Source organism: Tympanuchus pallidicinctus, unplaced genomic scaffold, assembly GCF_026119805.1.
Source record: "Tympanuchus pallidicinctus isolate F22 unplaced genomic scaffold, pur_lepc_1.0 scaffold16, whole genome shotgun sequence".
NCBI classification, from domain to species: Eukaryota; Metazoa; Chordata; class Aves; order Galliformes; family Phasianidae; genus Tympanuchus; species Tympanuchus pallidicinctus.
In genome coordinates, this window is record NW_026294679.1 from 24,177,846 (window position 1) to 24,418,987 (window position 241,142).

General features: G+C 47.8%; 9 protein-coding genes across 15 annotated transcripts; 3 read left to right on the forward strand and 6 right to left on the reverse strand.

Moving 5' to 3' along the window:
- The first annotated feature begins 578 nt into the window (after positions 1–578).
- Positions 579–6,451, forward strand: CHST3 (carbohydrate sulfotransferase 3). Of its 4 annotated transcripts, none has more exons than XM_052677187.1 (3): positions 579–719; positions 3,428–3,711; positions 4,146–6,451. In XM_052677187.1, the coding sequence occupies exons 2-3, from the start codon at positions 3,575–3,577 to the stop codon at positions 5,383–5,385; spliced, it is 1,377 nt and encodes a 458-aa protein (XP_052533147.1). In that variant the 5' UTR covers positions 579–719; positions 3,428–3,574; the 3' UTR covers positions 5,386–6,451. The 4 variants fall into 4 exon arrangements, with proteins under 4 accessions (XP_052533147.1, XP_052533150.1, XP_052533151.1 ...); XM_052677190.1 differs by lacking the exon at positions 579–719 and adding an exon at positions 1,903–3,001; XM_052677191.1 differs by lacking the exon at positions 579–719 and adding an exon at positions 3,011–3,182.
- A 4,895-nt stretch (positions 6,452–11,346) lies between these two features.
- On the forward strand, positions 11,347–16,431 carry AIFM2 (apoptosis inducing factor mitochondria associated 2). The gene is made up of 8 exons (XM_052677192.1): positions 11,347–11,639; positions 12,405–12,520; positions 13,520–13,639; positions 13,718–13,810; positions 14,090–14,198; positions 14,417–14,569; positions 15,101–15,301; positions 15,982–16,431. Exons 1-8 carry the CDS (start codon positions 11,465–11,467, stop codon positions 16,134–16,136), a joined length of 1,122 nt encoding a protein of 373 aa, XP_052533152.1. The 5' UTR covers positions 11,347–11,464; the 3' UTR covers positions 16,137–16,431.
- Positions 16,432–16,769: 338 nt separating this feature from the next.
- LOC128077693 (core histone macro-H2A.2) lies at positions 16,770–31,599 on the reverse strand. Of its 2 annotated transcripts, none has more exons than XM_052677193.1 (9): positions 31,442–31,599; positions 28,594–28,826; positions 23,508–23,614; positions 22,737–22,934; positions 21,208–21,318; positions 20,401–20,500; positions 19,957–20,046; positions 18,199–18,373; positions 16,770–17,499 (listed from the first exon to the last, which is right to left on the reverse strand). In XM_052677193.1, the coding sequence occupies exons 2-9, from the start codon at positions 28,763–28,765 to the stop codon at positions 17,334–17,336; spliced, it is 1,119 nt and encodes a 372-aa protein (XP_052533153.1). In that variant the 5' UTR covers positions 28,766–28,826; positions 31,442–31,599; the 3' UTR covers positions 16,770–17,333. The 2 variants fall into 2 exon arrangements, with proteins under 2 accessions (XP_052533153.1, XP_052533154.1); XM_052677194.1 differs by lacking the exon at positions 31,442–31,599 and adding an exon at positions 30,772–30,906.
- Positions 31,600–34,849: 3,250 nt separating this feature from the next.
- COL13A1 (collagen type XIII alpha 1 chain) lies at positions 34,850–118,834 on the reverse strand. Its single transcript, XM_052677158.1, has 44 exons — positions 117,836–118,834; positions 111,203–111,290; positions 90,993–91,009; positions 89,355–89,390; positions 88,804–88,830; positions 86,111–86,161; positions 82,602–82,637; positions 81,110–81,136; positions 80,598–80,624; positions 79,512–79,538; positions 79,379–79,405; positions 79,059–79,085; positions 75,742–75,807; positions 72,643–72,759; positions 72,150–72,191; positions 71,298–71,324; positions 70,544–70,579; positions 69,212–69,274; positions 68,587–68,613; positions 65,264–65,308; positions 63,624–63,656; positions 62,857–62,883; positions 62,148–62,210; positions 60,176–60,220; positions 59,634–59,720; positions 59,381–59,425; positions 58,846–58,890; positions 58,178–58,246; positions 57,633–57,656; positions 56,621–56,674; positions 56,266–56,310; positions 55,759–55,911; positions 55,121–55,219; positions 54,403–54,456; positions 53,615–53,656; positions 53,070–53,096; positions 52,097–52,177; positions 50,256–50,291; positions 49,188–49,241; positions 48,850–48,903; positions 48,173–48,208; positions 44,930–45,016; positions 40,998–41,036; positions 34,850–40,757 (listed from the first exon to the last, which is right to left on the reverse strand). The coding sequence occupies exons 1-44, from the start codon at positions 118,136–118,138 to the stop codon at positions 40,755–40,757; spliced, it is 2,418 nt and encodes an 805-aa protein (XP_052533118.1). The 5' UTR covers positions 118,139–118,834; the 3' UTR covers positions 34,850–40,754.
- Positions 118,835–151,911: 33,077 nt separating this feature from the next.
- On the reverse strand, positions 151,912–152,472 carry NEUROG3 (neurogenin 3). The gene has a single exon (XM_052677454.1). The coding sequence runs from the start codon at positions 152,470–152,472 to the stop codon at positions 151,912–151,914; it is 561 nt and encodes a 186-aa protein (XP_052533414.1).
- Positions 152,473–158,654: 6,182 nt separating this feature from the next.
- Positions 158,655–170,562, reverse strand: TSPAN15 (tetraspanin 15). The gene is made up of 8 exons (XM_052677457.1): positions 170,384–170,562; positions 169,197–169,382; positions 167,177–167,251; positions 165,602–165,697; positions 164,013–164,129; positions 160,940–160,987; positions 160,204–160,320; positions 158,655–159,796 (listed from the first exon to the last, which is right to left on the reverse strand). The coding sequence occupies exons 1-8, from the start codon at positions 170,477–170,479 to the stop codon at positions 159,644–159,646; spliced, it is 888 nt and encodes a 295-aa protein (XP_052533417.1). The 5' UTR covers positions 170,480–170,562; the 3' UTR covers positions 158,655–159,643.
- A 1,816-nt stretch (positions 170,563–172,378) lies between these two features.
- On the forward strand, positions 172,379–179,436 carry TACR2 (tachykinin receptor 2). 2 transcript variants are annotated; one of them, XM_052678039.1, is made up of 5 exons: positions 172,379–173,263; positions 176,211–176,405; positions 177,614–177,770; positions 178,191–178,387; positions 178,690–179,436. In XM_052678039.1, the coding sequence occupies exons 1-5, from the start codon at positions 172,860–172,862 to the stop codon at positions 178,883–178,885; spliced, it is 1,149 nt and encodes a 382-aa protein (XP_052533999.1). In that variant the 5' UTR covers positions 172,379–172,859; the 3' UTR covers positions 178,886–179,436. The 2 variants fall into 2 exon arrangements, with proteins under 2 accessions (XP_052533999.1, XP_052534000.1); XM_052678040.1 differs by lacking the exon at positions 178,690–179,436 and having other exon boundaries at positions 178,191–178,391.
- A 716-nt stretch (positions 179,437–180,152) lies between these two features.
- Positions 180,153–207,352, reverse strand: HK1 (hexokinase 1). Its single transcript, XM_052678015.1, has 18 exons — positions 207,210–207,352; positions 201,733–201,895; positions 198,267–198,415; positions 195,260–195,379; positions 194,016–194,111; positions 192,971–193,070; positions 192,697–192,880; positions 191,990–192,145; positions 190,366–190,599; positions 189,506–189,810; positions 189,106–189,254; positions 188,892–189,011; positions 187,830–187,925; positions 186,844–186,943; positions 185,462–185,645; positions 183,065–183,220; positions 182,667–182,900; positions 180,153–181,999 (listed from the first exon to the last, which is right to left on the reverse strand). Exons 1-18 carry the CDS (start codon positions 207,270–207,272, stop codon positions 181,855–181,857), a joined length of 2,754 nt encoding a protein of 917 aa, XP_052533975.1. The 5' UTR covers positions 207,273–207,352; the 3' UTR covers positions 180,153–181,854.
- Positions 207,353–218,851: 11,499 nt separating this feature from the next.
- Positions 218,852–238,006, reverse strand: LOC128078122 (hexokinase HKDC1). Of its 2 annotated transcripts, XM_052678056.1 has the most exons (18): positions 237,808–238,006; positions 235,014–235,176; positions 233,016–233,164; positions 232,805–232,924; positions 231,992–232,087; positions 230,818–230,917; positions 229,994–230,177; positions 229,376–229,531; positions 228,427–228,660; positions 227,525–227,829; positions 227,100–227,248; positions 226,897–227,016; positions 225,407–225,502; positions 225,208–225,307; positions 224,409–224,592; positions 223,985–224,140; positions 223,060–223,293; positions 218,852–221,907 (listed from the first exon to the last, which is right to left on the reverse strand). In XM_052678056.1, exons 1-18 carry the CDS (start codon positions 237,868–237,870, stop codon positions 221,763–221,765), a joined length of 2,754 nt encoding a protein of 917 aa, XP_052534016.1. In that variant the 5' UTR covers positions 237,871–238,006; the 3' UTR covers positions 218,852–221,762. The 2 variants fall into 2 exon arrangements, with proteins under 2 accessions (XP_052534016.1, XP_052534015.1); XM_052678055.1 differs by lacking the exons at positions 226,897–227,016; positions 227,100–227,248; positions 227,525–227,829; ... (7 more) ...; positions 235,014–235,176; positions 237,808–238,006 and adding an exon at positions 225,596–226,553.
- Positions 238,007–241,142: the final 3,136 nt, after the last annotated feature.

The following is a 241,142-nucleotide window of genomic DNA, read 5'->3' on the forward strand; positions in this document are numbered from 1 at the left end:
ACAGTAAGCGAGGAGCTGAAAATGCCCAAAAAGTTCCCGGGAAGGGGAAAGAGGTGGCTGGGGTCAGCGGGTAGAGGCTGAGCCGGGCTGCTCACAAGCTGCTCCACCCGCCGGGCGCTGCCATCGGTGCACACAGCGGTGCGTGTACCTCGCACAGGTTGGTGCATGCACAGCCCTGCTGGGAGCGCAGTGCTGGCACTCCGGGCGCAGGGCAGGGCGCTCCACGGTAACTTCGTTAATGGGGACCTGCTAACGAGCGGCACGCCGACGCCAGCAAGTGTGTTTCTTCCTGATGCCTGGAAGAGCTGTGTCAGGAATGCGAACGGGGCTGAGACGCTGTATGGGGACTAGTTTTTTCTTCTCTTTCTGCCTGCAGAGCCAGACGTCCTTCGTTGCTCGTAGTGGGACACACAGATTTCTGCATACGAATTCTGCCCCTGGTGCTGCGGGGCTCGGGGCTCGGAGCAGCCGGCGACGGAGGAGCGGGCCGGGCACCCAGAGAAACTTTTCCCGACGAGGTGCGGGATGCAGCCGGCAGGATGCCCCGAGCCGGCCCCGCCCCGGCCCAGCTCCCCCCGCCGGCACCCCGGGAGGAAGGAAGGAAGGAAGGAGGGAGGGAAAGAGGCAGGGAAAAGGGAGGGAGGGAGATGACAGCGCCGTGAAGAAAAGCAGGGCCCCCGCCGCCCGCCCCGCCGCACCGCACGACCGGGCCCTCGCGGGTAGGTACGGGCGGGGGGCGCGGGGCCGGCTGGGGGCGGCGGGGCCGGGGCTCTCTGCTCCGGCGGGAGGGGCCGGGGGGCTCCGCGTTCCGCTCCCCCCTCGCCCCCTTCCCCCGGCCCCTCGGCGAGCGGCTGCCGGGCTCCTTTGTGCCGCCTCCGACCGCGCCTTTGTCTGCGAAGGGAGAGCTCTCGCCGCTCTCCCCGCCGGGACCGGCAACCCCCGGAGCCCCCGAGTCTCCTGGGGAGCAGACGGCGGGGTCGGGACGAGCCGCGCCGCAGCCTCGGTTCGGTGCGGAGAGCAAAGGGGACGGGGGGGTACGGAGAGTTTCTCCCAGAGTTGCATCAGCCGTCCTCCCTAAGGAAGGCGAAGTTGTCCTCGGCCTCTCCTCTCCGACCGCGGGAGTACCGGGATGGGGCCGGGAAAGGCCGCAGCGCCCGCGAGAGTTCTGCGGAGGCTCCGGGCAGCATCGCGCCCCGACACCGCCCCGAGCTGCCGGGGTGCGGCGGGGTGCCACTGCCGGGAGTAGCGGCCCGGAGCCCGCCGCGAGAACGCAGGGATGGAACTCCGCGTTTTCCCCGTGCGCTGCACCGCGTCAGTACGGAGCTCTTCCCAGCGCTGCGCCTCAGGGACGCGGGCATGCTGCGTCTCACCCCGGAGAAAGGGCTCATTGAGGCTGAGGCACAGGGACAGGCTTTGTGCAGCTGGAGCGCACTGAGCCGCCGCTCTCCTCCCTCCCGTGCCATCCCCAGAGCCCACCTGGGCGCCTCCCGACTCGACCTCGGAGCCAGCCCGCAACATGCCCGGCGGGCTCCGCAAGCGGTGTCGGCAGCGATTAGCGCTGAGTTTGTTCCCAGTTTGGGTCCCAGCACGTGGCCGCCCGCCGCTGCCCCAGCCACAACCCCTCGGGCAGCCTCCGGCTCCGAAAGCCCCATTGCGGGGCTGGGGCAGCCCCTGCCAGTGCCTCCTGCCAGTGCCTCCTGCCAGCCCAGCAGCAGTCACCTGGAAGCCGGACTGATGGCCCCGACACCGCCCAGCCCGCATCCCCTGCTCAGGGCTGGGCGCCGGCCCCCATTTGGCCGCGGTTTAGGGCTATTCTGGGCAACTTTATAAACAGCGTAGGAGGTGACTGTTTTTTCACTTCTTCCCGCGCCCTCCCCCTCCCCCCCTTTTTTTTTTTTTTTTTTTTTAACTTGAATACGTTGATTCTGTGCAAAAAATAGCGGAGGAAATAGCCAGTGGCCGAAGCGAGCTGCGCCGTCTCCAGCGTCCCCATCCCACCGCCCGGCTCCGGGGCGCTGCCAGGCGGAGGCAGTCGGGGTAACGACGTGTTTCCCGGCGCGGGGAAGAAAAGCGTTCGGTAACACGGAGGGAGCTGACGTGTGATTCTTCCCCCAGGTTGTAGACAAAGAGCAGCGGCGATCGGCGCCCGCGCCCTCCCTTTGTTCTGCCCGTGGGTTCAGCCGGACTGTCCCCCATTAACCCGGTGGGGAGGGGGAGGCGAGGGCTGCGAGCAGACCGTTTGCTCGAGGAGCTCGCCCGCCGCCCGTTGAGTCACTTGGAGGAAAATGTGACTTCACCGCGCACACCTCCGGCAGCGACGGGCAACAGCGGGAGCGGGACTCGGGAACGGGACCCGGCAGCTCCCTGTGGCCGCCTGCTCCCATTCCAGCCCCAGCGGTGCTGAGAAGCGCGGGGGCACAGAGCCCCTCTGTTCCCTTCACAAAGAGCCGCCTGTGCCTCTCCCCGGCCGTGCTGTGCGCTCCCAGAGAGGAAGATGCCGAGCGGGGCACCATGCTGCTCCCAGCCTTGTCCCTGCTGGTTTCTAGCCCTCAGACCCCGAGATGTGCAGGGAGTGGGGAGCTCTGTGCACCCCGAGTTCTGCGGGGTTCAGGGATCCAGTACTCAGCTGCCTGTGTATTTAATGAATCACGTCCGCCCCAGGGCTTGGAATCAGGGTTTTGCTGGAATCTGTTCCCCATATAGCCCCTGGTCTGGGCATCATTTGTGGTTTGTCTGCTGCAGGCACTGAAAGGGGGAAATACCTACTTGGCTGCACCCAGGATGCTGGCAGCGGCAGCGCTGACCCTTGGAGCCACTTTTCCTGCACTGGTGATGGCAGAGCAGAGCCCAAATCCCTTCCCCTGGCAGCCGTCACCGCCAGCAAGTGCAAAGCCACAACGGCCCCACATGAGAAAATGGTGGCACTGAGCGTGTGGGGCAGAGAGCACAATGCGCGCAGGGGATCACGTGGGCCTTCAGACAGTTCCTGGAACCCCATCAGGTTTCCTTTTTGTACTTAGAGGAAGGCAGAAGCCGCGCACCCCATCACACTGACAGGAAGCTCCTGAAGCCTCATTGAGCAGCCCTGCTGCCGAAGGCCCTGCCCAGGGGGGCTGATAGGGGTTTCTGGCTGGGCGCAGCAGGCAGCTGGCGGGGATTGGGTTTCGATGCTGGAGGAGGAGGTGTGGGAAGGGGTCTCCCGTGGTGGATTTATTTTGGGAGCCGGGAAAGTGGTGCTGTCAGCAGCTGCTGGGCGCCAGGTGGGAACTGTACAGAGACACTCTGCCCCCGTGTTCTTATGGTGTTGGGAGTTCTCAAGCTCATGGTTGTCCAGCAGAAGGGAATCACTCCAGACCCTTTGCATGAGCTCTCTGGATGTTGGGAGCTGTGCTGGAAGGCATCCACATATCTCTCCTTGTCCCCACAGGCCAGAGCCACCTGGGAAGAAATGCTGCAGGACAGCAGGTGCCCAGCAGATAGCCCAGAGCATCAGGTGCCTGCCTGAGGGATCCTCTAAGGAAAGCGTGGACATGCAGAGGATACAAAAGCTGTAGCTCCCTCACTCACCATCCAAATGGAGAGGAGATCGGCTTTGCCCCAGGATTTTCGGGAGGTGCTGCACTGCCTGAAGATGAGGAGCAAGTATGCTGTGCTGCTGGTGTTCGTGGTGGGGCTGGTCATCATCGAGAAGGAAAACAACTTCATCTCCAGGTAGGGAACAGGGGAATACTGCATGTCCTCTGCTTTGAGCCACCTGCCTGCTCCATGTGGTGATAATCTCAGGTCCTGCAGGGAAAGGATGCAAGGGGGTCACCGAAACTTATACAGGGGGATACAGAGGGATGGAGGAATCTGGGGACACAGAGATCATGGAATCACAGAATTGTCAGAGTTGCAAGGGACTCTTAGAGGCCAACTGGTCCAACTCCCCTGCAATGAACAGGGACAACTGCGCCATTAGGAGCTCAGAGCACTGTTCAGCCTGACCTTGGGGTGTCTGCAGAGCTGGGGCACCACAACCTCTCTGGGCAGCCTGTGCCAGTACCTCACTGCCCTTATTGTGAAGGAGGGACATGGGGATACAGAGGGATGGAGGGACACAGAGGGATGTAGGCTCAGCCCTGTTTTGCCTTGCTGTCCTGCAGAGTGTCAGACAAGCTGAAGCAGTCCCCACAAGTGCTGCCAGAGGCCAACGAGACGGAGACCAGCCCGGTGCCAGCTGAGAATGGGTCTCTGGCCTCACTGCGGCAGCTGGACACAGCCTTCTCACAGCTGAGGACGCGGCTGCGCAACGTCACCTTGCAGCTGGCCGGGGAGCTGGGCATGGCAGCCCCAGGGCCACGGCGGCACGTCCTGCTGATGGCCACCACGCGCACCGGCTCCTCCTTCGTTGGGGAGTTCTTCAACCAGCAGGGCAACATCTTCTACCTCTTTGAGCCCCTGTGGCACATTGAGAGGACGGTCACTTTTGAGCCAGGGGGGGCCAACGCGGTGGGCTCGGCCCTGGTGTACCGGGACGTGCTGCAGCAGCTCCTCCTCTGCGACCTCTACATCCTGGAGAGCTTCATCTCGCCGGCGCCCGAGGAGCACCTTACGGCCGCCCTGTTCCGGAGGGGCTCCAGCCGCTCGCTCTGTGAGGAGCCCGTCTGCACGCCCAGCCTCAAGAAGGTCTTTGAGAAGTACCACTGCAAGAACCGCCGCTGCGGGCCCCTCAACGTCACGCTGGCAGCCGAGGCGTGCCGGCGCAAGCAGCACGTGGCCCTGAAGACGGTGCGTATCCGGCAGCTGGAGTTCCTGCAGCCGTTGGCCGAGGACCCGCGGCTGGACCTGCGCGTCATCCAGCTGGTGCGGGATCCGCGTGCCGTGCTGGCATCGCGCATGGTGGCCTTCTCGGGCAAGTACGAGAGCTGGAAGAAGTGGGCGGCCGAGGGGGAGGCCCCGCTGCAGGAGGACGAGGTGCAGCGGTTGCGGGGCAACTGCGAGAGCATCCGGCTGTCGGCCGAGCTGGGGCTGCGGCAGCCGCGCTGGCTGCGAGGCCGTTACATGCTGGTGCGCTACGAGGACGTGGCGCGGGCGCCGCTGCGCAAGGCGCTGGAGATGTACCGCTTCGCCGGCATCCACCCCACGCCACAGGTGGAGGAGTGGATCCGTGCCAACACGCAGGCGCCACAGGACGGCAACGGCATTTACTCCACGCAGAAGAATTCCTCGGAGCAGTTTGAGAAGTGGCGGTTCAGCATCCCCTTCAAGCTGGCGCAGGTGGTGCAGGACGCCTGCGAGCCGGCCATGCGGCTCTTCGGCTACAAGCTGGCCGGCAGCGCCCAGGAGCTGACCAACCGCTCGCTCAGCCTGCTGGAGGAGGGGCCCCCCACACGGGTCACGTAGTGCGGCTCTGCTGCCCCCATACGCCCGGCCGGCCCGGGGTCACCCTGTGCCGTGGACTAGGAACCGGGGCGTCCTCACAATAGCGATGGGTTCTTGGGAAGGGCGATCAGGAGATGGCGCAGGGATGCTGCGGCGGAGGGGTGAAGCTGTTTAGTTCCTCTCCCGATGGAAGGATGAGACCCTGAGATTGAAAACCCAAGCACCATGGGTGCCCAGAGCTCTTAGCACAACCTGATTTGTGCTCCGGCTCCAATGGTGCCTTCTGTTTTCTGCAGAGGGCCATTGAGCAAAGGACAGGAGAACCGGAGTTTGCAGGCAGGAATCCATAGCCCCAGCCAGGGGACAATTCTCTGGGAGTGTTCTGCAACCTGGAGGTTTTCCAATGCCACCAAACACAATGAACACTCCTGGGTGGACTTCAGCACGGGAAGCAATGTCGCTGCCACATGGGCATGTGGCTCTCTGCCTTTTCCAAGGGTGTGCACCGAGTGCCAGCAGCATGGTGTGCCAGCACCAGCAGGGACTTGGACCTCAAAGGCCTTACTGGTTTAGTGCCTTGGTACCAGCACAGACTGAGAGCTGCCTGCAGCGGGACGAGGCGGCCCCTCAGTTTGTGCTCTGCAGTGCTGATTGTTAGGTGGGGAGAGTACTTTTGATTTATTTTCTACATTTTTCTCTGTGTACCAGGGTTGCAGGGCAAATTTATTTATTTATTATGTTTAAAAATTGAAGGGGGGGTAGGGTGGGGAAGGTACATCAGGGGTCAGAGCTAAGCCCAAAAATCAGAGCAGCACAAAGTGCTGCAGAGACCTACAGAGGAGGTGATGGGAGTACAGCCCACAGGAGGCCTCTGGGGACGGGATGAGTTACGGATGCAGCTCCTGGGACACCTGGCTGCAGTGAGGCAGCAATGGGGACACTGTGGTAAACTCACACAGGGCAAGGGTGCTCTCCAGATCCCATGACTTGCCCCAGAGCGACCGAACCTCGTCACCTGGTGGGAGCTTGTTCACTTGACTTCATTAGAAATGGGCAAAAAAGCAATACAAAGGAGCAGAGTCCAAAACATCTGTCTTGTTGGTGTTCGTCTCCCCCAGTCCCAGAGCCCACTAAAGGACTGAGGCATTTGCCATTGAGCATGGATACAAGCTGCTCAGGTTTTTGGAGCAGAGAGCAATTTGATGGAAGTTGGTGTTTCAGACATTCTGCAGAGCACGCGGCTTAGTGTGGCCATGGTATCTCCGAAGTGCTCAGCAAAGGGACCTCAGCCCTCGTTCCAAGCAGCACTCGGCCACTGTCAAGTCCTCCTAATTCCATCAGTGCCAGCATCACTCTTTTCCACAGGGCTAATTGCCCTTATAATGCCCCAGAGGAAGTCAACCCAAGGCCGGTCAGGGAGCAAACCCCACATGGGCAAGAGGCGGGGAGCCAGCAGCAGGGAGCCACTGGTGGTCAAGGGCAGGATGGGGACCTGGGTAGCAGCAACCCTGATGTCAACAATACAGGCACACCGTGAACACAACCCCTACGCCATAAAGCTGACTCTGAGCCATTCCTCCCTGCTCAGCAAGGGCTGCACACCCCACGGGGAAAGCAAGGGGCTCCGCTGTCCCCACACCACTTGGCACGGCCACCCATAGCTCAGCTCCAACACCAGCACCATTAGACAAAAGCAAAAATAAATAAGTGAAAATCAGCAGCTGGGACCGCCCAGCCTCCAGCAGCAAGCTGCAGCTCAGCTAGCTCACAAAGCCACGTTTTCGACCCAGAGCAGAGAACAGAGGTGGCATTGAGCAGCGCAGAGCAGCCGATGGGGAGCAGCCATGCCATTGCCTCAGCAGCCATCCTCCTGCAGCAGCAGGGTTTGCCTTTCTCCCATTGCTTTGCTTGCATCTGGCCTCAATATGCAACGGGGCAAGGGCACAGGATACTGCCTGGCTTGGGAAAGGGTGCAGAAGCAGGGATTTTTGCATGCAGTGCGTGCATTTAGCTGGGTTGGTCTCCTCTCTCACCCCACATACACAAAGCTCCCGGCACGAGGAGCATCCTGGCTTCCCCAGTGAATGGTGTTTTGTTTGGGAGCTTCCTGCTGGGGAGGCGGAGTGGTGCTGGGATGGGAGGCACATCCCACAGCTGCACGCCTGGATAGGAGCGGTTCGTGGTGCCACTGAGCTGTTGGCACGGCAAGGACACTGCCACGGCACAAAGCAAGGGAAATGCAAACAAGCAGCCCCTTTTGTGGGTGGTTAGAAGCACACAGAGGAGTAGGGGCTGGAGGAGCAGAGCTTTAAGCTCCCAGGAGCAAACAGCAGAGGAAGGCTATTTAGGCTCCAACAAGGTCCTTTCTGTGCTCGCCTCCACATAAGGGTACCCGTTGCTTTCGTGAAGCAAATAAACAGTTTAAATGAAACGCAATGCAAGGCAAAGGCATCTCTGACTGACAGACCCAGAAACAGGGTTTCAGAAGAGCCCAGTGTCCTCAGCCCCTTCCTACTGTACACAGAGAAGGCAGACAGGTGGGAGAACTGAGGAATACACAGGGCAGGACCGGGCGAGCCGTGCTGATGTAGGGCAGGGAGCAGGTCCAGCCCCTCTCACCTGCAACATGGCACTGCCTGGCTCCAGACTGCCCCTTCCAGCTGAGCAGCAGCATTTCTTCCTGGACGCTCTCCAGCTTCCACTCAAAAATGTCATAGGACATAAAGAAAACGTGCCCCCAACCCATGCGGATTTTCACGACGACTAATTGCTCTCATTAAACACATGTAACCATGACACCCGCATGGAATTTGCACTGTGTGGTGCCGGGCACATTGGGACAGACACGCGGCTCCCCCGAGGCTAAAGCAGTAAGCAGGACCTCGCTCTGGGCCTTCCCCACTTCAGGAAGGGCAGAGGTTTGGGAGAAAAGGTGTGCATTTTCAGCAAGAAGCACCTAATGGTAAGGGGGCTGGGGGCTGCAGACGTGGACATTCAGCATTAAATGACAGCCTTGTGTTCTGTTGTGCTTTTTTTTAAGAGGCTGCATGCCTGACCAGACCGCACTTCTTGGTCTGCATCCCATATTTATTCTGTAATTACACCTTCAGACAAAGGCTGTCTGTCTGTGAGACTGATTTTTTTAAGGACTTGGTTTTATTTTATGTTGTGCTTTCACTGCAGTGAAATCCTGGGATGGGGGGAAGGGGTGAAACCCATAACCTGCAGGAGCAGGGCCTTGCCAGGGATGTCCCAGATGGACAAAGCTGACCGAGCTGCTGTTTGCACCTGCCTTCATCAGATCACAATCAGTGCTGAGTTCCCACCAAATGGCATTGCTGTGAAAAGGGGTGGTGAAGAAAGAAGTACAGCACGTAAAAACCAAAGGCAGTCACTGGGGCTTTTGGAGCAGCGTTTCTCCCAAGGGACAGGAGAGCCCGTGCCCCACACCCCTAAAGTGCTCACACCTCAGGTGAGCCCAGGTACTCACATCTGGAGCGGGCTTTGCTCTCTGTAAGTACAAGTGGCTGTGCTGTCCCACCTGACCAGCACAAGGTGCCCATGGTGCTGAGGGCAGTGGTTGATGGGAAGTGGTGGACCTCTTCAGCTGAGGTCACTGAGGTTGGTTGGAGACAGAATAAACAAAACAGGGCCTTGTTGATTCTTGTTAAAAGCAAATTTTACTTACAAGGTAAAAAAACAGCCACTGTTGATATTTAAAAGCAGACAGAAACAGGTCTGAATTGGTTTTTCCAGGCAATTCTTTGCCCTGGATTAACCTGATCCCACCCCAAGCTGCAGCAGAGACCCTCACAGTTTGATAACATTTATCATTAAGTCCAGAATTAGCTGTTTGCTCTCTGTATTTGCAAGGGATGTCTTTCCCCACACACTGAGTCAAAGAATCACAGTCACTGAGGTTGGAAAAGCCCTCTCAGCTCACCCTGCCCACCCCCACTGCCAACATCCCTCAGAGCCACATCCCCATGGCTCTGCAGTACCTCCAGGGATGGTGACTCCCCCACCTCTCTGGACAACCTGTGCCACTGTGTCACACCGTTATTGTAAAACAGCTCTTCCTTATATCCACTGTAAATCTCCTCTGTTTTGGTTTGAAATAATTTCCCTTTGTCCTATCACAGCAAACCCCACGAAGAATCTGTCCTCTTCTTTTTTACAGCCCCTTTCGATACTGACAGGCTGCTATGAGCCTTCTCTTCTCCAGGCTGCACAGGCCCAGCCTGTCCTTGCAGGGAGGTCTTTCATCCCGTGGATCAGGTTTGTGGCCCTCCTCTGGATGCACTCCAACAGTTCCGTGTCTCTCCTGTACTGAGGACTCCCCATCTGGGCACAGTGCTCCAGGTGACGTCTCCCAGCACAGAGCAGAGGCAGATCCTTGCATGTCTCATCCCCCATGCCATGAGAGAGAACCTGAAGCTAACTCACTGGTCCCATTGCATCTTCAAGGTAGACAAGGGCATCAGACAGACAGATGTGATGAGCTCCAGAGCCTGAAGGAGCAGGGCAGGCCAAGAGCTACCATCAGCCTCCACGGGTGCCTTCGTCATATTGGCCTGCTGGCAGAAGACAAAGCCCTCTCTGACACTGGTTGACTCTTCCTGCAGTTGCCTGCTTGCAGACAGCCAGATAAACACCATCAAACAACGTTAGCCAATGCTAAGCACACACCTGCGCGCAGAGAACTCCGTCCAACCACGCGCTGTCGAGCATTCGGAGGTTTTTCCCATTTGCCTGAGGTTGGACACGAGGTTCCTGAAGTGTTCACAAAGACTCCTTCTACCGCTGCAGTTTGCTTTGGGTCCTGTTTGCACCGCTGGCGTTGTCTTGTTGGTGCATCTCCAGCTCACTGGCTCCACTGGTTTCCCTTTCTTATGAAAGGTGGCCTTGATCTTCTGGCGTAACATGCGGCTCACCTTATTCCCCCCCCTTGCCTGGGAGCAGAAATAGCACCTGAGCGCGGAGAGCTGTCCCTTCCACTGGCTCTGTCTTGATTTGAAGGCAAGAAGAGGAAAAAGCCCTCTGGTAGCAATGCCCAGGGGCATTTCGCTTTGCCTCCGAGGCGGGTTTAAGGAATTTGCTTTAGGACTAGCAGAGTTCAGCCTGCACTGCCCCGCGGCCGGGCCGCCTGCACCCTCTGGCGGCCGCAGCCCTCGCAGCGAGCCTGCACGGTGCTGCTCCATCCCTGCATGTGAACAGGGTCGGGATTTTCTGCCCCTGGCTTACCTGGGGCCCGCAGCCCGAGCCGGCTGGCGGACACATCGCTCAGCTCAGGGGCCGCCTCGCCCCGTTAGTCCTGAAAAGTTGCAATTCCTCCATCCCTCCCCCACCCGTGGGGTTTGAAGGGGATTGCTTTGGCACACGTCAGGAGGAGGATTGAAGGGCAGAGGCAGCCTCCAAGCCAGCCTGCGACACGTGGGGCAGCTCCGCCGGCTCACAGCGCTGTAGTGTGTGCGGCAGATACATTGACTCGGCTATATTTATCTGGAATGCGACAGGAGTCCAAAGTCTTCGGGGGCAGCTTCTGTCCTTCAGAGCATCAGGGTCTGGATGTCCTTTTGTTTGCAACCCCTCCTGCCATCCCGCTGTCTCCAGCACGGCGATGTTGGGCTCGTCCTTCCGAGCCCCTCTCTTACTCCCCATCCTTTCTGTGTGCAGGAGAGCTCGCTGGATGCAGGGAGCGAACCGTCCGGCGGGCATCACCCAGCCGCCCCGCCCGCGGGTTTCCCAACTAGCCAGCCATCCTAAAAGGGGCACTGAAACGACATCCATTTAATCAGCACTCACAGCTGACAAAGGACAAGGCAAACGCAGACAGCACCCGCTCTTCATCAACTTGCGGAAGCAAAACAAAAGCCTCTTTTTGGCTCCTGCTCCGTGTCGGAGGGAGAGTTCAGCTCTGCTCAGCACGGCTCGGCCCCGCGCGGCCCGCCCATCGCACGCAGCGCTGAGTCACGGGGCGGGCAGAGGCAGCGCCGCTCCTCTCGCCCGTCCCCAAAGCTCGGCACCCGGCGGTTTCGGCCGCCTGAAGGCCCACGCAACCTCCTGTGCCTCTCATCCCTGCCGAGCCCCGCCGGCTGCCATGGGCTCCAAGCTGTCCGTGGACGACTCTGTGCGCGTCGTCATCGTCGGCGGCGGCTTTGGTGGCATCGCGGCCGCCAGCCAGCTCAAGTCCTGGGCCGTCCCCTTCGTGCTGGTGGACATGAGAGATGCTTTCCACCACAACGTCGCTGCCCTCCGGGCTTCCGTGGAGAGCGGTAAGCCGAGCGATGCATCTGCGTGTCCCCCACTGCGGCAGCTCAGTGCCAGGGGAGGAGGCGCACAGTGCCTGCTGCCCCCGCCCGATGAAAATATGATGACTCGGTTCTGGGAAAACCCACGTGCTGTCTGTGCTACGCTGATCCCTGGGCTGCAGGGGAAGGAAGTAATAACTACTTGGACGGCCCTTTTTATTCTTTTTTTTTTCTTTGAGTTGAGAAGTTGGCTAAGCTGAAACGCACAGTAAGTGGAAGGGCAGCAGATGGCATGGCTTTCTGCGTGTGGCATGCTGAGTAGTTCAGCCCTGAGGCTGTATGTGACAAAATTCTGTCAGTCATCCGCTCGGCCTCATCTAGGGAGGATTGGGTAACCCCCCTAGTCCAGGATTTAGGGAGGGAACGTAGCATTCGAGGCTGGGAATGAGCATCAAAGTGATGTCAAAATCTTATCCAAACAGAAAAAATCCTGCCAGCCTGCCTGAAAGGCCTTGGAGCACTTGCTGGCAAATCAGTAAGAGACTGTATACGGGGAGCAGAGATAAAACAGTGTAGCTGGGGTTGTCACTTGATTTCGCAGGAGCTGGCTTTATCACCAGCTCCAAGGGAAAGGCCCTGGAATTCAGGGCAAGCACAGAGGAGGGCCCCAGCCCACACTCCCAGCTGCATACGGTGCTTTCAGGAAGGTCCTCTTGAGAGAAGAAGGGAAGAGGGTCTGTTAACTTCCATGGAAGGAGATCTTTTCTCTATTCCCTCCTCTTACCACAGGATTTGCCAGGAAGACTTTCATCTCCTACACCGTCACCTTTGGCGACAGCTTCCGACAAGGCAAGGTGGTGGGCATAGACCTCGAGAGGCAGCAGGTCCTGCTCAGCGATGGCGAGGTGGGTGATGCCGTGCCTTGCCAGGGTAGCTTGGCTGACTTACCTGGAAGTCAGTCTGGGTGCCGTATCTCCTACAGTTTAGGCCAGCCAAGCACATGAACCTGCTCCACCCAGCACCCCAGGCTCAGAGCTCACACGTACAGCGGGTCCTGTTCTGATGTAAGCCTCACTTTGGCTGAAATATCTGATCCCAAACGAGCCCCGGTGCGGGCCCTTTGGGCAGGCACTGAGCAATGAAACCAGTGGCCTCCTATGGAGAACTGCCAAAGAGAATAGCAGGCTCCCAGTCATCTCTTTTAAAACCTAAAAGCTGTGTCTGCTAATAGCATGGCATTTAATTGTCCTTGTCAAGCCTGGAAACAGACCATCTTCCCCTTCTTGCATGGAACAGCAGTATCACCTCTACCCAAGATCAGTGGCCTAGAGTTGTGCTGAATTACAGGTGTGCTGTAAGCACTCCATCCCATCTAGTACTGAGATAAGCTTTTATTCTCAGGGTTGGATTTGGAGCTCAGATAACCCTGGAGCTCAGATCCTTATCTAACCACAGGAGGAAAAAAAAAAAGGCAAATATTGGCAACAGCTCTGGGAGCTCTTTTCAGCCAAAGCATCTCACCTCTGTTCAGAAGGGAGTGAAGGAGGGAAGTCAGCATGCGCTTGTGCCCGTCTGGACTTTGAGTTCAGCACTTCAGCTGCGGTGGCAACCTCTGCTGGCACAGCAGTTGCCTTATTTCCTGTAAGCTTCTAGTAGATTCTTCACAGCACTGGGCTCATCTGAAGATCAGCGTGCCTCTCAGACCCTGAGGAAGGCAGTTACGTGGCTTCAGCTGGATCAGATCTCTTCTTAAAGCCACTTTCTGACAGTGGCAAATATTTTCCTATTTATCAGTGGAGGCTGGTGGAGATGGAATGAGTAAATAGTACCTAGGAGGCAACAACTGTGTTTTAGGCTCTCATTTTACAAGGTCTAACATCTTGTCCAACCCTGTGCCCCCTCAGGAGCTTCACTACTCCCACCTTATTCTTGCAACTGGCAGTGATGGACCATTCCCTGGGAAGTTCAACAAGGTCATTGACATGGAAAGCGCCATCCAGACCTACGAAGACATGGTTAAGGAGGTGAGGGACCGATTTTCTTAGGAAGCACTGCTTGCCTTACTTGAGCTTGAGTAACATCAGTTTCTTCTTTATTTCAAGATTGAGAAATCTGAGCGCATCGTGGTAGTGGGAGGTGGTGCTGCTGGTGTCGAGATGGCTGCAGAGATCAAAACAGAGTACCCAGCCAAAGAGGTAGGAACATATTAATTATATTTCGCTTGTCGCTGAAGCTGTTCTTCTTCCGTGGTCCTGCTGGAGGTATTGGAGATCACTGCAAGGCAGGAGGTTCCAGACAATGCCTTCTCTTTTAAGAGCACCCAGTACGTGCAACTGTTGGCACTAAATGCCCTTCACTAAGCTCAGTCTCCCTGGGCATTAGGCAGTGTGGAAGGAAGCTGTCCGTTGCTGCTCCCACATGCAGGGTGTCCCACACCATTCACATTTGCCCATTTGCTGTTTTGTCGCCAACAGGTCACCCTCATTCACTCAAAAATTGCACTAGCTGATGTAGAGCTGCTACAAAGCGTCCGTCAGGAGGTGAAAGAGATTCTCCTCAGGAAAGGAGTTCGCCTCCTATTAAGTATGTACTCAACAATGCCTTTGAAGACCTAGACTCTGACACCCTCCAAGCTGCTCTTCCTTTGGCCACAGCACCTCTTTTTGATGACCTATTGCCCATTTAATTTTCTGGGGACTAAGCATGGCCCTCTTGAATTCCTGTTTCTCTACAAACATCTGGGCGAGCTGGAAACAGCAGCTGAGTAAAGGTCTGTTACCCAGGGCTCTCTGTCACAACAGGTGAGAAGGTCAGCAACGTGGAAAATCTCACAACGAACCAGTTCCAGAAGGACATGGTAGTAAGGACAGAAAAGGGCACAGAGGTTGTTGCTGATATGGTGGTCCTGTGCACGGGGATAAAGATTAACTCTTCAGCATATGCCACCGCATTTGGTAAGTGAAAAGCTGCTGCACAGAGGGAAGCATAGCAGGTCCTCAGTGTCTTCTGCTCGAGTTTTTCTTGACCTAGCAAATGCCCTAACATTATGTTAAATACTTAGCTGTGAAATGTGACCGTCAGAAACTTACAGATGACAAGGCCCCCAGTCTTCTCCACTCCTTTTGCTAATACCTCCAAGTGCCTCATCCAGCACCAGGTAGATTACACCTCATAGTCAATGGTAATTCCTGCTGCCAAGGGCAGGATGTCATACTTGCTTGACCCTCCCTCAAGTCATGTATGCTAGCTGCTAATCATTCCATGTTTGCACCAAAATACCAAGGAATAACTCACTCATCAGAATGTTAATAATTACCTATTACAAGACAGAAAGCATCTCTTGCCTCACACGTAGAAAAAAAGAGTGAAAATCTTAACGCTTCGCTTTGTGTCATTGACACATCGGTAACAACGGCATTTTGGGGTCTCAGGCCACAGCACACAACACCAAACTCTTTCTCAAAACTTACTGTTTTGCCAAACAGGAGACAAAGTGGCGAGTAACGGAGCTTTGGACGTTAACAAGCACCTCCAGGTGGAAGGCTATGACAACATCTATGCCATTGGGGACTGTGCAAACCTGAAAGAACCAAAGATGGCGTACCACGCTGGGCTGCATGCCGACGTTGTAGTGTCAAATATCATCAACAGCTTGACACACAAGCCGCTTAAAACCTACCAACCAGGTAACATCATCTTAGTGCTTGGCTTTAGCTGTTGAGCCGCTTTTCCGCAGGGAACAGATGTTTTAAAACTTGTCTGGGATACTAATTGAGGTGAAGGAACCCACAGCTGCAGGTGGCTATATAGGTTTATAGCTCAGGCTTCACCTTAGTTCTTGCCAAAGACACTGTAGAAGTTGATTACCTGCGTCAATCTGCAGATGCAACGTCTCCTTTCTTCACTGCTGTCTTCCTGATAAATATACTGGCAGGTTTCAGCCATTCATCAACCTTTAAGTTGCTTACCATCCAATTAAATCCTAAGAACAAGGAGAGGACTTGACTTTCCCCTCCATTCTCTTAAACTATAACACAAAGTGAAAAATTTAATCTGAAAGTAATTCTAGCTAGGTGATGAGTCTCACTGATAAGTAACCCATTTGAAAATACTGTAACTACTCTGAAAGCTGCTCTGCGTGGATGGAAGATACCTGGGCAAACACTTGTTTTTTCAAAGGTTTCCCAGTCTACTTACATTTATTTCTACTGCAGTTTTATTGTCTGCCTCTTGGGAGGACAGTCTTCCCCCCTCCATTGTGCACTTCATCACAACAGAAGAGCCTGAACAGAGAGTGGCTCTGTATATGTACATTCAGTATTTAGCTGTGAAACTGGTAACTTAAACTTCTGCCTCTTCTTCCCAGGATCACTGACATTCCTGCTTTCAATGGGTAAGAATGATGGTGTAGGCCAGGTGAACGGATACTACGTGGGACGCCTCCTAGTGACCATTGCTAAAAGTCGGGGCCTGTTTGTCTCAAAGAGCTGGAAGACGATGGGACAGACAATGCCCTCTTAAGAGGGGATGGGAAATGAACTAGTGAGGAATTCAACCGCTGCAAGAAGGTGAAGGTGCACTTTTATTGCTTAGAGAGTTGCTGTCTCCTGCAGCACCTCCTGAAGCTGTTCTTCAGTGTAATGCATTAAAGGAGTGTTATTGTAATGGGTAGAGAGGCACTTTCTAAGTTAATCTGCACCAAAGTTCTCACTGTAACAAAGGAAGGGCTGTTTCTTTTCATCCTCTGTTGAGACAGCTCTAGGCAAGAAACCTGGTTTACCTTAATTTGTAACAATAAACACTATGGTTTTCAAAACGTTAGTGGCTTGTTTATTATGTGGGTTTTTCCTGGCTTTCTCTACTCTAGCTTCTAAAGTCTCTGCGTATTACTTGGGTACAGTGCCTGTGAAAAGCCTGCCTACAGCCCTGAAAAGGCTCCAGTAACGATGGAACTCAACAGAATATAATGCAGCTTTGTGTCAGCCTCTCCACAGCAGCTTTAATTATGTCATGGCACTACACTTCTGCCAGAAGCTGGTTACTCGTGTCATAAGTGTGCTACATAAGTATTCAGTTTCAGATGTTTCCTTTTCCCACCCCCTTCCTCCCCCCCTTAAGGTGATTTTCAGAGCAAAATGAGGTTCATAACAATAATCACACTTCACAAATCTTTTTCTTTTTTTCTTATAAAACGAACAAAAAAAAAAAATCACCATGAAATATTCTCAGTAATTACAGAGATTATTGTGAGTAAAAAGCAAAACAGAAGCTCCTCATGCATCACTTCTAATATCTCTTTCCCCTCCACTGTGGGCTGGAGGAAAAGTTTAACATCCACCCTCAAGGGAGGAGAAAAGGGAGCAGAATATTTTTAAGAGCTTTCTCTAAAGTGTGTGCATGAAAACTTCATCACTACAAATCTAAAATGAAGTTACTCTTTATAAACTTCTAAACTAAAGTAACAAGGGACACTAAAACTCCTGAAAAGAGATGGTAACTCAATTGCTGAAGGTGGCACAAAGGGCTAGAAGATGCTGACAGCGCAAAGAAATCAGACTAAACCCCTCTCATCTCTAGTCACAGCTCTTCATCAAGTCACAACACATCACACTACTACCACTCCCCCTCCTCACCACATTGAAAAAATAAAACCCACCTCTAATGCTTTTAATGCTACTCAAGTTTGTTGAAAAATAAAGTTTCATTTGGCTGCTGTTGCTACTTAGTGTCTAGCTTGGCCATTTCTTGCACATAGATGCCAATACTTTCACTGTCAAAGAGCAGAAAGTAAATGTTCTTCAGGGAGGAAGAGCTGGTGCCATCAAAATGGGTGGAAATAGCTCTGAGAGTCACCTGGGCCGCTGTCTGTTTTGGGAAGCAGTTTCTATGTGATAGGGGAAGAAAACAAAACAAGAGAGCATCAGTCACCTGCACAAGCTTTATACACATGTAATGCTGAAAGCCATAAAGCACAGCTGTACTCACTGCAGCCTGCTGTTAACAGTGTTAGCTGCAGTTTTAAATAAACCCCAGAGATAACTAAGAAAAAAAATCGTTAATTAAATTAATCCTAGATACACAGACACTATTAGGAAAGAGCAACAACCGTGCCAGTAAGGCTTATTTATGATTTCTTACTATTTTTCCTAGTTATCACAGTTCTACAGTTGGTTTGAAAGTTGCCTTTTTAATGTTGAACTTTTAAGAAAGAGTGGTTTTCTTCTGAAAGAAAAGATGTGTGTGACTAGCCTTTTTATATATACTCTTGGGATGACTTAAGTAAAGATATCCCATTCACCTAGCTCCTGTTGCATCACTGTTATTCAACTTCACTATGATGCCAGTGTAATCTTGTCAATATCAGTAGAGTTTTAGTGGGATTCATCACAGTAAAAGGAAGGGACATAAAACTGGAGATGGTACAGGCCCAGAGTAGAAGAATGGAAGCCACTCACAACAGAAAACACAGCTCTCCTGAGAGTTAGCTAATTCCCTCCATCAAGGCTATCACAGCAGCAGCTCCGATAGCTCATTACACAATCGTTACACAATGCAGAATCCTCTTACACAGGAAAAGCCATACCTGCCACTGGGAAAAGGGGGGAAAGCCACAGACTTCAACTTCTTGTCTTCTGCAGCTGTTAAGCAGTTCTTGATGGTCTCTTCAAGCTGCTCTTCACACTTGTCCGACCCCCACTGCGGGATGTGACAGTGGATGACAAACTTTGCTGCTAGCCCACTGGACTGAGTAAGCGCAGCTACCACAAATGAAAACAGAACAGTTACTTTTGAGTAGAAAACTCAATCACTTCTCAATTGAGTCACTTCAATCCAATCAATCATCTCAGTCTTTCTTCATGACATTACCTCTTCAAAAGAAATCCGTGAGGAATTAAAGCAAGCCACAATGACTCACTCGCAATCCTAATCTGTACTGTCATTACTTGTGTGATCAATTACTATTGCTTTGAGGACAGAGGAACCCGGGGTTCATTTGATTAACAGTTTTTCAGTGATGATGAAAGGCTCTCTCATTCAGCATGGCCTCTGGATATCTTCTTTAATGTGCAAGCTGTTGAAACCTCACCCTGAACTCAGCATCGTTAATTCCCCAACAGACATTTCTGCAGTGCTGTCACAGCCTCATCTGAATGCTCTGCGCAAATCCTGCATCATCATTACAGTTCCAGAGCATGATGGAGCAATATCTGGACCTCCTTCACAGCTAGGCAATTTCAAACAACCATCTGAAAAATCAAAGATGTTTACTGAAAGTATCCACCAGTTATGTCCAATTTGAAAATAGCACTTCTAAAAATATGGGTCTTGGGAATCTCACATTGAACACCCAGAAATTAGGTGTACAATTAATATTCAAAAAGTGAAGAATGTGGATCTAGACCCCCATCCACCATCATGGAGGAATTCTACCTAATGCTTCACCGTGCTCCTTACATTTCAAGCAGAAGAAAACTTTAAACATAAAGAGAAAACTGATTAAAAACAACACAGGTATCCTGTGAACAGCACTTGAATTCAAGGCCTGTTGGGCTGGAGCTCAAGTGTTTGCAGTAGATCTCCAGTGATAAAAACCCATTTATTATTACTTGCCTCAAAACCAGTAGAAGTGGTAACTTCAAACACACCAACACAACAGTGTCTGTCTGACAGAGTACAATTTTCCATCCATTAAGCTAAGATTATCTTCTTTCCTGGAACTAGCTAAAAGGAATCTATTTTCTAGCTCTTTTGTAATTTGTATTTCAGCAATGTAGCTGTAATGCCTGGGAGAAGAGCACCAACTGCTCTTCAAAACACACACCAGTTTTTGTGATTATATCACTTCTACCTTTATTTGTGTGCAAAGTAAGGTAGTTGCTCTGGTTATATTGTTCAGTATAAAGCAGGGTATTTTATAAATTACTGTTCTTCATACAGCTCATAGGTTAGGCTGAGAGCTGTTTCTAATTCTCACTAAGAAATGTGGTGCAAACAGGAGAGAAAAGATGGCACAGAAGTGAAAGCAGAAGTTTCCCTTAAGTTTAAGGCTCCCACAGACAGGAATTGCCTGCTGGAACTTAAGGTGGTGCTTCAAAGCACAAAGACAAGATGTACACAGCACAAAGGTATCCTACTCCTCTTCCTTTCCGCCTCAACTCCCTGTCCTCAAACAGAATGTCCATACCAGCAACAACTTAAAGGAAGAAACAGAAACACATCACATAAGCAAAGGCACATACGTAATCAAGAACAGATTAGAATGTCAAGAGAAAAGAAAATATGGGATGAGTCTTTTCCAGCTGGGCATTTTTTTATTTATTTTTTCATTTTTATTTTTTACCTTCAGCAACTTCCAAAGGCCCTTGAGATTTGCGAAGCTCCTTCACTGTTTCTAAAAACTCTTTCCCTCCTGCCTTTTCCAAAGCCTTGCCTGCAAGGACACACAACAAATAGGCCTTGTTTTCACATTACCAGCAAAATAAAAATCAAACCAACAAAAATAAAACCAAACCAATAACTCTATGTGATTTAAAAGAAAAAAACACTGTGCACATACTGCCATGTTTTCCTCTTTGAGCAGCAGTTGATGTTTATGACAAAGTTCACTTATTATTGGTTTTGAAAAACCTGCAAGGATGTTTCTGTTGGCTTGAGTAGCAGTCCCACTCTTCACAACATACAAACCCCAGTACTTTCCTGAAATCATTTCTCAAATGATCATATAAAACAACGATCCAAAAAGCCAACCTTAGAACTGCTTTGCCTGCATGCAGCACAGCCTCACCTATTTCCTCCTTGAGGTCTATTTCGGCAGTCGTGGGGTGAACAATGCCTTCTACTTTCATGGAGCCAATATGGCTGATGTCACTCTGTGTCAGAGAAAGCTGCAAGATAAGGATAAGAGTAGAAAGAAACAAATGAGTAATATGTGTGAAATATTTTTCACACCGAAAAAAAAGGGCCTGGATTCACAATTTGCACAGTTTTACTGCGTTCAGTATGTCTGATTCTGATTTTCAGTCTTTAGTATGTACACTGCTCAGATTGTTTCATGTTGTACCCATAGCTTGGATGCCTGCCTAAGAGGAAAATACTGCTATTGGATTCATGTTCTACCATCACAGTTTAAAAAAGAAATGCTGACTTTGGTAACTCTTTTGTTTAAAAACTCTCCTTCTTAGCGAGTACAGAAGGGGAGGAGGGTTAAAAAAAAAAAAAAGAAAAATAGTCTGTTTGTTCTTATAAATAATGAACAGCTTAGAAGGTTGAACCCATTTTGGCACTATGCTAGACACAACTCAGCCAAGTCCAAACCGAACAGAATTCTGCTATAAGTCGAGTCATGAAATTAATCAGTATGGCTCTCTAGAGAAGAGAGGCTGACCAGCACTATTCTCATGAATCTTTTATCTGCAGACAAGTTTTTGAGACCGTCTGCCCACCTGTGGCTCAAGTGAGTTCTGGTCTTACATTTGGGATCACTTAGGAAGAAGGTGAAGAGTTTTTACTGCTGCTAGATCTAAAGCAATACTCTGTTTATGCTAGGCTCCACTGCTATAATCTCAGTCTGTTACATTATAATTTGTATTACCTTTTGTCCTGGCACGAGGCTCTTGGAAGACAAGATGGTGAAACCATCCCCAGGTCCATCTTCAGATGTTGAATTTGAAGCTCCTTCCTTTTCACTGTCCTTCTGTTTATTCTAATTGAGGGGAGGAGGGGGAAGGAAGTGAAGAAACAAGAAATCTCGAAGGAAAAAAAATCAGTGCCTACCATTATCAGCAGTGGACAGATTTAATCAGATACAACAAATTTCATCATATATTACTCATAGCTTTTTATTCCCCAAACATGATGTAACAACAGAAGCCTTCACTGTTTACAAAATGTTAAATCTAAATGTTAAAACATCAGTGGTACTTCTGAGGCACTACATACGTTTGTAAAGATATTAAGAGTTCAGGGCACGCCCCTCCATCTGTGATTTTTCTGATAATTAAGGTTGTATTTATGGATGGGTGTGCACTACTGCTTGTTTTCACTAACAAAACAGAGCTCATGCTAAATCAAGCAGCAACCAAGTCAAATGCTCCATCCTAAAGGAAAAAAAAAAATCAAGTAAAAGAAATAATAAACTCAGCTAATGAATCAGATCTCCACTTTTATGTGCTGGAGTGAGCCATCACACCTCCACCTAAAGCAGCTGAAGTGACAAAATGGTACAGAATCATATAGAATCATTATGGTAGGAAAGGACCTAACATCACATAGTCCAACCCCAGCCCATCACCAGCATGCCCACTAACCCATGTCCCTCAGTGCTACATGTTTTTCTGCCACACAATCTTCCAGCCACTCTGCCCCAAGCATGTAGCATCGCTTGAGGTTGTTGTGGCACTGGGAAGCTTCACCCCACTGGCCCCACACCAGCAGTCCAGCCTGTCCACGTCCCTCTGTAGGGATTAGTCACGTTTAACATGCAAGCTTTGGAACGACAAACTAAGAGCACCTCTCTGTTTACTGCTTTAATAAATGAAACCATTTGGGATAGTGATAGATTTGGCACAGTGGGAAACTGAGAGGGAAGGTGCAGTGGTAGAGTTCTGTTTCATTTCTTCTTCTCGTAATTCTTTCAAAAACCATTTAATACAGCTCTCTGAAGAAGATATGAAACAGAATGCTTGTCATCATGTGATACATAAGTCATTTTTGACAAGACACTGAAATATACTTAACAGCCCTGTAAGAAGGCTGAAGGTGTAACATCTCTCAAATAAAAAGAGATGTAAAATACAGTTTCTTGTATTTTAGAAGCCACACAATTTGTATGAAGATTCTACATAGTTATCAAAGTACTTTGGAGGGTGATGTGGAAATCTGGAAACTTTCCTCTTAAGTTTTAAAGGTTTCTGTTACGGAAATTCATCACAGAAATGCTGCGATAATCATCCTCCCCTTTATTTCTGGTATGCCTACTATCAACTCCTACCTCCCATTTCCAGTTGGGACCAACAAATAACTAATGCAGAGGCACAAACTTATTCCTCCTAATAATCACAGCTGGTCTGGATCCGATTCTTCTGGCACACATCCTGAACCCCACATCTGCCCCAAGCTTACCTTTTTAGGTGTCCGGGCCTTGTTAGACTTTGCCTTCTTCCCACTCTTTTTGCTCACCATGGATTTCCTTCCCTTCTTCTCAGGAGCAGGGGAAAGGATTGTCTCAGATTTACCTTTGGCACCCCGTTTCTTGGCTAGAAGCTCTGGCTGAATTCTGGGCAGGACCCCTCCACTTGCTATAGTCACACCTTTTAGTAACTGCAAGGAAAAGCGGTACAAAGGAGTGTGTTATGGATTTTCTTTGCCTGCACTCAAGCAATCTTCGCTGACTGCACTACATACGTGTAGAGCCCACACTTCCTAAAGCAATGTGCTTTGTGTATCAGAAGAAAACCCCACTAAGAGAGAAAACCCAGCACGTCCCAGTGAAATTAGCCAGCATGCTCCACAGAACTGCTGCTCTATGCTCAGTCTCACAGCCTTTCTGCATATCTTGGTGACCCACAAGCAGTGGATGAGGGTAAGAAGAGACACACATCTGCAGGCACGCAGCAGTATTCCACAGTCAATCCTCAGAGTCAAAGCACTGCAAATAACAGTCTGTGTGCCAATGGGACCCAGGCATACAGAAGGGGATGCAGTCCTGGATGCAGCTATACCACAGAGTGAGCCGGGCCCTCTCTGAGATGGTCCTCATATTGCAGTAGCAAAAAGCTCACTTCTACAGCTTTTGGAAGCATGTTGCCTACGTAGCATATTTTTGATAAGTACTGGAGATGATCAAGTTCACGCTACAGCAGCCAACCCTCACACTGCAATACAAAGGAGTACCTGATTCAGCTCTTCATCATTTGCTACAGCCAGGAGGATGTGTCTGGGGGCAATTCTTCCTTTCTTGTTGTCTCTCGCTGCATTTCCTGCCAGTTCTAGAATTTCAGCTGCAAGAAACAGTGAGATAAAAGGGAGTAATAAAAATGCAACTTGCGTGCACCCTGTATACAATTCTCACATTCCTTCTCAATATCCATTTACCTTTTCAGGGGTATTTCCCCATTTCAACGATCTTTGACACAGAAACGCAGACAACAAATGACAGCCAATATATTTGCAAACTTACATAAAATCATTTGTCCTCCCTAATTTCCTGAAGGATAGTTAGCAGAAAATACACTACGTTTGCTTCACACAACTACCTTTATGAGTCTCACACCAGAATCTTCTTTCAAGTAATAAAAACAAAAAAAAAACACGCTTCAAAAATGTACATAAGCAGTCCAAAATTTAGCAATAGACCTGTAACAACAAAACAGCAAAGCATGCAATGAAACCCCAAACTTTGTTCAGACAGTTCTGACAAAACAGCAAGAATTCTCAGGACCAAATAAGACAAAGACTGAGGTGCATTTGAAGAAATACTTTGAAAGCCAGCAAACTAGCCAGGCAACGCTGCAATTTTGCATTAAAGGGCATTGAAGATCTGTGAGAAGCTTTATTTCAAAACAAGATATGAAAGGTTTGACTTAGACGCAAGCAAAGAGACAACATAAGAGCTTCAATGTAAGAACTGCTGGTAGAAAGTTTTCTGTGTCTCCCGGGACAGTGCTCCTGTCTTGGTTTTGTCAACAATATGGGTAAAAAAGCTACAGCTCATGAGTGTTCTGCTGGAGGTATCTGACTCCCACTTAATCAATTACACAAAGAACTGTAACTATTTGAAGAATTTCCATGAAAAATCTAGTGGGAATCCACCTAACGCCTCTCAGGCTAAAATCCAGAGGATTTCAACAAGAGGTTCAGCTCTGGGTTCACAGGAAAGAGACCAGCTTTCAGTTTCTCTCAGTGAGAATAAGAGAAGTGCAACCTTGTCATCCAGCTTTCACTCCTACAGAGTGTAACATTACTAACTGTTGGAGATGTAAAAGCCATTCTTTAAAATTACATGCCATGGGGCTGCAGGGCTGGAGCTTTCGGATCCCTGACCTCTGCCAGTGGAGCTAATGCAGTAGCAGACAGCAGGAACAGATTGCCATCCAGTGTGCAGACCAGCATAGAGCAAGAAAAGAGACCCATACTTCTCCAGTAGATTTTGCAGATTTATGCTGACAGCAGATGAAAATTGCAGCGGGAAGGAAAAAAAAACAAAACAAGAAGACATACTTACCTGTGTGGTAACTGAAGTTCTTTCAGATGTGCCAACAACAAGCACATCCTGCTAACCGTGTGCTCACCCCACTCCCCCAGGTTCTGGGTCCTTTGGCCAGCAGCATCCTGATGGTGCATTCAAATGTCCTCTGCCTAATGTTGAGAGCAAAAAACGCAGAACACTCAAATGCCAGGCACTTTTCATCTACCATAGGACACCAGGAAGAAAGGGATCCAAGGCAGAGATGATGTAGGGCAGACTGCAGAGTATGCATATAAATAACTTATCAAAGGATGCCAATTATTTGCATAGGTAAATAACTGTCTTAGCTCCTAATGATTTTCTATGTGTACATGTTTCTAACGCTGGAGGCTTCAGAACAGAGGTAGGGACTCATATGCTTAAGAATACAAAATGGCACTTGCAAAAACAACAAACCAAAATCATTAAATCTGGAGGCTGAAGCTATCACATCTGCTGGTAAGAACAGACCCCTAAAGAAACTGTTTCATGTTTCAAGCAGAAACATCACTGACAGCTGAGGTCATCTTAACTCTACAGAGACAGCAGTCTGAGAATGTAACTCCCACAGTAAGGCCCCACACTACAGCAAGCTCTCTTGAAATCGGGATCTGGATGTTCTCAGACTTATTTTATTTTACATCTGAGCAGCATTAAGAATTGAAGTGAAATCTGAAATAACCTTGCTTCCCTTAAGATTCAAAATCCACAGAAGGTGCCTCCACACTGGACACGTAACTTCAAATTTCGACTGGCCCCTGCCTCCACACAACACACACACCCGTGATTAAAGCTCAGATGTAGGTGATCACAATGCGAATCATTATCTGCATTTAAAATCAAGGAGCTTCTTGGACTCTTGACTAATAGACAGTACAGAATACTGAGCATTACTGTGTTTGGATCTTGGACTTGCATAAGTGAACTCCAACAGATGGTGGGGTCTTTTTAATAGATGTTTTCACCCTGTTTGATTAGTGCTCAGGACTAGGAAAGAACCTGTTTTACAACCAACAAAAGCAGCATCCAATCTACAACCTGAATGGGATTCCATCTTCTTTTCCTGTGACATACAGGAAAAGAGATTTCTTTAGCTGATGAATCAACAGATTTGGAACACGTGGGAACAAAAAGCATCGCAGTCAAATCAAAGCTGCATGTTCAGTTGAGCCCAGCCTGCTTTTCTGAAGCACTCATTTGAACTGATAAGGAAGATAAATGCCAGCTACTGATCACAGAAGTGAAAGGATTTCAGACACTTCCCCTTCAAGATAGTTCTGACAGTTCCAGCAACCTTACCATGTACAAATCTGCCCAGTAACACCTCTGGCCTGAAAAGATGCATCAGATGGAGTTCTTTGTCCATTGGCAAGTGGAGAAGTATCTGCTCCATTTGTCTCTTGACAGCACATGAGCACAACAACCTGACCGAGGAGTGTGCCAACTGATGTCCTCTGAAGGAGGAAGCATCGCTGGTGTTGCCAGTTCCTCTCACCAGCACACCACTCATATTTCTTCTGCTTCTTAAGCAAGAGCTGTCCGAATTCTCTGCCTACATTTTGTTTTAAGGTACATTATGGGACACATTCAAATGATGCTTGACTCAGATGATGATGACTAAAGTCAGCCACACCCATGCTGGCACACACGTGTCGCAAAGTTCATAAATCCAATGAGATTGAGGTCAATTCTTCACACATTTTTGATTCTGAAGGCAGTGGAGCCCAACAGAGCTGGGCACAACATAACACAAGCTTCTGGATAGGAATTAAGCTGCAATTTTGCAGTATAACTTCTCAAGCCTGAGATATGAAACAGGATAGAGAGATTTAAAAAAACAACCAGAACTTTAGATCCCTGATAAGATCTTCCTCACATTAGCTAATCAGTTGAGGTAAAAAGAAATTCTTCTCAAGATATGTTGTACTGATTGCTGGCATTTTTACAATGGAGCTGATAAGCCAAGCCTCAAGTTCAGCATTAGTAACAGCTATGGGCTGCAGCCACAACCCTTCTTACAAACGAAAAGGGGGATCTAGTGGTACACAGAACACGTCCCAAAGCCAAAAGGCAGACCACACTGATGGTGCATTCAAATGTCCTCTGCCTAACGTCGAGAGCAAAAAACGCAGAACACTCAAATGCCAGGCACTTTTCATTTACCATAGGACACCAGGAAGAAAGGGATCCAAGGCAGAGATGATGTAGGGCAGACTGCAGAGTATGCATATAAATAACTTATCAAAGGATGCAATTATTTGCATAGGTAAATAATTGCCTTAGCTCCTTCCTCATCCACCCTGCCCATTTTCCAACCATGATTGCTTTCCCTGCCTATTCTCCTTCCCAGAGCAACCTACACCTGACACTTCTATCTCAGCTTCCTTCCTGGACTGTCTTTATTTCTGCCTCCATCTACTCTTCTCAGACTTGGCTTTCCTTGCTAAGCTTTTCACCTCCCTTCCCTAAGCAGCACTTCCCTTCTCCCAGTCCCTCTTTTCCCAACTTGCTCTCCAGTGCTGCATCTCGCTGTTTGGACACCCTCTGCCAATTACTACCCCAGTCCTCAGTTCAATTCTTCCCCACTAAACAGATGCACCCTCAGCTGTTTCTAATGTCAGCATTCTTATCTTATAAGGATCAGCTCTATGAAAAGTTCTTTAACATAGCAAAATAAAACAATTCAGCCTGCTTCTAAGAAGCCTATGTATCTAGCAATTTTCTGAGTAGACACCATGTCACAGACACTCAAGGAAGCTCTGCAAGCTGTGGATTTCCCTGGAAGAACACAACTGCACCAGCTCCACTGAGAGAGATTCCTGCAGTTGGAAGGTTTGATTTCTAATGCATGAAACAGGATTGTGCAACTACAAGCACGCGAATGTTTGTAATGAAGAGAAGGGTTTCCTCCAAAATCATTTAGAATTGATCTTACTCTATGAAGGAAGACAAGTGAAAAATACAAACACGTTAGCTCCTACACAGTATTACACAAAATGCAGAGGGAGATATGCTCAGCATCTTGGATTTCAATTCCGCTTTTCAATAGTGTTTTGTTTTAAAACCTACTCCATATTTAACTCCTAAAGGAGCTGGAGATTCTCTAATGCACCTCAGTCTTGATCTGTAACTCGTAAGCAACTTGAACTAGAATCCTCTCTCCACTGGGAGAGAGGTAACAATCTGGTAAGGAGCTCTTCTCCACACTTAACTAAGGAGGTTCACAGGGCAATCCAAACTAGTGCAATACCTCAAACTATAGGGTATCACAGCATGACACCTGCACCTCCTGTTAGGGGATTTCATAAAGCAAGCCAAAAAGACGTTTTTCTTTTTTTAATACTAATGAACCACCTCCTTATTTCATAACACTTTGACACCGTTCTGCAAGACAAAAACACAACAGTTTGCTCACTTTAAATGCACCATACATGTACAAAGCAAGCTTGCTTTTTGTCCTCTCCTGTTGGTGAAGCAACAAGGCCTTATGTAGTTTTCTCTTACAAACTGCCCCATGCAACTCCTCACTCACACAGCAATAAGCAGCAACCCCTCCAACCACTGACCGAGCATCGTGCCTCTGAAGGAGAAAAATTCCATCCTCAGCCTCTTCCAAAAGCAAATTCGTCGCCGTGAGCATTTTAAGCAAACGTCAACACATCCCGCACTTCTCAGAGGTGCTGAGCACGCTCACATCTCATCCCACAGACACTGCGCACGCCCAGCACCTCCAGTATCAGGCTCTCTGTTTACCTGCTAGATACTCTATGACAGCTGCCATGTAAACTGGTGCTCCAACACCTATCCGGTACTTGTACGTTCCTTTCTTTAAGTAGCGCATCATCCTCCCCACGGGGAAAATAACACCTGCCCTGCTGGAGCGTGACAGCTTGGACATTTTCTTCTTCCCACTGCGGCCTGACATCTTGCAGCTTTGTGCTTTTCAGTTTGCTAGCGATTCTTATTCCCTTGCTCCAAGCTGACAGCTGCAAGAGAGAAGAAATAGGATTGGTGTTCAGCACGTGAGGAACATCTTTAAATATCATCATCTTTTTCTTCCAGAAGAAGAAATCCAAACTCAGGCTCAGCTGAGCTTTCTGAAGGCCATTTTCCCCACATCAAGAGCCACTCCAGGCTCAAAGGAGAAACAAAAATAAATCATGTTTTCTCCTTGCTTTTCCATACAAACAAAATGACAAGCCTGGAGCCAGCCCAATCACCTTAGCATGCCAGTGGTCTTAAAGAGCAGCGGCAGTTCTCACTCTTGGTCAAATAACATGGAAGCTGTCTACAAGTTTCCAAACTTGTTTTTACTTCCATTTTGGTCACTGCTCAAAGCCTAATTATAGTCTTTGTTACAATGTAACAGATCAAAATCTGCTCCTCTGAAGTCGATGAGGAGCTTAGGACAAACTGGTTCTTCTACACAGGTCACTTGTCCCAAACGTTCAATGAAGCCAGCTCATCCCAGACAGCCAAATTGAAGGGTGGGTGCTCACAACAATCTGATCTGAATGCTGATTCTGCTCATGATGTCAAGGCAATTCAACTATAGGAAGGTCTGCAGTGGTCCATAAAACCCTGGTGTGTCCCCTCTATCAGCCACATAGTATATCGCATGCACTAAGAAAAATTACATGGGTGCCACAATACAAGTTGGAAAAGATTAAATCAGCAAAACTACCTGACACGGACACATCAAAACTTATGCTGCTCAGTGTCCCATTTGGAGTTCCCAGAGCACTGCCAGCCTGGGATCGCCGGGGTGGTAAATGAGCTCATAAACTTCCACTTACAGGTGGGGATTAAAAGGCAGAAGCCACTTCAAGCAGCTTTAAGTGACAGCATTCCCCAAGCAATGCATTAATCGCATTTACGCGGGAGTGAGAAGTTGTGCAAGATGGACAAATCAGCAGTCGGCATTCTGTACCAGAGGAATATGTTACTGAGGAGCATGCATCTAAATTGCATTAACGTCTCATATATTTGCTGTAGTAACCCAAATCCCATTTGCTTGTAAATCAATGGGGAGAAAAGGAATGAAATACAAAAAGCAAACATCACAAGGTTTGCATCCCCAGACAATACTTGGGTTGTGTTTTGGTTTTCTATCAGATCAAACATGTTTGTATAACAACTAAGCACACTGCTCCAGGGCACTCTGTTACAATACATACACTTTTGTGTGCAATTAAACATGTTTGGCTCATTCTTCTGTCTTTAAATTAATTTCTTGGCCTCTGCAAGTCTCACTCATCTTTTCCCCTACCCTGAAGGCAGCTTTCGGTTTCCCCAGGCGCTTTTCCAAACATGCTGCAGATATCAGAGCAGGAACATGTGCACAATTTTTCCATCAGCCTAAGTGCAACAGCGGCCCTGGCAGGCTCATCTCTCCCACAGGCAGGGGTCTGGTTTACCTGGGAGGATGCTCACCAGCTGACCCTGACACAGCTACACTGTGCGCCCATCTGAACTGCATCAAGGCTGCCAATATCTACAAGCTGAGTGACGCTGCCCCAGTTGTTCTCGTTAGGTGATACAATTAAATGCCGAGAGCTCATCAGCTGAAAAGCACTCGAGTCCACCCACACCAGCCCCCTCACTGCCAAATGATGCACTGTCTCTGGGTTTGCCCTTATTAACTAAAGTCTCCAATAAAGCCATCACCGTGGCATTTACTCAAAGTCCATCCTTGCCGTGTTGGAAGAGCAGAGTCTACACGTGGCTAACACCACATCACCAAGCTTGGGCAATTTAAAGCAATCAGTATTCCCACCCCTAATTGGGCACGCCTCACACCTACTCCACTGCAACACCAACATCCTCGTGTTGCTATGGGGGATTTAACAGCCACCAGAACTCCCACAGCTGCGCAACACAAAGGAAATAAGGCAGACTTCTGCAAGCCGAGCCCTCCTCTGGGAATCGTACCCTCCCCAGAGCCCAGAGCAGCCAGCAGCAGCTTCCTCGTGCTTGTCGCAAAGAGCTCTGCCTTATTCCCGCTTCACTCGCAGACTGACATCTGCTCCTCCAAGCCCAAAGCAGGCGTTTCCCGCACACGCCACCAGCAGCACCCAGCCGCGACGCTCCCTCGAGACCCCGCGCCGCCCCTTACACGACGCCCACCGGGCCGGCCCTGAGGCGGCGCCGACCATTAGCACGCGCGCTGCGTGCCCGCCCCGCCCTCCGATTGGCCGGAGCGCCAGCCACACCTGCGCGCGGGCCGGGCCGTGCGCTCCCATTGGCCGGCAGCGCGCACGCGCCCTACGGCGAAGCGGCGGGGAGGCGCTGCCGCCGCTTTCCCGCGCTCACGCCCCCCTCCTTCCCCCGCCGCCGCCCCCCCTCAGTTCTCTCCCGCCGCCGCGTCGCTTCCCCGCCGAGGGGCGGCGGCGGCGGCCGGAACGGGAAGCGCCGAGCCCCGTCGCGCCGCGGCTTTCCCGGAGAGGCCTTTCGCCCTCTAGCGCCCCAGCGGCCGCCCCGCGGCCGTCGCTCCCTTCGGCGCCGCCGCCGCCATTCCGCTCCCGGCGCGGAGAAAGAAACGGCGGAGGAGGGGGTTCCGGGCGGGGAGAAGTGCCGCCCGCGGCCCCGCGCCGCCCCTCACCTGCCGCTCCCGCCGCCTCCTCTCGGCGTGCCGCGCTCGGTCTCTCGCCGCCCCCCGGCCCCCGCTCGCTCCGCCTCAGCCGCCGCTCCCCGCCCGTGCCGTACGTTGGGATGGCGATGGCGGCGGCTCTCGAGGGGGGTGGCAGGGGTTTCCTCCCGCGCCGCATACCGCCTCTAGGAGGAGTCAGTCCCCGGCCCCGCTGCGGCCCCCCTCTCGCCGCCGCCCTCCCCGGGCCCCAGGGCCGCCGCCGCCTCCTCCCCCGCGTCCCCCGCCGGGCTGCGGGCAGCGGGCCCGGCCGGAGCCCCGGCCGCCTCCCGAACAAAGGGACTCGGCGCTCTTTGTGTCGCGGGAGCGCTTCGGGTGCGAGTGACCGCCGCCGGGCTGCCGGCCGAATGAAAGCGCAGGATCTGCTTATATTTCCCCCCGCCGCTGTGCGGACGGGAGACCTCTGCGCTGCACCCCGAGCGCTTGCGTAGCGAGTCTGACGGCTGTCGGCGGTGCCGAAGCGATCGGGCGCCTTAACGCGCCTCCGCGGCTGATCTCGGGGAGAGCCTTACGTATAACGGGCTGTTGGTGTCATTCGTGCGCTAACGCCGCGCGCTGCCTTCTCCTGGGTGATGCTGGGGGGCTGCGGGGAAGGCACGGCGCCGAGCAGGTGGCTCCAGCGCGGCCATGCAGGCACCCGTGCATCCAGCAATCTCTTTGTTGCTGGAAAAACCACCGAGGGTTGCCGGCTGGCTGGAGCTGGAGCTTGGCTCTGTCGGAGGAAATGCTTGTGCCCCCACACAACTGCACTCGGTAAGGAATTTGAGCTATAACGTGTTCCTCTGGGTTACGTACGCTGTGGACCACGGTGTCTCCCAAAGGAAAGGGTGTGACTGGTGTCAGCCGGGTGCCCCTCGCTGTGATCCTACTGAGATCCTCTGCCTACAGCGGCTGGGCTTTAGAATGGAAATAAAGCAAGTTGCTCAACAAGAACCGAACACTTGTGCTTTGATGCTTTGGAATCACTTTTTTCCCCCACTATGGGCCCAGAATATTTGTGGTGCGTGAAGAAAAGTGGTTTCTCATTACAGCCCTACCTCAACGGGCTTTTCTTTCTTCTCCTTGGGTGCTTGGCTGTGCAGGGCTCCTGGGATGGAAGCACTAGTGATGGGAAACCTCTGTGCCGGAACTGGATGAAGCTGACTGCAGCTTTACTGGTGGATGTATGGGGCACCATCCTATTGCTGTTGTGAGATAGCAGAGGTTCATGTCTTTTTGTAAAAAAGGATCCAAGTACGTTTAGTTCCCAGCTGTGGTCAGAGCTGAGCTGAGCCGTGACACACAAAAGAAGCAGGCAGTGGGGTTGCCTATGTTACACGGTGAGGACGTGATGGAGGTGGTTCTCTCCACCATTCCTGCTGTGCACAGAGGATGACTGATCACCCGATGTTCTTGGTCGGGGTAGCTCCGTGTTCTGGTCTGTTAAAACTAGTCACTGGGGGAAAATTGTAAACAACTGGCATTCCTCAGGCAGAAAATGGACAGCGTTGGATTGAGAGCTTGTGGAGATTGCCCTTGCTAGGTTATGCAAAAACCATCTGCCGGTTGACTTCTGAGCGCAAACACAGGCTGTTACTTTGTCAAAATAAACAACCTATCTATTGACAGAGCAGTTATAGACTGCTGACTGCCTCACTCACCAGTGAGCAGAAGTGCAGCCTGTTTATGGCACTCTCGCTTTTGGACAGAAGTTGTTATATCTCAAACATAGCAATGAATATTTCATAACGTCAGAACTGAAAGCTATGGCCTCACTCTTGCTTAAGCTGGCGGGCATCCAGGGGAGCCTTGGCAGTGCACTGATGTTAAGTTCTCTGGAAGCTCTGACTTAGATACGTATATAATCCAGGAGTTTTATCAAATCAGTACAAGTGTTGTCATGTCGTCAGGATAGCCTAATATGATCAACATTGATGTGTGTATATATTATGGCAGTAGATAACGCATGTGATAACTGAGCAAGTAATCCATATTTCTGTCATGACTTTGCTTTTTCCATTTGCAGCCATCCCTCCTCCACCCTCTGCAGCGTGCATGGCTTTGTGATGCTAGTAGGTTGTGCACAGCAAGCGCTTCAATACAGTAGAGAAGCTAAATCCTCATGTTTTGGAGAACTCTCTTGTTGTAGACTATTATTAAAATAGGAGTGTATCATTGGACTGACAACAGTATCTTTTGGAAATACTGAAAAAAAAAAAAAAAAAAAAAAGAGGGAGGAAAAAAAAAAGAGGAAATATTACATTCAGTTAAGGAATAATCTGTGGGGTTTTATTCTCCAGAGCTCAGAAACAATAGCCACAGACAGGCGAGGTGCAGGGAGAGGTGGCATGGTGATGGCACATATGGAATGTCTCCTCTGAATAATTAAACACGTTAGGGCCTTGAGCAGAGACTGAAAGGACACAGCCGATTCTTTCTGCTCGCCCCTCCATACCTCTAAAGGAACATAATTCAGATATTGAGCTTCTGTTTAGCCAAGAGGAGTGTGCTGTGGGGTAGCAGTCTAATTTTCAGATGTCTCAAGTTAGACGAGATGAACGTACCGCTTGGGTACATGCGATCACCACAATAGCTGTCATGGCATTCAAAGCCAAAGGAGCCTTCCCCTTGTCACCATGCCTTGCCAAAAGCAAGCCAACAGGCCAAGTTCTGCCATCTCCAAAGGCTCTGTCTTTTGGGTTTTTGTTTGTTCTCCCTAATCATTCTTAAAATAAAATAAAATAAAATAAAATAAAATAAAATCAGATTTTACTTATACCAGGTCCCTTAACAAACAGCTCTTGGGTTTTGAGAGTGGCACACACCTTGTTATTGATTGCCTCAGTATTTAGTGGAACAGGACGTCACACCAAAACAATAATCATGGTGATCTAAGTAAAGCAGAGCCATTCAGAGTCAGCCTCTGCTTCCTCTGGTCTTGGCTCCGTTTCCATGTTTGCTAAATCCCTCTCCTTGTCACAACTCAAGCAGCTTTGTGTTTTGTGGCCGAGTTATTTCAGGTTTTAGGATAAGGCTGGTCAGGCAGCAGGAGGATTCTGGATCTCTGGCCTCCAGTAATACAGCTCCACTGATGTTGCTGCTTTTCCCTTAGCACAGGCACCAAGTCGGACTCTGGGACCCTGTCCTGTAGTCAGCTATTTCCATGCGGCTGGTGCAGTGGTACGAGTATATTTAGTACTTCTGTCCATCTACCAAATGGGTTGAGATGTGCTACCCACCTAGTTCCCAGTCAGCAGGGTGACCAACTAGCAGCAGATGGCGTGGTTTCCTTACAGTGTTGATCTGAAAATCATCCCCAAGTGAGAAAAGAGGTCAGAGAATTCATGGTTTATCAGCTGGCGTTAAAAGAAAAGACAAACTATGCATAAGTAAACAGGTATTTTTATAAAAGGGAAAAGAAAGTATGTACATCATACGTAACAAATGCAGATTGTCCTGGAATACGTATGCTTTAAAGACAAAAAAATAGTCAAAGCTCTTGAATTACTGAGGAAAAAGTAGAAAAGAAAAAGCAAATACTTGTTCTGGCTGAAGAAGCTCCAGCTACAGATGAAAAGATGATGGGAAAGAACAGCTCTTTGTTCTCTCCCTCAGATCAATTATTTAGTGTGGAATTTACTTAAAGGCCTAAAAATTCCAAGCTGCATCAAAAGGAGTTGAAATAACACCTTAGAGTCAGCAGTGCAACAACAATAATGACCACTAATACAAAATCACGTTACAGCACTTCAGCAATGAAAGCCAAATAGCATTCTATATTTAATACTAATACAAGTTCAGTATAAGCAGTGTAAAAAGCAAATACAGACTCAGATGTCTCAAACAGTGTTCAAGAGACGCACAGAAGCAATGCCCTGTCAGTGTTTACTCATAACTCATCACTACGGCTGTATCAAATACTGCGCGTTCTATGCCACCAAAGAAAAACTAAAAATCTCTCTCGTACCATTCAAGGAAACCACTTATGTAACAACAAACTGCTTCAGAAATCATCCTCCTGCAGGGATTAATGAACTCACATCTGACCAGCATCAAACGATGTGGTGCCCAGGTTGCACGAAGGTGAGAGTTGGCTGCAGTGCCAATGATGTGAGCGTTCCAGATGCGAGCACCAAGGGATGGCATGCTTTCTCCACAAGACTCTCCAGAAGGGTGAAGCTGCTCTCTCCATGGCTCTGCCACTTGCATGCAACATCAGAGCAAAAGCAAATCTTTGCGGGAGAGCAGAAGGGAAGATTTACTGAAGAAATATTTTTGAAAAAGTATTGTGAGAAAACAATGGAATTATCACAAAATGGAATTTCATGCTCCCAGCAAAACCCTGCTGGGAACAATGGATTGGCAAACACAGCCAAGAGAAAGCAAGAATACAAGATCCTCTCACATCTATCACTAACACATTTAACTTACTAACCTTGAGTCTAGCAGGATTTTCTTAAGCAAATGACAAAAATAAAACAAAACAAAACAAAAAAAACCCTCCAATATCCTGACTAAATTCTTTCTGTTTGAGAAAAAGCATTTATTTGATAACTTCAGCAAGCAAACAATCAAAGGAAAACTATAAAGCTAAACTGATCTTGCTATGTAGCATTTTAAGCAGTAGAAGCTTTACAGTCACTCCTGAAACGACTAACATGTACAGTCTTAATTCTTGTTCAGTTTTGACAACAAAGGGCTACAAGAAGGCAGGAGGGATAAATAAATAAAAGTGATTGGAAGAATGATCAAAATGTGATCGATTGAGCATTTCTAAAAAATGCAGAAGAGAAAATACCCATTTTGCTTGGGCCATGAAAAACGAAGCAATACGGGGCAAAGGGAGAAACAAAATGCGTAGAAGAAATGGTTGCCCTCATCCAGCAGAGCATCATGCCGTTGAGTATGCTCAGTGTGAAGCAAAGCCCAAGGACGAGCTCAAGAGGAAGTAAACTGCTGGGTTTAGAGGGGCAAACAATAGCAATAATATAGTAAGTAACTACCAAGAGCGTGCCGTTCTCAAGAAGCATCTTTAATGGCTGGTTGGCTGGTTCAGAGCTTCTTAGCTAAGTCGGTGAGATTTTAGGCTGTAGAATGCTACTGAAGAGAACACAGTGACTCTTGCCAGACTCATTTTGTTATGACAGACCACTTAAGAACAGGAGAGACCAATCAGCTGGCCTGTCACATAGCCCTTTTAAATTCTCCAGGTGTAGAGTTCTAGAGAAACCATTTCGTCTGGGAGAGCTCACTGGCACCTGGTCCCTAGGCACGGCCTGTGGGGATACATTCATCCCTGCTGAAAATTGGTTTGCCTATGGAAAGCACCATCTTACTGTTGCACTTAGGGAGAAAAAATAAACAACACAACAGGAATGTCCTCAGGACACTTTGGGTCAGGAACTCCTACAAACTTATTCCAGAAGCCCATTAAAAATATATTTAAAGGGAAACTCTAGAAAAGAGCCAACACATCGCTCCAAAAATATCATTAATAAAAAGAAATGTAGAAGTAATGTTATCAAACTATATACATAATTGTTTTTGCTAAAAAAAAAAAAAAAAAAAGGAAAAATGCACACCTACCGCCTGCAGTTCTGGTCAGGTTCTCCCCTTTTCCCTCCCCCCCCAAAACAAAAAACAACATAAAAATAAGAACTACAAATAAAACAGAGAAACCCTTTCATCAGCCTGGCTCCTAACTGAAACAACGCACTGCCTTTCTACTGTACTTATGGAGTAAAGATAAAAATTGCAATTAGGGTTCTATTGTTCAGGTGAGACTAGAAGTAGGACTTGTTAATTCTTGAGTTACATTAGAAGTATACTTTCTGTGCAATGGTGAGAAGAGGTGTCCATGGGATTCCAGAAAGGCAGGACTATTCCAGATGAATTGACCAAGGCTATTTGAATGAAGGTTACTACTTCTCAACTTTAAAATACATCAGTATGAACTCACAATCAGCTCTTTCTTTCTGAAGAAACAAGAGTGGCTTGTGATTTAGTTCTGCCTAATGGCTTAGATAACATTATTAGCTGTAATAATGGCCCTGATTCACCAGAGTACTTAAATATGCAAATAGTAGGCCAACGGGAATCACACGCACAAAGTTAAATATATGTTTTAATGCTTGGATAAATTGGATTCCCAAGGTACTCAATGGAGTAGAAATGTTATGAGTCATGTCTGCAGTATACATCTGCAGTAATTAATTTCAGTTTTTTAACATATTGCAAGAGCTTTGGTGGAAAAATACTATGGAGTACGTGCAAATGGAATTTAACCTTCAGCAATGGGAACTGAATGAGGGAAGCTGGGTTGGTATGAAGTATCCATCCCCAGCTGGATGTCCTGACTTACAGTGCATCCGTGGCACCCCGCAGCACTTTGCCAAATCATCATTTCCTTAACCTGAATCTATTAGAACATGTCACTGTGGGACTCAACCCTTGTGATCATTAATTTCCATCTGTAAGTAGACCTGTGGGGAGGTACCCACCAGAAGGGCCTCAGTAGGACAGCAGAACAGTGCATTTCTTGAGGGCTCCAGAGAGAACACCTCCAGGAAGCAAAGCACAGGAAGCAAAAGAACAGTTCAATGAAACTCTGTTGTCTATAGTCCTCGTTTTCTTTCTCTGACAAAGTACTTCATGCCTTCAAAATCCAGCACGGCTTTCCCTTTTCAGCAAAAGGCTTAGCTCCTTTCTCCTTTACCAGGAGAAGGTGGTGTGTGAGGAAAAGGTTTCCTCACGCCCTCTCAGAGCAGCAGTCCGAACTGAACACATGGGGCTTGTCTGACTTTTTGGAAGACAACTGTTCAAGAGGATTTCTTTCCTGGATCAAAGGATCCCCCCATTGAAATACTGTCTGTCTTGCACTCATTTATACAGCGATTGCTGGGACATGAGCCTGATTCTTCATCTGAAGAGTCTGACCACAACAACAGACTGAAGTGAAAAGGACCAAAGGAAAAAATATGAATAATATAAATGGTGTCATTTTCCAGCTCTGCCACTGGCCTCAGAGAGAAGACAGGAAGCAAAGCAAAGAGTGTTGTCACGCTGACTCCCGCACTGCCATTATCCAGGCACAGCTTCCTGGTGCGCAGTTGAAGAACTCTTCCTAAGCTCCAAGGAGGGAACTTGCAAAGCATCTCAGCACATCTTCAGGAAGGTCCCTCTTGTTTCTTTTTTTTCTTTTTTTTTGGCTGTCATTTCTCAAGCTTCTCCACCCCCAGACTCATCTCACTTTTTGGCTATCAGCCAAGGAGTTTGACCCTTGAAGCAGCAGACAAAGGATTTCACATGAGAACAGCCAGTCAGAGCTAACAGCAACAAACAGTGACAGCCTAGCTACATATTTTAGCAGGCAGGGATCTAGAAATGGAACCATTGCATTTGGCACAGCACAAACCCAACTTCAGTTCTTTGGGGTTGTTCTAGAAATGTGAGGCACTTATATTTGGGTCGACACAATTGCACTCTGATTTGCAACCCCTGATTTATCCATAGTGGATGATGAGTTTTCTATTCCCACAGCCCTCGTGTTCATGCAGTCTGAAACACCTATCTGCTTCAGTTCAAAATACACAACAAAGGCAGGCTGTGGTCAGCAGCAACCACCGCACACGTTACTGTTTTCCTACCCTTGTGATAGGCAGGCAGTTACGTTAAGACAACACCACCATCATTTTTATGATGGAGCAAATCCAAACAAAAGCAGTCCTCCCATGCAGTTACAACCAAACAACAGTTACAAAAGAAAAATATGACAGACAGCAAAGGGAACAGAAGTTACCAGCAGATTCTTCTGTGGATCTGTATGTTTTGGGGATGAACTATAGCCAGCGTTTTTAGGAAGGAGTAAAGCACTCAAACTACCTACCTTACGGGTCCAATGTTATAAGACCAGATAAGACATTCAATGCAGCTGCTGCTATCACCTTCTCAAACCAATCCTGCCAGCTGATTGGGGTTTTATTGCTTTGCGTTCAACAGGTGCCTAATTAAAACACTAGAGCCCTATGGCATCCATGCTTAAATAAGTACTGCTCTTTTTACACTAATGGTACTGAGAAAACAAGAATCTCTCGGTATTCCGCAGTTTGCTTTCTTTCTTTTCCAGCACCCCAAGCATCTCACTGCACGTGGAAGACTTTCATCCAAAGGACAATGTTGGCATAGAAAGACACATTTGTAAAAATAATGAACATTACAGGGAGTTTCTGACTCCCAGGGCAATCCGAGAGTGGAGCTGTGGGGCAGGGAGCAAAAGACTCAGGGCAATAGAAACTCTGCTGCTTCTTAGAGGAAACTCAGTTCAGGTTTCCATGCTTCTGCTAAGTTTCTGAGCACGTCGTGATGTTCATTTAGTCTGATTATTTTCTTAATGGATAATTTAGGCTTTAGACATTAACAAAGGTAGGACAAGGAGGATTGTTAAGATGTACACATGCAAATTATGACGACGCACTCCAAACTTCTGTGCAACTTTGGTTAGCATTAAAAGAGCTACGTGGATTGGTTTATCTAATAAATATTCATTAGGATATCATCAAGGTATTCTACCATATGTTTGATTTTAAATGAAGGTAGTTGCAGGCCCATGATTCAGGAAGATTCTTAAATTCCTGGACTTATCATCATGGGAGTTAATCCAGGTAAGTAATGGCTAAGGCCAGAGGCAAGAGTCAGCCAGTATGGCCTTTGAGGTGTTCTGTTTCTTGCACAGGCACTGGGCTGCCCTAAGGAACTGTGGTGGGTTGCACTTGGCTGTCTGAATCTGCTCATGAAACATCATCTTGTTCCACAACGATGAGTCAGGGAATCTCTAAGTTCCCATTATACTGTGTGTTTTCCCAGGAATACCTTAATTGAATCAACAAAAACCTGTAAATGTTTTTCTTTAATAAAAATACATCGTATTTTGAAATAATCTTGAATGATTCCAGCTTGAAAAAAAAGAAAATTGCTTTAGAAGGTATACAGGGCAGTTTTTTTGGGCACTTTTAATGCAATAATTTATTAAGTTCCTATATCCATCATGTGCATACACGTATCATGTAAATGTTACAGCTGTACTCCATGACAAAACAAGCATAATGAAGACATACACAGAGAACTGACAAACAGGGACGAAGGGAGATCTAGTATTTCCTGTACAAAAAATATGCAGCTTCTTGATAATTTGTAAAAATGCATAACTTGGAGCATTTCAGAGAAGAATGCTGTATAAAAATAAATATTCTATGTACAATAACACACACAGGCCAGTCCAGGGTTAGAACAATCACTGCAAAAGAAAAGATAAACAAACGTTAGTGCCAATTCCTCAGCCATGGGGAATGCAATTCTCTCCTTTTTCGACCCACAAAACTGAACGCCGGTGTAAAACAAAGGAGAGTTTTGCTTCCTGCTTCTCAGAGGTATGGTCCTGGAAAACCCATGCACGCCTCCACACCTATGCTGCACTCAGCCAGACAGCATGCACTGCCAACTCAGGGCAGCCCCACCATTTCCAAGATCATTTTACCTTATTCCAGCAGCCTTGAACTGGAAGGCCGTCTTCTCCCTGCAGAAGCATGAATGAAATAGCAGTTTAGGAAACAGAAAACAGTGCAAAGAATGAGGATAAAAGGAACGGGTTCACTATTACAGCTGCAACAAACAGTCTGAACCAGGGTTGGAGGAATAGTTGGACAGATATTCCTCACCCCCTTGCAGTGACCCAGGCTTGTGGCTGAGCCCAGCTGGAAGCAAGGCTGGGGCTGGAGGGGCTGCCTGCAGGCTCACACCAGGGCCATAAACTTGTGTTTCTCCAAGGAAGGTGCTTAACCAGGCTTCCCTCAGGGAAGAGAGGAACAGAGGAGGTCCTGTTCAGCTAGGGAAGTATAGCAGGAGGTTGGCCATGGAGAACACAAAATGGCAGGTCTATATCCTAGACCTGGCTCTATAGCACTGAGGTGGCACAGCAAGGCCAGGCAAACCCCAGGGGCAGCGTTAACTTTGGCTCCTGAGGAGGGCCTGGAAAAAAATTCCATCTCCTTTCCACCGTGTTTTGAAAGGTTTGCTTTATCATGTGGCAGACTGCTCAGCTGTCCCCTCCTGCCTCTGAGAGGCTCCTGCTCCAGGATCTCAGCTGGCTCTTTGAGTGGTTGGTTTTGTGTTTTTTGCCCCAATAAACCAGTGAAATTTCTATAAAATACCCTCTCAACTCTGCAACTCCAAAACCTTGGGCTACAAGGCCAGGATGCAATTTTATTATTTTTCTATGTTGAAGGTTGGATACTTCAAGGACTTTGCCACTAAAATATGTGAGACTAAGCATTTGAGAAATGTGTTTGTGAATAACTGACATTAATTAGCATGTAACAAGAGAAAACAGGAACCCAGTGTTGATAATAATGTGCTCTTGAGCAGATGAGCTGCTGAAAAGTCAGGCCCAAGAAGCTACATTTGCAGCATGAAGTCAAATACTTCTTGTGTGTGCGTGTGAAGCTCTGGGGCCCATTCTGTTCCCCATGAGAACCCCACTACAGGCAGTGAGATTGTACAAAGAGCCAGGCAGGCAGGCACACTTCTCCAGTCAAATGACTCAGTTCTCACTTCCTCAAGTACCTCGTGAGAAAGTACATCCCATTTGAGAAGGGAACAAAACAAAGCAAATAGAAAAGCAAATGCACAGTAGCATACTGGGACAAAAACTACCTATCAGAAAGATGCTTAGAAGAGACTCATGAGCTGATAGTGTCCTGATGCTGCAACCATACTGTTTTCTGAATCAATTTTTTGGACTATGGTCCCCCTTGTGGTATATTTTCACCCCCCTCTCCTCCCACTATGGGGAAATGCTGAACTTTAGATCAATTGACTACTGGGTAACTTGTGGCATTCCCATTGGTACTCTGCTGGTGGTAGGAATGACTGGTGCAGTGCGTTGCAGGAGGAAATGGAAAGTTAGGTTCATGAAGGAATGGAAAGGCAGAGTTACAGTGTAGGGATTGAAGGAAGACCAGGGTCATAAGGAAGTGTTTGTTGCAGGCTAATTTGCAGAGAATGGAAATGGGACATGCTTATTAGTATCAAGCATCTCCATCCACATATCAATGTGTAAATCATTAGTTCATGGCCTCCATAAGCTATGCACATGGGTGTGTCAGCAGGATGCTAAGCTTTTAAACAAGCTGGATCAAAACCCATGCTTACTCAAGTTCTCAAGCTAGCTTGCATGCCAGTATGCTGTTTGTGTAAATAAAAATAGCATCTATGTTTCTTACAGATTTTCTTACCACATTTTCTGTCAAGTTTCCTTAAAAAAATAGGCATGAAGAGGTGTGCACTGTAATTTGGCCAGGAAAGGCAGAGACAAACAAAAGGCAGTCTGTGGGGACACAGGCAGAATCTGTGCCTGGCACCTGTGAAATTAGGTGCTGTACTCAGACCAAACTTATTCCATAGGAATTCTGGCTATTGGCAGTGGGAGGTGAAACACATGGCTTTTGTTCCTTCACAGGCATGATTTTGCTTCTGAGATTTGCTTTGTACTACCTGGAATTGACAGAGTGGCAACTGAGGCTTTGCAAGTAGTCACCATGCTGCTATGAAGAGATAATGGTTATTGAGCATACTGAGGAGGGAGTGCTGGAAGGAACACCAAGGCTGGCACTTCACAGAGGCCAAATAATGGAGGCTTTCATAATGACAACTCCAGGGCTAGTTTCCCCAGGAAACTAGAAAGCCCTGCTAAATATGGTATTGCGTTTTTCCTCGGGATACATTTTTCCAGCCAGTTGAAGGAACTGATACCACATCTCTTGCAAATGAAAGCAAACATCTCTAAGTGAATGTAAGGTTTGGAAAGGTCATCCTCAAGCAAACCTAGCCATGCTAAATGGGAGCAGGAAGGGCAAGAGAGCACAAGTCTCAGGGTATTATGGAGTGGTGCAGACAGCTGGAGGGGGCAACAACCTCGCCCAAATGCAGCACGTCCACAAATGATCTCTGTGAATGAATAAATTGGTGTTCTTTAATGGGATACTTATAAATCAATTGAGGTTAAGTGTTCCTGAATACCTTTTGTGCCTCAGTAGTTGGATTAAATGAAGCACTAATACAGTGATCACTTTTTAATATTAGAATAGACAGATATGGGAAAACAGGTGATTCCAAGTTCAAGATTTTGGATGCTGTGGGTACTGTTTTCATTTCAGGGAAGAATCACAAACAGGAATTATCTAGTGGGAGCTGAGGGAGGTGTCTAGTAACGTCTCACGTGGGCCTCTAACAGCTGTATTTTTCCAGTCAATATTCAGAGTGACTGAGTAACACAGAGCAGTGTCAAACTGCTAAACACATACAAGCAATTAATGTTAATGAAGGATGAAAGCATTTCAGCTCCTTGGCTCAGAAACCAAGCTAGTGCAGAGGCAGCCTTCGTGCATTAGTCTAACAGAAGATCTCAAAGTGAAGGCAAAGTGAGAACTGAAGCAGCATTTAAATTCTCATTCTTGCTGCATTTTCCCTCATGCCATAAAGTAACACTGGCAGCAGCTGTGAATCATAGGAAGTAAAAGACTGTTTCTGACAACAGCAGTGTGAAGGAGGTGGGATGGAGAGAGGTGAGGAAAGAGCTGTCATACATCTCTAGGGCATGCAACTACATGGAGGTACCAGAAAATAATAACCAAGATATGAAAGCAAACAAACATGCAGGAAAGGGAAGGTACGCCATACCAATGGGCATGGGGCATCCAGCCCGTCCAGCCCAGGTAACCCCGGCTCACCCTTCTCGCCTTTAAAACCTCGGAGACCCTGTTTATGAAATCAACCACTATCGTTATTTCAGTTGATGCCAGTCACCTCCATGGCACCAGAGGACAGGGACTGTCACAGGGCACTCTGCTGCATACCCAATATGGCACTGTTCTCTGCTTTAGTTTGTCTGTGTGATCAGCTGCCTGTTTTTCTGCAATCTACAAATCAGTGTGAGTTAAACTGGAGATGATGGGAACAGTATCTCATCTGTTTTCAAATCATCCATTCTTCCTACCCTCACTGGAAATTCCAGCACGTGAATTTCTAGAAGCACGAAGCACAAGTGTTCCTGGGATTTATGGTCATTTCTGGCAGCATGTTCACTGCAGTGCATGAGTTTAGATGAAAATGTATACATATTCATAAATTTACATCTAGATTTACAGACAGTGTATCTTGGCACAAACGTATTCCATTGAAAATAACTGAGATGTGCTTCCGGTCTGGGTAATGCGGCTCGAGTGTCCTGTGTCATTCTCAGGCAATTACATTGGCTGGCTGTTACTCCAAGGCAACAAAACCAGTTTTGCTCTTGTGGAGACATGATGACACTGAACGCTTCCAAAGGAAAATCATAGCTAGCAGCAAAGGAGGTTCTTTTTTCCCCACCAACACATCTTAAAACAATACATTTGATAAAACAGAACATACCAACGGACAGGGTGCATCTAATCCAGGCGCTCCTTGGTCTCCCTTATCCCCTTTAGACCCTCTAGAGCCTTTCTTGCCCCTCTCCCCCTGTAAATAATAGTTTAGTCCAAGAAAAAAAGAATACACAAAAGCTTTAGGATCATCCATTTCAAACAAATGTCAGCAATAGTTTAAAAATGATGAACATGTAGGCAACATTTTAAAAGAAGAGAAACCTCCCTTTGAGATGGTAAGTGAAGAGCAACATATGGTACTACTAACCTTTCCTAAGCTGTACAAACACAAGGGCCATTCCTAAAATCCCACACTGACAGATGATGGCAGGCACTGCATCAAAGGAAGGTGGAGTGCCATAGCAGCGGAGCACTGCACTGTTGTTATGACCACTTCCCTGGGCTTCTCATATGCCAGTGGGAAGAGAGGATGGGAAAACCTCCTCCAGACATTGTATGCTACTTGCTCTCATCAGCTGGTGATTGGCAGCACTGCTCTTGGGAACAAGCCTTGAGGCAGAGCCCAATCAGGACCTCCTGTTGTGGTTGTGAGGCATTGCTGGCCCAGGCTCCTTGTGCTGATGTTACTTTTTCTTCTCTGAATTCTCATTCAGAAATAAATTCTCATCCATGGGAACATTTTAGAAGGAGAAAAAACCACTGACATAACCAAAGAGGAGCCTTGTTCTCCTGCAAGGGTAAGCAGTGGGTCAATGAAAGCCAGCCATAGCTGTGGCCAAGGGAATGTCCAGATGTCCTATGGTCCCTCTTCAATGAGAGACGATATGTCCTACCCACAGCAGGTCAGCTAAGGCTGGGTGTTACATGGGTATTTGCTGGTCATATTGACAGCAAATCTTTCTGTATAACTGAGGAAATTACCAAAGCTGCTGAGCATAAACAGGGAAAGGGGCTGCTGCACAGGGAATTGAATTTAGGGTCCTTGTGGGGAAGGTTAAAGGAATTTAGGGATAACATCAGACAGCACAGGCTGCTGTTTCTTCTTTAAAATGTGTTAAACTCAAAGCTGGCAGGAGAAATGGATGGGAGAGCAGAAGCAACGAGACGGAATCACCCAGAACCAAGCACTGGAACAGGGAATGATCCAGGAAAATGCAGCATGGGTTGCTCTGGAGGGAGGAGGAAGGAACCAGGAAGAAAGGCGGAAGAGGAGGAAGGGATAAAGGGGACAAAGGTGGACCTGTAGGAGCGAGGAAGACACACATACACACATGAGAAAAAAATACAGGCATTAGAACAGCAGCAAAGATATCAGCTTAGTAGCAAAAGATAGGGTTGACACTTTTTCAGCTGGGTTTTCTGAAGGGCTGTCTGCTCCCATCGTAACCTGGTGCCACCATCTTGGCTCTACGTGTCCCAGGCACTGAGCAACAGGCAGCAGGAGGGTTACTGTGGTTTAAAAAGCACTACTTGGCCTAAAGGAACTAAGAGGGTGCACAGAGGGTTTTGGCAAACTGTTCAGAAGCTTAACAGAGTTGGTTTTCAATTTTTAATGTACTCAACACTGAAAAGCTTCATATGAAAGTGCCATGCATACTGCAGCTGGCCACAAAGAAAAAAAAATGAAGTGAGGTTTCCCAAGGGAACACATCTCCCACTTCCAAAAAGCCAGGTGTGGTATCCCTGGACCCAACCCCCTGTAGAACAGATCAGGTCAGAGTGCTGCCTTTTCTTTAACTTCACAGATTTCTTCTCATTCATTTTGAGGTCTCCTGGCTGAACTGTCACAGTTTTGCCAGCAGTTAATTTGGGGGAGATTGTCTCTCATTTCTGAGGAAGTTCTGGCACAGCAGCTGTGCCCCATTGAGGGAAAACTAGTGCTCAGTTGGGAATACCGGGCAGCAGAGCAAATCCTGGGGAACAAGCACTGGGTCAATCTCTCCTAAATGGCGCTGTTAAGATGTCTGCAATGACTTCAAAGGGATGGAGGCATTCAGACAATATAGCTGAGAGCTCAGGGAAATTCTAGTAGCTTATCTACAGTCAGTGAAAAACCCAGTGAAAAACCAACTGAAGAAGTCTAGGAATTCTGTTATGGCCATTTTCTGTTTAGAAGCCACGTAAAACAAAACATCATACATCTTAATAAGGAGGAAGTTAAGAAGCAAAGCCAGAAATGGAATAATTAAAAAAGGGGAGAACTTTGGAGCTCCCAGGATACCTTTCTCCCCTAGTTTAAGATGCCAATTGGCTACTGCTTTTCAGAACTGCTCAATCTATGCAGAGTAAGATCAGAAATACATTGCAGATAAGAACAGAGAACACCACTCAGTATGTACAAAAAGCAAATTCATATCATGAAATCACTGCATGGGCATATGAACTTATTTTCAGGTAAATTTAGGTGATACCAGAGTCTTATGAAGAAAGTATGCATGTGTATGTGTGAATACACACAAAAATACATACACATATACTATATTAAACTGCTTGATATATTTACACAATTGTAATCTTAAAACCATAATCCAGAAGTCATTTACACTTCTAAATATAAATTATATTCAACCATTGGTCTTTTTTCTGTTTTTAATCAGAAAGATTTGGGGCTTTCACAAACAAAAAACTCCTCATGTCACTGAGAACTGAATGGAAGAAGAGCTTCAATGCATGCTTTTTAGTCAGGGCTATCCTTCTAGAACACAGGTGTTTAGGCAGAAGAGCAGCCATTCGCAATATTGGTTTTGACCCAACTCTTCAGCACATCCACTCAGGGCAAAGCCTGAGAAGACTTCATGTCCAATTCTTTAACGTACATGAATTTATCATCTCTCAATTTCTCTCTTCCAGATTCTCTGGAGAATCATTTGCTAGAGGTCAACCTTCTTTTTCATGCTTCAGTGCAAATTCAAAAGTAACTTGGTAAGATTTAGCAGCTGTGTCTCAGTTCTCATGGTAGCTCTCATAGTTCTCTACGTACATCACAAAACAGAGAGTAGGATTTCCTAAAGTGTGACATGTGGTTTAACTCTATTACACATGAAGCCCTATGCTTCAGTGACAACAGAGTTATGACAACAGTGAAACATCAGAAAACCCATCCTGCATCTTTCAGAGAGATACAGTGTGATGTCCTAGTGGATGACATAAACTACAGGTATCACCTTCTAAAATACAGGTAGTAAAGTGATTAATGTGAAAGTCTAGCAGACAGAATTACATGCTAGCTATCTGTACATTGCCCGGAAATAACCGCTGTGCAAAGAACAAAATTTGCTTGGTAACTTACCCGGATTCCTTTGTCACCTGGCAGACCTTGTAAACCCTGAAATGCATCAGCACAAAAATAGAAATACTTTAACATTGTATGCCCACTCAAAAAGAAGGATTTGTGCCCAAGAGTTTGTCCCTTCCGCTTTTATCAATTACAACTAACATTTCCTGTAGACAACTTTCTTCCCACCTCCATTAGATCATCCAGGCTAAAACACCACTGCTTTTTCTCTAAGTCAGAGGCAAGACGAGCTGAAAGAACAGAGCATTAACTTCACTAAAGGCAATTTTTGTCACTGCGATGAAAAGACTCTGCCTTCTCAATGCAGACACCTACCTGCTTTAGCAGGGGGTTGGACTTCATGATCTCCAGAGTCCCTTTCAACGCCTACAATTCTGTGATTCTGGATTAAGATACAAATCCTGGGAGTCTCACGCCGCTTCTTTTGGTAGTTTGAGGACTGTGGTAAGTTAACAGTTCCCTTCAGCTTTGTCTGCCTCATTCTGAATGACTTCTCTGAAACTACTCAGCTCCTTCTTTCACTCCAATAGGATACTTAAGCTCTTAAATTTGGTTATTTAACACCTAACCTAGCTGAAGTTGCAAATGCTATTTGCAACAGCAATTTAAGCTATCAACCACAACAAAATAGGAACTTGTAGATGGCAAATCCCTAGTACTCCTGTACTTACAGGAAGTCCTGCTGGTCCCATTGGTCCTACAACTCCAGGATCTCCTTTACTACCCTGAAATAGAGACAGAAGAGTAGAAACTGTTACACACCCATTCAGTATGAACAGGCAGCACAACAATGACTAACAAAATACTACAGAGGAAATGTAAAAGATGTGTTTTAAAGCACCTAAATCCCCAAGAAAAAGACAGAAGTCAAAGATGCCAACTGTGGGTCTTTCATACACAGAGAGAGAAAAAAATCCAGCTCCTAGAAAGATAAAGCTTCCCCATTTTAAGGAGCTGTCATATCTTCAAAGAAGCTACAAAGTATTGCTCAGTTTTGAAACAAACTCACCCTTTCTCCTTTTGGTCCTGCTGGTCCCGAAACCCCAATTGGTCCTGGAGTACCCTGTAGTTGCAGGGAGGAAAACACACCAGGTCATTCTTACTGTGGGGCTTTGTTAAAGCCAGGAGATGCTGCTGCTCCGTCAGGAAAAAGCACAGCTGAGAAGAACAGCCCAGTGTTTAAAGGCATCTAGCCACCACTACAGCTTTCAGTGATGGTGGTGATGGGTTTGAAGAAGTTCTTGCATGCCATCTGAAGACTATGCATAGGAACTGCACCAGCACCATCTGATAGAGTGTCCTTTCCTAATTTTGAAGCTATGCCTTGGCGGTTGTTACAGTAAGCATTTCTATTACTGCCACAATGGATTTTTTCTCTCCTGTTTGTCACAGACAAGGCTGAAAGCTGTAGCAGAACAAAGGCTATTTAGAAATATATTGAGTTTCTTTTCTTTCTATCATTTCCTTCCCCCCAGTGTCAGCTGAGATGGCAAAAATAAAAGAGTTTGCAGCCAGTCATGCAAGTTGAAAGACACCTGTGAAACTTGTTTTGGAGCACTGCCTGTTGAAGGGTCTGCTTTAACTCTTCCAGACCGCATTCTGCAGCCTAGATAAAGCACAGCCTTCAGATCTGTCCCGCACTGTTGCACAGTGAGGCATTCACCTTCCTAACTCTACCGTGTGTACTGTTGTCACACAGTGGCAACAGCTGCTGTTGTGAAAAGGCTGCAAGCAAGGTGACTGTGGAGAATGACAGGATAGAGATGGAGACCCCTCACAACAAAGCAGACAGGAGAACTGAGTGTCACTGAACCATGCAGAATTTGTCTTGTTATTGAGATGAAGTGGAACAAGTAGGCTATGATGCTGGGATCCAGACAGACTCACAGTATCAAGAGACAAGTTTGTGACTTATCACTTCTCGTCCTTAAGTTTAACACTTCCCCCCTTCCCCCCATTCCAAACCTGCTTTGGAGAAAATAATGTTATTTTTGGTGTAAACAAGACTGGTGAAAAAGACGAGACAAGTCAAAGTACTGGGGAGAGGAACATAGGGCAATGGAGAAATGGAACTCACCGGTGGTCCAGGCCTGCCGTCTAAACCTGAAGCACCCTGAACAGATGGGGAAAGGTGAACAAAAACAAGGCAAGAGGAAAGGGGAAGAGGGTGAGGGGGGAGAGGAGTGGAGAGGGGAGGGGAGAGGTGAGTGAAGCAGTGACTCCAGACAAACATACACTTGCAATCAACAAAAGCTAAGATCTCAAGGACAGATGATGGTGCTTACAAGCAAACCAACAAAAACACAGAAACATTGAATACGTATAATATTGGCCTGTAATATTTGGATCCCCCTCAGAATGCAAATTTCCCCCCTTTCTGTGCCATCAAGAAAACCTCTGAGGAAAAGGCTGCTCTGTTGCAGACAAGGACAACGTGACAGCTGAAACCTGCACTTCCTTTGTGGCAGAACTGGGTTGCCCTTAATTTTCTCAGCATGAAACCTAGCAGTTGTTCTGTTCAGGGCTTAGTTAGCCAGCTGCTATCACTGGCCCAACAGAATATTTCAACAAGAACATTTTTGAGACAGTCCTCCCCACTCCACAGCTCAGGAACCCTTGTGAGCCAGGGGGCTTTGATGCTGTTGGACTACAGAGGTCAAAAGACCAAGAACAGGAAGCAGGCATGGGGCCCTGATGGCTGATGGGGTTCAATGCATGGTAACTCTTGGGGTGTCTTGTGCTCAGTTGGTCGCAAGAACGTCCTTTCCCTGTCCTAGTACTGCATAGACTTTAAAGAACAACTGTTTTTGCACAGAAAGCTCCCATCTGCATTTCTCAGAGCAGAATGGGAACTGAGGTTTTACTTCTCCTGGCTTCACTGCCCTTCAGATTAGAGCCTTCTGAAAGCATCAATTTCTCCCCATGCCATCTGTGCAGCCCATGGCAAAAACACACCTTATGAGCCCCGTTAGGTGCCTACAGTCAGATGAAATGCACCAGAGGCAGGAAGGTAACTGCTATAAATACAGGAAAACATTTGACAAAGAAAGATGTGCACATTTCAGCCAAAGTCAGCTTTGGGTGATCAAACAAAATCTGACAACAAAATCATAAAGCACGAGATGCACTCTTTGCAGTGCTCGTTTCCAGTCAGTACCATTTAGTGAAGAGAGAGGGTGTGCTTTACCATCAGTGCATTCACATGAGCACATTCACAATGCGAGCAACTGAGTAGAACTAAGTTACTGCTAACTCATCAGCAGCAGATGAGTCTCAGACACCTGCTGTAGAGGCTTTCAGTAGATATGATCTGTGAGCTTTTCTTTGCAAAATTCTCAGGTTTGTATTTGAAGCTTGTGCAATTTTACCATTCTGCCAAAATCCTTCCTTGTAAGCTAAGCAATGCGTTAGCACTATTTTCATCCTGAATTAATCTACAGCAAGGAATACAGGAAGCCTCTCTTGCATCAGGGAAAGCATCATTTCCATTGCAGAAGTGATAGGAAAGCATTGGACAGCAAGGGTTGAATGCTTTCAGAAATGCCACACTTTCGTACAAAGCCTGCCCAGGAGACAAACTGTTGGGAAAGTGTCTCCTTTTCACTTCTGCACGTCTTTGTGCTTCAGGGAGATGATGCAAGGCCAGTTACAGAGGTTGCAAGTGACCTATGGGAAAGCTACTGCTTTTCCCAGAGCTGCCAGAAGCAGGAAGAACTAAAAAGATCGCTAAAAGGATCACAGGTTGTGTACAGAAATGGAGGCTTTGCGAGTTTAAGAAGCAATGGCACTGTTATTTATAGGCCATCTCTTTCTCTGACTTTACGTATCAAATCCCTGCATGCATCTCCTACCGAGAGATCTTTTTACGGCTGATACCAGTTTGGCTTGTAAAGCACTGCCTGCTTCCTGGATACTTACGGGTAATCCCAGTGGCCCTCTGTCTCCTTTTTCACCCTGGACACCCTTCTCTCCTTTCATTCCATCAATCCCTGCTTCCCCCTAAAGGAAGGATGGAGAAAATAAATCCACCATGACAGCACTTATATAACAAACAATCCTTCATTCCAAGAGCAACAAAGAAGCAGAGAATGCGAGAGGCAGCAAAAAAAGAGCTGTGCTTTAGCCCAATTCTTGGTTCAATCAGAAGAAAGCCAGCATCAGTCAAAGTGACTTGTTCTAATCAATGCCAGTAAGAGGACAGTCAGGTCCAGAAGATAATTAAAGATGGTCAAAGGAGAACAGATCTTCCTGCTGTATTGTTCTCCCTGCTCTTGCAGGGAGCATCAGGTAAATGCAAGTATCTGGCAATGATCTGATAGGGTGGCTTTGAATTTTAAACTGACAGTTCATTGGAAGGGAATGACCAGTGTCTATAAGCTTTGAAAAAAAGTCAAAATCTTTTGGAAAACAGACCTTCCCTTTCCTTTGCACCTGCCAGCCAGTAGATTGGGCATAAGCACATGTAGATGGAGATGAGAAAGCTTTAAATCCCTGGAAAAAGTGAAGTTCTTAATGGCATGACAGCAGCATGTACAGCATATCGAACCTGGCTAATTTTAAAATAGAGCTCAGTTACTTTGGATTGTATGGCAGGTTGTCCATCCCGCTGTACAGACCTTTACCCTTCAAAGATTTCAGCTATGTTCTCATGGAAAAATTTCCAAGGACCAGAGGCTTCCCACTTCTCTGGCTGAGAACAGGAGAAAATGACCACTTTTCTGGATGGATGCTACTAATCCAATCCCTTCAGGATAATATACAGACAGTTTTGTTCTCTTACCCAATATGGAAGAACGGCAACTTTGAAAGCTGGGAAGCTGCTGCTGTGAGGAATTCTGGCACTTTGGATAACTCTAGGAAAATTTCAGGATTGAAAATTTGACAGCCTTACCTTTGGTCCTGGAAGGCCCTGAAGACCCTGTGTTTGGAATGAGAAATGAGATATGAGCAACACTTAAGGGCGTGCCTTAAAGCCCAGGCACGCCAGTTCGCTGGGCAACATAAAGCTTTCATTTCCTGATACACTGAGGGCACAAATGCTTAGCCCAAAGGCCTCTTTATTTGTGTAAAGGGCACTTCACGTACTGTTCTCATCTGGCAACGAGGAGGCTCTCGCCAAGAACAACCTGGCAGCGGGCCAGGCTTGCTATTAAGACCATTTTTGCACTTGATCCTTTTAATCCTGTCCATCCCATCTCACTACTGTCTTCCCTTTCATCTCAGGCTAATCTAACCTCTCACCTTTTAACTTCCCAGCTCCTCGTAGCTCTGACCTACCCTGGAGGTAATTCTGGAAGTGACACTGAGTGCATTGCTGCTTCAATGCTGCAGTGTTTCTGGCAGTTTTCTGCACCTCAAATCCTCCCCAGCCACTTTCATCTCATTCACACTCCCAGCTCCCAGTGCCTCTCTCCTCAGGTGAATCACAACACTTACTGGAGGTCCTGGTGGGCCTTGAGGTCCGGGGGGGCCAGACATCTAGAAAACAATGCGAGAGAAGTCAGTGTCAAGCTGCTGGCTTCAGCATGTGAAGGGGAACTGCTCAGGGGGGAGGCAGGGCACGTGGAGCAGCTGAGCTCCACCAGGCTTGGAAACCTGGACTGCCCCCAGAGGGCTGCGTTCAGAAGCGACAGCAATCCAGGACAGAGTAGCCAAGAAGCAGCAGCAGGATGCTGGAAAGAGTTATTGCAGTAGTTGCAGAGATTTAGAGGAAAGGAAAGCAGTGATATTTTTACAGAAAAAAATACACTTCCACTAGTCTTGCACTGTTACTTCAGCTAGCTGTTTCAAAGTATAAGAAAGAAGGTAGCTAGCTCTACAAACATGAATACTGATAGCCTGAGGGACTCCTCACTGCAGGGCATGATGGAAGTTCAGCGAGCTTTGAGGAGAAAAGGGGCAAATTCATTAAGCCAACATATATTGAAAATATCTAGGTCCAGGCAGGTATTTTTTTTAGAAAAATCCTTCACCACAAATGTTGAGGAAAGTAACTGTGTGCTTCCAACTATCTTGTGCTCTTCCTTAGGCATTCATTATTGATTGCTTGTGAGTTAGACTGTTCTTGTGTAGAAGAAAAGTAGGGCATCAGGAGCTAAAGGTGGCCAGCAATTCTGGCAGTTCAGTCCCACGAGATAAAGCTTGTGGGATGCATCATAAGAGGATGTCTGCTGCCAAAGCCATCCCTCCCCTGCTGCAGAAAGGAAATGAGACAGGTGACCTACCGATTCTCCTGGATTTCCTTTGTCTCCACGCTCCCCAGGCTGACCCTTCTCTCCCTGCACACAACAACACAGCCTGTCACTGCCAGCTGCCTTCTGGAGTCTCACTCCTTCAGAAGCCACGTGTCAACCACCCAGATGCTGAGAAGCAACAGTGCCCAAAAGGAGGAGTGAGACTATACTATACTTTTGAATGCCAAAAGTGTGGCATTTCTGAAAGCATCTCAAAGCTTCACTAACAGCTCACTGATGTCTCTTCAGCACCTCTGCTTCCAGAGATGACAACTTTACAAAACAGGAGGTCTCTGGGAGCGGTGTCCTGGGGCTGTGTAAGGGGAGCATGGGACTTTGTCCACCTTTCCCCAGTAACAGCCTGACATCTCTGCTGCACTACAGCCTCCCAGGGAGGGAGCACAGCAAGCCACTCAGAAGAAGCCTCATGCTGACAGCAAACTAAGTATGGGCCGCCTTAGCTGTACAGGCTTTACAGGCAGCTTCCAGAGCCCAGCACCGCCAGAGAGCAGTGGGAACTAACGCTCAACTGGCTGCCTGCCTGCTGCTGGAGATCTGACAGATGTCTGCTGATGCTGCAGCACCTAGGTCCAAGGGATAGGATGGTCTAAGGATCCTGAGATATACTGCACTTTGGAAAACACGTGTTGCTCTGTACTGTTTTTAATTCACTGAGCAGGAAAGGTCAGCCTGTCTTTTTCACTCTTACTGTCAATCCTGGAAGTCCAATGGGACCTGGCAATCCTGGTGGTCCTGGCATCCCTTGGTCGCCTCGTTCTCCTTTCTCTCCAGTGGGGCCATCAAGACCCTATGAATCAAGAAAGATTTGCAGCTTTTTGCAAGACTTTTTTGCAGGTATTACAGGTACCATTGCCAGAAATGAGTTGTGCCCTGTGAGCTCCAAGAATACAATGGAAAACCCAGAGAGCTTTCAGGTACACAGGAGAAGGCAGGGCTTTGCTGATATTGAAACCAGACAGTAATATGCCTGAAACATCCTCCTGTCATTGTGGATGTGCCATTCCCCAGAGTCGCAATGAAGGACTGCTTTCCTGCCTCCAAGTTCTGCTTGTGGTTATGCAGTTTGCTGCAGTACATGCTAGAAATCACTCCAATAGCTAGCTGTTGTTACTGTAAGAGCTTTATCCTAGTAATCCTGCACAGAGGCAAAAACTCACTGCATAAACCCTCTTGACTGCTGTTAGGGTGGAGAAGTTGTGACAGGCTCAAGCTAGGAAATCGGACACTGTCCCAATTGATTAGGGGCTTTGAGTTATCCCACAGCTCTACCCAAAACCTGAAGAGCCACAAGAGCAGAACGCTGCTGAGGGGCTTCAATGTACTCACCGGTGAGCCTGCTTGTCCTGGCTCTCCTTTATGCCCCTTTTCTCCTGCAACCCCAATCTGGCCTGGCTCTCCCTTTATTCCAGGTGGTCCATCCTTTCCTGGCAGTCCATGAGGTCCAGGTGGGCCCATTTCTCCTGGCTTGCCTCGTGGACCCTAAAAGAAATTCACTCAGTAAGTGAGACTGACAGGTAAGAGAAATGTTAGCCCTGCAGAGTGACTCCCTAGCTCAGAGCCTCTGCTGCTCATTCTCTAATAGTAACACAACTGGAAGAATTACAAACAGGAAGAGAAAAAAAAGGGAAAAAAGAAGCAGGTTTGCCCTGCCATTCCAACTGTTCCAGAGAAGTTAATACTCTGATAAGCCACTAATGCTTATTTCTATGGAGCCAAACCACTTCCCTCTCCCACCTCCAAGGGGAAAAGCAACTGTGCATAAGTATCAGTGCAAATTATCTCCAATTAAGGCTACTGAAGGATGAAACAATCGAAAGAGGAAGCCTGTCTTACCTTTTCTCCATCATGGCCTGGAGGACCTGGTAAGCCAATTTCACCCTGAAACACAAAATTGTTACTTTGGCCATTTGAAAGAAGCCTTGTTTACCCAGAATGACAGTTCATGGCCCCAGCGCTATAGCAGTCTCCAAACAACACCAATTCCCACAAGATGTTTTGTGAAGGGGATGGTGAGTAGGAAGGACCCCTCATCTCTGAGATAATGCCTTATCATTGTGGGAAAAGGAATTCAGGATGCCACGGCTGAGGAGGAGTGGAGCCTGGCAGAACAGGGTCTGACAGTGCTGCTAGGAAGAAGAGGAGCACTGGGGAGAGACGTGTGTGAATTCTTCCCCTAGCTCTGCAGTACCTTCTGTCCTGGTGGCCCTGGAGGCCCAGCCACACCTGGAAGTCCTGGCGGTCCCTAGAAAAAGTAAAACTCATTTTCAGAATATCATCAGGGCTTTCATTTTTGTGTTTTGTAACCAAAGATCTCTTCTGCGTTTAAGGGGAATTTTCCTGGAGACTCCTAAAATTGCATTTGCTTGGAAAGCAAAGCAATAGAGAGACCTACTAAGCTACAGCCAAAATCCAAAAAGAGTTATAGATACTTATGCATTCCTCTACTTTCTTATGGAAGAAAACAAAAATGACTACAGCTATTCACTCTTAGAACTGAGATAAACTTAACAAGGATTTTCCCTTCCCATCTACAAACACATATTTTTAGATTAATAGAGACCATAAGAATCATTACACTTCTCAGATCCCATATGCAGCTTATGCAGAGCCAAGAGTGATGATAAATCTTGGCAATTACTGCTTTAAGGAGACCTAGGCAGCAGCTCAGCCTAGATGCTTATACCCATTTTCCTTTGCCCAGCCTTTTCTCCCCCATTCAAGTGTCCTGTTGTCCTAAAAAACAAAATACACAGATGCTTTCACCCTCTTCTTTGTCTCCAAGTAATTACTTTGCCTTTCCTTTCAAAGGGGTTGTTGTTGTCACTGCTGTTTTAAATGATTTAATTTAATGATTTTTGTATGGGACGTGTATCAAGTTATACTTATCAATGATGAAAATATGTATTCCCCTCTCATTATAAAGTGTCTGCCAAGGGCTGCCAATGAGTCTTCTTTATCTTGGTCAGCCCCCTTACTCTTCCCTGCCCCTTCTGAGCAGGGAACATTACCTTGTAGAGAAATAAAGGGCTTGATCATAATTCAAGTGCCAAGATCAGATGGCAAAATAAGCTCTTCCTTCAGCTGTCAACACTGCCCCAACAGCTAAACAGACCTCAGCTGTGCAAAAATGGTGCAGGTATCTGCTTAGGATGAACACATGGATAATCACTTAGGGCCACACAGTGAAGCTAGGAACTCACCATCAAGGCCAAGGTTCGTATTTCCTAGAAGAAAAAGAAAGTGAAGAAATAGAAAAAGAGTAACAGTCATTTAAAAACAAAGCTTCTTCCCAGACCTTGTTTCATAGGACCCTATGAAATGAAGCCAAAAAACAGCTCTGAGTCACATGGAGCGATGCAGCAATTTCTCCCCACCATCATCACATTTTTTTCTCCCAAAGAGAACCCAGACTAACCCAAAGTTGGGCACAACTGCTCAAAGCACACACCTCTGAGGAGCCTTTACAGTGCTTTTATTCACCAGTCTATCCTAAGGCTTCAATCCCTGTCCCATTCTTCAGGGGATGCCCATGGCCTTACTGTCTGCCAGACTTAATTTCTCACTTAAATAAGATACACAGATATTTATCAGAACAGTATGCAGGGAACTGTGGGACTAACGGTGCTGTAGAACAACCAAATATTTTTCTTTGCTGTTAGTGCTGAGGAAGATTTACACTGCACTGGGTTTTCTGCATCCCCTGGGAAACCAAACAGTCACCTACGGATAGCAGGTCAGTGCTCACCTGGAGAGCTTCACTGATGTTACCATCGTAGTCCATCATTTCATCCTTTCCAGGCTCTCCTTTGGGACCCTGCAAAATATCCGACCTTCACTCAGAGCTTTGGGATCACCTTCCCCATGATGTAGCATAGGATCTATGGGAGTCACCCTAAAAAAATCCCTCAGAGAGGGATCTGTTTCACAAGGTTCTAGTTTTTCATTTCTTGAACAAAGCTCTTAAAAGCGTATTTTATAGAGGGAACACTGTAGAGCTGTAGCCAGATGACCTGCAGGTTACCATGCCATAACTGTCAGAATTTACAAGTCTGGTACATGGTGAAGCTGAGGCCAGAATCCAGGAACTGTGTCCACTGACAGATTTGCACTGCCATTTGCTGATATGCCAAGGGCCTGAATTCAGACTGGGTGCCCAGACTGCCTCCTCTACAAATGAGCAGAGCATTCACCCTGATGAGCTTAAGAAGTCTTCTCCCCTGAAGGAGAAATATCTGCTGATGAAGGTATGGAGAAAGAGCCCGCAAACTTAATCACTGCCCAGCTTGTAAGCCCTTTAAGCAATGGTGAAAACATCAAGAAGGCAAAAGCCCAAGCTAGACCATCAGTGTGGTCCCACTTAGACCTCTTTGAAGGGCCAAAACTATACGAAAGCATTAGTGAAGGGACACCTACCCTAGGCCCCATGGGTCCCTGCTCTCCTGGTGTACCACGTTCTCCCTGTAACAAGAAGATGCTGTTAGCAACGTCCATCACTACAGTTGCTTGAACTCCAGCAACCATTGGACTCTACAAGTCCTCTAAAACGATTTCCAACTAAGTTGGAATAGAAAACCTTGCACATAACCTGCAATACTTCAGCAACACCACAAAGTAGCTTTTTTCTGAGAAAGTATTCTTCCAAAATAGCTGGAGGTATACCTGTTCCCCAGACCACTCTGATATACTCTCTGGCATACCAGAGATTCAGTGTGCTTCACCAGCAGCTGCTGCTGGAAGAGCTGGTTCTGAGGGATCAGGTCAGCCTGTTCCATTAACATAGGTTCAACCAATTCAAGTGGTGGCCAAACCTGTGCTTAACCTTCTGCTTTTCACCTTCACCCTAGACAGCTCAGTTTTAAATTGCTTCATTTCTGTTAAGTTTTCAACATATAGGAGTATTTTTTGTATTACCAAACCCAGAGCTGGACTGCCCACAAGCCCTCTGTACCTTTTCCCCCCGTGATCCTGCAGCACCAACGTCACCAGCTTCTCCCTGAGAGAAAAATAAATGGATTGGACTGAATTGCATGGGCAGGGTGCAACTCTACTGCTGGCTTTGCTTTCCCAGTAGGAAGAACTGCACTCCGGTGTGTCACACCTCCTCAGTTAACCCCAATCTCCACCCATGACTTCACACCCCAATACCTTTCTCCACCACCCCCCGCCATGAGAACAAACTCACTCAAGGGTAAACTGCTCACCTTTGGTCCAGGGGGCCCAGGCAGACCAGGAGGGCCAGGTTCCCCTTTGCTTCCCACCAAGGCATTCTCACCATTTCCCTTCTCTCCCTGCATGCAAGGAAAAACAAATCCATTCCATCTCTCTAATTTCACTTGCCAAGCTGCTGATTCAGAGAGACAGGGCCCAGAACAAGCTTAGCCCCTGTCCTTCCATCAGCTGGGCTTTGGATAGCCCAGGAACATCCCTGCCTCAACCAGGGGCCAAGGGCTGGGCCAGTACAGCTCTGCCTGGGGGCTCTAGCAGTAAGAGGAAAGCAGTGTTCACATGGCATTGTCATTAAACTCTCATCCTTTCCTGACATGGTCACTGTCATTAAGTGTGTTGTCCCCTTTTCCAAAGGGCAAGTTCCTGGTGAAAGTCTGACTGAAGGTGTGATTGCTATCTTACTTCTCAGCCCCTACAAATCAAAAATGTTTACCATAGAGAAAGGGCTGCACACAGCTGGCACAGGGAAGAAGGAAAGGAGACAAAGAGTGGTCTCCAACTCATGGAAAATACAAACCTTTGGGCCAGGGAGCCCAGGATCACCAGCTCGGCCCTTCTCACCCTGTGGAAGAAACAGACACAGTCGGGAGCTGATTTGGCAGGTCGTCCTGGACGAGCAGCCAAAGGATAAGTTCATAAAATCATTAATCATTAAGGTTGGAAAAGACCTCTACGATCATCCAGTCCAACTGTCCACCTATCACCAATACTGTCCACTAAACAATGCCTCTAAGTATTACCTCTGCCCTTTCCTTAAATGCTTCCAGGGATGGCAACCTCTCCACTTCCCTGGGCAACCTTATCCTCAGAAGTGAAGTTCCCCACCACATCTAGTAAAGGATGGAGATTCTCCTTGGCCCTCCTCTTACTGTTAGTATATTTGTATACATATTTTTTGTTGTCCCTGACAACACAAGCTGTTCCTGCTTTCAAATCTTTGTTCTTTCCTTTTAGGGACATTATTTTAGGCAAACCGAGGCATCTGCCAGCAGTACCTGCTCAAGCAGGAGACTGCTTTCTCCAGTGTTTCTGCATGTCTCCACAAATCACTGCCATATCTTTCCAAATGAAAATGAATCCCCATTTTCTTTTTCTTGTTGCTCATCTGTTAAGCCCTTTCTCCTGTCAGCCCTTCAGCATGGGTTCTCCCCATTCCACACACCTAGAGAAGCTGCTGCCCAGAATGAAGGACTTTTTCCATGCCCCAACAGAGTTCAGCTCTTCCTACACAAACTGTCCACTTCCCAATACTCACTGCTCAGACCTTCCAGTTTCAGTGGCCAATACTGCTTTGGCAAAATCTGCTACACTTATCCCAATGGAACGAATCCTGCTCCTGGCTCCAAACCCCAATTTCATCATGCTCTTTAAATGAAAGCAGTGCAGCATCTCAGCTATCAGCCAAGCTCTGTGACACGCAGTGGTGGTGAAAAGCAATGAAAAGAGTGGCAAAAAAGGCAAGAAGAGGTGATGGTTTGAGACCCGTTGATGCAATGTCTGGTGAGCATGGTCTGCAGGTGAGCTGTGCAGGGCACTGCAGGCAATGAGCAAAGAGGGTATCCAGCACTAGCACTCACTAGGTGAAGTGACTTTGCTTAGTTCACCATGGCATTCAGATCACCCTTTGAATTACTCCTGAAAATAAGTTTTGTTCTGCCCATTCCATCCAACTCCTAAACCCATGGTTCTCAGCTACAGGTTGCTGCATGGGACTCAGTATTTCGTAAGGACAGTCTAACAGAGCTTTCTTCATTGCCAGGAAGAGAGGTTTCAAATGAATAATCAGAAAAAGGTTTTCTTACCTGCAATCCTCACAAGGTCTCCAAAATTGACTCATGCAGATTACAAAGAACAATTCAAAACCTCTCTTCTCTGCTGCTCTCCACAAAAGCAGCACAGCAGACCAACAAGACCAGCACAGAGGTTCTCTTGTTGCCATGCTGCTGCCTGCACAGACAGGTGCTGCACACCAGTCTCATCAGAGCTCAGGAGCACACATCTGGCATGTGGAGGGCTTGCAACAGTGCTCCAAGAACAGACATGCACTTTCCATGGAAAATAATTAAAAAGCACTAATCTTTTTCTGTTTGTTTGTTTGTTCTAGGCAATTCTGGAGTGCAGTGGCCCATTCCTTTAAGGTGATCTGGTCTGAAAGGCCCCCACCCAACTCTCTCCCCACAGCCACATTCTGCCTTTCTCTGCTTTTGGTACCACACTTCTCATTCAAGGATCACGCCAGTAGGGGCTACACAGAACTTCCTTCAATTATTCCCAGGAAAAGACTGTGTCCCAGGTACTTCATGCTACGCTGCCTGCTGCCTGCCCCCCACCTCCTACAAGCAAGAACACACAAACACACTTCAACAGGGCAAGAGCCAGAAAAAGACACATGATCCCTGCAAGCACAACGATGCAACGCAAAGCAGGCTGCTGCCAGCTCCCACTCCTGGGGAACACAGCACACCAAGCCCAAACACACAATATCCTACCCGCTGCCCCCTTTTCCCTGGCAAACCTGGGGGGCCCATCCTCCCTGGGACTCCAGGCTCTCCCTTCATGGGGAAGAAAAGAGACAGAGAGCGTCTGTTACATGGCTGCCGCATGCTGTAACACAACCCAGTGAGCCTCAAACAAGACAGGCCAGCTGTTCAGAAACCAAACTGGCTGCTTAGTGATGGAGAGTGACAGGGTATTTTTGTACTGTGCCCACCACAGGATCTCACACCAGGTCACGCTATGCTGAAACTGTGCATGACCAGAAGCAGGACAGGGCAGCCCTCAGCATGTGACAGAAGAGCAACGTCCCACAGTCCCTGATGAACTGTGGCAGTACCTCTGGTGGGCACAGACGTGCTGGGAGGCAGAGAAAGCAAGCTGGCTGAGCAAAGTGTGCTGTGGGCATTTTGTGGGGTAGGGAGAAGGGGAAGAAGGCAGCTGGAAGGAAACCCCATCAACAGACTCCAGCTGGAGGGAGTGGATTTGTTTGCAGGATGGGCTCTCACTGTACACTCTTGCCATTTTCTATTGCCATTGCTTATGCTGGCAGGTGTCACTAAGACCTGGATTTGTGCCTTGGGGAACACAGAGCTGTTCCTCAGCTTCTCTGGGGGAAGTGGGGAGAAAAAAAAAATCACAAAAAAAAAAAAAAGATCACAAACAAAACAGAAGAACAGCCTCAGAGCAATGCTTTCCAAGTACCTTTTCTCCTGGAGTCCCAGGCTCACCCTAGTAAGAAAGAGACAAGAAAATAAAGTGAGAAAATAGAAAGTGAGCACCTTAGAGCTAACAGGGTGCAGAAAGGAGCATTCATCTGTGGAGGTCTTGCGGTGTGAGGATGCTTTAAAAGCCTATTAGTACTTCTGCCTAAAGCTTGTTTCATCTTTATTAGCCAGCTCCTGGACTGCTGAAAATAAACAGCAAGATGGAGTAACCACCTTGCTGTGCTTCAAGAAAAGACTTACCCATAGTAAGTCAAGAGTCATCTGCTGGCACTCACCTGCTGCCACTAAGGAATTTACTTACTCCTATCTCTGCAAAGGAGCACAGCAAAGCTGAGGATATGGCAAGGATGGAGGGACGTGTCAATATGGGAACAGTGTGGCATCAGGGAGAAAAGGGTCCCCACCAGTTCTGGGATAACCTCTTTATCTCTGCCTTTTCCTCAGCAGCTGGAGTCAGTCAGGACAGCACACCTCAGCCCCACCAAGATGACTTACATTGGCACCTAGCTCACTTTTTGCTCAGCTGCCATCCTGATACTGCTGTGGAGTGCCACCTGTCTCTGCTCAGAGCGCTGTGGAGCAGCAGATGAAGCTGAGGACAGATGAAGCTTCTCTGCCAGAAGCTGCAGCAGTTCTGCCATTCCCCTTCAGTGGGAGCTGTTTGACCATTTTCCTTCGCTCTCATAGCTCACTGGCTCTTAAACGCACCCTTCTTGAAACACTGAAGCGTAGAGCAGAACTGACCTTCATCCCTGCCGTGGCAATTCCAGGAGCACCCTGACAGAAAGAGAAGACAGGAACACTTTGTTTGAAACTGAATTAATTATTTTGTGTGTGTATATATATATATATATATATATTTTTTTTTTTTTTAAAGAAACAGAACACTATCAGCCAGGTGGAACTATGAAGGGAAAATCCACAACTTTTCCTTTCCAAAACTCAGAAGTAATGCTGTAACACCACACAGCACACATCCTCCTTCCCTGTATGGGTCGTTCACCTATAACAGTGGCTCTGCTTTCCAAAAAGCTCACCCAAAGACAGATAACGTGGGCACAACCCAGTTAGGAAAACCAGATTTCCACCCTGAGCGTCAGCCCTGCTGGCGAAGCCAAGGCCAACAAGCAGCATCAAATCAAGTAAGCAAGGAAAGCAAAGTCAGATTGAGGACCAAACACTCCGTTCAGTTTGATCCCAGATACATCATCTCAAGCGCTCCGAGGAACACCAGTTTTTAACACCAGAGCCTTGGTCTCATTTGCCCATATTCTGTTCTCATCTCAGGGGACTAACACTGCAGTAAGGCGGCTTCAGGAGAGCTGTGAAGCCAGCCACCCTAGGGGATAAAAAGACTCCCAAGCACGAGCACCTTCTCCTCAGCAGTAGGAAAAAAATGCAAGTCTGGCATCAACCCTTTGCTCTGGAATCTCTGTGTTAGTACGAGTTAGGGCCCTAGGTCTAGTTACAAAAGCAAATATGAGGGATAACAGGGTCTAAGGAGGGGAAGTAGGAGGGGGAGGAGGTGAAGTAGTGTTAGAAGGTGGGATGTAATAGGGGTTGGGATGTAGCACATGAGGCAGAGAGGAGGAGTGGGAGCCAAGTTCAAGGTGAAGAGAGCTTGGAAAAGTTCAAACAAGGAGGAGTGGGGAGCCAGAGAGCAGCGGGATCATACCTCTCAGCTTTCTGAAACAAATCAGGGACAAAGCTAAAAAACACAAGGATAGAAGATGGAGATCAGGGATTCTATGCAGTAAAAGGGGAAAAAAGCATTCCAGAATTTCTCAGGGGTCAGTAGGTTTTAGTGAATATGGGCTAGAGTCATGAAAGGGATTATGTGCAGAAAGTGGCTTGGGTTAGGCTTTCATGGTATGTTTGGGATGCCTTTTCCTCACTTTGGCCTTTAAATGGCAGTGGATGCAGACATTATTTTCTAGTACTTACTCTAAAGCTGCCATGCACACATGCAGGCTCGCTCACACACACTGGCCCTGGTGCATCGCTGCATCAACCCAGGTTCACACTTGCATAACCCTGCTGACTGCAGCAGGCTAACACATTGGGACCCCCATTTTATGAAATGCCAATTTCCTAGAACGTTGGTAACTGGGTCCTCTCACTAGCATTGAGCATTAAGTTCCTGACGTTGCAAGACAGCATCAGACGGGGTATGCCATTTTCTTTTTAAAACACTTCTCTCCCTGTGGTCACCGTCATGAATTAGGCCTATACTTTGCAATTTAGAAGCAGAAAGAACTCAGCTGAGGACAGTCATCGACCAGTAGACACACACACCAATCCAGGTGATGCTTGTGCATCAGGGACAGCTGAGTGGTAAGGCTGAGATCAGGCAGACAAGCATCACTCCACTGTTCACAAAGTACCTTCATGCCATGTCTTCCTGGCAGCCCTGGCATGCCTCTCTCTCCCTGGAAGCAGAGCAAGAAACAGAAAAAGAGCAACAGATACAGCATGAGTCCTCCCAGGGCCCTGTGAGGAGGGCCAAGTACACCTTCTGCCTATAAACTTCAGGGGCACCGTGGCCTTTTGACTCTTCTGAGTGTTCAGTCCTTTCTTGTAAGTTTGAGTACCTCTCACCCTATGCAGTATATTTTAAGAAAAGTATAAGAAAAATAAACCAGTAATTATGAATGCTTTGTACTAGAGAAGTGAAGATCACCCTGTGCCCCTCTTTCCCAGCTGTGTGCTGTTTTTCTTCTTAAATGAGACAAGACCAATGCTGTCTGCTGGGCAGCACCCACACTGCAGGATCTAGCCCCATAGAGCAGCCCCTGGGGGAAGTAATCCCCCATCCCAGAGAGTTTCCTGAAAGATGCTACCTGCTTGAAGAGCTCTTTAATTATTTAGCCCTGCAAAAGCAAAGCCAACTCAGTGAGAGCAAGATAACCTCTTACAGGGAGCAAGTTACAGAGCAACCACACTGCCTTGACATTTCCTAACTATGGCCCCCACACATTCACACAGCCCTCATTAACACCTGCAGGATCACACAGGCGCTAGAGCTAATTAGAGAGCAGAAACAAGCATGGTACTGCATCATTAAAGAGCAGTAAGAAAACTCGGGGCCAAAGCCAGAGGACAAGCAGGAAAAGCAACTCTCCAGAACATCTCTAAGCCCCTAATTATTTGGAAATCTTTGTACAGTAAGGTCTCAGCATGCCGAGCCCTCTCTGGTCCTGCTGTGTCCTTTGGGCCAGGGAAGGGCTGCACAGGGTGCCGCAGCCAGCACCAGAGCAAGGCAGGCAAGCCAGAAACTGAGAAGCATCACCGAGGGCAGAAGCCAGAAGCAAAACACCCAGCTCACATCCACAGATTATTGTTGCTCTTTTCTCAGAGCATGGGAAAATGCCTCATCCTAAGGACCATCACGAAAAAGAGAAAAATATACACCAGCTAGGCCAAAATTGATGGTTAACCTGGGGACAGCAAATCAGATGCTTATTCAAATGACCCAGCTGATCATACTTACACCTCGTGTAATGTCCTTCATGCAACATTACTGTCTACCTCAAGGTTAGGAACAAGAGGTTTGAATGCAACCTGAGAGCTTCTTCAACAGGGCAGGGCCTGTAATGTTCTCTGCTACCAGAAAAAGCAGTGATAAGCTACGCAAAATAGATCCCTAGAGATAAACTATGAATCACCTATAGTATTTGAACTGGCTCCCCAAACAAAAAGAAAAAAGACTCTGGTCCATGTAATTGAATCCAAAGGTGGAAACATTAAAAGCTTCCCAGGGTCCCAAATGACCTTCCTGGAAGGGAGGCAGACAGGAAAGAAGAAATTTCCAAAGGCAACAAATTTGTGCACCATGTGGATGTTCAGGAGCTGCTACTGGCTGATGTCTGGCTGCTGATTTAGGGGTATCTCTGCACTTGTATTTCAATCCCTCAGAGCAAAGAAGAAGGGAAAGAGAGAAAAGTGATATTGACAGTAACAAATGAAAGTCTGAGTGTGGAAGAATAGGCTGGTTTGGGACTGGGAGGTGACCCTATGGAGCTCCTATTTATTAGCACAGAAAGCACAGCAGGTTTTGTCTCCACTCTTATGAAACAAGATGAGTAAGGGCCAAAGTAGCTAGAGCATGTCCCCAGGGTCTCACTGAGTCATTGCTCCCTAACAGCACAGAGAAGCCTCTCAAGTGCGCGTGACCCTGAGATATCACTGAAGCCTTGGAGACTTTCCTTTTGCCAGAGCCCAAATACAAAGAGCATGCAGAATTGCTGCAGAGTGTAGAAACAGCGGGAGGAAAGGATTGCCTCTCCCTGTGCTTGGACCAGGCTGCCTTGCTATAACAGGTGCCAATTCCTTTCCCCATCTCTGCCCCTGTTCCCTTCCCAGAGCCACTGAGAAAATAGGACGAGGAGTCCACAAGGAGACCCTAGGATCTCCCAAAACACGCCGATGCCAAAAACTCAATTGGAGTTGATGAGAAGGTTTAGGAGGCCTTCCCAGATTCAGTATATATTGCATACGGTTTGTTTTCACCTCATCTGGGACTAGGAAATTTCTGTTAGTGTTCCAGAAGATAAATCAGAGGCTCATTAGTCCCTGTATGTGGGTGCAGGCAGAGCAGGTGCCTGCTGACTGTGAAACGTGGGAGCATTAAGTAGGGGTGGAAGGCAGTGCTTCCTTCCAGACACGTCTCCCATCTAAGCCACACTCCAACTTCAGTCCTGCAGTTCAGCTTAGCAGGAAAGCATCTGGCCGTCGAGACAGCAGAAAATTTGTAGCTCCCAAAACACACTAGTTTTGGGTGCAATTCTTCTCTCATTTACACCAGCACAGACCAGGAGCTTTGTGCTCTATGGAATTACACTGATGTGAAGATGGATACAGGGGAACCTTTGGACTTTACATGCACTGTATTATTTCTGAAGATGAATTGCCTTCTTATTGGAAGGCAATTACTGCTGTGTTCCCAAAAGATTTTTCTATGAATTCTATGTAACACATTCACGTTAAGTTCTGGAGGTGCCTTTTCTGCCTTTAAATAGTAATCCACCCAGATGGAAAAAATATAGAAAGTGTATACGCTGCACAATAAATGAGATGCGTGACACATACGAAATACTTTAAATGTATGTGTCACTGCTAATGCTTTTCAAAATATTACAGAACCAGCTCTCTCTCATGATGTTTAAAATGTATGGCATGACGGAGTATGCTCTGACTCAATGAACACTTATCAGTGTTGTAATGTTTTAAGCACAACCTACATTAAGTTATATACTTGAAATATATGGGTACAATAAACTTTAGTCAGTTAACATCTGGGCACAGAGCATATAAACCTGTAAGAAGTGTCCAGAAACAAACAGAAGAGCCTGATGCCAAAGCTCAGCCTGAGTTGCAGAGACTGAGCAGATTTGATGCGTCAGCTAACCAGATTTTATGAAGAAACCCCAACCCATCCCATCAAATGAAGAGATGTAACAAATCATTTGCAAGCTTCATAGTCAGAGAAATGCCTTTGGTAAGAATCAAATTCCACCAAAAGGATAAAGGGTGCTTTTATTGCCTGAGCTTGGAGAGTCTGCTTGCGGTTAATCACAGCACAGATGTGTACTCCATTAAATATCCCACAGAGCTGCTCAGACCCAACTTCCTCTTACAACCCATCAGCCCAAGGAGCAGCATCTCCCAGATATCTATCACAGTAGAAAACCACATTCCTCATACCTACCTTTATGCCAGTGTCCCCTTTTTCACCCTGCCCAGCAAAGAACAGAGAGAAAATACACAGAGGGACAGTGAATGTGAGGAGAAATTGAGCAAGCAGAACAATCTTCACAGCGAGGGCTAAGGAGAAAGTTGCCAAAGAAGGGAGTATGTAATAAAGGCAAACACAGGTCTCTAGAGAGACCACAACACCAGTCTGAACATTGGCTGTAACACATCCCTCCCTGGGAACTGCAAGGCAGTGCACCTTGCTGGAGTGGATGCTGGAGGTAGTCCATGTTAATGCTTCCTACATATTTTGGGTGTAGACTAATCAACCATCAAGCTGTTTCATGGAGCAGACCCAGCCTTAACATGAAACCATCTAAAAGCTGGGTCAGATTTATTCTTGAACAGGGGCCTGTGCGGGGCTAATCCTTGTCCTGGTTCAGGACAGGGGGGAATTGCTCTGGCCAAAAATCCTCCAGACCTTTTACACAGGAGTAAGTCTCTGTTTATATGGTTTGCACTCTGCTACAGAGAACCTGCACCTGGACCCTAACTCACTGTATTTCTTTAGCATTGCTAGGTTTTGTGCCACTCATCTGCCCCTGGGAGACAGCCTTGCTGGTGCCATGGTTAAGAGTTACCTTGGGGCCAGTAGCTCCAGGGAGGCCATGCGCACCAGGCAGGCCTGACATGCCCGCCTCGCCCTGAGGAAGAGAAGAAAGGAAACAGAGAAAGGAGCAATGTGATGAGCAGCAGTGATGAGCAAAAAAAGGAGCACTGGGATGCCCAGATCAGAAAAGACATGAGAGGAATGTCCTACACAGAAGTGCCCATTATGCACCAAACTCCCCTCTGGGTCTCACCAGGGCAGGAGCACCATTCTGCATCAAGAAAGATGTTCAGTACACAAAAAGTGTAACTTGAAGGAAATGGTCCCATAGGCCTGCATTTTATCAGAGCTAACATTTTTGCTCAGCTCTTTGCCTTCTTGTCCCTTTCCCTGATCCACACACCCAGGGAGGATTTTCTTCCCTACTTTCATCCATTTCTTCCACATTTCCAGAGGAAGGTTGCAACCTTGGGCTCATTCTCCTGAGAACCTTTGCTCAGTGAGTAAATGAGCCAGGCAACTTGTTTTGTGTGAGAAGAGCTCTAAGGAGAGGCTCTCACCATGAGGTCACTACAGGGACCCCCTCGCTGCCCCCCACACACTGAGCTTAGAACAGGATGGACTCTGAATGGAAAAACCGATGGGCGGTTCACTGCAAGAGGAGGCAATAAATTGTGTCTGTCTGCAGGAGTGGGCTGTGGTCCACAGGGACTATAATTTCCACTTCCTAACATAACAAAACCTTCTTGGTTTGTATAGCACTAATTAAAAAACTCTCGGATCTTGCCTTTTTGCCCACAGAGCGCCCATAAAGCAGTGCAGAGATAACATGGCATTCCTGCCTGCTGGGAGCATTTGCTTTCCCCTTCTCCCAGTGACATCCCTTTAGCAGTATCTCTTCATTCCCTCTTTTCCCTTTGATCTTCCTTCGCGCTTCCCCCGTCTCCCTGTCTCTCCATTACACCCTCCAGACTTGATTCAACACTGCTGTTAATTAGCTGCTGTTGCAGACCAGCAGGCAATGCCAGCTTCTGCCTTTTAACCAGGGAAAGGATAAACTTTCAAGTCATACACAGCCAGGATTTGGCCCTTTCTAGTAGTATAATAACTAGATCTTAGTCTGGAAGTGGGTATGGGTAGGGAGAAATCTGTACTATTGCTGCCAGAGGGTTAAAGACATCTCTTGGTCCCAACTTTCCTTACATAGGTGAACATTAGGGGATCCATGGACCCATGACTGCCTTTGGTCCAGTGAAAGGAGCTCAGCAAGGAGCTCCAGAGGAGCCCAGAGATTTGCAGCTGTCATCCCACAAGGTATCAGTGCAACTTAATTCATTTAGCAGTACTGGAACTGCCCCCTTACCTTTCTGCCAGGGTATCCTTGAATCCCAGGGTCTCCCTGCAAAAGGTAAAAAGACAAAATAAAATGAGGCTTGGCCTGAGAAGAATAAATCCCTGCCCCTTCCTGTGGGGCCATTCCACAAGGCCTTTGGCTCGAAATGACTCCACCGAGTCCCTGAGCCTTCAGACTCTGGGGTCCCTGTTACCTACAGGGACTGAACCTAGGAAGAGATGCACAAATGAGCACCAGCAGCCAGGTAACTCATGCTAGCTCCATGCCCCAGCTCTGTGGTTCCTATCTCCTCACCCTGGTGAAGTATCTCAAAGAAAAACAAACGGAGGTGGGCAGCAGCAGATGAAAAACAACCACCACTACCCCCCCACTCTCACATTTTGGCAAGTGAATAAATGGGAAGTTGCGGTAGAGTTAACAATAGCATTGCAAAATCGGTTCCTGAAGCGCTGGTGAATGCTTTGAGAGTGGAAGAAGCCAACAAAGCTGTGTGTGGCAAAGAATTTTGCAAGAGGAGTTGATGAGGCGTGCCTTACTCTGCTGAGATGCAACTCAGATGCCTTGCCAGGACAAAACCAATGAGTCAGCACACAGGCTGGGCCCCCTGGCCAATACAGAGCTGGGCTAGAAATCTTTCTCAGCTATTTGATGTAACCTCCTTTCCCCATCTTTCACCTTCCACAATTTACACATCTCTCCATGCTGCGAGAGTCCACCTCTCTGTTTATCACTTTGCTCCTCAAATTGAGGCCAGATGTCTCACCTTTGCTCCAGGAGGCCCAGGTAAGCCCTGCAAATAAAATCAAAATAGACACTGGAGTTGACAAACGTAGACAGTGCTATGCAAAGTGATGGGGGCCCCTCTTCAGAGATGACTTGCATCGGTGAGTTCAAATATCCCTGATCTATTCTTCACATAAATACTATTCTAACCCACACTCCCAAATTTCATTTCATTATTTCATGCCCATAATGCTCCATTCTCCCAGGCCTGGTTTCTCTGAATCTGAAGACTGAAAAGCTGCTTTTCCTCATGCACTGTGCCCTAGAATCTTTCCTGTCACTCTGGCTTCACTTGGGAAACTTGTTCCCAGCCCACTGTGCAGCTCTGGAGTAAATCAGGGGTTGGCAGCTTTCTCTAACTAGCTAAAGAGAGAGAATATATTAACAAACCACTTGTGTTTTCAAATGAGAAATAACCAAACAATTTACCTGATATGAACCATGAAGAACACCGGATATGCATGAGTGCAACTATAAATATACAAAAGATCCATACAGGAGCTGCCTTCCTGATGTGTGCAGACGAGAGGAGAAAACTACCTTAGATAGGCTCTGATACCTTAATTACATCTGATTTTGCCTGACAATAGCAATTCAAATGTTTACTCATCACATCCATAGCTCCTTAGAGCTCAAAGAGAGATGAGGACACCTGAAACTATTACATGTAGAGAAGCGCTTTTGTCTCAGGGAACGACACTGGCTCCTTTTTCTAGAAGGCCTTGAAATCTCCCACAGATGGAAAACTCGTTTCACACTGCAGCCACTGCAGGGCCAGCACATCACACTTCTCCCCAAAGCTCCAAGAGCAGAGTTGTTTTCTGGCACCCACCTTTCCATCTCTGCCAGGCTTCCCAGGTTCTCCAGCTCTGCCCTGTTTTGCAAGAGACAAGTATGTTAGCACACTCTATCCCTTGCTGTTTAGCAATAGGTTGTATTTTAAAATGTGCTTCACTTTTTGCCCTCTTTGACTGCTTGCCACACGCCTGAGAATGGGGCAGGAGCAGGAGTTCAAAGGGATGACAGGAATTTTATCAGTCAGATTTCTGCTGCAAGAAGAATAATTACACCCTGTGTATTATTTCTCCTCTGCAGACAGCTGGAGAGAGAAGGAAACGGGGCTGGTGTGACCCACTCACATACATGAACAGCTATCAACAGTGCAGGGACTTCCTGGGAACTTCTTCCTCCCCACACATATCCACCTTCCCTGCCATTCCTCTGTCCATGGCTGTCTGGCTTCACAAGAGGCAGCAAAGACCAGAGGCAATTGTGTGCATCCTAAGGAAAGAGGAAGCTGAAGGCTTTTTTGTAATTGGACTTACAGGTGGCCCAATTGGTCCGGGCTGTCCTGGGGTTCCCTCGGGTCCAGCTGGTCCAGCGGGCCCCGGCGGGCCAGGTGGCCCTGGAGGACCTTGGATTCCTGCTTGTCCTTGTTCACCCTGAAGTTTGTTAAAAGAAGGATTACCAGCAGGCAGAGCCAACTCAAGACACTGCCATCACAAGAGCCCAAGGCAGGTGAGCGTGGCCAAAGCAGAAGAGGCAGAAGAAAAGTCCCAGGTTAGTGGCTGGAGAGGCTTCCAAGAGTGAGGCAGAGCCCTGCCAAGGACAGCCTGGCTGCCCAGGAGCCAGTACCCCACGTTTTGCAAAGACAGCCAAGACCACCTTCTCAGTGCTTGCTTACAAGCAATCTACAGATGGCCAAGCAGCCCAAACTCTTTGCACGTCAAACACCAACATCTCTTGGGCTTCTCAAGAAGCTCTCCAAAGCACTTGATGGTCACATGTGAAGCAAAGCCTCTCGTGACCACGCTGGCACTTGCTGGCACTTCCTGGCAAAGCCGCAGCATCTTACCTCAGCCTATTTTTTCCTCCTGCGCTTTATTTTTTGGGCAACGCTGCTGCTGTTTTTCCATGGACCAAAAGTAGAAATGCCACAAAACCGAAAGAAAATAACATGATCATCATGGCATTTCTGGAGCTCGCCCAAAGCAGGCCTATGTCGGCCAGGCAGAGCCTGTTTCTGTAAGATTTAACAAGCAAGTGCGTGCAAAGCCACCTGCCATTTTAAGCTCTCCAAGGAAAGCCATTCCAGCCGGTTCCTCCCCAGACCCCTCAGTAGCCACTCAGCGGCTGTGGCTCATCCCTCAGCAATGCCATCTGGCCCAAAGGACCAGCACTCAGGACTAAGCGGCACTGCGGAGACAGTGGGTTGGAAGCACCACACTGAATACCAGACTGCTGATCTATAATTGATGCATCCAGCAAACTCCTACGGCCCCATGGCACCCACGCTAAGCTGCTGTCTCACGAACTGCCCTGCCCAAATAAAATATCACAACATCCTGCTTCCATCTGAAAAACTCTTCTTCCACAGGAAGCTAGAAATCAAGCATGGTGATTTTTCAACTGTAAATTAATGGGCATGTGGTTGAATCTCTGCTGCATTTATGCCCTCGATGCTGCTGCTGGGTAAAGGCAAGGCCGCCATCAAGCAGCCTTGTGTGCATGGCAACACATAAAATCTGTCCCCTGCATGTGTTCCTAACCATGGTATTGTTTATTCTGGCTGCCCGTAGTAAAACAAGGCGATACAAGGACGTGTGCTTTATTTAGAATTCTACATGAAAGAAATAAGATGCAGATTTCGTCCTTTCTGCCATGAGCTCTATTTGGAAGAAAATTTCCAAGGTGTGGGCCAGGCCTATGGGAAGCTCAGTAACTGGGAACGCATGCTGTCCCCCTAGCAGATGACAGGGAGATGGGGGGGAACAGGAGCCCTGCCCCTGCATGGAAGCACCGGTGGGGACTGACCAAGCCACATTCACATTGCCTTTGTTCAGCTGCATCTAGCATAGCTCAGTGTGTGTAAGCGTATGCCCATCCACACAGCTCCCTAACCACACCAAACGTATTGCCACATCATTATGTTCTTATTAATGCATTCAGCATGAAAAGACCCCCACAGATCTAACTGGACTGTAAGTGGATACTGTAAGTTGGATATCAGGTGTCACAGTCATCAGATGTCATTCTGTATTTTTAGCTGCTGCCTGGAGCCATTTTTCAGCTCTTTAAAACAGCATTTGGTCAACCTCATTGTGCTTCAGCAATGCAATGCTCATGGAGCCTCCTAACCCAGCCCTTGCTCAGTCCAAGCCCATGCACAAAGGGTTCCTGCTGATGTGCTCAGAGGTAGCAGCAGGATTTTCTTCCCTCAAGCACTAGCATTTACTTTACAGCCTCGTGTTTTTTCTTAGTATTCAAATGTCGAGCTCCTGGAATTGCTTGGTGCTGGCAGATCTGTAGTAGTGGTTTACACTTTGTCTCACTTAGAGAATGAATAAGGCAGCAGCAAAACATCACAGCAAAATTCTCTAGTGAAGCTGGCCTCTGGGGATGGAGGGAATTTGCAGCCCTGACTGACGACAAGACACGGGGCAGCTTTTCAACTTTCCCACTTCATCCTGGATAGGAACTTCGGCTTTCAAAGCCTTCCCAAGAGGTCAGCCCTTGGCATGCCTCTTCAGACTGTTACTTTGAAGGCCAACCCATGCAAGCTGTGGGGCTGTAGGTGCTGTGAACATTGAGCTGATAGGAACTGGGTTGAGAGCAGTCTCAAGTGATAACACCGGGATTTCACACAGCACTGGGAAGGCACCTCGTGGCACTGCAGTGCCCTGCTAGCATCTGGCAGTGCAGACAGGAGGGTGACAAAAACCAGCCACTTCATAAAGGGTGCCGAGCACACTCCAGTGTGGTAATTACAGAAGTTTATCCACACAGGAAAGTCCATCCCAACTGATGGAACGGGGGGATGCTTCAAGTGGGCTCATTAAAAGCCACATAAACTCTGACTATGGACACACTTCCTCACTATTCATACGTCCATAATTCATTTTATGAATTCATTACCAAAATAACTAAACTAAACATGAGTTATGGTCCTGAAAACCAAAATAAATGTGTTTACACCAAGATTTAATGCAATTTAATGAAATCATTGTAAGAGCTTATTTAAACATGCTTTCCCCAGCGATTCAGACCAGACTAGCCCTCAGAAGTGCTTGCTATTCATTCTTCTCGGTTAAACTTCACAGACATTCGCTACATTTCAGCAAGAGGTTTCCAACCTCTTCTGGAGATTGAATATGCAGGACCTGATTCTGTAAAGTAGGAGACTGCTTGTCAACAGTCCTGACTGCAGTTTCATGGCCCATTTCTTTTAGATTTAAGAACTGGCTCTCCTGCGTTTCTTTTTAGCCACATTATCACATCAAAGATTTCCTCCACTTCAAACAACATCTCTCAGCTCTGCCCAAACCCCTTGGAAGCCCCTCTGTAGGGAAAGACAGACAGGTGGTAAGCTGATTAATCACAAGCATCAGAATAGGCTTAGAAACAGGCAACGAGGAGAGGTCTACCTGGAAAGTGCGTCTCTTTATGACCGGAGGTGGAGCCAGCCGCACTGAATTGAGGAGAGGCAACAGCTGGAGATCAAACCAGAAGGTCACAGGGCAAAGGAGGCCATTAGGGCATGGAGAGTCAGAGAGCAGCCGGGGGAGAAAACAGAGAAAAGGGGAACAGAGAGATTGCTATGAAAGTCAATGACTGCATGCAGCCGGTGGTACAGGTACCTGCCGGCAGACCTCTGAGCTCCTGTGCACTGTGCACTGCTCACTGGGTATGTGCTGTCCACCAGTCCGAGCCAACCAGGGCCTGCAGCACAGAGCTGCTACAGCTTCTTCTGCTCACAGAGAGCTCACCCAGGGGATTTCTGACTCAGCTCCACTCCCAGACAATGTTTATTGCAAGACACTCCCATACTGGCTCTGCTCTTCAGTTCTCATCATCAGATCTGAGACAGCTATCAAAAAGCTCATCTTGTCCAAGGTTTTTCCAAGTGCACTTTCCCATTGTTTTCCCTCTTCCCTTACAAGAAAGTATTCGGGGGTCTTACCCTTCCCCGGGGTGCAGCTGGCAGTGTGGCTGGTTGGGGTCAGCAGAAGGGCTCAGGGCCAACACAAGGGTGCTAGCGTGGTTCATTTGGCAACATGAACACTGCCAAGGGAGAAGACAAGAACTTGGAATCTCTGAACCCTGAGCAAGGTACTGCCTTGGTAGCCTGCACTTTGATTTTCCTCACTTAGCAGTAACAGCAGCCTCCAACTGCTTATAGCCAGGAATGCTGCCCCAGTGCACAAAGCTGACCCGGACACACAGCAATCAAATGCACTAAAGCTCAGGAGCATTTGTTCATCCTCCTGCAGTATCCAGTTTCCACTTGCATACACACTGCTGTCAGCCTGGCAGTCACCACGGCAGCTCTAGGCCCAGGAATGCTCCCCTGGCCTGATCCGCTTTCCTGTTCCTATCAGTTTTCCATTGAAGCTGTTCTCAATTTACACAGGGAGAAGAGAAAGGAGCATTCTGTGCTCAAGTCAAAAAGCCTGTGCCCCGTGCACAGCCATTCCCCACGTGAGCTGTGCTTGGATCCCAGAGGTGTGCCTGCAGGTCTTCCACCACAGTGACCGCGCACCCCAGCAGTGCTGTTCAGACCCTTTAAATGCCACTCCTTGCTCTGGCAGCAAAAGCCAGGACAGTCTTGTTGCAAAGGGAAATGGCCATCCAATATTGCAGCATCACCACCCCCTGCTCAGGTGGCCACGTTCAAATACACTGATTCTGAAATATTACACAGCTTACAGGGAAGCAGAGGGAGGATGGTGGAAAAGATGAAGGGGAAAATGGAGGGAAGCAGTATGAGCCCTTCCAAAAACAGACAAGATCTAACAATGGACTTGGGTGCAAGTAGGATCATTTAGAGAAGGAGCCTGACACCTCCTGCAGCCAGCCCTGCCCCTCCGGACCCCAGAAAGAAGAGCACGCAATATTGGATGCCTTGTGCCTTTGCATCAGAACCATTCCATCGGACTGTTACCCACAAACCTTCAGCGTAAGGATCTGGTTAGAGCGCAGGGCTGCAAGGGTGGTACTTAGGTACTCCTAGGGGACAGGGAAGACACACAACAGGGGGTCAGTGAAACACATGCTGTTTTTGAGAGCAGACAGAGTGTAGTTGCTCCTCTCTTCCCAGTGCTAAGCCCTGGGTGGCATTCTGGGACAGCCTCATGCCTGAGATCATCTCTTGCAGAGTCACAGGCCAAACAGAAGGAAAAATAGGAAACTACAACATGAGCCAAGGCATACATCCTAACCTTATATTTCCTTCCTGAGAAAACAAAGACCTAACAAAACTGAAACATCTCTGGCTTTTCAGGATGTTGGTTCTCACCTCCTTGACCGAAAAAAAACAACAACCAACAAAAAATTTGACAAAAGTATTCATCAACCAGTAAAACAAGAAATTGCAATTCAATCAAACGTGGGGCACATATACAGCAAGGTTTTTCCCACTCTGATTTTGGGAGGAAGAGAAGGAACTGCAACTCTTTGGGCTGCCTTGCACCACTATCCCCAGCTTTGCAGCCTATGACCTGACACTGCAGGACAGCCCACCCTAGAGCTGATCTAGCGGCAACCATTCTTCCCACAAGTACATCAGTGAGACCAGCGCTACCCCAGGAGAGCCAAGGAGGCATCACCAAGGCTTTGCTGGGACGTGAGACTTTGCACCAACCTCTTCCCTGTTGTCCCAGCCCTGTGACATTACCCCCAGGATGCCTACAGCCCAGCCCACCAAACCGGTGCGCCCTAGCCCCAGGTTGCTCCCAGTGATGCACAACTTGCACCTTTGCTTTGACGTGTTTCTGTCAGTCCCATGCCTGCTTTTCACCTTGAGCTCTGAGGACAGGCAGGAGCCAAAGACTGTAATAAGAATCCAGGACACCGCTTGGGCAAACATTGTTCTTAGCTTCTTTTTAGCATAACGATCTAGTGAGCAGGCTCACCTAAATAAACACAGCTGACCTGCTATTATTGTACCCAAGCTGGCACTTGCCCACAGCTCCCATCTCTCTTGCTGCCAGTTGAGATCGTGCTCCTGCCTCCGCTATGCAGAGCATCCAGGGCCTTGCTCCCCTGGGACAGGCACCAGAGCCCAGCTAATTGTCCAGAGGCTCATCAAAAATAAACAGAAAGCCCTTAAGCCTGTCTCCCCGTACACCCAGATTACAAATTCCAGCCACTTCATATGATGTTGTTCCAATGCATTTCCAGTGGATTTTCAGCACTCCAGTTGTTTTTAGAGCTGGTTAAATTCTGCCTCTGTAATCCCCTCAAACTCCATGATGTACCCTCTCCTCTCTTGGCTGCAGTACATGCTGGCCATGCCAGGACACAGAGGCAAGGGGGCAACAGCCTGGCTTTCGTTATAAGGCTGCTGCCACCAGTCCTCCCATGGCAGACTGTGGAAGTGGGACTGAGCCGGTGCTCTCTGCTCCTACAGAAACTTCAGGTTTCACTGAGTTTTGGGGTGAAGACGCTACCTTCCCCCCACCATGCTGCAGCACAGAGGCTCTGCAGAAAGAAGAAATGACAGCATTTAGCTTGGGGTCAGCCTCAGCGGCAGGAAGAGAGCAGAGAGCCAAGATCCCTCCTGGAAGTCCTTATCTACAGCTTTTCTGTGAAAGACATCAATCAGCTGAGCGCTGCTCTCAGGCCCGGGTGACACATCTTGTTCATGAAACGATCTATATTTCCAACAAAAAGCCATTCAAACGAAAGGGGGATTAACATTCAGGAAGGCACAGGACAGACGATAATAACGCTAATGACTTACCCTGTGGGAGTACTCTGTGCACTGACCCTGTGTAAGAAGGGGATTAAAAGAAAAGAGTTTAAACCACGAACAGAGAGAACCAAAATAGACATTGGAGGGCAGATCCACAAGGTGTAAATCACGATGGCTCTATTGAACTCAGTGAGACTATGCCAATTTGCACTCGATAAGCAGCCTACCTCCCACCCAATGACCCTGCAGCCCTTTGCTTTTCCTGTATCTCTCAGTCACTCAAAGTCAAACCGAGCAGCACTAGCCCAGCCCACTTCTCTGCTCATTTTTTTACATGCAATTTTCAGCGTATTGCCCATTAAAATTACCTTTTCTCCTTTTTGTCCTGGGGGTCCCTATAAAAGAGATGAGGTTTTTAAAGGCTCTTGGTAAAGGAGAGGTTCTGTACATGCAAGAGCAAAGGGATGGGGGAGGTACAAACACAAAATATAGGGTACTTACGGGCTGTCCCCTGGGACCTGTGGCGCCCTTTAAAGAAACACATAGTCATGAATACAAGATGGATTTACAGCGACAAATGCTTTCAGTGTAGGGAGTAGGTGGAACCTCAGTTTTTACAAACTTTTGTGGAGAACAGTTTCCAAGAGAGCTCTGGGTTCCTTTTGTTACTCGGGAGGAGTGAAAATGCACACATGTTCTGGCTGCACCATGGGGGGGATTTATTAAAAGGAGGGGGGAAAAAACATCAGGAAAACACACTCTCATTGTTGCCTGGACCTCAGCTGTCAGCATGTCTCCTTGGCAGATGCAATGAGATCGAACAAGCAGCAGCCAGGACTGAAGCCTGAGCTAGGGTTGTGCAACTGAGGGATGGCAGCTCACCCTCTTCCAGGGAGCAGGGATGGGGATCTTCAACATGTGCTTGCCAGAGGGCTACACTGACTCTTGGGCTCCAGAAACAGAATTTGCAGAAGAAAACATCCAGCAGTTCACTGAGCAAAGCTGACTACAGAGCTGCTACTTTGGTGTGCTCATGTTTGGGGATTTCATCATCCAAGAAGTTGAGAGAAACAAGATCACACTTGGGTTCCCATGAAGAATAACCCAAGTTTATCATTCCCAAATGAAAGCATTTTGGTATGATGCACAAATGTAACAGACCTTCAAGAGGGGAAAGAAAAGCATTCAAACAAATAATACACTTTTTTTTTTGTTAGGTAAGTTGAAAGCCACCAGATGGGTTTTCAAAAACTTTCCATCAACTTTTACTTCTGCTATGAGGCCAACCACAAAAAATGTCAGCTCCCAGAGTATATTTAAAGAACATAATTGCTAACTGTGAGGAAAACATATCCCATAACTACAGAGTTGCTGTTGTGACATGATGAATCTGATAGCCATAACGTAAAGATTACAGGCATGCATCTCCACACTGCAATGAAGTTACAGAATTAGGTACGTAGCTAGGCCATTAGCTGAAGCTAGGACCACTAGTCTGCCTACAAGCTTATTTCCAGCTGAGAGGCAATGCCATTTCAAACCAATCCATCAACCACTAGCATGTATAATTTTTGCTGTTGTTATTACCATCTCTCCCTTCTGTCCGGGATAACCCTGCAAAAGAAAGAAAACATCCCTCAGCTTCAGCCACTGCAACTTCGAAAAGATATTTGCTTTACCTGCTTACCCTTTGCCTTGAGAGGTCTCACAGCCACTATTATTTCTCAAGAGAGATACAACGCCACACATGCGCAGCTTTGCTCATATCAGTAACACTACATTGTTCCCCAACACCCAAAACACTGAGGTTTTCCCTGCAGCAGGTTGGCTGCTGCCCTTGTGAGGTGCTGGTTCAGAGATTTGCCTGGAAAGGAAGCAGCCACGCTCGCTCTCCCTAATCTCTTACCACCTGCAACTCCCCCAAGGCATTTGTGGCATCCACCTGCCTACCAACCTTCTGATTTTCATTTAATCCATGCATGCGCATGACACTGCAAAATAATCCTCTTAAAAACATACTCTGTAGCATGCAGGCTGGTAGGAGAGTGGGACCTGGCAGGTGGCAGGGCACAAAGCCTCCAGAGAGACTGTTTGCTTACCGGTTTGCCATCCAAGCCAATAGGACCCTGAAAGAAAACAAAAACAAAAAAAAAAAAAAAAAAAAGGGGGAGAAAAAATGAGAAATGCTTTCACCTGAGCATCTGTCCACCTGCCCCAGCAAAAACTATGTGCCACAAAACTGCAGAGATGGGTACCACCCAAGCTTCCTGATTGCTTCTGTTGGGACCTTCTCACTGTCAGCCCATTTCAGCAGCAAAGCAGGAGAGATTATCCATTGGCAATTTGCAGGAAAAAAAACCCCTCAGCATTTCAAATTTTGCAGTATCTCATCAATTAATTGAAAATCAGCACAGTTATCTGGAGATTCGGATTTCAAAAGACCATTGGGAAAAGAGGAATTTTTGCGAACGATAGTATAATAGAAGTGTCCCAGGGAAAAAGTGACATAGAGCTCAGCAGCATGTTGAAGGTATGATATGATGAAAAACAGGCCCCATGGAGCGCCATCCCACTCGACACTTTCTCATGAGCTAGGCTGATTTGTTCTCTGCTGCTCCAAAAGCCAAAGACCACAAGGGCCAGGAGAGATCTGCTTCTCTTCAGCCTCAGGGCAGATCACAGCCCCCCTTCTCACAAAGGGCAGAGCTGTGGAGTCAGATTGGCTCAGAGGTGGCCAATTCCTCCTGTTTTCCAGGCAAGAGCCTCCTCTGAAGACCTGCTCTGGCACATCGTGTGTCCTGGAGCAGCAGCTTCAGCTGCTCGGCAGGAGCCAGGGTGCCAGGGCTGTTTGTGTTTGCCTCAGGCTTCCTCGCTGTCCAGGAGAAGTGCATAAGAATAAATAGCAACCGTTTGAGTTTTCCAGCAGCCTTGATGCTCCACAGAGCATTGTCAGCAACTGTAAAGCTGAAATGAAATGTGCTTTGTCCTCTTTTAGGCTTGTTTCTCATTCCCTTACCCATCTGTAACTTCACATTGGAGAAAAATCCCCCCTACATTCTTATGCTTTTTTCCCTTTCGCTCTGGCATGACCATGGTGTTCAACCCAGTTCCCACCTGTATTCCATCACACAGAGCCCTGTTTGGATTACAGATGCTCATTGCTACTACAGAATCACCTAAAAGTTCAACTAAGGTTGGAATTTCACGTACCCAGACTATTTTCTTTGCTTGGGGAGTATTTTCTCAGAATGGTTCTCTTTTACTAAACAGATTGGGCTTCAACTATGTTATTTTAACACTTATGTTTTTCTTTTTTTTTTTTAAATTAATTTCCTTTTGGCATACTATGGTTAGTTTGGTGTGTTTTTTTCCCCCAAGCATCACTTAAAATAAAAAAAAAAAAAAGAAAGAAAAAAAGAAAAAAAAAGAAGAAAAACAAAAGAAGAAAGCAAATGAAGAAAAAATTACTTTTTCCAGGAGTATCAGATCAGATTCTTGGCATCAGACAGATGATAAGGTACAGCAAGCACTAATGACACTGCTTAGTAATACCACACACACGTACCTCATCAATCTAGCAGTTACACTTACCGGGAATCCAGGAAAACCTCTTGTTCCAGGCTGTCCCTGGAAAAGATGAAACAGAGACAGCAGTTTAGAGGAACCGAAAGGGATTCCTATGGACCCTAAGTTCTGTCTATGAAAACTTTACTCTAGCCTGTGCCCATTTATCCTACGGCTCTCCAAGGAGTTACCCAAGATCTCCAAGGAGAATGCGACTGGGGAAGAAGGGGAAATCTCACATTCCCACTCCAATTTATACAGGGCCAGGAAAATGCTGGAGCAGGTCCAGTTTGGACTGCAAGCAGTTTCCTTGAAGTTTCTCCATTAATTAAATGGGTGTCCCTAGCCCATACATGAGCCATTTGGAGTATGTTCCAGAGGCTGAGCTCATTTTATGGCAATTCTTGCTGCCATAAACCGGAGGCGTTTAATGCAGGATGCTGCTCTGCGCAAGACAAACCTTGCAGGTCACTGGTGTCTAAATACAGCCATTCCTCGTCTCCTCCCTCCCCTGTGTCTTGTCCCAGTGCATTCATTTTCCTCACAAATAATTCTGGCCAAGGTACGATTTTTCTCTTTGCCTGCTTTTTCCCATCTAAGAGCTAAGAGAAAAAGGAGTGGTGTTATAAGGAATGTGAGCATCAAGTCCTTTACCCTTGCCTTTTCCTGGTTAGCCAGGGCTGGCTACCACTTTGAGAATAGTTATAGTAAACACACTGACTTGCAATATATTTAATACTTTCTTCGTTACTCGCTTGAACACACTGGGGTGGGTGAGAGGAGGGGGCAGAAAGAAAGAAGAAAAAGAAAAAATGGTTCTTCGCATAATTCTTCTGTGAAATCCCAAGACGCAGATACCCTAGGTCTTTGGGCATCTAGTAAAGATACCAGTTTACTTGAGGATCATTATTGTGTGTTCTGTCTCCTAGGAAAGACCTGGATATAAGAAAGAGTTTGCTTTTTCACCTTAACCAGAGCAATCCAGAGGAAGGGAAAGAACGGCACAGGTTGGCCCGGCTTCAAGGCGCTGATGAGGTTTGCCATAGCAAAGCAATGCAGTCCCCTTGGGAGAGAGCTCATAGCCTCATCACCAGGAGAAGTAAGATCTTCAGACTGCATCTCTTCCAGCCTCCCTGCCCCTGCAGAGAGGCTCAATGGGGATTCAGTCCTGCTGAGGATGGGGATAAATAACCTCTTTGCACAACTTGAGGGCTGCCCCTACCGTAGAGTGCCTGGACTTGCACCAAACAGTTGTTTTTATACACAGTGCTAGCAGGACCTGATTACGTTTGCATTGTTTTCTTAGTTTCACTAAGTTGAACTTGGTCAACTTTGCTTTGCATTGCAAGATATATATAAAACCACCTGGTCCCATTGGCCAGTGACCAGGAGGGAAGATCGGCTATAAATTAAAGAATTTGTCCACCACTGCTTTCTGAAAAGGCGAAAATCAAGTAGAGCCTAGCCACAATTCATTAATTCTGGCTCCCTGCTGGAAGTCTCCCCAGACAAGAAGTGCTAAAAAAAGAATTAAGGAGAAAATCTGGAAATGGTGCAATTTGGCTTCCTCTCTAGGCTGCAGACTGCTGCCTCTTTCTCCTTGGAGGACGGCATAGTGATTTGCACGGTATCAGGCCAAAACAACAGTTCACAGTGAGTGATTCCAAGAGTCTGTTTTTGTTGGGTAGCTGTTTTTCCTTGTCTTCTTTTTAAGATGTTGATCCTATGAAGTATGTAATCCCGGGAGCTGCCAAATCATGGAGATCATCTGTTTCTGCCACTATCGGCATACTGTCCCTCTCTGGCCAGGAGTTAAGCAGCTCTGAGCAAAAGCTTTAACCTTCAAATGAAAATCTGGAAACTATTTCTCATCCCACATCTTCCCAAGTGGCCCCTTGGCTGGGGTTCCTGTGTTTGTCTTCGGTGCTCAGCCATCCTTCTGACCTACCACCAGCTCCCCTGGAAACAGGATCATCTTCACAAGGGCTATGGGGGAGAAGCGGGGAGCTGGGGTAGGCAAAAACTCCTCTTAAAAATCACTTGCCATCTAAGTTTTCTGATTTGGGTTTTTTTTGGTGTTTTTTTTTTTTTTTTTTTTTTGAGGTTCAACATGTTCTGTGCTTTCCCAAATGGCAGCAAAGGCAATGAGGCTGCACTGAAAGAGACATTAAGTCTGTCTTGCAGACTAGGCACATGTTCTTCAGGGAAAGAGCAGTGCCCAGCTACATTTGCAGGTCCTACATCGATGAGGACCACCAGGTTTTCTCTCCTGTTGCTGTTTCATGCTAGGCTGAGAGCTACAGCTTGAGAGAAACAGAAGAAACATGCAGCCCTTACCCTCCAAAAACTGCTTGTGGCACTTGGGTGGCTTTTCTCAGAGATTAGCATGGAGGAACCCATCAGCCCACCCTCCTCACCTGGCCAAGTGACCAGGGCTGATCTGTTGTGTAACAAATGCTTAAGGAAATTCTTTTGCTTCAGATCTGTCACTTCTCAAACTGCAGTGTGCCACGCAGGTGGGCCTGGGAGCCCACAAAGCTGTTACTTATTAGAAACTCTTCTTTTGGAAAGCTAATTGGAAAGCCAGATGTAGCCAAGCATTCGTGCTGCCTAGGTCTCTCTCACTTGACCTCTGCTGTGAAACAAAAGTCGCCAGCAGCCCATCCTCTTGGCAGGTCAAGGACAGTGCTCTTCACAGGTTAATCAAAATCGGAAGTGCACAGAGGGAGGGAGAGAATTAAGTCCCTGGGTCTTTTCTCATGGAAATCTCCAGAGAAGGCTGCACAGGGATGGAGTGAGGAGGACTGGCTGCATCTGCACAAAAGCAGAGGCTTGATGGCTGAAGTGCAGAGCAAGAAACATCCACTGTTTAGGGCACTTAAGTGCTCCAGCCCTTAATACTGTGCCAGCCTGTTTTTTCTGACCCTACACTTGCAAGAAGTTTTGTCTGGCTGACTTCTTGCTTTTGCTGGAGTGGGGTGCAAAATCCTCCCTTGCCTTTCCTCTGCTCCCCAGTCAGCAAAGGGGTTTTCAAGATTTCAGTATCTACACTGGCAAAGAGTTTCCAAGGCTTTGGGTACTGACAGGGACCTCTGGACAACTCTGATCTATCCATCTTTGTGAGTTCTCTAGTCACCAGCTTAGCTCTGATCCTGCTCTTCTGCAAAATTAGGGGGGCTTGTCCTTCGCTAACGAAACCAAAGGCTGAAATCAGCCAGGCTAATAGCACATTCTCCTCAAAAACAGGAGTGGTCCTGTTGCAAGAAGGAAATATGTTTTTTTCCTTTCAAATACAGGACTATAGTTTCTTTGTAAGACGAGGCTTCTTTGTCTGTTCTGAAGTATGAGCTGTAATTTCATTATACGTAGTATATAATAGCGGTATAAAACCAAGCCTGGCTCAACATGGGAACCACATTATGCAGGGGTTTTGCTCTCTGCAGCTGATGCTGTCTTGCTGCCCCTCCTAAATGTTTGTTTCCCTGTAACTTGCCCACATCCCGAATCAGTCAAAAATAGAGAGTAAAGTTACTCACGGGTGGACCACGGGGCCCAATGATAGACATGCCTGCTTCTCCTGGAGCGCCCTGCAGAGAGACAGGGAAAGGAAAAGGGGTGAGAAAAGGTGAAAATACAATGAAAATGACATTTCCATCAAGACTGAGATTTAATGAGGCTGCTCAAAGTATAAGAATGTCAGGGCTCATGCGGCAGCTGCCATTCTGGCCTCCCCCAGCTCACTCTGGGAGGAGAAATGTCATTTGGGACTATCACAACAAAAATATAGAAGCTGTGCTGCAAGTAAAATTATAAATGTGTAAAACACTTGTTGGCAAAACACAGGCTCTGCCCCCTTGCAAATGTGAAAGACTGCCTGAAACCCCTGTTGCTGCCAGAATATGTCTGGTCAGACTTCAACTTCAGAGAATACTAATGTTTTTCCGTAATTGCTAATGCTCACCCTCAGTCCCTGGTCCCACCACACCCACAGTTTGGAACTTTGTAAGCACTTTCCACATTCCTCCCCAGACACAGCTATATTTTAGTGACTGCTTTCTGCCCATCCTGTATATTCTTTGTACAATTCTTTGTATATATTGCTTTGTAAAGCAAAGAATACGTTGCATATGTTGTATATTGTCTTCTGCAAACAGGCAAAACATGTGGGGAAAAATTACCTAAGAAAACCCCACAGATTCTGAATACTCTCTGGTGATCATTTCTAAGAACATCCTTTGTAGGCAGTATGGAAACACTGGCTAGAGAGCTCCATACCAAAGACCATGTTCTCTCCTACGGACTAAGATTACATGAACTGGCCATGTTTTTTGACTGCAAAGCTAGCTATTCTATGAATAGGTCAATTGAGACTTAATGACCGGGCAGGAATGCAAAAGTTTAGGTCTAAATTAAATAACTTGATGTTGAAGCAGCATCACATGCTGCACAGTATAAAGTGTGTGTTCAGAGCGGAGAAGGGGGAATACAGAAAATAAAAGGCTTGCTCAACTGTGGTTTTTTGGAAGAAACTGGGTCTGCCATGGAGACAAGCAGTATAATTAATGATGATTCAGTATGGGCTAGATCCTAAGACAAACATCAATTCTGAGACCATTCTAGTACCTGAAAACCAATACAGAAATACTTGAGATCTTGCCTCTCCTACATCAAGCTGCACCGCAAGAAGTGCTGGAGACTTTGGTGTCGATTTCCAGCCCAGTTAGGGCTCAGTGCAGAGGTCCCAGCAGCAATAATCCCCCACACCACATATGCCCTGTAGATCCCAATGCAAGGGCTGGATCAGTAGTGGCACAGGCTGCCTTCATTCTTGCAGCAGGCGCTGAGAGCCCACCCACAGCCAGGACCAGCCAGGTCTATGGGCTCTATCTGCTTGACTGACAATCTCAAAGCTGCTGGTGAAAGTGCAGCACAATTTGCCCAAGGCTTTTTCACTTTCAAAGCGTGAACTGCACTAAGTGGACATGGAAACAAGTCCTTAAGTCAGTAACAGGCAGCTGATAAGAGACCCACAATTAACAGTTGCCAGAACAGCAGCTGAGCTGTCTCCTTCCCACAGTTCAAGATAACCTGCATATCCAGGAAGCCTCTCACACATTCTGCACCAGAGACAAAAGAAAAAGGGATATGGCGAGCTCCGGGAAATTGGGAGGCACGGGCAGCTGGTCAGCTGCTTCCTGACTGCACTGGGGAAGAGCCTCGTTTGTGTGCATATCAGCTCAGATGGGATGAGGATGAAAACAGCAAATCCCTTGCTGGAAAAGCAAACAGGCGCTCTTCAGCTCCTAGCCACCCACGATGTGCAACGGGCAGGAAACACTGTGTCTTTAGAAAGCACTGTGTATCCCTGAGAGGCTGCTCCAGAAGTGCCCAGGGCAGGGCAGCCGTTGGATGGAGCATCCCATAAACCATGCAGCCTGCAAGCAACAGAACTCTCTGCAAAACCAAGCTAGGACTGCCAAGGACCTCACAGAGGGCTTTAGGGAAGTACGGGCAATTAAGAGTGAAATCTTGGTCTGTTAGATAATATTTATAGGCTCCAATGAACAAGCAGAAGCCTGAAAGCAAGGAGAGAGATTCTCCATCCTAACTCACTCTTCCTTGCTGCATTTTTCTATCTTCCATGAAAAGGAGCAAATGGCTCTGGTATGGTGATGCCCCCCACACACGATTCCCCTACTAGGTGAATATTCATCTCTTTCCTAGTTTCTATAACTCGCTGCTTCTGGCTGCAGATTCCCAGTTATTCACACACCTCAAATGCACATCATCACTATTCTTGTGGATGCCAAGTCCCACCATGTCAGAAACAGGAGCACGCCATCCCATTTTCCTTGCTGTGGCTCACAGCAGAAATTGTGCTGACCCAAGAGGCAGAGAGGAACTGCAAGGGTGATTAGGGCAAGCGGTGCTGCCAGCATAGAAGAAACTCAGTGGTTAACACCCAGGAAGCCTCGAGGGGAGCCTTGCATGTGCCTGCCAACTCATACACTGTTAGTAAATTGTCATAAACAAGAAACACAGCTTTTTTGGAGGCTGAGTGGCCTGGGAGGAATTTGGGAGATAAACTTACCCTGCTGGGGGAGAGCAGGCACCCCAGGGTGTGGAAACCCAATGTCGGCTGCAGTGGCCAGGGCTGCAGCTAAGGTGTTTAGGCTGGCCCTTCAGGAGGGCAGCCAGAGATACTAAAGGCTGCAAGGAGCCAACTCACCTTCTCTCCAGGTTGCCCTTTTAGTCCCTGGGTCAGTGGTACCCATCGCAGCCACATGCAAGAGGGTGCAGGGGAGAGAGAAAGAGAAAGAGACACAAACACAGGCGTCAGCAGTAAGGGCACACTCCCCTGCCCCAAAACCCGGGCTGCAGGGTTGGAATGAGAGGGGCAGCCACAGTCCCCACCCCAGCCCTCATTCCCATCCTAATCTCAGGTTGCCTGAGTGGAAAGCAGTCCTAGAATGCAGTGCTCAGCCAGGCAGGGCATGGCCCCCTTGTTTGGGCAGGGTTATTTGGAAAAGGGCAGCAGTAGGCAGTGGGCAGGGGAGCACGTTAGCAAGCCCATGGTTAGCAGAATGGAAGGTAACATCCTTCACATGTATGTGGTTTACAGGGCTGACTACCCCATTGCAACCTCCTCAGGTGTGGGTCTTGGAGAGGGTGGCTCTCCTCATGCTCGCACCACCCCAGATTCAGCCTGGAAGTACTCTGACATCTCAGGGTTCAAAGAGGAGACGGAGGACAAGGAACACGCTAGAGGTCTCGACTTACCGGCCGTCCAGGAATCCCCATTGCGCCTTTGTCTCCCTGGCAATGAAGACAAAACCAGAGGCAATTGGAAACCGGCCAAAAGCAAGGTCATAAAACTGCACAAATGAGCTGTGCCACAGATGCAGCTAAGTGCTGCAATGCAAGCATCCAGGAATTTTGAGAGAGGAAGAGAGCAAGTTATACAGAAACTATGTCTGTGGAGACCCCAACCTGCCTTTAAGAATCTGTGTAAGTCACCAGTTTGCCTGAGTGCAAGGCAAGCCAGATCATCTCACGACAGAAATAACATAATTATTTAGGCAGAAAAAGGAAGGCAAGAGATTTTTTCAAGCTAACCAAGTCTAATTCCAATTTCCTCCACTTCACAAAATCCAGGTCTTGGGAACCAGCTTCATGCAGTAGTCAAGTGTCACATTTTTTTTCTCTTTCTTCACTCAAGTAATGTCTAGAGTAAGCTATTTATTTATATAGTTATCACGCTTGGACTTAAAAGTATGCTCCTGTCCAGAAGCAAGAAGAAAAAAAATGTGGGAAAACAAGCTGACACAGGAAAAAGTATGTCTGGAAGAAGACATATGAATGGCTGTGTTCAGTGTCCTCTACCCCTTTGAGGTACTACTCAGTGAATTGTCAGGGTGTGAACAATCCTACAGCAGTTTAGGGAATGACTTTGGGTCAGGTGACACTGAACAGAGCCTTATAAACATATGAACACATATACCTCAAGACCAGTGGCAATTTTCCTCAGCCACTTACCCATAAGGCAGATTTCTACCTCATACATTTTTTAAAAAGTGAATATCAGCCCTTTCTGCATTCCTGGTTGCCAAAACTCAGCTCTGGGCAGATATGGAAGACAGTCACAAAGATCCTTTCAGTAATCAGCTGCTATGGCTTCAATAAGCATGTAATTTTTGTTCTGTTTTGTAAAAATGACACAACAATAACCTTCCAGTTCCATTTCCAGCAATGTCTGTGATTTCCTTGTGTTCTTTTTCACCCAGCTGCTTCCCTATACACAAACCTAGATTTTTAGTTTCAGCAGCTGGAGACACTGAACCCACTGGTGTCACTTCTTTGTGCCTTGTCCACTTCCAATGTGTTTGAACATAGCCTAAAATCTTTAGAAGAGAAATGCACTTCACTCTTTTCCTGGGTATATGCAGAGGTTTCTTTGTGCATCATAAAAGAATCACCACCAGGAAAGCAAGCTGCTGTGATCCCAAAATCTGTGCTCCTTCCTTACTCACAACCATCCCAGATGCAGATACGGTTACCATGGACTTTCACATTTGCGGAATTTCACGTAGGGCTTGTAAATCCTGTTGCAATTACCAAGCCCATCAGTGAGAAAATAGCACACTGCACCACTTCAAGGTAAAAAAGGCTTCTTCAGAAGCAATGTATCCCAAATGTAGGAGGGTTCATAAGGACTACATTGCCATTCTGGTACCACAAAGCTCTTGTTGTTCCTATGCTGTTAGGAGCCATGACTTGTTGGCAATATGCTATTTTTCCACATTAGGAATCTATGTGAGATTGCTACCTTCTCACAGCTTAAAAAATCTTGGAGGTCTATGGATGAATGTATTGCAAGACAGAAAGAGAGAACAAAAGAAGAAAGAATGAAGTACTTACTGGAAGTCCTGGTCTTCCTGTAGTGCCCTGAAACACAATACATGCACACACAAAAAAAAAATTAAAAAAAAATAAATCAAAGTTAGCTTGACAATCCAAAGGGAATGCTTGATATAAAGAAATCATATGTAAGGATTTAGGAAACAGAATAGTTAAAAATCTCTCCACAGCTTGTTGACCATGAGCTCTGATTGCTTTGGTTTCCTAATCACCTGTTCGTAAAATGTTCTCTCCTTTCAGCGTGGCTCTACCCACAGCTCGCTGCCTGCATAGGCTCTGAAGGTATCTGCACGTCCATGGAGAACAAGCTAATTACAGGGCTCTGACTTTCTTCCTTAGTTTCCATCTGCTAAATATTAATTTTTCATGTATGGAATTGCTGCAGTTGCCACAGAAATGTTGCATGTTCAGAAATGGGAGGGAAAACATCCACGAGAGGATCTTTTCCTTCGGATGTGGTCCAGACAGCAAAAGAGTCCGGGAACCTCAGTACTATTGCACGATTTCATCATTTCCTTCCTTCCTTCGCCCATTTCAGTCCCAATCTCACCAAATTTCTTGCATGACTGCGGGTTGCCCTTGCCTTCACCAAAGCCTTGGCTGACATCAAGGACAACAACGGGAGCATCTGTTGGGCAAGAGGAGAGTGTAAAGGCTCCTTTTGCTCCTGGGGCTGTTGCTCATCCTTTCCTCAGCTTTTCCCCTAATTGACCAAGACTACAAGCTGGGCTCAGTGCATTTCTAAAGTGGATTTCTGTCCATTCCCATGCTCAGCCAACATCAGCACCAGGGGCTCAGCCCTACCACTGCACACGTTGCCTTTTGCAAGCTGGGAAAGAAATCCAGGAGAGAGCTGTGAGGTCATCAGTGCTTCAGGGTCGCTATCTAGACTGACATACATGTCTGACAGACAGCCAGGCAGGAGCCCCTGTCTGTTGTTCATAAGCATGAGTTTTCATCAGATTTTAATAACAAGAAATAAGTGGGAACAAATATTTCCCATGGTAACATAGAGGACTCTGCTCATCTCTTTAGCCATGAGCTTCTGCTCACAGCACTTGCACCAGTCTCGCTTGCCAGCCTCTTGGAAACCCAGAGCTTCTGAGTGAGACAAAGGTGCTGTTAGCTCAGGACAAATTCCACTTTGGCTAACGATGCTCGGTCTGCCTGACTTCCTCTTGTTATTTCCATTGGCTGTCACACTCCTCACGGCCCGTCCTAGAAGTCTGCATGTGGAGACAGGTTCAGGGGTCGCAGGAAGCCAGGATACAGTAGCATATATTGTCAGCACTTCTCTGGTGGTCCCACGCATTTCTGCCAGACTTCAATCTTTCATTATGATATTAAATTTCTAGCCCTTTTTGTTGCAAAGAAAGCCTGGGCTGTGCGTCCTCCTCACCCTGCAAAAGCACAGACTGCTCTCCAGGAGATGTCTGCATTGACCTATTGCTTTCTTTCCTGTTTCTAACGGCAATAATATAAATGCCAACATCACTACTAGTTTTGTGCCACATCCTTTTAGCATCAGTATGCGCCTGCCTTGGGGCAGCTCCCTCCAGAGTCATGATCTCTTCCCTGTAACCCAAATCTAATGCTGAAATACATTCACTTCAGTGGCCAGCCCTGAAAGTCCCTGGGATAAATGACTGCTGAAGGTTTGCGTGGATCAGGGCTTCCAGCTGTAAAATACTTTCAGACCTTCTGGCGTGGAAGGTGCAACTTTTTGGAAGATTGCTGCCATTAAAAGGGACTGTGCTCATATATCTGTGGGAATCCAGTCCACAGCATTTTCGACTTGATGAAAGGGGAAAATAGGTTGTGCAGCAACTACTTCTCCTCGGAACGTCATCTGCAAACTGTTTAAGACATTTTTGCAAGAACAGACAAAAGATGACTACCGTATGTTTAACTTCTCATATTCCTTCATACAAACCAAGTATAGTTACTCCATTGTACATGAACATAAGCCATTTCCTCTGGAAGGATTGTGCTAGAGACAATATAACGTTTCTTTATAATCCTGTGAGATGTCAATACATGGCCTCATTCCTTGCATTACTTCTTCTGATTCACTGTGGGTCTCTTAATAGCTGTAAGAAAACTTCTGCAATAACCTAGCTGTTTTCCTGCAGCCTAAATCATCTGCGCTGAGGTTTTGCATTAGCTAACATTTGAAAAGGAAGCTGTCAACACACTTCTCCCTCTGAAATTGATAGCTACCCAGCTACACTTGAAGGCCCAGCAGTTCAGCAAGCCTGGGTGATAGCAGCAAGCAAGTCCCTACAGCTCAGCTTGCACCATGTGTTTGCGATCTGTCTTTCCGTTTTTCACAAACATGTCTGGTTCAGCGTGTGGCATCCAATGCATGTGAAGCACATGCAGCTGATCCCCCTGGGGTATGTGGGGCCAAGTGCTAACGCACAGATTTCTGAGCCCTCGCATTTGCTTTGTCCCCAGCCCTGCAATCCCTTTGTCTCACCCTCAGAAGTTGTGACATAGCAAAGGACAACTCCATCCCAACACAGGTCCTGAGCACCCACAGTACTTGCTGTTTGTGAGATCCCAAGGTGGACACCACAGACTGGAGACTGCCAGTTCATGCCCCACAAACCATGTCAGTAGCTTGTACACCATAGAGTTTCAGTACTTACAGGTGGACCTGAAATAGAGAAAGAAAAAAAAAAAAACAACAAAACAGAAAAAAAAAACCAGGAATTAATTTTTATGCAATAAATCCTAAAGAGGTTGGCTAATTAAATATGTTATTACTGCCTTTTTGGGCTGATACTCATGTTGCTCCCATTTCCTGATGCACTTCCAACCACCTCCTTCGTCCTTAATTAAGATATTCACACAATTAGCAGCATTGCTTGCCAGTTACCACAAGTACAGGGCAGCCCCAGAAAGCACCACGTTGGGAAGGCTGTAAGTCAGGCTGTACGCCCGCTGTTGGTCTCTTGGCACACAGGGGTCTCCTCCTTGAGTGTGACACTGCTAAGCGTGGGGGACTCATTGCATGCAGAACTTCCCCTCACATCCCACCTGCCCATCAGAATCAAGAAAGTTAAACCTGGGAAGGTGAGAGCCCCTGTGTTGCTAAGATGCCCACTCATCTGCCATCAGCAAACCCACAGAGGTTCATGAGGAAAACTATAACACATTGTGACAATGTGACTGAACACATTGGGTGCCTTTTGTCCATAGTACAAGCTCATTTTCTCTTTTGCTTTTGCCTCTTCCCATAGGAGGCAATCTGCCCTCTTGGAAGTGATCCTCTCAAAACCTACGGGTTTATTTTTGATTGGAAAGCCTTGCAGAAGCCTTGCAGTGCTTGAGTAGCACTGCATCTCCTTTGTATAGAACCACTGCACCATACAGAAGCACACTTCTTTCATCAGTTCCCAGAAATTTCCTCAAAACCCTGACAGATATTGTGTGCAGAAAGAAATCCCTGGGCTCACTATTTTGTGGTTTCCTCTCTGTGGGAGAATTGAGACACACAATACAACTGTCAGGGGTTTCTACATTTTCCATACTTCCTAGACACTCTTTTTCCCTTTTTTTGTTTTGTTTTGTTTGTTTTTTGTCTCCACATCAAGTGCCAAGAGGTAAAACTAAGCAGTATAGCAGGCAAGCTGACAGATAACAGGCAGCAACCCCTACTTTGCACAGGGCGTAGACGTCATGCTGAACACCTGCAGAATTCATTGTCATCCTGAAAATGCCCCTGAATGAATGTCCATAAAGTACAGGAGACTTTAGATGAACAAACATTTTCTGTGTTGGAAAAGTCTCATCAATATGATGCTAGCAAACAGTTTGGCTATCTAGCTTCAGTAACCTAAAATTACACGCTCAGTGTTTTTAGTCCTGTGCTCAGCTTTCATCTAGGTTGATCAAAAAAAGGGTACTCTTCTCTTAAAACAAAATAATATTAAGAGTTAACCATGTTGCTGGGGATCAACAGAGCTATGGCTGAGCCAGAAGGCTCAACAACTCAAAATGAGAACAACTCTACCCAAATTTAGGACAGGAACTCAGTGGGAACCAGATTTGGTTGATCAGCAATTGCCTGCTGCCAGTGTTGGCACTGGTCACTGTCCTACACCATGTGCCACGTCTAAACAACAGAAGAGTTTCTGATCAGAGGTCATTTTTGAGGTCAAGGTTTTGGAGGTCAAGGTCAGATTCAGATCCAGGAATCCAAATTTCTGCCAGACTGAGAGGAAAAAAAAAAAAAAGTTTTTTGAGTTTGGCTTGGATGACAATGAGGTTCTATGAGAGAACTGTTTTGGAGATATTTTGTTTCAGAGTGAGCACCATGCCACAAGGTCACTGCTTACAGCCTGCCAATACACGGACTTTATTTCCATTAGCAACACTATAGACCCTTAATAATCCGCCTACCCGTCTGCAAGGCTTTGGGGCACCCGTGGGTTGCATGAACCAAACTGCTTAGCTGACATTAACGGCAAACAAACCCTGAGCTACCCCTGCCCTTCCACACCAAATGCAGCCGGACAGCAGCACAACCGGCAGTGGTACTGCAGTACTGCTGAGAGAAAACACGAGCTTGTGTTTGCTCTAGAAGCTGCGTCTGCAGAGCAGAGTAAATTGGCAGTGCCGGCAGCTCTGGGTCCATTGGGCTGTGCGCCCCACGCAGATCAAAGGCTGGAGGCATACTGGAGGCCCAACTTTGTTATATGCCCTCTATAAAATTAATGGCTACAGAAAGAGGAGCTGTACAGTCTTGTATAAACATGCATCCGTGAGCTACAGGGACACGGCTTTGGCTGCAGTAACTCAGTCATAGAGACCATCCAGGGATCGGGATTCAAATGTTGTGTGATTCAAAAAGCAAAGCTCCGCAGTCACTCCTAAAGGCCATGTTACTTTGCATAGGGTAGGGAGGGAGGAAGGAAGAGGCACTGCTGGATGAGCTGCCATGGAGCACCAAGGATTTTACAAATTGAAATAATGCTTCAGCAATGTAGATTTATTATGTTCTGTCACAGTGATTAACGAGAAGGTTAAGTAGAGCTTCCAAAGAGGCTCGGTCTTTACTATAACAAGTAGTTTAATGCATATTAGAGAAAAAAGCGAATAAGGTGGGAGGGGGCCTTCACGCCTCTACTCTCACTATCCTTGTGAGCAGAGCTACCAAAACCAAGCAAAAGCCTCTGAACACCTGGGCAGAGCTTGGCAGAGCTCCACAGGCTGCCTGTGTTGCTTCTAACAGGTGAGCAAAGGTGCTTAGAAAAAGCCAGGTGAACTGCAGCAGTCACCATAAAGTCACTACATTTTGAAACCCACCTCACCAGGGCCAGAGCACTCCTGGTGCTGGTGCAAAGGCTGCACCATGACCAATAGACTGCAACAGGAGGGCTGAAAGGCACGGGAGGACTGTAAAAGTGATCGCTGTTTATCCAGCTGCAGCACTCATTGAGCAGCAGGGGACAGAGGGATGGGACGGAGCAAACGTGTTGGGAGTGGACGAGTGGGAGGAAGCAGCCAGCCTCCTGCAAAGAGGAGACCTCCAGAGCACCTCTGAAAAGGAACATTAGAATAACAAAAAGTTCTTGTGGGGTACCTGGGTCCCTCCAAACATATGGCCTCTGGAAATTAGCACCATATGCATCATCACTTCTCTACAGTGCTGGTTTTTAGGCAGATAAAAACTCTCCTTATAGAAGTTTGCCTTTCCTGTAGGCTCAGCAGGTGAAAGAGCAGCCATGGTCTGCAGCCCACCATATTGCACATACAGAGAAGACATGCTTGCAGTGAGCTGCAAGGCTGTGACACAGAGCCCTCCATTCTCTTGTCCTTCCTCGTGACCTGTTCAGTGACTCTATCTAAAACAAAACTGCAGTGACTCCTTTTCCCTCAGCCACACAAAGAGATAAAAAGTCACTCTCCAAAGTGCAGCCTCTTTGGGCCCAGAGTAGGGGATGCTTAGTTTTGTAAGTGGGTCATATTTATCCTAATCTGGAAAGTCCCATGTCTCTGTACATTGCATCTTAAAAGCCAGACAGCATTAGAGTGGGTCAGCATGGTGTGAGACCTTTCTGCTGATGGCAGAGATATCTCCTAGCAGTTCTCTCCAGACTGAAACTATTCCATCCATTTAAGGGCATTTCCCAACATCTGGAAAAGTGGCCATTCTTAAAACACTCTTAAATGCTGATGCTAAATTTTTGTTTCCCTGGCTTCTTGCAGTCAGTCTACAATGTAGGCGTCTTCCAGCTTGCTCCAAACATGAGGAATATTCTCCACATATGAAGAATTTCTTTATACTCCATGGCACAAACAATATAAGGAGGGTAGGGAAAACGCACAAAGATGTTGTCATTGCTTCCTTGGATCATCCTCACTGCACACAGCAGCAGCAGGAGAAATGTAAACATGTAATCCATCCCTGCAAGGAAATCCAGCCATTTCCAGAGCCAGAAGGAAGCCATAGCGAGTTAAAGAGATACAGTTACTTCCTGACTGTTAATTGATGACAAGATAGTTATAGCCAGGCAATTAGTTATGAAATGCAGATTAAAATGTCAGCAGCACTAGCACAACCCTACTTGGGGCAAGAAGCCACTTTTAGCAGCACAGCCCTATTTCGGAGCAGGCAGAGCCCCACTGGGTGCATGGAGCATGGATGGTAGATTTTGCCTGTTTTGAAGACTGGCGAAGTTCTTATAGTCTGGAGATATTTTCCTACGTCCATCAAGGGACAAATGATTCAAGAGAAGGTGGAGGGAGCATTAACTCAGAGAGCTGCAAATGAAAAGGCAAAAATAGCACGTGCCTGCCTGGTAACAATGGAAATATTTGCCATAATAACCTTAGTTCTAAGTTAAATTAAAGCCAACTGAAAGCTTCAAAACAGAAAACTTTTTATCAGCAGTGATTTCCCTGCTGCATGGCCCCCAGAAAAGTTGTTTCAGGTAATGTCAGCTATGTGTAAAACTCCCTCCAAAGAGCACCAACCTCTGCCAAAGGCCAGGCCCTGTCCCCAGAACAGCTCCATGCAGCAAGGCAAGAGATTCTTCAAAGAACCACAGTAATGTTGGACAGCAAAAAGGCTAGCAGGATTTCACTGCCAAAAAATGTGACCAACGCTAAGCTGCGGCACCAGGTTATGCCAGTCACTCATGCTTGCCTCTGAAATCAAACCCATGACATCACCGAAGCTCGGCAGTTGATATCAGCAGCTGTTGAGGATAGAAGTCACTGCTCAGGCACTTTGAGCATCCCCATGCATCACCACCAGCCCCAGCCCAGGAGGAACCGTCAAACAGAGAGCCAGAAGGAAGACCATGTCAAAAGCGAGCAGCAAGGAGGAGAAATAACTAATGAATTTCTCATGGATAAATTAAGATGATTTAACAGCAAATGCAAAAACAGTAGAGGGAGTCTAATAGTGAAGTTAAGCAACGGACTCAAAAGCATCTCTGAGCATCCACATATTTTAAGAAATGCCTAAAAACACAAAAGAAGCCAAATGAGCCTCCAGAGCCAGAAGAGGAAAATCTGGGCCATCCGCAGCAAGTCCATTAGGCAGAGTAAAATGCTCAAAGGCGAGGGATCAGGAACAGAAATGCTCTGACAAACATCTGGGAGAGTCCCTCGTGAAAACAAAGGGAAAGGGCCAAGAGCAGATAACCCACAGGGTGCTATGGCTGCACCCCAGGTGAGCACAGCACTGCTGGCACTGCCACAGGACACAGTGGGATGGCTGGAATGGGGCAGAACAATACTTGCTTCGGGCAGGCATTCATGGGTCAATTTGCTCTTTCCAAGCAGCAAACAATCGTGTTTGTGCTGCCATGCTGAAACACTTAGCACCACAGAAAGCGAAGAAAACAGGATTGGGAAGGGCCCCTGGGGTCAGCACTCTCAGTGGGTTTTCTCTCTTGGGATCTGGAGGCCCCCTCTGGGTTTTCCAGAAGCAGCACGGGCCCCTGGATGGTAAATTAAAACCGGATGGCAGCAGGCTCGCTGTGCTTCACCACCTTCTGCCAAAGAGCCGGTGTGCCCTTGGGCTCCTGTAAACTGTCAGATGAAATCCACAGCTCTCAACTGTCCCATTTCTCTCCCCCTCCTGCCTCCCTCGGGCAAACCAAACAGAGATGAAAAGATTCCTGGGGAATGAGAGGGACATGAAATCAAGAAGGGAACATCTTCAAAGCAACCAGAGGAAAAAAGTCTCTACCTAGCCCATTTGGGCAAATATTTCTCTAACCTGCTCCTGTCCCTCTGCAGATGTAAAATTCCACACTCTTGCCTCGTGATCCAGTCCAGGGAATACTCGTGCCCTGATTCATAAGGCCCTATTTATTATCTTTCTTAGAGGCTACCCAAAATTTCCAGTGTTGTTTAAGCCAACCGATGATCTCTCTGATGTACAGCAGGCTTGAAGAACAGACTTGTTTTATTTCTCTCCTCTTTGCGGTCACCTTTTACATGTTTGAAGTCTGCTTTCCTGCTCCCACTAGTCTTCTCTTGTCTTCAGACTAAACAAAACCTAATTCTTCCAGTCCCTTTGCAGCAGCCATGGACCTCCGGTCATTCTCATCGGCTTGCTGCCTAAGTCAATGGCAGAAGGCTTGGCAAAGGCAGAACACATGGTGTCAACATACCTCATCCATGAGCTCTTAGTCACAGAGGGAAAGTGAGTTTCTTCCTGACACTGCCTTTGCTTGATGTCCTTGTGCCTAGTGTCCACTCTCCTGCTCCACTGCAGGTCTCCTCACTAACCACAAATTTCTGTATTTTCTTGGTGTCCTTGATAGTTCTACAGTATACTATGCTTTCAAGTTTTCTTCTTGCATACTCATTTATTTCAAATCCTTCCAGCTTCACTTTCCTTGTCATGAATCCCAGCTGATTAAGGAGTTTATGATTTTCTTTTGTTGATTCCTTCCTATATCCTTTAAACCAGGATGGTTTCAGCACATACCTCTATTAACTCTCCTCAAATCCTTCCCAAGGGACCCCACCACACTATTTCTCTTGCTCCTTCTTTTGAAGTCCATCTCAAAGAACTGGTCATTTGCATGAGCACCTCACAACTTGTAGTCTGAAGATATCCAATGCAAAAAGCTACCAGCCCAATGAAATCCTACTCTTGGCAGAGTAGATGTTTGACAGTCTTTTTGCAGTCACCGTTCCGTATCTAACACGTCCTCCAACACATCCTATTCCACACCAGAAACCTGGAAGATAGTGTCTGAAAGCTCTAGAGATCCAAGCTGGTTTGAAAATCACATCTGGTTATTCAAAAGATCTGAAATTCCTCTACCAAGATGCTGACTACTTCCTGCTTGGTCGTTCCCTGTACAAGTCCTACTCCCCAGTGAGCTGCAGAATTAGAACCACAAGGAAGAACTGGACAAAGTAAATCACGGCTGGTAAAGAGAAAAACAAAATTCACTGCACTTTTACTTCCTGCTGAAAATCTCTCTCGTAATGCGGTTGTCTGGGAACAGCAGAAATTTGGAGCTTACTACAGCTAATAATTATTTAAACCCATTCTCTAATCCCACATTTAAAATGCAAATGATGCATTTCACTTGTCAAATTTCATACATTAATTTTCTTCCTACGTCACTTTCGCAATTTGTAGCTTATTTTAGTGCACTGTTACTATTTTTCTTTAATTCTTGTCTTTTTTTCCTCTCTCCTCCATCTGCTAACTCTTTTCTTCTTCCTTCCTCCTTCCAAAATATTTTGCAACTTTTGTAACAGCAATTTCTGTCACCTACTCAGGAAGAAACAAAAGACTATTGTGTTCCATTTATCTTATTTATAATAGATTCCTTCCTCAAATACCTTGTGGACTGCCAATGCCGTCTTCCAGATCTTGTCTCACACCCTTTTGAGTTATAAAAATGCTTGGGAGGGTCTTTCCTTTAACCGAGACGTTTTTCCACCCAAGTTGATTGATAGCTCCCAGTTACCACTAATTACCCTATCGGCAGTTGGACATAAGCCTAGCCACAGTGCTCTTCCTCCAGAGGCCAGCAATACTTCCCTGTCACTTGTTGTCCTCTTCAAGGATGGAACAAACTGACTAATTAAAGACACCATAAATTCTTCCTTTGGGCTCTTTCCTGATGTACTGCCTTGTTTCCAAACAGACCATGTGGAGGAGAGCAGGGCTGGTGCTAGTCCTTTCAAAAGGAAAAATGTGACAGGGTTTCTGAGCCCAAGTGGGTTTGCACAGCATGTTTTATTGCACGGGAAGAGGAGGGCACCCATTCATTCATTCAAATCTAGTTAACACTTTCTTAGCACACCTCAGACTCTGAAAGGTTTGCTTAGCTTGGCTCCTACCCTTGTGCAGGGCTCTGCCTGGGGCAGCTCACACAGATGGGGACAACCCATGCTGGCTAACAGCAATAAAAGGATTCACAATTTTTCCTGTCTACAATGAACTGGCATGCAGATCCTCTTCCATGAAACCTCCAGTGCCCAAATCAGAGGTATTGCACAGCCTGTGTTACAGAGAGCCACAGGACTGTAAAGGCCAAAAAAAAAAAAAAAAGAGAAAGAAAAAACAACCCCCAACCAACTTTCTGCTACATTCTCGGCCACACTCGAGAAAGCATGTGTATTCTGTCATCTTCTTACCCTTGCAAATCTAACTTAATGAATAAATTTGCTAAACTCTACATAGGTTTTTTTGTCCAGGTGCTATATATACCTGTCAGGGCCTTCATCTTGAGGCCAAAAAAATTTTTTCTTCATCATATAAGTTCCTATTATTTAAGGTAGTTTCTTGAGAATCTCAAGAAGAAAAGAAAGCAATGAAGATGGAAAAGTGAGATATTTCCCCCTGGAGAAGAGGAAAAATAACTTGGAAGAAAGCCAATGAAGGCAATGGCTGAATGCACAATGAACCAACCAGTCCAAGGACAGAACATGTCCCACACCAGCCCTTGAACCAAGAGTTGCACAGCTGAAATTCCCCTTCCTAAAGGACCTGAGAACCCACCATCTTCCCAAATCATGAATCCCACCACCTTCCCAAAAACTCCGGGACCCCTTCCCATGAAAAATCAGGTTAATGCGATGGCAGAAGATGGTAACCCATCCGGGAATGCCTTTGAAATTCAGGAAAAGAGGAAGTCACGAGCCAGTCAACAGCCCCCATTCCCTACTGTTTCCTCAGGGGGATAGATAGATAGATAGATAGATAGATAGATAGATAGATAGATAGATAGAAATTTGCCATAAATGCACAGTGTTCATCTGTAAGCAAAAGTAAAAATCAATACACATGCAAACCAGCAGGGAACTGAGCAACAAGTTATAATGTCTTTCCAAAAAACATATTTCTTTCCACTTCGCCTTTCCTTCTGTTTTTAACAGCAAGTTAAATCACACTGCACTCAAGATGCCAGAGCTTCACAACATCACTGCAACTCGTCAGATTGTGCCACAGACCCATAAGCGCTGTGCACTTTTAAGAGCTCAATCATTCTTTCATGTTGCACATAGTAGCACTGATGGGGGAGTTGATCTGTAGGCTACCTTTAGGGGAGACAAAACTACTTCCCTTTTGCTGCCAAAATCCTTCTACTAAGGAACTAATATTTTAAAAGTAAATAAAAGAGGCAAAAAATAAAAAAATAAAAAAATCCCAGTCCATTGTATGCTGCAGCTCTGTTAGGGACCAACACAAAACTCTCCGCAGCTGCTGGTGCCTCCAGCAACATCTCTTGGACAGCAGCAGTTGATGATGGAGGACGACAAACACTGAGCAACCACATGGATCCGGCTACATCCCAGTGCTGGGTCTGCCCTCAGAAGGACCCTTTCCCAAAGTAAAGCACAGTCCACACCCCCAAGACCCTCTACCTGCTGCTGGTTCGTCCATATAGTGAAGGGAGCTGATGTGGACGGGATCACTGGGTGGTCCCCAGCGTAGCATGCGTGCTGCCCAGAGCAATACCAAATCATAATAAACAAGTCCCTCACACAAAGCACTGTCAGTTCAAATTCCAGTTTGGTTGATATAATCTTCATCTTTTCTTTGAAATAAAGGTTTAAGGAAAAAAAAAGAAAGAGAAAGAAAAAGAAGAAAAAAAAAAAAAGAAAGAAAAGCAGACATCCTAAGGGAGAGGAATGAAGCAAGCGATGGATTGAGACTGTTCATGTGTGCTTCAGCCCCCCGGCGTGGGGAAAATGTGCAGTTAATCAGCTCCCTCCCTGGGGGATATGCTGATTTAATTACCTCCCGTCTGCATGGTCCAGCCACGATGCTGCTCGCCCAAGACATTGCATGAAGAAAAAGCAGACAGTGAGCCTCAGCAGCTGAGTTGGAGCAGGATGGGAGAGCAGAGCAGGAACTCCTTCAGCCGCATTTGGGGAACAGGGTGTGAATCAGTCCAAGGAGACTTTGCAAGAGGGCTGCCTCTTGAATGCCCACACACAAGAAGAGGGCACATCACCACCCCACCAGAGCCACAGGCATCGCAGAGGAGATGGATGCACTGAGGGGTCAGTTCTATACCTGAAAAGGGAGCTGGTTTGGGGAAGTGCAGCAAAGACATAAAACAAGGATGTTTCCAGATGGGAAAAGAGAAATAGCCAGATGATATGAAGTGGCCCAGTTAGTAGCACCTGATAGCCTGGGTGTTAGCAGGCCACCCTTCAGCTTCCATGGGGAAGGCAGCTGTGACACAGTGTCACAGCTGCACCACCCGTGCAGCACAGACCCTTCATATGAGTGTGTCTCTTCAGCCCTCCAATTGTCACACTGTTGGCATTTTGTGACGCTAAACATGGGATGCATCAAAGCGCTGCTCCAATGCAGACACATGTTTTCCAGGGCTAGTGTTTCACAATGCTCACAAACGTCAAAGAAGAAGCACAGAGCAGAGCAGCATGCCAGGAAAGCAGGGTGTGAGCTATGGTGAGCCCATCAGCGAGTATGTGAGCAAGAGAGACCTCTGAGCTAGGGGTTATACAGGGGCTGAGGCAGGGAAAAACGTGAGAGCAAAGGGCCACTGAGCTTTCCCTGCAGAGAGGGCACATCCCTGTGTCAAGTGGGTTCAATGAATCTATTCTGCAGCAGAAAGTGCTGGGACCAAGCATCACACCTATGGTACTGCCTGCCAACACCCTACAGTCATTTTCCAGGAGCTGAGAGGAGATAACTGCACCGTAGAACTGAAGTTCCTCCCTTTGCTTTCTTTTACAGCCCCAGTTGGGTCCTGACCCAAGGCAGGAGCTCAACCACAAAGCTTGGTTCAGCTCCTGGACAAGAGGAGTTGCATCAGGAGCATCTCCCTTCAAAACTGCACGGGGCAGTCACTTTGAAGTGGATTCAGCACTTCACAACACATGAGCTTCTGCTCTGCTACCTGAGGGGCAACCAGGATGTTTAATAATTAATGTCCCTACACTTGCCTGTGCAAAAAGCATTTCTGCATCTTTAATGGCTGCCAGCGATGGGAAACTCATTGGAGTGTGCATTTGGAGGGGGAAAAGGTTAAGATGATTAACTGGTGCTAACAAGTTTAGGATGTGGAAGAAGTATTTTCTTGGACGTCCATCAAAGGGAGGATTGAATGTTCCCCGGGTGGGGGGGCGGGTGGTATGTGTTTAACAGATGAGGTTTCTGCCTCTACCAGCTCTGCCTCCCAAGGCCTCCCAACCCTGCATAATGCAACCTCTCCTTTTTAAACTTCTCCCCAGGCCCCATCAGCTGTACCTGCGGCCCCACCGCCTGGCACAGAGGCTGAAAGTTGATCTGGGGGGAGGAAAGCCACCCCGCCGCTCTTCCTGTTGATCTGCGCCCTGGGACACCTTTTTGGGCACCAGCACATCAGCCTTGCTCTCTCCCCACGGCTGCAAAGACACAAGCAGATGCCCGGAAGAGCAGACAGGGAATCGGGTATCGCCTGACGCCTCACAGAACAGGGCTCCTCGTGTCCCCACTGCAAAACCCTGCTCCCTGCCTGGGACACCAAGCAGAGCCATCCCCACCAGCAGCAGCTTGCTTTGTACCACTCCATCACCATTAAGCATGCAGCAGCAGCTAACACTGGCACCAGTGCAAAGTCCCCTTTGGAGCGAGCTGCTTGGCGCCTGCAACATCCCCTTTGGCCCATTCTGGATATTTTCAGTGCTCCTCGTGGGCTGGCAGACGCTCACGCTTTGCGCAAGTGCCCTGCCATAGGGCCTGGCGGACGGTGCAGCTCGCCCTCATTCCTCCCACCACCACAAAGCTGTCGGGATGGGCAGCACACGTGAGACCCGCATCGCAAGGCCCGGACATGCGTCAGTGGCTGACGCAAACCAGCCCGGCCATGTGCACGCAGCCCAGGCCTGGGAAAACTCCTCCACCCCAGTAGCGCTCGCACTGAATCAAAGCCCTCGAGTACAGTAGCAGCGCAATGCGCTCCTTGGGTTTCCCCAACCATCTGGGATGTCTTTGCCTTGCTTTGTCACGGAGCTGATTTATGCCCATATGTACCATATACATTGCAAGCACAGGCACGCAATGGTGTAAACACTTCCACCAAACATCTGTACACAAACCCATTAAATATGCAGAAGCTCTCTGCCACAGCCATCCACATGAATCCTGGGTGCCCTGCAGGCAACCTGCTGGGTCCTGTTCTGAATAAAGGGTGCCAATCCCCACAAGGCCCATTATTTGAATGTCTGTGGTAGCAGTAACTAAAGATCACAGTGGGACAGTTTCCTCTTACAAATGCAGTCCTCCAGTAGTAGAGGGTCAAGAGAGGAGCCCAGGTTCCCAGGAGACAGGCCCAAACATGGCAGTAGGGAATTACACAAACAAGCAGATGGGCCCAAACAAACAGGCCACCTTCTCACAGAGCACCTGCGTCCATCATTGTACCTCAGCACCTTCTTTTTTGACTGCATCAACTCTGTTTCTAAGCATCTCCTGGACAAAGAGGGAAGGCAGAGGTTCTTCCCTCCCTATCTCGTCTCAGTGACAGCAGCATCAGGGTGAGCTTGTACACCAGTTGTCTTGCAGCCTGAGCAATACTTTCAGCTGTATTAACTGCTCACGTGAGCCCACAATAGCAGGTTCACTAAAATCGCTTAAACAAATGTGAATTAAGACACTTTACATCCCAAATGTAGACTAAGCAGGATGAGCTGATGCTTAGGAGAACAAGGAGCATCCGTGCTCCCTGCTACCATCCCTCAGAGGTGGATGCGGTGAGCTCCAGGTGAGGCGAGGCCTCGATCTGCCCCAGGCAGTTGAGTAAGAGCACAGCTGCCTACGTGTTCTGAGAAAGAGTTAGTTGACCAAACAAACTGTTTGTTTGTTTTTTTCTGAGTCGCTCATCCCCATCTATTCATAACTGCTCTCAGAATCTGTGGAATTCATTGTGTGGTTTGCATCTTCAAAACAAATGAAACAACAGTATGCCTAAACCAAACAAACCCCAACCCAAAATACAGCCAGCAGGCCATGGCGCATGAGCAACCTTCGAGGCTGAAGTGTGTGTATACTCTAGAGGGCCAGAAAAATGTGGATGGGAGAACACAGTTAAATTTCAGGGAATAATAGAATTCCCAGGGAGAATTCTTAAAAAGGAGGGAGAAATGAGCAGAAGTATTTAAGCAATGATGATGCTGCAACTTTGCTTCTAGACGTGCTGCACCATGGGGTGCTGTGCCAGCTAACAGCACTTTCTGATGCAGCAATGTGCTGCTTCAGCCACAGCACTGCTGGATGCTCAGCCATGGCAGCCCAGCGGAGCTCGGCTCTCCAGCAGCCCACTCACAAGGGCTTTGCTGGTATATTCGGGGAAAGAGGAGATGCATAAAGTTTCATTCTCTTTTTTTTTTTTTTTTTTTTTTTCCTTAGAGGTTGTTAATAAGCTGCATTTAGACATTTTTAGAGCAGAAAAATCGTTGCCTTACAGCCCAGACCATCCTCTGTGTAGCCAACACAGAAAACTGCTGACTTATCCCAAAAACGGGTCAAACAAAAACATAGCACTTCAAACACACCTCCTGACAGAGGGGCTGTGAGCCTGAGTGTTTCATTATCCACTCCTGCCTCACATTTCTCTTGGCTCTGAGTCAGAGCCACCGACTCAGCTTGTAGCCCCTGGCATTTAAATAGCCACGGATTGACCTTTCCACTCCACACCAGGGCTCCAAAATCCTGCTTGGGTGCTGCGATGCTGCTCAGCCCACACTGCCCAGGATCACTCTCCATCCCTACCATCCACATCCGCCAGACCTGGTCGTGCCCTTCCCAGTGTTTCCTCCCTGTGCCGGGCCAGGCAGGGGTCAGGACGTGGGAAATCCTGCCGCCTCCTGCCAGCTGGCCTTGCCGGCACTGGGTGACACATCCTGGGTGGGAGCCAAGGCCCCGCCTCAGCCCTGCAACACTTCTTGCTGACCTCCTCCTGGGGCATGCAGGATGCTTGGACCAAGTGTGCACGCTATGCATTACACAGCCCAGGCCACTTCTGGGGCCACCACTGCACCTCTGCTCTCACCAGCCACCTTACAAGGTAAATGTAGCAACATTCTCAGTTGCAGTGGCTACTACTAGTAATATTGAATGGCCAAACAGAACTGACAAGAACAGCCAAGAGGTTGGGGCAGGCAATGGGGTACACAGGTGAGGTTCTATGCAAGCTGCACCGGGGCTGAGTGACTCCTGCTGACCACCCAGCTCATTCCCAGGAGCTGAAGGGCAAGAGCCACCATCTCCCCAAGCCCACCTCCCTCCTGGGCCCTGGGAGGGATGGAAAAGCCATTTGTCATCCCTCCGAGCTGTTTCCCTGCCTGTGCAGCTGATCGCCTCCAGCACTGCAGACTCCCAACCTGCCTAAGGAGAAACCGGACCAAAACAAGCAGTGCGGAGGCAGAGGGAAAGGAGCCAGCCCTTTATTTTTTTAAGGGATATTGAAGACTGGAGTAGTGAGCCAGCAACGTGAAAAACAGTCGTGTGGGGACTGTGAAAATAGGAGCTGAAGAGAGAGAGATGGGAAAGGTCTAATAAAAAGAGTTACAGTATATAAAATACACAGGCGCCCACCTCCGCCAGGAAGGCTGTGGGAGGGGGTCTTGGTGGTAATCTTTGGCTGTTTGAGATTGTCCAGGCAGAGAATGTCTGTACTGCAACTGGGTCTGGATCAGACCAGTAAGGATCAGTGTTTCACTCTGTCAAACTCAAACACAATGCTTTTCCCTTACAGCATTTCATTACTGTGTTATTCTGCGGCAGAAATCAAGGGAGGTCACAAGAGGCTCCTCTAAAACTCAGGTAGCTGTCCTGAGCTCTCAGCTATGCCCAGACCTCATGTGGAAAAGAAACACTTCCCTCACGTAAACAAAAGCTACAAGGGAAGGCTCTATCCAAGAAATCAGACCCAGGTCCCACCAAAATCCCGCAAGTATTGCCCTGTGCTGAAATCCCCACCTACATGTTGCCTTGCTGCCAGGCAAAGTGTGGAGCTAATGAGCAATTCAGTACAGTTATTGCTGCCAGCGAGGCTTCAGAGCCTTATCCTAACTCACGTGAAGCTTACCAGAGTGGTGGAGAATCCCACTGTGACCTCTGAACTTGAAAAAAACAACGCCACAGAGCAACATCTCACTCACAGGTAGTAACGCCCAGTCCCAGCCCAAGTGATCTGAAGTACCAGCTTCCCAGCTGAAGGAAACATATAATTCCTTATCGTTTGCTATAAATACAGCTGTGCTGTTTTCCTGACCGTGTTATTCTTACAGTCCTTATCGTGTGCACTCAGATAGCCACGGCACAGTCACACACTTCACAGCCTTCTTGCTCCCCTGTTCCCAGTTTTCCCAAACCACTTACATTCTCAGACTCTCATGTCCTGAAGCCCTCCTATGGCAACGGGTGACCCTGCCCAGGACCTCCACATCCGTACCGAACAGCTCAGCAGATGAACTTGTCTTCCTTTTCCCCTTCTTTGCCACACAGAGACCTTACTCAGAATTAGGGATGTACTGAAATGTCACTTCTGATAAACATTTATTTCTGGTGAGGAACATGATGTGTGCTTGTTTATAGGTGGTGGAGTAGGCCGATGAGAAGGAATACGCATGTGCTAAGTCTTGCAACATCTTAAATGCTTCTGAGTGTCTCAGAAGGATCACACGGTCTGGTCCTCAGGGCATTTGGACACACAAAAAAAAATGCACTGGGGAAGAAAATTCCCAAGGTCTTGGCCCAGAGACTGAAGGGAAACATGCCACAGTAAAAAATCTGAGATGAGACAATGGCTGGCCAAAGGTACCTTCATTTCTGCACTGCTCACAGCCAACCAAGACTTCACCTGCCACAACTTCATATTTGGACCAAGGGAAAATTTGGTGTAGGATATGGATTCTTAGAAATAGATTATGTGGCCACAGAGTATTTGATGAAGACATGAAACTTTCACAGGTAGCCAGGAAGCCTGACCCTTTAAGACATTCACTGTCCTTCCAAATCGTAGCTGTCTTTCAGAAATACAGTGAGCTCCACGAAATGAGCAGATACCTTGAGTTTGCTAAAAGAAATTCAGCATCAACTGCTGCCAGGGTTTCACAAAAGGAATGTGAGTATCTGTAACCAGGTATTATGACCTTGATGCTCAAATGCCCAGGTTGTAAATCTTATCACACACACTTACTGCAGGAGAGTCACACTCAGATGGCCTCAAAGATCAGGGAATCTCTGTTTCGTCCTGTTTTGCATTTAAGTCCTACAACTCCTTCTCCAAGCTGGCTCAGAAACACCAGGAGAATATTCATTCCTGTGGTTTTATGGCATTTCTAAGTCAAGTCTAGGCAGGAACTTGAAAATGGAATAGAGATACAGTTTGTGTTTCCATTGAAGTAAAAAGGTGAAACTTAAAAACAGTTGAACACAGTTTTGATCTAATTTTGCAGAAGTTGAGAAGGCATTTCATTTGTATGGTCTTTTAAATCTGAGCCGCAACGGTTCCTGTTGTTTAAGGGACATTTTCCACTGTTACGCAGATCTGACCCCTAGATTTTAGTTCTCTTACATCACAAACCTGTAGAGCATTACATCTTGCTTTTGCAAGCTACCTTACAAATCCATTTTAATTTGAAAAGAGAATATACTTCCTACGCTTGTACAAAGACCTAAATGCGCTGAGTATGAGCAAATACTGGTTATAGTAAAGACGGACTCTTTCATCACTTCTTTGACTGAAGACAGGCCCCTTTATCAATTCTTCTACAAGTGTCCCATTGCTGATCATACTAAAATACACTTTGACATTTACATTACCAAACACTGTAAAATACCAAGGCAGCCAAGAAAGAAAGCATAGAATATGCAAATGCAAGTCTTAGATACTTACTCAAGCACAACTTTCCCTGCCCTTCTTTTTGAGATGAAGTTCAGCTACTCAGTTTGGTTATACACATTCAAGCTCTTCCAAAACTTCAACAAGTTTAGAAGAATGCTGGCTACCCTTCACATCCATTTCTTCTACACAGTGAAATGTACCGAAAGACAATGAGGAAGGCTGTATGATTCATATTAATGGAATGAAATGCCATTCACAAATGTTTTTTCCATAGCAATTTGTCACTTATTGTATTGAAACCACTTCAGAAGAAGAGTCTCAAAGAGCCTTTTGATATTAGCATGATTAAAAACATAATGTAATTAAGCAATCCCATAAGATTTCTGTATGTTATGAGTAGGACCTTCAGTGACCACTTCATTCAACCACCCTAATATACGGGTGCTTGTAAGAGAAGGCTGTTATTCTGCAAGATGCCTCAGATAGTTGTATAACACCAAGGAATTCAAATCTCCTTGCTCAGAGCAATTTTGTCTCACCAAAATTTAGTTATTCAGCTTTGGCACTGGATCTAGCCTCTGTGCCTCAAACTCTTCTCAAATTACCCAAAAAGACAACTCCTAAGAGTCATTCTGCCCTCCTCAACGTTGATATCTAAAGCTAATGGGATCATTTGCCCCCTGGATGCATCTTTCTCTTTTCATTGACTAGCCAGATGACTTTCTGGATATGTGTAGGCTTTCCTGCTGTTTCTGTCATATGCATAATTAGCATTTATGTACGTACTCATTACGTGCTTGTCCACGTTCATTTCCTATAGCCCAAGCATGCATAACTTCACATTCATATACAATGCAGCACTATACAAGCCTTCAATGAGAAGAAAACAAAAAACACCCTTCCAAGGTGCACGCAGTTGCAGACCCCTACCTGCTGGGCAGTTGCATCGCTGGTGAGTCTCTCGAACTTCTCGATGTCTCGGCAAGTGAAACTTCAATTTCTGTTAAGGAAGGGAAAAGAGTAAAAGGAGTCACTAGCACAGCTGAAACCCAAAGCCTCAAATTCTTGGAAAAGTGGGACTGGGAGACAATATCCAAGCAGAGATGGGAGAGAGAGAGCAGACCAGCTTGGGAATGAAAAGAGGCATTAGAGTTCACAGTCTTTAACTAGGGTTTGATTAGAAGCAGACTGACGGAGTTTCATAATGGCCTCCAAATGTGGTCCTTCTGACAGGCGTTAAAAGTCAAGAGCCATTAGTGGGGATCACATCCTCATGAGAAAGCTGCATTTCTCAGAAGACCCACTTGGAAGGCAGAAAAATAGAGATGTGAAGAATGTACTCTTCCCTCCATGGTAGACTTCATATACCCACAGATATACCTGGACAGGCAGAAAGGTTGCATCAAAGATTACAGCTGAATGTGGCCTGAAAACAGCAACGGCATTTCATTAAACCATCAAGGCTTTGAAGTTTAATGTTACCACAGCACAGAACAAAACAAAACCTACTGAGAGCCTTCACAAGGTGGAATCATGTCAAAATGCTCGTTTCCAATGAGTTAGTATTTCTTAATAGAACTGATGTGTAGGTCCACTCAAGGCCATGGCCTCCTCGCTCAATGGAAATGTCAATAAAACTGTTCCATATCCAGCACAAAATGCACTTTGGGGTCAACATCCCCACTACCTCTTGTAGACATAATTAAAATAACTGCAATTTAGTGAAGAAAATGCAAATCAATCTGAATAAGTTATTTATTAATGCCTGTGAATCACACTTGGTTAATGATTTCAGCTGCTTTGAGAATACTGAGCTGCAAGGGTGTTGTGCTAAAGAGATCTTCCCTCTTACCAGGTAACCCTCAAGCCCAACTGTGCAACCTGCATCTTATAGTCCAATCTAGTAGCTTCATAGCCAGGGCTGATATTGAGAAAGAAACAGTCCTATGCCAGGCTCAAAGAAGACCATGCCCAGGATCATATACAATTGATCTGATTATCACAAGTTAATGAGAAGTGTCCTGCAAGTAAGCATCAGTTTGGAGTTTTATCAGTTTTATTTTAGGAAGGAAAAAAAGGCACATTTCTTCCTAGGTCAGAGAGCAGTAGAACTGGCTGGAATGCTTCTATTTTTCACTTTGAAAAGACTGGCTTCCTTATTGCAAGTCTAAATCAAAATGAACTGTTAGAACTGACCAGAGACTGAATATTTCCAGAGCATCTTTGTTCACTGTATGCTGAAATGTTTTGATAGTGACTTGATTTGATATCAGGGAGGGGAGAGGGTTTCACATGAGAAGAGCTGCCAGTTCCCACAAAGCATTTAATCTGTGTCTGCTGTCTCAGTCTAAAAGCAGAGATACTTGAATCTTTGCATTTGGGCATCTTCCCATCTAGCTGCCACCCCAAACGGCACAACTCTGTTCCACAGCACTGTCTGCTTTGAACACGTTTTGCTAATGGTCAAGCATGAGCCTTTATTTGGATAGTCAATGGTATGCAGACTCAAGCATTCTCATTTCCATCTACACACATGCCAACTAAAATGTCTCAACATGAGACTGCCACATCTGGGTGAGGTTCATGTATTTGGGAATCAGGCTTCACACAGCTTTCATGATTGTACAGGAAGAGTTGGTGGTTCACATGGATGGGGCAGGAAGTCAGTTCCTAATCAGCAAGGGTCTGACACTCTGCCTACAGCAGGACCCTGCATGGAAGCACACAACACAGAGGTCCCTAAGGACCAGGAAGGAATAGTCCACAGTTGGGCAGAGTTAGGATTTGCTACAAGAAGCCTTGGCTGCATCTCTGCTCACACACAAGGAGAAGAACAGCATGACCAGACTTATCAGGGGAAGTAACGATCCAGCAGGACGCAAGCATGACCAGGAGAGGAACAAGAGTGACAGCATTTCCCCACAACTTTATCTGCAGGGTTGGGGGACTGGAAGCAGCCATGTCTGCTGAAGTAGCCTCCCCATGGAAAACAGGCCCTGCAGGTGGGAAGACAGGAGTGCTACTCTGCAGGGCAAGCACTGGTACAAAGCGTCCACTAGGCAATCATCAGCGCTGGGCATTTTCCCCATCCCTGGCCATCTAGGTGCCTCCCCAGAATCCAGGAGCTCCACAGGTCCTGTGCAAAGGGCAGTGCTGCTGTGGGATTGCTCCTCTTTAGCAGGAGTCAAACCTAGCAGGAATTTTGGAACGCCTGGATTTCCTGCAGAGTCTACTGAACAAACACTGACAGCAATAGAAAAAGACCTCAGGTCAAATTTGGACTGAGATGGCAAAGCAAAACAAATTCCCAATGTTTTCTGCTTCCCTCATTACCACTGTGCAAAATCCTGCCTGGTCCAGCACGAGAAGCTAGATTTGCTCAAGACAGCAAAAAAAAAAAAAGAAAAGGCTTTCCTCTAAAAGTGGCTTTTCCAGCACAACAGAAAGCAGTCATTTTAGGGCAAAGGCTGACTTCTGTAAGCAAAAATGAAATGATTCGGTCTCTGGAAATCTTAAGTTTTTGTGATCTCCCGAGAGCTGTGGTTGGCTTTTCACCTGGGTGATATCTAGAGCGCTAAGCATCAGAACAGACAGTGGCAACCTCTTGCCTAGATAGAAATGCTAAAAACACTTCTTAGACCATCAGCCTGCCCATATGGCACGCTTGCTCTCGCCTGTCATACTTTCCAGTGACTTATCTTCCCCCTACACATACGAAAGTGGCTGAAGAAGCTCGTGCCAGCGGCAAGGCTGACCAGCTCCTACAAGGGGCCTCCTAAGGCTTGCAACTGTCTATTTTGGATGGGCACTTGAGATTAGGTGAAAGAGAGGGCACTTCTTCAAAGGGGGCAGATTAATAGCTCTTTAGCAGATGCAGTTGTTTGCAGTCACCCGGGGAGGTGAAATCATTTCCCACCACTATCTCCAGCAGCTAAAAGAAACATGTCTTAAATAGATAATCTATTACAACCATCAGGAGGATTTCAAGGGCTGGTGGTTCTGTTAACTCTCATTGTTTTATTTCCAATTTTGCTGTTTTTTCTTAAAGGTCCAGTCCCTAGAAACTCAGGACTATGTGTCAGAAGCAAAAGCAAGCAGCGAGATGAAAGAAAGGGGGATTTAGGTAGCAGAAGAATCAGAAGGAAAAACAGAAGAACTCTCATGATTTTATCTTAATGTTTTCCACTCCTAGAAGTAAGGCTTAGAGGAAAACCTTCTGACACTTGGGAATACATTTTTCACTGTAGTTCTGAAGATATTGACACAAATGATAAAAAAAAAAAAGGAAAGAAAAAAAAGAAAGAAAGCTTCAAGTGAGGTGGGAAAGTGAGTTTTCAGGTGTTCCTCCTTTGCTTGCTTAAGTAAGGAGAGAGTCCCAGGGAAATCAGACTACTGGGACAGCAGTGATGACCAAATCCCCCTTCCCGTTCATGGCACAGCCCCTCAGCATCACTAGACAGGTGACAAATACCTTTGATCCAAACCAGAGAAGCCAAGGGCACCCATCAGGGAACAGAAGGGCATCTGATCTTCCCCCAGGCATTAGAGGATACCTGCTTTTGTTTTACTCACACACAACTCCTGCTCTTTTTCCCCCGCCAGCAGCATTAAACCCATCCTGCTCTCCACCCTGCCAAGCTTTTGGCAAGCAAAACAGTACCAAATGTTACTACCCAGCATGGGAAAGGACCTTGTTTTCTTCTTTGGAAAGTTTTCTTTCTACTACTAATGCCAATAATGAGTTTATTTGTGATCTTTATATGATTTTCTGTTGCCTTATAAATGCAGAGGAATTCCTACACAGAGCCAAAGTTCTCTCTGAACTACCCGTTCTGGCCCACTCCATGCAGACATTTTCGGGGGAAAACAGTCAATTTGTGCCTTTGCAGAAAACTCCCCTCTGGTGTTCGCTGAAACCAGGAAGAGCTTTTTACTGTAGCAAGCAAAGCAGTGCTGGCCAGGCTGCCTCACAGAAAGAATATCTCTCTGCTTGTCCTGCTGATCTGAGATGGAACATTCCCACCAATTGGCTTAAACTTAATGCTTTATACAAACCAACCCATCTCCTCTCCCTGTCAGTTCTGCTTTATTTCTGTTTGTCCAGCAGGCACCTGCCACATCTCTGGCATTTTGCACTTCTTGGTGCAATCCTTATGGTGTCCCCAAGGCTGCCTGCACACCCTGGGGACACCCAGATGTGAACACGTCACACTCTGGAGGGCACCATGTGCTCTAGCTCACAGCAATATGAGTTTAAGCACAAACTTAGAGTTCCTCTACCAGGCTTCAGAAGCTTTGCTTCTTGCATTCCGTCAGCTCATGGGCAGACAAGATAAGGAATGGATAGCAATGAAGAGGAGCAACAGAGATTTAACTCATCCATAGCAAAAAATGGAGCATGCCCTGGGCAAGAGCCACTGGCTCTCAGCACCTTGTCCTTTCCTGCTGTACTCACCAGCAGCACTCCCTAAACTCACAAAATTTCAAGGACTGACCTCAGCCTTGCTTCAGTGCCCTCCTATGTCCATCACCTCCCACTTCCCACCCATCACGGTGAGCTCCTTGCAAAGCTGAGGCTTCTTTAAAGCCTTGCTACCTTTTTTTTTCTTTTCTTTTTGTGTGTGTGATGGATAATGCGGAGTTGGAAGCTGTGAAACCCATTAAGGTCAAAACAGGAGGAAACTGTGGCAGTGAAGCAGCAAGGCAGGAGGAGGAATGAATATCTCATATTCACACCCACCACAGCCATTCTGGCCACAGCCACTATTTCCCCAGCCCAACTCACCACTGTCTCTTATTTTCCCAGTCTTTCTTCTCTCATCTTTCCCTATTCCCTTCCTCCTTTTCTGTTTTTCTCTCTCCTTCTTGTCCCTCACCATCCATTCTGGGAGACCATAAAACTTAACCTCACTTCAGACATAACAAAAAGAATGGCGGGGTTGTGTGTGCCAGCCCACCATAATAGCAGATCTCCACCCTACACCTTGAGCTGCTTGTTCCATGCCACCACCTCCGAAACGCCTGCTTCAGGAGCTGAGCCAAAGCAGGCAGAGAGGGCAAGGAAAGTCCTGCAGTAGGGTGCACAGCCCTCCTGCTACTCCTGCAGGCAGCAGCTCTCCCTGAATGTTAAAAACTCAAGACCCAAGCCAGGCATCTCCTGCTTGGGCTCTGGTGCCTTTCTCCAAGCTGCTTTTGATGCTTTGGCCAAGCAGACAGCTGGCAGTCTCAGCAATATCAGTCGTGGAAGCAGAAGCCCCTGTCCTGTAGCTGCTCCATGCACTGGCTGTGGGACTGGGACCACCACAGGGCTGCTCAAAAAGCAGTGGTGCTGCTGGGCATGTGGGCAGTGCGACAGCCCCATTTCCTTGCTAAGCTGTGCTATAAAAAGGCAGAAAGGTGCCACGGGCATGAGGACGCTCTGTCCATCCAGCCCCCCGGCACTGCTCCCAGGAGGGGTCCTGCAGCACGTCTCAAATCACCCAGGATAAACCCTGGCTTCCCCTGAGACTCACGCAATCAGTGATGAGGAGGACGCTACACATCATCCTCTGCCCGCTAGTGGGAATGCAACCCCTGCACAAGGGTGCAGCCGTGCAGTACAAGTCTGACCAGTGGCACTTGCGCTTACTCTCCTCACAGCTCTCCACTCTGGGATGTTGCGTGTGTAGCCTCTGATGTATCAAAATGACTTCAACATCCTGATGAAGCAAGGGCTCCTGAAGGGAGCTCCCTCCAGGGGCAAAGACCCCCATACAAACCCCACTAGCATCAGCTCAGTGAAAGGAAAGGCTTTACCAGATCAGTGGTGGAAGTCCATGCTTTTCCACCCTCTCTACTGGCTCAAGCTCAGGCTTCTTCAGCAGCAGCTCTCCTGTCCTCATCCTTAGAGGAACAGCCTCTTGGCTCTAGTGGGGTTTGGATGGGACTCAAACGGGTGTAGCATGGCCATATGCTTTGCAGTGATGTCCCAGCAGTACCAGAAATTATCTTGGCAGCACCAGCACATCTCACTTCCCAAGCCAAACACAGTGGAAAGGGTCAGGGCTAGCACAACAGAGAAGCCAGCCTGTCACGACTTTGGCCTTTTAGCAGCTACCTGCTGCTACAGCACAGCTTGGGCTTTCCCTCCTCCCATGGTCACACCAGCTATAGTGTACCTTGCCTGTCCCTCTCCCAGGTCTCAAACCTACACTGAATTCACAAATTTAATCTCCAGCCTCAGCTGTTTAAGCAGGCAATGCCACCAGTCACCAAACAGAGAGTGCTGGAGGCTCTTCCCCCCTGCAGGGAATGGGAATGAGGTTTCCCCTTTTGCAAAGAGCTAGGGCTCAGACACAGCATGGGCTAGGGCTGAGAGAAGCAAACAGCAGGCAGGTTTGAGAGGTGGGAGGGACCTGAAAGCACGGGAAATTCAGCCTAGCAGCATCACTCCCACAGAAATATGTTTCTAAAGTGGGGAGAAACACGCAATGCAAATATATGTGTGCACACACACTAAATCGTATAGTAAGGCATACCATCCACACAAAATGAAAGGACACCAACCTCATCAAGCAGTTGGTCAACTCTTCCCAAAATAGCCGTCTCCATTTGGTCTGCTGAGAGCCAGGCAGGGAGCTGCGTGGATCTGTCCGCTTCCAAGTGGGACACCCGGGATTGCAGATCAGAGGTCCGAAAGTACAGCAGGAGGCTGAGCACCAGAGACAGCAGGGAGATGCCGGGCAGCCCCGAGCCCAGCAGCAGCGGGAGGCGGCAGCATCTCTCCCCGTCGCCGGCCCTGGGGGTAGCCACGCACCCCCTTTCAAAAGCTGTTTCGCCAACACCTTTCCAGCTCTTCTCCTCCAACATTCCCTCCCTGTCCTGAGAAACAATAAATAAATAAATAGAATAAATAAAGCCTCCCTCCTATTTCAAGAAGCACAATCCAGAAGGCATAGAAAACAAATGTCCAAGGAGATCCCGGTGCCAGCAAATGACAGTTAACAGCAAGAATGACAAAAGTGGACGGGGGTGTCTAAAAAATGCAAAATAAAAACACACATACAAAAAGGGGCGCAGAAAAAAAAAAAAAAAGAAAGAAAGAAAAGAAAAAGAAAAAGAAAAAAATGGATCCAACTGCAGCAAAGATTCGGAGAGAAAAAAATCTTATGAGAATTTTTTTTTTCTGTCTTTCAGTCTTTTGAGTCGCTGGTAGGTTTTGATTTCCTTTTAAGCTGCCAGTTTCAGTTCCTTCGCAGACCGGCCAGGAGCTCACACATGAAAGTCCCCATTAGAGAGAGGTAATTCTCAGCTGTTCCGGCGACGCTGCGCTCTGGCTGATCGTGGCTCCTCTGTAACATGACACACTCCCTCCAAAAGACGGGGCTGGGATGAGCGAGCCGCGGCTTCCCAAAGTAACCTCCTCTGCTCGCCCGCTCTCTCCACCTCTCCTTCTCCGCATGATTTATTTATTTATGCAAAGCGCCGGGGTGGGATCGGGCTGTGAGACGCCCCGGTCCCGCTCGGTCTCCGAACCACCTCTCCGCCGCCAGCCCTTCCCTTTGAAGTGGCTCTCGCTGAGGTTATTTATAGCGGCAGGAAAGAGATTGTAAAGCAGAGGCTGGGCTCGCACCAGCCCGCGCCTTGCTTTCCTCCCGGCAGCCGGAGTGCGCAAATGGGACGGCACAAGTGGGCTGCCGAGCCCCCAGCCGGACCCCAAGGCGGCACCGAGGCAAGGGGCCGTGGAGTATTTTGACCCCAGGATTCGGGAGGAACAGCTGGGCAGGGGGAGAGTCAGAGAGAAACAGCTGGGGATCAAAGCCAAGGATGCTCACAAAAACTTAACCAAAGGCAGAGGAGAGTGATGCCCCAGGCAGGCAAACCACAGCACGAGGTGGGAAACGCCTGGGGCTTGAGCTGGTCCTAAGACCCAATAAGCCCAGGAAACACAGACGTTCAGAGGAATTAATCTGCTGAGGCCCTCTAGTGAAGCAGAGCTTCCCATCATCTCCCCCACATCCCACTGGACATAGGGCAACAGGCAGAATCCCCCTCAGCAGAAGGCAGCCTCCCCAAAACGTGCTACAGGGGAGCCCCAAGCCACGCATCCAGGAAACAAAGCCCCTTTCTGTTCTTCAAGAGTAAGAGGCCCACCTCCCCCAGATTTTCCAAGCATGACATACAATATTTTACCCTCCAGAGTGACACACGGGCTCTGCTGAGCCCCTGCCTGTCTGTCCATCCTTTGATCTACATCTTGTGCACACACAGCAGCGAAGCAGCGCAGGGCCCATTGCTGCATGCACTCGTTAAAAGCCGGGCAGCAAATTGGTCTCTTAAAATCTGGCTCCCTTGTGGCTCCTTCGCTGTCATTTACACATTTTAAATGAAGATTTTGCGTGCAGTCTGTGCTGGAAATTATTGGCAGAGAAAACTCATATTCATCTCTTGCCCGCTCTCCATTTCAGAGGGCTGGAAGAAATAGACCTTCGGGGAGCAGGCTAAAGCAAGCAAGACTTGTTTCTTCTCCTCTAGACAAACCCTTGGAGGGCCCAGTAGCACACAGCCCCAATTCTTTGAACCGCCTCATGCCTTTTGCAGCCACTTGCTTCCCAAAGCGGGGTTTTAGTGTCTGCAAGGCAGGAAATCCATTCTTTATTTCTTTTAGCAGGTTTGTTGTCATCTCACTGATCGAATTCTCCTCACCACTCTGGTGTGCATGGAGAACAGTCCTCTGATGGCTGCAGCTTTTCATCAGTTTCTCATATGAGCAAACAGGGCTATGTAACACATAGACCAGATGCATGCAGGAGTGTCTATTTGTTCAGGAGGTGCAGCTCCCCCATCTGACACCCCTTGCTCAGTCACTCACACACATTCACAGCCTATTTCCTGGCAGAGGGAAAGGACTCTTCAAGGCCATGGCTCTGCCTCTTGGCGCTGGACAGAAATCATTGGTCCACAGAGCCACCTAAAATGCCATCTGCCATCATAGCAATATTTTTTCTAAATATTGGGACAATGAGAAGTGAAGAAGAGATGCTGAGAAGCTGAGGATAAAAACATTTGGAAATTGTTGATGCAGATGGGGAAGTAACTGGGATGCTAGGCATCCTAGAGGATACTGAAGTAACATGACTTAAAGGCCAGGGTTCAGCTGCTGAGGACAGCAACAACCTGCTTCCATCATATATAGCTTTAACTGAAGGCTGTCTCATTTATACCAGCCCAAGCACCAGAAATCAGGAAAATGCACCCACTAAGCTGAAAGTGGAAATCTGCTGGGTGTCTACATTTCATTTCCCTGCACCAGCTGGGGAGAGCTCTCTACTCTTTTCCTCTGATTTGCAGTAAAGATCCTGCTGTCCAGTCACGAGCATCGCCTGAATGACTCTGTAAGTGCCTTTTCCTGCCTCCCCGCCAGCTCCTCTCCAGCTGATCAGTTCACTTACAGGATATGTTATAGCTGCCACAGGCTGGGGAAGCTGCAGTCATCTGGGTTTCACAGGGAAGCCTGGGTTGTAGAGGGGTAATTTTTCTATCTACAATGCATATAGGAAGCCTGTCAACCCATGCCAGTACAAATGGACTAATTTAGCTACAAACCTTGAGCCAACTGTGCGTGTAGAGCTTGCAGCACTGCCTGTTGAACAAGCTGCCTCCAGAGACCGCTCCAGCACACAAAGTCATCTCATAGCTCCTGGAGTTAAGCTAAGCCCAACATTCAGCTCCCTCGGCAGCTTAAGAGGTGGTCGGTGCCAGCCTGAAACCAGCCCTCGTGTAAGTTCGTGACTCTTGAATTTGGTCAAGTAGAAGCAGATGCTCAGCAAATCAGTGATTTCACAGACCAGCAATTCTCAGAGCCTCTTCTTCAGGAGGCTGATCCAGTGCTTGACAAGGACGGCGACCATACGTTTGCACCACTTATAACTGGTCCTCCAGGGGTGGTTACCGACCTCAGCACATATACGCAACGAAATCTGGAGCAAATATAAGGTAATATGTGTCTCCCAAGACAACCAAATATATCCATACAACAGAACACAGTGTTTCACATCTAGCACGTGGCATTGGGTCAAACAGTGTACTGGACACGGTTACATACAGGTAAGAGAGCCACCAGGTTTGCCAGTCGGTAGCTGGCACCAGCACTTTATCCATCCTAGGACATTCACATGTGGGCATCAAAGTCCTCCACAGAGGGATTCCTCAGTGTTTCTCTGCTACAGACACACAGTGCTCAAAGGGGAATGATGTGTGGGGACTCCTCATAGGGCATAGCAAGCAACCAAGAGGTCTCATTGCAGAAGACCACAATCCCTCTGACTCCAGAAGATACCACCATACACAGCCAGTCAGAAATGAGAGAGCCAGGCACAGATGAGATTTCAAGCTTCTGCACACATGGTTCAAGCCAGCAAATTACCTAGAGAGTCTTCATTTGGCCTGGAAAAGGGTGGGCAACAGCAGCAGACCTTCCTTACTACACTTTAAGTGGAGTTTTTCATTTAAAAAAAAAAAAAAAAAAAAAAAAAAAAGCAAACATACTCTTCCTGTCACTAACTGGAAGCTGAGGCCAACTGCATGGAGATGGCTGTGCACTCAATCCCATCAGTAATCTCTAAAGCTGCCTTGTAGAGAGATTCTCCTTTTCAATCCATTTAGTAAGGAGAAAATAAGCCCAACCCCACTTCTCTTTTTATCCTCCTCCCACCCCCCCAGGAAATGTGAGGGTCTTGATGTGCTCAAACGAGCCATTAACTAGCAGCTGACATCTCCAGCTATTGTAAATATATGAACTCAAGGCCTTTTGCTGCATTTATTAGACTCAAGAACAACATCTGGAAACAGATGTTTTCTGAGAGCAAAGGAGGGGAGGGAGGAGGGAGGAAAAAACAAGAGGGAAGAAAAGGACTCTTCCAAGTGGAAGTGCACGGGTCTGCAGACCATCCCTTCACAAAACACTGTTCAGAAGAAGCATTGCAAGGGGCTGAGGACAGTGCAGCCACATCACTCCTACATAAGGCAGGGAGAGCAGGTCGTCTCAGGGGGGCTGTTGGAGAGAGGCAATGAATGGGGAGGGGGCTGAAGGGGGAAAATATAGAAAAGCTTGTCTACTGAGAACAGTCACAGAGCTCACAAAAATGAGCTCTCCTCATCATGAGCATCCCAGCCCTCAGCTATTCTGTGTCCCACAGAATACCAGGCTTGTGGCAGGGCACTGTTCCCCATCCTGCAGTCTGGCAGCATCTGCCACAGTGACCCACTTGCCTTTTGGTTGGGTCACAAAGCGGGCAAGGCCAGGGATTCCCAAGGAACACCACCAGAGTCCCATCAGCCACAGGGAGCCCTTTCCCAAATGGCAAGCAAGGTGGGATGCTCCCACCTGAAGGCTGTGAAGGACCAAGGGGCCCTACTCTGACTTAGTGGTCTATTAATGATTCCACACCTCATATTTAGACAATGTTTAGAGAATTGTGTAGTGCTAAGAGGGGAAAAGGTTACATAGGCACATGTGTATTTAAAAATATAAGCCGTGCATCATTAGTGAAACTCCACTCTCAACTAGACACATTTTCTCCTACGTGTCAGAGGTGACAGAGGTACAACAGAGCCCTGATATCAAAACTTCCTTGAAAAGCTCCTGAGGGAAATGCATCTGTACCCATATGCTTACAATGCATAAACTCATGTTCTTTACAGCCATCATTTTCTCTTCTGTAACCCCAAGCTCACCTCTAGTATCTCCAGCCCTATCTCTCCTTTGATACACAGCTACAAATAGTTTGCTACTCAGGTCAGAAACATTGAGTATTACCTACCTAATTTGGCAGTAGTTTATAGGAAGCATTAAGTAGTCCACGGAGCAGAACAATTCCCGCCTGAGGAGCTGCTCCAACTCATTGTGGAGTTATAGAATAAAGATGCTTCTGATCCTTTGGGAAAAGGGTTATGAAAATGCACGGAAAAAATGTACTGTCCACACATAGTAATATCATGACTGTTTTCAATCACTTGATCCCTACAAAACAAATGGTCTCACTGAACAATATGAACTCCTAGCCCAGACAAGGGCAGAAAGACAGAAGCTAGTCATAGCCAATCAGGATTTACATTTTCATAACCTTAAAATGCTCATACTCAATCTTGCTTCCCTCCTGTCAAAGCCAAACTTGCTTCATGCAACTGCAGTGGCAATAAGCTGCCGCACAACAGAGCAGAGCACAGCTGTGCCAGGGGAAGGATGTGAGCCTGGCCACCAGCAGCTCCTGCAGAGGCCAGGTCAGAGCCTCCAAGGGAAGAGAAAGCAAACCCTGGTTTGCTTTGAAACAAGCCCCTCCCAAAGGCTGACCACCCCATCTCCCATGTCCGCTTCCCCCCCCCCCCATAGATGGAAATCCCTGATCATCTTTGTAAGATCAGCAGGCAGCAAGAGGTGGATGCACAGTTTAGCTGCCCACATTCCCCTGTGTTTTCAACTAACCTCTTGCCTGTTCTTCGGAAATATTTCATGGCCAAGCTGGGGGTGGGGAAGTGTTTTATTCCCATTTTGGCAGTAGATTTTTTTTTTCTGCCTGGTCTGGAGCTGATTTTTAATGGGTCGTGCTGCGTGCCGTGGGAGTCTGTAAAGATGGTCATCTCTGCTGGTCTCATTTTTGCCGTTATCTTGATTCTTGCAGAGCCTGGGTGGTAAGACTTGTAGGGGAAGAGAAGTTAATTAAGAAGAATGACATTGCTGCAAGTAAAACAAGAAAAAGCCTCTACGCCTGCAGCAACATTAGCCAAATTTGCTAGCTTAAAAATAAACACAGCAGCCTGTGGAAGATATGTTTTGCTTAGGACTGAGAGATACCTGCCTCAGGAAAACTGCTTTAATAGTAAACAGTTCTGCGCAAGGTCGCTACCACTGAAAGTCTGCAGTCTCACTGCCCAGCTGGGTTCTTGCATCCACCTCAAAGACCACATTCCTTTTACCATGCCTCTCTGCCACGCGCAGGGGTCCTGTTCATCCACAACTATTATTTTCCAAGGACACATTTCTAAGTCACCCCTTTCTCTTGCCTTCGGCAGCAGCATTTCAGGCTGCCCAGAAACCCAGACAAGCAATTCACACAGGGTGAGCACACTACCAAGATGAATTGGAAACCCCAAAATCCTACAGCCAAGCCCTACGTGCTCTTGCCACAGCACTCATATCCTGAGACTGACAGAACTGTGTTGCATCTCAACCTTGGAAACGAAAGACTACAGAACCAAGGCAGGCGTGTGCCCATGTGCGAGCAGCTGGGGAACCCACAGCAGCTTTGTACAGCCTTTGAAGCTAATGAATTGGAGCTGGGAGGGTTGGGAAACCCAGACTAAGTGTCAACTGCACTGAGGGAAATAAAAATAATGAAGCAAGGCTCCTCCAGAAGATGGATTGCTTGAGTCCAGGAGCAAAGGGGAGTGGATATAACTAGTTCAGGAAATTGAAAACAACTTTTGGTAAGAAGTTCTTTTCGCTCTAACACTTGGTCTTTTATCAAAGCTCATTTGGATCCTGACAGCAGCGTGCCAAGCAGCTCTGTTCCGTTGTAATGCAAAAGACAGGCCCAGCAGCCAGGAGGTTAACAGCTAATGGAGCGAAGTCAGGTTTGATTTCCCTGGAGATTGCTCACAAAGGAAAGCCAGGAGACAAGGAATGCTGCAAATGTCCTTCTGTGACAGCACAGTTTCCCCTTGCACTGGGTGAAGCCCTTGCTTGTGCCCTCTGCCTTCACCCCACAGCTCATTCCTGCACTCCGGCAGGAGAGCAAATTAAAGCAAGAAAGGGGAGATATGAGCCCCTGACCTCAGACCAGAGCAGTGCTGGAGAGCAGCATATCTCCTTGCTTCAGGGATTTTTCCCTTCACCCACACTGCTTTCCTAGTACCCGATGTAAATCCTCATGCCAGGGGTTAGCCTGACATATAAGCAGCTCTAGCAGCAAATCCTCAGCCCTCTCCTTGTCTCTTCCCACTTCTTGAGTTTTTCAGATGCCACTGCAAGTTTGCATCCTTTCAGCAGCATTGCAAAAGGAGCATAGAAAGATACTTCTGCACCCCAAATGAACTCCGGCAAGGCTGGTTCACAAGTGCACATCCAAGGTTGTGGTCTTCCTACAGGACACTGCATCCTCATAATGCTGGTGTGCCCAAGGGCACATTTAAAGCAGACTGCCAATTAAACAGCTTGTTTTAAGAGAAAGGGCCCAATTCCTCTCACTTGGGACTTGTTACAGCCCATGGAAAAAAGACTTTTGGCTTCCCTAGGCTTCGCCTTATATATCTCAAGTTGGCTTGACATCAGTGTAGTTGTTCCCAATTTATGCTGGTTCAGTAAAAAGGAATCCATTGTGACAGGTCCCAGCAAGAAGATTGGAGAGTCGGGTGCTCCAGCCACAAAACTCTACATACACAGGGGGAGGAGTTGAGCCTCCCTCCCCATCTTACCACAGGCATCTGAAACTGCCTCGTGATACTTTATAACCTTCTCCTCAATAAATCATTGCTATCTGCTTTGTACATGTAGACATAAAAATAACTGGAAGTTGCATTTGAGCATTGGTACCTGCTTCAAATTTAAGAGGCCTGTTGCAAATTACAGCAGCAGGGAATAAAGCATGAATACTTAATAGATGAGTATTGAAAAGTAGTAAACACACCGTCACAATTTCCCTTTAAGGACATTAGCCAGTAAAAGTGGCTCACATTCTTTAGGCTCAAAATATTTAGGTGTTTTGCTCATATGCTGAACCAACGAAGTAAAGAAGAATCACTTCTCTATGTTAAAAGGGGTAAGCAGGGTGAGAACTCCCCTCATGGGTGCTGCTGCTCACCATCCACCTTGCAGAAGCTCATCATGCACGGGTAGCATACAGCATCATGGTCACTACAGTGGATGTGGGCAAAGCCACTGCAGCCCGTGCCATCTGCACAGATTTTGCCATTCCCAAGGGCTTCACTTCAAATTGGAGGAAGAGAGCTGCCTCCTGCGGATGCTGGGCCACGCACAACTGGCCCTGCATATTTGGAGCATGGGAGTTAGCGCGGAGGCTGAAATATCACGCTATCAGTAGGGCCCTGTGAAGAGAAAATAGCAGAGGATCTGGTGGCAGTTTCCTTTCAAGACGTACAGGAATAGCAGCACACATCTCTGCTGGATCATATGGACTGAATTCCTCTACCCAAATCCTTTGGCTTTGAATTCTTCTGCATTTTTTCTCTTCCTTGGCTTGTTTGTTGTTTCAGGACCACTAAATCACGAAGAATGGTTTATATTATATAACCACCCTGTCCTTATTGCATTTTGGGGAGGAGATTCTGACATACAGCCAGATCTAATTTGTACTTTAAATTGGCTTCTGGGCCAGGCAGTCATGCCTTCCAGATGGAAAATCCAGTTGCACTCACCAGCAAGTATCCCAGTGCTCTTGGATCCCAAGTCAGCTTTGTTCCTAGCACTCCAAAGCCTGCTCTGTGGCATGCTTTCCTTTTCTTTTACAGCTGAAGAGAGGTTGATGATCATAGCAGTTCCTGGTGAGGAAGCATCACGTTCCACCACCTGTACCAGTTCAGCTGTCAGCCCTGCCTCGCTGTCCTGCTATTTTTCCTAGAAGCCTATTCAACAGCTGTAGCTTGATAGCTGCCAGATTTGGAATTTGTCTCCCAGGGTAAGTCCTTTCAGGTTGCCTTTTCAAGAGTGACTCTACTACACTTGCTCAACCTGTTAAAATTATTTTTGATTCAGGGTAGCGTTAAAGTAAAGCAAATGCCATGTCGCTTTCATGCATGCAAAGATTTGCATGGCACAAGATCCTCTCTTCTCCTGCCAGAGCAGAATCAAAGGTTCTTTTGGCCCTGGATTATGTTACAGCCAGGACCTGACCAGCAGCACGTTGTGCATGGGGCACTCCAACACTGCTCTCTGTTTCTGTGAGCTAAAATGCTGCTGTTGATGGTGACAAGCCTGAGTTGTCACTTGCTTTGAAGAAGGCCAGTGAGGCAAGGTAGCCACTGTCTTGAAAAAGCCCCACATGCACCTGGGAGCATATCTCAGAGCTGTCCTGTTCCACATATCCATCTCTGGGAGCCAGTGGAAACAGCAGCCCAGGTAAGGCACACAAGCCATGTCTCACAGGGAAGGTGCAATCTTCGACTGGCCATCTGTCTGTATTCATCCACTGGGGAAACACCATTCAAAGGCACAGTTTTCTACACCATAGACAGATGTGAATCTGCATTTTGTCCGTGGCTTCCTCACCAGTCCCTGTGACACTTTTCATTTTTTTAGCCTTGATCTCTCAAGCCACACACAGTTCTAAAATAGCATGGTCTCAAAGATAAAACAACAATATGATCCTTTTCCCATCTCTACCACTCTTCCACTTGGTAACACTGGGAAAGGCCATTCCCTTTTCATATCACCATCCCTCTTTCCCTATCTGTAACATAAAACAAGTGACTCTTCTTCATAAGCTGCTCACAGATAAAATGCTGACCAGGGTTATCGTTTGGGGAAAAAGGACAGATAAAAATGAGCCACAGAACACTTCCAGAGAGAATTACCAAAGCTCTCCCTTACATACACATCCTGAATCTAACGCTGCCCATGATGAACACATTGTCCTTATTGGTCTGGAAAGGCTTGACACCAGGGCATCAATTAAGCCTGCTAATGCTCACCTCACACATGCCACTCATCACCATGGGAAGTGAAGAGTGGTGCTGTGGGATACCTAAGAAGTCCTTCAGGGCAGCACAGAGCAAGGGCCCCTGACTATTAATGATCTGTCTGATACCGATAGAGGCACAGCTACCTCACCACAAGCCTTCTGCAACCTCCTCAAGTTTCTCCATGTTTTTAGGAGCTCCCTTTGCTCTGCTTTGAAAATGCATGGGATCAAAATGAGATCTTGGGGGAAAGGTTAAGAGTTTAAGAATGAGCTTCCTTGGAGTTATTATCTGTGGACAGCCAAAGATTGAAAAACAGGTGAGAAGATTGCCAGTCATTAGCTGAATGAGCAAGATCACACCTGAAAGCCTTCATGAGAAACCCACACCTAAAAGTCAACATTGCAGCTTGAAAGCATATGGGTGGTTTCTGCCCTGATGGACAATCAGCACTGCACTGCACAAGAGCAGGAGCACTGCGGCTGGCAGGGACAACAAGAGTCAACCAGGCATATTTCTTGTGCAGGAGAGCCGAGGTGTTGATCAACACATCGCAGAGATGGACATATCTGCAGCCACGTCTCCACCACACAGCACCCACTCACCTCCTGGGTTCCCATTTGCAGCACCTCTTCCAGGGACACATATTTAGCACAGTAGTATAAACCACCATTGAATCTGAGTGGCCGCACTTTATAGCCACTTCAGCTCAAGCCCAAACAATTGCAGAGTCCACCGTAGCAAAGATTAGGCCCGTATATTATTTTTAAAGCAATAGTTTGTTTTGGTTTCACTCTCTTGTCTGCACCTCTCTGAAACTGCCTGCTGTTTGTTTGGGATATTCGCAGGCATGCAGTGTTTTCCCATCCAACTTTACAAGGGACATTGCCGTCTTAGCAGGCTCTGCCTTTGACTCCTGCACTGCTATGGCCAAGTCCTTGGACTCCTTGCAGAGTAAATCAACTGATGTCTACAAAAGCAGATGTGAAAAAATAACATATGCATAAGAACGGACACATTAAACTATGAGAAGTAATTGCAGGTGTGCAGGAGAGTTCCAAGACCGATGCTTATTGCTCCAGTGGATAAAAAGGCTACAAGGACTGGGGACCTACACTTCATACTCCGTGTGAAAACCCAGGCAAATCCTCTCTTATTGAAAACTGGCACTTTGAAAAACAGGGAATTGCAGCCCAGTGCTTCTCCCAAGATCTTCTCCCAAAGCTTCTCCCAAGCCCTGTTTGATGCTTCCCTCATGCAGGGCTGAGGCCCAGCAGCAGGGACTAGCTAGAACTGGCTCCTGAAAAGATGGAAAAATAGTTTCCTGAGGGAAAAGAAGAATTAGGCTTGTTTCACTTTGAAGGCTTGTTTGTTTGGTGCCTTTGGAAAAAAAGAAAAAAGAAAAAAAAAAAGGAAAAAAACAGTGATGTTTTTTATATTAAAAAAACACCCTTAAATGAAGAAGAAATCATTAAAAACTACATAAAGCAGTTATCCCTGTTGACAAACACTGCTGGCTGGCTGCAGTGCTATGCTAAGTTAGACATGGCACAGCATTACTTAGCAGCAATGAGGGCTGCTGCAGATCACCACTGACAGCAGCTGCTGAAAAATCCTGGTCTGGTTTAGAGCCCACAACTCCTCCTGCTCCACTGCTTAGACTGGTGTCTGCTATTGTGTGAACTGTACAACGTTAGTAGCATACGTGTGTATCTACCTGTTAGTGCCACACACCAGCTCCCACCCCACTGTGCTGAGGAGCATCCCTCACAGACAGAGCAAGGCCTCCTTCCTTCAGGAAATCAAGCTGCCTTGTGCTCCCAGCCTCACTGGGACAAAATCAAGATGAGTAATCCAAAGCTCTAAACCAGCTATTTCATACATAGAGCAAATCTGATCCTGCAGTAGGAGGGATACCTTTCTTGGCATAGCTGCCATCTATGCTCCCAGCACAATAGCAATGGAATTACGCTACTATCTTTGGTTAACTTCTCACTTATCTACCAAACACCCCATAGTCAAAACAGCCTGTCTCGCAAAATACGTTGCAAGTGTCAAAGCAAATTTTCTCCATCTTTCCTTAGACAAAACACATTCTCCATCCTATGAGTTAACACCATGAAGAGTTTCCTACATGATTACAGAAAACCAAGAGCCAAACCCATGCGGCTCCACACTGAGATGCCGAGGGCTCTGAAACTGGAAACCCACTCAAACGCTTCCCTTCGGCTGAGCCAGGAGCCTCAGGGGTCCCAATAACCTGAGGTAGTGCTCCAAGGTCTGTCATTCAGAGACAAAACCCACTTTTCTGCTGCCAAAACACAGCAAAAAACAGCTTCCTGCCATTTCTTCATCAGCCCATTTCCCCCGAGGCATCACCTCAGCTCCTAAGGGGAGGAGGTGGGAGGGCAGAGCCAAAACTTGCAAGAACCCTTTTCAGCCTTCCAGAAGGCTTCAAAATGAGTCCCCACAGCACCACCAGGCAAAGAGGATGCTTCTCTGCCAGTCCTCCTCAGTCAGGGGACCCAAAATAAGTCCCCATGCATGCTCAAGGAGCAATTGCCTTGGGGATCACCTCAGGCCCACAGTGTTTTGCCTCTGCCCCAGCTCAGCACCAGACGGGATGTGGGAAGCTGCCCACCACTGGCCCTACCTCTGCCCACAGCTCCAGAAATGGCAGTAATTAAGTTGTAAATGCAGCAATGCTCTTCCAACCCCATCCACCCTATATGTTTTCATTCAGCCGTACAGCAGAAATATTTCCTGGCATCTGTCTTCAATTGAGGGCAGGGAGGGAGGTAAACTGATGAAGAGAAGACCTATGGAAGGGACGTGTTCTTAGAGGTCCTTTGGGGAAAAGGAGGGGGAGACAGAAAAGAAGAGCAACTGCGCCTTTGATCAACATTTCCACAATGCTGTGTTTAAGGTAGTGAGCATAAGCCCCATTATTTCAGGCACGTGGTCCACATGCTCCAGTACCAAGCTGCAGGCTGCTTCACTTCTGAGTGCTAGAAAAATATCCTCACCTTCACTTGCATGTTTCCTTGCTGGAAATCCAACAAGGAGTATCCTCCCCAGAATTAGCAAAACAGATACCAGTGCAGAAGCCAGAATGAGAAGAACAAAATGCTGACAAACTCACCACCAGCCTCAGCACAACACTCCTGCCTGGGAAAGCACAGAGGCACCACGTCCCCATTGCTGCCTGCCTGCATACGCAAGCTGCAGGAACCAGGAGCAGTAAGAAACAATTGCAGGCAAAAATCAGAGACCACTGCTGGAGGAGATAATGATCCACACCTGCTGCACGCTGGGGAACACCTGGGGCTGGGCTCACAAACCAAGCCCTGGGAGAAAGCTCAGCAGCTGCTCTTTGCTAGCAAGTGCTCACGCCATGCTATGCATGTGCTCATGCTATGCAAAGCTGGCGTGTGCCACATGAGCAATGCACAACAGTGCAGTGAAATATCACCTGTAAGCAGCTCTTGCTCTTATACAAGGCAATTTCACCTCACTCCTGTTCACTGCACGCACACAGAGAGTTTATTATCCTCTTTCCATCTGTAAGACATCAGGTTTTCTCTTCAATGTTATAAGCCTTCCAACAGAACCTCTTGTACTTTTTTTCATATCCTTGCTGGGACGTATTAAAAAAAAAACCTTCTCAACGCAAAGCTGTTTTCCATGGCACACCTTCCAGACTGCCCTGCTCCTTCCCACAAGTTCCAGCTTTTCTCCCAAATCCACCTTGTACCAAAAAACAGCATTTACTTACACAAGAAACATGTTGTTCCCACTGTGTCGTGGCCCCTTTGTTAACATACAAAGGTCTTGTGAACAGTGCCTGCCAATTCCAGAGAAAAAGCCAAGCAATTAATGACCAACAGAACCCCAGCTAATCATTCTGCATGCATTATGTTTGCACAGAAGCCAACAAAGTAATAAAATCACCAGGGCCAGTGTGAACCACTGCATTGCCCAAATGGAATCACCTGCTGCTATGGTATTTCCATAAAACCCTATTCCTTCAGGCCACTCCACCCCCACATTTCTTTTCCTGTAGTATGGGCTTAAAGGGAAAAAGTGGTCACAGGAGTTGCATTGCATCATAGGAAATATCAGAGTGTCTTATCTGGGCAGCAGCTGTCATTCTTCCTCTCAATGACCTGAACAAAATCCTAAAATGTATACTCCCTCTAAACACTAGAATGTGCACCAGAGTTAAAAATAATAGCAAAAAATAATAATAATAATGGGGAGGTATATCCACACCCAACGCTCAGAGCTCTGTCTTATGTGAGAATACACAGAAAATCCTGATTTTGTAATAATCAATTTCCAGGTTACCCTAGGTCCCCATGACAGAAGGACCTAAGTCCCATCTTTCAATGCAAACATAGCTCCTTAGCAGATACAACCCTGCATGACCAGTCAGGTCGAGCTTGCTGCCATGCTTCCAGGTGGTCCCAATTAATCCCACGGAGTTAGAGCACAGCACGTAATCGGGAGCTCGCCTGCTCAGTCGGCAACTGGGAGCCCCAGACATGCTGTATTTATCTGTAAATCAAAGTGAAACTAAGCAGCTCCCTGTCCTTGACAGCATTGGTGTGTCTCCCAGAACGTGTTGCAAATGATTTTTATGACATGCTATGCGTCTTTCCACGTTGGACAGAGTGTTTATTCAAGAGTTTCTTCTGAAAAAAATATCAGAGGCCGTCCAATGGGACCAGAATATATTCAAGAGCATATGCTGTCTTGTTTTATTTATTTTTTTTTTGTCCATCAATAGCCATTGTGCTGTTTGAAAAATGAAGAAGAGTTTTGTTAATGGAAAAGCTTTTCAACGCTTTGATTTCTTGGTTTTTCTCCATCCCCTTCACCCCCTCTTTCTTTCTCTGCAAAATGCCACTTGCAATTCACCATCTTTTTGTTCTGGGTGGTTATGCTAAAACTTCTGACCAAAGGCTTCTGGCCAAATTTTGCCCTCAGATATGCGCATTCAACTGCTGGTGAAATTAGTGGTTTGTTTGCGTGCAAGTTGCAGGAAGGAATTTGGCTCAGTCGGCAGCATTTTCCAAGTGGCCACAGAGTGCATGCACACCAATTGTTCAGACCCACACTTTGGACAACATGGCCCCAGGGCAGCCAAATTCCCAGACCCCCACGCATCACATACCAAAACACTCATGGTGCTGAGCTGCTGAGAAAGCATACCTCAGCGTTGGAGGAGGAAGTAGAACATCTGCTTGGCATGCTGGCATGGGAGCTGGCTGCTGGGCTTTTGTCTCCAGGCCGCTTTTGTGGCGACAACCCTGCTGAGCTACCTGAAGGAATCTAACGGCAGGGGCATCACAGAGGAAAGCAGGTACTGTGTGTTACAAGTGTGCATTATCTTGCATGTCTACATGACTGCATGTCTACTGGTGCACTGATGAGTGACACAGCTCACACAGAACCCTGCTTGCTCTCCACTGACTGCAGAGTAGGTGGGTGCCTCCACAACACTACCTGGAATAATGTCACCATACACCCAAGACCTCAAATATTGCATGCTATGAGGTGGTGACCAAACTTTCCAATTAGGAAAAAGCCTGCTTGTGGAGAGTCTAGTTGTTCTATGTATGCACATTCTCCATGGAGGAATCTGCCTGATGCAATTAGGTGCAATTAGGATGGAGGAAATGACACTGTTCATGGCTGGTCCCCATGTTTCTCCCACTATTTCAGTTAGTGGCAGCGCAATAATGAGTTTCAAGAAGAGTGGAAAGCAAAAGAATGAACAAGCCCAATATTGAACTCTTTTGTTCATTCAGCTAACAACAGAATCTTCACGCGCACCATTCTTCAAGTAAAAGGATGAAGAGCAAATGCTATGGCATGCCCACAGCATTTCCAGCCCAAAGGCCTTTCTGGTACTTGTATCCATCTCTGTGCCAGCCTTAAAAACCTCTCCTGCATGCTGAGGTACACAAGGAGAAAACAACATCCTTGACACAAGACCTAGTTCACATCCTTTTTAAGCCAGATTATTCCCACTCATGTATTTTGGGAGACAACGTAAACATGGTCCAAACTTGTCAAACTCATAGAAATTTCCCAGGTACGCCTCTGAACTGGAAACAAATACGTCATTACCACTTTACAGAAACCACTTCTTTTTGTCAACAGGTTGCTGAATGACTCTCTGGACCAATAGCTTGTTACTGAAGCACACAGACTTTCTCCTAGGAAAGCTACACAGAGTCTGCAAGCTTCTTCATTCAGATGAATTTTTTGCCCTGACCCTTTGGTCCATATGCTGCAACAGTCCCCCAACAACCATAAAGCTCATCATCGAAAGAATGCTCCATGACATAAGCAAAAGCACTAGAAGTGACTTTGCAAGACTGCACCTGGCTTATAGACATATAGACATAGCACAAGAGTTTGATCTTTGACCAGGAAATATTTCTAACCTTCTAAAGTCTGCACCTTCATAAACATGAGAGCTTTTTGAATTGAACCTTTTCTGTGACATCCAAGTAACTCCCAGTGGGGATGAACAAAAAAAAAAAAGCCCAACAAACCACTCAACTAAAAGAACAGAAAATAATTGCCCTCAAAGGAAGAACCTCTCTAGTGTCTTGGCTACATAACACAATGATAAACCTGAATAAAATTGGTCTTGGTCTCTGCTGACACCAAAGACCTGGATGGATATTGTTGTCATCACTTTGAACCGAAGGACACAAAAGACCTCATTTATTCTTCCTGCTTCATTCCCTGCCATAAAAGCCAGGAAATGTAGTAATATGGCATTTCCAGTGCCATTTCATTCACTTTGTGCCTGAATTATTTTTATTTCCCAAGACAAATGAAGAAGTGTGAGACAAGCAGTCGTCCTTAATTCCAAATTTCCTGCCATTGACCAATTTAAACCATAGATCTGATGTTGTTAGGACAATATTTTCTTCTATACGTGTCTTACTGGTGATGTTAACTACTTACTGTTTATTTCCTACAGCAGCTGGGAACACGGAAACATGTACTGAAAGGGCTGAGTCACCTCTCTGTTGTTTAATGTTAGCATCACAGCCTGGACACAGCTTGGTAAGGATGTTCGTGCCTCCAAAACCAGGAGCTCCTGTCAGGGTGGAGTATAGACCTTCAAAAAAGGAGAAAAAATAGCAGTGAGAAGCAGTGCCAAATGGGGGAGTGCCAACAAACAGTGAGCATGGATGGACAGTCAGACCTTAATCCCACTAAACGGAAAGCAGATAGCCCTGAAGAGAACTTCTGCTACTCTAGTCTCATCAACCAAACAGTGAGGTTTTCAGCTCTTTATGGACAAGCAGAATTTGCAAAGAACAGGAGTCACTGCCACTATCTTCTCCCCTCTTTGCTTGCCAGATGGAAGCAAGCCCCCAGCACAAGCCCCCAGCACAAGCCCGGGGACTCCCCAGGGATTCAGTTTGGGTTAATAACATCCACGTTCCCTGGGAGCTAGGGATTTGTTATGGAAACGCTGCCAGAAAGGCTTAGCTTTGGCTCCTCTTCCCAAACAGTCACAGAAAGGCTGCAAAGTGTCCATTGGAACCCTGAGCTGAGCTGAAGACACAGGCAAGCAGGGAGAGATACACCATCAGGGCTGTGGTTCTTGGCAGAGAGACGGGGCATCATCAAGCTCTGGTTCTCCAAGGCTAGGACTATGGGGGGTCCTCTCCTTCCTTCCCTCCGCAGTCCTCCTTTCTCAAATGCTTCTTCAGAAAAACAGGTGAAGGATACTGGGGGATTGCTCAGAGGCCATCTCACTTCCTGCTCCACCTTTGCATCTTTCCATTGGCAAGGAAGGTGCCATTTGGGGCTGCTTGTCACCAGCTGAGAGATAAGCAGAAGTACAAGAAAAAATAATAGCCCTTTGATTTTTTTAGGGAAACGCAGAAAAAGAAGGGTAGGGGATATGGGACTGCCGGCAGGAAACCACGTCTTAGTGAAGTGAGGTATAATGAACAGAAAACACCAGTCCATAGGGCTCTCTGCAGGAGATGGTCACAACCCTAATGGAACCATCAGAAAAACATTGTTTTCCTTGCAGTAACACCTCAAGACCAATTTACTACAAAGAGAAGAGAGCTGTAAAAGAGTGGGAAGTCACTTCATCCAGTGCTGTTTCCCAGGGACTGCATAAGGCCAGTTCAATTTGCACCTTTTATCACCCTTGCCCGAGTCTTGATGCTGCTTTGCAGGAGCCCTCTCCCCAAGGCAATAAAACCAAAATTACTGCAGAAAGCATGTCATGGAAACAGCTCACTTAGAATTCAGGGGAGCTTTGCTGGGGTTAGAGCCACCAAAAGACACTGATGGAGTCATCTGTCCCAGGTATCCAAGCAGACCCAGTAAAGCCCCTCACAAGAGAACCAGGTGCCCTTCCCGTGTGCTGAAGCAGTATGAGCTGAGCTCCTCATCTCTGTGGACGCCAAATTACAACCAGAGCATCCCCATGCCCCGCAATGCACTTCCTCCCTTACACTTTCTCACTGCGTTTCTTTCCCCTTCAAGAGACCCTCTGCAATTTTTTCCATCGTTTTTCTTCTCCATTTCTGAGAAATGAGAGTTCCAACAGCTGCTTGCCTCTCTTCTGCTGCAGCACTGCTGAGGATGAGCTGACCTGCTGAGAACCCCCCCAACCCCCCTGCAAGTCCAGATCTCCTCTCTCCCAGCTTTGTTTTCAGGCAAAATTAGGCTGAGTTTCAAACAAACCTGGGCCAGGCTTCAATTGAGCTTGAGCCAAGTCCTAATTTATGCTGTCAGTGTATTGTTTGGGGTCAAAACCATAAGACACATGGAGGCTTCACTTCTTTTTTCTCCAATTTGAAAGCGTCTGAGATGTCCCGGCTGCATTTAGCTGCTGGCAATTGCCCTGACCACAACACAGAGCAGGACTCATCTGGGAGCCGAATGAGGGGCTGGGCTGAGCAAAGGGTTAATGTATGGGGCTTCAAGTCCAGCCTGGGCAGTTATTTCAGGGTCGTGCTCTCAAGTGATAAATTCTCAAAAAACAAATCTCAGTGCAGGGGAAAATGCCGTTACTCTTAATTATATGGAGATGCATTTTAGCAAGTAACCCTTTGCCTGCAAGGGAGGCATATGAGGGGAGGGCTTAACTAGGAAAATGCTTCTTCATTTAAGTACATACAGCCAATGATTTTGATTTTGTCAGGTTAGGGTTTTGTCTGCACCACAAAAACAGAAAGCACCCTGAATTAGTGACAGGAGCAGTAAATCAGACTGGCATCAGGTGCTGAGGTAGGAAGTTCCTTCCCTCCCACAAATTTTGTTAGCAGCAAGGATGGAAAAGTTGATTAAGTTCAACTGAGAACATCTACCCTCTGCACAGCTCCCATGTGTATGTAACACAGGTATGACAGAGCAGATATGAGATACCTCTTCCCAGCATCAACATGAAAGTGGCAAGCCGTGGTCTGCTACGGTGAGTGGAGGGTCTGCATCTCCTCCAAAAGAAAATGCTGACTTCAGAGATGCCACCAAGACGACTGCTTGGAGGCCAGCAAGGCCAGAAGCTGGAGCACAGCTCTTCTCTGCAAATTTTGCTCTCCCTGATGGGAAAGTTTAGTCTTGCTGGGAGCCTGCATTTATCTTGTGGCTGGAGGAATTGCTCTGAACTGGAGACCAGTAAGTTAAACAATCTCCCCAGCTTGCCTTTGTGCTGCAAACACGTTACACAGCGCTTCCATAGTTTGGGCAATAGTGAGGCTGTGTGTCATGTATTATTCCTGGCCATCTGGAACAAGTATTAACCACAAATAAGCAAATTTGCTTGTTCTTTACTGCAAAGAAAGAACTTTGCCAGAGCAATGCTTGCTTCCACCGATGACAGATGTTTTGGGCATGCTTGGGTACCAGTGTGCATGCAAACCAGAAATCACCCTCCTCCGCCCCGAGGACTTGCCAAGTTTTACAGACTGAGATTCTTAAATGCAAAGAAAAAAATAAAACGGTTTTTAAGTTGACTCAAGTTTACTTTTTTCCTGGCTCCTTGGCCTGGTATCCCTGTGGACCAAAGCTCACCCCATGGTTCCAACACTCTTTGTCCTGCCAAGTTTGGCAGCGGCGGGCAGCTTGCAGGCGACGCGGGGCAAGCAACCGTATGGCTGAGGTTGGAGGGACACACAGAAGCAAGACCCCCACCAACACATCTGAACCAGTGCCTGGAAAAGTCCCCAGCCCCAGGATTAGGGGCTTCCTACAGAGCCAGCCCATACCCACCCGCACGCATTCTCCCTCTCCTCTCATACACTCACACGTACACGCGGCCGCTCACTTACTTTCAACCTCCCACACAAAGCAGAGGACAAAATGAAATCAATAAATAACCACTGTTAGCTCCTGCATTTCCAAAGTAGTGAACAGGGATTTGAGTACATGTAATTTCCATTAACCTAATTTAGTCAAAAACCGTAACACCCTGGCCACTGCTCTACAAATGACCAGGCTCACTGCAAGCCACCGGTGCTGGCAAGCCCTTGCTGTTTCTTTGCCCAGAACCAGGATTTTTTTTGTTATTTTATTTTATTTTTTATCTAGGCAGCTGTTGTCCTTAAGTTTTCATTTCACTGTGCTGTTCTCAATTACCAGCATTATTCAGAAGGGGGCTGTGGTCCAGAACCACCACCCCTGGGTGCCTGGGATTTCAGTAGCAGGCTGCCGGAGCACTCTGCATTTGGCTGCTAACCTGTGTGCAACACCACTTCAAAGCTGTCCTATTTCTCACAGAAGTTGTCCTGAAAATGTGTGTGCCCACAGCCTCTGCTACCCAAGCAGGCACAGGGAGATGTGTCTTACCCCATCTGACTCTGTCTCCCATAACATCTACACAGGTAAACTTAGGAAGTGTGATATAGACAAGTGGAGCATCTCCTGTATGAGAAAACGCTGAGAGACCTGGGGCTGTTCAGCCTGGAGAAGGGAAGACAAAGGAGGATCTTATCAATGCCTGTAAATATCATCTCTGGAGATGTTCAGAACCCTTATTATTATTGTAAACATATTATTATTGTATGTTTCAAGCCCTAATAGTCAGTCAATGCAAGGGAAATCAGTCTTTTTGGTTTGTTGCAATCTTCCTTGCCTTCATTCCGCATTGCGCTGAGCAGCTCTCCGAATTGCAGCATAGCAGCATGTTGCCCTACAGTCACACCCTGACTTACCCAGACTTCTGCCTGTGCGTTTTTAGAGGCTGCTCAGAACTACAAGGAGACAAGGCAATTGAGCTCCTTTTTAGGAAATCGTTTTCAAGAATAGCAACTTATAATGGGAGCACGGTGCAAAAGTAAGCACCCTTACACAGGAAAGGGTCTTTACAGCAGCCTTCAAAGCACTGGGGGACAAGGCAGGTGAAGTGTTCTGGGTTTTCCCTTTGTACTCATTTTCTTTTTCTGTCTTCTGGAAAAGGGACCAAAAAAATATATATATACATATATATATATTTTTAATGACTAAACTATATTTTGTAATGAAAAAAACAGATGAGAAAGGAGCACGCACATATAACTTTCATGCAACTGAAAACCACACTTTACGTAAAGATGCATTCATATGTGTTTGCTTCCTATGGAGGAAAAAAAAAAAAAAAAAAAAAAAAAAAAAACCTGTTCTCAACACTTACCTCAAAATGTTTTTGAACAAATGCCTTTTGTTTAAAGAAATTCAGCTGCATCTCAAGCAGCGTAGAACACATATAGCCAAGAGCTGCTGGCAGAGACCTTTTTCCAGCACTGCATTTGCACGGTTTTCCTATACAGATTCCAGAGTTGGGCTCTTTCCTTGTTCTTCAGCGTAAGTGATGCAAAGCATGGTTTTACTTCATGAATGGTTTGTTTACATGCACATCGAAGCAAAGCTCTCTTTCAGGTCACATCTAGAGACAAGCAAGCAAACCCCAAAAGCTGTATTTACACACAGAGATGCATTTCCATCCACCTGGCTGTAAGGAACAAGTCCATCTACACAGCACAGAACCAGTTGCACGGAACAATACGTGCCTCTGTGCACACAGCTGCCCAGCAGAACAGTTTATGAAAGCTCATGCACTTCATCCTCAACCATCTGGCTTGGGCTGACCAGTGTCCAGCTCAAGCCATGCTTACGCACGACCCTTCCATCCAACAGAACATGGAAGGATGTCTTTTTTAAAACTTTTTACAAGGCCACCTGTTTTCACAAACCCTCCCAAAGTTTGAATCTTGGGGTTGTCTTTCTCCCCTGTTGCCTTTTGCTCAGGGTGAAGCTGGCCGGCTGGGAGGACAGCGGAGCCCTGTGCACAGCAGTGTTGTGATCACTCTACAGACCACTCCCCACAGGGCAAAGGTGCAGGTGAGGTCTGTTCACAGCACACATGGGTGCCCCCACACACCTCTCATCCCCAGCTTTCCCCTCGCATAGCATGAGATCTGCCACCCTAAAAATAAGTTCCTCAGCTGACAGCTGATCCCCACACAAAAGACCCTCCATATCCCAGGAATTCCACAGGGCTGACAGGCAGGGGAGCAGTCCCACTTTTTTGCTCCCAGCCCTGAATACCGCCGTCAGCCCAGCGTCCTCGCAGCTGAGCTCGCTGCAAGCCCAAGCAGCCCCCGTGCTGGCGGCTCCAGGCTGTGGTGGGGGTTAGCAGATATCAGGGCTGTACAAGTGCCACCTGCTTTGGCCAGTCACTGCTGCGGACTGAGCCCAGTGCAGATGGATGGAGGGCCATAGTAGTCTGCTAAATGCCTCGTCTCAGCCTCACATTACCCATATGCACTGCAATCCTGCTCAGAGCAGCTCTCCAGCCACAATCCCTGCTCATGCCTGCTGGCACAGGGCTGGCGGTGGCATCAGGACGGCACAGGCACTACTGACACCGAAGGCCTTTGTTGTCTATTTATACCCTGCCCTCTGGAAGCAGCTCACTGGCTGCAGTCCCTCCATGCCTTGTCACTCCTCACTTTGCAAACTGGCTCCCAAAAGCCCCACTGCTGCCATCTGGAGAGTTGCTCCCTTCTCACTTGCTCCTTTTTAAATAGAGCACCATTAGGCGTCCAGATCACATTGTCTGGTTAAAAGGGAGGGAAATACTCTTCTTATCAAAGACATAATAACAGGCTACTGACCCCAAGATCCCAACCTTTACCTTCCTATTGCTCCTGGCATGATGAAGTTCATGCCGCCTGCTACACAGTTGGGTACTAGGGGCAGAACTCGGAACAGGGCTCATTGCAATAACACAAATACACAATGCAGCCATTAGAATAACCAACTTACATATACCCCATAAAGGAATTTCTCTATCATTACCCTCACTTTTCAGAAGGATTAGATAACCCCAGTGCTGCTGAACGAACTAAAAGCCTTTCAGTTCTCATAGAATACTACAAGCTCTGTGATGAATCCATGAATATGCCATAGGGTAACACTACTTCCCTTCACATCCCTCCTGTTCCTTTAAGGTTCTTCTACTCACGTCAAAACCCACATTGCTCAAAACCATGAGACAGGTATTTGGATCAGACCAGGGAAAATGCCTGAGGAAGGACGTGGTGCCCAGCAGAGATCCTCTAGACACCCTACTAGGGACAAGCCCTCTGCCAACCCTCAGCCCCATTTCTTCCCACCCTAGTGATTGGGACAGCAGACAGACACCCAGAGGGACTGACAGACAGGATTTATTTATGAGCAGCGCATGTCTGCAGAGCCCAGGGATCCTCCAGCTGTCTCTGGAGCCACTAACAAAGCCACGAGGCCAGGAAGTGTCAGCTGGGGCTGGGGGAGCTGGGTCATGTTGCAGAGGAGGGGACCAAGAAGAAGGAGGAGGGCCATGGCAGGTGATGGATGTGGCACACAGCAGGTGTCCTTCCTGACTCATTTTTGGGGCTACTGCTGCTGCATGCACTTGGGAAATCAAAGGATGAAAGGAAAACAAGCAAGTTCTCAGATGGCAGAGACCCACGTAGAAAGGCCACCCCAACCTGACCCATCTCCCTGCCCATTTGGATGCATCCAACCTTGGTCACTGCACCAGCTACCCCAGCCTCACCTCCAGCTGCAGCTCCTCTGTAGTGGGACACATCCATGGGGTGGAGCAGCAGCATTTTTCTCCTCAGAGCCAGGACACAACGGTAAGGGAAGCTCTTGGGGAACTGGTCATCACCAAAAAGCAAAAGCACAAAGCAATATAGCCCCAAACTCCCCACCCTGAAAAGCAGCCAAGGCCACATCCATCCCAGGCATGCCAGGAAGAGCCCAGTGAGAGCAAACACGCACATGTTCCTGGTAAAGCTTTGAGGACCATATTGTTTGCTAAAGCATTGCTCCACAGGCCCCAAAGGACTCACGGGAATGAAGGAACCAAGCACTGGTTTTTGCTTTCCTCAAACAGATTGCTCAGTGGCACCAAGATCTAAAGAAATCACCGTAAAATGCAATCCGTTTGCTATTTGTGCTATTCTCATTAATTTCTTCCCTGGAATTTGGGGTTTGCCCTCCCTGGGAGGCTGTTTTGTGCAGAACCTGGAAAGTTCCAGCTCTTCTCAGCAGCCCAGCTGTCCCTACATCTTGAGCTCACCAAGCTCTCTGGAGGATACTCCATTTTGCTGGGCTCCATCTCCCACCTCTGGGCTAGTTTTTGGGCAAAGCCTAGGCATGGCCCTCCAGCAGACCTGGGTCCAATGGTTCTTCTGCCAAAATGTTTATTTTTTTTTCCCATGCAGAAGAGAAGTGACAGCTGCCCTCCTGCCTAAACAGCTACACGGCAGCCTGGGGACAGTACCTGCATTCCTGCACTTTTTGGAAGCACTCACATGCACCAAGGGGCTGAAGAAAGCTGTTGCCCTGTGAAGTTTCTAAATGTTTTTCATGCACACAGAAAGAGAAACCGTGAGGACGTGAAAAAACATAAATGAAAAAAGAATAACCACAAGCATTAGTGATGTGTTGTTTGAGACAAGGGAGACCTAAAGGAATATTACATCTTGGTGTGCCACCACAAGGTGTTGCTGCTGCAGCTCCCCAGGTGGGATCTTCTGTCCCGATTACTCCCACATCTCCAGTCCTCAGGAGCTGGCAGGAAACTTGGCCCCAGCTTCAAAAAGCTGCTGGCATCTCCTGGAAAGAGTCTCCTTCCTCAAGAAAGAGGCAAGAGCACGCTGGGGTGGTGAGCCAGAGGTGAGCACAGCTACTACCATCACCTGCTGTCCTAGGCTGGCCCCATCCTTCTGTGATGGCCCCTTCTGACTGCAAAGCCAGCATCTTTGCTAGGAGGAAACTGTCAAATAGAACTGTTTGCTCTCCCTCACTGAAAAAAATAAAAATCTCAGCCATCCCTTCACAGTGCCGTGTGGACAAGGCGCTCAGGTTGCCGTCCCCAAATGATGGCACCCACAAAGGCGCTGCAGATTGCCTGCGCCAGGGCTAGGAGCTGCCCGTGTAAGTGTCACTGCAGTATTTATATCCTTTTATTGTGCTTTAAACCCTTCTGGAGAAACAGGTGCAGGGCTGCTTGCAAAACAGCAGCCAGCAGCATCTCCCTATTATGGGCACACACATCCAGGGGGACAGGGGCGGGTCTTACAAATCCTCACTGAGTGCTGAAGTCATGGGTGACAGCAGCCCCTGGAGGAGAATACACGCTCCCTTCCTCCTCCCACACCAGCGCACACAGAGCACATGGGATCTGCTCCCCTGCAGAATGTTTCCTTCAGAGAAAAGCTCTTTTAGACACAACCCAAACCAATCCTACCTGTGATGCTGGGAGCTCCCCTGCTTCCTGACTGGAAACAGGGTGCTTTGCACCTTCCCTTGGGGGGTGCCCAGGGAGATCCCTCACATTCTGGATCAGCACTCTCCAGCCCAACAGAAGGTCAGGAAACATAGAGAAAGACGCTCAGGCTGACTCAGCCTTAAAACACATTGCTTTCAGGTGGTGCCACTCTGACGAGGACAAGTCCAGGTGCAGCTGTAGAAGCTGTATTCAGCTCTATACCTGCTATTTTTCCAGTCACTGGGAGTCTGCAGTGCCCATTGTCCACATTGTGCCTATCACCAACCCAAGGGCTGCAGCAAGTGGACATGAAGTGCAAACGGGCTCTCATACAGCAGAGGTTACATGGGTCAGCACAGCAGAAGCTGGCTTTGAACATTTCAAATATCCCTGACCTCAATGCAAGCTCTGGGCACCTCTTGCTGCTGACAGTTCAGCTCTGCAGATCTGTAAAACATCTGGCTCAGCAAGGGGGGGACCCCGTTCTGGATGTCACCACCACAGGGAGGACACTTCCTCTCCCTCCACGAAGGTCGGGGAGCCAGAGGGAAATTTATGTCCTTCCCCTCCTAAAACTCTTCTCCAGATGGATCTCCAACACCGGAATTCTTTTTTTCCAGGAGGAGGAGGGAGGAGAGGAAGGGAGATGGGCAAGGGCACAACTGCAGGTCATGTTCCGCTCCTGGCAAAAGCATCAAGCAGAGAAATGGCCTGGTGGCTCCTCCAGCACCCACAAGTCACCTCCCCAAGGTGTCCCAGCCTTGCTCAGGAGCATGTGGACCGCAATGACCTACCTGAGCAGCCCATGACATTCAGCATGGATGCTGAATGCTGGGAGCCACCAGTGGCACACGCACAGCTGCCCCACACCCACAGGGACACCTCAGTGGGAAGAATTGATGGTGATGAGAGCCGTCCATCGGGCTGCACGCTGGCCCCACAGATTGATGGCCTCAGCGACGGGCTGTGCACAATGGCCAAGTTCAGGCTGCAGTGGCCGGGAGCTGAAAGACGACGGCCATAAATAAGCTGGGGGGAAGGGGGAGGCAGAAGGCTGGCAGGGAAGGATAAATAAATACACTGTGGGGAGAGGTGCTGCTGTGGGGTGGCTGATTTGGGATGATGCTACTTATCCAAGAGCCCTGAGACATTCTCCCACCTCCTGTCGTCCCCTTCCCACCCAGCTGCAGAGCAGTCACCATCACACCTCCCCCAAAATACAGAATGAGGCTCTGCACAAGTGATTTTAGGGTCATCATTACACCATTATCAGCACAGCTCTTCCCCCTAAGACCTTTAAATCTCAGGGGGTTTTCTATGGCCAGCTAACACTCACTGCCTCCCAAAGCACCAGCCCTGAGCTCCCTTCTGTTGGCCACCAGGGGACCTGGGGGGAGAAGGGGGCATGGAGCCGGACACTTCCCACACTGTCCCCATCTGCTTCCCTGGTGCCGGTTGCTCTTCTCCAAGCTAAATAAGCCCTTTGCATTTGTTGTGGTCTCCTCTCTCTTTCTCTCCCGTCCGCTGCTCTGTCAAGGCAAACCTTGCCCAAAGAGCTGCTGTGATTTACAGCGCTGCTAACAAATGTCGGAGCCAGGGAGCCGTGCTGGAGCCGCTGGCTGGCAGCCTGCCTGGACAAACACACTAAAAGTCAACCCCAGTGTGGATACTTGAGGAATTAGTGTCCATACAAAGATGCATTAAACACAGGGAGAAAAATGGGCATTTCTTTACAACGTAGGGTTGAAAGGCTCCTCAGGGCTGGTTAACATATGTTGCATCTCCCTGCACCTGCCCCGCAGCCCCTTGCTGTCCATCTCTATTCCTATCCCCAATCCCACACACAAGCATCCAATGAGCACTGCTCTGCTATCAGCATTTGCCAAGGGCCTTGCCATCATACAGGGGCCTTCACCCATGTTTGGGGGTTAACCCCCTCTCCAGCATCTTCTGCTCTGTGGATTTGTCCATTCCCTGCCAGGAGAGGCAGCTCAGCCTTGTAATGCTCCTTGTCCAGTGCCAAATTTCCAACAGACCGGGAACAGTATGCAGAAAAATATCATGTCCTAAAATATAAAAAAAGAAATAAGTAGCCTCTGGGGCTCTTAGTCGGACACAACACTTTTCCCAAGCAAACCTATTCCCATACATGCGCGGCTGCACGCCGCAGCTCTGGAAAGGCCATTATACAAACTGATGTGCTGTAAATCTCCTGCATTAAAGGGGGATACCGCAACCCACAGCAACCCGGCAGCTCACAGATCACCACGCTGCCCCAGCGGACAGCCTTACCTTATTTTACCTTCATGTCTCATCTCCAAAGGACAGCTCCTCGCCCACCAGGAGATAGGTGGAGAATGGAAGCCTCCCCTTTACCAATGCATGGAATGTGGGCTGCTTTTACTCCAGCCACACAGTACCATCCATGCCAAAACCCAGCTGTCATACTCTAGGCACCCAGTTGGCCATGACCGTGCCACCCAAAAGATACCCTACAAAGCCAGCATGGAGATCCTCCAGCTGGGATGGGGAATCAAAAAAGCAGCACTTTTTCATGCTGCAAGAGTCACCAAACAGGGTGAGCCCCAAGGGCTGGGCTTGAACCCTGCGTGCAGCAGGTACACAGAAAGATCCTGTTTGTTCCAGACGGGATCACCATGAATGGCCCTGCCACACATCATAACTTGAGATTTTATTAGCCCCCAGCTGCAGTGATTCCGGGAAGTTCTAAAAAGTCACTTTGATTCTCAGGCTCTGTTTTTTCTTTGGGAATTAAAATACCTTTCATCGTTGCAAAGAACGTGGAGGAGTTACAGAAAAAGGGTGGGGTAGGAAATTAAAGTAATTAGGGGGAATGGCTGGAATGTGCCAGGCCACTTTGGGCGCATCCTCACGTGGGGCGAGATTTGACCCAGCTCTGGCAGGGCAGAAGCATCGCTTGGGGCTATGGTGACTTCCCTATATGGGTGACGTGTGGTGGGAGCCCTTCCCCATGGCCATGGGGACCTTGGGGCCAGGAAGCATCTAAATCAGGCAGTGCTGCAGCACACAGCAGCTTCCTGCCCAGTCCCACAGGAAAGGAACCAGTGAGCGAACAGCAGTGTGGCCAAAATGAAGGTAGTCCCCTGAGTCACTAGGTTCATTGGGAATGCCAGTGGGGGTGTGAAAAATGGCAGCTGGGGGCGCAGGGGAAAAATAAGCAGGTCATGGATAGAGTCCTGGAGGCCTTATGGCCCATATAATTATAGAATCATAAGGTTGGAAAAGCCCTCTCAGCTCACCTAGCCCAGCTCCAGCCCACCCCCACTGCCCATGCCTCTCAGTGCTGCATCTCCATGGCTCCGCAGCACCTCCAGGGACAGTGATTCCACAGTGAATTCATAGAGCTGTCTGCAGATCAGAGACCATCATGAGAATCATGGCCAAGTTCAGGGGGAAAAGGGAAAGAATACAAACTTAGGTCACACCTTTCCTCAGCTCTGTTTCCAGAAACAAAAATATCTTGGAGTGGAAGCCGTGGGGCTGCAACTCTGGTGCTGTCACCACACGGAAGTGCATGCAGGGCTTCTGCATCCACCATGCTCTGCTGTGTTTATTTGTGGCTCCAAGGGGGACCCCACAGACAGGGCTGCATATTGGCAAACATCTCCCCAAATCTACGTGTCAGCAGAGTGGAGAGGATGCCAGGGAAATACACTGTGCAAGCATCTGTCTGTCCGTACAGCTCTGAATCTGTCTGTGGGGACACGAGGCACTTCCACATTTCCATTTGCTTCTCATCGAGGGGCATCTGGTCGTGCCAGCGCAGCAAAGCCACACTCGGCTACGGTGTATCGTTAATTTGGGCAGGCAACAGGAAGCCTCTTCACAGCCTGGGAGGCACCAGGCTGGAGGAAAACAATACTGGCTGCTGAACACTCGGGGCCCGGGTGCTTTTTTTGTAGAAAGTAAGAAGAATGGATGTTTACTTGCAGGAAAGCTAGGAGCGGAAAAAGTTATCAACTCCATTGTTTGCCACAAATAATTTCACCTTATCCAGTCATAGGGTGCATTTGAAAGAAAAATATCCCACAAAAAATTGTTATTTAGTGTCACTCAGTGCCTTACCATGGAGGCAGCACCATCTCCTGGCCGAGCTCCCTGCACTGAGCTTGTAATGCCCCAAAGCACTGACCCACAGCTCACTTGCAGGGGTTGGCAGTGGGACCTTTGTGTTTTGGGGCATCATGTTGTGGAGAGAAGGGACAAACAGCCACCAGCTGGCTCTGGAAGGAGGGCTGATAAATGGCTGCACCGTGCTGCCTGAAGAATTATTAACATCAGGAAGGCTGACACCTTGGCTTTATCCATACAGCTGGGTCTGGGGCAAGAGTGGGGAGCCCACTGCTCCTCCCTGACAGGTTTATGAGCACCATGCTGGGGGGGGTAAATCATTGCCAGAACCACAAGGCTGAGAGATCCCTAATGCAGGGGGCTCCTCACCACAAGCACCCCAAGCTCACATGCTTGTTGGTTTGGTGCAAACCACAGCCATCCTCTCACTGTCTCTCCAGCTCAAAGAGAGTGGGATGGAGCTGAGCGCTAAGTTCCAGGATGGCCCCAGCCCTTGTTCCCTTTGTGCCTTCTTTCCCCAAGACCCCCCAGGGGCTCCAGGTGGCCACAGCATAGCATCAAGTATCGACCTGGTGTTATCAGCTCCCACTTTATCAGGAAGGGGCCCCTCCACGCCAAGCACCTGCCCCATCAATCTTCCCACGTCCCTCAGTGCAAGGACCCAGCTGGGGACAGAGCGGCAGCAATGGGGACGAGCTGGCTGCCTGTCCCAGGCTGGCACCTGAAGGCTTCACAAGTGATGGACGGGCACCAGGTTCTGGATGCAGACATGCCTTGATTTGCCCTTCTGTCTCGCACTACAAAGTCTCCCCACTGCCCTCCCCATGGAGTGCAGCCCTGGCCCAGACGGGCGGCATTCCCCCTTGCACGGCTTGGGATCCCCTTTCAGCTATCGCTTTTTGTATCAATTTTAAAAGGGGGCACTGCAGCTTTAAAGAGATTCCCAGACTTGCCTTTGTGACCGGAGGAGAGGGTGGAGTGGTGGCGGAGGTGGGGACCCAGAAGAATGAAATAAAGAGGAGTACAACAAAAAGAAGTTAAAAATGTGAGTGACAAGTTTGCGGCAACAGGCTCCAGCCCCTGTGGGGTCGTTTGCGCGAAGAATGGAAACAAACGAACAAATGAGCTGGATTTTCATGCTTGGTGGACGGTGAATGAATAAGCATCTTTTAAAACCCTATCAGGAACTCTTTGGATTGTCATTATAGCTGTGGGGGGGGGTGGGAGGCAGACTTTTGAGTGCTGGCCATGTGAAAGAATCCCAATTCTTTGCCTTTTCTTTGCCAGTGAGCGTGGCTCCACTGCAGTGTGCAGCAGTGCGGGAGCTCCGGGTCCACATGTGGGAGCATCCCATGCCCATGGAGCATCCCATGCACACAAGCGCATGTCATGCTTGCAGCTGCTGAGAGGCCATGGGGTTGGGGAGTGCCCCAGCCCATCAGTATCTGCTGCACTTGATCGCTTTTTGGAGGTGAGGGAACGAGGAGGAGCGGGGACACGTCTGTTGCCCTGAGGAAGGGACACGCTGCTTCCCCTTGGCTGGCCCTGGCCATGAGCCTGACCTTTCCAAGACATGCACATCACATATTGATGGACAGGTCCTGGTCTCAGTCGCTTGCTGTCCAAAATCTGGTCCAGCAAAATTCTGTACTGATGAGGCAGTAGTAAGCATAATATTACATATTCCAAATTTCCTATCTAAATCCAAATATTGTAGTGAGGGGATTCCCCCTCTGACTGCAAAATGAAAAGTCAAGTGCTCTGCAGAGGATTTCCATGCACAGGCCTGGCACAAGCCTGCACCCTGGGCTAGTGCGGGTCCCCACAGCCACCTGTCCCTTCCCACCACAAAGTGCAGAGGCATAAAGGCAGGCACTGGCACTGGGACAGCCCCATAGGGAGAAATGAGACCATCATGCACTGAACATAGAAAAAAGATAAATGGAAAAGGAGTCTTTCATTCTTCATTATCAAGTTTCCATGGGTTTGCCAAAACCATAGCAACCAGTTCAAGCAATGATTAACTTAATAATGTGGAGGCAAAGGGGGGGAAAAAAAGCATTCAAGCCCCTAAAGAAGTCACTAGTTCTCCTGAGGTAGTAAATCCGACCCCCCCAACACACAGCCCCACACAGGACCAGAAGCATCCCAAACTCACAGAGAAAAGAAACTACAATGCCGCTAAGTCCACTGCAGCAGCCACATTCTGGAAATCCAGCTGTGCCGTCCCCTTTCAGGACTTCTGTAACACCTGCTGCCCACTAGGCTTCATTTTCTTACCCCTTCTTCTGCCCATGCGTACCCTGAGTTCCTTTTGCCTGCTTTGACAAATGCTGCCTTTGCAGCACCCATCCAGTTATTCTCCCCATCCCATGGCACATGCAGACACAGAAGAGTGATGTTCTCCAATACAGAGAGAAGGTGGGAAAGCATTAAATGATTTTATCACCCAAATAACCACGGGTTCTTGCCTGTGGCCACACACAGAGGCCTTGGAGCACTTTGCAAACTGTTAGGGTATGAAAACAAAAAGCAATTCAAGCAGCAAGGGGGGAAGGGGAGGAATACTGTTAGGTCTTTCACTCTGCCTGTCTGACCTGCGGTGCAGATAGATCACGTTCGGGAGCAGCGCTCACAGATGGGCGCACGCTGCCTGCTCCTGGCCTCAGCCTCTCCCACCGCCTGCGTTCCCCGAGGGGCAGGAAGAGCCCCCTTTTAAAAAGCCACTTATACATCCCAAAATAACCCTGCAGAAGTTTCCGAGCGCATCAGCCCCTCGCTGCCCTCTTCCCACCCCGCGGGCGGGAGCGCACGGTGGCGCCTTCAGCACCATGGCCAGGGCCCGGCGCGCCGCCGCGGGACGGCAGCGGGGCCGCCCGCGCAGATTCCGCGCAGATCCCGCGCAGCGCAACCGGATCCAGGACGAGGCGCCCGGGAATCCCGCACCCTCGCTCTCGCCTCTTTTTTTTTTTTCTTTTTTTTTTTTCCTCTCGTTGCGGGGCCGGGAGGCTGTTTGTGCGCGCGCCTTTGTTTCCAGTAACCAAATTTCTTTTGTTCTACAAATTGCCTCAAAAGCGTCTCTTTGCTGCTGGCAAATGGGCTCAGATGAGAACAATTAGCATCACAATGGGCTTTCGGCCTCGCAGGGCGCTTTGTCTAGCGACGACCATCCCGCTGGGGAGCACCGAGCGGGGTGGGCGCCCGGCCGTAAATCTCCAGCTACAAATTGAGTCGCGGGAGGAGAGGACCGGAGAGGACTCGCGGGATCCCCTCCTCCCGGGGCCGCTGACGTGGTGCCTGTTCCTTTTCCCACCGGCTGTGCGGAGCTGCCCCGAGCCCGGCACCCTGCTTTAGGCTGAGCCCTCCTGGGGAGGCCGGGGTCGCGCCGGGGCCGCTCAGCTGCGGGCACTCGACTTCAGGAGCGCTGCGCCCCGGGGACGTCCCTAAAACTGCCTCGGGGGGTGAATCGGTCTCTGAAAATCTGGGGACCACGGTGCGAAGTGCGCGCAGGGTGCCGGTGGGCTCACGGCGGATTGCTCAAGGGCACAGGACCCCGATGAGCTGCTTTGCGTGCACACGGTGCGCAGGCCTCCGCGAGGCCAGCGCTGTCCTCCCCGGCGCGTACTGCGAGCAATTTTGAAAGATCTTGTTGGAAAGAAAAGCAGCAGGTTGCACAGGTCTGACCGCGACACACTTTATTCTCCTCTTCTTCCAACAGTAACTAAAAAATAATAAGGAAAAGAATACATCCGCGGCCCCTCCAACGGTACAAACATGCGGACCACCGCTGCCAAAAATACTCTTATATACAAAATATATATTTGTTACGAAATATAATCAATAAATACAGATAGCGACAAATTAATATAATTTACCGTTTCCGAGTACAAAACCGTGATTTGTGTCTGCCCGCCCGACCTCAGGCCTGCTCCGCCAGGCAGGACGGGGTGGGACGGGGGGCCCAGCCGCCGCCCCTGGCGCAAGGTACGCAGGGAGACCTTCGAGCCGGGGGCGATGTTCAGCGCCGGAGCGCGGCCCGACGGGCTCAGAGAAAGGCGGGGAAAGCGGCGGGACCGCGGCGCGGGGCGGCGGGCGGCGGGGCAGCGGGGCAGGGCGAACTCCAGGGCCCGGAGGAGGAGGCGGCGGCGGCGGCGGCAGGGGGCGGCGGCGGGGGAGGCTCGGGTAAACCCTGCTCGGCCAGAAGCAGGCTCTGTGTGAGCGCCCAGATGTAGTTGTGCGCGAAGCGGAGAGTCTCGATCTTGGTGAGCTTGGCGTCGTCGGGGAAGGTGGGAAGGACGCTGCGGAGCGCGTCCAGGGCGGAGTTGAGGTGGTGCATGCGGTTCCTCTCCCGGTCGTTGGCTTTCATGCGCCGGCTTCTTTTCTGCTTGCTGAGCGACCCCTCTCCGCGCGCCTTCCCGCGGCCACGCCGCGCCTTCCCCAGCCCCTTCCTGCGGGCCACCTCCCGCGGGGGCAGCGCGCTGCGGGAGGGCGACGCGCCCCGGCTGCCCGCGCCCGGAGAGCCGCCCGCGCCCGGGGATGCGGCGGTGTCGGGGCCGCCGAAGTAGGGTTGCCCGGCGCCCAGGGCGCGGTCGCTCTGCGGGGCCATCGTGCGAAGCCGAGCGGCGTCGGCCCGCGGGGAGCCGGCCCCGAGGCCCCGCTGCGCCCCCGGCCGCCGAATGCACCTGCGCGCTTTCGGGGAAGGCTCCGCGACCTCCCCGTGCCGAGCCTCGAGCGCGGGCAGCACGGGTTGCGCGGCCGGCACACGACTGCCGTTAAGCCCCTATATATAGGGCCGGCAGACAATGGGGATTTCCCGGTCGGGCGGCGTGCGCGCCCCCCCGCCCGCACCCACCCCTTGGCACGCTTTTATCTTATCAGCCCGCCGGGAGCGTGCCGGCCCGGCACCGCCCGCAGCCCCGGCCCGGCCGAGCGAGAGCCCCCGCAGCCCCTCCCGTCCCGCGCCCCCCAGGCTCCGATCTCCGGCACTTGGCCGGGGGGGGGGGGCCCTCTCTGCAGCCCACTCCCGCCGCTTCTCCGCCGCACCCCGGGAAACGGTGGCTGCTTCCCGCCGGGGAAGGGTCCCCCCAAAGTGGCCCCGGCCCTCCTCGCCCCACTGGACCCACGCTCGGCCCGGAGAGGGCAGCCCCACCGCCGGGGCTCGGTGCGCAAAATGAGTCCAGAGCTTTGCGCACGGACGGTGGCGGGAGGTGGGGAGCGGTCCCCTCCCTGCCCTCGTTCGCCCGGCACGGTGCGGGGGTCCACGGACGGCGGGGCCGGAGTCCCCCGCGCAGCACAGAGCCCTCGGGTGGGGCGGGCGGGTCCGACTTCGGGGCGCAGTCCGGGTGGGGCGGGAGCCCCCCTCTCCATCACCAAAACGGCGCGGCGGTGCCCGCAAGGGGACGACGGCTCCGCCAGCGGCCGGGCCGGACCGCGGCGGGGCGGGGGGCGCAGCCCAGGGCCGGGCCCCGCCTTCCTCTCCCCTCCGCCTGCCCGCAGCCCCCGGCCGTGGTTCGTGCCCGCGGGGGAGGCGGCGCGGGGCGCGGGGCCTCTCCAGGAGCGCGTGGCGGCGGCGTTCCCCCGCGGGCGGCGGTCGGGGGATGGCGGAGCGGGGCCGCGGAGTGGGGGGTGCGGCCCCAGGCGGCCCTCGCCGAGGGGCTGCGGAGAGGGCGGCGGGGGATGAATAGGGAGGGCTCGGCGGGGCCTTTTTTTGTTTTTTTGTTTTTTTGTTTTTTTTTTGTGCCTGTGCAATTGGATGACAAAAAAATCTGGCGAGCGAATTTGCAAGGCTCAGACTGCCCACTTCAAACGTCCTTCAAACAAAAGCTGGAGAGGGAAAGAAAGCCCCACCTGGTACCGCTGTTTGCTAAAATAATAATAAATAGATTTCGTTTAATAAATAATTACAAGAGATTGTAAAGTGGAGTGCTTTGGGAAGCATTAATCACGGGGCCGGGGGCAGACATCACCTGCTGGCGGACGGGACAGCGGCATTGTGACATCACCTTCCCCCGCCGCCTCCCGATAACTGCCCCGCGCCGCACAAAGCCGCCCGGTGTGTTTACCCACGGGGGCAGAACCGGCACAATATCGCCGCGGACGTGATAAAAACCCGCGGGGGCTCCGCGTCGCGCTGCCGCTCGCACCTGGCCGGGTCCAGCGACGCGGGGTGGCACCGAGCGGCTCTCGGCCGCGTTTACATTGCCCCATTTTATGCTCCTTTACAACAGGTTTACTGCAAGCCCTATCTCTCGGCCCTATTTGTCTTATTTTATTGAAAACATATGGTAACCAGAGCGGCCCCCGCCTGCCAGGCGTTGGAGACGTTTCGCAAGCCGCAGTCTCCCGGCCGCTGTTTGAGCACCGGACGGGGGGTGTGTACACGATGCTCGCCTCCCCCCGAGCCCCTCGGGGACCTCGGCCGCCCCCATCCCGCACAGCGCGGCCCCGCGCCCCCCGCCGGGGCTCCCTCCGATCCTCTCGTCCCCCCCCGGAGCTCCGCGCTGCGCTTTGTCACTCTGCGGAGGAGCCCGACAGATGCGCGCGGCCCCATCTCGGTGCGGGCGCGCACGGAGCGCAGATGCCAGGCGCGGGGTGCGCAGATGCCGCTTTGTGAACGACCGCTGCGAACAATATTTCTCCCTTCCTCCCCCCATGGCGGGGAAAGGGGAAGGGGCGAGGAAGGGAAAAAAGAATTAAAGAGAGAAAATAGGAGAAAGAGAGAAAAGCGGTCATGGAAGCGTGTCCCGCCCCGCCGGGCGCACGGAGACCGTCGCGCAGCGTTCGGCACAGGGGAGGGGGCGAGCAGCCTCCGCGGGAGGGTCCCCGGGTGTCTCCTGGCCCCATTCGCCAACCGAATCCCGCGGAGCACAGCCAGAGGCTGAGCTAAGGCTGCGTCCAAGGAGAAGGGCTGTAGGGAGGAAGGAGAGGCAGCAGGTGCCGAGCACAGAGCACTCAGCGTTAGCCGGGGTCTGTGGTGCACACAGGTGGGTGCTGTGAAATTGTTCTGCTGAGGCATTCCACAGCGATGTGGGATGTATACCACGTGGAATTGCAAGGTCCTCGGTCACCACATCTCACCAGCCCCAGCTCCCTTCGTGGAGAGCACTCAGTGGCCCCACGCTGATTTACCATCACCAGGAGAGCTGCTCTCCTTAAGCTCTCTGGCTGTGCCTGAGCTCCACAAGCTCCTGGGGAGATTTTGCAGGAGCCCCCAAGGCTGCACCCCACACCCCATGACAGCTCTATGGGAAGCACAGATCTCTGCCACCAACGAAGCAATCTCAGGCTGCCACCTCTGAGCACTCCCAGCTGCAGGGCAAAGCCCAGCTCCTGCTTTGCAGGTGCACGGTGGATTTATGACTGGCACAACCCAGGATGCTCTCAGCAGCTGCCCGTCAAGCACATAGAAGAATTGAGCTGTGCTTGGCTCTGCTATGGAGCTTCCCTGGTTACACTTTAGGACACCAGGAAGGTATCCAACAGATGCCAAGCTCCAGCCCTGATGCTCTCCATCTCCTTCCAGTCCTTTCCACCCTGCTGGCCAGGCCAGGCCAGGGCAAGGCTACTCCCAGAGAAAAGGAAATGTGTTCTGCTGTGGAACAAAGTGTGCAATGTATGAAGTGAGCCCAGGAGTCCTTTGCACAGGAGGTGCCCATCCCCAGTCTGGTTGTGCTGTTTTGGTGGGGTGTGCAGGGGAGGGAGACAGCCAGGGGAATGGGCAGCTCTGGAGAGAAGATGACGTGTGAAAATACATTATTGAAATACATATTGAAAATAATAAAAATGTGGGTATTTTCATCCAAAGCACTTTGCAGTACATACCTCATAACTCTACCACCACTCAGCCCTGAAAGAGAAGCTGAACCAAGACTGAAGCAGCTCTGGGCACTGCAGTTGCAACAAGACATGCTCCAACCTTGTGCCAAAAGGCTGTGAAAGGTGGTGATTTCAGCATGGAACCTCACAAATACTCACCTGCCCAGGCCTGCATTATCTGGGGAGCCAGATGACCCTCAACTGTAAGGGGAGACCGGTGGTTCCCTACCTGCCATGCCTGGACTGGGGGGTGCAGAGACCAAGGATAGGATCCTGCAAACTTATCCAGGATGGAGGCTGCCACCAGCAGCCCCGTGGCACCATCTGTTGAGCCTGTGCCCCAGCTGAGCTGGGCCATCATCGCAAAACATAGGAGGGAGTACAGGTTCACCCCCTCCACTGGCTGGAACTGCTGCCGTGCCCCACTCTGGGCTCCAATGCTCCCCAATCCGCTGCTGGTCCCCGCCCCCCACTGGCGACCAGGGGACTTGAGGCTGCCTTCCCCCTTACACCCACACCCGGGGGTGCCATCACCCAACACCTGCTTCCAGGTGTTATGGACATGCAGGGCAGCGTTGCCTGGACTGGTGAAGCAGTAGGAGCTGTGTGACCCCAGCACACTCTGTGGATGGCTCCAAGCCACCTCCAGCTTTGGGGTCCCCAGCCCGACACAGCCCCTATGCCCCAATGTCCCTCCCTCCCCCAGCTCTCACAGTGGTCCCCACCATTTTCCCAACATCATTTAACTTTCTGGAGCAATCTTTTTTCTCTTTTTTTGTCCTTCTTTTTTTTTTTTTTTTTTTTTTTTTTTTTTTTTTTAAAGCAAACCATCTACCATATGTTCTCCCCTGAAAGGGGTAATTGTTAACAGATCATTAAAACACCGTGGCGAGTGCTCTGAGATTCCTTCCCTTGGTCTTACGCATTATCCCGTCTCTGTCACCCTTTCAATGCGGCTTTGAGGGCTCTGCTTTTCTAACTTCCTTCTCGGGGGAGAAAAAAAAAAAAAAATGAAAGAGCCACTAAAGTGACCCTCTTCACAGCTCTCCTCCTTTCTTTTCAATGTCTTTTTCGACACCCAACAATAATCGGGGCCGGCGTGCTGCAAGCTGGGGGCTGAGGGCCGCATCCTGCCCCGCTCGTGGGCACCGGGGTTCAGGGGCAGCACATGTTGTGGCATCAACCTTGCCCTTCCCTTCTGCAAAAGGGGTCTGCACATCCCCAGCCCTTCATCCCCTTGACTGTGGAGAGTGTGGGCACGGGCAGTGAGGTTTGGTTCCACATTCCCTGCTCAGTGCATTTTCCCCTGATCCCTTGGCTGCTCCCCCCAAGCAGTGCTGCATTTGCATGGCTCAGCACAGCCTTGCTCTGCTCCTCCGTGTTTCTGAGCAGCAGCATGAAGCCCTAGAACCTATCCCTACCCACCTCCGGCACAGAAACCTGGCACAGGGTAGAGGGCACTGACACCTGTGTTGAGACAGATGGGAAGGAAAAGCCATTTGAGTTTTAAAAAAAAAAAAAAAACAAACAAAAAAAAAAAACCCAGAAGCTCCCAAGCCCGGCACGCAGATTCTCCAATGGCCTCCAGTAGCTCAGTGCCTGTTGCCTGCATGTAACCCTGGGGTCCAGCAGCGGGACGCAGTGATGCCTCCAGTAGCGAAAACATCGGCACGACGCATCGGCAGTCGGCAGCAAATCTCTCTGCTCGCTGTTCCCCAGTTCTGCCGTGACGCACAAAGCGTGCGGCTGCCTCCTGCTGCTGGACATGGGCACAGAGCCCCAGTGACGAGGTCCCACTGAGCCCCTGCATTCTCAGCAGCGACGCTCAGCCACCGCCACGTCCCTGGGCTGCAGACCGTCTCGGGTCCCACAGCACCCATCCCGCAAAGCCCATCTCCACTTCATCCCGCTCCCATCTCGCTGCAGAGCCGCCCGCACACCCCCTCCCCATCCGTGGCTGAGAGCTGCTCGTGGAAGGGCACAAACGAAGCAGACACCAGCACTCGCAGCACCAAAGGATGCACAGCACAGAGATCTTGAGCAGCTGGTATAAAAAGAAAAGAAAAAAAAAAGTTTCTTGTGTTCTGTCAAACCCACACCGCTAGAGGGGGGCTGTTTGTCGCAGCCCCACAGGTTTCCATTGCGCAGTGGCACAGAAGCAGCAGCTCCTAGAGCACTTTGGGGGGATGCAGATCGGAAGTAAGCAATGTTCAGCACTATTCAGCACTCTCAGGAGGAAGCAAGTGCTGCTGGATCCGACCCACCTGAACCAGAGAACCATTTCACGCTGGTATCCATTCCGTCAGGAAGGCAGGAACTCTCTGGGAAGGGCTCAGCTGAGTGCCACAAGCTGGGCCACAGTGGGTTCTCATAGAGGCAACCACTGCTGGGATCAGCACAGCCACATGGGCACACTGAATGAGGTGCTGGCAATGAGTCCCCAGTTCCTGCTGAGCACCAGCAGGGAGGAACCAGTAAAACCTACTGCCAAACACTGTGCCAAGAAGTGTGGGTGGCCCCAAACCCTTTGTGCCCTAGCACCCGCTGTGCTGAAGAGTTGCTCCCCAGCAACCCCAAAGATTCTCCCATTATTTTATAACCACCCAACATCTAGCCATGCTTTTCTTGCCCCCTGCTTACCCACATTCCTGGAGCAAAGACCAAAGTGTGCTTTGGAGGAGACAACCAGACACTGCTGATGGGAAGAGAGATATTTGACCTCTGTAACCACCATCAGCCATGCTGTCAATAGAGAAGGGTTGGGCCAAGATCTTTCCAAGAGCTGTGGAGATGTGGCACTGAGGGATGTGGCTCAGTGGGAAGGTGGGGGTGGACTGGGTGAGCCAAGAGGGCTTTTTCAACCTGAGTACTGAGTACTGATTCTTTTCTGGTAGCTGGAAAAGCACTGAACTTCCTCAGAAATCCTTGGTCAGGAAGAAGCCCTTACTTTCTCAGCACTGAGTGTCCAAATCGTTTTGAAAAAAAATATATTTTTTTTTATTTTGACAAGAATCAAATTCAGAAACATTTCAACATCGATAATTCCCCCCCAATCCCCTCTAACACTTAATTTACTAATGAGGAAAAATACAGTACGTATACAAGACTTAAACATCTCATAAACTGATACAAAAGCCAGACAATAACAAACTGCATTAAAAGTCTATCAAGCATTACCTGATTAATCCAACATTGGCATTTGCCCCATCATTAAAAGGCACGAAGGACCGAGCAATGAAGTGTTCAGTGTCACACCCATTACTGTCAGTAAATTGATCGAGATTAGCATAAAAAAGTCATTAAACACATGTTTAATATTCACCCTTTAGATCAGCAAGAAATCTCTCCTCCGATTTGCAACCAGTAAGAAACTGAAATTGGGAAGGGCACAGAGAGGCTGCCCAGGACATGGGGCTGCAGCCTCACCTTCCAGCATACAGCCGACAGCTTTAACTGCCGGCAAGGCCACCCTGCTTGCAGTGAGGCCCCGGGGTGCACATGGAGTTGGAAGTGTTGAAGATCCCTTCCAACTGAAGCCATGCTGTCATCCCATGCAGCACCCCGCTCTGGGGCCAGTGGGCAGCCCCCAGCATTCTGCCTGGTTTTAGCCCCTAAAGAGGGAGGAGGGGGATAAGGAGGGAGGAAGGCGACGTGGAATGGGGCACGTGTGGTGATTCCACAGCAGTGTAGGCACGGCGGTTACTTGGTCCGCTTCCCAAAGAGCTAGGAGCAACCTGAGCACGGCACCCAGAGGTCTCATGAGAGCTCAACACACACCCAGAGGCAGCAGAAATGTTAGAAATATTAAGACCACGGGGTAAAGAAGAGACTCTGGTTTTGGTATTCTGCTTTAAAAGAAATACCAAAGAAGAGTTAGAGTTGATCAGTTGCACCCAATGTCCGTAATGGCCACAGAAGCACAAACCAGCACGCAGGCTGACAGGCTCCAGAGGCTCCTGCTGTCAGCCCGGGTAGCACATGCAGCAGCCTGCGCTGGCAGACTCAGGATCGGAGCGTTGCTGCATCTCCCCAAACAGGCTCTCGCCAAGCTTGTGCTCAGCTATGATGTCTTCCACCCGCGTGATGTACAGCAAGGACAGCAGCACCCCCAGGAACTGCAAAACAAGGGCATCGCACGCTGCTCACTGCACCTCATGGCACTGCTTGCACAAAGCACATACACAGCGCAGGCAGAGGGGAACAACGTAGCATATGCACTGACATAGAACCGTGTAGTATCCCAAATTGGAAAGGACTCATAAGGATAACACAGCAAGCCCAAAAAGCTCCCATCCCAGTTAAGCACAACAAGAACTGGAATACCTCATATTGAAATTTCTGATGGGCATTTTGCATATAGGAGAAAATACAAGATATTGTGGGTTTGAACTGGATGATTCTTGACGTCCCTTCCAACCCTACCCATTCTATGAGAAACGAATAGTGTTTGTGAACAGCTGATATGACAAAAGATTTCCCACAGCACAAAGCAGCACTCCCTGTGGAGCCACGGCCCTTTTACCTGGGGCAGCAGGATGCCCAGCAGAACACCAGCCATGATGCTGTAGTTGTCCAAAAACCAAATGAGCACTGCATTGGTGCACCCGCGGACATAGATGACGTCTTGGATACTCAAGCGCTGCAAAGCAACAGAGCAGACATTATTTAAAAACTACAAGCCACCTTCTTTTAAGCCGCTCCCCCAAAAGCAGTGCATCTCATTCTAATTGTAGACCACACAGGAAGGACAGAAGAGTCTCTGCCATTTTTATCAGTGCTTCCAAGTTTTAAACGCAACAGTGGAAAAATATTAATTGCAGACAAGCTTTGCAATAGCCTACGAAAAGGTCTGCAACCAAAGCAGAGGCTACGTGCCACAGCACAGCCCAGCAGATCTGCTCCTCTTCCAGGAAAGAGCTCTTTCCAAGTACTTCAGATCCCAGTGGCGGGTATTTCATTCTGATGTCCTAAATTGGCTGTACAGAAATTGACTGTAATCACATCACTAATTAGAATATTGACGTGTCCCTCTTTGCTGAGCAGTTACTGTAAGTGTGAGGTTATTTCTGGAAATAAATGCTTCACGCATGTGTCAAACAAGGAATCACAGAAAATGCACAGTCAAGTACAATCAGTTTAATGGTTGCTTTAACTTTTCAGTAGATTCAAGCATGCAGAAGATCTTTTGTTACTGACAAGGATAAGCTCACAAAATCAGAACCTTTTACCATCACGAGGTGGGGTGCTGGTTACTTTACCTCTTTGTCAATAGTCTTGTATCCGCACATGGTGTTGATAATGTCTGTCTGAAAAGAAAATAAAACGTAGAGTAAAGCAAAAACCCAGAGGTGCCACCACCCCGGGTCATGGGCTGGGGACAGCCACACCACACTGCTTCCTCAGTTCACAACACAGCTGGGAAGCAAGGAGGGACAGCCTGCAGCAGTGATACCTGTGCCCAACTCAGCCCTGGGGAAAGCAGAATGGTGATTACAGCGGGGAGAACCAAGAGCTTCTCCCAGAACCCCCAGGGTCAGACCTCCACGAGGCAGCTGACCCCTATCCATCCAGGAAGGAGTGCAGTGCCACAAACCGAGGCTGGCCATGACAGACCTCTAAGCTACGGCTGTTTCCATACAACAGCCAGTTCTAATTTTAAGGCTTTAATGGCTTAACTTGTCACATTAAGAAAGCCGGGGATTAAGGCCGTCGTTCCATCACGAAGACAACTTTCAACTTGGAAATACCTGAAACCTAAATAATTTCCAATAATACAAGTGCTTAATGAACACATTACAAACCCAAAGCCTGAGTGTTTGCATTCACAGACGCTTACCAAAACACTTTCTGCAGCCATTTAATGCTTTGCTTGAGCTGTGAAGCCCAACTGGCCTGACAAGGCTTATAGAAAAGTACTGCCCTCGACTTACAAACCAAACATAAAGCCCACCGAGATCAAACGAAGCAATGCACACAGTGACAAAGCCAAATGAGAAGAAGAAAATGAGGGAAAAAAAAGCAGAGCAAACTCTACCTTGCTGATATACACCCCAACACAAGGAAAGACATAAAATTGAGATTTCTAAGTGCTGGTGGGTAGGGTCACATCTTTCATGCACCCCAAAAGCCAGGCTCTCCCTTGACCATGTGACTGGCAGGCAAACCAGGTTTGAGGCACTCTGTAGAAGCTCTCCCAATCCGTTTCTGAAGGCACAAGGGGAGGTCCCAGCTGCAGTAGCAGGGCACGGTTGTGAGGGGACCGCCTCTCTCACAGCACTTGAGCCTGACATAAACACAGGGCCACCAGCAAAATACTGGACACCAGAGAACTTCATGACATCATCGCTGAATTTTAAACACAACATTTGCTAACAAGACATCATGGCACAAGAAACTGTGCTCAATGGAGATAAATGCATTCAAAACCAAAGTTTGCATACATCCGGGAATTGGATTGTTATCTTGGCTACACTTGTGTAAGTCTTTAATAAATACTTAGACTGGACAATAATTCCTTCAGATTGCCTCAACAGCAGCATGACCAGGGCCTGGCTCATCCTGTACAGGGCTTTTAAAACAGATCTGAAGTCGACCCTCCTACACGAACAGGAGTTTTCCATGACTACAGAGTCACTGAGTAATTACAAACTGTATCTGTGGCTTTCCAGGACAGAAACCAGCCTGTATTTGGAAGTATTTGTCAGACAGCCAAGATTGATGCATCTCCCAATGTTTTCCAAAGGCAGCAGGCTGTATAGTCACGCTGCTAACACTGCCCTGCCCGATGCACAGCCCTGCAACTGCAGCATAGCTACCAGCCCTTATGCTTTGCAGCATCTTGCTGAGCTCTCCAACATTAAATAAAGGGGTATCCATCATCTGAGGTCTTCTTTACACTTCTCAGTTAACTTGTCTGAGTTAACAAACCACATGCTACATCTCCTCTGCAAGAAACCCTATCCCTCCTTCCCCAGTTGGCAATGAAACAAGAGGAAACAGAACTCCTTGCATTCCTCAGAGAACTCCTTGGTTTTAAAACATTCCTGACTTTGGGCTGCTCTTGGAATACACAGTCTATGTGATTACCTGTCCCATGGCATGTGGCATTATCTCTGTTCCCCACAGAAGCAAGAAGAGCCCATTTGTCACAGACAAATAATCGCTCAGTTACAAAATCTATCAGCTCAAACACTGCGTAAAATAAGGAACACGCACCAAACACACGACCTAATAATTCTGAAGGAAACATCTGTGTAGCACCAACAGCCACTGCTTGTTATAGCGTTTCCCTTTACAGCACTGCTGCAATTCTACACACGTGAACTGAGCTTCTAAAAGAAAGCTTCAATTGAGAAGGGCGAGACTCAGAAAAACAAGTGCTCCATTGAAACCACACTGAGCAGCCAGACTGCTCTCTCTGAGCCGCCTCTGCCTCCCTTCATCACCAACCGAGGGCAGAAGCCTGGGCTTTCCTGCCAGCTCCACACAGTTGTGGATCAGCATACATCACTTTCAGATACACGACTTCTCAAACACCTAGGGCTTAAAACATAGCTGTTTAGCTTTGGTTTCTCAGAATAAATCTCAGCTCAGCACAGATCTAAACACACTTCTTCTGACAAACAAGAATGTGTAAGTGTAAGCAATAGACACCTTTGTACTATACACACTTCTCAGCAATATCCAGCTGGATTACTGAGATTACTATTGTGTTTCTCTTCCCTTCTTTAATCAAACACCCAAGCCCCACAAGGAAAGGGCAGCACCTAACAGGCACCGGTGGGCTATCCATCACAGGTCTCTGTTGGAAGAGCTTCAGGAAACAAGACTCAAAGTGCTGACACAAGTGGCAGGGCTGGCACTGAGTGGGAATCACCACCCACTGCTGGCCCAAGGAACGTGAGCACAATGAGGCAGTGGGTGCCACATTTCAGCAGTGGTGGCAGTGGCTCACCTCCACTGGTGCAGAGATTGGACGAGAGGTGATGGCCTCGGGTCGTGCCAGGGGAGGTTCAGGTTGGGTATTAGGATACATTTATCCTCCAAAAAAGCAGTGATGCAGTGGCACAGGCTGCCCAGGGAGGTGGAGGAGTCTCCATCCCTGGAGGTGTTGCAGAGCTGTGGAGATGTGGCACTGAGGGACATGGGCAGTGGGGGGTGGGTATGAGAGGGCTTTTCCAAGTTCCATGCCTCTATCTTTCTATGACTGAGTGGTGATAGGTTGATGGTTAGACCTGATGATCTTGGAGGCCTTTTCCAACCCCAGTGATTCTTGGATTTGTCCATCTGTGAGGAGAGAGGGTGGCTCAGCTAATGAGACAGCAGGCTCACCTTGTTCCGGACACAACACGTATAAGGCACTCCGCAGGCCAGCGGTCCTGGAGCGGCACAGTCATGGTAAGCGTTCTTTGACCAATCCGTATAGTCTTCCCCACCGCAACACTTAAACTGCAAACACAACACAGAAGGCAAAGGCAGATTGCAGATAGTTACAGAAACTCTTCTAACAACTGGAGAGAAAAGTAGGAATAAAGCAGTTTTAAGAGCGCTGAGGGATATGGCAGCTCCCCAGGAATATACACGTACTAGTTAAGTATAGTTATATACACAAGAAAAATACATAAAAAAAGGGGAAAAAAAATTCTGATTAGACAGGAGCGACAAATATTTACACCTCCTGAATGCTTCCAGAATCAGCCAAGCTATGGAGATCAGTGCAAAATGGGGGAGAAAAGGCTCTTTGATTGCAAGTAGGAACATTGTTTAATAATATATCTTATATAAAGTCACATCCAACGTGTGAAGGATCAACAACAAAATGCTTTCATGCTCAAGACAAACAGAAAAGGCAAAAAGAGACCCAACTGGCATTTAAAATATCTGAGGGTGGCACAGCCAAACCAGCATAGCTCAGCATGGACTATCAATTCAACTAACAATATTTCTGATCACATCTAAAAGAAAAAAGTGTTGATATAAGGTATTAAATATATATATATATCTCAAAATATTTCAGGCATGATTTAGTTAGTAGAACAAAGATCTGGCAGAAATAAAATACTGTAAGTTTACATTTGCTTAATACAAATATTCACTCTGTTTTTTAAAGGAAGGGAGAAGCAGCAGTTTACTTCATCGCCACCATTTATCTCACTGCATATATACAAGATTTTGGGCAGTGCATGGAAACTTCAAAGCATTATGAAGTATTATGACAAAACTTCCTCAGACTTTCCGCGCTGACTCTGTTTTTCAAAGTAGGTTGTCCTTACCATAGCGATGTCATAGAACTCCACAGCATTTGCTGACCTAACTTTTTCAGTATTTTTTATCTGGGATGGCCACAGGCACCACGTAAGTTCTGCAAGCACATTTCTGAACGTTTTCTGCTTTTCCTGTCATCCCTGAACTGCATGGCAATACTCTTCCTTAAGCCAAGAAACATTTCAACACAGCAGCATTAAAAAAATATAGGGCTGTGAGTCAACTGCACGTGCCATTAAGTAATGCTCAGCTGTGCTCACTGCAATTTCTGAATTTTAATTGCAGGTATATACACTTCCACAGGGATTTCATTTGAATAACCACCCTATTAAAGGGCTTGCTATATGGCCTTGAGTGAAAACACATCAACCAGGTTCAAACAGCCCCACTGCCACCTCTCTTCTCCTCTTCCAGCACTTCCAATAGTTAACCATTGGTTTTGGATGTCTTGGACAAGCCAACAGAAACACAAAGAAGAACGTGGGTGGAATTGAAGCTGATTTTGTCCAAACCTGGCTGTGGGTCCCATAGAAAAATCAAACACTTCAGGGCTCATTGAGAATCTGATTACCACATCCCTGGATCAATGAGGACCCACCACATCTTAGCATTGCTAAGACTGAGCTGGTCTTCAAAAAAGGAAAAAATAAACAAACCCGCTTTTGAACAGAATCCATGATGTTCTTGAAGTCTAAATCATCGTAGTAATTCTCAATTCCTCTTCTAATGTTATCATTCAGAAACTTGATTGTCTAGAAGGCAAAAGCAAAAAGATTCATCAGTTAGAAATGCCAAAAGTTAAAGAAAAGGTCAAAGTTGTCAGGCTCTGAGCTCCTGATGGAGCTGTAGGTTTCCCTGTTCACAACAGGGGAGTTGAACCAAATGGCCTTCAGAGGTCTCTTCCAACTCTAAGGATTCTGTGATTCAGTAAGTGCCATCTGTGGGTGGTGAGCACAAAAGGACAGCCCGTTTTCTATTTATTTTCATAAAACAAGAATGGTTATCATGTTGGAAATTAGAAATGCCACCTCCATTTATCACACCCCAACGCTTGATACTTGCCCTTGGGATCCTGGGACACACTCTGTCCTTCAAGAGCACCAAACAGATGTGAGCAATAAGGACAAGCAGTTGACAACCAGTGAAAACCAATGACAACCAGTTGTCCCACATCCCCAGTGCACCAAGCCAAACGGGCAGGAAGGACACATGCTCACATATACAGGCCATGCTTTCTTTGTAAATACACACCACTGAAGGGTATTTCTTACAATAAGCACAGCTCAAAGAAAAGAAATAGAATGCCTCATTTCTGAGAGGGGAACAGGGAAATAAATGGGGGGAAAAAAAAACATTGGGACATGTGCAACAGTCAGCATTTACATGGAGGCTCTTAGCCTGAGCTTCTATTAAATGCTTCCTTCTCCTCCCCATCCTCACCCCAACGCATCCATTCATCTCACAGCACAAACACAAAGCCCTGGCCCCCGACACTGCCACCAACAAGCGCGCTGGGAAACTGCTTAGCACAAGCAAATCCAACAATGTGCTTTCTATGTACAAAAGCCAATCACTGTTCCTCCTCACCCTCTCAGCAAATGCCATTCGGTGTTTACTTCACTTTCTGACCCATGACGTTCCCTCCTACACTGCATGGGCTGCAGTGCTCCAACCACGGCTCATGAGAGCACAGTGCGCAGGGCCAAAGTGAGCCACGGGGAGCGCCATCTTACTACTAAACACAAAGAACAAAATCTATCGTTTTCCATGAGTTTGGGGTTTTTCTTTTTGTTTTTTTTTTAAATGAAGGTGAGGTAAGCTTGTACATGTTGATGTCGGCTACAGAACCGAGCTCTTTTGCTTATGGACGTGGGCAGGGAAGAGATGCCACTCTGGTCAAGCATGTTGGCCAGTAAACAATGACTTGGTCTCCAAATGCAAATCTGAACTGGCAACCTGAGAGACAGAAGGAAAATACAAACACGCTCTGCAATACATTAAGAGCTGAAAACCCATTTTTTGCCTGTACAAAACCACACACAGATATTCTCCAAATTCTCCATCCTTGAGTTCATTTCCAGAACTGATGACCAGTTCCACCCTTCCCTAACCTGAAGAGCCCCGAGGAGCCTGTGCTTATCTTCAGGCTTCCTTCAGCTCTGCTGACGAACTGAACGCCTCTCTTTGCTCAGCAGCACAGCCGTAACTCCACACTCATAACCCCAGCTCACCTGGTTTCTGAAAATCAAGGCCACGACAGCACCGGCCAGCTCGATCATCAGGCACAGACCCAGAATGTACATGAACTGGAAAGAAACAACAGCAAGTGAGATCTTACAACAAACCAGAATTGCTCCTTCAAGGACTGTGATCGAGTCTGTGACACTGCCAACTTTTTGAATATGAGATGTGTTCAAAGAAAAATAGATTTTGTTTTGTTCTCATAAAAATTTCTCATGCCACAGACAAGACTTCTTTCCTCACTTTGATTTCTTTTTCCCCCAGTCAGCAAATCTATAACCTCCTGCTTTGAATGGAAACAAAACTAGGAGGTGCATGTATCATGCTGAGATATTTCTACCTACAAGAGCACCCTGCTTCATAGCAAAGCTCATAAATGCTCAGCTACATGCAGAATGTTACGCTTTTATGCTCCAAAGACAGCAATTACCTGTTAGCTTTCATTTCTTGGGTAAAGTGGTGCTTTAAAGTAATCCAATCCATTTTCTATCAAGTTGTCAGTGTTAAATCAGAGCCAAGTTCTGGCTTTGCTACATTTTGGCACATAGCACATTCATTCGGCACATTCATTTACTTGTGTATGTCTTGTCTCTTCATAACAGCAAAATTCACCACGGAAGCTTCACAATCTCCAGCAGTGTCAGAGCAAACCCATGGCTGATCTCAGGAGGAAGCATTTACTTGTGTATGTCTTGTCTCTTCATAACAGCAAAATTCACCACGGAAGCTTCACAATCTCCAGCAGTGTCAGAGCAAACCCATGGCTGATCTCAGGAGGAAGCTTTTCCCAATCAGTGTAATTTTTGGACACAACCCGCTGGGTGGTAAAACCCAGATTCTGAGCTCAACTGTTTTGGATGGACAGGGTACATGCAGCACCACCTCAGGAGTCCCTGCTCTCCCATCAGCAATGAGTGCTTTAACCAAAGCAGATGTCTTTTGCTTTCACCCCAGCCTTCTCCCTGCGGATCGTCCCGTGCCATGCTGCTTTCAGCTCTGCGCCACCCACACCAGTACCACTGTTCCAAGTTACCAGACAGACAGATGTCTTTGCTGCTGCTAAATGGGGAATCAGCCCAAGAAACAGACTGGGGGACTTCCAGGCTCATTCCCACAGCATGAACAGAAAGCGTGCTCTGTGCCGGACAAGGAAGCACAACCCCCAGGACAGGTTCTCAGCCATTTGATGAGGAGAGCACAACACTTTTCAGCCAAGATCCAGCAAATAGTTTCAAAACTCACTATGACCTCTTGTTTTGGTCTATGTAATATCCTCCCCCACCTCCTCCCCAAGCTAGGGGCAGCCGGGCCCCAGCCATTTCCATGCAATGTGACCAAGGCTGGTTCTTGCTCTTGTGGCTGCCCCTGGTTGAAACAAGAACTTGTTGGAGGAACCACTGTGCCCAGAACTAAACCCTGTGCCTCGTGTTTCCTCAGTCTCCCAGCTGGCAGGCTGCAAGAACCCCCTGAGAAGCTGCAGCCATACCTCGGGGGCTTCCGGCTACGGGGCAGCACTCCAAACATGATTCACCCCCCTGAATGTGCCCACAGTACAGGGAAACAAGCATGTGCCACAGCTCCAGGCCAACCTCTCAGGGTAGCAGGGAATCAGCTATCAACACCTGGAATCTGCTCCTTTTAAATACACAGTGTTTTTAGGTCACTTTTTGGATTTTCAACAGCAGCTTCTCTAAAAAAGCAGCCTGGCTCCCTCCATCCAAAACAGATGACCTCAGGATCTGGGTTTTACCACCCAACAGGATGCACAGGAGATGTTTCCATAGCACAGCTGCTCCCCAGCCTTCTGGAAGCACAGCCAGCTCCAGACTCCCATTTCTCATCAGTTTCTCCATGCCCATGGACAACAAATCACCCGCTACAAAGTCAGGGAGTGCAATGAAATATTTTTCAGCGTAGACCTAGAAATGGCCCCAGCTCTAAATCTAATCTATGTGATGATACAAAGCAACAAGCTCTAACTACCATGCAGAAGAAACCAATGGCACTTACTGCTTGAAGAAGGCAGAGGTTGTCCCTCAGTGAAGCCAGCACGCCCACAAAAGACACAAAGAACATGATAATGCCCAGAACGATTAAAATGATGGCTGGGGCTAGGAAGGCACTTTCCAGAGTCTTGTACCTCTGTCTTTCAACTTCTGCATAGATCCCGACAGCGAGAACAAGGCCCCCGATCACCTGGAATGACAACAGAACATGTTTTTCACTCCTGCTGTACCAGATCCATGATCAGGTGGATCTGGAACCTGCTGTCACCTGAATAAACCCATGCAAATTCTCGTTTTAAAGCACAGCACAGCCTTAGCAGCGCTCTGGGAACGTGGGCAGCTCGAGGCTGCGGGGTTGTATGCACGCCCCCAGGACAACCCATACCCTGCTGGCACCAGGGAGCAGCCAGCTCAGAGCATCACAGGACGGCTCAGGGTGGAGGGGACCTTCGAGACCACCCAGTCCCCATCCTGTGCCGCAGGCAGGGCTGCGAGACCAAGTTGCAACCCGGGAGGGATAGCGGGAGCTGCGCGCCGCTCCTCCGCCCTCCTCCAAGCGCAACCAGCGGCAGCATCCCAGCCGTCACCGCCCGCTGCGCTCCTGCAAGCACACAGACCCTCCGCCCGTTCACCAGGCGGCAGCCGCTCCGCACACCGCAACGCTGTAAGGATGATCCCGTTCCTGCGAGCAGACGGGGAACGCAGCCCTTCCGCAAGCACCCGCCTGCTTACATCCCCATCCCGGCCTCGGCTCGCTTTTCCCAGCAAACCCCTGGGGCTGCCTCTGGGGCTTTCCCACGGAGAAGAGAAGCGACTTCTCAGCACTACCCGTTCAGCCCCTCACGGGTAGCGCTTCCCCTTAAAGCGCTCGCTCACGGCAGCGCCTCCCGGTCACAGCGCGGGGGGTGGTTGCGTAGGGTTCCATAGGGCGACGGACACGGGCGGTGCTGCTGGCAGGAGGCGGCCCAGGCGCGGCTGCAGGTGCCCGGGTCCCGCGGGGAGCTCCGCCCCGGTCTGCGCCTTGTGGCCGGAGGGACCCCGCGCCCCCGGCGCCGCGATAAAGCGGGGCTCGAGAGCAGCCCAGCGGCCAGCCCTCTTTTCCCAACCACCGCAGCTAGGAAACGCGGGCGGGTTTCATCCTCGTAGCCGCGCAGGGACAAAGCAGCCGCTGCCCCCGGCCGCTCTGCTCACCCAGAAGGCGGTGCAGTAGGTGATGAGGCTGAATTTGAGGCAGAGGTAGGAGAGCCGCGCGCAGTACCGCGCCTGCTCCGCGTCCCCCGTCGCCATCCCGCCGCCGCCTCCCGGCAGCACCTGCCGCTCCTCTCCGCTCCTCCCGACACCGCCGCTTCCGCCCGCGGAGGGCGCGGGCTGCGGGGACGCGTCCCCGGACCGAGCGCGTCCCCGGCAATGAGCGCGTTCCCGATGCCGAGCGCCGCGGCTGCGCGCTGCCGGGAAAGGGCTCGGCCGGGAGCGGCGACACCGTCACAGAGTCGCGGTTCGCTGCGGGAAGCGGGCAGCGCGGAGCTGCTTGGCTCAGCAGCTCGGAACGTATAACACCAATAACATAGAACAATCATTCCGAGTATTCCTTGCCTAAGTTATTGCCTATTTCGAATGCCTCTGACATCTACTGCCCTCGTCCCGTTGGCATCACTCGCAGCTGGATGTCCCTCAGCATCACCCCTGGTTAACAACTCGTGACTTCGGTTGCCCTTTCCCAACACATTCCCTTGTTTTCGTACTCCAGTTTCGGCAAAACATAACCTCAGAGCACGACACACTGGATGGGGACGCTGTGTGATAGCATCATCCATTTGCCCATTTGTGTTACTCTGGGGTTTCTATAAGGAAGCCATATGAAAATAGTTGAATAACCTTCTTTTGTCTAAATCCAGGCTTTGCCTCAACACGAAAACAACACCTTTCTGGACACAACTAATAGAGCAGTAAATGGCCTTCCTCTCAAAGCTGAGGCCAACACGCAGTACAGTGAAAGCCTCCACCACCTCTCTGTGTTATCGTTCCAAAACGCAAAATGTACCTTGTTCACGCTCATTGACCTTCCAGCCCCACATCTTTTGTTTGCATCTCTCACCCTTTGCTCAACCCTCTACCGCGCCAATAGAAAAAGCAACAACGGCAGCAGCCAAACCCAACCCCTGCCTTAGGTTGCCCCTTTCCCCGCTGTGTCCTCAGCAACATTGCAGGAACAGATTTTGCTCATGGCCACGGGCAAGTGTGAATTCTCAAGGAACTTGGAGCTGCCTTTGCAAAAATCACTCCAGTTTGGAAGTGAAAAGGCCAAGAGTGCATGCTCCCAGCCAGCCGGGTGCCAGCCTTGTCGCAGCAGTGCCAGCCGGCGAGTAAGGACGATGATTGGAAGTGAGAGCAAATCCCTGGTGACAGCATGACACACATGAGACACATCCTGCTCCCAACAGAGCAGGCATGAGCTGTTGCCAAACAGCCTTTGAAACCTCAGCCTTGCCGTGCTGCTTGTATTTATTTAGTTTGCTCCAGCTCTGACAGTGAGCAGAGCTGTGCTCACTCAGCCCAGGCTTCTCACACACTTTTCTGCACCAGATGGAAGTGGGGCTGAATTTTCAGTAGCTGAAGGGAGATTTCTTCAGAGGGACTCTGAGAACCAGCGTCCCCCCTAAGCCGTACCAGAAGTCACTGCTCAGATCTGGCTGTGGCAATAGGCACTGGCAATCCTTCATGCACCAACAGGACATGCTGCTTCCATTTGCATACATTAAATCATACTCCATCTATTAAACATTGATGGCTGAGTCATGTTGCATTGCACAGTCACCATTCAGTGAAACGTATCAAAATGCTGATAAGCTGACAGATAGCTGCAGAGGGCAACTTGCTCAACTCTCGTTGAGGATCATTTCCTTCTTGCTGCAGGAGTTCCCACATAGGCCCTAGATATACAGGGACCACAACAATGCAGCCACCCCTTAGTCTCAGCCTTCAAATGCTGATACAGCAGCACTTCCATTTCAGAGTTTATTCCCAAATAAACGGAGGGAGGAAAGGAACTTTAAGCACCACTTTGCTGCGTTTCATTTGATGCCAACTTGGTTGTTTAGCTTTTGCCTGTGAGACTCCACCTCCTTTCTGAATCCCCTTAAACCACATACAACATCTGTCCCAGTGCAGCTCCTGCCCAGCACACCAGCAGAGCCGCGTCCCCGCGGTGCTGCAGAGCAGTTGGGCACCCAGTGCCTCCAAAAACCACCACCACACAATGGGATTCCCATTGGATTGGAAGGATTTGTGGCTTGATACATCTATCAATATCTTCTTGTCCCTCCAATAATCCAAAGGAAGAGATTGCCTGGCACCAACTTCGGAAACATCCCTCTTCCTATTTTAAAGGAAAAAGGAGCACAAGTGGGAAGAGTTCTTCTCTTGGTTTCGCTCTCCGCACGCAGGTTACAATGCCAGGCAGGGAGGAGGGCCTCTCTATCGATCATCTCCTCCTGGCACTCTGCTGCCTCACTCAGAAAACAAGAGGAGAGGACAGGAGACACCTCATCCCAAAGTGTTTTTAACTGCCCTTGAACCATTGGATTGAGGATTCATAACACCAGCATTTACTGCAAGAAAGCACACAGATGCCAGATGATTTTGTTTTGTGCTTAGCTGGAAAGAAAAGATGAGCACCTTTCCCATTTCAAACGCCAGCAACATTTCGCAGGTCGACTACCTTGAGGACGATGACAACTGGACAGCAGTCACCCAATTCACCCAGCCTGGATGGCAGATCGCCCTGTGGGCCATCACCTATTCCTTCATCGTTATCGCCTCCATCATCGGCAATGTCACCGTCATCTGGATTATCCTGGCGCACAGAAGAATGAGGACTGCCACCAACTACTTCATTGTTAATTTGGCCCTTTCGGATTTGCTGATGTCTGCTTTCAATACCATCTTCAATTTTATCTACGCCAGCCACAACGTCTGGTATTTTGGCGAGGAATTCTGCAGGTTTCAGAACTGGTTCCCCATCACCGCAATGTTTGTGAGCATTTACTCCATGACGGCAGTGGCAGCAGAGAGGTAAGAGGCAAAGGGGCAAGATCTGAAAAGCCTTCCCTGAGGTATAGACCATGATTGCAATGCTTTGTGCGATCGGCCCCCACCTACCGTGTCAGGTGCCTTATCTGAAGAGTGGGGTGAGCGCTAGGCAAGTAGGCTATGGGGTTACAAGCTAGTCCTGGCATGAAAGTGTGCTCTTCTGGCTTATCTCCACCCTGAGTCTATAACAAGTAGAAGTGGCTGCAATTTTATTGTTCCCATGTTACTGGTCATAAAATGTTCCTTCGTCATCATGTTATCTTGTTCTTTCTTTTCAAACCACGAGGAGCCATCCCTGGGATGGAGCTGAAGCAATGGGAACACACTGTGAGATGCTGAAAACATTGTAAACCTCAGTCCCACTTGCTAGCCCAGTGCGCTGGCAAACCCCCAGCAACAGTGGGAAGCAGATCAGGGATGGCGGTTGGTTGCAGCGGTTCACAAGAATGGCACATTCCAAGAGGGAGGGAAGTAATCACAGTGATTTTGTTTGACTTCTGAGGTAATTGGCATTTTCATAATACTCTTTACATCTGCCAAGCCTCTTTACTCGAGCTTAACTTTGGGCACTCACTGTGTTTACACCTCATTGGTAAGCAGTGCGACGCTGTTTTTCTTTTTACTAGAAAGTGGTCAGAAGTCCATGGGAATTTCCTGCCCTGCAGGCAGTCAGTGAGGGCATGGAGCAGCCGAGCACCCTTCGGGACTCTCTGCCCTCCTTCCTTCCATCCTTCCGCCCTCCCTCTGTTGGCAGAGGCCTGTCCCCAGGCATCCAGAAATACTGCTGCTTCCTTATTGAGCACTCCTGCTGACCCCACATTCCCCTCTGATTTCCTGTTTCTTATCAAGCGTGCATATCTGCAGAAGCTCTTCCAGGGGGATGGTCCCTCTGGAGCCCCCCCGAGAAGCCCTACTCTGTGACTCATTGGGGTGAGCCCATCGCTCCCGCCCTGCTCAGGGCTGGGCTCGCCCCACGCCCCCAGCAGCAGGAAGCAGGAGACGGGCGCATCGCAGCAGATAAACAAACCAGCTGGCAAGAGAAGGCCTTGCCCTGCGTGCGTGACGCCCAGAAACCGGCCCTGCAGCTTGCCAAGTACGGGGCAGCGGCTGCCGTAGCGGCTGGAAGGGTTGGTAATAAGCATGGGCATGAGTGATGTGTTGATCGCCCTGCAGATGAAAGCAAGGCTGTATTTAGATGCAACAGCAGCTCCTTCTGAGACTCCGATACTCTTTTGCTTTTCCTGGCTTGAAATCAAGGGCTGTCAGTAACAGCTGTTTCATACACACAGTCTGCTAAATGGGGTTGAAATAACCCCATTTCGGCCTGTCCCCTCGGCTTCCCGCTCTCATTGTTAGGGACGTTCGATGGAAGTATCTATACAGCCAAAATCTCCCTGGTCACACGGCAAGGATCAGAAAGAAAACTTGGCATCTCCCCACAAACCATATTTAGCTATTCTCGCTTACCCTTAAAATAGATCCTGACATGGTCTCCTGGAAACTCACAGCTTGCATTTATTGTTATGAGAACTCACGTCCTCTTCGGCTCCATTGCTTAGGTTTAACAGAACACTGTCTTTAGAACCTGTTTATTGTAAGAAAGGGGGACGAAAGTGTTTGAATCCATTTGTCATCACTGCCTGCATGGACGGTCACGGCTTCAATTGCTCACATCCACATTCTGGGATGTCCCGTGGACCGGGGTATAAGCAGGGGGCAAAGGCAGATCTGCACAGCAAGAGGAGAGAGGAAAGCACGGTGATACTTTGGGTTCCTGCAGCATGGGCTGCTGGTCAGGCTGCTCCAGCAGCACAGCAGTCGTACCTGGCACCCACTGGTGCTGCAGATCATGGGTTTGGGAAACTCTTTGGAGAATATTTGCCATGTCATGCTTCCCTGAGCAGGTTCGAGCATTGTGTAACAGTGCCTGCGATGAGCTAAGGAAATGCAAGGTGACACAAACATTTTATAGCTAAAAAAGGCTCTGCTGTGTGCAGCTCTGGCTTGTTGACCGTGCTGCCTGTGGGGCAGCCACCCTCCATCCTGCAGCAGTGTCAGTGGAGCTCCCTCTCAGCAGCTCAGCCAACAGACAGCACAGGATCCACAGATTTCCACCAGAGGCCATTGGCATTTTCCACTCTATTTTGCCTTTGTAACAACTGTGACAAAGACTGTGGAAAGCATGACAAGAAATGCATAATTGATTATGCACTCATTATGATCACATGCGTTTCTGCTTGGGGAACTTAAAACCAGGCAGAGAAGTAACCCAATAGTCAGATGTGGCAAGAGGGCCCCGAGCAGGTGTGGGGCAGAAGCGGCTGCCTGTCCCTTAAATCACAAGGACTCCGGCTTTGGCAGGCAGAGGTGAATGGCACAACAGTTTCCCATTGCTAAGAATCAGTGGGAAAAAATGCAAAGTAAAGGATATTGAGGCTCCAATCTGCTGTCTTCATGATAGCCGGTATCAAATGATATGGACACAGTGGGAACAGCGTGTTTAGGTCTTTTTGCTCAAGGAGGGAAGAAAAGTAGCACGTAACTCCAAACAAACACAAACAGTTCACAGCACCAAATTTTAGACCAAATATACAAAGCATTTTAAAAAATAATTAAAAATAAAACTAGCAAAAAAAAAAAACAACCCATAATTCAAAGCAAGAGAAATACTTGAGAAGCATCATCTGCAAACAGACAGCATAGGAGGTGCTTCCTCCTTGCACCAGAGGTATCCATCCATCCAAATGGGACTAACGTCCTACCTTAAGACTTGCAGTCATCCCCTTCAGAATGGACTTAGCTCTTGGAGCCTACCAGAATAGCTCTGCAAATAAGGCCCACCATATCGTTGGGTGAATTTTTACACTTGTTGTATTTGTTGCAAAGTTTACCAATGCAACCATAAATGTATTACCCATTTTTCTTGCAGGTATGTGGCAATAATTCACCCCTTCAAGCCCAGGCTTTCTGCTGGAAACACCAGGGTCATCATTGGGATAATCTGGCTGGTGGCCTTTGGGCTCGCCTTCCCACAGTGCTTCTACGCTGAGATCATGATGGACAATGGGACAACAAAGTGCATCGTCGTCTGGCCGGATGACGTTGGGTCAAAGCACCAGCTCACGTAAGAGAGAGAAGAAAACTCACCATTTCTACAAAAAGTTACCAAACTAATTTCATGTCTGAGCTGTTGGCTGCAGACAGTACTGGGGGAGAGGGCTGAGGGAGGGGGAGATATGGAAGAACCACATAGTGAGGGAAAATAGGTTTGAGGCAGCCCATCCAAGCTTAGTTTTAGTCAGCTGAGGGAACAGCTGCCATGTGACCATGTTCATAGTAAGAAAGGGTGACACGCAGTCCTGCCCTGCTTTGCAAAGTGGCTGTAGGAGCTAGCCACTCTGGACACCTCCTGTGGCTGCTCACTGCCTCTGTAATTGATTGTCACACAATTATGTGCCAAGTTCCAGGAGCTCTGTGTGATCTGCAGCCTGTCCAGCATCATAAATCTTTGTGCATCTGCTAGCTCACTTCTCCCATGCAGCCTCAGACCTGAAGGATGGGGAGGCAGAGCTACAGGAGGCGGGCAACAGAGCAACCATCCCAAGGCGCAAACAACAGCAAGCAGCCTGATACCAATCCCTGTGGTTCTCTGCAGAACAGCTGAGCCTGGTTCCTAACGCAATGAGGAGTTACATGGTGTTGTCACGCAGAGAAAAAGCACGCATACCCAGCCTTGTGCAGGCAGTGCCAGCAACGTGTGCCAGGGCCCTCCTTCCTAATCCCAGTTTTCACACTGTTTATGTTAATTTGACAGCCACTGTAATTGAATGAGCAGGTTGTTCCCTCCCCATAAATGGTGCTTGCTTAAAATAGTCAAACCCAAGCAGAGGAGCTGTGGGGTAACAGGGAGGGCCAGAGCTCACATACTGCCGAGGACCGTAGCAGCACTTTCATCTGGAACAGAAATGGAGCAGTGTGCTGGTGAGAAATGCTTTCAATACACCGCTCTCCTGCTGTAGCCCAGCAGTGGTCTATCCCACCACGAGAGAGATGAGCCTTTGCTGGAGTCACCATCCCTGGTGTTGCAGAGTCATGGAGATGTGGCACTGAGGGACGTGGGCAGTGGGCAGATGGGGGTAGGCTGGGTGAGAGCAGAGAGCTTCTCCAACCTCATGATTCCTTGATTCTGTTCACAGAAGCCCCTGTAATGATGTTGGTAGGCAAAATTTCTTGATGATGCTTTGGCACTGAAGTTGATGGGAGCCAGACAACTTCTGGAGATCCCTTCAGGAGACACACTGATATGGAAATGTGCTTGTTTTTCTTTTTCAGGTATCACATTGCCGTGATCGTGTTGATTTATTTACTGCCTTTAATGGTGATGTTTGTTACATACAGCATTATAGGAATTACGCTGTGGAGCAGTGCAGTTCCAGGCAACCACGTTAATCGAGTCCGATACAAACATCAAGTTAACGCCAAAAAAAAGGTCAGAAGTGAGACTCAAAAATGAGTACCTTCAGCACAGCAGCCCTTCTGGCTCCTGCTTCAGTTAGAGCTTGCATTTGATATAAAATCTTGTGGGATCTTTGGGCATCAAAGTTTGATGGACTGTATCTTAGGCCAAGGGGACCCAGTGAGCAGGGTAAAAGCAATGTTCTTCACACCCCAGCCAGGGTCCAAAGAAGGCAGCTCACATCAGTGGCTGCCCGGCAGAACTCCATGCCTGATGAATCCACATGCCTCCCATTTCCTCCACCGGGACTGGTTTCCTTGCCCAAACAGCCCATATACAGTACTTCAGGGGGGCAAAACAGGCCTAGAACAGTAGCAGAGTTTTGTATATCCCAGCAAAATCAGCCAGAGAGAGGCCCAGGAATAATGTACACTTCTTGTTTCTTTTCCCCAGTTTGTGAAGACCATGGTGGTGGTTGTGATCATTTTTGCTGTCTGCTGGCTGCCCTATCACATATACTTCATCCTGGGGAGTTTTAAGGAAGACATCTACCAGCAGAAGTACATTCAACAGGTTTATCTAACCATCTTTCTGCTTGCCATGAGCTCAACAATGTACAACCCTATCATCTACTGTTGTCTCAACCAAAGGTGAGTAGCATGCCTTAATAGGAGGGAAGAATCCGCCACCCCTTCAATACATCTGCTGGCCCAGCACCAAGCTGATTCAGTCGCTTGCCCACACCTGAACCCCCAGCATGGGCATGATGCTCATGTGGGTCTGCACACCCCTAGCAGCACCAGCTCAGTTTCACTGGGACACCACCAACAAAACGCCCAACCCTAGAGCGGAACCTTTTATTTCCATGGTGACTCAGGAGTAGATCAAAATGCACGTTTGCTCTTTTGATTGAAAAGGTCTTTGCATTTATTTTCTTCTCTTATGCTTACAGGTTTCGTTCTGGTTTCAAATTAGCCTTCCGGTGGTGTCCATGCATAAAAGCAACTGAGAAAGATAAGCTTAAACTCACGGCCCCATCTCTCTGTCAGTCAACCTGCAGAAAGGCAAGAAGATCAAGTTCCAACACTGAAACTCAATTCAATGAGAAAGAGAAGACATCACTTACCCTCACCCAGCAAACCCTTTGATTTCTTCTGAAAAGCCTTTCTGGAACTGTGCTGAATTCTGGGGTTTTCAGCCCTGCCACTTCCACTCTCACCAATTAGAAGTGAGAAACGGTTCCCTAAAGAGTTATCTTTGCATGGATTTCTGTAAGCTTGTACCAAAATATGATGTAATTTTCCTGTTAAACTGTGCTCAGGTGACTCCTCCACCTTCACCTCCTTCATTGTGGCACCCAGTTGGGGACTGGTCCTCTGAAGAGTCACAGACAGGGTTGGTTGAGCCTGTGAGCTCCTGTCCCTAAGGAAGGTGCTCAGCAATACCTGCTGAGGGCAGCTCCTTAGCCCCCACGTTGAGCAGCACATGGTGTGATACATAGGTGTGCAATAGCCTTGGCATTTCTGAGCTTTGTACTCTGAGGCTGCCCGTACCACAACCTCAGCAGCCCTGTCAGGTCCCCATCACAGAAGCCCCTTTGTTTTCCCCTTCTAGACTTACCCATTTCTGTCATCACTGTACTTCCCTTGTCAGATACTAAAATAAAGGCTGAAATGTGTCATCTTCAAAGCCTGAGATACGCGCACCTATGCAAAACAGAAGCTGAAATACAAAAGTGATATATAATGTGACACAGCATTTTATACCAGGTTGATAAGTAGCACCTTGCAATCCCCTTCACCCTTCATGATAGGTTTGCATGTAGCGTTACAGAGCCACACCTTGGCATGCAGGAAGATCCTACAATGTCAACAAGATCCAATTATTTCAAATACGGGGTCTAGAGGTTGTGCAGACTCATGCTGCAGGAAAGCAAACACCTCCCCAGTGAGCTCACTATTTTGTTCTCACAAGCCAAACCTCTCTCACATGCAGCAGTCCCTGAGGACTTCTATTCTCTAAGGGTAAGAAGCAGTTTGGAAATGGAAGCCCCGCCAGTTCCCACTGCTTCCACCTGTGGTAGGTGGTTGCTATGAGCTGCATCCAACTAACAAAATCCAAAAAAAACTGTGCCCTCACCTCCAAAACTCAGTCACCCTAAGATCAGGGTGCTGTCAGCTCTGTGCCTCTGCTGAGCTATGAGGGGGAGCACCAGGCACAGAGGCCTGCACGACAAGCACCCTGTTGGAACAAACACACACACACAAAGGCATACACCAGAAAAAAAAAAAAAAAAAGAAAACAACCAGGCACTATCAGGATTAGGTTCTGGCTCTCCCTGCACAATAACTCTTCCCAAAGCACGAAGCTGGCGGCCAACAGCACCTCTTCCAGAAAGAACCACTAAACACCAGGTAACACACATCAGAAAGTTTAATATTGTCACAAATACCATGTAACACTAGTATCAGAGCTACTAGTGTGCAAAATAAAAAGACTCTCTACCTTTGCAAAACCAGTCAGGCATGCAATTTTTCAGGTAGACACACTTAAAGCTGCAATGACTGTTTGTGACTCACATGTTACTTTACAACATTCACTCACAGTGCACCATAACGCATATTGAAATGTTATCGATAGGTAGGGCAATCCAAATCTTACAGGTGGCAAGAGGACGAAGAGGAGCAGCCCGCACGCTGTCAGCTACTTTCTGCGGGAGAAGAGAGTGGGGAGAACCATGCAGAGACTTCACATGTATTTTGGTAGAAGAGTGGGAATTCAGCGCTGCTGCGTGGTCTCCCTCTTTGCAGAAAGCAGAGCGACTGGCAAGTGCTATTTAGCTTTTGCCTTCCTAACTGCTTCTCAGTGTAAGTAATGCAACTGACTGCTGTGCAGATACAATAATGGCATCGACTCGAACTCGACAGAGGGCAGGATGCACCAAGTGTACACGGTCTTTGTCATTGCTTTAGTCCTTGGAATAAGCCGGGCCTGATGTTGTCTTTGTGGTTTGTTTAGGTCCTCAACGTCAAGGTTAAAACGAAGCCCTCATGTTCCTTTCTGGTCATAAACTCTAGCTGAATGCTCGTGTTCTGAGTGCCTGCTTAACAGTACTAAAGATTAAAGCTTTGTGTGGAAGCAAATACCCATTTAAGGCGAGAGGCAGAAGTACGCGTCTGAGCGAAACTACTGAGCTGCAGATTCCTAGGAGGGCAGCCGCACACCCTGAGCTAAACTAATGAGAAGAAATAAAAAATAACTTTCCTAAGAACTCTTTAAACAGATGAAGGTCAGCACAGCCCAGGGACCAGAGGTTTACTCATTTCCCAGGTCTGAAGATTTGGATTACCCCTATCACTAGCTGCTTTGTTGGACTCCGTAGGGATTTCGTGCCAAAATGTTACAGATTTTGCTCAGTAACACAACACCGTTCACAGAAGCAAGGGGAAATACCAGTGGAACCAGAACAGTGGGACAAGGGCGTTTACTTTAATTTTACCATGACAAAACAGGCATCAAGAAAGCAAGTAAGTCGCGTTGTCAAATCCCACTATAGAGTTAGGTGCGTGCACAGCGCCGACACACCGCAATTCTTCCAAAGTGGCCTTAAACAAAACAGCAGCAGGTAGATCTGCGGGAGGGAACTGTTGCTTCCCTTTCACAGAAAGCATCAGCACCCAGGCATGGTGGTCAGCGTGCTGGCAGTGCACTTCACAGGGAAGCTGCAAAGGTCACACTTGGTACGACGCAGTGGCAGATCCCAACGCACATCAACTGGGGGGAATTTCACCTCGGACAACAACCGATTGTTTTGTAACTGCGGAAATTATAGACCAGTTTTTTCCATGACCTACAGATGGGAAAGGTACCAACAAGGTGAATAAGAAACATGCAGATTGGGGTCCATAAACAGGAGATATTATTAACAGCACACATTCTATCTTGAATCCTATCCTTTTTATGTCATTAGTTGCATTTTTTTTCCCGATAAAGCAGTGAGTTCTGCTGTTTTCTTTCTTTTCTTTCTTTTATTTTTTTTTAAACCAGTTCAGACTACGCAGTCGCTGCTTTAGGAGAAGGTGCTCACGAGACAGACTCAAGGCCAGGGTTGTGGAGTTCAGTTCTGCTCGGCATCACGAAGCCTGCATCCCACTGCTGTGATGAGCGCTGCCCCTTTCCCGCTGCCGTCTTCTGAGAGCAGGAAAGTCACATCACACTTGGGTGCCAGGTCTTTGACTGTTTGGTGCATAATCCTCGAAAAGCTGCAAAGGGAAACATTGGCAGTGGGCAAGGGAGGTCTTGCAGCACCTGCAGAGCACAGCACTGCTGCAGGCCTTTGCAGTGCTCCCCTTATCACAGCAAAGGCAATTAAATGCTGGAAACTATAGTGGGTGAGAAGACTGGGAGCAGAGGTCTCTTCTCTCTCTCTCTCTTCATACGGGTCTACCTGGACTACTAGAACTACAGCAAAGTGGAAAAAAAGATACTGTATGCTCTTCTCCTTCTCATCTACCTCCTTACACTGGAGACAGCACTATTCCTGTCCTCCCTGTGGACCTAACTGTGCTAGACCCCCTGCCTTCGCCTGTCGCTGCTTCCTAGTGTTCCATCCCCTCTGCCTGATGAGCAGAGCCATCTCCCAGAGAAGCATCAGGCACTCAAGTTGCTCTGTCATTGTCAGAGATCATTCCCTTGCAACATGGCCTCAAACCTGTTCAGCAAGCTGTGTCGCCTTCAGCTTGGCACAGCCCCTGAGTCCTTCCCAAGTCTTTCTTGATCCTCTCATAACCCTCTAGAAGGCTCCAGCCAACCCTGATTAAGATCTCTTTTCCCTGGCTCTCATCCTAGCAAACAAGTGAAACCACTTGGGAAAAGGACACGCAGCAACACACTACAGGTCGCAAAACAAACACAGAGGTGAATACTCACTGTGGGTGTAGTTTGTACAGAGTCCCATCCACACCAACCGTTATCTCCAGGTGCTCTAAGCCTCTGTTCTCCCTAATTTTATCTACAACTGCAGCCATTCCAGCACCACACAACTGAGCTGCTCGCTTTGACACCGCTCCGCACACTGTCTTGACAATGATACTGTCATCGCACGTGCTGTTGAGCCCCAGCTGCTGAAGAATGGTTCGCACCTGAAGCAAGGCTAACCTGTCACTGTGGGAGCAGAAGAACACAGCATTAGAGGCTTTCCTCAGCTGAGCCACTGGCAGGAGCCTCACTGCATCAACAGCTGCTTCCACTGTCAGGCCCCGCCAGCAGCACCACGACAGGTTACCGCACTGATTCACTCTGCACAGCCTCCCACGCGATGCCCTTACCTTTCAATCTGTGAAAGGAACTTGGTTTCAAAGATATGTCTGGTCTTCAGTGTCTCTGAGATCTGCCCTCTGAACAGGAACCCTCGTTTGGTGAAGTCAATCAAAATATTGCGGACTATTTCCCCCAGGTACATCCCACTGATCATCTTCTCATACCTGCAAGGAAAGACAGCAGCACAGCTCAGAGGGACACCTGACAGAGGGACACATGCAGGCCGGGCATGAAACATGCAAACCAATTGAAAAAGAACAGTCATTTATTATGGCAAGAAAAAGCAGAAACACTCAGTGGGAAACCTTGTGAGTCCATCTAAAAGTACCTCACATATTCTTCATGTCCATTTCTGCCCAGGCAGGCAGTTGTTAATGACAGTTAATATTTCTCCCATACTAAAGAAATGAAAAATTGTTGCCAGAGAGACAAATGGTGCCTGAATGAAAGATGTTTGCTGTGCATTCCTTAGCAAAGTGCTGAGCAGAACCTGGGGAAAACTTGTAGCCACTGTCCAGCTTGGGGAGCCCTCTCAAAGCATGGATGGGACCTTGAGTAGAAGTTCAGTGGCTCCGTGCAGGAAAAGTACAGCAAAGTCACAAGGTATGGTCACTCTGAGCGCAGCATTTTTAAGGGAGTGCTGCAAAATACCTCTTGAAAGTTTAAAAAAAAAAAAAGAAAGTGAAGAGGTATGGTCAGCACATTCCCAGAGTCACTGACCTGTATGCTAGCAAGCCAGGGGACCAGGGCTGGTTTGGGCTTTTCAATTAATTCCAGCACCTGATTTCCTGTAGAGAACCAGTAGTACAAAAGCCAGCAGAAGGAACCAAGCCATTCCAAACCTCTCACTCAGTACACAAACCCTAGTTTCCCACCAGGTCTGCCCCAGTCTGCGGAGAGGGAATGTTTTCCCCTCGCAGACTTCCTCCTGGCACACACCAAGTAGTGGCTCTCCATGCGGCCATGGGCAGCCCTGTGCTGAGGACAGGAGTCTGTTTGGCTCTCCTTCCCTTCCAGCATCATTCTGGTGTGAAAGGAGCATTCTGTGCTCCGTAACCGAGCTGTGCCCTTAGCAATGAGAACTGAACACTTTTTCACTTAGTGAAAAGTGCTTTCAGTGATGCATCCTTTATTTCACCTCCTGAAGCTCTAAGCAGGGTTCCTGCCCTGTAGGGAACTGAGCCCAGCAGAGCAGCCACCTGGAAGCAGGCCATGCAGTCCATTTAATACCAGGAGCTCTCCCAGGCTTGTACCCAGTAAGGGCCCTGAGTGCCCAACTCTTTCTGGAATCAATTATTCCCCCTGGCAGCCTCCCTCCTATGGCTGTTTACTCTATGCCAGCTCCACCACTGCATAAGCCTCACTCAATGTCTGCCCCTCTGCATCTGTTTGCACTCCAGCCTCCCAAGAGCTTCCTCAGGGACCTTCCCATTTGCCCACAGCCCCGAGGTTCCCAGGCAGGTTTACTTTTTTTGCACAGTTTTCTTATGCACTGCTGCAGAGAAAAATAGCAGTCTGGGCATGAGGCAGCACATGTGTGTCACCACAGTAATGCCATGCTGGGTCCACTCCTTGTCAGCCCTTTCTTGCAGGGCACAGGGAAACGCTCACACAAGAGCTGAGTCCCCAAAATGGGGCCAAGGTCCTCTAATGTACCACATTACCCAGAAAATTGCCTCAAACAAGAATTGGCTGCAACTGATAGAGAGCTCATAACTGCATTACAGTGATTAGCTTTAAGCTCCAAACCATGCCAGCAGGTTTAGGCTGAGCATTTCAGCCCTCCAGAGATTGGAGTTAAATGATTTTGAGGTCTGTACGTACTCGAGCCATCCTGTAATTCTGCAACTCCAAGAGCTCTCTACAGGGAGAGTTCAGCTAAAAGAGATTGAACTGAGATCAAGAGCACAAGAATGACAAGCCATCATGACACCACTGCATACAACATGGAATGAGAAATAGGGTAGTAATCAGAAGTCTCCTGAGACTCTCACCAAAAACCCTGCACCACAGTTCCATGGCAGCAAACAAGCACTGGACAGACATCCAGTGGACATAAGGGCTCTACCTACCCAAAGGGCTGGAAAAGGAATTTGATAGTAGTTAAAATGAACTTAGGGCTTTGTAAAGAAGACACAGAGATGCTGCTGCAGAACAGCTTGGCAATGATTAGGACCTCAACTACCAATATAAAAGACAGTAGAAAGAGAAGATGAGAGATGTTTGCCCTCTTGGAGGCTAGAAAAAGAGAAACAGAGAAGGAGGAAATCACACAGGACAGAACGGCTGCAGTCATTCTCCACTCTTGACCTCTCCTTTCTGAGACCTGGGAGAAATCCAGTTCTCTCTTAAAAGCATTTGAGGCAGCCTGGCTTATTCTCAGCACAGCATTTATCCCACAGTACCTTTGCTTTCCAGCATTTAGTGAATAGTCATCAACTGCTTTGTCATATATTGTCCTGATATCGTCCAGGCATCCATTATCCCCGAACGCTCCCCACTCCATGTTCACACACATCCGTCCTTGCTCACCATCCACCATCTCTATGTTTCTCATCTCCTCCATGTAACAGGCATTGCTGCCAGTTCCTGAAGAGAGAAAACATTGAAAAAATATTGAAATTCCTGGCAGTCACTTTCCACAAAGCCCATAGAAATCTGGGGGAAAATCTGGCGAAGGGAAAACTTCAGGAAGTTCTGAGGCATCAAGCAAAGAAAGCTCCAGAGATTTTAGTGGCGAGTGGCAGGGTATTGTTTAGTTTTTGCTTGTTTTGCTGGGTGGGTTATTTTCTGATGCACAAAATTCAATTGCAGACTGACAGGCTGTAGATGATCTCTTGTTGCCAGCAGACAAAAAGCAGAGACCCAGTCTCACCTGTGGCAGTTTCCAAAGTATTCAATGCCCAAAGCAATTCAAGCAGGGGATGGGGAGCTGCTAAAGCCCTGGGGTTTTTGCTCTTATTATCCCAGGCCACCTACCAAGCCCCTGCTCTGCACGCAGACAGCAGCTGCAGATTGTGTCTGGCAGGGCTACAGCACAGACAGAGGATGCTCACAGCATCCCAAGGACGTCATGCCCTTCCTGCAGGGAACTCCCCCTGCAAACATGTCAGCGGTGGAGCGGCACAGACACGGCTTCCTACCCACACTGCACTGTGCTGACTCATCCTGGACATCCTCCAGCTGTCTGAAGGAGTAATTGGTAATATTTTATCTTCCTCAAAGCCAATTTGAAAGCATTGTTTAAGCTCACAGATGCTTTGATCCCTTCTCTTTCTTACTGGGCAAGGCCCAGAGAACTAATTTCTCTGGAGAACTTTGTGAATTCACACCATCCATGCCATAAGGACAGCCAAAGCCCAGGCATGACATGTGCAAAGGCATCAGCAGACACCTATGGAGTTCAGTTCTTTACTACGAGAGTGGTGAGGTGCTGGAACAGGCTGCCCAGAGAGGTCGTGGATGCCCCGTCCATGGAGGTGCTCAGGGCCAGATTGGATGGGGTCCTGGGCAGCCTGGTCTACTATTAAGTGTGGAGGTTGGTGGCCCTGCATGTGGCAGGGGGCTTGGAGGTTCCTGATCCTTGAGGTCCCTTCAACCCTGGCTATTCTGTGATTCTGTGATTTCAGCTGTTCAACTGCCAGAAAGGGAGCTGGTAGCAGATGCATTTTGTCAATCAGATGCATTTTGTCAATCAGAACCTTCCTTTGTGTGCACAAATGGCATATTTTTAGGAAAGCACAGGGATATCCCAATGAGAATACAGACAGAAGTATTTCAAACATACCCACAATGAGTCCGATTTCACAGTTTGGGTCTTCATAAGCACAAGTCATCATTGTGCCCACTGTATCATTCACTACAGCTACTACATCCAAGTCAAACTCCTTGGGAAAAGAAAAAAATAACAGTGAGAACTCTGGGTTTGGAGAAACCCCCCACACCAAAGGCAGCACCAAAAGGGACACTACCAAAACAAACAACTGGAAGTACTGGCCTGATTTCACATGTGCAAAAGTCAGAAGTTAACATTCCAGCAAGCAGAGACAGCACCTTGCATACTCTACCTACTAAAGACTGTAACAACAGAAGGAAGTACTTTTCCAGCTGTTCTCTTTGGCTTATGCATAGTTGAGTACAGATCTTGTATACAGGCACACAGCAGAGAGCTGTTGTCATTCTGTATTTCAATAGTGCAATAGCAAATCTAGCAGTACTTGCTGATAAAACTCAGCTAAATTTCACACTGTCCTCTGGTTATTTTCTTCCCTTACTAGAAAGCATCAGTTAAGTTGCTTGAAGCTTTTGAAAGAACAAGTGTTACAGGGGCCTGTCATTTAGGGTGCACTGAGAAGCATTCCTACAGGCACTACATTGAATACTCCTGCTTTCTCAGTGCTCTGATGCAGTGGCAATCGCCACAGGGTTTGAAAACTGCTTTGAAAGCTCTGTTCAATTTAGCAAAGTCAGAAGCCTCTGGGGAAAAAAAAACAAAAAAAACAACAACCAACTAAGCGAAGAAATTCCCCAGCACGGCCCATTTTCAGCAGCAGTTGCAGTTTGGTGGCTGAACTCTCGCATTTCTCCTAGACTGCCCTCTATGGTGACCAGGACATGTGGCCAGCAGAGCCACAAGCCACCAAAGTAGCTGCGTCTGGACCTTCCATGCAAGGCAGGAGGCACAGTAACCCCACCAGAGGGAGCCAGCCTAACCAGGAGTTCTGTAGGCCCTGCAGGGGAGGGAGAATTAGGAGGAAGGAAAAGTAAAATCACCTCTCTTCTTTTAATTCCTTCTCTTAGCAAATACACGACGTCTTCTCCCTCACAGTCTGTAGCTTTGAATCCTTTTGTCCAGTTGAGAAGGATACCCTACAAAAAAAGCAAACAGGTTATCACACTTCCTGATGTACTGCAGAATGCCCCAAATCCCATATCCTCCTAAGGGAACATCACTGAGTACTTCCATCTAATAATTTCCCTGCATATACATTCGAAATGTGAAGTGCTTTAGTGTGCAGTTTTACAGAAGGTTCTGTTATCTCTGGAATTTGCATCTAACACTACTAACCATGCTCAGTCTCCAGACTTCCAGGACAGAAACACTTGCTAATGAGTGAATCATTCTGCATCATGCCCAAAGACAGAAGAAGACAGTTAAAACGAAAAAGGAAAACATCAGACATCTTAGTTTGAGACAGAAACTACTTTTTTTTGAAAGCACAGCTCGCTACAAAGCCATCACACCAGGAGACAGAGCTATTGCCCAAACTGCAGCAACGCGACAAACTCAAAAAGTAAAGAACGCAACAGACAATGTATCTTTCTTCCAAAAACAAACAAAAGAAACTGCTAAGAGAACAAGAAATTATTAACAGCTGCACAGGTGGAATTGGTGGTGATACATGGCAGCAGAGGAATTCAACAGGAACTGTAGGCTACAGCAGTCCCTGGTTCATCTGGCAGTACCAGATCAGCCTGGGAAGGGCTCTGGCAGCAGGGGGGACAGAGCCAGTGCTGCTTACTGCTCACACAACCAGGGAGGTAGCACAGTCCAGTGCATTTATATGATTGGAAAAAAAAAAATGTTGCATTAAAAAAAGGCATATTGCCACCATGGAAAATTTAAATGCTCTTATCTATCACGGCCATGGGCTAACCAGCATTTGCATTACTGCCTTAAAAAAAAACTATAGGAGGAGCTCTACTAGTCATAGTCAGAGCATGAACCCTCCCCTCTTACGACTTCCCTGTAAGTGCCCAATGGCTGATCCAAAAGCAGAGAATTCAGGCCTAGCATAAGCACAAAAGCAGATTCAAGAAAATTAAGGAACTCACAGCGTCCAGACTGGTCTGCTTGCAAGGGAAGGAGAACGTGAAGCCAAGAGGAAGCCGTGCACCTTTTATTCCCATATAATCCAGGAAGTCCGAAATGCAGGTAACGATGTGGTCAAACAGCTTTAAAGAGAAGAGTCAAGTATTTGAAGTTGCACATCACACAACTGTTCTTCAAAAAGCAGCAGTGCTGTAGAAGAGAAATACAGATAATCACCTCTTCTCCCGTTCCCTGCATCACCTCTATAGGAATTGCATAGATCTTGTTGTGCATTTCAACTGTTCTCCTTTTACCACTGCGAATTTTCACCAGCAACACTCTGAAGTTTGTCCCTCCGAGGTCAAGTGCCAGAAAGTCTCCATTCTCTGTAAAAGAATATGTGTGCGTGTGCATTTCAAGAACAAGAAGCAAAGACATGGGGTTGGGCTGCCTGCAGCACAAGGGTAGCACAGGCTGCCCTGCCCGGGATTGGCATTTTCTCTTTTGAGGTAGTCTTCTCTTTCATTACAACAGACCTGCTCACCCTTCACCAAACCCAAATCTCATTGCAGATGGCTCACATTGGGTGCCCCGCATCCAAGCCACATCCTCTTCTCCAGCTCTGGTACTCCCATACCTGTGCCATCTGGTGTGCTGCGGACAAAGGTGGGCAGCATTTTCACTTTGGCAGTCTCGTGACTCTTCTTCTTCAGGCCTGCTTCCATCTCTGTCCTCATCCTCTTCTTCACCTGCAGGAGCTGCTCATGGGTGAGCTTGAACTCAGCCAGCGTTTCGTCGATGAGCCGGTGCTGCTCCGACAGCCGGTACGCCACCGCCGTCACCATCGCTGCCCCTTTCCCACTGCCGCTCTCTGACAGCAGGAACCGCACATCTGAGTCAGGCACCAGGCGCCGGGTGGTTTTGTGCAAGCGCCGAGCGTACCTGCGGGGAGAGGCTGCGAGTTCATCCTCTGTGCTGCCTCCCCACCGGGCCCCGGCATCTCGAGCTACAGCCTTTCAAGAAGGTAAACTGCCAGGGAAGAGCGCTCTTCCTCACTGTCCCTTTCCTCCTGAAATCCTAAGTACTTTAATGTAGGTCCTCCTCAAAGCCAAACCCATCTGCACAGCTGAAGACTCTGTAAATGAAGTCTCCTTCCGAGACATCTATTGAGACCCTATGAGAGAATACGTACTCAAAGACTACATAGCTTTCAGTGATATTGGAGTATCCAATTACTTCGGGGTTTTGGCTGCTTTGTTATCTTTGGGTGTTGTTTTTTGTTGTCTTTTTGTTTGGCTGGTTGGTTGGTGTTTTTAATCTCACTCTTCAACTAAAGGCAGGTTTCCTTCCCATAAGATCCCCATCTCAGACTGAACGGCCCACACCCATTTTTTGGACACCTCATCATCTCACATCCAGTCTGGGTGACATCTTGGGATTACACATCCAACTCTTTGCAAAACAGAACCTGTGGCTGGAGCCAAGCAGGGAACTCACTGTGGATGCATCTTGTAGAGGGAGCCATCGACGCCCACAGTGGTGCGGAGGCGGCCAACCCCTTTGTTATCCCGCAGTTGGTTGAGGATGGCACCCAGTGTGGAGGCCACCAGGTTGGCCGAGCGGAAGGACACGATGGTGCAGACGTGCTGGACTGCTATGCAGTCCTCGTGGGACGGCTCCACCCCCAGACGGGTTAAGATTTCTTTGGCTTTGTTCAAACCTTCTTTGCTCCTACAAAGAAAGGGTAGTAATGAGTACTCCTTAGGTTATAAAATACAGTATTGAGACACATTCAGCCACATATCTTCCTGCATAGCATATGAGAAAGGGGCTAGAAAGACCAACTCTTCAGACTCGAACCAGCTTCTCTGGAGCTGGAAGCACCAGCCCCACCACTCAGCACAGGTCTGAGTGCACAGCTAATCCAGCACCCGTTCAATCAAGCTGCGTGGAAAACAAAACCCCGAGTGAAGGTTGCCTAAGTGATTCATCCTAATGGCTCTCTTTTCAGACTTTTACAACATCAATGAATTTCTGCCTCTCACACTCAATTTTCCCATGCTAGAACCCAGCCTGAAAGCAAAGTTTCTGGCAAAACTCACTCCTGTATACAGCTCAGTCACTTCCAAGACAAAAACAGGAGGTGTATATCTTGCTGCCATCACTACACTCCCATACATCTCTTCAAGCACTCTCGCAAGTAGTTAGCACCAGCTAGAAATTTGAAGCTGCACAGGAATGTGCCCCCTACTTACAACCAAAGTGCTCTTTGGACGGTGAGGTAGAATTTCAGGTCTAATTTTGCTCTTGATAACCAAGTTTCTCAATATCTACATTTTTCTCACTGTTGTTCATCACTACACTGGCTCCACATGGATGTGAGACCACCACGAATGGACCCACACATTCACTGGAAAGCTGTTCAGACTAGACAGCCTGCAGGGAGTCACTGCCTGTTCCCTTGGCACTGCTCTCATTGCACTCCCCTTGGTACACGAGCACCAAAATCGGAAGCTTTTCAAAGAGAAAAGCTGGCCCAGTCACTACAGCACAAATACCCCAGTGATGTGAATTTTAAGGACGAGGGGGACAGAGCCAGTAAGCACTGACCGAAAGGGTGATGACACTGTAAGAAACCAACCGGCACATAGCTCAGAGGTCACCCAGCACTGCCTACGAGACTGAATGCTCTGCCTTGTCACACTTGTTTTCTTGCTGCCCAGCAATCCCGTGGATACAGCAAGAAGCAACACAAGTATTTGGGAGGAGGCACTAAGCCAATTCACTCCCACGTTTAGCTGCAGGGTAGCAACTTTTAGGTCTTTGCAAGCTGGGTGAGTGGTAAAGCACAGTAGCTGTAGCAGCGTGGATGGTCAGGCTTTCATCGTGCCTCCCAAAACACACACAGGGAGAAACCTGCTGCCTCTCAGCTCAGCGGAACTGGTGGCTTCGAGAAAAGGGTGCTGACTGCCTCCTGTGGATCCTCACATGTTCAATATGCACCCATGCTGAAGGACGGTTGCCATCTCCAGTTCAGCTCATTCCCCAACAAAGCAAAAAGAGAGATTGGAAAATTAACATTCAGAGTCATTTGGAAATCAAAGCAGAAGGGAGTACTCACTTTTCAATGGCAGAAACATGCTTTGTCTCAAACTTTCCTTTGGTGAGAAGCTCAGGGGTGATTCTTCCCTCAAAGAGCAGTCCCTCCTTGGCCATCTTCACCAGGATAAGCCTCACCAGCTCCCCCATGTACATCCCGCTGACCATCTTCTCAAACCTGCAGGAGAGGGCAGCAGCAGTCAGCCATGAGCTCACAGGCTACACCAAGAGGCACAGACCAGCTATGCATTTGCACCACATACACCAGACAGTGGTTTGCATTGGCACAGGCAAAGTCAGGCTTTCTTGAACTTCTAGATTCACATGAGTGGAAAAGGGAGCACAATGCAGCAAAGAAAAGCAGCAAGAGTTAACTTTAATAGTCTGGCTCCGGGTAGGGCTGCGTTGATAAGCTGTGAATTGAAGCTAATGAGTTCATAGCCCTAATCAAGACTTTGGTAACTCTGATCATATCCTTCCTCCCAGAAGGGTCCTATCTGCATCAGGGCTGCTAAAGGAGCAATTCTGAAGCAAAGACAAAAGAGGCACAAAAACCGACCTGCACAGGGAACAACCAGTCATCCTGTCAGATGGCCAACTGCAGGCAAAAATGTGCTCATGCCTGGACCACACCACCATCTCCTGTTTCTGGTGAGAGCAAATATTTTGCCAGAACCATACCACACATCAAATGAAGCCCAAAAGTTCATAAGTAACCGCCTTACTCACAGTTGCTTGCCAGGATTTAGGGATCCACGGTCGATCTCTCTGTCAAACTCTGTCCTGATGTCTTCTAGTGAGCCATCATCACCAAAGGCCCCCCATTCTGTGTTTATGCACATCCTGCCCTCGTCCCCTTCCACCAGGTCAATGTGCCGCATCTCCTCCATGTAACAGGCATTGGTGCCAGTGCCTTTAAGGAAAGGCCATGAAAGTACTAATTAAACACACCAGGCAAAGGGGAAAAAAGCCATATGAATTCTGCAGCAGAAATGTGTCTTACCAATGATCAAGCCAACTTCACAACGTTGGTCATCAAAACCACAGGTCATCATAGTCCCAACGGTATCATTTACAACAGCCATGATATCTGCATCATAGTCCTGATGGAGGAAAAACAGTACTTGTAACATATGGCTTCTCTGGAAAACACTGCTTGTGTTTGTCATTGGTTTGCTCAGAACTAATTCCACCAGGAAGAGGGGAAAATCATAGAATCACAGAATCATTAGCATTGGAAAAGCTCTTTCTGCTCACCCAGCCCAACCCCATTGCCCAGGACCTTCAGTGTCGCATCTCCATGGCAACACCTCCAGGGACAATGACTCCCCCACCTCCCTGGGCAGCCTGTGCCACTGCATCACTGCTCTTTCTGAGGAAAAATATGTCCTAATGCCCAGCCTGACACTCTCCTGGCACAACCTGAGGCCATCACCTCTTGCCTTATTGCTATTACCTAGGAGCAGAGGCAGACTCATCTCACTGTATGAGCCCAAATTCATCCCATCTCATGCTCAAAGCCTTTTTGTCTAAAATCAGCAACCTGGTTACCATCACCCTCCATAAAATCAGCAGAGAGAAACTGCAAGGAACAACACAGCTCACTGAGCATAAAACTCCCCTTCTCTTCTGCTCCTCTCCCATGTCAGCCTACTGCACAACTTTGCTGAGCTGCTGCAGGGGAGCCTGAACCATGACATGCAGCTTCTCAGGAATGAAATGTGTGGGTATTGCTGAAAAACTGGAACCAAAGGGCAGCACTTCCTCAGTTTTTAGAGGGTGATAGAATTGCTGAAGATTGCCAGCAACAAGCCACAACATAGTAGTTGAGTTTTGTGCTACAAGGAGCATCACAGCTTCCACACAGTAATGGTGAGATCACTTCATTTTTCCCAGCAAACAGCACGTCTACATGCAAGTGCACCATCACTCACACCACATGCTCAAGTCAGTGCTGTGAACAGAGGTCTGTGACACAGAAACAGCAGTTTGCTATGATGAAGAGTTTAAAAGAGGGGAAAAAAAGAACAAAACAAAGCCCAGTTTACCCCACGTTTCTTGATGGCCTTGTTAAGCAGCTTCACAACATCTGCTCCCTCCACTCCACTCGCTTTGAAACGCTTTGTCCAGGTTATCAGAATACCCTGATGAAACAAGAGAGCAACCTTAGGACAGTGCCACATAAAGGCAAGTCAATTTTACTTTTTTCCCTTTAAAAACAAGATTTTGTTCTTCAACAGCAACCACAGGTCTCTGTTCTTAAATGGAAGTATCGGAAATGGAGCAAGGGTTAAAATGCTTGAACACCTATGTATGTACCTGTGCTCAAAGGTAAGTACTGGGATTAGGTGTATATTTAACATATGTACACATATAAAAAGTCATTATAGCCAAGGCTTAGACACAAAGTCTAACCATGAAAATAATTTCTATGCTGAAAAGGATGAAAATAAGAACAAATGAGGCAAGAGAACAAGATTTTAAAGTTAAACAAAGAAGAACCTCAGCAAAAAGCATGTATAATATGATAAATTCTATTAAAAATCCTGATCTACAGCATGGTTCAAATACATCGCACAGCTCAAGCAGTGTGAAATGTAATCAGCACTGCCTCACCCGGCCCTGCTCAGAGCCAACACTAGGAGATGTGCACCAGGGTGCCTGCAGCCCTGCAAGCTAGCAAACGGGTCAGGCTCTAACAGCACAACTTCTTACTAAAGGTGCAGCATGGGGTTGACTTCCCTGCATTTATTTGCTACACCATTGCCATAGCAATGCTGCACCAGGAGGCTGCTGAGTCACTTGCGCTATAAAGAGCAAAAGAAGGAAAATATTGTAGCACACTTGTCATGGGAATCACACCAGTCACTCCGTGCAAGGCTGGTTTTTTTTGCATGCAAAAGCATGTTGCTCCCAGGCAGCATATACAGGAGGGCATGGCTCAGCACCACTGCTTGCAAGGAAGACCCCAAGCTGAATTGGTGTGTGCACTTGGGAAGTTCAGCAGCAGGATGGGCCCTTCCCAGTTCTCCTCCACACAGAGGTGAAAGGCTGCAAACCTGCTGCTTGTGTTTACACAGCGAACCACAACCCTGAGGAGCTCCCGCAGAGGCAGTATAAAACATCAGATGCCTCTTTGTCATCTGCTAACTGGCTTCCTCGCACAGAAGCATAAATACCAATCTGACAGTGAAAGCACAGCACTCACTTACTCCAAAAACATGAAACCTGTCTGGGATTCTAATTTCATTGCATTCTTCTGCATGTTAAGAAAGGTGTGCAGTCGTCTTACCTCATCCAGCTTAGATTGTCTGCACGGGAAAGAAAAGGTAAACCCAACCGGTAATTTCTTGTCTTTGATTTGTTGTTTCTCCATAAAGTCTCCCAGGCATTCAGCAACATGATCAAAAAGCTGCAAGGAAAGCAGAAAAGCGCCTTGATTAGAGTTACAGGTTGAGGGCGGGCACACTTCCACAGCATGTGAGGAGAAAGGGGAAAAGGGCTACTCCAGATTTTTAGAGATGTTACTGTCAGAACTACAGCAATATTCCCAGGCCGTGTGCATGTCCTGTGTTATTTAAAACACTGAGGGGGATAATTGGAAGGGAGTACCAAAAGCTATCTGTTGGGTGCAATTAGCCCTTGCAGCTTCACTGAGAACAATTTACAGTCTCAGAGACAGCAGAGCACTACAGACGATCATGAACACCAAGAGGAATGTCTGGCTGTCTGAAGTGGGTCAGTGAGTGGTGTGTGCAACCTTACGATTTAACAGAACACCTTTAACTCGTTCCTAAAACGAGATCTAATTTGATTAAGCCCAGCAATGGTGGTTTCCCAGGGAAGAGGCTGCCCTTTGCTGTCTGGGGCAGATCAAGGCCACTTTGCTGGGTACACAGTGATGCAGCATGGGACACTCTGCACTCAGTGAAGTAATAAGACACGACGGCTTCTTCGGGAGGCACACAGTAATAACAACAGCCTACATCTCTATTTTGTTTTTCATTTGGAAGTATCTTGCTACATACTCAATCTCATTAAAGCTCCAGCTGCTAGCAGAATTACCGACAACAGCCAGGGGCCAAGTGTAAACCCCTCAGGAGTTTGGAGAGCAGGAAACAGATACTGACTGAAGACATTGCTGCAAAATTCCTCTCTTATGCAACAAATCACGACCATGTCAAGAAGAGACAGGGCATGCTTCATGAGTCTGACTACAGAAGATCCTTCAGCATTCTCAGTGCAGCTGGCTGTGCAGGTCCTGGCAGCCCACTGGGATGCCCTTCTGCAGGTCAGCAGGCAGGCAGGCTGCAGGCAGCACTCCGTGACTCAGGAGGCACGCAGCAAGCCACGCGCGCACCGCTCCAACCCAAAACATGCATGGGCAAATCCAGTTAACTATTAGCTACATTCTTCATGTTACAGTAGCTGTGTCTGCTCAATAATGCATGCTCTGGGTGTGCTACTGCTTTCAGTAAAGCACAGAATAAAGGCATTGCTCAAAAGAAGGGGAAAAAAAGGGAGGCATTTATTGATTTTGCTACCATTAAGCGCAATGCGTTTTTTCCTAAGAAGACTCAAGGATGCATCTGTGTGCTTCCCATGTCCACACTAACATCCACTTCTCACAAATAACCAGTTCTGCCAGGACAGTAGAGGCAACATCACAAGTTCTTGAGGATTTCATATAAGTGAGGCAGGCAGATGGAGGAAAAGTCCAAATCCCAGGTGTGCAGTCCTGGAAGCCCAGCAGTATCATAGATAGAACTGTAGAATCATTCAGGTTGGAAAAGTCCTCTCAGCACACCCAGCCCAACCCCAGTCCACCCTCACCCACCTAACAGGTGGGGGAGCAGAGGCTGACCCCCACCTAACCACAACTAAGCAACCAGGCCAAGACTCTGGCCATGACGTTGCCTGCTCAGTTGGGCCCTGAGAGGTTTCCTCAAGGATGCACTCAGTGGGAAGCCAGCAGGCTTTGGCAGGCAGCTGCAGACCTGAGCTCAGGCTCAGACTCCTGAATAGGGAGGACTTAAAAGGAGCAAGGAAACCTTCAGATCTGGAGAACAGTCACAAACTCAAAACCTACCTCCAACACAGAAAGCAAAACCGAAATCAAGCATCACACGTGCTCCCATTTGTTGTGCTGACGCAGAACACAGACTTCTTACAAATTTTAGACCTGCTATTACATTGTAGGAGTCAGTAAGAGTTTTGCCCTTGACTTTGACAGGGAACTGTCTCAAACTGTCAAAGCTGTCAGGCCACACCTGACAGATGGGGAAAAGTAGAACTCTGAATGCAATGAAGTAGGAAATATCAAAACATACTGCACCAGCAAGGCACAAAGCCACAAATAGCAATCCCTTCAATAAGGTGATTATATATTAGGCTAAAAGAGTATAACTCACCAACGTTAATCACAGTCTGCTGAAAAACATTTTCATAGCCTACCCTGCGCAGGCAGTTCAGTCCAAGTATTCCACTAATCTAGCTCAAAGATCTCACAAACCTCAGCCATGTGCATCACTCATAAGTACCAAATCATCACCTGCCTGTGTGCCTCCCAGGCATCTGCCATGTTTTCCTGGTCAAGTCTCACAACAAGCATTTCAGTCGTGGTCGCATATTGTCACAAGACAATTACGATCTGGATGCAATTTCAATGATGGCCAGCCCTCTTTTTCCTGTTAGTTAAATACCAGAAGTACTGCCCACCATGAGTCACTGGAAGCCATCCTTGCTCCCTCTCCCAGTTAAAAAACTATGAGAGAATCTATCAGCCTGAGCTCCAAGCTGCTGCCTCCCAACAGCAGAATAGCCTTGGGATATTTAAAAACCAAAACACAAACACAACAAAGCCCAGGAAAGAATGCAGAGCTGACTCCTCTCTCAGCTTCTCCTTAGTGTTCCTCTTGTTCCTCCATCCAGTCTCAACTGTGTTAGAATTGCAGGGTTGGTCATGCCATTTGCCTACAATACTAAGTCGTCTTCCTGCCTTCCATTCCTATCTCTGGAAGGTAAGTTTACTACAAACGCTGGAATTTTTATTTCTGGGCCAATCTGCTCCTGCACAGTGTCAGGCCAAAAGTCTCCTGCACAATGACAGCAGAGCAGCAGTAGGCATGAATGCTCAGTTACTAACTACAGCTTATTTATTCTCAGCATTGACAAAGAGCTGTAGGGCATCCATGCGTGGTACTGTTAAGATGCTCCGGTCATTCTTGCGCTCTTTTCCAAAAAGTGCAGAGTGAAAGCAGTGAATCTTTAGGGAGGAGTCATAAGGAAGAGGCACTTACCCGTGTCCCACTGCCATGCATGATATCTTCAGGTGTATTATAAATTTCACTTTCCATTTGTACTGTCTGCTTTTTTTCATGCGATACTTTCACCCGCAGAATTCGAAAGTAAGAACCGCCGAGATCCAGAGCGATGAAATCTCCTTTCTCTATGTGGAAAACAAGACACAGGTGATTAAAAACTGCATGTAACACACACTTGGGAAAAAAATAATGCACAGAGAAATGCACAGTGCTTATGGCAAGCAAGTCTTTAGCTGTATGGCATCCACACAGAGCATCAGCCCAGTTCCCCCCAGCTGAAGATGAACATGGTGCAAAGGCAAGGATGGCTGCCATTGATGCATGGGTAACTGCAGTGAGGGCTCATCCAGAAAGAATGAACCGAGAGCGGGCAGTTTGTATCCAGATCTCATGACTAAGCTGGCAGAGCAAGGATCTCAGGAGAAAGCTGAAAGGATGTTGGAAAAAGAAGAGGAAACGAAGGGATGCCAGAGCACTGATGAGCCCGCCTTGTGTTGTAAGTAAGCCTGTGTAACTTTGGCAAGTAGCAGCAAATAGTGGCTGATTTGTGCTCTGCTTTGAAATCAACAGATTACAGGGAAACATAGTTAAGCAGGAGCTACCCATTCCACCCCTAGAAGCAGAGATTCACTACAATCTACAGTCACATAACAGAAGTCAGAGAAACGGCAACACGACACACCATGCAGAGCCCTGTGCTGCTGCAGGAGTTACTTGAATCTGCAAGCCCTTGCATAGAGCTCCTAAGCACCTCACCAGGAATCAGGGCAGAAGTGAGGGTGCCTCCATCCCCCTCTGCACTGGGAAGGATTTCAGAGGTCTGAAGCCAAATACACAACCCTGTGATCAATCCAGCTATCTTTGAAACCACACTGTCAGTATCTCCTGGAGAGTAAGGCAAATACCATCTGACTGAAGTGCTCCTGCTATCTTCTCTTATCAAAGAGGGAACAAAGACAGCCATCACTGAAGTCTGTGAATAGCATTTGGGGAAGCAGCAGCACACCTTAACAAACAGCTATATGTGCCCAGGCTGCAGCTAATCACTGAGGCTATTTGCAAGCACCTGCATGTGTACACAGCATCCCTGGCTCACCCAGGCTGCTCTGAGGGAAGCAGCACAGGCACGCAGTGCTTTCTCACCCTTGTTTTTTATTGGTTTGTGCTTTTTGGCAGTGCCAGAAGTACTCTGCACTGCAAGTGGGATGAGCTTCATCCCCAGCTACCTTCCATATCACCAATTCCATCCCACAGCACTCTTCAGGCTTGCGTCTAAGGCTGTTCCAACTTTACTCTATGCCTATGGGAAGGCCATTCCCAACATCATCATTTCTCCACTTCTAACTAAATTCTACATGAAAAGAGCTTGTCAACGGTTTGCGGGCTGGTTCGGCCCGGTTCCGTGACGAGCGGGGCGGAGGGATCCGCAGATCCGCGCCTCCGGAAAAAAAAAGAAACAGGGGACCCCAAAATAATTAAAAACAGCGGCAACGATCTGAGGAGAAACAAACTAATTTACTAAGTATATTATCGGAATGCAAGATAACACATTATAATACAATATAATCAGAATTGAAGCTAATAAATCAAATATAATGAGAGAGAGAATGTCTGAAAGGTGGATAGGCCTCACCACAACGCTGAGGTGAGATGCGCAGTCCAGTTGAGCAGCAGGGAGACGGGAGCAGCGCCCACCACGAAGGGCAGGCGAGAAAGAGCAATCAGGTGACCTTGCCAGGAGTTAAACCTCCTCTCCCTGACCACAAGGTCCCCTGGGGAATGTAGTTCTTCTTCTCTTCAGGGCAGGTACCCAGGACTTGAGCATTAACAGTTAAAGTCCCAGTGCCCCACATGATGTTATGATGTGGAATACCGAAAGCCCAAAATCACAAAACCATGACAGAGCTCTCGCAGCTGGGAAGATCAATATCTATTGATGTGTCATGCCGCTTCAAACCTCAGCTCTTAGAGCTGTCTGACTCCACACTGCTGCCAAAACACAGGGTATGCAATGTACCATGAGGATTAGCAGACTCAAACTCACTTCTGAGGTAACTGTCCAACATCAGGCCATGACTCCTCCAGTCTCACAGTTCCTCCGCATAACCCCACCACCCCATGAGCCCTGCTCCACTCAGCAAAGCCCTCCAACAGCCAAAAGAGGCAAACACACAGCAGAAGCCCTATTGGTTTTGCAATATTGTGGTCTAACACAGCAAACAACCACCACATGAGAAATTACAAAGAGCAACAGCCTGTTTACAGAATATGTAATGAAAAGACAGTGGAGCCCATAACTTCTACCAGCCCTTAGAATTGCACTGCTTTTCAATGCAGCCTTCACACTGCCTAAGACATGGGCAAACTCAGAGTTTGCTGAGATAAGGGCTGCGCAGTGCCTGTCTTCCTGCTTCTGAACACTGAAGCTTTGAATATTGCTTTGCACCATTGAAGATGTCATTGAAAATGTGAACACATCCAAATTGCACATGCAGTTCTCCTACGGGTGTTTGCATCACAGATTCAGTCCCTCACCTTCATAGGGACAAGACTGGAAGGAAACATTTACCAGGAGCACCTCATTAAGCCAAATACCTGAATAAGCTTTATCGTTACAGGGCATCGTTTCTTGAATGTAAACCATTACCTTCAATAAATAAATGAAAAATCAACACTGGGCCAGATGGCCCTTTTTCAAGCCTAAATGCACCTCAGTCCATACTTCAAACAAATCCTGCACTTCAGAAACAGCTTCCCTGGCAGCAAACTGACAGATCAGGCTGCTGATTTCCAGCCAGACTCATAGCAAGGTAATATTCAGTAAGAGCTATCCTTCTGCATTAAAAAGGTTGAAGCGCTCTGAACAAAACCTAAAGCTTTCTGTATGTTAAGTGACAGTTTTCTCTCTGATTATTTCAGGAAAAGAAACTCAACTAGCAACAGTGAATCTACACTTTATACCACAAAGATGCTGGAGCCAGAGGAGCAGGAGGGACCAGGCAGAGCCCCTTTCCCCATGCCACACCACATCCCCAGTCCATACTGTGGAACAATCCGCAAAACTATAGCAGCACTTGCACGTGATTGCTTCTCCTGCAGTCCCTTAGAGCAAGCCCTGCCCATTACCCAGCTGCATGCAGCAGCTTCATGGCTGCCTTTCTCAACAGGCTGCAAATTTCCACACAACATTGCAACATAACAGTTAACAGTGCTAAATCAAGGGAGATGCAGGAATTGGGCTTGTTCTATCTTTATTTTTTAAACAGAAAATTGCATTCAAGTTAAAAAAGCATAAGGTGGCAAGAACACAACAGCAGAGCTATCAAAGACTTCCATCTACCAGACAATTACAACTACTACTCTCAGTAGTGCTTTGGACCATTTCTAACAGGTATCCCATGAAGCACACCATCTTCAATAAAGAAAATTCTTAGATCCTTACCTGAGCCATCAGGAATAGACCTTACAAAGGTAGGGAGCATTTTCACTGTAGCTGTTGGGTTAAAATCTCTGGAGAGGCCGTTCTTCATTTCTCTCCGGAAGCGAGCCATGATGTCTATCAGAGTTTCGTCAGAGAGCCGCATGGCGTAAAGGTATTTATCGATCTGTGGAGAGAGATGAACACAAGCATGGATGTCCCAAGGTGTCCAAGCAGAGCTGTACGAGGTACTGCTCCTGAATTACACAGATAATACAAGGATAGTCCTTAGCACTGGTGCCCTGCCCAAGCCAGCAACACAGTTGAGCACTTCATGCCTTGTCTTTTGACACAAAACCAAGGAACAAGTAGGAGTGCTATGACTTGCATTATTTGAAGCCAACCCATCCTACTGCCTTCCCAAGGCAAGGCCCAGCCCCACATCACTCTGCATTCCCTATCCCACAGAAAAAGCTTACTCACAGCCTCACACCTTTACTGCCAGCCTTCCTCCATCTCTCATCTCTCCTGACTATCCACAAGTTGAAAAACCACAGCTAAACATTTCTGTTGTCCTATGTGGGGGGATGCAAGCATTGCTGCAGCACACCAAGGTGTCTTGTGTTGAAATCTTCAATTGCTAAGGAGCCGCTGCAGCAATTTCAGTGCTATGTTAATAGCTGAGAGATGATTCCTGACTTCCAGAGTACCTTCCCTGTGCTGCTGCAAACCATCTCAGCCAGAGGCTGGGGAGAGGCAGAACTTTGCTGTGGGCAGGTTGAGCCTTCCTCCTCAACACAAAACGTCAAATTAAAAGTGGTTGACTTCTCCCTTCTGGTTTCCCAAGACAGGAACTTCATCACCCTGGAAAAAGGAGATGTTTCCAGACTCCTGGAAACGTTGCTTTTATAACGTTACAGCCATCTTCAGTGCCAGGAAGAGTGAGAGACGCTTTGCACCTCAGAAGTACAACTCAGCCTTGGGAGTCCTTGCCAAATGTATGATCCACTCCATCCATCTAAGCTGCCAGTCTATTCATGCCTTCATTTATTATTTGCCTCAGAAACATGATTCTGCAAATGGCACACAAATGGTCCAAACTGAAGCCATACCTCTGGGATTGCTTTTGCTCGTAGCTTAGCAGGATCGAGGAAATAAAGCCCTGCTCATGTTTTATGTCCTCAGCAAAACTGGAAGAATCACCTGATTCAAAGCCACACCTCCGTGTCGGGGCTCTGCCTCTCCTCTGCTGCTGTGGAAGCCTCAAGAGCACTCATCTCCCAGCTGATGTTACGTCTCAGCAGGAGCAACAAGAAAACACCCCTTGAGAAGTGTATATATGTAAACACTCCATATACCTGGGACTTTGATACAGGAAATGATGGATAATGCCAAACATGAAGGAAATACAGACAGCCAAAATGTAATTAGAACCTAAGCTGGTCATAAACCCAGCGCCACTTGGATTGCTCTGCAAAAAGCACTTCTGCAGTACCAGATAGTGTATCAACCCAAACCAGATGTACTCCAGTGAGAGGCACTTGTGCAGCCAAGGAAGGGGGCATAGCTGGCACCAGCCAGATCCAGAACAGCAGGGCTGGGGGCTGAAACGTGGGGCTGCAAATGCAGGCAGAGCAGACTCTGCACATCACCAAGCACCGTGCGGACAGACGGGTGCTGAGGCTGGTGCCATGCTGCAGGAAGGTTTCTCTCTGCCACTGCAAATGCCGCCAGAGCTTTTTTTAGCAGAGCCTGTTCAGCAGTGATGTCAGAGCCCGAGGTTATTCCCTTTTAAAGGAGGGAGGGGACTGGAGCTATCATGGCTGTCAGCAGCCCACACTGCCACTCAGAGGCCCCATCACCCAAATCCCCCAGTGACAGCTACGCTAATGCATCACGCCATGAAAATACCCCCTTAGAACATTGCACTCTCCTTCTGAAAACAGGGCTGAGGCCCTGAATTCCACCTTACCCAGCTGTGAGTGCAGCTTTTAGCGTTTGCACAGTCACGACCAGGCAAGCCCATGCTCCTAGAGCTGCTCTCCTGCAGTGGGGAAAATGGGAGGCAGGGCTCTGGTTTCCCCTTGAAAGGCCAGTGAAAGCCGTCAGCCTCACTGGGCTAGGAGCATCATACTGAGGCCATCTCCACTGCTGGGACTCATGGGGCAGGGAAGAGGGGAGGCAAGGACAGAACCATGCTTCAAAACAAAATAGCTCCTGTGTATTAGTTTGGGGGGAGGGAGGGGAGGGGGAATGCTATTTTCTCCCAGGCAGGAAAAGGGTTAGTCATCTCATCAGGACAGCCAAAGGGAAAAGCAGCACTCCTCTGAGGGAAAACCCCCAGCAAACAGCAGTGAATAACTGGGCAGGGAGATGGGGGCTGGATTACGGGAGGGAGGTTTAATAACACCCCACTCTGCTCATGGCCAAAGCCGATCAGAGAGCAAATCCCAGCCTTATCCAAAGGGATGTGGCAGCAGGGCGGCAGGGACAGCGGGACTCCTGGTAGCAGCCTGCCAAGCACGGCCCTGCACACAGTGCGAGCAGCAAGGGGCGGAAAACACTGCTATATGTAGCTGCCTCCAGGATGGGCATCCTCCCTCACTGCTGCTGTGCAAGCCTCCAGGAGCTTTCCTTATTTCCATTTTTTTAAAATGTTTTTTAACAGCCAGATGGAACTTGCAAACATTTTTTTTTTTAAATGGGATTTCATCATCCAAACCACACATAGGTAATTTTTCTTGGTCACATAAAAAAGACTCTCTGTACTGGGAGAAAAGGGCTGTTTGAAATTTGGAATATTGCAGGAGCCCCATGGGAAGGTGTGGATCATCGTGAGTGGGTAATGCAATAAATAGCACTGAGGGCGCATCCTCACGCACACTGCGGAAGACAAGGAAGGCTCCATGGACACCTGATAACAGTCTCTCAGTACCTGGAAGGAGCTTATAAGCAAGAAGTGGAGCAACTTTTGACATGGACTGATAGTGATAGGACAAGGGGAAATGGCTGTAAACTAGAAGACCTGATATTCAGGTTAGGTGTTAGAAGGAAATTCTTCACTCAGAGAGTGGTAAAGAGCTGGCACTGCTGCCCAGAGCTGGGTACACCATCCCTGGAGGTGCACAGTGCCATGGATGTGGCTCTTGGCAATCTGAGCTGCTGAGGGACAGCCAGCCCATGGCAAGGGTAGGGGCTGGGTGGGCTTTGAGGTTCCTTCCACCCCAAACCATTCTGTGGCTCTGTGATTCTATGAAACACACAGCCAATAACTCAGACACTGCCAGCAGCATCCAAGAGCAGGGCACTCCCATAACTTCGGAAATCATTAACATCTTTTGTACCAGCGTAGTAGCCTTCGTGTAACACCCATCCCCATGCCAACACCTTCCTGCAGATCTGTGCTCCTTGGGAAGATTCACCAGGAGCCACACATGTTACAACAGGCAGATCAGCCATCCCAACCTTACTGTTTATCAGATCAGTTTCTGAAAAGCCTTTACACAACAGGACAGAGCTCCAGGGGTTTTCTTGATACCGACATTTTATGTCCTGTTCCATCACATTCTTTTCAAGGTTAATAATCTTGGTGTCAGTCTCAAAAGATTTTTTTCTTCTCATGTCAGGCAACACGACAAAAAGACACCGTTCCCCTGATAGGGCATAATCAGGCAACACCTAGTGCTCCCCACTCCAGAGGCAGCTCAGCAGGCACAAACCTGCTGAGACCAAAGCATTCAGTCACGACCCAGTCAAACCACCCTATTTGGGTAGTACATGGCGTTGCACGTCACCTGCTTGCTCCTGCGCAGCAGGCTCATGTGCAAGTGTGCAAGGCTTTGTGTGTCCTTCAGCACCCTACACACTGCCTTGCTCCTCCTGCCTGCTGTGACTCGCCCTGTACAATGCTCCAAAACCTGCAAGGTGGGGCCAAAATTCCTCTAAAACGTAAGAGAGTGCCTAACATCCAGCAACACAGAAGCAGCAGACCCTGCTCCTCAGGCTGAGGGAGCCTGAACCACGAGCCTGGAACCAGCCTGAGGGTCACACAGGGGCTGAGCAGCACAGAGACTCTACCTAAAGACGTTCAAGTGAAGGGGCTCAAAACCTGCCCCAAGTCATGGAGGCAGGAGCAGATGTCTGAAGTCCTCCAGAATGGGCAGCCTGCTTTTCTCTTACTGGATTTCATTTTAGTTTCCAAACCGAAGAATGCCTCCCTGCTCCCCAGCCAAATGATTTGCCATGCCACCAGCCATCAGCAGCTCGTGCTGCCAAACCAGCCTGCAATAAATAACCCCCGGGAGTACCGTGGAGGCCTACATGCTTCCTCTCGGCCCTCCCCACGCAGCACCGCAGCATGCAACCCTACGCTTATCTGGGGTTGCTAAATATAACAGCACAGCCGGGCAGGGGAGGCCTCACCCAGGCACACAGGCCCAGCATTGGCTGCAGCGTGCACAAATCCTATGGGAAAGGGAAACAAGGGCCTTTGGGAGCAAGGAGCTGCTACTGCAGGGGCTGAAGGCCCTGAAGGCCTTCCAGCTCCTCACAAGAGCTGCAGAATGGAAGAGCCAAAAGGCAAAATGGTGGAAGGAGATGGGGAGCAAAAGGGGTGCTGCTTGGGTTGATGCAAGGGAGGAACGGACCGCAGGCAGGCAGGGCGGGCAGGGCAGTGCCCCCGGGCACAGGCAGGGGCCCCAGAGAGAAGATGGCTCTTCCTGCAGGGTGAGCCCCACAGAGCAGCCCTGTCAATGCCACGGCCGAGGCTTCCCCACAGTACTGTAGGAATGGATGCCTTTGGTGGGCACTGGGCTGCGCAGAGTGGGTCACGTAGCAGCGCCGGAGGAGGTGGCAGAAAGGAAGGGAAGCCTCTGCTCCGTGACGTCAGCCCGGCAGCACAGCGGGGCCTGGTGACATTTGCAATTATTTTCCTGATTTGCATCCCCACATCCCCAGCCCTAGGCTCCCTGCTCCGCCAGCCCTGCAGCGTGCTCGGCCAGGACCTCCCTGCCATGTTTGTATCTACCCCGTGCTGTGCATCACGCCACAGGGCTGCTACGCCAACCGTGCTGCTTAATGCAGGAGAAGAAACAAAAATACCCACAGAGCAACTTCTCCCTTCCGAGCATCGCCGCCTATACATTCAGAAGACACGGCGAGATGAAACTCAAAAACGATCTGCAAGCAATTGCTGAGCGATGGATGCTCACGGCGGCCCGGAGAGGAGCAGTCCCCTGTTGAAGGATGCCAGTGCCAGGAACGGCCCCTGGGGTTGCACCCATCCCCATCAACTCCAGCCGTGCCCACCTCGCCTTGCTCGGGCTGGGTGAGGCTCACGGTTGTGTCGTCCATAGCGGGGTGGCCATGGGAACAAAGCAACGACGGCAGCAAAATAAATAATTTAGGAAGAAAAAAAAGAAAAAAAAAAGAAGAAAAAAAAAAAAGCAGGCACTTGGGCTGCGGCGGGGGTGCAGCCCTTCCTCCTCGAGGCTGAACCCTACCTTTTTGACCTGGTCCTCCTTGAGCTCGGTGAAGTAGTAGGCCAGGAGCTGGGCGGCGATCATCCTGCCGGCTGCAGCGGGCGGCTCCGCGCACGCAGCGATGCGGCGCCCCGGGATGGCCGCGGCGCCTCCCCTTCCTCCACTCCTCCTCCTCCTCCTCCTCTGCTGCCGCCCCGGCCCCGCCCGCTCCCGGAGCTCGTGCGGCACGGAGCTCTCGGCCCTGCGGGGGGAAGGAGGCAGCGCGAGCGAGGAGAGGAAGAGCGCTACAGAAATGGTCTTTTCCAGCAATGGGAAGGACAATGCAGGCTGCTGGGGCTTGCATTACTGTGGAACAGGAAAAGCAAAATGCAAACAAACAAAAACTTGGGAAATTCTGCGCTACAGCCTCTCCATTCAGAAGCATTTGAGAAAACAGCACAAACGCGGTGGGAACGGCCCCCGCCACACGATGCTGGGGCAGCTCCGGACATCCCCTCCCGATGTCTGATGGCACCGAGCGAGCAGGACGCAGCCCTGACCCCTGGACCTGATGTCTGCCCTTCCTTCACCAGTGCCATCCCTACACCAACGCTGCTGGACAGGATGGGAACCCCTCTCCCAAAACTTGCTGCCACTCCTCTGTCGTTGCGTTCTCCATCATCACCCCAAAAAGTGTGCCAGTCACCGAAAAGCCCAAGTCCACGTAAGAAAGGATGAAGCTTCCCCCTGGGAGCAGAAGGATGAAGGCAGATGCCGAGGTGACACGTGTTGCACCCACACCTTGTCCAGGAATGCACAGCCATGCATACTGCACTGATGCTTGAAAGCATGATTTGCATAGGCATTGTCTGCCGAAGTCCAAGTGATAAAAAACCTGGTTCTCGAGTTTCCGTCTTCCTTTTCAGTACTGCTTCAATTAAATGGCCACACTGGTGAATGCCACAAGTTCTTTGGCAGCCATCCTCCTTTGGACTGCCACGGTCTCTACAGCAGGGCAGGCAGGATTTCCTCCACCTCAGCACCTTGGCTTCAGCTCATCAAGTGTTCCACTGCTCGGTATGCTCGGTTTTGGAGAGCCAAGAAGTGAACACACAGTGCTCCAGGCATGGGCTGCGGGTGCCTGAAGACACAGCATCCTGGAGCAGGGCAGCAGCTTCCAGCTACACCCAGTGATACCCCCCCAGCCCCTCTCACCAGCCAACAGAATTCTCATTTGGGTGCAGCTCTCTGCTGGGCCTCTCCTCTGCTGCTGGTTAGAAAGTGTCTTAATTCCCAGCCCGGGCTTGCTCCTGCTTTCAGTCCATCTGTCATCTCCTAACCTTTGCCTTTCACCTCAGCTCACACTCCAAACTCCTGTTGTTCACTGGCTATAAATACATAGGAAGGTAACTGGACCCTCCTTAGCATCTCCTTTGCCAGAAAGAAAAGAACAAGCTGGATTAGCAGCCCTTTCCCATGTGTGCTGCAGTCCAAAACTGTCTCTATTAAACATGCCAGCCGAAGTAAGGTGTTTCAGAAAAGGCTGAAGCCCCTGTGCCGACTTGCATGGCTCAAACTGGAAATACAGCACCAACCCCTTTCCAAATAGGAGCACAACGCCTGAGGCTCTGAGGATAACTAAGACACCAAGATTCCCCCATCTTGGCCCCTGCTGCCAGTGGTGTCCTCACTCAAACCAGCCCTGCAGCAGCCCAAGCAAGGTTTGAAAGCAAGAAGTCGCTTCCTGCATGTAGGTACTTCCCTTTGCCTCTTGGTACTGTGAGAATGCAGCCCAGCTCTGCAGGCTTTGTGCTAGCTGTGCTGCTGCTGCATGAAGTGTAAGAGCCCTCTCTGTCATCACATGGCCACCACCTAACTACATGGTACACAGGAATGCCTGCCTGCTCGGTTAAAGCATATGGGCAAGTGCAAGTTTTTCTCAACTCATTAAGTTGAGAAGTTTCATTTGATGGGGTTGGAAATGAAAGGGCTTGGAACTGTCCCCTCTGGGCTCGCAAGGAACTTAAGCCAGCCAGCCAACAACAAGCAGCCCACAGTACCCAAACTGGTTGTGAGTAACAATGGTCTGAATGACCAAGAGAAGTTTGATTTCTTCACCTGCCAGAATTGTGACTCAGAAGTGAAGTTACAACTTTCACAAATCTTTAGGATGTCTTTTGTCTCTGCTGACCATTTGTACTGGAACATGTTTCAACACTTGCCAAGTGCAGCTGCTTCATGTTTACTGTAAGCAATAAATAAATTCAGAACATCACTACTCTGAAGACCTCTGAGTTCTGCACAGTGACAATAAAACCAATACATACTACAAACCCCAAAAGTATATGTTTAAGCAGCAGGTGGCTTTGGTTTGCCTTCAGTTGTTGAGCATGGCGCTCAGCAAGAACTCTGCACTCCAGAAGCCGTTACAGAAAAATTAAAGCCCATCAGAAGCAAAGCGACCGTGCTGTTTGAACATTTGGTATCTCCACACTGTTCCTTGCAGCACCTGACCAGTTTTCACGCTGGAAGCACTGCTGGATGAAGGAGCTTTCCTCCCACCTGCCAGCTAGAAAGGCAGCTCAGCGTGCCCACATGCACAGCAGCCCTCTTCACAGTCCAGCATGCAGGTGCAGCTGCTGGGTACCCCACAGGATCCATGCAGCACCTGCAGCAGCTCTGTGTGCCAGGGCCCCCACCAACCTCCTGCACCTCCTCACCATGCAGTCCTGCACTCTCCTTCTGCTTTACTGCAAGAGATCCATTCAGCAGCCAATTAATTAGCAGCACCTAATAGGTGCCGCCAGGCATCCCGCAGGCTATTTTTGCAGCCCAGCATGCTGTGAGACAAATGACCCGAGGCCAGCACGACACCTGATGACTTGCAGCTATTTCGTCTGTGCTCTAATCTCATTGCCCAGGTTTAGCTGTGCTGTCTGAAGTCATTCGGTGCACCAGCTCTCCTGGGCAGCTCTCTGCTTGTTTTTCCTTCCTTACCTATTTCTTCATTAAATACTTATCGTTCTGTGTTAGTCCGTGTTCAGATTTAAATCCTCCAGGATGGGGGGGATTTTGTTATCGGTCACACCCATTGCATAGTTTTGATGCACTCGGTAGCTAAATACCTCTTTCTCTTGTCATGAAAACAATCAAGTCGTAGCTGTGTTTGTAGAGTTGTCTGTTGTTTGCTTGTTGTAGGTTCCTGATCAACGCACATTTACCTACAAGGCATTTCTCCTTCATAATATTTACAGCAATGTGAAAGAAAGCACCATCACTAAGAAGCACTCATTTCCAGTTCACAGCAGCCTGGCTGACTAACGAGGGTTTTGTAATAGCCTTCCAAGTTCCCATTCCTCAATAGGATACCACATGCACAAAAGAACTCACTGTGCATTTTGCTGGACCCGGTGCAGAAGCAACAAACAAAACCTGCAAGCAGCACAGTTATCGATTCGATAAGAAACTCAGCTGAGTGAGGTTAAATCCATGGTGTAACTTGACCTTGCCAGGAGGCACAGCAAGAAGGCACTGCCACCACTAATCATGCTGTTTTACCTTGCTTTTTTTCCCTATTAACACAGTTAGCTAGAGTGCCTCGAGGGGAGCTCATTCCATGCACAGAAAAGGCCGTGCCACATGTAGACATAGCAAAACACTCTTCAAAAGTGGGTTTTACGGTGTCACATTTTTATGCTCCAGGTAGGAAACAGTGTGTTTCCCAGATTTGAGAGCTTCCCTGGGAAGCATGGAGCCAGCACCTTAAGGAAGGGCCAGAACAGGCTCAGCAGGCCTCACCGAGCCAACCACTCCAGCCAAGAAAGAGCCACAGGTTCCACCGCATCAAAACATAGGCATGGCTCTGAGCCAAGAGGGACCAGCAGACCCTGCTTGGGCAGGAGAGGTGAGAGCAGACAGCCACCATCACCCATGACAGAAGGACATCAGGTGACAAACCCCAGAATGTTTTGGGTTGGAAGGGACCTCAAAGCCCACCCAGCCCCAACCCCTGCCGTGGGGCTGGCTGCTCCCCAGCAGCTCTGGCTGCCCAGATCCCCATCCATGGCAATGGGCATCTCCAGGGATGGGACACCCACAGCTCCCCAGAGTCACACCACTTCATGTCTAGAGGCTGTGCTGCACAGCAGGGATTTCTTTGCAGCTGTATGACAAAGATTCTAATAATTTTAAGCATTTTACTATTCACTTGTGTCATGTTTCAACAGTGAACACGTCACAGGAGGTGGGCAGGCGGCCCAGCAGCACCTTGGTGCCCCAGCATCCCCTGCTGGCTGCAAGCGGGCAGGAATTTACCTACAACTAAGCATCATCTCTAAACTCAAAGCTCAAACTCAGGTGCACTGTCACCCCATGTTCATACGAACATCAATCATGTAAATCTCCAGTTCTCTGGTGTTTTATAATGTTTACAAACACCAAATACTGCCTCAGGACAGACGCCCTTCCTGCAGCAGTGTATCACCAGCTCCAACACAGAGCACCCACAGAAGGGCAGCACCATCCCCTTGTGCCACAGGCACCCCCAGAGCAGTAAGGGGACCCAGTGCAGGAAAAGGCCCTTCTTCCTGTGTGGCTGATGGATAAACCAGGGAACTACTACCCCAGAGGTTTTCCCTTCCTCACAGAAGACAGTGAAATCAGTGCTGTGATGTGCATTAAGGATGATTGCAGGCATCATGCCCCAGAGAAGTACGGTTGCGTGTGCAGCTCAGCAGCAGCTCTGGGAGGTGCAGGCATTAGCCGGTGTCCATCCACACCCCCAGCAGCTGTGCTGCCATCACACTGCCAAGGAAGCATGTGGTCTAAGCAATTAACCAGCCAATGTAGAACACAATGCTCCTGTCCATACAAGGTGCTGAGTTGTGTATTAATGCTAGTTACGATAAATTACACCTACAGATTTTCCAACCTATGATCATTTCCCAACATAGAGCCGGACTGCTCACAGCCCTGAGCACTTCGCATGCAAGTCTGCTCAATTTGCTCTTTCCTTACATACTAAAAATGAAGTGGAGGTATAATCCAAACTCATCTTTCTTCTTTCCTATGTTGTGTACAACTTCTCTCTCCCCCATGCCAAAGAGGAGAAAGAAGGAAATGTACCCAAAGGGAAGCAATACCTGCTCTGATTTTCTGACTCAACCTGGGGACTGTGGTGAATCCATTGAGGTGAAAAATGTTGCACTGAGGAACTGCTTTTTCTAGTGTAAGTCATCATTGCAGACCATGGGTGTGCACACATATACACACAGAAGCATTTCTGCAAACTCACTTTGCAGAGCAATAAAAGGGCTGTGTTCCTATGGAGATGAACCTAAAGTCAATTAATGGTTTTTCCTGACCAGGAGGTGAAGTATGCGTTTCATTTTGTAAAGGATCCCTTCACAGCAGCAATTTGAAGTGAGCACAATTGCAGGTTTCTGATACGCTACTTAATCTCTAACGTTAACAGAATGTTTAAAGAAACAGCACTGTCCCAAGAAGGCTTTTATGTGCATCTTCTCTCCATCAGCATTAAAACCCTAATGAAAAGCTTGTACTGTACAGAAAGGAGGATGAGATCCGCCCCTCTTTTGTTTGCCCAGCAATAATTGATTCCAAACAAGGCACTTCTTCCTCTCAGCCCAGTCTAAGAGCAAATGTATACATTTCTCTTCAATCCACCACTTCATGCTAGTGAAAATCACTTTGCATTGATGGTTCCAAACCCACAGTAGTACAGACATTAATTATAGAGACTTCAGGGTCACAGTCCTCTTTCAGCACACCCAGTGCAAGAGAGCTCTGCTCCAGGCCAGGTTAAAACGCACATGACAACAAGCTTTCTCCACCACCGTGTCAATGACACCACCTCCCTTCAGTTGGGAAGGGGTGTGAGGCAGTGACTTACTTTGCACAGCGGGGAGCAGCAGTAGCCAGATACATCCAAGGCGTTGGGCTCCTTCCGCACAGCCATAGCGAGAGCACCTCTTGCCATGTCACATGGTCATCACAGGGGCTGTCAACAAGAAAGGAGGCAGAACTGTAGTTTATTCCTATCTCTCTCCAGCCTCAGGATGCCTATGAATATCACACAGGCTTGCGCATACCTTGCAGTCAGGTGCTCTGTTTCAAGCACATCCAATGGCTGGGGTATGGCAGGTACAAACCCATGGTTTGCACCTCTCCAAGAACCAGGGAACATGGGGACACGTGGGCAACGGACAGCAAGTGTAGCTCAGAATAATGGTGGAAATGGGGAATGTGTGGGCAAAATATTGGCCTTTATGTGGATCCAAGCAAGGCAGAGCTGTGGAATTCCTGCTGCATGTAGGGAAGGAGAACTTAAACAAACATTGTTTGGCTTCACAACATAGCTACAACAGACAGGCAACAGGAAATCCTGGTGGGTATCTTGTTTTAATGTAAAACAAGAAGCACTACTTAATTTGGTTTTGTAAACAGAAAGAATCCTGGAAAGAAGACAAACCTCAGATATGGTTTTCTTTGAAAGACACAAGTTATGTGAGATCCATGCTAGGGGCTTTGAGAGGGAAAATTTTGTTTACAAAGCAAAAGTGCTGAATACAACACCAATTTCTTTAATGGAAAAGTCATCATCCATGTGCCCACGTGTCCTGGTATCCCAGTTTCTGTTGAACTTGTATCATCTTGGTGCTTTATATGGGCAACTCACTGGTATCACAGAGAAACAAAATCGTAGGGTTATAAAGGACCTCTGGAGATCATCTTGTCCAACCTCTGCTAAAGGAGGGCCTTACAGATTGTGGAGGGTTTCATGCATCTCCAGAGAAGGAGAGTCCACAGCCTTTCTGGGCATCCTGCTCCAGTGCACTGTCATTTTCATATTAAAGAAGTTCTTTCTCATGTTCATTCTCATATTAAAGAAGTTCTTTCTCATGTTCAGATGGAACTTCCTATGCATTGCCCCTTGTCCTGTAACTGAGCATTCCTGAAGAGAGCCTTGTCCCATCCATTTCACTCCCACCCTTTAGGTATTTACAGGCACTTATCAGATCGCCCCCATCTTCTCTCCTTCAAGCTGAACAAGCCTCAGATCTCTCAGCTTTCCCTCTTACAGGAGATGCTCCAGGCCCTCATCATCTTTGTAGCATTCCACTGGACTTTCTCCAGCAGTTTCTTGTCTTCCTTAAACTGAGGAGCCTGGAATTGACAAGGTACTCCAGCAGTGGCCTCCCCAGGGAAGAGCAGAGAGGGAGGACAACCTATGGGATGTGGGTTCCCAGCCAACATTTCTGGCCCCAGGTCAGGCTGGACAGGGCTATGAGCACCTGATGGAGCTGTAGGCAACCCTGCTCATTGCAAGGGAGTTGGACTAGATGACCTTTAAGGGTTTCTTGCAACTTGAACAATTCTGTCATTCTATGATTTCTGCAGCAGCCCCTATCAGTCACTGCAGCAATACATAACCCCCTCCAGCTTCTCACCCTTTCTTCCCTGCAGAGGATGTAATTGCTGGCAAAGCAAAGCTACCCCCACAAAATAGCTTTGTGATGTCTTAGACCACTACAACTTGTCCCTACTAGCTTGTCAGACAGCTGCCATGAGCTCATCAATCCCCTATGGGACATGACCCAGCATCAGCTGACCCATGTTCTTGCTCAGGGCACCCCTGTCTCCCACCAGGGTTACAGTCAGTTCGGCTCTGACATTTAATATCAATACAAACAAACACATTAATGATCACTTTTATCTATAGCCAGATTTTGGCTAGGTAATGGCAACAACACAGTCTGCTGTTACCATTCAGCATTCAAGACCCAAAAAATCCCACCGGTGTTTCTATTGCCTGCCCCCAATATTAGATACTACCAATTCAGGGCTACAGCACTGATCTGCATGGCAGGGATGTGCATCACGTGCAGGTCAGGAGGTCTCAGGCTTATCAGTATCGGCCTGGTCAGTCCCCTCCTTCCCCCTGCACGGTGGTGGCATTGCATGTGGCTCAATAGATGCTGTATGGGTGTTGGGACGAGCACGTTTCTCACAGTGCTCTGTCGGCACCCCGAGCACACAAAGGGGATTTTTGCTTCTCTGAAGCAGAGCATTTTCAGAACAACAGGGCTCAGTTCAGACTCCTCAAACTTTGATCAGAGCAGGGACAATAAATCTGATCGCTTTTCAACTGCAAAATAGAAACTTTCATAAAAATAACACTGAATTTTTCACATACCCTTGTCTTTATCAGGAGAGCAATCTGGTCAGTGAGATACAACCACCATCACAAACAGGATCCCAAACATATTTAAAGAGCAAAGAGCCTCTCTCTGCAGTCGGGTGACAATGGTGCTTCATTTGGATCTGCTTTCCAAATACTTACACAGCATCCCCTTCCAATCACAACATGCCACTTTGAAATGCCAGTATCACTTAGCTCCTGAGTCTATTAGACCATGAAACAATAAACCCAGAGATACAAAAATAACTCAGATACCTACTTTAGCACCCAGTCGAGTTGGCAGGTGTTATCCTGATGGCTCCATGGCAAAAGCATCCTCAGAAGTGCCATATCTTGACCTTTGTGCAGCAGGCATCATGAAGCCGATCTCCAGAAACCACGGTGTCTTCCCAAAAGGTGCTAATATTAACTATAGCCCTTTGTTTCTTTGCACTCAAGGTTTCTCCCCGTCAGCTTTCTGGCATTTGCCAGTGCGATGCACGCTTTATTGGGCAGATATTGAGCTGCAAATTCCTTCATACTTCTCTATCCGCAGCATTCTGCAGCTAAAGCACTAACCAGCCAGCAGATGAAAATGCCACTTGCTGCTTATTCCTGCTGCAGTTTGTTGAATTAAAACCTCTTTGTTTGCAAGCTGTAAACAAATTCTTCTTAATCTTTCAATAAAAAATGTCAGTTATGCTCTCTAACAATGAAACTTCACTGCAGTGAAAGAGGGCATTGCTATTGCTCTAGTCATGATAACATATCAGCTGCTTTTAGAGTCAATTCCTTTCTGTACAAAATGTAATGACCGTGCAATTATTCAAATTTCAGACTAACAGACCCACAGTGCTACTCCCCTGCTCTTCAAACACAGCCTTGAAAGCAACAGAAAAGTCTCTAGAATAGAGGTTCCGAGCTCAGAATACAAAACACCTTTAAAATTCATTCAGTACAGCCAGTATCGGGCCTCGTTAAACACAGCTACTTCAGTGGAGAGCCAAAAAAGAAAGCCAGATCTTCAGCACGTTATTGCAGGCACTTCTCAGGCCCATGGCCTTCATTTGGCTTTGCTGGGGGCCGTGTTTATCTGCAGCTTCCCCGTCTCTCTCCAGTTTCGGTGCATTTCCTGCAGAATTGCTGGCCACAGCAGATGCGCCCTTCGGGCATTTCAACTTTTTTTTTTCCTCATGCCACTATTTATCCCATTTGTTTCCAGAATCAGCTGCAGCTCTCAGATCAGCATCTGTAACTTTCCGCTGTGAAGCATTCAGGACACGCCTGCTGCGAAAGCTTCCTCCTCCTTCACCTGCTCAGCCCCTCACCGACTCCTGCTCCATGGACTCCTGCTCCATGCCCTCCCGCCGTCCATTTTCTCCTCCTGCAGAGAGCTCCCCCCTACAACACAGTTGTCCATCAGCAGCTGCTCTGCTCCATTAACCGCTTGTGCCCCAACAACCATTCTCGCCATCCTAACCATGCTCTATGTGTGTTGGCATGCATCCACAGCCAGAGCAGCCTCGGTCCGCCCACAAGGTGCCTTTTCCCCATCGTCGAGACAGTGTGTGCCTCCCAGCTTTCTGTACCAGCCCAGGACTGTCTCTGTGGCTCCCAGGAGGGGCCACAGCCAGCAGCGAGGGGGACGATCCTCTCCAGCAACCTCATGGGAGTTCTCTTGGTCCCATAGCTAAACAGATGGCCCAGTATCATGACATATGGCCGCCCTATAGGAAAGGGGACTTCCCATGGCCTCTCCAGGTGCACAGAAACCTTTGGCAAGCCGAAGTTACATATAGCAGGCACAAAAATATTGCACTGAATCAGCAGCACCGGTGTTCTGAGAGTTGAAGCCTGGTATTTTGTATATGCCCAAGGCTGGGTGCAACTTTGCACTTCTGAGTCCCATTGAGAAGGGTTCTGATACAACACCCACCCTGCTCCTCCTTCCCCTGTTATCCTACTCACAAAACAATACAAATCTGAGCCAAATAACTTAGTTACCTCCCTTAAATGTCCTTGCAATTTGCTGCTTGTAACACATCACATCTTGTATTGCTGCTACCTTTTTCCCCCATTACTGTGACTTAAAGTTGCTCCAAACTGCAATAACAAATCTATGGGAAGTTCTGACTGCTGATGTGCCATACTCCTCTCACATCCCCTCTTCTTCTCCAAACATCTTTTATCCTTTCCAACAAAAAGGAAAAAAGATGTGGTGGCAGTGAAACAGTCTGTCTTCCTCCACTCCCACCCACTCCCAGGATAAAACCAAAGTACACTGGCACTTCCCTCTCAGATACGCATTGACCATCACCTTTACTCACTTTCAATGTGTGCCTACAGTGTACTGGGATCAACAAGAGAGGAGAAAAAGTTAATTAAACTTCTGGTGTTTTTATACACCCACAGACTGAAGGCAGTGCTAGGGCAAAGCAGGCACTGATTTCCCTGCCTCTGCACATCACAAACAGGACTTTCACACTCAAGAGCAGGAATAGTTTTGTATTTTTTTCATTTGTGGGTTTCTTTTGGTTGGTTTGTTTATTATGTATTATTTTTTAAGAATCACTTGACAAGCTACCCAATGGACAAGTCTGGGAAATGCTCCTGGTGGGCCTCAATGACGCTTCAAGGCAGTGCAGACTCCTTCCAGAGGATCATGAGGGGTATGGCTTAGTGGGCATGGTGGTGATGGGGTGATGGTTGGATCTCACGATCTTAGTGGTCTTTTCCAATCTTAATGATTCAAAGATCTATGATTAAGTGTAATTGTACCTGGCTGGACAGCACTCACCAAGCCCCCCTTCCTCCCTTCTCCATGCAGCACAGAGCTGATGTTGTATCTGAGACCCCCAAACAAGAGCCAGCTCATTTCAACATAACCAAAGAAACAAGTTACAACAAGACTTTCATTCTGATATTGTCTACATTTCACTCCTTTGTGCTAATCTGCTAATCCTATAATACTGACTTCCCAAGAATGGAGATTATGCTAATCAGGCTTTACACATGATCCTATATTTACTTTTGCACTGACAAGAGGAACATGTCACCAGTGAGCTGCTACTGCATTTTCTCTGGATTACGAGTCAAGCATCAGCGCTGTCCAAACCTACAGCCACTGAAATGCTCCTCTAGCAAGCAAACCAATGTATTAAGGATCATTATTTCACTGCATCTGAAAGGGTAACCACAATACCCTGCTGGGAGTTTCTAGAAGGCAAAAACCTTTATTTCTCCACCCAGTAATACTTCTGCCATGCTCACACTTGGTGTGGTGGTTCGAAGGTCTTCCATTTTTCCAAAATCAAACACAGGACTCAGAGCTGAAAAATGATGTTCATGTCTTCAAGAGGCAACAAAACAAAAGAGTAAATTCTAGAAGTATTAAACATATGGACTGGAACAAAATCCCACAAAACCCACAGAAGTGAAATATCATGAGAATACCAGAAAACAGTAGAAACGCACATCTAAAATATGAAACTGGAAGAATCTCGTTTTATTTTACATTAATTAACAATTTTATGCAAGCAATTGTGCTATGTTTTTCAGAATATCTTTCATAGTTAATGGGAGGCCTCCACCTTTGATTTTAAAACAGGGCTTCTGAGTCACCACATAAAACACATAGAGAAAGATTTAGGTTTGGTGGCTTAAAATCCATAGAAGACAGTATGCAAGTTCGCATTACTCCTTGAGTTTCCACACATCAACACTATCAGGGACACAAGTGCTGCATCCTCCCAGCCCAGATGCCATCTCCCTGCCCAGCAGACATGTTAGCAGACCCATGGGGCAGCTGCCTGAGTTTGCAGCAACCTGCAGGAAAGGCAGGAACATGCATGTCCTGGGCCTTGGGGACTGCAACACGAGCTGTAAGTCACCAGGCACTTAGCAAGCAGCATTTCAAGTTCATGTGATCAGATTCCACACCACCCACGGATTCAACAGAAAGAAAAATAAACAAATAAACCCTGTAGACGCAAAAAGATATATATTTTTAAATTGTGTGGGCCTAATCTACTGCAGCTGAGGTATAAACTGTTGCATATTTAACTTCCCAAAAAAGACTAAAAAGAAAATTCAAAGCAATACAGATTTAAATTTCTAAAGCAAGGATCTGTGCAAGTGGTTTACCTTGTGTTGTTACAGATTTGCATTCCAGTTGTGCAGAGCAGGCTTTAGAACAGAAGTGCAATAGATCTCTGCATCATACTCACGTGGCCATCCTGGGGCAAGTCCATGTCACCTCCCTCCAGCTATAGAGGGACATATTTCACCCACGGGCGCACTTTTGCAGATTAGCACAATCCAATCCCCCGAAAGAACCCAGAAGTACACAACAAATACAAGATCTCAGAGTGCCCAGGGGAGAAACAGCCAACGCAGAAGAGCTATTTCTAGGCTCCACACAGCCCCAAGCCAGGACAGCTTTTTGCTGTACCTTGTCCCACTGAATTTAATCTGTTCATCATTAGGAAAACAGCCAGCTCCAAATAACTTTGCACCCCCTGCATAGCAAGCTTCAGTTTCTGTGACTCAGTGGATTCAGAAATAAAGACAAAATTAAAATACTAAGCTGCTTGACAGAAGGAAGAAAACAGTACATGCTACTTCATAATGTATCTCTTCTCAGTTGCCCTCCCTGCACAGAGGGAGCTCTGTATGGTGAGGAACTCCTTCTGAAAATAAAAATTGTTTCCAGCTCTTATTCTTTAACCATCCTGTGGCCGCAGCACACACACAGAGGTGCTGAATGTTTCTTCTAAAAAAACTACAAAACAAAAAATGTTGGTATCTTTACTTTTTGTACTTGCCATTGCTAAATTTAGACCCATCGGCCTTATTACAGATTTTTATATAAATTCAGCTGCTTATCCCCTGTACAGTAGTTACTTTTGACCCATCTAAGGCTTAAGTATATTTTTGGGCCCCACTTTCTGCTGCCTGCCTGAGTAGAAGCAAATACTCAGGCATAGAGGATCTCAGAAGATACTGCAATACCTGAGAACAGAATAGCAAGCTCCAGACCTGCTGCTTCTCTGCACCACATTATTGTTTCAGTTTACTCTGAAATGTGTACATCAGTGGAAGGATATTTGGTGACACAAGAGCATGAGTTATTTTTCCTGGTGTTTGCAGGCCTTTGGGTAAGCTAATGATAAATTAAAAAGCGCTTTATCAGTGTTGAGGTAAATTTGGCTCCATTTAGGTCCTGTCTGAAAGCCACTTTTGTAATAACCACAATGCTGCAGAGTACTGTTATACACAGATTTAAAGAAAGTTCTGACTTGCCTGTATGTTCTTCCCACTGCTCAGAAGAGGCAGTAGGCAGAGAAGCAAAGACTCACAGCACCATGGATTTATTTATGACAAACTGCAGACAGGCAGAGCAGCAGGCAACAGACAACAAAAAGGAAGGATAAAGTCCCTTCCACAAAATGGAAGTTATCCTCCCTCAAACAGGCATGCAGATCACTGAGTGAAAACAAATAGGAGAATTTCAGAAATCCAAATGATTCTTTTTTCCTCTCTAAAAAGCTATTTTGATGGCCCAAAGATGAGCCATTATGTTACCCTTTAGACAGATCTAATACACACATGGCAGACCTTGTAGCTGCTTCTACATTCTCTTTTTCCCCGAGAATCAAATAAAATTAATCACAATCAAAATCCATTCAGTGCTGTTTATGTCTATGTGCACTGAAGTGCACCAAGATATTTTGGCACAAACATATTCTTTGGAATCACACTTCTTTTTCACTGCATCATTAAACACACTCCAGTACTTAGGGAACTACTACATTACAATACACTCATAACCAATGTAGCTGGGTGCTGGGGGAAGCATCGCTGACCAAAGTCCATTCATTTTATTTACTTGCAGATTTATTGTAAAACCTGGGATGCATTAAACAAACATGTCAACTAGATATGTGCAACACTAGATCTCAACACTCCTTGAGACAGGCCAAGTCAAAACTAAAAACCACACCAAATCTAAGAAACTTGTGATAGATTTGCTTGCGCTACAGTAGCTTAATTAAACAATTGTAAAAATACATTGTTGGGTTTTTGGTTGGTTGGTTGGATTGGTTTTTTTTTTGTTTGTTTGACTCTCCCATGGATGTTATAGATGCTCTTCAGGAAGTAGAGAATTGAGTACGTTGCAGTGTTTCAAAACATAATGGTGGGGAGAAGAAACATCAGACCCAAGAGATGTCCAAGGGACAAAAATCCACAATCCTGGCTGCTCAATAACCAGTTGCTCCCTGAAAAACAGGTACCTGTATGCTGGTGTCTGGCAAAGCTGTCTTCAATCACTTGTCAACAAATCTCTAGTGTGCATGCCTGGTAGTGTTGAAATGAATTGAATTCACTTCTTATTTTTACTTCTGTCCAATGTTATGCAATCTTTTTGCTACTGCAGTAATGAGAGCAGCTCCCTTCCCACTCCCATCTTCAGAGAGCATGAAAGTCACATCACACCGAGGTGCCAGTTCCTTCACTGTTTCCTGCAGGACCCTAGAAAAACTGAAAAAAAAGGGAGAGAAGAATATTCCAGGAGTGCTTTTCTGATCCGAGACCTTTGCATTTATCTGCTGGTGAGGAACCATAACCTCAACCAACACTTTCCACTGGTTCTCCAGAGCATTCCTTTACCATTTGTTTTTCCTCCTACACAAAACAGAGACAAGTTCCTATGCTCTATCAGATTTTAATTTCTGTATTTCTATTTTAATTTTCTTCAGCAACATATCAGACAGGTCTCTAGCCTTCAGAGGTTATGGATAAAGCACTTCTCATGCAATGGCTTGGGTCATAAGGGACCTTAAAGCCCACCCAGTTCCAACCCCTGACATGGGCTGGCTGTGCCCCAGTAGCTCAGGCTGCCCAGGGCCCCATCCATGGCACCGTACACTTCCAGGGATGGGGCACCCACAGCTCTGGGCAGCAGTGCCAGCGCCTCACCACCCTCTGAGTGAAGACTGTCTTCTTAATATCAAACCTAAATCTCAGGTTTTTTAGTTAAAGCCATTCTCCTTTGTCCTATTGTCATCTATCTGTGGAAGAGGTTGCTATCCCTCTTTCCTGTTTGTTTGTTTGTTTTCTGTACACCCCTTTCAGTACTGAGAGATCTCAATGAGGTCTCCCCAGAGCTGTCTCTTCTCCAGTCTGAACAAGCCTAGCTCCCTTAGCTCCCTTCACATGTCATATGCTCCAGGCCTCTGGTTATCTTCATGGCTCTAAAAAGTCCACATCTTTTTTTATGCTGGTGCTCATGACCTGGATGCAGTACTCCATGTTGCCTCTTCTCACAACTCTAAAGTTAATACATCTATTTCAAAGCCTTGTTCACAAAGACAGTCCCAGCTCTAAAAATTCAACATTGCTTTCCTTCTGGAATACCCAGATATTGTAGAAATCCCCTGAAATACTGAAAAATAAATACTAGAAAAATTTCCTCAGTACCCCACAGAGAAAGAGCCTTCAGCCGGTAATTGGACTTTTCTCTCCAGTTTTCAATTCCTTGCCTAGGTGAAGGAAATGACAGGATACAGGGAAGCATGTTAGATCTTTATCCTCTCTCATTTTTGACTACTTCAAAAGAAGGCTAGTAGAAATCGGTGCGTGTTCACAGTGGAAATGAGCAAACAGCAAAGGGATGGGCATCAAGGTACTCACTGTGGATGAAGCTTGTACAAAGTCCCGTCTACTCCAACTGTAATTTGCAAGTGCTCCACACCTCGGTTTTCTCTCTTCTTCTCTACAATGGCTGCCAGTCCTGCTCCACACAGCTGGGCAGCTCTCCTGGAAACAGCCCCACACACCTCTTTCACAATGATGCTGTCTTCACACGTGCTGTCGAGGCCGAGCTGCTGCAGAATCCGTCGGACTTGGAGGAGGGCGAGCCGGTCGCTGCATAAGGGGAAACACAGGCAGCGTCGCAGTGTTATGGAAAGCTCTGGCAGGTACAAAAATTCTAAAGCCTTCCAGATGAGATTCTGTCATTATTCAAAGGAAATGGCACCACTGCTTCCAGTTCTCACATCCTCTGATTGTTTTAAAGCAGGTTTCAGTCCAGATCCCAAACTTGCTCATGGCCCGTTCTTTGTTATGTTCATCTGTATTTCCAGTTATTCACCTAGCTCCCAATATCATGAGGAAGTTGTGTCAGATCAGTCATTTGACTGTGTTGTTCTTTAATCTAATGGCTGAGACAATACCTTCGAAGTTTTTTCAGTAGTCAAAGTGTTTCAAGCATCCCTGAGGACTGCTGTAGTCATGCACAGATAAGTAGGTAAGCACATGTTCAGGGAGTATTTATGTAACACTGATTTTTGATTAATTATTTTTAAGTATTGAAGATCTACAAAAAAAAGATTCCAGATGCAGCAGTGTTCAATGGCTAAGTACTTGAAGACAACATAGCTGTGTGGAAATTAAATGATGATTCATTATTTGGGTTAAGGCTGAGGGCTTGGGGGCAAAGGAGAGAACCATAATTGATTTCTTGAAGAAAAGGGCTCCACAGTTCCACAGAAGAATATTTTTCTACAGGCCCTGAAAGACCTTGAGAAATCATAGCAAGTAAATTAATTAACTTTACCTCTCAATCTGAGATAGAAATTTGGTTTCAAATATGCCTCTTTTCCTCAGTGATTCTGAAATCTGTCCTCTGAACAGCAGTCCTTGTTTGGTCAAGTCGATCAAAATTTGCCTCACTATTTCACCTAGATACATTCCACTGGTCATTTTTTCATATCTGTTAAAATATCAAAGAAGAAAAGTGCTTTTAAAGAGATTGCATAATAAGAGATTATTTAACAGGAGTGGTACGTACACATCTGATCAGCAAGATAAACTCAGGAAAGTAGTAAAACCTTCAAAAGCAATAGCCATTTTTCAACCACTAAATGAATCATTATTGAAGTTCCCTTTCAAATTATTTTCATTATCCTCATTTCGTAAAGCAGTCAGTGTCTCAAAGACTCACTCAATCTGGTTCTTAGCATCAGAATCATCACATTTACCTCTGTTTCCCTGCATTTAGAGAGCCTTCATCTACTTCTTTATCGTATTTTGTTCTGATGTTGTCAATGCAGCCATTATCACCAAATCCTCCCCATTCTGTATTAATGCACATTTTTCCTTCATTCCCTTCAACTATTTCTATGTTCTTCATGTCCTCCATGTAGCACACATTGCTACCTGTTCCTAGGAGAAAAGAAATGTCAAGAGTTCAGTCAGAAGAGTGAACTAGCACCTTAAATACAAGAAAGGTGATTACAGTGATCATCTTTAAAGTTCTTTTCTCCATTCAAAGACCTCCCCAGGTCTTAGACAAGCAGGCATCAGCAGTAATGCTTCCCTAAGTGTGTGTGCTGTACAGTATTACAGCAGAAATGTTACTGAGTGAAGTGGATCCAGCACAGAATATTCCCAGTGCAGAGGAACACAGATTCCCTGTTATAGGTCAGAAATGGCTTTGGCAGCCATTGGCAAGCACTGATGAGTCATTGCTGCCAGCTTGGTTGTAATACACCACAAACCATTTGCTAAAACAAAGAGCCGTGACGTATTTACTGTTCTCATACTCTTTCACCATGCACTCAGTTACTGGGCTTCATCAGATCCTGCACCTGTTGAACTGCTGGTTTTATCTGCTGTCAGTGCTGTCTGCTCTGTGGAATACCATACAGATCTGCCAAGAATCCCAAGTGAATAGTAACACCATATATCAAACTCAAATAAAGGACGTTGTTTTACAAATTCTAAACAAGTGTGTGAAGCCAAGCAGCTGCTTACAGTGCGGTTTCAACATCACCGTACCTGCAATAAGGCCAATCTCACAGTTTGGATCCTCATATCCACAAGTCATCATTGTCCCAACAGTGTCATTCACCACCGCTACGATGTCCAAGTCAAACTCCTGGAACACAAGTCACAGTCACCAGTGGAGTTGTGGAGAAAGAGGCATCAGGAATTAAATCATTAAGTACATCAGGAAGCTCAGAAAAGAATAGCTCACATTTCTTCTTCTGATGGCCTCCCTAAGCATATCAACAACATCTTCCCCTTCACAATCAGTTGCCTTGAATCCTTTTGTCCATCCCACAAGCGTTCCCTGAAACAGAAGAGGGAGAAAACCACAAAATGAAGATAGAGAGAAGATCATATACCATTTTTATTTTGATCCTGAACTACCTTTTTTACATACGTCTTGTGTTCAAGAGGCGACTGGATGACGTGCTGCGTGATATGGTTTAGTGCTTGTGGTGGCAATGGTGATGAGGAGACGATTGGACTAGATGATCTTATAAATTGTTTCCAACCTTGTGATTCTATGATTCTATACTGTTATTTCCCTGGCCGGGCTATAGTGAGTGCCCAGTGCAGAGTGCACATCCACATATCTTTATGACTCAACTACAGATAGGATTGACTGCAGGTTTACACAGGCATTTATCAGCTCAGTGCCTTCTAACACACTTTTCTCCTTTGGAAAACATTCCCATCTCACCTACTTCTGTGCACAAATTCATTGCATCATTTGTGGGGGAAGGAGTACAAAAAAAATTTATTTGCGATAAATAAACACACAACTACCATTAACGAATGTCAACTGTTAATTTTAAGCTCATTCACTGAATAACAGTTGTTATGACCATCGGTACTGCAGACAATGTTGCTTGTTTCCTTTTTGGACAGCAGCCTGGATCAATAGAAGCAGTTTTCAGGTTTTGTGAAGTAATGAGCCTTCCATTTGGTGACTGGCTCTGCACTGTCTGTCCAAAAACAGGAAAAACAAACAAACAAGAGACAACAGGAGGAAAAACTGCTCTTCAAAACAGAACAAAAAATCTCCATTTCAGCTCACCATTACTGTTGTGGAGATTGTTTCTTCATGTTTTGCCAAGATCTAAATCCTGTGCTGCTGGTTTGGAAAGCGTATTGAGTGGTCTTCCAACAGACAACTCTACTGCTATAATGACAGCTGTGAGCTGACAACTGAGGCAGATTAGACTAATCTCAAGATTTAGAGACTATTACGAAAACCACCAGGACATGAAAATATTCAATAAAATAGTAGTCTCTCATTTCCTAATGTGTGGTAAATATTTGACTAGAAGTAGGCAGAAAAAGCTCTCTTCTTCCCTTTAGAAAATGAACTAAAATAATCATTTTCTGAATGAAAAATGAACTAAAATAATCATTCTTTCTGAATTAGATTTTTTAATCGTAATTACTACTCTTACATCTGATCCAGGAAGATAAAGGTATGAGATCAGTCATAAAGCCGTATGCGTCAGATTGATAAATCAAAGACAGAGAGATCCAACCATTCCAAGCTGTGAACAAGCAAATTCAGTTCTGCTCACTAAAAACCTTGCCAAGTCCTACCTGGAGGAAAACATTCAGAAGAAGAATCTTTGCTGGCAATCTCCCAACCAACAAATCGTCCTCCCACCCAAAATGACATCAGCTGCCATTTGACTCATTCTTTCTTGCAGTCCTTACCTTGTCAATGCTGGCTTGCCTGCACGGGAATGAGAAGGTGAAACCCAGAGGTAGGCGGGCGCCTTTAATCCCCATATACTCCAAGAAGTCTGCTATGCACTGGACTATATGGTCAAAGAGCTGGAAGGGCAGAAAAAACACGCCACATTTGCTCCCATGCACTGGGGCTCAGTTGGATCAATTAAGTGTTCTTTAGAAGTTACCTCTTCCCCTGTCCCTTGCATGATCTCCAAAGGAATAGCAAATATTTTATTATACATTCGTACTGATCTCCTTCTTCCACTTCTGATTTTGACGAGCAAAACCCTGAAATTTGTCCCACCAAGATCAAGGGCAAGGTATTTTCCATTCTCTGTAAGAGAAGAAAGATATTTTATTTTGGTGCTTCTTTTAGCATGTTTTCCAGTCAGAATGCTATACTCTGCCAGACATTTGCAAGAAACTTCACCCAGGTCAGTGACAGCACACTACTCCTCATGGCATTTATCCCATCTGTATGTTAGGCCAGGGGCTAATGGACCAGCCAGGTAACACTGCAGGAAACATTGGTTTGCCAACAGAAATTGTGGCATTTGCCAGACAAGCAGCTTTCCTGCACCATCTCCAGGTGACCAGGTAATAACCTTACCTGTACCATCCGGTGTCCCACAGACATACGTGGGCAACATCTTCACTGTAGCCCTGTCTTGTGTCTCTCTCTTTAGCCCATACTCCAGCTCGGTCCTCATCTTGTTCTTTACATCTCTGAGGGTCTCCAGGGATAGCAGGAAAGGTGCGAGAACAGCATCGATTTGCTTTCGCTGAGCGGCCAGCCTGTATGCCACTGCTGTCACCATGGCAGCCCCCTTTGCACTGCCACTCTGAGAGAGGAGGAACCGAACGTCACAATTTGGGACCAGCCTTCTCACCACCTTGTGCAGGCGTTTAGGATATCTACAGGAATAAAGAACAATTCACACAAGGCTTGCTTTGCATTTGCTTCTAATGCATGTGCACATTCAATACTGCAAGCACTGAAGCGCTGCCAGAGGAGCACAGAGTCAAAAACAAGACAGACACAATACTTCTGGTTTCTTGCTGTTCTGCAGAAGCTGTGTGCTTACAGGAATGTGAAGATACCTCTAAACTAGTGTGAGTGCCTCGGGGGAAAAGCCAGGCAAGAATGGAGAGCCCACCATCAGAAAGCAGATAATAAGTCTTCAGAGTAGGAGAAATGTAAGCATAGGGGAAAAAAAAGAAGGAAACAATGAACAGCAAGTGTTGTGGATGCTCAGGAATCACTTGGAAAATCAATTGCTCTTACTCAGATGCCAGTCTGCCATGTCACGTTGTTCCCTCCCCCTGTCCCACCCCAATCTCTAAAGCTCTTCAAGCAGCCTTGCGATAATGAGATCCTCTACGTTCCACCACATCTCATCCCAACCCTGCAGCAAAACAAGCTCTTCTGCAAAAGCCATATATATATGCAGGTGGAGACACTGCAATATCAACACGGGTCCAGCAATTATCGAACCCTCTTTAGCTGCTTACTGGGGGTGGGTTTTATAGAGTCCTCCATCAATCCCAACAGTGGTTCGCAGCCGTAGCAGTTTTTTATTCTCTCTCAGTCGGGTCAGTATGGCTGCTAGGGCTGCAGCACAGAGATTGGCTGAGCGGAAGGACACGATGGTGCAGACATGCTGAACAGCAATGCAGTCATCTTCAGAGGGAAACAGGTTCAGCTCTGTGAGGATCTCTTTCGTGTTGCTCAGACCTTCCTTGTATCTAACCCAAAACAAAGGAAAGGATCACCTAATGCAAAGATACTAAGGCAGCACTTAAATCAGTATCTGCATGTTGGCTCAGACAAGTGAGAGAAGACCAAGGTACAACCTACTGAGCAGTGTCATAATTGGTTCCATAGATCAGTAGTGCCCTTTTCACACTATTCCCAGAAGCATCTGGGAAAGAGACCAGACTTTTAAGAGGCTATTCAGTTTTATGCAAGACATACAGAGAGGCTGGCCAGGTATGGAACAGGATAAATATTTAGTTCATAGAAGAGCACAGCAGCTTCACTCAGTACAAGGGAAATTATTCCTGAAGTAACAGTGTAGATCAAGATTCAGTTTCCCAGGCAGCCATCCATTAGATGACCTGGAGCATGCCTTGCCCATCCACAGCCCTAATATTTAAACATCTGAAAACTGCTGAAAAATCCCCCCACGTGCTTAGGTCTCCAAATAAGTTCTTTACACAGAGAACCTGTATTCTGTGATGGTTAACAATACATTTGCTACTGTGATATTTTGTTAATACCCAATCCTCCATCACTTCTACTCACAGAAGAATCCATTTTTCTCTTAGGCAAAAGTAAAATCAAGTTGAACAGTTCACAATCAACTCCCAGCATTCCCTGATTATGAAACATTAATTATCACTGCTCTGCTTGTGGAAACTTAACAGCACCTCTGCTAAAGGGCATATCTCAGGCCCTTACTTTTCCATTGCAGACACGTGTTTCATTTCAATCTTGCCCTTAGTAAGCAGAGCTGCTGACGCTTTTCCGTTGAAGAGCAGGCCTTCCTTTGTCATTTTAAGAAGAATGAGTCTTACAAGTTCTCCCAAATACAGGCTGCTGATCATCTTCTCAAACCTGGAATGGGAAGAAAGAAGGATTAGAAAACGTCCACAAACTCACCAAAGCCTCCACAACTTCAAGAATGTTCTTATGCAGGTTGATCTCATCTAAGCATCTGCATAGGGGACCAGAAGATAAGCTGTGGATGTGATGCCTTCCTGAGGTCCTGGGACCCAACTCCAGCTCAAGATAAGTAATCAAAAAGACTATTCAAAAACCAGAGCAACAACCTATTTTTCATGACACGTAAGTGACTGCAGCAGCAACCCTTTGGCCTGGGAGGCAGAGAGGTGTACCCACCTTCTCAGAAACCCACCCTTCCCTGAAGAGAAAGATCTGAATAGGAAAGGACCAAGGCCACATTTGTTAGGGTTTACTCAGCTGCATTCCTGTTCCAATGGGACTCCTGGGAAATGCCAGAAATGCACTCAGAGAACTCAGATGGCCAAAGCAAATCAAATCAAGGGAATCACTTACAATTGTTTTCCAGGATTGAGAGATCCCAGATCGAGTTCCCGATCAAACTCTGTGCGGAGGTCATCCAAAGCACCATCATCTCCAAAAGCACCCCACTCTGTGTTAATGCACATTCTCCCTTCATCACCTTCCACCAAATCGATGTGCCTCATATCCTCCATGTAGCATGCATTGGTGCCAGTCCCTGTTTGTGTTAGAGCCAGTGTGGTTAAATTAGCTGTTTGCCTCAGGCTTTTTGTTTTAAGCCCATATGTTTGCAAGTAAATCAATATATCGCCTTTGAAAGAAAATATAAACACATAACCCAGTGGTAAGGATGTTAATATCAAGCCACTTGTACTTGTTAAATATTCATTTATCAATGAGTGAAAGTGTGAGAAATTCATCTAAGGTTTGGCTTGTTTAAAATCTTCTTTTCCCCTACCTCAAATGTACTTCTATGTGCCTTTAAAGAGTCACCATTTTGTGTGAAGTGGAAGGGTTATGGAAAGCCTAGCTGATCCTAATTACTAGACGTGAGATGAATTCAGCTTTCTCTGGACAGACAGACAGTAATTTTCTATGCAGTCAGCAGAAAAGTTTAGTATGCTGGTCACAACTGAACCCAGACGAAATGGGGACTGTGGTATTTGATGGCAATGTGATCAGCATAAAAACAGCTGCTTTATAAAGGGCAGCCGTGCTTGAAAATCAGCCGCTGTTTTTTTCCACTTCCTTCCTGCTCCTTCCGTTACTGGGACACTCCCTCCTACTCAAGATTCATTAGGATTAACCAAACAAGGAAAAAGACAGTGCATAGTGAGCACATAGTGAGAAAAAATTACCAATTATGAGTCCAATTTCACAGCGTGGGTCATCGTAACCACAGGTCATCATGGTTCCTACAGTGTCATTGACCATCGCCAAAACATCGACATCTATGTCCTAACAGCAGGAAGATGAGCAATTAACAGAAAAAAAACTTACAAAGCCTTTGTACTTGATTACTTTAGGAAAACTCTTCCCTTTAAAGAAACATTATTTCCTTTACAACGTTATCCCTACAACGCTGTAAAGCAGAAGATATCTGAGGACTTTCAAATGATGAGCCAGACAGGATCTTTGGTTGCATGACTTATTTTCATGTGATTCATCCCTTTTTACCAGAAGAGCAACATCTTTGGTTTGAGCCCTGTGATATTCTAACACTGGTGTGGCTGTCCTTACACTCTGCATTGTAGCAGCTCAATCAGGCTCAAACAATGTCCCTCCTCAAGAGCAGACCCCAGCAAAGTGACAGATTGACAAGTGACACCAGGCAAAACTGGCAGTAAAAGAAGACATAAATGTAACTACTCAATGCAAGGCTGTGCAGCAATGCCACACATGTGCAAAAAGCTTTTCCAACAGAGCTGTGCAGTTCCCTTTTCACACCAAGATAACTTGATTAAGCATGATCAAAGTTATCTATTGCATAATATCTATTATATCTATATATATCATATATCTATAATATCTATTGCAAAATATCTATTGCAGAAATATCTGCAACATGGATGCCAACACAAGCAGGGGGCTAGACTTCACCCAGGAAGGCTCAGATCTTTTGTTCTTACTAGCTACAAGTCTGATGCAGAGAAAGAAGTGAACCAAAATTAGGGTTGTATTTTTGCCATGTGAGAAAACAGAAGACCTACTACAGAGATGCCAAGATATGATTTTTCTTACATTATGATACCAATAGCATGGAGTATGAAAAACAAGACTTCCCAAAATATTAAACAGCATGCTATTTAAAGGAATACACTAGTTTAAAGGCAGATTTAATCAAGTTTTACTGCAAGTTTTACTTCAAAAATTACCATCAATCAATCCATCCCTCTGAGGCCGACAGCCAGATGTATTCAATGTACAGCCATGTTGAATGCTTGCTACTGGCTGCCCTTGGAGAATGTCCAACAATTTGCTGAACAACCCACAGACCAAGATTGGCCACTCAGATTCAGACACAGAACTTGCCTTATGTTTCTGGAGGGCCTTGCGCAGAGAGCTCGCCACGTCTGTGCCCTGCACTCCTCGGGCCTTGAAGTGTTTCGTCCAGGAAAGAAGGACTCCCTGCAAAGTAAAACTTCAGTGACCCAAAAGTTCTAGCTTTGGTATGCAAACCTGTGGGAAGACTACTATGTCTCTACACACATAAATATTCAGGCAAAAAGAAGTCATAGCAAAAGATCTCAACCTCAGCTGGGTGCATGTCAGCAACTAAATGGGCATAGAAATGAAGTCCCAGTCTTCTGAATGCACCTCCCTGTTCTTTGTTTAAAGCATGCATGGTTTTATCAGTGTTTGTAACACACTGACAGGATAAAGCACAAAGCATTTGTAGGACTGGAACCCAAAGCACAGATCCCAAGAAAGAGAAGAAAAAACATAATAAGAGGCCACAAAGTATTTGTAACCAGCTCTTCCTTTCAAGCAGCTCTGCTACAGGTCTTTCCTAATTACTGTCACTTGTAAAAAGTACTGAATGAGAAGTCATCAAAAAGGAAGGATGGACCCGAAAATACATGATTTAAAGGCCAGCAGACTTCATACAAGCACATGGCTACTGTGGAATATTAATTAAGCTAAATAATAAAGATTTTGTTGCCCTGAGATAATGGATAAGTCCTTGAATGGTAGTCGACTGTAATTAAAGGGCTCATCCATGCCTTCCTCAGAGTGCTATGGATGGGCAATACCTCAAAAAGGCTACGAAGTAACACTTCCATGCAATAGCTTCTAAGGATTCTGCAACAAGCTATGCTTGCCAATATCTTTTTTGCACCTTACCTCTTCCAGTTGGGTCTGTTTGCATGGAAAAGAGAACGTAAAGCCAAGAGGTAATTTCTTATGCTTCAGGTTTCTGGACTCCATGAAATCTGACAGACAGTCAGCAACATAACTGAAGAGCTGGGAGAGAAAGGAGAGAACAGAATCGGGCTTTGACTAGCAGACACTTCCTGGAGCATGGCACCACCACCAAAGACCTTGCATGGCCTACCTCTGCTCCACTGCCCTGTATGATTTCCTTTGGTGTAGGGTAAAACTTGCTCTCCAGTTGGCTGCTCTGTTTCCCATCATTAAACACCTTCACCTCAAGGGCACGAAACTGGGAGCCACCCAGGTCAACAGCGAGGAAATCACCATTCTCTGCAACACAAGTGGGCAGCCATCAGTGGTGATGGCTGGCAAGCAAGCCCCAGTGCAGCAAGAATCCCCCAGAAGGCAGCTCAGAGCTCCTGCCTCACCATGACCACAGGATCTCTCCCCTTTGAGTCAGGGACCACCACCAGGAAAGCTGCAATCCCACAATGCCCCAATTCATTTGTTCTAGCAGCCTGGTTTGCCTACTCTGCTCTTGTCACAGCAGCACGTTTTTAAGCTGGAGGAGGATGAACTTTGCAGAAAGAAAGGCCCAAGGACAGTTCCTACTCACTACTACAATAAAGCACTATCTATCCGCCCCACATGAAAAGGAAAGGAAAATGCATGTCATAGCCCTGCATGATCTTTGTTCCATGGTCCAAGCACCTGACTAAAACTCATCAAACATGACCCTGAGAGGGAAGGAAGCAGGAAATTACATCTGTAATATCACAGCTACATATGATAGAGGTGACGAGACAAACTGGGTTACTCAGTAAACTATGACATTAGTCAGATCATTAATCTCTAAATCATTAATGATGCTCCACACAGGTCATTCCAGGTAGTAATACTGTGGGCAGTGAAAAATCTGAAAGTTCACTGCTATTGCAAATGGCATAATCCAGCCAAGTTGGAGGTGTTTGAACCTGCTGGAAGTTTTGTTTGGAAACATAATAACCAATAAGGAATTCAGCAAAGAAACAAAAATAGAAAAATCAATGTCATGCCTAAAATGGGTGTATCATGAACACATAGCCCAGCATGACACCAAAGTATGTCCTTGGTACAGAGGAAAGGCTACACAGGCCAAGAGACCACTGTCCAACGTTGGCCTTGAGGAACACAAAGTTTTGCAACAGTGCTGACATGACACGTAATTTCCCAAGTCTCCTGACCTGAGGTGCTCCCCGCAACTTCCGGGTAGGATCAGTGTCATACGAGACCGTAGGACCTCATGGCCACAGAGGTAACAAGGACTCAGCTAACATTTAGCTTTCTTCGGTGAAGGCTGCTGTCAGAGGAAGGGCACTCAACTCCAACCAGGCACTTTCTGAGGAATTATGTCTAGACATCCCTAATTTCAAAGGACTGCCTTGAAACTTTGGGCTACCACCAATTGTTCCCTTTATGCCATAAAAGCTATTATTTCTCATTTAACTGTGAGAAGATTAACTTCAGGAGGAATCAGTTCCTTTGGGAATGATGTACAGAGCAGCATTTCTTACATTTCTCTGTATCAACAGGTGTTATGCACTGCATCCTCACCTAAGCCTTACAAGAATTCAAAGACTCGGTTATACAGAAAAAAATACAAACCAAATTACGTTACTTAGGATAGAAAATTATCTGTCAGCGTGCACTGCTGGCACCAGCTGAGCCAGGAGCCTCAGAGCTACCTTGGGTGTGCATGTCTCCAAGCAGAACTGGCTTTTAGATCCTATAGCTGGGCAATGACAAGAACCAGCAATGCTCACTTCCCCACACCTGCAGCACGCTGCACTGCAGGCTCCGGGCTGTAGAGGCTGCCCTTGCCACGTCCAGACACAGCTCCTGCTCCTAGGCCTGCAATAGGTACAGCCACATTTGCAGACCGAAGAGGCTGCTTCCTAAGATCTATAACTACACCTTTCTCTCCAAAAAGCAGCACTTGGCCTAAATGCATCTGGTGTGAGGAAAAAACCCTGCCAACACCCACAAGTCTCCTCAGCAGATATCTGCTTGCTGAGCATGAGTTAAGGCAGTCAACTAGGGGACCGGCTGCCCTGTGCTCTTGCTGCGCTGTCCTTGAGTACAAGCAACAACCCATCTTGTTCCCTAAACCAGCACTGCTGTGGGAGCAGGGGGAACTCACCTGAGCCATCAGGAAGCGAGCGCACTAATGAAGGCAGCATTTTGACTGTCGCTGTGGGGTTGGTGTCTCTGCCCAGGCCCTTCACCATCTCAGCCTGGAAGCGAGCCATCACGTCCAGCAGGACATCGTCAGAGAGGCGCATGTGGTACAGGTACCTGTCAACCTGGCAGCAGGGAAGGTGTTACTTGGAAGGCACGCAAACTGCTCGGTGTTCAGCAGCTGGCTGGCAGGGCTGCTGCTTTCATGAGCCTTACTGACAGAAAGTAAGCCATCTTTTCTGATGGACCAAGAACTTCTGCCCCACGTACACCCACAAGTCTCCCTACATCCCGACAGGCTGTTCTTACCCCATCTTTTCCTCCTGTTCACATAATGAACTAGAACTGCAAAGCTGGTGAGGATCTGACCCATCTGAGTCAGGTCCAGAAAATGCCGTCAGTGCCCAAGCGTGTCGGCTACAGTCTGAAAACATCTATTCAGCTACTGCTTCACTCCACAGACAATTAACTTTGCTGGCATGCCAGGCTGGAACTCAAAGCCTTTTTCTCACCCCAGTTCTGCCCTCTGTTCTCTGTGATGTTAGGATTACATCCAGAAAACAATTCTGGGTGCAGTAAACATACTTAAGAGTGCGTTACTCACAACATACAATCAAAATAAAGGCCAGATGAATTAGAGGGAAATAGAGGATCTAAGAAGTGGCACTGTTTAAACAAAGAAGGCAGGTTGTGGATAAACTGGCCTATCCTGTAACTGAGTGGCCACCCATGTTAATGAGGCACAAACCAATTACCTGGTTACGTATTCACAGACCTGTTTTAAATGGATGGTCAGCAGTGACCCATTTGAGAGTGTCAGCCCCCTGGAAATAATGCAGGCCTTACCCAACAGCAAGAGAAAGACAAACTACAAGATGCCATTGTCAAGAAGCAGCAATCGCCTTAAGACACAGCCATGCCTTGAAAGGACCATTATTTACATATTTCTCTGTAGCCCCAGTTTGGACTCCACTGGACTACATCTAGGGCTTTCCTGAGGCCCCACCATCCCAGCTCAGACACTAGCACTGCTTTCTTGGGCATACCGAAAGAAGGAAACACAATGACTCAAGGTATGCAGCAGCCATGCACTCTCACACAAGTCCACGTAACATTCTGAGATAATTCCTTGAGGAAATAAAACTAAAAAGCAATAAAAATGCCCACGTTTGTATTTGCAGACACCACATACAAGCTCTCTGCACCCCATGGAAATTGTGTTCTCTGCCCTGTTTACCTACAGCCATAGAAGGAGAAAATCCTCTCCAAGGAGCCAGATAAGGCGCAGCCTGCCTGCTCTCTAGCTTGATTTACAACCAGAACAAAGGCACACTACCATATCAGTGGTTTACAAATGCAGGAATGGCCAGGTCATGCAACACCAAAATTTGCTGCACCACCTCCCTTCCAGCACAAGTACAGTCCTTGTTTTTAAATGTGTCACCTCAACATAGAATCAGTAGTGTTTTCATGGCAGAGAGGCTCTTGCTCTTGACACTAGAAGGCAAACAAGCCAGAGTCGGGTAGGGAGGGAGGCACTTCTCTTTAATTAGAGAGAAATCAGCTCTGCTCCATACTGCCTGCACTGAGCTTCCTTCCTAAGAAGCCTCTGCACAGCAGTACATTTTCTTGCCTTCAGGCAAAACTAGTTTGCATCTAGCAAAAAGATTTTATTTTTCTAAGAGCTTCACAGAATGTTTCTGCCCCTCTCTCCGTTGTCCCCACTTCAGGAAAACCCTTCCTCAGCCACACACACTGGGTGTTTCTTGTAAGAGCCCATTCTACCCAAGCAGTGCACCACAAGGCCTCTCTGTTTCTTTGTAAAGACATAGGGAAAAAACACACTGTCCAGACAAGAGACCTTAGATCTGGTTTTCAGGGGCACAAGGGCCCCCTTCTGATCACATGGGGACAAAAGGGCTGTGGCCATCAGAGACATCTGACCTTCATGTGTAAGCACAGGCACAGTGAGGACACCCCAGTGCTGCTCACCCTGCCACGGAGGCAGCATTACCTCCTGCCATGCACCTGCAGACAGCCCCACCTCCAGCTGGCCGTAAAACTAGAGGACAGGGCTGGGTGGTGACAGCCACAAAGCACTCTGTATAGACGCCAGGAAAACAGAGCACCCCTGAGGACACATCTAGAAACCACAGTGCCTCTAACTCAAACTTACAGGTCCCACGTGGTCTTATGACGGAGGGACAACAACCCGCTGCAGCCCAGCCATGAAAGCAAATGGGAAAAGCAACCACCAGGCAGTTCACTTTCAGTACTGACAGCTTCTGATCTGGTTCACTTTTAGCTTTCCCACTTCTAATTCCACCACCACTACTCGGAACTGTGTATTGAATCACAGAAGACCTGTTACAAAGCCCCCAGGAGATCTTCCTATCCTTCTTACCATGGGAGTGAATCAGGCACCTACTCAGATTTAAAAATCCCATCCTCCACACTACTCACAAAGCACCTTAACGAAAGGTCCTTCCTGCCCTCTGTACTACACCACACCGTGCCGGGTCAAGTTTAAACATCATTTTTCCTTACTGAAGATCATTTGTTCCATTGCAATTTATAATTGTGCATGGAAAAGCTCTAAGCAGACCTATTTTCAGAGTCATCAGATGTATCCAAATGCTTCTCATGCCATTTGCCTCCATAGCGGCAGTAGAAAAAGCCATAACCTAGCCTGCATTACACACTGCAGACCCTGCAGAGCATAACAGTTCTGAAAACAGGTTATTGCTCTAACTTACCTTTTTTATTTGATCCTCCTTTAGCTTTGCAAAATGGAAAGCTAGCAAGTGGACGGCAAACATTTTCTCAAGGCAGATGGAGGTGTCAGTAGTGACAGCTGCTGTTGAGTAATTCCAAAGCGACACGTCTTTATCCACTAAGCTGGAGCTAGAGAAACTTCAGCTGAGGCATTTCCCCCAAGGCGAAACAGTGGAGTTCCTGGGAAATTGAGTCCAGAAATAAATCCATCCAGCGTGATCGGTTCAATGATTAAACTTCTGTCTCTTTGTATCTCCCCCACCATCACCCCAAAGTCCCTCCCTCTCAGCTACGCGCTCCATTGTGCCCAAGCAGGCACCTGGAGATCTGCCAAGCTGAAGGGGAGAAAAATCAATTTTGTTACAGCCACACTTGGGAATGATAACCACTTTGCCACGCAGTTGCTACGCACCCAGCCTGCCCTGCTTACTTTGCTTCCTTCCCCTTGGCTGACAGCGGCACAGCACAAAGTGCTGCAGGGAATCTGGAAAGCTGAGAGAGGATGTTAGGTTTCTTGCCTCTGCTTGGCACTCCCACTTGCACTCTTCTGCATGAATTAACTCCTCTCTAGTCCCACACAGTGCACCCTTATCTCCAGTCCTTCTCGATTAAGCTCCAGCCACGGTAAGGAGGGAAGGCACGCAGCCCCCCACCCCCAGCTGAAACACCTCTTTCGCAATTCCCAGCCCAGAAAGGTTTTGCACGGATTACCCTCCCTTCAGCCCTCCTCTGGAGGCAAAGTTTCAGGCCAATGCAGATCCTCGGTGTTGCAAAACCTGGGGAGAGAATAGACTTACCTGGCAGCCAGCAGAGTAGATATCAGGCTGTGGCACTCAGTGCAACAAGCACCTTTAACTGGCAAAGCACAGTTTGCTTGTGGCAAAACTGCTTCCTTGCGCTATCAGAGTTGAATCTGACACAGCCTTTAACCATTACTCTTCAGGTTTACCCTTAATACACAAGTGCTTCCAGTGTTTATCACTAATGAAAGATACAAAAAGAGCTGAGATATTGACCCGGGGAAAGGGGAAATAAAAGCATTGGCACGGAGCAATGGGAGGCTCACTCTAAACTGCTCCTACAGTCTGTGTGCTTCCCCCAGCAGGAGCGCTTACTTCACTGGCAGATAATCTAAAATAACCCACCTAAAATTCTGCAGAAAAATATCACAATCCAAAATTCCGTTGATAAATCAGAATGACAGTCTTGGGAAGGGATAAGTGGGAGCTGGAAAGGTGCAACGTGCTGAGCAATGGGAGAGATCACAGAAAGATACTGCTTCAGCTGCTGTAGGGAACCTGCTTTAGCAGGGGTTGGACTCAGTGATCTCTAGAGGTCCCTTCTGATCTCTACAGTTCTGTGATTCTGTAGTAGGCGAAGTCAAATATGGTTACACAGATCCACAACAGGGCAGAAGTGGCCAGTTAGCAGAAAAAGATCTTAGGCCATGCTGTGTCGTAGCCTAAGAAAGACCCAACAGTCTCATGCTACTGTATACATATACGTATATGTATGCATACGATTTAACTGAGCCATATGAACACAGGAGAAAATCCACAGACATGCAATACTTCAGCTCTACCCAGCACTGGTCTCACAAAGACGACTCTACCCAGTTCTGGCAGCTTCAAGAACACACGGATCAGGAGATAAGCTCTGCTGAACATCAGAGCAGCCAAGGTTACAGTTGTTCAAGTCTCTCATCACAAGGAAAGACTTAAAGAGCTGAGGGAAGGTAGAGAACAGCCCCACAGAGACAAATTACACAAAAGCTCTGCTAGGAAAGGTTGAGGCCTTTTCTATTCCTTTTGCATGGCTTGCATCAGGGATTAGCCCCAGACACCAGGAGATCCCAACAGCTGTTTATTTTCCACTATTCTAAAACAAGAAAAGCAAGAGTAAAGCAAAGGGGCTGAACAGTTCATAAATAGGGCTTGGTCTAAAATTAGGCTTTTGATCTTCAAGAGGAAGGGAAAAAAGGAAGAAGAAAAAAAGCCACACTACCAGCCAGAAAGCACGGTTCACTTCTCCTGCATTCATCTTCCAATAACTGCCGGCTCGTTAAGTCAGACACTGACTCCCGGAGGGACTGTCTCTCTCCTCATTGTTTACCCACACCACCCGAGCCACAACTCCTCTGGCCAGCAAAACTGAAAACATCACCTTTCAAGCTCCATCCCACTATGATCCACAGCTCATTGTGACTGTAATACGTAGATTTATTTCTCATTCTCTCTTTTCTTTTTTTTCTCTAACAGATGCCACTGAAAAAGGGTCTTAAAGAGCTAAATGTTACAGAGCCGGCAGCAAGCACTGTCAAATAAGTGATGTGTCAGATCCACTGCATGAATCAATTGCTCATCTGTGGTGCATCCTAGCTTCAAGGAAGCTGTTGTGCACTGAAAGACAAGATATTGTTTCACTGCCATGTAGGCAGCAGTTCAGTGTTGTAAGGACTGAATTCCCAACTACGTAATGGCCATTTTGTATGTATTCTGGCCAACAAATGGGAAACAATCCTGAACAGATAGGCTCCCCTTGCCTGCCACACAGAGGCTTGGGGCTTCCTCCTTCCCCTCTCACAGCAGAGAAAGCATCAGGCTGCAGAATTAATGCAGAACACCTGAGGCAACCAACCAGAAAATGCACCCCAAGGACAGGCAATATTTAGAAGAGATGGAGCCAGCACAGACAGAAAAAAGTTCATTGGCTTAAGGGAAAGGCGGCTTTGTTTTTGCCTTTACCAAACAGCACTGTTAGCATCATCTCCCATTAAAAGTACAACAGCTAAACACATACACACACACAAAAATTAACTGTGAAACTAATAAATTTCCAAACATCTGAAAGTTGAATGACTGACATTAATCTGGAAATCCGAGCACTTGAAACAAAGTACTGCAAATGTGATTCCCAAATCGAATGAACAATGTTGCTGCTGCTGTTTAGAAAAACCACTTTCCAGCTCAGCCCCCCCAAGAAGAGCCACTCCATCTCCCCCAGGGGCTTGCTTGAACACGGAATGTTCATGATGCACAGCATGCATACCTCTGCACTGCACCAGTCCGGATTTACCACGTGGGACCCATTTGGCAGCCATACTAACGGCGGCCAATGACAGTCACATCATTAGCTCAGAAGAAAAGAAAACTTTCGTGAAAAGTCAGCCTGGAAACGCCTGAATACACTTCAGAGCTCTTGTAACAGTTACTATGGAGTCACTATGGATACAAGCCACGAGTTAAGCCAAGCACTAATCTCACCAAAATACAAAAAAGAATGATTATAGGCTTTTTGCTTCCGTATTGCAAGACTG

Bases quoted from the DNA above. Each gene is read 5' to 3' on its own strand.
- AIFM2 (XM_052677192.1), top strand. From the start codon at position 11,465: ATGGGCTCCAAGCTGTCCGTGGACGACTCTGTGCGCGTCGTCATCGTC. The intron at 12,521-13,519 runs GTGGGTGATGCC...GTGCCCCCTCAG, and splicing joins TCCTGCTCAGCGATGGCGAG to GAGCTTCACTACTCCCACCT. The intron at 13,640-13,717 runs GTGAGGGACCGA...CTTTATTTCAAG, and splicing joins ACGAAGACATGGTTAAGGAG to ATTGAGAAATCTGAGCGCAT.
- LOC128078122 (XM_052678056.1), bottom strand. From the start codon at position 237,870: ATGTTTGCCGTCCACTTGCTAGCTTTCCATTTTGCAAAGCTAAAGGAG. The intron at 233,165-235,013 runs GTGAGTTCCCCC...CTTGTGTTGCAG, and splicing joins CTCGCTTCCTGATGGCTCAG to AGAATGGTGATTTCCTCGCT. The intron at 225,503-226,896 runs GTAAGGACTGCA...CTTCTGTTTCAG, and splicing joins GGCAAGCCAGCATTGACAAG to GGAACGCTTGTGGGATGGAC.
- TACR2 (XM_052678039.1), top strand. From the start codon at position 172,860: ATGAGCACCTTTCCCATTTCAAACGCCAGCAACATTTCGCAGGTCGAC. The intron at 173,264-176,210 runs GTAAGAGGCAAA...TTTTTCTTGCAG, and splicing joins ACGGCAGTGGCAGCAGAGAG to GTATGTGGCAATAATTCACC. The intron at 177,771-178,190 runs GTCAGAAGTGAG...TCTTTTCCCCAG, and splicing joins AAGTTAACGCCAAAAAAAAG to TTTGTGAAGACCATGGTGGT.
- CHST3 (XM_052677187.1), top strand. From the start codon at position 3,575: ATGGAGAGGAGATCGGCTTTGCCCCAGGATTTTCGGGAGGTGCTGCAC. The intron at 3,712-4,145 runs GTAGGGAACAGG...GCTGTCCTGCAG, and splicing joins GAAAACAACTTCATCTCCAG to AGTGTCAGACAAGCTGAAGC.
- COL13A1 (XM_052677158.1), bottom strand. From the start codon at position 118,138: ATGTTGGAGGAGAAGAGCTGGAAAGGTGTTGGCGAAACAGCTTTTGAA. The intron at 81,137-82,601 runs GTAAGTGTAACT...GTTTTCTTTCAG, and splicing joins GAGGTTTTCCTGGATTCCCG to GGTCCTATTGGCTTGGATGG. The intron at 71,325-72,149 runs GTGGGTGCCAGA...TTTTATTTGCAG, and splicing joins AGCCTGGCAGAGATGGAAAG to GGCTTACCTGGGCCTCCTGG.
- LOC128077693 (XM_052677193.1), bottom strand. From the start codon at position 28,765: ATGTCAGGCCGCAGTGGGAAGAAGAAAATGTCCAAGCTGTCACGCTCC. The intron at 20,501-21,207 runs GTAATACAAATT...CTTATCTTGCAG, and splicing joins GCCTCGTGCCAGGACAAAAG to CTTTCTCTGACACAGAGTGA. The intron at 18,374-19,956 runs GTAAAAAATAAA...CATTTGTGGTAG, and splicing joins GCCTTTGGAAGTTGCTGAAG to CTGCGCTTACTCAGTCCAGT.
- HK1 (XM_052678015.1), bottom strand. From the start codon at position 207,272: ATGATCGCCGCCCAGCTCCTGGCCTACTACTTCACCGAGCTCAAGGAG. The intron at 201,896-207,209 runs GTAGGGTTCAGC...CTCTCTCCACAG, and splicing joins AGGAGGACCAGGTCAAAAAG to ATCGATAAATACCTTTACGC. The intron at 189,811-190,365 runs GTGAGTTCCCTG...CTCTCCCCGCAG, and splicing joins CTCTACAAGATGCATCCACA to GTACGCTCGGCGCTTGCACA.
- NEUROG3 (XM_052677454.1), bottom strand. From the start codon at position 152,472: ATGGCCCCGCAGAGCGACCGCGCCCTGGGCGCCGGGCAACCCTACTTC.
- TSPAN15 (XM_052677457.1), bottom strand. From the start codon at position 170,479: ATGGCGACGGGGGACGCGGAGCAGGCGCGGTACTGCGCGCGGCTCTCC. The intron at 165,698-167,176 runs GTGAGCTGGGGT...TTTGCCTTCTAG, and splicing joins CCTTGATTTTCAGAAACCAG to ACAATCAAGTTTCTGAATGA. The intron at 160,321-160,939 runs GTAAAGTAACCA...GTTGCTTTGCAG, and splicing joins ACAAGACTATTGACAAAGAG to CGCTTGAGTATCCAAGACGT.